The 233,226-nt window shown below is 33.5% G+C and overlaps 9 protein-coding genes and 1 long non-coding RNA gene across 14 annotated transcripts; 3 read left to right on the top strand and 7 right to left on the bottom strand.

Annotated features, from left to right (window-relative positions):
- Positions 1 to 2,168: 2,168 nt before the first annotated feature.
- Positions 2,169 to 24,147, bottom strand: LOC149486406 ((E3-independent) E2 ubiquitin-conjugating enzyme UBE2O). 2 transcript variants are annotated; one of them, XM_089698057.1, is made up of 25 exons: positions 23,819 to 24,147; positions 21,728 to 21,955; positions 21,354 to 21,596; positions 20,778 to 20,892; positions 20,161 to 20,292; positions 19,806 to 19,939; positions 18,919 to 19,091; positions 18,347 to 18,466; positions 17,801 to 18,008; positions 16,991 to 17,113; positions 15,927 to 16,027; positions 15,013 to 15,148; positions 14,731 to 14,817; positions 14,370 to 14,520; positions 13,960 to 14,123; positions 13,100 to 13,198; positions 12,297 to 12,482; positions 11,640 to 11,742; positions 11,108 to 11,210; positions 8,873 to 8,962; positions 7,385 to 7,485; positions 6,550 to 6,776; positions 6,043 to 6,240; positions 4,708 to 4,858; positions 2,169 to 4,396 (listed from the first exon to the last, which is right to left on the bottom strand). In XM_089698057.1, exons 1-25 carry the CDS (start codon positions 24,041 to 24,043, stop codon positions 4,065 to 4,067), a joined length of 3,930 nt encoding a protein of 1,309 aa, XP_089554183.1. In that variant the 5' UTR covers positions 24,044 to 24,147; the 3' UTR covers positions 2,169 to 4,064. The 2 variants fall into 2 exon arrangements, with proteins under 2 accessions (XP_089554183.1, XP_089554184.1); XM_089698058.1 differs by having other exon boundaries at positions 13,100 to 13,189.
- Positions 24,148 to 24,953: 806 nt separating this feature from the next.
- TBC1D16 (TBC1 domain family member 16) lies at positions 24,954 to 33,662 on the top strand. The gene is made up of 7 exons (XM_089698030.1): positions 24,954 to 26,542; positions 29,515 to 29,711; positions 30,032 to 30,533; positions 30,677 to 30,821; positions 31,190 to 31,296; positions 31,502 to 31,683; positions 31,980 to 33,662. Exons 1-7 carry the CDS (start codon positions 25,680 to 25,682, stop codon positions 32,171 to 32,173), a joined length of 2,190 nt encoding a protein of 729 aa, XP_089554156.1. The 5' UTR covers positions 24,954 to 25,679; the 3' UTR covers positions 32,174 to 33,662.
- Positions 33,663 to 37,273: 3,611 nt separating this feature from the next.
- Positions 37,274 to 38,419, bottom strand: LOC149486404 (uncharacterized). Its single transcript, XR_016315955.1, has 2 exons — positions 37,993 to 38,419; positions 37,274 to 37,379 (listed from the first exon to the last, which is right to left on the bottom strand). It is a non-coding gene; the product is annotated as an uncharacterized LOC149486404 (long non-coding RNA).
- Positions 38,420 to 41,559: 3,140 nt separating this feature from the next.
- LOC149486403 (nudC domain-containing protein 3) lies at positions 41,560 to 43,394 on the bottom strand. Its single transcript, XM_089698002.1, has 5 exons — positions 43,146 to 43,394; positions 42,638 to 43,035; positions 42,202 to 42,387; positions 41,825 to 41,940; positions 41,560 to 41,732 (listed from the first exon to the last, which is right to left on the bottom strand). The coding sequence occupies exons 1-5, from the start codon at positions 43,256 to 43,258 to the stop codon at positions 41,574 to 41,576; spliced, it is 972 nt and encodes a 323-aa protein (XP_089554128.1). The 5' UTR covers positions 43,259 to 43,394; the 3' UTR covers positions 41,560 to 41,573.
- Positions 43,395 to 43,673: 279 nt separating this feature from the next.
- On the top strand, positions 43,674 to 98,786 carry LOC149486400 (uncharacterized). 2 transcript variants are annotated; one of them, XM_089698052.1, is made up of 7 exons: positions 43,674 to 44,046; positions 66,449 to 66,578; positions 93,830 to 93,935; positions 94,612 to 94,754; positions 95,906 to 96,003; positions 96,590 to 96,755; positions 98,639 to 98,786. In XM_089698052.1, the coding sequence occupies exons 1-7, from the start codon at positions 43,921 to 43,923 to the stop codon at positions 98,740 to 98,742; spliced, it is 873 nt and encodes a 290-aa protein (XP_089554178.1). In that variant the 5' UTR covers positions 43,674 to 43,920; the 3' UTR covers positions 98,743 to 98,786. The 2 variants fall into 2 exon arrangements, with proteins under 2 accessions (XP_089554178.1, XP_089554177.1); XM_089698051.1 differs by lacking the exon at positions 96,590 to 96,755 and adding an exon at positions 97,802 to 97,967 and having other exon boundaries at positions 43,677 to 44,046.
- Positions 53,041 to 54,780, bottom strand: LOC149486402 (uncharacterized). Its single transcript, XM_089697874.1, has 2 exons — positions 54,433 to 54,780; positions 53,041 to 54,083 (listed from the first exon to the last, which is right to left on the bottom strand). The coding sequence occupies exons 1-2, from the start codon at positions 54,566 to 54,568 to the stop codon at positions 53,041 to 53,043; spliced, it is 1,179 nt and encodes a 392-aa protein (XP_089554000.1). The 5' UTR covers positions 54,569 to 54,780.
- On the bottom strand, positions 88,992 to 92,519 carry LOC149486401 (uncharacterized). Its single transcript, XM_089698059.1, has 2 exons — positions 91,459 to 92,519; positions 88,992 to 89,304 (listed from the first exon to the last, which is right to left on the bottom strand). The coding sequence occupies exons 1-2, from the start codon at positions 92,311 to 92,313 to the stop codon at positions 89,236 to 89,238; spliced, it is 924 nt and encodes a 307-aa protein (XP_089554185.1). The 5' UTR covers positions 92,314 to 92,519; the 3' UTR covers positions 88,992 to 89,235.
- A 2,657-nt stretch (positions 98,787 to 101,443) lies between the features above and the next one.
- On the bottom strand, positions 101,444 to 124,278 carry Sans (SAM_USH1G_HARP domain-containing protein Sans). Of its 2 annotated transcripts, none has more exons than XM_089698001.1 (9): positions 123,901 to 124,278; positions 112,371 to 112,514; positions 107,441 to 107,662; positions 105,592 to 105,818; positions 104,960 to 105,117; positions 104,505 to 104,662; positions 103,914 to 104,036; positions 103,226 to 103,344; positions 101,444 to 102,451 (listed from the first exon to the last, which is right to left on the bottom strand). In XM_089698001.1, the coding sequence occupies exons 1-9, from the start codon at positions 123,921 to 123,923 to the stop codon at positions 102,180 to 102,182; spliced, it is 1,446 nt and encodes a 481-aa protein (XP_089554127.1). In that variant the 5' UTR covers positions 123,924 to 124,278; the 3' UTR covers positions 101,444 to 102,179. The 2 variants fall into 2 exon arrangements, with proteins under 2 accessions (XP_089554127.1, XP_089554126.1); XM_089698000.1 differs by lacking the exon at positions 123,901 to 124,278 and adding an exon at positions 112,719 to 113,091.
- Positions 124,279 to 134,481: 10,203 nt separating this feature from the next.
- On the bottom strand, positions 134,482 to 136,549 carry LOC149486398 (uncharacterized). The gene is made up of 6 exons (XM_089697801.1): positions 136,504 to 136,549; positions 136,179 to 136,248; positions 135,779 to 135,952; positions 135,254 to 135,301; positions 134,889 to 134,976; positions 134,482 to 134,575 (listed from the first exon to the last, which is right to left on the bottom strand). The coding sequence occupies exons 1-6, from the start codon at positions 136,547 to 136,549 to the stop codon at positions 134,534 to 134,536; spliced, it is 468 nt and encodes a 155-aa protein (XP_089553927.1). The 3' UTR covers positions 134,482 to 134,533.
- Positions 136,550 to 169,977: 33,428 nt separating this feature from the next.
- Positions 169,978 to 207,462, top strand: LOC149486397 (homeobox protein unc-4-like). Of its 2 annotated transcripts, none has more exons than XM_089697800.1 (4): positions 169,978 to 170,249; positions 196,061 to 196,233; positions 205,354 to 205,493; positions 206,111 to 207,462. In XM_089697800.1, the coding sequence occupies exons 1-4, from the start codon at positions 170,036 to 170,038 to the stop codon at positions 206,613 to 206,615; spliced, it is 1,032 nt and encodes a 343-aa protein (XP_089553926.1). In that variant the 5' UTR covers positions 169,978 to 170,035; the 3' UTR covers positions 206,616 to 207,462. The 2 variants fall into 2 exon arrangements, with proteins under 2 accessions (XP_089553926.1, XP_089553925.1); XM_089697799.1 differs by having other exon boundaries at positions 206,102 to 207,462.
- Positions 207,463 to 233,226: the final 25,764 nt, after the last annotated feature.

The following is a 233,226-nucleotide window of genomic DNA, read 5'->3' as shown; positions in this document are numbered from 1 at the left end:
TGTAGCTCAAATATTTTTATAATTCAGAGCTTATATTTTATCATGACAAGTGCATGTTTTATGAACAAGCTCTCTTAAAATTAAGTCTTCCCTTGTTTAATGTACAATAATTTACACAGAGATTAAAACACATTCGGATATAATTCATATAATTGGAGGAATGTTAATAATAAAGAAGACTGAACAATTTTTTTTTCAACTCTTATGATAATTTTTTAGTGCTAATTTGAGCATTTGTGATATGGTTTCAACCATTATAGTTATCTATGGCCTAGATTTTGTGTAAATGAAAGACAGTTTGCATTTAACCTACTCAAAAAAATGATTGTAAGGTATTTCGTGTTACTATATGCTTTTAAATTGTATTTCCCACTATAAAAGTATAATAATTGTGTGTAATTATTATTATAGTGGAATATTTTATGAGGAATAAAATTGTAATGATTACCTAAATGTTCGATTTAAGCATGCAAATTATTATTAAATAATGAATAATTTACTGTGATAGAATAACCATTTTTATATTTATGTATCTAGCTATATTTTATTGTAAAAGAAGTGACTGATGTAATAATTTGATTCAGAGTATTTTTACAATAAAAATTATTTTGTGTGTTCCATTTGATGTTTTTTTTCCCTCTCACTCCTGTATATTTGTAAAAACATATTGTATACCGACGAGGCTGAATGCAAGCCACGCCTTTGCCTATAAAATAGTAAAGTATCGACACGACATGGACAAGACCCATCATATTACGAACCATCACTAACACGGAACTTTTATAGGAATCAAAGTTCGTGCCGACTATAATAATTTCAATTATGGTACTTACTCACAGTTGCAATTGATCTACATAATAAAAGTTATATTTCAAACTATTTAACGAGGATATTTAGATATTTGTTATAATTTAACTCAAAACTAATCGACCGTTCTTAAAATGTAAGTGGTAAGCTTAGGGCGCTTATCCACATACGTTTTTTTGGCGTGAAAATCTAAGATTATGTTATAATATGTATTATATTTACATAACTATGTGCCGTATAACCACAGTATAACGTATGTGCCGTGTGTTTTCATTGTAACTAATTATAGTATAGCTTATTTATGTTTGGTATATTATGTACAATAAAGAAAAGATAAGTAAATAAATAAATAAACTAACCCTATAGATATTCCGTCTAAGTTAAAGAATATATATTAAGTACCTAAATTTTCCAATAATTCATCGGAACGGGCCGAATGAATATATTCCTTTTATTATGCAGTGATAAAGAACTAAAAAAAATAGCAAAATCGGTCCAGCCATAAACCAGAGCTAACCGTAACCAGAGTGTTATAGCCGAGTTAAGGGAAATTATGAATGCATCAAAATCAGTCCAGTCGTTCTCAAGTTTAAGCGATTAAACAGACATCAGTTGATCCCTACTTAATATTATAAATGCGAAAGTAACTCTGTCTGTTACGCTTTCCCGCTTAAACCTCTCAACCGATTTTGATGAAATTTGGCACAGACAATCTTTAGACCCTGAGAAAGAACATAGGCTACCTTTTATTGCGAAATAAGTACCACGGGCGAAGCCGTGACGGACCGCTAGTATATAATAATTAGCTGCTGCCCGCATTTTAACTCTATTATGTCATTATTTAAATTACCATTAAGTTTATGTCTTTCACGTCGTAGCACAGCGATTTGATATGAATATATATACATAAATTAAATGTAGAAGCCCTTCTGGCTAACATTGAGAGACACCACAAAAATAAAAAGGAATTTATAGTGCCCCGAGATAGGAGGATAGTTTTACCACAGACAATATAACATCTCATGATTCGCATTTGAATCGCTCCGGAATTTCTAAATTATGATCAAACATGATGACAATGTTAACTTTATCCACGCGAGAGTGAAGTTAGTATAGTAGTATAATAAAATAGCACTGAAAACAGGGTAGGCTTGTTGTGTTTATGATAATAAAGTAAAAGAAACCAGACATTATTTTACACTAGTTTTAGGTCTTTTAAGTACTTAACAGAATATTATAATGAATAATAAGTTTTAGTGCAATCCACTCTTAAATTTATCTCTTAATTTTAAGTTTAGGCGAATAAACTAATATTTTGGCGTTATCAAACAGTGTAGGATGAAATAAAATAAAAAAACAAGTGAAGTTGAAGAATCATTTATTTTATAATTGTCACTTATCGCGTACACAAGCGACCGAAGCCTTTCATAGCTCAATTGACTTTGGCATGAATTACATCATTTTTGTGCAAGCCGGCGCCGCGGGCCGGCGCTAACACTCGCCGATACTATAAGCGTTCTATTGGAAACAAGGATAATCTCGAAAAACTTACAATTTCTAAATATAAAAACCGCAATTTAGACAAAAATAAAATCACTGGTTTACTTAGTATAGAGGACCGTTTACAATTCCTTAACAAATAATCCGTAAATGGACGTTATGACGATTGCATGACTTTTACAATAAATTCACAAGTTTCTAAGGATGGTAATTATAATAGGTATGTCCACATTTAAGTTATTAAGTGTCTAAATATTTTTATACATTTTTCTAATTAAATTTATTAGTCATTAGTATCCTAAAATCATCAATTGTCATAACGTCGCGTACAGATATATAAATAAAAAGTGGTAACAAAGCAAATATCGTGAACTACAGTGGAGTGTAACAGACGGCGCATTTTTTTTCATTTCATTATTAAAATATAAATAACTTGCATCACAAACGAAATAAAAACTATAATTACATAAAAAATTAGTAATTTATTCGTACACATACATAAATTAACATTCAAGAGACTCATTTCATACATAAGTTAAAATAACAAAAGATGGGTGATTGAAAATTCACATATAATTCCTAACTGGTGTTAAAAATGCATTTGCAATAATTATTACTACTAGTATATTATGTACTTCTTTGCCTATATATTGAACCTATCCGTGTATTATATAGCAATATTATACCGATAACAAGCGATAGTTTCCAAACGCAGCTGAAATAAACATTTTTCTAGTATTGTGCAAATAATTTTTAACACCAAGCGCACATTAAAAATTCAATTGAAAAAATAATAATTACAAATAACAACACGATGGTGAAAAATAACTGTTTTACATTATTTTAGCGAAGAAATTCGCAAAAAAAAGTTCCCAAAACAGCATGTTCCACGGCAGTCGTGTAACAAATTCGGATTTCAGCTAAATCGTATGAAACCTCAGTAAGTACGCATCGCTTCAACATACATTACATTATGGGCTGATTTTTCAATCCTTGGTTAAAATTTATTCATCGAATAACGTATTAAACTACCATTTCAAAAATATATTCTAATTGTCCGTATTTGACAGTTTATAGGTGACATTTTAAAATGTTCGTGTAATACTTTATTGGACGGATAAATTTTAACCAAGGATTGAAAAATCGGCGCTAAACGAAATAAATATTTATTCAATTCAATATCTATAATAATAGTCTAATCATATTAGCATAGGATCGAACATTCCAGAATTTCATACAATAAATACATCATCAGTAACAGCTGTACAGTCCATATCGTCGCGGATATGAAAGACAGACGGCATGCACACTAACAATACTCGAGATTAATAAAATTGGAATATAAATTTCGAAATAATAAACTAGATCGCCGCGAACGTCTAAGATCTAATCGAATCACAATAAATTCTATAGCTATGTGTAACCGCGCGACTTTCGCTCTTGCGGACGCGTGCCGTTCTATACATAATATCACTATCAAATAAAACTGTCATGTTTAAATAAATTATACAAAGTGAGTAACAAGGAACTACTTTACTGACATTTAACACAACATTTGAATCTATAAAATTAACTAACCATCCCTTATTGATTTTTTAACCCATTGAGCCCCAAGCGGCCCGATCGGTCCCAGACACAATAGATTTTCTATTGTGGTTATTAACTGAGTTATTAACAAAAAATACCCACAAAAAAGCTACAATTAACGTGCACGCGTCCGCAGTAACGAGCGCTGTGATTGGTCGGCCACACTAGCGCTATAACTGCACGTCGATTTTGCGCAGCGCCGCACGGAACGACTCGAGCGACGAGCGCAGCGTGAGGCAGAACCCGCGCGACGCCGGGATCAGCGGGTAGTCGGGGGGGTCCGCGGGGGTCGCGGGGTCGGCGGGGTTGATGGGGTCGTTGGATAACGCCGCCAACCCCTCCAGTCGGCGGCATAGAGCGGGGCCGGCACCACGCAGGTGCTGTACGACTTCGTTGTGGAAGGGTTCCGGAGGGTTGAGCGCCATACGCGTCATCGATTGGACAAGCTTGAGCAGCACCATCTCGTTGTACATCCGCGAGTTCTCCTTGCCTTGCTGGGTGCCTGTGTATACACATGATATGTCAATTAAAAAATTACAGACTTTTCTCCATTCATGCATTGTGCACTTTATTTAATATAGATTGGTACATTGGATGTTGATTCATCTACACAAAATTATTTTTTTCTGAAACAGGTTTTCTTTGATAATAAATAATAATCAACTTCACTTTACTTCATACGTTAGTGTACAATTAAAAGCTTTAACGGATCGTTAAAAATAAAAGATTGTTTAAATATCAATCTCTTTTTTATGTTAAGCACAGCTGAGGTATTGTAATAAATTATATTATAGGGCGATATAGTCCACTCACCCTTCTGCTTCTCATATCCCGCCTCATTGAAGTAGGGCTCCGCGTTCAGTATGAGCCCCTGCAGCGACACGATGACCTGCAGCAGCGAGCTGTCCTTGCCCCACACCTCCACGCCGCGGCCCGACCACGTGCCCAGCAGGGACACACATACCTACATACATAAAAATATTATTTAAAAAAAAAAGACGTGTCACTCGGGGACTGCCGCGGTAAAGCTATTGCATGCTATGCCTTCAAGCCACACCTCCGTGCCCGTCGGAGTGGAGAGCGTGAGGTTTTTCGTTACAGAATTTCTGGATTCGGTCCCCGCGCTCAAGGCCTGCGATAGAAGCTATGCAATAGCTTAAAAAAATGGTCAAATATTTTTCTTTAGAAACGTTTTTGAATGACAATTTTTAACATTTTTGACCTGGTGAATATCATAGTAACCGTAGTAAAGTACCACTCAAAAAGTACTCTAGTAACAAACCTCGTATTGGACGGCGGACTTGTTAAAAGTTGTGATGTTGCAAATTCGCACTGTGAATAATAATGATAGACGTAGCACACATGTAAATGTGAGTATTGTGCGCATGTGTGAGTAAATGAATGCCTACAAATGTGTATTTCTAAACCTGTGTATCTCGATAAGTATACGCATATATGCGTATTTGCGAACGCCGCTAAGCTGCCGTGCGTGCGCGTGCGCGAGCCGCGAGTTTCCTCTTATTCGTAACATGGAAACGCATACTGCTAGTACAAATCTGCCTATAGGAGCAGTACACCTCTGCCCATAGGAGCAGTACAAGTCTGCCCATAGGAGACTATACAACTATGCCCATAGGAGCAGTACATCTCTGCCCACAGGAGCAGTACAACTCTGCTCATAGAAGCAGTACAACTCTGCCCATAGGAGAAGTACAACTCTGCTCATAGAAGCAGTACAGCTCTACCCATAGGAGCAGTACAACTCTGCCCATAGGAGCAGTACTGACAGCTCTGCCCATGGGAGCAGTACATCTCTGCCCACAGTAGCATTATAACTCTGCCCATAGTAGCAGTACAACTCTGCCCATAGTTGTAGTACAATTCTGCCCAAAGTAGCAGTACAACTCTGTCCATTGGAGCAGTACATCTCTGTCCATGGGAGCAGTACAACTCTGCCCATAGTAGCAGTACAACTCTGCCCATAGTAGCAGTACAACTCTACTCATAGGAGCAGTACAACTCTGCCCAGGGGAGCACTACAACTCTGCCCAAAAGAGCAGTGCCTATATAAGCAGTACAACTCTGCCCATAGTAGCAGCACATCTCTGCCCATAGGAGCAGTACGTCGTGTCTGGCTAAGGGCCCCACCTTGCCGTCCTCGTACAGGTTGGGGTTGAGCCGGTCGCTGCAGTACGAGTGGTAGTGGCACAGCGGCGGTGCCCGCGGGTACTCCCCGCCGAGCTGCACGTCGAACACGAACAGCCCGCCCTCGTACGGCGTGCGCGACGGGCCCGCGATCATCACCGACAGCAGGTCGATGCGGTCCTCGTAGCCGCGCACCCACACCTGCGTGAACAACCAAACGTTAAAAATAAAAAAGACCTTTTATACCCATTACAGAAAAAGTGCTCAACGCCGCTAAAGAAGTTTTCACTTCAAAAACTATTATAAATTATTTATTTTACATACAGAAAACAGACAATTACGAGATATTGGAAAACAGGATTCAAAAATGAATAGTCGCGAGCTATAGCAAACTTGGTCCTTCGAGCAGGATTTTTGATATTTTTAAGTATGTGTAGGATACTCACATTGCTTGCTTTAAAAATAAAGCTATAAAATTTCTCCTATCACATATCGAAACAATTCACTTACCCCAGGCGGTAGATCACTCTTTAGCAACTTTATTTCCCTCTTCACCGCCGAGTAAAACGTCCTGGGTTCACTTGGCTGCAGTATGGACAGTCTAAAGCGATGATTCGCCGGCGCAGACTCTAGTACGCAGAACCCTTCACCGCCATTTTCTGATTCGCTTTCTCCAATCACTTCCGTGTCTATGTCCCCTTCTGCTGTTGCTAGCGGCGCGGTTTCGGGCACTGGAGCTAAACAAGATATTAATAAAAGAATAGTATTAATTGTTTTAGGGCCGATTTTTCAATGCTTGAATAAAACTTATCCGTCCAATAAAGAATTACACGATAATATTAAAATGTCACGTAAACTACGGGTAACACCCAAATACGGGTAAATACAATACGTTTTTAAAATGGTAGTTTTATACATTATTCGACGAATAAGTTTTATCCAAGCATTGAAAAATCGGCCCTTAGTTAGATAAAAGACGTTAAATTATTATAGGCCGGTTTCACGCGTGGAATTAAGAAAATTTTAAGACTTTTTTATTTACCGAAAAAATTCGGTGGTTGATTTATCAACAAAAGACCTTTTTTTTATGTCATATGTCATCGAAATCTGAGACAAAGTTTTTGCAATTAATTTCTACACAGTCTTTCCAATGAGCTAATTGATGGTGCGTAGTGAAGCAGGGTTCCAAGAAATGTGCCAATTTCCAATCCATCTTTGGCCTTTGGCTGATGTTTGTTATTTAATTGTTCCCCACATTATATGCAACAATGATTATTTTTTCAATTGAATTCCATTTTTATTTAATAGAAATTTTGATGTTTATCTCGTTAAATAAAACACTTACTCTCAAACTTAGCGGCAGCCGCTTCTTTATTCTCCTCCTCCTTTTGTGCCTCTTCAATTTCCACGTCATCCGCCACACAGATAACAAGAGATCCAAATCGACTGTAATAATGACAATTTTAATACAATAATTACAAAAATACATGTACATATTTCCCTGTATGATGACATAGAAGGCAAATACTTTTATTCTTCATACATTTGCAAGATATAGCGAAGCTCCATTATACATACATATTTTATACTATCTTCTCAGAAATAAACTTAGAAAAACATAGTTTGTATTATGATTGATGACTAGCTAATCGTTTCAAACCATTTGATAGTATCTAAATTGGTATATAATTAAAAAAAGTGTCGCAAATATGAAGATATTAAAAGTGATGAATAGGTACTATATCACATTCTGAGGAGGATATAAAATCTATCTATATATCTGAGCATATAAAATCTAAATGTCAACTCAATGGACAAAATCAATTTTCTTATGTTTACCCAATATATCTCTACGTAATATTATAGCCTATAGGACCGATAACATGAATGCTGAAAACAGTTGCAGAAATGTTACCATATACAAAAATGTGTAACAAGACTTTAAGGACGCACGACTTACATTAAACAAATGTAAATATATATGCTAAAATGTACCTAATGACAAATTTATTTAGAACACAGAGAAATTATGATACCACTTTACCAGTTCCCAAATAAACAAAACTTCTAACTACTAAACAAATATAAAAAGTGTAGTGTCCATGTACATCTTAGAAAATTAATAAAATCTAATATGCAACTGAATGTCTACAAAAATTGAAATAAAAAAAGTGTACTAAATTGGTTGATTTATTAAATTATTAAATGAATCTCTACGTGCTTATTATAATGTTAAAAATGTCGACATTGCACTTTAAAAAGCAATTTAGAAATATTAATGTTAATTTTGATTAAAAGATTATTTATTATTCACTATGAATTTCTCAATTCAATTTCCAATACTATTTTGGAATAAAATTTCTATTACTATTAAAAAAGAAAACTAGTAAATGATAAAGGACTACACGCATTATTTGTTTAATATAAGTAATGCGACGCCATGATAAATATTAATTTGATATGAATAATTATTTACGAATAGCAAATTAGCAATTTTTGGTGATAATGTGTATATTATTTAAATTTGCACGTCACAATTTGCAAGGCACATATACTGAGTATAGAACATAACAAACAACATAATAGCAAATAAAGACAGATGCAAGATGAAACTTGTACATATTTTTATATATTTAGATATTTAGACTTTCAATTCTTGATTATAAAATACCAACATATTGTTGGAACAAAAGCTTAGAAAACGCTAAAGTAGCCATTTTTTTTTGTTATAATTAAAAAAAAAAGTGTTATACCAAAAAATGTACAAGTTTGACCATACAAACACAAAACAGGGGTATTGTGGATAACGAAAAAACAAAATGTAAAAGCTCACACTGAAAAGTGGTAGGGTAACTTCTCTTCGCTCCTATTTCGCTTTTCCATTAAGCTGTTAAGGAATTCGGCCAACTGTTGGGGCCTTCGCCTGCGGGAAAATAAATATTTATGTACCTCATTGAAATAATGGTTCGTATTGGTTGAGATGTTTGTTTAATAATCTCAATACATAGATGGCCGAGTAGAATAAATTCGTCCGCCAGGGACGAAAGACGCGGGTTCGAATCCCGCCTTGTGATCGATTTTTTCTATTCTTTTGAATTTATAAAGCATTTGAATGCTATAAAACTAAATATTAATTATTTTACATACTACTAGCTGCTCCGCGCGGTTTCACCCCCGTAGCTCCACTCCCGTTGGTCGTAGCGTAATTATATATAGCCTATAGCCTTCCTCGATAAATGAGCTATCTAACACTGAAAGAATTTTTCAATTCGGACCAGTAGTTCCCGAGATTAGCGCGTTCAAACAAACAAACAAACAAACAAACAAACAAACTCTTCAGCTTTATAATATTAGTATAGATCATCGACCACACAACCACTAGACGCCTAATAACAGACGAACTGTTTCTGTCAACGCATGTGTCTAATAGGACTTATAACCGCTGCCATACGAAACGCAACTATCAGTTTCGGCCAGTTCCGTGATCTGTTAACACGTCCGAAAAAAACCTTTAAAAAAAAGAAACAATGGCTCCTTGTAGTATTAAATGGTGTGGTAAAACGAGTAAAACCTCAAGTTTGCAGAAGGACGGGATTACTTTTCATATTTAAATTGTTTGCGTATAATTTAAATATTATTACGAACAATATTTTATCGGAGTTCTTTTTACGCTGGTACTGGTCTTTTGACAAAGCGCGTCGATTATATTTGCATCTCTTTCTTTCGTATGCACCTGATTACGCATCCCTTTTCTTCTATGGTGTGGCACGTGTAACTAGTGACATACCAGTTGTGATTGTAAATTGTATCGATAATAATTATCGAAAACTATTTAGGTTCGCGATTTTATACTAGTTGTTTTCAAAATTAATGACATGAATGACGTTGCATAACATAGTTATATTATAATATAAAATGTTATAATATAAAATGTTAAGTTTTTGTAATAAAATAATATGAATACTATAACACTAAAAATGAAAATCGAGGTTAAGCAAGGGTCATAATTTAGATGGGTGACCGATTTTTTGCAGATTTGTTGTTCTTTAGCCTGTTTGTACGGAACCCTCAGTGTCGCGAGTCCGACTCACGCTGGCCTTATTTTTATTAATATGTATTAACATCGTATTCAATTTCCAATGATAAAGTATGTGTATACAAAATACCTATATCGATAAAGTATGTGAATACAAAATATATCGATAAAGATATCGATATACAAATTTACTATGTCTCATCTCTAGGACATTTGGTGACCTTGAATTAGCCAATGAGAATGCAGCGCCCCGCTTCACCATACCTCAAGTTGTTGACAGATTGAACTTAGTACATACAAGCTAACATTAGGCGTCTATTGGTTGTGTGGTCGATGGTATAGATTTATACAGCGCGATGATGATGGCGTTTTGAGCTCGAATGTTATTTTACACGTAATTATGTAGTTGATTAAAATACATGTTAAAGATTGTATTGCTACTGCAATCCAATCTTCATTTAACGGGTAGTATGTATAGTTGTAGTATTTTAAACTTTTTATTCGAATGTCTGTTTGTATATTTTTTTCACACTTCACAAGTTTTTTTTTTACAGAGAATTAACCGTTTTTAATATTAAATTAGAAAACATTCAATGTAGCCGATTATGAAGATAAAACTTGATATAAGTTTTGATGTTTACCATATTGTTAAAACTCATCTATCGCAACTTATATCAGTCAAAGTACTTACGATTTTTCTTGTTAAACACAATAATACTCTGTTGAAATCTCTACTGCTACATCTGACTAGCGAAAACCAATCCCAAGTGTTTATGAGACCGATAAGTAAACGAGAGTAAAGCATGATTCACGCTACACCGTGCCGGGGCCGGGAATCAAATGAAACTATATCAATTGACACTTCACCGCCGTGCCCGGCAACAGGTATGAATCACTTCATACAAAAAATATACAATAATGTTTGATCAATTAGCCCGGTCGCGACACGGTGTATCGTATACGGTATATCATACTTAATCTGTGAACGAATGAACGAAGGAATGAGCGAATGAATGAATGAACGAATCTCACCCGTTGATTTCAGCGTGCGCCTTCACGAGCTGAGCGTGTATGAGCTGGCACAGTTTGTGGCACACGTTGCGTGTCGGCGCGTTCGATTCCGTCATCTTTTTTACTAAAAAAAAACAATATCGGAGAATCAGTTTTATTAACAAGAGAATGGTGGTGCAAATATATTATTGCTTTTCAAGTATTTTCTATAGAGTCTTTTTATGTTTATATTGTACTGAAATCTTTTTATTTTAGAGTCGATAAACATTTGTTACCCCGCATATTCGAAATTATTTTAATGATAATTTTCCAGTTACAGTAAATAATCGTTATCGAAGTGAATCTTCTTATGGCGCGTTGAGAGTATCATTTCAAAGTTGCGTCAGGTCAATACCGTCACGTCATGGAGTAAGGCGAAGATTTTGGTATCTTTGAATCTTGCCAAAGACGTTTCACTTCTACCACGTGTGCTCGGCACACACACCCTTTTTCGTTGAAAATTAATCAATTATAATGTGTGTATAATAATATAAATAATTTATATATTTCTTACCAAGCTCACTTTCCAGAGTATTCTCTGGTTCGACACTCGCATCAGAACTCGACGCCTGCACCGAGTCCTGGTTTTGGTCTTCGGGTTCCTTATCTATGTCCACCTGCATTTATTATAAATCAAGTATACATATTAGTTTAGTATTTGATAAAGAGACTTATGCAAGAATGTTATAAAAATCATTTATTCCTTTGATCATGTTAGAACTAGAGAAGTTAATGCGCTTTGCGCATTCTTTTGTTATAACAACTAAAAACTCTCAGTCTGTCACCCTCAATCACAATTGATGATTGAAAATATGATACTTAATAGAAAAAAACGAAAAAAGAAAACACACCCGTAGGCGGTACAACAAAATAACAATAAAGTAATAAAAAATGAATGCAGTGAACATGTCACACTAAACTACATGAACTAACATAACTAACATGAACACTAACATGAACTACTACTACACTACCATACCATATCTACACCATACCATATCTATATCTACACTAGCGCGCATAGCTCACCTCCATAGGCTCCACAATGATGTTAGCGGCCGCTACGGGCCGGCCATACTCTCCAATGTACATTGTACATATCATTGGGCGGTAGAGTGGTAGCTATCCGGCTCTATATTCTCACTCTATACTCTATAATACGTTAACTCACCTCCATAGGCTCCACAGTGATGTTAGCGGCCGCTACGGGCCGGCCATACTCCCCAATGTACATATCATTGGGCGGCAGACCTTGCCCATCTTCCGGCGAGAACAATCTCGCAATCTGTTCGTGCACGCGAAGTTCGCCCGCACGCGGCGTGTTCGCACCGCGCTCTTTCACGCGCTCTAAAAGGCCCTGGAAATAAAACTCAAACTCAAATATTTATTTATTCAATTAGACTTCTTCGAGAAGCACTTTTGAAACGTTATTACATAATTTTAACATTTACCACCGATTCGGAAAGCAGTATCTATGGAGAAGAACCGGCAAGAAACTCCATTGTTGCTCAAATAGTTTGAATAGCGTGGTCAACAACCAATATCAGTTCAGTTAAATCCTACTTATATTGTAAATGCGAAAGTTTGTGAGGGTGGATGGATGTTAGTTACTCTTTCACGCAAATTCTACTGAACCGATTACAATGAAATTTGGTATATAGGTAGCTGAAGAAGAATAAGACATTTTTATCTCGGAAATCCCCCTGGAATGGGAACTGTGCGGGGAAATCTAGTAAATTAATTAATTATTATTAAAAAACACTTTATTGTACAATGCACAAGAAAATTTATAATAAACATTAAACAAATATTATGTACAAGTTTACTACAAATCAACTTAGAAATTATATATTCCCCGGTAATAAAATTGCAAAACTTCCAGACAATGTAAATTCAAATATAGATAATTTGGCAAATTTTTCTGACTTTGGCAAGATTAAAGTTACAAAACTTACTAAAATATTGTACACTTACCAAGAAATGATCTTCATGAAAAAATGTTGTTCCCATCAACTTATCCAAAAAGCGGCAGTCTTTATAGAGGACTAATAGTTTCCGCATTATCTGGAAAAGCTGACAGATTAAATACATTCAAATATCATTTCGCAGAAATTTAGCTGTGTTTTTTTTAAAATAAATAGCTGTTATATTTAAAGAATATTGTAGAATAATTATTTTGTGCCGCGTTACCTAAAGCTGGCATGTTTACAGTACACTCCAGTATTATTTTTTATATAGTATATAAAAAATGAAGTTACTAACTAGTTTTATTGAAAGGGTATATGTCTCTAATCGCCAGTTTTTGTGTGAACCGATTTTGATGATTTTTTTTTATTTAATTTTTAACTGGTATCTTCCATTTGGTCACATTTAATTTGTGTGTGTTTTAACAATTTTAAAGTGGTTTGGTTTTTGTTTAAAAATAATAATTAATAACAAATGACATTTTAATGTTAAGCGTTTAGTGTCAAGTGTTAAGCGTTCAGTGTTAAACGTTTAGAGTTAAGTGAGTAGTGTTAAGTGCTTAGTGTTAAGTGCTTAGTGTCAACTGTTAAGTGTTTAGTGTTAAGTGCTTAGTGTTAAGTGCTTAGCGTTAAATGTTAAGCGTTGTGTCAAGTGATTAGTACTTAGTGTTAAGTTCTTAGTGATTAGTGATAAGTTCTTAATGCTAAGTGATTAGTGCTTAGTGCTAAGTGCTTAGCGCTAAGTGTTAAGTGCTTAGTGTTAAGCGATTAGCGTTAAGTGCTTAGCGTTAAGTGTTAAATGCTTAGTGCTTAGTGTTTAGTGCTTAGTGTTAAGCGTTCAGTGTTCAATGTTCAGCATCGTGTACCCACCTCCTGCGTCTGCAGCGTCGGGTGCTCGGCGAACATGCGCTCGAGCCGGCGCATCGCGATCCGTCCGCGCTCGATGTGCGCCGCGACGCGGGGCTCGAGCAAACGCGGGATCGAGCCTACGCGTATCTCTGTGGTGGGCGTTTCCTCTTTGGCTGGGGTTGTCACTGGGGACGTAGAGTTAATTGATTATTTTATGGCATTCGTCAGGATATTCGTTATAGGACAGACTTGAAAATTTTGCCTTTTCTTCATATAAATGAATGTTCGTCTGTATTTATTATATTTTTTGATGACTTACATGTTGGTGGTAGATCCTCTCCTCAGACTCAGACCCTTCTGAACCCCATAGCTCACCGTCTTGAAGCGTATTTACCCACTTATTACAGCTATATAGGCAAGTAAACACTTACATGTGGGTGGTAGATGGTCTCCCGGTGTCGATGGCGCGTCTGGTGTGCGCGCGTCTGCGTCGTGCGCAGAACTCTGCGTCTCCCACGAGTCCTCAGACGCAGACCCTTCTGAGCCCCATAGCTCACCGTCTTCTGAGTCGTATTCGCCCACCTATAGCGGGAAATATTATTACGGGAGGACCATTAATCATAAAAGTATATAATTTATAAACGCAAAAGTTAGGTCTATGCGATAAATTTAAAACCAAGAAAAATAGGACAGGTAATAGAAAATAATAAACATCATCAAAGAAGCAAAGGGTGAGCTTTAATAAATTTAAAAGTAGGTAAGAACTTCAAAATATTTCTTTATGAAACCTACCTTGTACAGATCCTGTGGCCAGCACATACTAGTATGTCCATCGACCCACCAAACCTTCACGCGACCCGACGGAAAATTGTCTATGACCTGTAAACAGAAATACAAAGAAATACAAGACAAAGAACAGGCTAGTAAAGTTAAGTGATAGAAGATATCTGGATTTTTTCCCTCTATATTTAACATTTTTGTGTTAAAAAGCAATGTCAATGAAAAATATAGCAACCATGAAATATGTAATTTTTCAAATTTTAAAATTAAATAACTTTAATTTTTTTGCTTTACCTGTCCAGCAGTACAATTAGCGTCTTCGCCGGTGAAGTTGGCAACCCTGATAACTACCGTGCCGGGTCGGTATTGGAAGTCCGGGTGGTCCTTGAGATCGTACACGCTCATCTCGCTCTCGCTTATCATTTGTGGGCTATTATTGTGAAAAATTAAGTAAATTTTAGTATTTAAATTAGATTGTTAATAGAAAAGTGGAAAAATAATTTAAAATTAAAGTAAAGATGCACATTACACACATTACACATTACATAATATTATTGGTCTCTTGTTAAGATCGACAATTTGTGTAATCTGTCAAATATTTAAATTTAGGGCCGATTTTTCAATGCTTGGATAAAACTTATTCGTCGAATAATGTATAAAACTACCATTTTAAAAACGTATTCTAATTGCCCGTATTTGACAGTTTACGTGACATTTTAATATTATCGTGTAATACTTTATTGGATGAATAAGTTTTATCCAAGCATTGAAAAATCGGCCCTTATTGGGGTACATTTATTTTAAAAGTTATAAAACATTTTGTAAATTCTTACGTATTGAAAAATAAACAAAAAAGCGTACAATATCTGACTTTTTAGTTGAACTAGCCTGATCCGCTAGCTAACAATTACCAATTATTAAGAAAATCTCAGTTCCTCTATAAATCCTACTACTATTATAAAGGCGAAAGTTTGTAAGTATGGATGTATGGATGTTTGTTACTCTTTCACGCAAATACTACTGAACCGATTACAATGAAATTTAGCACACTTATAGAGGGTAACTTGGATTAACACATAGGATAGGTTTTATCCCGGAAATCCCACGGGAACGGGAACTATGCGGGTTTTTCTTTGAAAACGCGAGCGAAGCCGCGGGCGGAAAGCTAGTATGTCTATAAATGATTCCTATAAATACACAATACTCACACAGGGTCATCAGCGCTGGTGTAAGTGCGATACCAGTGCACGATGGCGGTGCGCCCGTGGTGGTCCACGCGCTGCACCACGCCGTACTCGCGGTGGATCATCTGTTACCAAAATAATAATATTTACTTGATAGTAACTCAATTTTGACGTGACAACATCTTATAATTCGATATAGCCGGCTGCACGCACAAAAAAACATGACTCATGCGGCGTTACCTCGCTCTGAGGCGCTCCATGTAAGGCTTGAAGTGCAAGCGAGAGCGCGGAACGAGCGACAAAGAAGCACAATCGGACGTTGTCACGTTCAACTATCGTCAGTAAACCGACTTTACAGACAACCAATTTTCTTTACCCAAATTAAGCATAATTGATTTGCGGCTAAGAGACAAATTATAGAACTGGCTAAATTTGCCTCATTTTAATAGACTCGAGGTTAGTACGGCATATGTGTATACTGCAAAACATTGAAATATATAACCTTTGTTTCTATAACTTTTCAACTATTGCACGCCTCATAAGCGAAGCGTTGAGGTGGGTACTACTGTCACTTCGCGCAAAACATCTGATTTTTCAAACTTAAAATGTCTTTATGTATCATACATTGCACTTGTAAGATAATACATACACACACATATTAAGAAAAAACACTATTTTTAACGTTCATGATATTTTTGATGTCATTTTTGTTATTTAAACTAGTTAAAAAACAGTTTAAAAAAGTTCTGTCTTGGACGTCCGTGTGTCTGTATGTGCGGATCCTTTTTCTTGTTAACACGATAGCGACCGAAATACTTTACTAATCGAGTCTTTTTTTTTCTCTTACGCTTGAGTATGCTCAGGAATAGAACCCTTTCATTTTTCAGGGTCTGATTCGATGTGGTTTAATTGTTATTAAATAAACAAAAATAATAATTAATAAATATTTATTAAAAAAAAATTATGAGGCGTGCACTTTTGGATTTTCCAAATTATTTTAATTTATCTAAGAAAATGTACGGGACCAATAACGCTGCTCATTTTTAACATTCCATGTGGATAATAAAATAGATACAGCTCATAATTACATTATTCTCTTCCCGATTAGCAGCGCCATTCACAACGAAGTCTCCCGGGAAGCACTCCTGACCGTCCAGGTGGTGAATCGGATAGAGCTGCGTTGATGGTATGCCCATTTCTATCGTTCCATCCTGTAAAATACATATAATTTTAGGTCATGATTAAATTAATAAAAGATGTTTTTTAATAATTGAGGAATCTCGTGTCACCTGAAATGACATATAGATGTAGATGACACGCGCAACACGCTGAGGACCCCATAACATCATCCATTAATGTTACGTACTTACCGCATGCACTTCTGTTACTAGAGTAAAGGAACAGAAGGAAGCTTCTGAGAGAAAGGTGTCTGGTTAAAGAACCAGTTTTAACCGGCAGTGTGTACGCAGCTTTTTGACACACACACGTCGTATGTACCCGTAGTAGTTAGTTAAACGTCATCGAATCGGTTGCACGAAGCTTTGTCTTTGTTCGTCATCTTTACTCATGTGCAGTCATTACGATGCAGCCACACGATGTCTGTAATTGGGCACCGCAATTGCCACCTACCTACGCACTTACCACATGACGTTATCGCGGCTGGTGCTTTACTTGTAGTAGTTAAACGCGATCGGTGTGGTTGTCACGTGCAGTTGCTCCGCTGTAGCCGCACGTTGTCCACAAGATGGGGTCTCCCCACACCCCACCCCACGCACCTGCCAGTGCCACACGACGTTAGCTTCGCTAGCTTCAAAAGTTAAACGCGATCGCACGTTTGTCACGTGCAGTTGTTCCAATCCAGCCGCACGGTGTCCACAAGTGCCCCCCCCCGCACGCACCTGCCACACGACGTTGGCGCGGCTGGCGGTGTGCAGCGTCTCGACGACGACGCGCTCGTTGCGGCGGGGCGGCGGCGCGGGCGGCGCGCGGCGCGGGGCCCGCTTGAGCCGCTTGCCGCGCAGCAGCCGCACCGCCAGCTGCGGGGACCGCTTGCCGCGCCCCGACCCCGACGCGCCGGAGGAGCAGCGGGAGGACCACGTCGCGCCGCTGCTCACGATATAATGACACGGTTATAGTCAATTGGCACATGAGTATATAGAAGCAGCGAGAGGACCAAGTCGCGCCGCTGGTGGCATTACCATGATGCAGTTATAGCAAATAGGTATATAAATAGTAATAGCGGGAGGAACACGTCGCCCCACTGTACATTACAATACACAATATGATGTTTTCAACTGATAGATGATTTCCGAAACTATGTGGAATTTCGAAAAATGTTGAAAGGGTGATTTGGATGGAAATTATAACTGCATATTGAAAAATTTATATTTCTAACTAGAAGCTAGATAACCCGTTATGGTAATCAATAAAAAAGATATAAGTACCTATCTGTGTCACTGCCATCACTGCTGGTGTTTTCCCAATTGTCTGAATCATCATCATTCAGTTGGTCCATAGTCCTGTCTCCATTTAAGAGGTTCCCATCTTCCTTCATTGGTTCTGGACTGCAAGCAAAAATAAATCGCATTCAAAGTTTTCACTTTTTATTTTGCTTTTTTTATATTATTTGTCATTTTAACAGGGATATAAGCATAACAGGACATAATATTATTAACCTTTTTAACCATAAATAGCTGATATAATTAGTTATAAAAGTATTTATGCAAAAGTCAAGTCCACATTTTCCTCTGCATTGTCTATGTCCAAATCACCTTATTCTACATTATCTATGTCATTATCTATTTACCTGATCCCCGAATCGTTCTTCTCCTCCGTAGCCGTATCCTCCTGACTGCTCGTGATGGGCAGAGGCACATCACTGCTCGGTTCAATCTTGATGCGAGGACAGCTTGCGTCTGCTGTGACTCCCTCGTCCAGAGATTCCAGTCTCTCCTCTACATTGTCTTTGCCCATATCATCAGCTGAGTCTACATTATCTATGTTTTTGTCTATTTACCTGATCCCCGAATCGTTCTTCTCCTCGGCAGCCGTATCCTCCTGACTGCTTGTGATGGGCAGAGGCACATCACTGCTCGGCTCAATCTTGATGCGAGGACAGCTTGCGTCTGCTGTGACTCCCTCATCCAGAGATTCCATTTTCTCCTCTGGATTGTCCACTTCCATGTCGTTCTGTGAATAAATTGTCATAATCATACGACTTTCAGATTTGTCAGATGTCAGATTTTTTGGTTTGATTGAAAAAGAAAATTAAAACAAAAAAAATTGGTTGTCTGTAAAGTCGGTTTACTGACGATAGTTGAACGTGACAACGTCCGATTGTGCTTCTTTGTCGCTCGTTCCGCGCTCTCGCTCGCACTTCAAGCCTTACATGGAACGCCTCAGATGAGTCAGAGCGAGGTAACGCCGCATGAGTCATGTTTTTTCGTGCGTGCAGCCGGCTATCGAATTATAAGACGTTGTCACGTCAAAAAAATATTGCATCATAAGATAAAAAGAATCTTATTTTTTTCGAATATTAGTGACATTGAAGAGTTAGAGCGTATACGCACTATGCGGGTAGCCGCATTGCGGGTAGCCGTCCGGCTGGTCAGCCGGCATGCTGCATGCACAATTATGTACGTAATATTCATTTCTATGCGCACTGCGATGCGGCTACCGCAGACCGCACAGTGCGGTCTTGCTTGCTTGCTTGGTGCTTGCGGTCAGCCGGACGGCTACCCGCAATGCGGCTACCCGCATAGTGCGTATACGCTCTTATTGTTGCCAAAATATGTTCACTCAATATTTTAATCATCAGAAATATGTCTAATACAGCGTTCATAAGTTTATTATTTCAATTTTTGGAGTGACTTAGTAGTTATAGCTTATTTGTAAGTTACTTACTTCACCAGCTTTTTGTTTTCGATGCGACGACGCCCTCTTCTTTGGTCTGGATGGTAAGTGTTCCAATGCTGTGTCCGCTTTGGAAGATTTCTTTGTGGGGCGTGTTTGTTTTCGCAGATTTCTGAAGTATTTACCTGCCAAAAAAACAATATTAGTTAAAAATTGACCACTCATTTAAACAATGAAACAAAATTGATACACATTACAGGTATATTTTTAATTACAATAAATTTTATATGACTAATATAGTCTTTAATAATTGAAGTTAGCATATATATTTTTTAGAATTTGTTGGAGCTTTATTAGCGCTTTTGAATCAATCAATAATTTGAATTTGAATCAATAATTTACGTACTCTGTTGTTTCCGCCACTGCTTTTTGCTGATAAAGGAATCTTCTGGACCAATGGTGAGGAAGTTTCTGTCGCCAGCTTGGAGCGTGCACGGTTCAAACACATTGAGTAGTTTTAACTTCTTTAAATCATCACCTGTGAAAATGTAAAAAATTACAGATATTTTCATTCATACTTTGTTCAAGTACTGTAAATTGATTTATAAAACATAATACATATTTTCAACATAAAGAATGGATTTTACATAAATTAAAATTTTAAATAAGGTTGTTGACCAAGCCCACTCTATTGTATTTTAATTAGTCATGACTAATACATTATTATGTACGTACATCTTAATACATCAATTCAGAACACATCAATATGAAATGTATACTTACAAGTAAGATAAACATTTTTTATCCTACGTCTTTGCACAAATATTTAGTGACTAGGAAAAAGAAAAAAGACTAGTTTCAACCACAATTTTCGAAAAAAATTTTTTTTAATAAATGTTTAATTTTTTTATTATGTGACAAAATATGCTCAAACACCAATTTTATGTAACTTTTACAAAATCAAACACCCATTTTTTCTCATATACCAGAAAAAAAAAACATTAATAAAATGGTATTACCAACCTTCAACAAAGAACTTTGGTTGTTGCGGCTGCGCAGAGTCCGCCGCGTTGGTGCACAGCGCGCGACACTGCCAGTGCACGCTCACACTCTCTGTGATAACCGCTTCCACTGTGAACTGTAACAAAACAATGTTTTTGAAGTGAAAACTTCTTTAGCGGCGTTGGGTATAAAATCTTAAACTCGCGTCAGGACACGTGGCCTGATCGAAAAAGCGTAAGACGGATTTTTTTTTTAGCCCTTATATTCCATGCGTAAGACGGATACCATTCCAAAATATCAAACATGCTGAACGTTAATAATCAAGTTTTCACTTCTGCCGGCACTCCCGGAGTGCAACCCGTCTTTTTTTATTGTAATTTGTCTATAAAGGTTAGGTCTTATCATAATAGCTAAAAATAAATAAATTGAAGAAGAAACTCAAATTTTTTATGGTATTCTGGGTATTCTTGTTAGTTTTTTGTGTGTATGTAAAAAAAATTAACTACATTTTAATCTATTAAAAAACCGTTTTATTTATAATATGTTTCATTTTACAGGGAATGTTGTTTAAAAAATCTTAATGAATCCGATACAAACCTTGTGATCGTGCATCTTGTGTTTACGCGCAGCCTTCATCTCTTTAGTCATGTGTAGCCAATTGGCGTTATCCAATGATCCGAGGGGGCCGTACACAACCTGTCCAGGGTAGAACTCCGACGAAGAGTAGGGCGTGGCCCGGCGGCGGCGCATTGAATAGTCCTCCAATGGGCATGTGTCTAAATCGGGATATTCTAGGCGAGAGCCGTCTGAAGACACTAGGCGTAGCTTGCTGCGAACAGCCTGAGGAAGATTAAAACTTTATTTTAAAAAAAAGTATGCAAGTAGAGTTCCAGAATGGCGATAAAAAAAGATTTTATTTAAAAACATTATAATAAGGAACATTTTAAGTTTAAGGTAATCTTTTCACTCACTTTAGACGTGCCAACCCACGAATCGAGGCACACAGCAAGATCGGGTGTGAACTCCTCTAACGGCTGCAGTCTCTCGCTCGCTACATTGGGAATCACGTGTTTCGTCCCAACGATTTGCAGGGCCGCCGTCATCTCGATGTCGCGGCAGTAGCCCCGCTGCGTGTCCTTGCCGGCTATGAGACGTCGCACGACATCGCCAGGCATCAACGAACGATCCGCCAGTCCTACCTGTTAAATTGAAAAATGTTTTTGTACACAATGAAGATTGTAGACATGGCTACATAATATAATTTTTCTTAGAATTGCAGACACATGTGTTTTGTATAATTTAATATTCTTAGTCTATGACTTAGTACATATTTGTTGGGATTAAATAGAAGGACAACAATTATTATAGTTCGATAACTAACTGTAATTTTTTCTTGTGTATTCTATAACATAATTAACTTTGAAAACAATTTCATATTTGTGTAATGATTGAGTACTAAACACAATATACATCCATACCACAATATACATTATAAATGCGAAAGTAACTCTGTCTGTCTGTTACTCAATCACGCCTAAACTACTGAACCAATTTGCATGAAATTTGGTATGGAGATATTTTGATACCCGAGAAAGGACATATTTATTAAATATAATGACATTTTATTGCGAAATATGTACCACGGGCGAAGCCGAGGCGGACCTCTAGTATTATATAATATAGTAATAATCTAATATAATAATATAAGAAGCATATCTTTGCAGATTTATAGTCTGTAAAATTTTTATAAAAAAGTTTCAAACGCATGAATTATAAAAATTGAGCTGAGATCCCTTTTTTTTTAAACATCGTTCCTGTTTCTTAATTTCAAAATTATTATAATATTAATAAGACATAATCAGCTCATCTCAGCTTCACCTGAATTGTCCTGGCTTAATAACTCAATGGAATGAAGCATAGTTTACTCAAGAAAAAAGCTGTAGTTTTTTTTCAAATCGGCCCTGTTTATACAGAGCGATTTCAAACTAGCACACAATGAAATATTAAGAGTTATTTTATAGTTTTACTGTGGCCACATTACATAGAAAGTTCGTACAAATAATCATTATTTAACAAAAACTTACCACTTTTATGTTATTTGTATGAGAAGATATTTATGTTTGTTATTTGTATGAAATATATGATTTAATCTTAACATTATTGTTATTGAAGAAGATTACTCAAGAAATGTATTGTTAGAAAAAAGCGCATGCGGCCCTAATCCCATAACTGAAAAGATTATAGCAGAAATTTTGGTCTGACAGTGGGTTATCTTAATCTTAATACTATTATAAAGGCGAAAGTTTGTATGGATGTTTGTTACTCTTTCACGTAAAAACTACTGAACCGATTACAATGAAATTTAGCACACATATAGAGGGTAACTTGGATTAACACGTAGGATAGGTTTTATCCCGGAAATCCCACGGTAAAGGGAACTATGCGGGTTTTCCTTTGAAAACGCGGGCGAAGCCGCGGGCGGAAATCTAGTACATAATATACTTGATTGGCCCAACTTGAGAAAAGAGGTATACAAATATAACTTTTCACCGTTCACACATTCAAATGTTTAGAAACGTAACATTTGCACACAGCACATTTGTAAACCTGAATGCTCTACTTCAAAGAAGTGCTTCCAAATGAATCTGAAAACCTGATCATGATGAATCTAAATCAAGGAACCTTCTCTTCTGAAGTTTGATAAATTCATTTGAAAATACATGAAAGAATAATTATTTTTATTTTTACTTATTAGTATTTATTAGTATGATATATAAAACTACCTAACAGGTTTATGGAAAAATGTTAAGTAATTTTCTTTGCAATATGGGATCTAACAAATAATTTTGAAGGTAGTATAAATTTTAATCTCTTCTTAAATATGTGAGTACCCACTTATTTATTATCTTTAAATCTTGCAGATTCGTGTCATTAATTATTCATTGCAATAATTTCTTTGGCGAAACGACATTGAGCTCATAAAATTTAATGTTTTCCGTTAGTAAGAAGCACGCAAGAACCGAAGATACGGTTCGATAAGGATGCTGAGATTGAATACTTACTGACTTCTCCGAAACCACTCGTTCAGTGCCTGAAGGGTGCCATACGACACGAATCTCCCCTTTCTGGATAGGAGTTTCTATGTCACTTTCTTGATCGCTAGAATTTGCTTCATAGTTTTCGAGAACCAGGCCGAAGACAACTTGACCGCGGTTGTTGATTTTATACACTTCATCTTCGTAGAAATATTGAAAATCAGTTGGAGATCCTGGATTTTGCCCCGCCATATTGACGGGAATTATCTAAAGACACAAATAATTTTGTTTTTTACGTGATTAAATTCTTTCTGACAGCTGATTGTAATGTGTGGCGCATGCGTCAATAAATTAATTAATATTGCATGTTGCAACATCTAAAATTATAATTTCTTCTAAAATGGTAGTAAATTTTAGTGCTACTGTCACAGCTACTGTATAATTCTGTGATTATTGTTATATATTTTAAGGGTGTTTAAGTATTAACAAAATACAACATTCAAGCTCAGAAAATTAATTTCATGTTACTGTGAGAGAAAAGAAGTCGAATTCTTAATTAATACTTATCTATCAACTCTTAGATCATTACTTAATGATCTAAGTATCAACTACATATAAAATTTCATGTGTTCAGCACAATACTCGATTTTAATATTTTGCAAGCTTTTTTCAAGCATCCACTATTATCAATTTCGAATTATTTATTTATATAGGTACTTTATTGCGATATTATAATATGTTTGAGTTATTTTAGTAATCGATTTCATGCCATCGCGTACACGTTCAACATTCCTTGCTAATAAAAGTTGCCTGGAGGAGATAACTTTTGAGCGATACGGCCACCTAATTGTACGTTACTTTCTTGATTAAATTATTGTCTTATTTTCTCTGTTCAGATATATATACCATTTTTCGATATGTACGGTTACGATATAACGTTTTAGTGTGTTTTTTTTAAATATAAAAACAATCATATATAAAAAAAATATTGTAACGGTAACAAATTCAAACTGTCAAAGTTGACATGATTGTCCGCTGTGTCGTCTGCTGAAAATAAATTTGAAAACACATCTCTTAACTATAGTTAATCCTATAGTTAATAACCTATAATATATTGTAATTTTTTTTTAATAAATATCTACTACAAGCCTACAACCTACAGATATAAACAACTGCTGAAGATTACTTATATTGTATTGTGGTTAATTTTTTGGCGAATGAATGTTTATGTGTAAATATTGTAGTTGCTTAAAAATGCTATAAAAATAAAGATTAAGTCCGAAAACTTACTTTATGTGAAATTGAAAAAGTTATCGGCTAGCCACTACAGAAAGCGTGGGCGTCGCCACAGAACATATCGCCTATATACATCGCGTGTTTCATAATATAATCACTAGGATTCCATGTTTTGGTAACCGTCAACCGGTAGGTATTATGCCGGGAACACTAATTCAAAAATTAAATCCGTTAATGATGCTTGTTTTAATTAATGCAGTGTCTCCTTGCACCCAATTCTTTTTCCTTGTTCAAATAGGTATCTGCCCATTTCACACCATGTGTACACGGATGACTTGAATATAACTAGTCTTTACGAATGATAATAAACGAATACGATGTTGTTTTACCTATAAGTCTTAAATTCATAACAACAATAGAAATATCGATTGCATAATATAGTAATTTTTAGTTCATAATGTACTCAGTGCTGTGACGTTAACGCGAGTGGCCAGCGGTAGCGGGTCGAGAAACGCGATCAATACAACGTTATCAACATAACTACGTGGGTGTTTACATGCGCGTAGTACACGCCGAGCACTGAGGAAATCGTCGCGTGTGATAAGACTAATCCGCAATACGTTCTTAATATAAATGTGAAATGTGAACCGCAATGCCGCTACCTGAGCTCATAAAGCGAGCCTCGAGTTACTTCCTTGGCTTGGAGTTCGACGACAACGAGGAATTGCCCGACTATGTGGACAACGAAATATTATTTTGCAAGAACAATGTCTGCGTACATCCACCGACTATTGCGAGACACGAGTTGGACGTTATACACCATCCGGGCTACTTAACAGTAACGACTAAAATATTCACTGATCAACATAACAATGCCAAGCGACCTACGTTATTCCTTAATTGGATCCCAAATTCAACTCTGCGCAAATGTCCGTCAGCTGTTGAAACCAGTCCTAGCGAGGAAATCTATATCAACAAGGCTTCGCATCCCAAAGATATTCCTGCTCATAAACCTAGGAATGGAAAGGTTAGGAAGTATAATGACAATGCATTTTCCGATTCTTCCGATACAACAAGTCTTAATTCCAATTCAGATAAGCAAAGCATAAAATCAACTGATACGAGGTTCACTCAAAATGACACGACCCAAGAAGAAATGACTTCAAGTTCGAAGCCGACGATTAAATCGGCAGATTCTATAAAAGATGACGTATTCAGTTTGCAGAAAGACGAGTCGAAGGATCATATTTATGAATGCGATAAACACGTACGTTCACAGTCCATGACTTCTGTGAATATAACTATAGCCAATCCAAACATCGAGAACGTCGACTTGACCCCTGACTCGTTGTGTGGAGGCTTCGTTAGGTCACTGTCGATGAGTTCATGTGACGAGGGAAACCCTAATTGGATGAGCACTCCTGAGTTTCTTGCACTGAAACATAATCTCGTATTTCCTGATAGCGCTCAAAGTTCGCCGGCACCACAACGACGACTGCCATTGAAATGTCGAAGGTAAGGATCTCGGTAATTGGTATTATCTTAACAGCTTGTTACAAAAGATTACAATGTGCATTCATGTAATAATTAACAAATACTTAAGTTGATTTACAATTAGAATTGTAATCATTCTATCATCATCACAAATAAACACATTTTGGTACTTGTTGTCACTAAATACCTGATATTAAAGTAAAACATCGTATTACCTATTGTTAGGATAAAAATTATTCATAATATGGAAATAATAAATCCGTTTGTAATGATAACGAAGGTCGTTCAGATAAAAAAACTGTCGTCCTCGTTTATTCATACCTATTATAAACTAGCTGCTCCGCGCGGTTTCACCCCCGTGGCTCCACCCCTGTCGGTCGTAGCGTGATGATATATAGCCTATAACCTTCCTCGATAAATGGGCTATCTAACACCGAAATAATTTTTCAAATCGGACCAGTAGTTCCCGAGATTAGCGCGTTCAAACAAACAAACAAACAAACTCTTCAGCTTTATAATATTAGTATAGATTATTATCATAAACATTTTGTTAAATATGCTATAAGTAGTGCTTCGAAATTCGAATATGATTTTCTTTCAATCATAATCTCGCAAGTGCGAGAACTGACCGCCGAAAAAAGCTCCTAATTTTTTTTCTATATATAGAAGTATGAAGAAAGTAGTTAAGTCCGTATAAAAAGAACTAATTTTCCATCTAATGTGACATACATTTGTAAAAATATTAATACAGCAGTATCTAGTAAAATATCTCGTAATATGTGCAATAGCAAAGACTTGTTGGAACGCACGGTAATAAGAGATATAAGTATAAAATATAAATACCTACATAATATACTAAGTACAGCTAACATATCTCATATATTACGTTTTATTTAGTGTGCGGCTCGCAACTATGTCGTGTTTACTTATAATAGCAATAGTATTATTAGTGTGATAGCACAGACAAATAATAATATACTACGTATACAAGTGATAGTTATTTCCCAAATTTCTATGAATTTCCCTTTCCCTACTTTTTTCCAAGATTCATAGAGCAGAAGCAAATTATATATAATATCTTGCATTAATACCCATATAAAAGTTGTAAGTAAGTGGATACTTTGGCATAAGTAGTTACTTAATGCTAAAATTTAGCTAATTTCGCATCGATCGAACAAAAAGTTTCTACTTTTTTACATACAGGAAAATAATCAAATAGACTAAGTACAATAAAACAATATGCTTAATAAAATATATAAAAATAATATATTATTTTGCAAATATTTTTAAGTTTGATCATGGCAACCCTATGCAATGGCCTACTTCGATTCTCCCAACAAAAAAGCAGCAAAATATTACGTAAATCTCTGAAGTTGCAAATTATTCAAAATTAGTAGCTATGCATCTACATGTAAAGAGACTAATTTTCTACAGCTTTACGAAGCTTTACGAGATTTCTTGAAAACATTTTTTACAATAAAATTTTTCGTTGTAAGTAAGAAAAAGGTATTCTTGAAGAAATAAACTATAAAGTAAAATATTTTTCAAGAATGAATTCACATAAAATTGTAGGGAATACAATATGTATTATATTATAAAAAAGTTCACGGACAGTTATAGATAATAATTTTTAAGTTAACGTTACGTTAATTAATCTTTTTACATAACTATTTGTTTTTCATGACATCCCACAATTAGGAGAAAATAGCATTAATGATAGGAAGACTTGATCGTTGTGATGCTTTATTTTGTAACTGCATAAATATACTTACTATGTGCTCGACCCGGCTTCGCATGGGTTGACGGATTAAAATTTCTAAAGAAATTATTCTAATCCAAGCAGAAAACAATCCTATAAAAAAACCATTAAAAAAACCAACATTTAAAGTCCGCTCAGCCCATCTTATTATTTTACGAGTATTGTAACTAACTTAACTCACTCTTACTCACTCTTATATCTCGTATTGACTAATACTATTCACACAAGCACACATACTTAACAATAATATGATAAAAAACATAATCAATAGGAGAACTGTAATTTGGAGCAACAGTTTGTTGTACTATTTTTAATATATCGCATAATAACCAGCGTAAATGCCAAATATCTTGTGATAATAATACAAATATATAATTATATACACATCATTATTTGATTCGCATTCATTCAAATATAAACAAATATCTACTTATGTGCCAACTACAGTTAATACCGATATTATTACGTACGGACATCCAGAATATAGTATGTTGGCAAACGTACACTTGGGTCGTCAGCTAACTTTCCCTCCCATGTATATCAATTTTAAGCTTAATCTATTTTTTATTTTGCAGTCAATGTTTTTACCTGTCTTTTTCTACGAAAATACGTTGAGATTACCCAAAAAAATTCAGATAGTATAGGATATAAGGATTTTTCGTTCGAAGTAGGTAATAAAAACACATGATTTATGATAGTATTATATATTAACTGATATTTAATACTACTTCTTAGACTTAGAGGATAACCCTTGGTTATCCGATAATATTAGTTATGTGACACGGCAAATATTAAACCGCAGTTCAACATGTACGTAATCTATATTCTATTCCTTGGGCTATTATTATTCAATATGTATGTTAATTTCAATTTTAAGTTCACAGTTCACAATATGAATAAATAATGAGGAAACACTCTGCCGTTGTACCAGCTTCTTCCCTAAAATATAATCTTCTGTACTCTTTATATTGTACTTTATATTTTTTTCAAATGCTTTTGGAATGAAACGGTAACGGATAATGATATCATTTCTGGAATTAATGAGGGTGTATTCAATGAAGTAATAGAGCCCTGAGAATTTGTGTCGAAAGTAGGGAACGGTGCCACCTGCATACATATTATTATAGAATCGATTTTATATACGGGTCGCGAGGCCCGGCCGGTACGTGCTTGGTCATAAGTTAAAGATGTTTGTAATTATTTTGTACCTATTATTGCTTTTAATTGCTTCTAGGTTTTCAGTGGATTTGAGTCAAATGCGTTCTCTGCGGCTATTCTTTAACGATGATAACTGCACTTGCGGACAATTGGTGGTAGCTTCAAGAGAGTCTCAGTACAAAATACTACATTTTCACCATGGAGCGTTGGATCATTTGGCACAAGTATTACATAGGTGGCATTCTCTACTGCATAATATTAAACTTACTCCAGGTATATTTCTACGTTATTTTATACCCACCTAAAATTTATTCAATTGAAATATTTGTCGTGACGAAGCCTCAAAATGCAAGTTATCATTTTGGGAAACTAAGTACAGTATTTCCTATATTTTACGTAGTTATTGTCATTTTATAAATACTGCAACGATCCAAATATTCTTGCCTTGAACTCTTGACACAGCCTATTTCAACTCTCGACTGCACGACAATCGCTTGGATATTTTAACGATTGTTATCTTACTTTTACTACCTACATTCAAATGTAATCATCTTTAATTATCCAGATTTATTTAGCATATTTCTTTATTATAGGTTCAGAAGAGCCTAACCTACCATATCGTCACTTCATGGTATGTCGCCCAGAAGTACAAAAATCTGAGCAGCATCCAGAGGAGGGAAAAGTTCCTAAAATTACGCCTGAATTATTTTATGGCAAGATAATGAACAGTAAGGGTGTTATAGAAGATGATTTGTTCTTAAGAAAGTGCGTGTTTTTCGGTGGTCTTGACAAAGAGCTGAGGCGAGAAGTCTGGCCTTTTCTTTTACATTGTTATCCGTATAATTCTACTTATGATGAAAGAGAGATTATCCTACAATTACGAAAGAGAGAGTACGATGAAATAACCAAAAGGCGACTGGAAAAGATGACACCAGAACAATACGCGAAATTCTGGAAAAGTGTGCAAAGTGTCATAGAGAAGGACGTGGTGAGAACTGATAGAGGAAATCCCTTTTTCGCTGGTGAAAATAATTATAACATAGAAATTATGAAGAATATATTATTGAACTATGCGATTTATAATCCTGTTTTAGGGTGAGTTACATATACCTATCCACGGACTACTTGCATTTGGATTTAAGCATTTGTGTCAATATTTTTCGATACATAATATGGACAATATTTTTAACTTTTAACCTTACCTTAAAGTCTCAGAAGGATAATCTTATAAATTCCAGTTATACCCAAGGAATGAGTGATCTCTTAGCACCAGTTTTGTGTGAGATACAATGTGAGGCGGAAGCCTTCTGGTGTTTCGTAGGACTGATGCAGCGGGCGATATTCGTTTGTACTCCAACCGACAATGATATGGATAATAACCTGGTAATTGCATTCAGTAGTAAGACTAGTAACATAATTATATGTAGAGATAACGTTATGATTGATTGGAGATTTTAATCGGATTGCAGCCGTTTCTGATTGGTATACTGTTTATTATAATCTTCTATGGATTCTATGGATCTTAAATTTAAAATGCAGTAACTACGTACATTAAGAAACAATAAAAATTATTTAAACAAGTTTTTAGTCGAGTAGGTTTATTTCGTTTGATTATTTTTGTAAGTATGTATTTTCACTTCAAAATACATAATATGTAAATATGTAATATCTACAATGCTATCGCGATCTTGGCTTAGTAGGAAGAGAAAGTCTGACTACTAAGTGCTAAATTTATTATATGTAAATTTCAGAGTTACCTTCGAGAGCTGATAAGGATCATGTTGCCACACTTCTACAAGCACTTAGAGAAACACATTGATGCTATGGAATTACTGTTCTGTCATCGATGGATACTACTGTAAGGTTTTCCTTACCAGTTATTATTGGATAGTATGAAATCGCGCTCTATCTGGCCACATCTTCGCTTATCATCAAACGAGATCGTGGCCAATCGCTTCCCTATTGTTCCTAAAAAAACGAGTCGTATAATATAGTTACGTTTTCGGCATGATAATTTACTTTTATGGGACTAGGATATGTACTATATTTTGTACTTTTTATAGGTGTTTCAAACGTGAGTTCACTGAAGCTGTAGCTCTTCGTATGTGGGAGGCGTGCTGGGCGAACTATCAGACCGATTACTTCCACTTGTTCCTTTGTCTCGCCATCATTGCGGTGTACGCTGATGACGTCATCGCTCAGGACCTGAATACTGATGAAATGTTGCTGCATTTCAGTTCTTTGGGTGAGTAAAATTTCATATACCAACCTACCTTTTCCATGTAGGTAAACAATCAAGTTCTTTAAAAGAGAGCATGGAAATTGCTCCTGACAATATTTTTCGCTTGTATACACTGTGCGGTATAGTTAAGACATCCTTGCCAGATTTTCTTTGCTAATACCACTATCCATAAATTCTATAGGCAATGATGACAATTTTTATATTTCAAATCACGCCAAATCTTTTACATCAAAAACATAAGACGAAAAAAATCAGTCACTTCAATTATAAATTACGTTTTTAAAACATATTTCTTACAGCAATGTACATGGACGGTCGCCTCATCCTGCGCAAGGCTCGCGGACTGCTATACCAGTTTCGTCAGTTACAGCGAATCCCTTGCACACTAGTAGGTATGTGTCAAAGGTGCGGCCCCGGTATCTGGGACTCCACACATCGGCCCAGTGTGGAATGTACCGGCGCTCACGACTTCTGCGAATATGCTGTACAGTAATATCGTCTATTCACAAAAGGTTTTATGGGCAATCTTCACAATGGGGAGCGTTGGGCGAGTATAGAGGCAATTACGATAGTGTAGAGGGCCTAAACGTCTACCTATTGATCGGCCGTCATTGTAGGTTCATAATCACCGTGATGGCGACAAATATCGACGATCATTTTTTGGGCCAATGCTGCTCATTGTGCCAGTTGGGCCTATTACGATTATATGAATGTGCTGTTTGGTTAGTCTGTTCTGTACAAAAATTGTAAACAAAATGTATTGTGTAACAATAATGTGTGTACTAAATCGATGTTTTATTAGAGTTTACGTTGTTATAGTTATTGCGTATCGATTTTGCTGTTTAGGTACTCTTACACGTTTATAGGTATACGAAGCTTTCTAAACTAATACAATCTTTCAATCCTTTAGGTTACCTAGATAAAACCGGTCAATATTCATTGGTCGCTGGATTTCCTAATAATAAGTATTTTCAGAATTATTATGAATTCATTTATTAATGGATCTATTAGGAATCGAATGCATTTGTTAAAAAATTTAATTTTGGTCATAATATAGTCATGTCACATTAGTTAATAGTCACGTTAAACGACTAGATTTTTAATTAAATCATGAATATTATGTTTTTCTATCAAATACCGAGAAACTTTAAAACGTAGGTAGGTACGTAACGAGTTTTAACTGTCGGAATATTTCGGTAACTAAATACAACAGAATATTTTTATTAATAAAATAAGTAACAAATTAGGTACATTCTAAAATATTAAATCCTAACTATTGAATATTACAATTTATAGGCAATTTTTTAACGATCTTCGTGATCATTCGACAACTTTAGATGCAGATACAACAATAAACATTATAAAATGGTTATTTGACGATTTTTTGAAGCACTTCAGAGGTACAAAATAATATCAGTATTATGAGAGCTTCGCTATATTTTTACTCGAGTTGAACAAAAGTAATGGTCGTTAGTTAGCTATAAAATAAGAAATTTTAAAAAATACGGCAAGTACCGCAATATCATTGACAAATATTAATAAAGTTTGAATAAAGACGAAGGTGATAACGTTAACCATACCAATATAAAAAAGATTGATATCTACTTACAATTTTAAGTAGGTAATCGTGTTTTAAATGAGAGATTTTGCGATATTTACATGCATTTACAACCAGCATTTTAAGATAGAGACTGCCGAACTAATTATCGTTACCCACCGAAGATAGGGTTTTCCTAAAATAACCATTTTTACGGACTTGACTAAAGAGTATACCTATAAATTATTTAGGTATATAGAATAATTGAGAATAACAACAGTATCTTATTTAAACAAAATACAATTATTGTTCGGTTAATTCAAACAGAAAAAAGAAAATACTTACGGTGTTTTAAAAAAGTACATACTTAACTAATAAAAGACTATAATTTAACAAATTATTTAAAAACTGCTTTGAATATGTAACGATTTAAATACATACATATCTATAGAAAATACATCTTGCATTCGAAAACAGACGTCGCAGGACGGACGAAAGACGCGGGTCCAAATCCCAGTTCGTGGTTTTATTTTTTTCTGTTCATTATTTTTTTTAATATTACTTAATGTTACCAACTGAAGCATAATTTGTAAATTAAAAGTCAATTTATGCACTTTATGTATGTAACTGGTATTTTGGTATTTTTTTATATGTATAATATGTAATAAAAATAAAATTAAGTGGTACTGGATATTTGCTATTGGTAGATCATATCACACACTTATGTGTTCTAGTCATGTTTGTATTAAAATTGGAGTATAATAATAAAATAGAATTGATGTTTATCACATACAATATGATGAAATTGTTTCCGCAAGACAATCAATGTAAGAAAATAATAGGTATTCTATAATCTAAGCAGAAATCTGCTGAAATAGATTGACTATTGAAATTTAATATCTACCTACTTACAAACATTGAAATTGGTTAGTTTTTTCATTGCTGGCAACATTTCCATTACATTGTATGTGAATAAAAAAACGCGCGAAACGGTACCTGTAAAACATTGAGATAATATTAATAATGGAGCAGACACCACGAACAAAATCTGTGCGCCAAGATGGCGGCGCGGGGCGCGCGAATGACGGCTAGACAGTCATAGATTATGCGATGTCACTGACTCACCGCTATAGAGGCGACACTTTGTTTCTTTCTGTCTATTTTATTGGGTGCCACTCCTTACATGCACGTTGACTTGAAATTTTCTTTGTACTTACTTAATATTTATTTTAGATATAAACTGACTTTACTACGCGGGGCTAACAATATCTGGCATATAATATAGGATGAGGAGGTTCAATATGGGCTATGGGAAGTTTCATTCCTTACAAATTGAGCCTTTTTTAGAAAAAAAATAAAAGCCGTGTAAAAATTGTGTTTATTTATATGTATTTAGTTCATCATCCTCAGAACATGTTCCCGGCTCAGAAATTGCTTGTATTGTTCCAGTACTATTGTAGCACACCTTCGGCTAAAATAAATATAATAATAATAATGTTACTGATGGCTAAAATAATATTTTATTTGTTATACAAATCCGTAAAATTTTATTATTATTACTAACATCAATACAAGGAACAGCAGACTTCTTTAGAATACGCCTTCCCGCTTTTGTGGTATATTTATCCTCATCGCGAAAATGCAATGAACAGATGCTAGTTCTATCGGATCGATGGTAACCAGGTTTCTTCACTGCGGTTGTTTTGGACAAATTTTACCCATTTTTCTCTTTCTTCACGACCCAGACATGGAAACCTTGAATAGAAAAAATATTAATCTCTGAACTAGCGGTCCGCCCCGGCTTCGCCCGTGGTACATATTTCGCAATAAAAAGTAGCCTATGTTTTTTCTCAGGGTCTAAAGATTGTCTGTGCCAAATTTCATCAAAATCGGTCCAATAGTTTATGAGCCTATTTATTACAATCAAACAAACAAACAAAATTTTTCCTCTTTATAATATTAGTGCAGATAAATAAATAATAATTCAATTATACGTTCAAGTCAGTAGCTTATACAGGGTGTCCCACTATTGGTATACTAAGCGCGAAGGAACTTGTTGTTTTGCATACACTGATCACGTAAAAAATACTTAAAAAAAAAATTACGTCCAAAATTTTTTGCTAAATTTTTCCTGAAAATCCATGTTTTCTTCTCTAGCTTCGCGCAGCCGGCATATACCGCTTCTCTAATATGAGCATTTTATCTATGAAAACATAATCTTAAACGATAGCTCACGTGCTGGTGGCAAAGTTGGGCGGCTCGCTTGTTATGGGTGTACACATAAAGTTTTAAGAATTCATCTATTTGAAAAAAGATGCGTCTGGAATTTTTTAATTATTTTTTACGTACTCAGCGTATGCAAAACTATAACCTCCTTTGAGCTTAGTATACCAACAGTGGGACACCCTGTATACAATATCAATTAAAATTGATTAAAATCAATTAACAAAAAAAAAATTGGTGATTAAGTAATTGATTTTCATATTTCATGATTTCACCTTTTTTCAATTAACAACCAGTCTATGCTTTTCTAAATATGTAAAATTATTATTTTATACTATAAAAATATACGCCAGCAAATATTACTAACAACACTTATTTCATGCCCAATGTCATATCTTAAATTTTTAATCTATGACAAATGACGCAAAATGTCACCCGCCAAAAATTTTGTTCTAACTAAGTTTTAAAAATTATTATCTAATTACTTACTGATTGAAAAGTTATTCCTTTGCACTTTTCCGTATTATTTGTGCAATATCGTAACACACACGTAGGCATATTTGATGCGTTTCACTTTAAAACAAATAAAAAATGAGCGTGACGTTCGCGCCAATGAGCGAGCAAGCGACTGAGTGCAGTTACGCCACATGACGTATGTTGAGTGGAACATAAGTGGTGTAGGCGGTATCGACTCCATATTAATATTATCTCAATGCTGTAAAATAATGTTGAGAGCTATAAATTTAGGTAATTAGGTATAATATCAAAATAGTTTAAGATTTTAAATCAGTGACCTACAAAATAAACGGATAACCATATCCTTTATCGTAATAAATATCGTAATTCGTAATTATTAACTGATGTTTATACTGCATTATAGAAAAGGTATTGTTTGTCGTAATAACTAGGATTAAAGTTAACTGTTAACGTGTTGCATTTGTTTGAAGTCTCGTTACAAAAATAATAATACCTAACCGTTAATAGATGTTGATTAAAATAACAAAATTTATTGTTTATTTTTTAATTATATATACATTTTCCCGCTGCTTTTAAGTAAGTATGTATATTTATAGGTACCTATTCGTTTGAATCTTTATCTCCTAATTTTTAGCATTTTTATTTAACTAGTATATGCATAATAAAGCTATAAATTATATTATGGTGTAGATATTTAAGTTTAGTTTAGGTATTTTGTGTGCATTCGTAGGTGATAATAATTTGCAAAGTCCCAGCAAGCACATAAATTGTATATTAACCAAAAATATATACAGAATTATGACTTGAAGTTATATTAATTATTTAAATCGTCACTATCCAAATATAAGTACTTTATAAAGGCATTTGCTTCATCAAATAATGCTAACTGTTATATTATGGTTACCAAAAAATTGTTACAATGTCAAAAATCTTAAATAAACGTAGGATAATTCTAAATTACAGCTTCTAAAACAGCTTTCAAACTTATAGTAATACTATTATCTTATATTGGTAATTTTAATAACGTTACGCTCTAAATAAGCATAAATAAATTATTTTATACTTAGTGCCTTTGAACGTATGTTGGTTTTTTAAAGAATAAAAGCTTTATAATAGTCCATTATTGTGTTAATTTAATACTAATCCTATATTAACATTGAATTTATAACAATTATTGCTTTTGCTCCGTTTTCTTTCAAATCTATTCATCTCTACAGTATATAGCTATATATTGATCGAAATAAAAGTATTGTTAGAACTATGAGTAATAATAACATCGTAATTTGAATTTGGTTAATGGATAAAAAGGCTTTCAATAAAACTACAAAACAGGCGGATTCAAATGAAAACTTAAAAAGGAGTATACTGATTTTATTAATAATTGTAGTAAACAAAAAAAGATTCTTCATCGGCATCTTCATATTATGTTGGGAAACGCTTTACTTTGCAGGGCATGTTGGTTCTGAAAAGAACAAGCAAGTTTGTTTTTTAAATGGCTTAATTAAAAATCTTGGCTTATTTATTTTATACCAAGTACCTAACTAATTACGGTTCCCTGATAAGCTCGATAAAAATCAGTCACTAATACGTATAATGAGTTTAAGCATCATAACATATTTCCGAAGTGCTGTTATATGGCTGAACATAATAAGTGTCTTGTATTACACTATATACGAGCTCTAATTTTTGTGACAAACCATATTAAAATTAACAGCACTATTATGCTATCATGAAATGCCTAAAGCTTTAATTTCATTTGTCGCCATTTGCTTTCCTTTTCCTATCTTACAAAAATAATACAAGTTACTAAGATCTGACTAGAAAGGGAATGAAATCATTTGCATTTTGTACCAATATCTTTATAAGGTACTTTAATTGTTAAAACTATTACTATAATCTAAATTTTGTGATATTTGTTAAAAATAGGTTATGTTTTATAAAAAAAAAAATATACTAATAAAGTATATTAGCGAGGGCGCGTGTATTCTTTCTCAATAACATGTATATTTCACCCGACAAACTGATGCGCGCAGCTAATTTCACTCAAAACATTCAGAAATACAGGCGGTACTTACCCATCATTCAATATTAATTTTCACATTTAAATATTTCAAGTCCACATAACGTTGCACGATCAAAAACAGATCAATATATTTTTAAAATCAATAAGATTTTCTTTTTTACAAAGGAATTACAACAGTTAGCATTGTTATGAAATTTTAATAACAGATTGTAATTTTAAAAGCTATATAATGACTGTAATGAAGTCGCAAAAAATGTCATTTGTTTATTCATGTGCTCATAACTGACTTAATTAATGATTTAATACGATAATTATAATGCTATTAAATTGCCTTTATATAGCTCAACGCTGTCTAAAGGGGGGGCCCAAATTTTACTTATAAGAGTCGTATAAAAGAAATACAGCCGATATACGATTTGGTTATAATGCTTTGTACATGAACTCGTGCTATCATAAGTTTGTTATAATGGTGTTTTGTGCTTGCTGGGGTGTGAATTAAATGCGTACTTTTTCTGTGATAAACGATCTGCTTTGATTATGAGTCTATTCTTTAATAATATATTATACTTAATTAAAATGACATTGATGCTACAAATTCTGAATAATGGCAAATGAATCATATCCATATATTAGGTATAATAAATGTATTGGGCATGTTTAAGAGTCTTTTATTTTACCGTGTAATTGTTTTTTTAATTATATTTGCCCGCTGCTTTTATAATATATTTTCTAGGTACATATTGGTTTGAAACCGATTGCTGCTACTCTATATCGTCCTACCTACCTTTTAGTTCTATCTACAATTTGGTTTTGTGTGATTTAATTGGTCTGATCAATCAGTATCATAAAACTATAGGAATTATTCGAATATTTCTGTAAGTAGGTACATAGATAATTCAATAAATTTCATAAGTTTATAATTTTCATAGTTACCCTGTACAGGTAGGTAAGTATAATAATAATTTATGTGTAAAGGTGTACCTAACCAATGCTCAGACTGAAAGTATAATGGAGCTTCAATCAAACTATAATTTGATCACATTTTGATCCACTTAAAAAAAAAGTTTGACAATAATTTTGGTAGAAAAATTATATATAATATCTGCAAATACAGATATATAAATATAATTAGGTACATGCCCTATTGCACGCCTCATAAGCGAAGCGTTGAGGTGGGTACTACTGTCACTTCGCGCAAAACATCTGATTTTTCAAACTAAGGGTGCACTCACACACATCAGTCACCGTCAAGTCACCGATGACTGATCGGTGACGGTTTGTGTACGTATCCACAAACACCAGTCACCGTCATGTTGTCCGTCAGTCACGTCGCCGGTTTGACTGAATCATTGAACACATACATCAGGTTAGTGAGTGATTAGACGTGTGTCACGCTAGAGAACATGTAGCAATTGACGGTAGCACGACGCTGACTGAACTGAGACGTGACGGCACCGGGTGAGTGGGGATAAAAGTATGATACATGTATGGAAAGATTATTTGACGTGCCTGACCGGGGACGTCACTGATAGATTTCGTGCCGGCGACTGTCGTGTGGGAACAGAGTCATACTAGAACTATTGATACATATTTTTTTTTAATCCTGTCCGGTGACGTGCCGTGACGGTGACTGATGTGTGTGAGTGCACCCTTAAAATGTCTTTATGTATCATACATTGCACTTGTAAGATAATACATACACACACATATTAAGAAAAAACACTATTTTTAACATTCATGATATTTTTGATGTCATTTTTGTTATTTAAACTAGTTAAAAAACAGTTTAAAAAAGTTCTGTCTTGGACGTCCGTGTGTCTGTATGTGCGGAGGATTTTCTTGTTAACACGATAGCGACCGAAATACTTTACTAATCGAGTCTTTTTTTTTCTCTTACGCTTGAGTATGCTCAGGAATAGAACCCTTTCATTTTTCAGGGTCTGATTCGATGTGGTTTAATTGTTATTAAATAAACAAAAATAATAATTAATAAATAATTATTAAAAAAAATTATGAGGCGTGCACTTTTGGATTTTCCAAATTATTTGAATTTCGTTCCGTTTTTATTGTCCCTGACCTGACCAATCACGTTCCCTGATTCAATACACTCTTTTTTCTATAGGTACTATCTGTGAAGTATTATCTGCCTATCCGTGTTCTGTCAAAACATTTGTTGGTAAATAGTAAATATTCTCATTTCTCTTTGGATAAATAATTGATAACGAATTGATACGTTCATACGTTCCATTTTCCCAAAACTTCCCTTTATTTTCGTTATAATAATGTGGCCTGTGGGGGCTGTGGGGCTTTAGTGGTGAGGTATTGATAAAACGGCGAGAAGCGCAACGTTGTTTTTCAGATATGTATCTATTTGAGTATTGACATAGAGTATATTATTAGGTATTGATAAGACCTTGGATAAGACGCATGATAAAAAATATTATGTAAACTGTAGTTCAGTATAAAAAGTGACAAGACGATTTACCTAATTATTTTAATGTTACGATTTCTTTGTATTTCGTTATTTTTATCCTTCACCATGGCCAAAATTTTACCTAAAACCATGAAAGCAGTTGGTCTCTATAAATACTTACCCATAACGGATGTGAATAGTCTCATTGATATGGAAGTAAGTGTACCGGCTCCTAAAAATAGGGAAGTTTTAATTGAAGTAAAAGCAAGTGCAATGAATCCCATCGATACGAAAGTGAGAGCCCCTAAGCCGCATGTGGAAACTCAATTGCGGATTTTAGGGTTTGATGGAGCTGGTATTATAGCAGAAAAAGGTGAAGAAGTAACACGATTCAAATTGGGTGATCAAGTATTCTTTACAGGCGATTTGAGCAAGAATGGAACAAATGCACAATTTGTCCTTTTAGATGACTTGCATGTAGCATTGAAACCGAAAAACCTTTCATTTGAACAAGCCGCTGCTATGCCTCTTACTTCCGTGACTGCCTATGAATCCTTATTTGACCGTTTACTGCTTACAGACAAAGATAAAGGAAAGTCTATTTTGATTATAAACAGTGCTGGTGGTGTCGGTTCAGTTGCTAGTCAATTGGCTAATAATTTAGGTTTAAAAGTTATTGGCACTGCATCAAGGCCAGAAACTGAAGAATATTCAAAGAAACATGGTGTTCATGTTGTTCTCAACCACAAAAATGACTTAGAACAACAATTGAAAGACAATGGCTATTCAAATGGTGTTGATTTTATACTTGTTAACTATGATCCTTATCCATACTGGAATACACTTATGAAAGTAATCAAACCTCAAGGTAGAATCTGCCTTGTTGTTGATAGTAGTGGATTGGTTGATATAAAACCATTAAAAGCTAAAAGTATTACATTGGTTTCTGAAATGATGTATACCAGGATAGCATATAATACAGAGGATAAATACAGACATACAGAAATATTAGAGGCAGTGTCAAAGATGTTAGAGAATGGACAATTAAAGAGTACTTTGTCCAATATAATATCACCTTTGAATGCTGAAAATTTGAGAGAAGCACATAAACTTATTGAATCTCAGCGGACAATTGGCAAAATAGTATTATCAGGGTTTTAATCACAATATACTGTACAAGTAATATATTATAATAAAACAAAAACATAATTTTAATAAATTTAAATTTTATTTGAGAGTACACTAGGATCAAATTCTTGTCCTATGAACGGTGAACCAGGAGAATTCCAGGCCTTCTTCAATATCTCTATGTTTCGGATTTCATCACTTGTCGGCAGACCTTTCATTTTCTGTTCTTGATTCCATTGTAATTCTCTGACCTGCAACAATAAATAGTTTAACAATAAAGTAATACAACTGTAGAAATTAAAAATAGTTATAACACAAAATATTATCTGTTATAATCTTTTACCTTGTCAATGTGGTCTTCTGGCAATTCATTTAGGGGTCTTGAGCAGTCAATTTTGTCTAAATTTATTGGTTCCTCACTTTGAAGCAGCCTGTCCCACCAGCGTTCTTGAACTTTTTCTATTAATAATAACAGTATATTAGTTCCTATTTCTTTCATTGCCAATCACAAATAGTTAATAGTGGTTAGGGTAATAATTATTGTGAACAAAATATTTGGAATTACATGAATTTTTATTTCTTTTAATGTACTAGGACCAGCCATTTATACTTTTAAACAAACATGGAATTTTGTACTCCTCCGAAAGTTTAGCTTTAGCTACAGGAGATATTACATCTTTATTTTAAAAGATCTTATATAGAAATACAATAATACCATACCTAAATGTAGTAAGAGTCTTCCTTCACTGATACTCCAGAAACTGTCAATAGCTTTAATTTTGTATGGAAATGCATCTTTGATTATTATATCATTGGGTCGGCTCATAATTGTAAGATCACTTGAATTAATTGTCACTTTTAAATCTTTTGAAGACTTTACAGTTGGTGGAAGGTTAACAATTACATCTAGAAAAATAAAATAAAACATTTACATACACCTATAATAATTACCTACCTATTTTTTTTTTATAGAAATGAGATATTGTGCTTACAGGGACTTACAAGTTTACTTTATTATAATAATATATTTGAACAACAACCAGTAACCACATGATTATGGCATAGCATTATGAATGATTTAAACAATATTATGAAAGGTTAATTTAATAGCACAGAAGTGAAGAAATAGGAAGTAACAAAAAAGCCTCAATATTACCTAAATCCATTATAGTCTGAGACCATGTGTATTTGTCTCTCACTGCACCATTATAAGATTCACTATTCTGCACAGGTATAACAGGGGGTTCATAATCTTCAGGGAATATAGATTTTTGTTTATTCTCTAGACTTGAAGTTTCCTGAGGTTTTTCTTCAGAAGAACTTTGAGTTGCTTCTACATTTTCATTTGTTTCACTCTCATCAACCACTTCTACTTCCTGTGCTACTGTTGAACACATGATTTCATTGTGTATGTCATTTTGTGCCAATTCATCATCTGTATACCAAGTTTTTGGGTCACATTTCCTTAATACTTTTATAACTAGTTCTTCCGCAACGCCTGGCGGAAACCCCATGTTTTCATAAGGGCCTTTTGGCACATAGTAAAAGTCAGTCCTGGAAGATTAAAAAGTATATTTTCTAAGATCAAAAGAAATTCCAGTTGTTTATTAAGAAAATGAAAAGGTATATTAAGTCAGTAAGCATTGGTATTAGAATAATCATACCTCCTAGCAAGAAATCCAAATATAGAGGAGAGGAAACCAAGTATTGATTTTTCTTCTTCTAAGATTGAAGCAAGAACTTGATCGTATTTTCCATAAGCTTCTGTGTCGGTCATTTTTAAATTTTATAATTATACAGAAATAATGACTTAATTTTCAATTTCTTTCTAAATGTTATCAAATATTCACAAAGTAAACAAAATACACAAATGCGGAATTCGAAATGGCTTTTGCCAAAATATGTCAAAACTGTGAATTGTCACATGTCATTTCATTTTTGCATATGAACGTCAGGTTAAAAATTTATCAGTGTGGTTATTACTAACATGAATTAAAATGGTGTAAATAAATAACTTTAACATTAAAATAGGGAATACAATTTAAAAATAGTAATAATTTAACCTATTATTGCCATGTTTAATTAAATAACTACTAATGGTAGATAATTTTTTCGACTGTCATCACAAAACTGGTTTTTATGATTCACATTCTTGTCAATTGGTGGCGCTAGTATAATTTCGAAAGTTTACATCCGCAAGAGAGCGGCAAGGCAAGACACAACGAAGTAGGCGAAGAAGTCTCGCGCGCGAACTCGGTACGCTGCAGGCGATGACCGCATTCATATGAGTTTTTATTATACTGTGAGAGTGCTGTCGTGTTCCCTGTTCCGTAAAAGTGTTCACAAAAATGCTGTATAGGTGAACAAACCAAAATTAGTGTTGTGATTGTGTTTACGTATTTCTTTTTTATCTTATTTTGTCTATAACAAGGTTTAAAAATGCCTTGCTCAGCGGTAACTTTGTCTATAGCGACCATTACAGCTATCGTGGCTGCTGCGTTAATGGCAATAGCGTTTTCAACAGATAACTGGCTGTATATTGAAGTGAAGCGCAGTAACATACAGGTAAATTATTTTAAAATAACAGTAAGATACTACTAACATATAAAAACATTTATATTCATGGCGCGATCCTGATAATTGCGCAATGAGGGTATCTACAAAACTTTTGTAAAGTTCATTTTAAAGTTTGAAAAAGCTGACAACTTTTATATGCTTCCAATAAATTGCCCTCGTATGCGAAAAACAGGAAAATATTTAAAAATAAAATGCGTAATTTATAATACGCATCAAATAATGATGAGCCAATTTTCGAAGGAACATGTTGTCCTTACCTAAATGACACACTTTCGGTATTTCGTGATAGGTCAGTGGACATCATTATAACATGTTCGAGTCCTGGCCTGAGCACCGTTAGAACAGACACGTTACGCATAAATATGCACGTAGGTATTTAATAGCACGAACCACGAACAAATGTGTTGGTAACTGTACTTTACCGTCTCCTGTACCCATTGGCGCTTATAAATAAAAATACTTGATTGATATGCTATTATCGGAAGGGTTCCTCCTAGATTGAAAACAAAGGCATATGTCAATATGTTCAGCATACCTTTATTTAAGGACAATCGAATAGTAAATGGTACCGATCCAGTAATGTTTGTGTAAGGCTAGATTGCCTGACGAGGCAAAAAAAAGTCTACCTGCTTTTGTATTTTTGTTTTTATAATCGCACAATATGCAGAGCGCGATCGTGAGCGTGAAACAAACCAGGGGTTCGATTCTTGGTTGGGATTAGTAATTAACAGATAAAAAATATATTTCGGTCCGCAAGAAAAAGCACCTAGAGAAACATTGTAATACATCTCCCTCCCTGGGATTCGGGAATAAAAAATCTGTACATACAAGTAACATTAAACATCTTTCCTAACTAATACGTTTAAGGTTAATCAATTTCTAAGAAACCTAGGTAATTACTGAAGGTACTTCGAAGGCATTAGGACGAATTAGTTAATGATAGTTCGTCATAAATCATAATAATTTACTAATAGGTAAGAAAATCATTAGCTCTCATAATGTTTCCTCATAAAAAAATATCAAATTTATTGAATTAATTAGGTACCTACGCAATTTCGTCGAAAACTTCGGTAAATAGGATATCTTAATAAATAAACAAAAAAAGTTAAAAACGCATAATATCAAACTTTTGTTAAATAAGACATAATGATGATTTTTTGCTGTGTATTGTTTAACCTTTTATATTCGGTACGTTTCTTCTGTGATTTTTTTGTTTCGTCGGTTATTCGGAGGAGCAGGTACCTAGTCAGTTAATTGCTTAGCATTAAGCGTGCACCGACAACCACTTGACTCGAAAATAACCGTGCTTTCAACAAAACTATGAATAAGATTCATGCCTTGGTTTCAACAGAAAATGTTATGGTCCGTAATGTCTCCTCCGGTTAAAGAGCTATGGAGTGAATAATAATTTCATAAATATCCTTCCATAAACAATCTTTAGAATCACTTCTTTCATAGTTTACCTGCCATAAACAAGCCATTTTATTATTCGGGTCGGCAATAGATAAATGAACGTAGTAGGATGTTCCAACAACATTGGGTGTGGAAAGTCATGAGAGAAATTGATCGTGAAAGTGACGAAATGTCTGAGAAATTCTGTGAACACGCTCTGTCGAGTTTGCGTATACCTACGGTTATACAATCGCAAATTTGTTAATGCAAATGCGGTTTCTACCGTGAAGCTGTGGAAACGATTTTACATTCGTTTATGTCTAATCACTGCTAATTTGAGAAGATTAAAAATAATTAAAGAATTTCGATATCCTGGTTAATAAACGATGTGATTCGGAAACCGCATCGCTTTCTTTTTTAATATTCTGATCAGCCAGTTTCGTTTAAAAAGTATTAATTAAATATTGATTCTGGCAACATTATGGGAGAGAAATGAAGTAAACAAATAGGCATGACAGAAGGTTCGAAATTTAAACAGGAAATGCGTTTATTTTACCTGTTATCCGGATGTATGGTCCCTAAATACTTATATCCATAAATTTCCTAACACATTGAAATTTGAAACGTCATGAGTGGGAACTAAAATTGGAAATTATTTACACTATTTTAAACATGATTCCTTGATAAATTCGTATTACCGGCTTTTATGTTATACCGGTATACCTAGTTAGTTTTTAATCATCATTAGGTGTATGTAGTTAACATATCTATACTAATATTATAAAGAGGAAAGGTTTGTATGTATGTATGTACGTATGGTTTTCACGCATAAACTACTGGACCGATTTTGATGAAATTTGGCACAGATAAGCTTTAGACCCTGAGAAGGAACATAGGCTACCTTTTATTGCGAAATATATACCACGGGTGAAGCCGGGGCGGACCGCTAGTTGTCTATAATTTTAAAATAAAGATTGGTATTGATTGCGCGATATTTTACAACGACTTACCTATAAATCCCATGACCTGGTAAATAAAATATGATAATAGCAATATTAGCCTCATTAAGGAAACAAAGGACTTGACAAACAATGCTGTTATTTTTATTTATTAACACAAACATTTGTGACGTCACAGTGCATATTAATACGAGATAATTCTGTACCTATTATTAAAAATGAAGAACCTACCTATACTAAAAAACGTACCCGAGAGGAGTATTTTACTCGTATTATGTATTAACATTTTCTATTCGCATAGTTAAAAGTTCTAGCATAATTCAGAAATTATATAAAAGTGGTCAAAATGCTACTTTCTATTCTTGAATGAATTTCATTAACTTATTGCGCAGATACCTTCATATATTTTCGTTTTGAATAATACTGATAGTTTTGTTTCTCACAACTTTATAGGTAATTTTGTTTTATCCAGATTATAAAGGTAATCTTATCATAGTCATTATTAATTTTAGGTAACTCATTGTAGTCTCATCATTATCTTCTGAAATAAAAAAATAATCATTTCATGAGAGTTTGAGTGTGTGATAATAATTAAAGAGCTTAATGTTAAAAGCCAGTTCGTCTATTCCGTCTATTTCAGTGACGCTTTTTACGAAACATTCAAGATAATGTTTGTCCACGTTTTGTCTCAAAATGCAATCGTAATCTGTGTAACCCATTAACCTCATCCTTCAGCTCTACTATCTAGTATCTACAAGTTTCAAACGCTGAATAATAAAACTACATTTCTTGTAAAAGTACCCACTTTTTAGATAAACGTGATTCTTCTACTGACAGCTCAAGTGGGGTCGTGATAGTCAACAGGGAACGCCTGTAGCATGTCACTTATCTATAACATGTACCACAGAATAGTACAGGCATGTACCTCTTGTATTCGATATATTAGACTGGCACCTAACATCACTTCAAACTTGTATTGATGCAAAAAGTTGGCGCCAGGACTTTGGAATTTTTTATTTTTGAAGTGAAAACTTCTTTAGCGGCGTTGAGCACTTTCTGTAATGGGTATAAAATCTTAAAGGGCTGATAGACGTACGAACTTTAAAATCGCGGTTTTAAAGTTCGCGTACTTACTCGGCTCGACGTGACGACGTCGGTGACACACGCAAGAGCTTGGTCAGTAGCTTCTCGCGTGTCACCGATATCGAATGTCGCTATGTCATCAACGGAGGGAATTTTATGTTATTCAGGAATTAAATATAGACATTTTTAATTTAATAACCAGCACTAATTTTTAAGTAAATAGCATTCTAACAAAACAAATGTTCAAAAATTGAAGGACATTTTCGTTTTTACTATTATATTTTGAGGGTACTTTACAAAAAAAGAGCGTGTGCTCCGAGCCCACGCGTCAGGAGTGAAACTTCCTTGGCGTGATTCAAAGATACCTTCGCCAATATTCAATTATATTATATTCATTCATATTAATTATATTAAATTATTTTCATAAAACTAAAAGAAGAAAACGAAATCAGCAAAAGTGGGTGAAAAACTGGCTTACAAAAAGAGAGCGTTTATCCCACGTAAATTTGATGAAGGAGTTACGATGTAGAAGGAAGACTTGCGTAATAATTTAAGGATGCCTGAGCCATTATATGATGAACTTTTGCACTTAGTAACACCTATTATAGCTAGACAGGCTAGGCTCGCGGCTCGCAGAGGTGACAGACGTGCGAGCGAAGGCGGGCTACGAGTAAAATTTCAAACATGTTGGATCGTCAACGAACTTACTCGACGGTTTTTAAGTACGCGTACTTGGGGTGATACACGAGCGAAAAAGGTCGTCGAGCCACAAGTTCGAGTACTTACTCGTACGTCTATCACCCCTTTTAAACTCGCGTCAGGACACGTGACCTGATCGAAAAAGCGTAAGACGGATACCATTCCAAAATATCAAACATGCTCAACGTTAATAATCAAGTTTTCAATTCTGCCGGCACTCCCGGAGTGCAACCCGTCTTTTTTTTTATCTAGGCCTTTTTTCTAGAAACGTTGTCTAAATATTGATCTAGCAAAATAAGGGCTTTGCTTGTTATTTCATTTATTTACCAAACCTATACATTGAAGGTAGTAGAAGGTAGAAATTAAATACGAACAGCATTGGATAACATGTTTTGAGATTCTATATAATCATGCATCACTATGCGAATGAAATACAATCGTAATGTATTATTGTGCAATCAATAGAAGAAAAGAAAAGAAATAATGATGTTCGACGTAATTTTAAGCCAAAGGGAGCTTTAAGCATTTAGTTCTTATTAAATAGCAGCACATAAACCATTTATTTTAGGTAGGAATACATTGAAAAATAAAAATATACCTAAGGTGTTCTATTCATTAGCGTGTCAGACAGGTCAGTTCCATGTAGATTCTACAATGAGCATGTTGCGTAACGCAACTATGAAACTACTATGCACTATGAAAAGATCCGTAACGCAACTTGCGTTACGGATCTTTTCATAGTGTATTGAGTGCATGACTGCATTAATCACTGGGTACAACAAAATCCCCTATAAAATTCATAAGTACAAAAGTACCAATTCTGAAAAAACTAGTTAAACAGAACCGCTGGCGCGTTAACCGCGCATGCGATGATCATGCGGATATTGTTCAAGCATCACTGCTTCGTGTTACATGTGTTGCCAGTATATGCTGAAAACGTGTGTTTTTCCGCAAACGTGACTGTATCGTCGTGATAGCTAGCCAGTAAATCAGGCCATACAGTAATCAGTGCCAACGAAAACGCATCGTACCACGAAAGCTTGTATGGCGTTTGGTGTGTGATTGGAATACTAAAGATGTACCTGCATGCGTACATACGTAGGAACGTATGCTATGCATGCCTGTCTATGCAGCTATCTTTTGAATTGTGCTAGATTTATTTGGATTGGGTGGATAATGCCATTTTTAATGTTATTATTTTACGAATTATGATGTTGAAGATTAAATAGGAATTACATCTTAATTTGAAATTGTTGTACAAAATATTTTTATATTAGCTACAATTAATTTTTTAAATAATATTCAGACAATTGTATTACAAATAAATAAGTCATTAAACAAGAAATGAGATACACAGATCTGCGTGATTCATGCTTGAATGATTTATTTGTACGATGATGTACATGTAATGCGTATTTATGGACATATGAAATGATGATAATAATATATGATCAAACGAACTTCTAGAAGGAAGTTCGATCATTATTATATGAATAGCTCCATTCGAAGATATAGTATTACCATGTAGTTTCCCTAACGTACTAGGTAGTGTCGCACTTTAAGATTTATATCGATTGTTTTTACTCGATTCGAATTTTAAAACCGTTATCTATAGCCTACGCATCCCTACCGCTCCAGTGACTTGCTCATTCTTTTTAGAGATACCAAAACTTTTACAAAGGGTTGAGGTGGGTGGGTTCTTATATCTTCGAATGGAGCTATTCATATAATAATGATCGAACTTCCTTCTAGAAGTTCGTTTGATCATATATTATATTTTCATAGCTCCATTCTTCAGATATAGTATTACCATGTAGATGTTCAGAGAACTGAAGTAATGAATAGATATTTTCTAAAAGTTTTGGTAGGAATCGTATAAAATAAAATAAAATAAAACACAGCTTATTGAAACCAAAATGATTTTTTATTTTAATAACTTCCAAATCAATATAACAATCAAAATAAATATAACAATCAAAATAAATATAACAATCAAAATAAATATAACAATCAAAATAAATATAACAATCAAAATAAATAACAATCTCCAATAATTTTATAGGTACAATTTTTATATAATCAATCAACCTTAGTCAATAACATTATCAAAGACAGACCTAGCTACCTCTTGTGAAATAATGGGACGATTATAAAATTTTGCAAACGTCTGTGATGAAGCCGTCCATCCAGCTGTTTTGCGTATTGAGTCTATGGATACGCCTGCGGCGCGGGCGGCCGATGTTGAGGCGTGACGCGTGCTATGAGCGCTAAATTTCGTCACGTCAATGCCACTCTCTGCTAACATACTTTTAATCCATCGACTGATGGTTTGTGACGTCACCGGCTTATGGGGACGTTTGTAAGTTACAAATAAGTTTGAAGAACCATTTCTAATATTTTTAGTAATTTCTAGGTAATCTTCTAAACATTTTGCAGGACAAATGCTAGGTTTGTCAGTGAAATAGGGTATGACTAAGGTTGGCTGCTCGCGATTGATAGCAGAGGTTTTAATTAAATTTGTAATGGTTATAATAATTTGATTTTTATGAACTACAATATTATTAGTTTTTATTAAAGACAATGTTTGTACGCGATGCGCTGTACAAAGGGCCAAAAGAGTTGCCAACTTTTTTGAAAGTTGACATAATGATAAATTTGTATGAGGGAACCATTTATCCATAAAGTCTAAAGTTACTTGTGGATCCCATATGGTGTTATATTTAGGTATATTAGGTCTACATTTGAAGACTCCTTTTAGTAACCGTGTCACTTGTACATCAGAACCGAAGCTCCATTCTCATATTGCTTAGTAAGAAATAAAATTACCTCTGATTTTGGTGCTTCTAAGTAGTTTATATGATTGGTTAAACAATGATTCCACCAAAGTTTGAACGATGTGTTATATTGTTTAATAGTGTTTTCCGCCAACGAAGAGACCATTAGATATATCGCTTCTGATGGAATGCCTTGTTTTATGAAGGCTTCCCGGAGACAATGGCTGCTGCCAGGATAGTCTGCGTGGGAAGATGTAGCCTGTAATCTGACCGAATTGCATTTTTTAGAAAAATAATATCTGATATTATAATATTGCTCAACAAAGGAAACCACACTTGGGTGGGCCAATAAGGAAAAACTAAAATTCCAGTAGACCTTTCGCTGACAATTTTTTGTAAACATTTTTGAATTATTGCAAAAGGGGGAAAACAGTAAAAATAATATTTTGACCATGATATTGTAAAAGCATCAACCGTAAGTGCATCTGGGTCTGGTCTCCAGGAAACGTATACCCTACATTTGGCATTGGTGCGAGATGCAAACAAATCTATATCAACTTTACCTAGTTTATTAATGATTTTTTGAAAAGCATTCGAACATAGTTCTATTTCAGTGTCGGGATTAATTCTGCGTGATTCGGTGTCAGCTTCTTTATTTTCTTTGGAGTTGATATAAGATGCAAATAACCACAAGTCGCGTTCTTCGCACCACTGCCAAATGGATCTCGTTAATTCATTAAGGTGTGGGAATTGTATACCACCCATTCTGTTGATATAACTAATAGCCGTTGTGTTGTCGATTCGCATCAATATAGCGCAATTGGTAACATTATAGGCAAAACATTTAAGACCAAAAAATGCTGCTTTAAGCTCTAAATAATTAATGTGATATTTTAGCTCACTTTCTTTCCAGTGGCCATTAGCGCGCATATTATTGCAGACAGCACCCCAGCCTGACCTTGACGCGTCCGTGAAAATTGTCAATTTGTATATCGGAGGTGTAATAAAGCTTTTAGATATTAAAATATTACTTTCCCACCAATTTAAATCTGGTAAAATGTTATTTGACAGTCTCATAATTGAATCGTAATTATTGTTAGATTTTTTGAGGGCGAGATACTTTTCCCTTTCAAATTTCTTTGTGTATAACCAACTATATTTTATTGCCGGGCATGCGGCTGTTAACACACCTATAAATTGAGAGAATTCTCGAATGGTACATTTATGTAATGTTTTGAATTTTTTCACTAAATGTAATATATGACTTTGTTTGTTTTCTGGTAAGTACATAGTCATATTTTCTGTGTCAAACATATAACCTAAAAATTTGCATGTTCGTTTTGGTTCTAACGAGCTCTTTTCGAAATTTATGATAAAACCTAAACATTCGAGGATTCTCACAGTTTCATTTACATTCAAAAGACATTTTTCGTAAGAATTCTCGATACACAAGGTATCATCTAAATATGTTACTGAACTAAAACCACGTTTCCTTAAGTAACCGATTACTTCCTTCATAATTTTTGTAAATGTTCTTGGTGCTGATGATAGGCCGTAAGGGATTGCATTAAATTCATATGTGATTAAATTTTGTGAATCGTCTTCATTCTGAAACCTTAAATACTTTTTATGTTCTGGGTGTATAGGAACTAATAAATATGACTCTTTCAAATCAATACTAGCCATGTAACTGTTCTTTGATAATAAAGTACATACACTTCTATAATCCTCCATCTTAAAATGTTCGTTTTCTACATATTTATTGAAATATTTTAAATTTAAAATAAAACGATCTGTCCCATTAGGTTTTGGAATCAAAAAAATCGGTGAAAGAAATTGTTCAGTGCGTTTTTCGCATACAGAAATAGCTCCTAAGTCAAGAAGGTTATTAATGGCAAGTTGAATTTTTTGTTTTTCTTTATATGATACAGATTTATTTGGTATATACGGCCGTGAAACATTATTTATTAATGGTATACGATAGCCATTTAAAATATAATCTAACACGGTTTTATTTTTTGTTATGTGTCGCCAACAATCATAATAAAAAGTTAATCGACCTGCATGTACCTGAACTACTGACGTGTTGGGGCACGTTGTCTGGTTGCTGGTTTCGCCTGCGACTGCGGTGGCGGCAGCTGCGCTGCTTGAGGGCGAAATTGTCTGTTCGGATGTAATCTGCTCGTCATGTATGCTCCGCGCCCCCCCCTGCTCGACGACGAGGCATATCGAGGAGGAGGTGGCCAGTTTCCCGTGTATCTGCCTTTTGTTGATTGAGCTTGATTATTTCGTTGCGGTATGCTTCTTTTAATTTGTGAGCCTTGTTTTTCAATGGCTTTTGCAGCCTTTATTTTTTCCGACAATTGACTACCAAATAAGAATTCGTCTCTTTCCTCTTCTTGGATTATGTTCAGTATAGATTTATCTAGACACGGAGTAATACATTTAGTGCGAATTTGTGTTTCTGTATAATGTAGATCTGTCAAAATTCTACAACCATTAGAAAGATGTTTTATAGCAGTAATTTTATTTCCATCATTAATGATGGTTTCCATAGCTCTTGAAATAGCAGTAATAGCAAAGCCTAATTGGTTTTGTTTTACTTCCATCTTTTTATCCCTACTCCGAACTGCTTCTGCGACAGCAGCGGCTATCTCGGGGTTTAAACTGGGTGATTTTAGTAATTTGCAGTTACCTGGAATATGATATTCCTTCAACAAGTTTTCTTTAACTTCTTTGGTCAATCCTTTCTTTAATATAGGCAACCAGCGCTGTGTCAAGTCGCTGTGAATATTGGGTCCATATTTAGGACTGTCTTCAATGGGGTCCCCCAATGCAAGACGTATTTCTGGATCAAGTTCTATATGTAATTCATTTGAGGATTCTGGACCCGTATTAATTTGGTCTTGTGGAGGATTTGGAGTTTCAGATAATTCGCCATCATTTTTACTTTCTCCGTCCATGCATCTTTGCGATAACAATGGGTCGCCTATAACTGATGTACTCGCTAACGGTATGTCAACCGGTATCATCGGTAATGATTCATCCTGTATATTAGGGTAATCATAGTGCATAATCTCAACTCCCTCAATATTATCATTTTCGGGTATTTGGATATCTGAAAGTATAAGGTTAAAATTTAAATAACATTTTTTTTTTTTTTTGGAGGTAGTTTTAAAATAAAAAATAATATCTTATTATTATAATATCTTATGAATCTTTGTTGTTTTACATTAGGTTTATATAATTATAAAAATAAAGTTTTTGTATTCGTCAAATGCTCATAATGTACATTGTATGTATTATGCCTTCGTGTATGACTCGCAGTCAACCTCCAGGCTTAAATTTTTGTGTCATGTCTAACCATCGTGTATAACTCGCGGTTACCCTCCAGGCAGACTTATAGACACTGTATTGCACACATTATTATTAATTCGTTAACACTTGTAAAATTAAAAATTGCTTACCTTGGTTTTCGATATCACTCTCTGAGTCCGAATTTATAATAATACGGCGATGTTTACGCCCTTTCGTTTTCTCTTCTAAACGTTTTATTTTTTCTTTATACCGCTTAATTTTGTCTTCCGCCTTTCTTTTCGGCATATTTGAAATGTAATTTTAAGCGACGTGCGTTCACTACCGCGCACTAAAAAGGAATGAGCAAGTCACTGGAGCGGTAGGGATGCGTAGGCTATAGATAACGGTTTTAAAATTCGAATCGAGTAAAAACAATCGATATAAATCTTAAAGTGCGACACTACCTAGTACGTTAGGGAAACTACATGGTAATACTATATCTGAAGAATGGAGCTATGAAAATATAATAATTAATAACACTATCTTTCAATGTTTCAAGTAGGCACCTTAAGTCATGTATTTAATTTCTTCTTTGCTTGAGACACATTTAAAGGAACGCCTTATTAGTAAGACAAATTATTAGGAACCAAAAATAAAATTCAGAAGAAAATTACTTACACAAGCGATTTGTAGTGTTATTTTTTAATTTTATGCCCATCTCCATCAATAATATTATTCAACATCTTAAACATTCCAAATTCCAATATAAAAGCCAATAAATATAATAACCATCAAAACAACCCATAAAACAAACAGCACAAATGGAAAGTGTTGCTAATCTCCAACGATCGTGGATCATTAATATGATCGCCTTTCACGATTGCTTACGCGTTTCAATTTTTCCGGCCTTTCACTGTAATAGATGGTATTGGTTAATACTTGTGTAAACAATCAGTATTATGCAATTTTTAACGTGACTGCGTTGTTTGAATAGAGATCTTGTAAGAGAAATGGTGATGGTTAAAATACGGAGATGTGTTTACAAAGTTTTTGTAAATTAGTCATTTCATAATAGGAAAGCACCATAGAGATCTAGAGAGATGCCAATCGCTTGCGCTGAGTACGAAACCGTGTCTCATAAAAAATTTACGCACACAACTGCAGTAAACAAAATCAAAACAATACTTCGCGTTGTGTGCGTGTCATCACACAAAAATATGAGAGCGACTATTCGTTCGCACACTAGATTGTAAGTGACGTACGTATACAGCACCGCTACAGTTTGTTCTCTTTTTGTACATATTGCTGCGACACCGGCCCCGCCCCCTAACCATATCTCCCTTTAGTTTCTGTGATCTGTGGAAAGCACACACTGATTTATACATAAAATATGTTTCTATTTTACTCACCTACTCATCGAAGAATCGGCACGAAGTTTGCATAAGATTCTGAAAGCTTTCATAATTCTTGATTACATTTTTAAAGTTACCTCAATTCCAAATTGCTTATATCTAAGAATAGAGTATAGACTTCCACCATAATTATTGCAATACAGTAAAAGTTCCTTATTCGCGGGTAATAGGTTCCGTAAATGTGCCGCGAATAGAGAAACCGTGAATAAGGAATGGTAATTTGTATGGGGTTATAGGGGATACGTTCTTAGGTGACGAAATAAAAAAGCAATTACATAAAGAAAACAGTTTAATTTAACCAAACATATTTATTAATTACCATTTAATTAGGTATTATCTTCAGGTTTAGGCAATTGCTTGTCACTTTTTACTCATTTTTCATTTTTTTTAGTCGACATTATAAATTCGTAGTTGTAGTTCAAGCGTTTACTAAGGATAACGAATGGTTTTTATTTAGGTAAATACATATATGTATGTACCGATGTACCGATTCGATCCGCGAATAAAGAATTTTAGGCCGCGAATACAGGATTTAGGTCGCATTTTTTCCATCCGCGAATAGTGAAACCGCGAATGAAGGAAGCGCGAATAAGGAACTTTTACTGTATTTGAAAGCACAGAACAATTTTATAAAGTACTTAATGATAAAATTTATCTTCCTACCAACTTACTAAGAATTAAGTTAGTGCAGAATTCTGATGTGGCCATTTTCTCAGTATTGTTTGACTTTACGCCACTCTGCGTTTTCGACATTGCATATATTCATTCAATTAAATATTAATCATATTAAATTAAACAATCACTTATATAATAAGTTAAATACTAAGTAGAAAGTTGTAAAAAGTATATAAATAAACAGAAACATAAAATCTTTTTTAGTATGACTGAACTATTTTTTTAATACCTACTGTTAAATATTTCAAATGCATTTGAGTTCAATATCCTTTGGAGAAGAAAGTCTTTATCTCAGATAAGATAATACAAGACAACCTAAACACGACAAGGCAAGTATTTCCCTATACTAGATAATGTCTTTAAAATCAGTTTTCTCTATACTCCGAATAACAAGTATCAAACTTATGTATGTAACTTCACTTACTTGCTTGAAAAGTGCAATACTAATACATATTTGGTTATATTATTTAGGCTATTTCATTTTTACGAGAAAATTATCTGGTTCCTCACTAATTCTAGTCGAGGCTAATACTGAGTAATTAAGCCATACAAGATATAATTATAAGATCGCAGCTCTAGGTCGCTTGTTTCTAACTTAATTTGCTTAGAATAATGTGCTCGCGTGACAATACTAAACACAGAGTGAAATCTATCACGACAAGATTCAAATCTTGACTCTCTTTTACAGAATGACTGTGACATGAAAGTCGATGATAACCTTTATTGAAAAGATACGATCTAGGAAGGTGATTCCACTGATCTTGTTGAGATGTTCAACATGGTTTAATTACTCGGAACATTAAAGAGGATAAAAGGTTGAGGAAAGAAATGAAATATGTTTATTTGGTTATTGCAGATAAATCGAAAAGATATTAGGGACAGAATAGTAGTTTATCGTGTAGGTATTTTAAACTGATGTCCAGAATTTCTGAATTAGAAGATGAGTTCAGTGTTTTACTCGAGTAGGTACGTATTGTCACAGACTAATAATAATATATGTACTACGTATTGTTACGGATTGCAACGCAAATCCGTCCACTCTACTGTTTATCCTTTATTATTTTAATCACTTATTAGGTAGATATAATATTGTTTATCGTGCACTATGATACATACTTAGGACTAAACCACACTAAACTAACTTCCTACCTCTGAAACTATAATGACTTTTAAATAGTAGTACATAAAATATCATTTTGTTATAGTCTATGATATTGTAAATAAAACAAAAATACCAAATATAATCTGATCTTACCGCTTAAATTATTTCGAATCGGTATCATAGCGTGCTATATTTGCACTTGATATTTTATTTTATATCAATACTTTTTTATATTGATACTTTCTATATTGCAATAACGAGTTATAAATGTATATTATAAAACGCAATAATGCAAGATCGAGTTACGGCAGATGCTACCTGATCGCGGCAGGTGTTTTTATCATTCCAAGAACGTCTATTTTATATTTGAGTTGCTGTTTTTGTTCATTGATATTTCGAATGAAGATTATGTGTCGTATTAAATAACGCTGATTCAAAGATTTTAATTTTTAAATATTTCTCGAAGCTAACTTTCAAAAAATCTGTCTCGGTATTGAAAACTTTAACATTAAATTAAGCTACAATTTTAGTACGTATAGTGAATAATGGTACATATTCTATAAAAAATGGGAGAATATTTCAATAATGGTTGGTGCGTTGGTATTCATGTTATTGTAAATAAAAATAACTGTATCCATCATTTGTCTCAGTGGAACCCTGCATAGTGCATACCTGGATCAAGTAGTTTCATAGTTTCTTTCAAAACAATCATTTCCACATTAAAACTTAAACAATTTATAATTAGTACAACAATCCTAATATTTAAATAATCGTTTCCAACATTAACGAACTGCGCAGTTAATCTCAATTAATTCTTATTCCGCTGGTAGTTAGCTCATCTGCCACAAACTTGTCTTGTAGGTTTTTGAACTACAAACCTTGGTCGGAGCCATGTGCCTTGCATCCTGCACCCATCATAACTACCCGTGTGCGTGTGTGTACTCTGTAATTGTGTGTGTATGTGTGGTGTGTATGTGTGCGAGGCGTCGGCATTGCAAGGTGAACGAGAAAACAGGACGAAGCCGACCTTTTAACTCGTGTATGAAGTATGAACAATGGGATCAGGTTTTCCCGGCTGACGTCTTGGCTCGCTTATATTACGTAGCTGAAATATTTTTATATACTCACGTATACGGCATATGTAAGAGGATATTATATTCATTTTATAGGCAGTAAATTTATCGCTCCGCGTATAGATTCCGCTTCATACAAAAGATATCAACGGGACTGAATGCTATTTTGGTTTTTATTGACTAAATTTAGAAACATACGTAGGTATATTGTTCGCAATTAATTGATAAAATTAATTGGTAACTTGCCGAAATAATAACGTAGGTTCATAAATAACTAGGTATGTGAGGACAAAAAATAACTGCGTTTTTGTTGACAACTTGATTGTTATTTTATTGTGGGTATCGTTTAGTAATATGGTGTCAATGAAACATTCATTCGTTTGTCCAAGGTTATTTTTTCAAACAAAATAAGCCTACAAGTACAATGTTCTATTATTATATGAATACGTTTTTTAATTATATTACGAAATTAATATTGAATACAAATAATTATACCTGAAAAATGTTTAGCTAGTGGCACAGATAATATATAAAATATTTTAAAACAGCTGCTACCTACTCTTTCTTCAACCATCTTCAACCAACTTTACCTAGTGGGTAAATAAGTTAACAGTAAATTTGATTTGTAGGTTAGATTCGCACATCTAGTCATTATAAGATCGTCTTATTATCTGACAATATGATGATTATTATATTAAATTCACGCATCAATTATTCTAGGAACACTCTCACCGGATAAATTATCTTAATTTGATCACACGCGAATGTATGTGAAAGTATACACTTATAATAATCATCTTTTATAGCGAAATTCGGTCGCACAAGACTTATATGTACTTATAGTAACGTGAGTCTTAGATATTGCATATACATATATACCTATTTATTTTATTATTTTATACAGGGTGTAATCGTTAAGTGTGCACAGGCGATTATTCCGTAACTATTACAGATATGATTTTTTCATATCTGTAATAGTTACGGAACTTTAAACTGATATCGAAAGTAAACCTAATGAGCAAAATAGCCATAATATTTTTTTTTAAATAAAACGAGAAATAACGTAGATAGGAATTAATATATTCATAAGGCAATTTTGTTAGTAATTATTAATTAGTTATTGTAGATACATTCGTTATACTGTATTTTCTGCATGAAGAATAAATTCACACACGATCCATATGTCTTACACAACCGATGAACCGAGTTACCCAACAGTGGTATAAGAATTGATACGTAATTATCATTTGGCAAATATCGTGTTCAATACTCGATTGTTTACAAATCTTCTCAATTTCGTAACAGGTTAATTAGCAATACATTGCTACTTTCTTGGGTCTTGATTAACGTAACGTATTGATAGTATTAACTACATATTTGAAAATTTTGTTTTGGATTTGTCATAAATTATAATTGGCTTTAATTTGGCTGTTAAAATAATATATACCTACAAGTTACAACCGATTTAACAGCTTTTTTTATTTTAAATAGGCTATTTGAGAATTCTAGATAGGTATGTAAGTGTTATTTAAAAACAAAATGTTGTTTTTATTTTTAATAATGACCACATTTTCATTTGTTTATCTTTCCAACCAGTAATAATAATGTTTATAAATATTGTTGACAAACATAGCCAATGTTTTTGCGACAAATCAAAACGTTCGTTTTTGCTCACAATTTATTGTACTATCTATACGACAGTAACTTTCCAGTTATAAGTAACGTTGTATAAAAAACTCCTGAGTTGAGGGAACGTCGCGCATGGATGGTTGATCGTTGCCGTCTTCTGTCTGTTTTTCAATACTTTTTGTGGTTACAAATAGAGAATCCAATCCCGCATCAAAATCGCGATCCCGCAAGCCTGCGGGATTAAGTTCATCAATCCCGCGGATCCCGCGGGATTTGCGGGATTGATTTTAATATTATTATTTTTGTTTCATGTAATTTAAAGAAAGAAAATACACACAAATATTTTTAACTAGATTTCCACCCGCGGCTTCGCCCGCATTTTCAAAGGAAAAACCGCATAGTTCCCGTTCCCGTGGGATTTCCGGGATAAAACCTATCCTATGTGTTAATCCAAGTTACCCTCTATATGTGTGCTAAATTTCATTGTAATCGGTTCAGTAGTTTTTACGTGAAAGAGTAACAAACATCCATACATCCATACATCCATACATCCATACATCCATACAAACTTTCGCCTTTATAATAGTATTAAGATTATTCTTATCAACATGAAGCAAAGTTATCACTTATATTAGAAATTAAATATAATGATGTTTAAGACAATACAATATTCACAATATTTCACGTTTCATATTTAGATTTTTATTTGAAATAGAACATATTCATTGGTTTTAGAGGCATTTAAAATCAGCTTTTTTTTTAAATACTTTCGAAGAAATGATAAAGTATCTTACGTTTCATCTTTTAGATTTGATCTTATCTTGTTGCATAAATAGCCAGAGGCGGAAAAATCACGCTCGGCTTCCACACTTGTAGGCGGAATTGACTTCACTTATGTATAAACAGCTTCCAAATACTTCCCCCTATTCCCTCCACATTCAAAAAGTGTCAATATCAAATCAGTTGAATTATCTCGAGTGGGTACACGCACAGCAGATCTAGACTCTGCCACCCATTCAGTACGCGCAAAGCCCCGTGCGCCGTAGGGGAATCCCCAGTCATAGAGTACTGGAACTGACATTGATTACGTTCGGTTCCGTCCGATTATAGTTCCGATCATCGTCTGAGCCTATTTTTCTTACTTTTTTTCAATCCCGCGAACGTGCGGGATCCCGCCAAGGGCGGATCCAGCTTTAGTGCCAGGGGGGGGTCACATAGACGTGGTCAATTTTCAAAAGCTATATTTTGGTAATTTAATTGATACGTAGATTTAAAAAAAAATGGTCAAGTGCGAGTCGGATTGGCGAACCAAGAGTTCCGTACAAACATTTTTATATGTTTTAATATTAAATTTATGCTTTTTGCGATTTTTCCTTTATCTGTGCTATAAGACGTAAGTTTCTATTAAGTAAATAAAGATTAAAAAACAAGATTCTATGTTCACGGGAAGTACCCTGTAGGTTTTGATTCCTAGCAACACTTGCGAATGTTGATAAGCATGAAATGTATGTTTTAGCAATTTTTCCTCCATCTGTGCTGACATTGCTTTCAACCAAATTTCAGAACTCTGTGTTCACAGGAAGTAGTACAATACCTATAGATTTTGATTCCCTTGCGATAATGTCGAAATTTGCGATAATTTACGGCATAAATGGCTGCATCTTTTGATTGCGTTGGCTTATAAGTTTGATTTTTTCACAGCTATAAGGAACCGTAGATTTGAATATTCGGTATGAATTTCAGATTGATACCTCCACGCGTTCCTGAGAAAAAGGGTCTTCACAGGCAGACAAACTTGAAAAAAAACTTATATATTTTTTGCAATTATTCCTGTATCTGTACTATAAGATGTTGCTTTGTACCGAATTTAAAGATTCTGAGTTTACGGAAAGTACTCTGTAGGTTTTGAGTTTTGATTCCCTTACGAATGTCGAAATTTGCGAAATTTTTGGCATTTACGGCTGTATCTTCTGATTCGTTGACATAGAAGTTTGATTTTATTATAGCGTAAAGGTATTTTAGACTTGAGTTTTTGGTATTTATATTAAGTTAATACATGTCATGAGTAACAGGGTTGTTAGTTAAAAATTTTTAAAATATTTTTTTATATTATAATCTAAGGAAAAATTCATGCTTTTCGCAATTAGTAAACAAAGTCGTTGTCTCTGTGCCTATGTCCCTATGTATGATTAATTCTTTAAAACAACGCAACGAATTTCGATGCAGTTTTTTTAAAGATAGAGTGATTCAAGAGGAATAGTATATAATTTATAAGGTTTTAGAGAAAGCGGGCGAAGCCGCGGGCGGTAAGCTAGTCTGCGTTAGAAGACGTTTGATTGTACTAAATTTTATGACTCTGTGTACTCGGGAACTACCCTGTAGGTTTTGATTTCTTAGGGAGTGTCGAAAATTTTCAGCAATTACAGCTTTTGATTGCGTTGGCTAAAACGTTTGAATTTTTCACAGCATCAAGGGACCGTAGACCGATTTCGACATTAGCAAGGGAATCAATACCTGCAGGGAGCACCCTGTCCCGTAAACACAGTCTTGAAATTGAGTAAAAAGTATCGTGTTATAGCACAGATGTAGTAATAACTGCGAAAACCCTAATTATTTAATTAAATTAAATAAAAATATATTTTTAAATAATTTTAAACTTACAATCCCTTTACTCATGAACGTCAACATGTATTTAATTGATATTCACATCAGAATTAGGTCTATAATAACTTAAATCTGTTATTTAATTCAAATTCTATGTCAACGCAATCTGAAGAAAACGCAATTAGACCCGCATATTCTGTAATTCGCAACTACTTGCAAGGGAATCATCAATCAAAACCTACAAGGTACTTCCCGTGAACACAGTCTTGAAATTTGGTTAAAAGCAACGACTTAAGCACTTACAAGCACAGATAAAGAAAAAAAACCTTTAAACAAAATTGTAAGATACAACATAATGAAAAAATATGTTTGCTCGGAGTCCTCGGTGCGCGAGTCCGACGCGCACTTGGCCGATTTTTTGTTGTAATTTGACTGTATTTTATAGTGTTCATTTGAAAAAAAAAAATTGCTATTTTATGTCTTATCCACGAAATGGGATATTTCGATATTTGAGGTTTTGTGTGAAAAGTGTAACAGCAAAAGTTGTAGAAAAAAAATTAATTACATACAACTTTACCATTACACTTTATTCCGCAGTTATAGTTTTTTTTTTAAATCGAAAAACCTGTTATTTGTCCTTAAATTACGACCACAGGTCGACCCTAATAAACTTTTTCTATAATTTTTGTTATATTCTCTTCCGTTACCGTTTGTAATTGATTTCATTGTTCTATATTACTTTTATGTCTCAAAATTCAATAAAAACATCATATTGAACAGTATTTATTTGTTAATTTAAAAAAGTTAGTATTAAATTAGTGGTCCACTTAGGTCGTGGACCTAGCCCAGGGGGGGGTCATGACCCCGTGACCCCCCCCCTGGATCCGCGCTTGGATCCCGCATGAGTAATCCCGCATTTTTGATCCCGCAAAAAAGGTGCGGGATCCCGCGTTTGCGGGATTGGATTCCCTAGTTACAAATTAACTAGTTGTGCGTGATTTTATCGTGGGAATCTATTGGTTACGTAGATGTGTTGCGATGTTAATTAATGTGTTTTTGGTTACAATTGATACGTAGGAATGAGGTTGTAAAAGGTTTCGATGTCAGGAGTTATGAAATTGAGTTGTTAAGTTTAACAAATCATTGATTTCTTTGTAGAGGGTATTTCTGCTATTTCATATGATGTACCGATGTTAAATTTATTTTCATAATTGAGATAATATTATAAAACGTAGTTAAAATTTATTTTAAATATTTTAATACACAAATAAGAAGTTCTTAGAATTTCAATATCTTATAAAAACATCTTAGCATCATGAATGTATTTGAAATAATAACAATCATTTTACAATCAACGATCTAACGTCTAAACTCTACTACTAAAAACTAGGCACCTTACACATCGTTCGCATAAACGCATAGTTCGTTCAATGAACTGTAAACTTGCATTTTGCTGATAAACACTGCATCACCTCACCCCTCTCATCTGGAAGTCATCAAGCCTTGTCAACCGGTTTCACCGTCTAAACAATCCAACGATCTATGAAAAGCTGCGTATTACATTACGCCGTTCATATGGATATCAAAGCAGCGATGCCGCACATATGCGCTATGTATGTAGCAATGTATCACATACTATTATTAGTATCATATACAATAGTTTGCTATTGAAGCGGCTATCTAACGCGTAGGAGTCTCGTGCTATCCTTATCGAGTTCTATGAAAACAGGTGAGACGCGTGTACAGGAAGGAATTTTGCAAGTGAAGCCGAAGGTTTTACAGGCCTTAGAAATGGACTTGACGTATCATATGTCGGTATCTATCGACATGTGTTGAATACTTTCATTATGACGAAACAGGTAGAATACATTATTCGAGCTGTTTATTATTCGTGACAGTTAATATTTTTTGGATTCATATTTAGAAAGTACCTATCGCGTATCTTGAATTAGTTTGTGAAAGTGCAAACATATAAAATATATAGCCAGTGTTTCGCGCAGCGGCAGCTTATTTGGAGACAAATACATAAAAGAAATTATACTTATTTGCGCATGGCGAAGATTTATCATCTTTATTTCCTGTAAATAATAAAGATTAGCGCAACAGATGTGAGATGCATCTGCCTCGTGTGCCCTATATGGCGACATGAGTTCAATTTTCATTGACATTCTTCGAAGTACATTTGAGTATGCATTTTCTTATGTTTTATTTACTTTAGATTTTAAGGTAGCGTGCTACAAGCGAGCTACAAGTAGGTACCTATGGTCAATGTGTCAATATGGAAATATATTAAAAAGAACTGGAAAAAAAATATTCAGATTTTCTCGTTATTGACATTTGACAGGTACCTATATAATTTATTCAAATTTAATTCCATAAGCCTAAAATCGCATTACAATTTACAATATATCGTCAATGAAGCAAACAAGAATTTTTCTCAGAATATTTGGTCACAAAAAATGAGTCAGCCTTAGCAGCGTACAAAATTTATGGAGAAACAAAACAATTTAATGAATCAAACTTTTTCCATACATAATTGAGGATAAGTCAATTCACGGTATTACGTTTCTACAATGTTGAGAATGAATGGAGTAGAAATCGGTATTTCTAATGAGTGCAAGTTCTCACGTTGGAATTGAGCACATTCCGTACATTTGACGACAAAGCTTACTTGAGGAAGAACGTTACGTCGACACAATACGGTCGTACGAGAGAAATGCTATTGTCTATAAAGATAAAAAAGTAGGAACCTAAATAATGAGGACACGCTTTTATTAAGCTAGTTGATTTAAAAAACAAACGTCTAGACGTAACATTATATTCACGCTGTGAAATTTTTTATCTGTGCGCTTTTGCTATGAAAGCGCGCCAATTTTTTATTTTAGTTTAAACAACGAAATGGACATGCGGTTGTTATTTTTCGCAACAAGTTCAATTTAATTGCTGATAACTGAACCAGTTTATCCAGTGTTTTGAAATATAGATTAAGTAATACCTACACGTCAAACTACAGTTCTTTTTACGTTTTTACAAAAAATATAAAAATCGTAATCGCACCGTTGTTAACCATTACTTCGCAAACATGATATTGTATGAACGTATATGAAGAAATTGTAAAAATTTAATAAAATTTATATATATTTTAACTCTCTCCTCCAGATTTAATAGTCAAATAAAAAAGGTAGGTACATAAGGTAATATAAGTTGTTTCCTTTAAGTTCCAGTCTCCTAAATATTAATGCGGTCCACCCAATTTTCATGGACCGACATGATGGAATGTAGAAATAAAACTGGTTTTAAGGAGTTAATCTGTGTACGAGATATTTTCTACTGCAGCCTTGGGACTCGGAACGCGGTTAGATAAAGAGTCTGTTTATAACCTAACTGGCCCGTTAGCTCTGAGTACATTAATAAATCTCTAGATTAGGATAGGTTTATAGGCTTACCTTAATCTGTTTAATTTAGTACCTATAACTATGTAAATACCTGTATATCTATAAGTACCAAATTGTTCATAAACTGTAAACAACTCTATCTTTATAGTGTTTATCATTTTGAGTTCAGATCTTTGTACATTATGCTTGTAATTTTTGCATACCCTTTCAAAGCAGGTCGTACCATACCTGATACCACAAACATTGTATATTGTACTTTATTCCATTGTAATAATAATGAAACTCGTTTGTTCCAGACATACGTGACACAGAACACAGATATAAACTCTCAAGCGATCCTCGAGAGCCTCAACAACAAGTACTATTTCTACACGCGGACGCGAGGCTTGTTCCGAATCTGCTATCCCAAGGAGCGACCTCCTTCTGGTGAGTACAATACTACTTTGTAACTTCTAACAAAGGCGGAAGCTTATATGGATGATATGGTTTCGTAAACAATGTTTCTATGAAAATCTATAAGCACTCTTATGCATTTTTAAGCATTTGATATGAAATTAAATATCAAAATCTATAAAATTAAGTTTTGGGTTTCAGTTATAGGAATTGAAATGTTTAAAACGAGTTTTATTAATCAAAATATTTGACGTTTTCTCTTGTATATTGTACCAGTGGAATTCCACAAAGTAACATCATTTGACATTTACCAGAATTTCAAAAGAAAACGTTTCATATAAGCTTGCATATAAGTAATGATGGCTCTAAATTTTTCTTACTGAAAATGCCGTTTCAAACGTTATTTTCGTGAACACGTTGAACTGTTATAATGTGATGTACTTCGAGTAAACTAACTGAATAATTTTATGGCCTATTTAATAGCGACGAGAGGTGCCGTAATCATTTCATTCATTACCATAAACACGGTTATAAAGTACTGGACATGTTTTGTCGTTTATTAATTGTGTTTTGGAAAAAATTGTGAATTAAAAAGGTAGATAAGGCAAGTTTCTAAAAGGAAGAGGATTAGTTATTACCAGGAGGAAGGTGTGCCTTCCTTTTTAGTAAATCAATGTCTGCTAAGTGCTAATCAACATAATTAACACAAACTTAATAACACAAAAATATTTACGATAGTTCTTATTTTAATGGGTTTATTACATGGATATTAATTATATTTAAATGGACAATGAGTCAAGAATTTAACGTGATAATATAATGAGGTTATTTTCCACGAATGATAATTCAATTTTCCTCTTCGGTATTTAGTTCTCTAGTAACTTGTTATTTGTATAAAATTTTCATAAACATCTTGAAGCGTTTAATCGATTAGGTACCTAATTAAAGTATTCATTGCTAAATTTTGTTGAATGTTTAATGACAAATTGAAGTAGAGGTACTTACTGCTTTTGTTTTAATCGTAAAAATATAAGTATCTGTTAAAAATAGAAATCTGATGTAATAGGTAACTTAAGGGGGCGCATAAAGCAAAATAACCAATCTTCTATTAGATGATACGTGTAATATGCAAGACCAAATCTAAAAAATAAAATATTTATCAAACTAGATGATATGTTCAACGATTCTGTTTAATCAAAAACATAAAATATTAAAATTTACTCGATAAAAAAAATCACCAAGTTAGCTCTAATTTTCACACTTTTACGTTTTCTACTTGACATGGTAATACTTATTATGATTTTTTTTTCATAAACAATTATATTAAAACATTTGCAAGATATTTGTCAGAGCATTTTGTGTAATTACTTTTAGTTTTGGTTTTATCTGCGATAAACCACTTTTGGCGCTCTTTTTTTCTCGAGATAAACGTTTGATTTTGTCACGATAAAAGTGGTTTATCGCAGATAAAACCAAAACTAAAAGTAATTACACAAAATGCTCTGACAACTATCTTGCAAATGTTTTAATCATGGACGTATAAAAAAAGACGGACGGTATATCGCCTAAACATTGAGTGAAGCCTAGTAATGGCGGCGAAACATCCATGTGTGTGTGCCATGTTGCCATGGCAACAGCTGTCCTGATGACAATGGCGGCTGTATTTTTTTCTATAAATTTTGCCGTAATAATTTTGTCATTAAAACATAAAAGAAATAACTTGCTTCCCTGTGGAATGTAATCCCTTGTGTTTTGTTATTTAAAATTGTACTGTTGCGACACCATTTAACCACGCAAGACGGCATTTTAAATATTTTTTGTGAAACAGTGACGCAGTTAATCAGTCGGTAGTTCACGACGTAATGGCGGCCGACTAGCTTACTATGGTGAGAGTGTGTGCGTGTTTATTGTCTTTACACGATCGCTAGCTTACTATGGTGGCTTCACGTTGTTTGTTCGTAATACGGCGTCCGTCTTTTTTTATACGTCCATGGTTTTAATATAATTGTTTATGAAAAAAAAATCATAATAAGTACATATTACCATGTCAAGTAGAAAACGTAAAAGTGTGAAAATTAGAGCTAACTTGGTGATTTTTTTTTATCGAGTAAATTTTAATATTTTATGTTTTTGATTAAACAGAATCGTTGAACATATCATCTAGTTTGATATATATTTTATTTTTTAGATTTGGTCTTGCATATTACACGTATCATCTAATAGAAGATTGGTTATTTTGCTTTATGCGCCCCCTTAAATAGCTGTTATATCTGGATCTTCGTGAATTGTATTTAGCCGGAAATTTGTGTCGCTTTCAAGGTTTACTTCATTAAAGTAGTCCGATGAAATAGATATCATCGGAAACTAAATCATATCTTAGGTATTCATTTTCGCTTTTGTTATTTCGAAATTTTAATAATCATGTATTTTTGAACGTATCAATATCAAACAACTATACTTACGTACTCGGAAAACATTAATTAAATGATACAAAATCTTTCTTAGGATACATTTATTCATATAGAATTTATTTTCATAAATAAAAGAGTATCTAGATTACTTGATTGATACATACCTATTACCTACATACTACATAGGCCTATCTTTCTAAAAGGTCGAGCAATGTTTTCTAACACTCACTATTCCACTCTCTACATCATAATTACACCTAGGTACTGTTTGAAATGCATCCCACTCAACAACGCCAATTACAATAATTAATTGGCATTTTACGAAGCTCTTAAGTACATAAAATTAACAATCGTGATTTATTTAATTGCACGTACATTTCATGGCAATGATTTGACGCTATTGGAGCGAAAAGCGCATAGCTATAAGAAACTGGTCTAATGGTCGGTACAGGAATGTACGGTACCATAGTGCAGCCATGATGGCTACAATCAACAATGTGCTGTTATAATAATGAAATGCCGCGAATTCCTGTAAAATTTACCGCATCGCGTGACACAGATGAGTCCATTTGAGAGACTTATTAACTGATCAGTGTAAACTGTATTTGAAAACGTTATTTATGACATTATAGCGTACAATTATCGCCTGGATCGTAAAATAGAGATAGTGTTTTATAGCGAAATTCCATTTTGTTTTTCAAGAAGGAATACTTCCAACTTGAGTATTAACAGAATGCGACAGTAAAACAACATCTTGAATAATTTTACCTCTTAATTAAGTTTCGATCAATTGGCCCTGTCTCACCTAAATTTTTACTCTTACCATTTTTCCTCTTTTTTAATCTGAATTCATCCACCCATTCAACACCCTGATAATAAATATGAGGTCTGTAGTTATTCCTGTTTATACCTTTATGCAGAGTATTGACATCGTACAAATGACCCGTATGTGTCTGTACTATGCCAATTTAAATTCCTGCATACAGATGATGCCATTTGCCTCCATACATTATCTCTATATTCATACCATTCTATACACAATACTAGTGTAATTTACTGTACAGAGATTCTATGAAATGGTTAACTATTAGATATAAGATACTCAGTAAATAATTACACGTCCGTAGATTAGAATCTACATTGATTTCAACGCTGGAATTCCTCTTATTTATCTCTAACGTTATTTGACTTACGCAAATTTCTCTAGAAACCGGTATGAAAGGCATTAAGATATAGCTTTAAAACAAATACCAGGGCATGAACTATAAACTGGTGGTTTTGGTAGTTCGTCGTACTCGTACATTTACTCACAATTATAACTTCAGTTGTAAGTAAGAATGAAAGTGGCGATTCGACCTTTGCTGGTACAAGTGGCCTCTTCAATGTTATACGCGTTTCCGCTGGGTCACGGAGCCAGGTTGTATTCGAAAGTGTGCTATAATTACACATCGTATATTCAGTGTGAGTGTAGTATACCTTAACGGGTATAGTGTCACTTTTCAATACGAGTATTTGGGACGCTCTATAACTTAATTGCTCTGTGAAGGTCTAGGCTGTGTATCATACGTGCTATGTATGAGGAAGCACTTTCATGGCCGGATAAAATTGTGTGAATAAATTTTATGCATACATAAATTGTTGATGCGAATTTAGTAAGGTATAAATAGGTTGAAAACACGCAAGTGACCTAAGTTGAATATCTACCAGTTAATATACTTAGAGTATTTACATTCTCAAAATATCATATAATTGATATTTAATGTACTTTTTACTTAAAGGCGACAATGTCTAAATTGCCAATAAAATATTTCTTAAGTTTGCCTCAAAATTCTAATTTTTCAACATTCTGTGTCACGGATATCGTGCGACATCTATTCACAGTAAGGCGATCCTCACACTGCCCCGCATCACGCTGCATGTTGCATGTCGAAGCACCTACGCGCGTTCCTGCGGGAGTGCAGATCTGCATCATCGTGCGGGTTTTTTGCGCACTCACGCGCGTAGGTGCGTTTGAAGATTCACGCACGGCGGCTCTCATTTATTCGCCGTTCTCTGTGGTGGTCGTACAATACTGAGCATCACGACGCGCGGCACTGCGGGATTCGGTGTGCCATACCTTGCGTCTTGCCCCGCACCTACGCGCGGGGATGCATGTTTCTCCGCGTGTATGCGCGTGATCCGCATGTACGCGCGTGGTTGCATTTTCAGTGTGTTGGACTGTGCGTGTTTTCTATACAAACGGAGATACTTACAAGTAACGTTAAACACGCAGTCACGCAACATGCAGCGTGGTGCGTGGCAGTGTGATAATCGCCTTAGTAAGTCCAAATAAGGCTTTAAATTGGAAACTACTTTCAACGCATTGCCTTTTGAAATTAAGTTAATTACCTATAGTGTCGAAACAAAATACCTATATTTTTTATAATATCAAGATTCAAGAGGTTTTGTAGATTATAATGTTTGGGAACACAAACTAAAACGAAGAAAATATTAAAATGAATATTTTTCCGTCTTCAATTTCCATACAGAATTTTTACATAATCTATTTCATAATTTTTCGTATACCTAATTTGCATATAAATTCAAATATTATTTAACAGTAAACGCAGCAACTACCTACAAAGCAATGGTAAAATTAGTTATGCCTTCTGTTTATGGAGGTCGAACCTTGACCTCCGTTAACTTCTTAATATTTTGACAATGCAGTCATTATCTAAGGTTTTATTGTTTTGATTGTATGGGACAGGAAATCGTCATTTCATGCCTACGCTTGAATTTGTGGAGGCTCGTATTAATTGGTGGCCTTGAGTATTACTAGCTGCCACCTACAATTTCTTTAAGAAATAAGATGTACCTAGGCATTTGTTTTTAATGATATAGGTTATAGTAGGGGAGCCCAGGATGCTAAATGTGGATTTACTCGAGCGTCACGGGCACCTATTAGAATTGGTAGATTAGACCATAGCGAGAAAAAAAGGTCCTATAATGTTTTCACTTTTAGCGGTGGGGAAGGGTTTTTTGATTTTTTTTAATTTAATAAAGAAAAAAATTGGCTTGGAAATACTCAAGCGCGTTAGATATTGGTATTTTGCATGCTCCAGGACGTCACTGAAAAAAAGTATACGTTAATCTGACGATTTAAGTGGCGATTTAATCGCTATGAAGAAAGGGTAAAAAATTAAAGTAATATTATTCGAGCGCGTCAGATTAATATATGGGGGGGGGTTAATTACAATATAAGAAGTCCCCATTTCGCTAATCTGACGATTCGAGCTCAACCTTAGGGAATTATGGATTATTCAAATTTTCCAGCGGGGCCCCTGAGCGCACCCACCAACCATAACTGCTCATATTGACTAGAGGTACTAATGAATAGCTAAGGTACCGTCCCTTATAGTAATCTGACGCGCTCGAGTAAATCCCAAAATCCCCTCTTGGCCTCCCCTACTATTATGGAACTCAAAATATTTTGACAATAGGTTGGTAGAGTACATTAAGTACTGAAACTACCTCAATTTTCCAAAAGATATCTATCTATAAGGTATCCTTAGATTAGTAGACCGTTTGTTATAGGTAGAGAATAATTAACTTTTCTTATGCAACTATGCAAGTATGCAAGTATCTTAAAAGGAATACACCTTTTAACATAGTGTGTTTTGTAACAGAGTCTTGATGGTGAAAAAAAAAACATTAATGAGTACCGTTTCATTTTTAACCACATAAAATTCTAATCAACCAATTTTCTGAATTGATTGCAATACATCAGCTGTATGATAGATCAAACAAACTAATAGTAATAGATGAATTGACCTCGATATTTGTCTCGGCGAATATTAAGCAACACCTAGTTTCAACTAAACTAAGCTTGCCTTAATTCGCTAGAGTCATGCAACGCGACCACAATGAGACGTGTGAAATAATTACGAAGGAGATTGTGTTGCATGCTAAAGCTAAAATAATAAGGCTAAGATCTTACCATGAAAGTAAATCTTAAATTGATAACATTTCACTTTATATTTCAAGGTCTAATAACTTTGTAACAGATTCGAGAACAAATGTAATTTGGCCATCCGCGTCATTGGTTGGATATCCGAATTCTGTGCCATCCTAATGCATCTGTAGGTATCTGGTATACCTTATTAGTTTGTGAAAATATTATCCAAAGATGCAGATTGTTTGATATAAGTAGGTATTGTTAATAATGTATGAAGTAATTTCGTATTTCATATCAAATTGTAGGTAGGTATATTTATAATCAAAACTAGTTTAATAGTCGCAAAAAAGTCAAGGATCAATAGTCAATACGTTTACTGGCAGAAGCTTTAAATGGTACGCAATCGCTCACGACCACGATTACTATGATTGATGACAAAATCGATATCTCGCAGATCTCGATTAAGACCTCTCGAATACTTTCTCAATTTATAGGAATTCGTTTTAATATCGTTTACAAGTCGAGTGAAATCTTCGTTCCACAAAGCCGACCGGTTATAATATGTGGCTTTGCTTTGAGATGTGACGGAGATGCGCTTATGCGGCTTATCGTGATTTTCCATTCAGCTTTGAAAGCAAACGGGAAAGTTAATGCTGATATTATAGTGTATAATGGATCTTTACTGTGCATTTAACATAATATATATTATAGTAGCGGGTTAAGATGGTATTTACATATATAATATGAATCTTTAATAATCTGGGTATTTATTTTGTCTATAATGCCTTTTATCAACCCTGATATTAGGGTCACCTTCAACGTTATTCATTCATTTATTCACCTTTGTATTGTCTGTACATCTTGACCACTACAGGTCATAAAAGATGCTTTTATACTAAAGTGAAGAGGCTTCTTTCAGGCGTTGCCCAGACTATCGCTCTTTACCAAGTGAGATAAAGGTACGATCCCATTTTATAAAAGAATATTCTAATATTAGGTGTTCATAAACCAACTATTTCAAATAGCAATTAGTATTTAAATATGTATCACTAATTCCAACACAAGGTTAACATGTTCTATTATATTAAGTATGTTCGTAATTACATATCGTTAATTGTAGAATTATCTACACCATTTAATAGCTGTCAAACTACGCTGTAAAGCGATGTTTAACAGGAGGTTTAACCGTAGTCGTGGTGAAAAGTAGGTTGATGGTGTAGGCCCGTTTCGTCTTGACAGAGATAAAGTGATATTACACTAGGTCCTGAAGTACGGGACTTTTATGTTATAGTCAATTGGCTGACTGTTCGATTAGGGACACAGTTAACAGCTAGTTATTAATCTCTTATTTTTTATAGATAGCTGGAAACTGTCGTGTCACTGAAGTGGTACTTGGGTAAAAAGGATATGCTCATCCAGATTATAATACATATGTCTTTGTAACAAATGTGATCTAATCAGCAGTTTTGTGACAAAGAGTTAGAAACATAGGTCTATTCATTATTACAAAATTTTGCGTTTGTAATATAAAATATTAGTAGAATAAGGTGGATAGGATATAATTATTATAATTATTCATTGGCAACAAACACCCATTCTCGACAATACATATTCCAATAATATTTATTATATTATTGAAGACTGGGTTTATGTCATTTGGACCATATTTCTCGCACCTAGTATGTAGGTATAGCCATAGAGACACCTTGATGCTATTCCATTACATACGTTTTTGTTCACATACAAACAATAATAAGCAACTAATTAATCTCGTAAGCTTTTGGAATGTCACATTAAAGGTAAATTTATATATTTTCAGTTGCAATTTCGACGAGAACTTTAGATAATGACACAATAACGTGCCTTATATAATAAACAAAGAACATTCCTCTTTAATGAAACTGCAAGTGCTAAGGTTGGTTCAGATAAACTCACAAAGAACACCTGCCAATGTAGAATATGCCGTAATCATCGTAATTAATATATTATTTTATATAATGTTTGAAATATTTCAAATTTATCATTGTTTAGTCTCGGGTATAAGTAGTCAATTTGATGACGTTCTATTTTTACACGCTTTATACAGGGTGTCCCAAAAAGTAGTGATGAACGGAAGCAGGGAGGTAGAGGACCTAGAGGGCTATCCGAATCACCCCCATGTATGTTATGCGATTTTTCGTATTTTCGGAGTTATGACGTTTTTTTCAATTTTTCACCTATCCCCGAGTACCATGATATTTTCACTCATGGTGACGTCAATTATTGCGGAAGATGCTTGATTTTTTTTTGTGTGCTAAGCTGAAAGATAGGCCAATTCAGTATGGTAAAATTTACTATCGTTAGATCTTTGAATGGAATAAAAAAAGAATTAAATGCCAAGTAAGATAAAATTACCTAGTATGTCCACCACTTCAAGGGCCCGTAAAAAAATAAAATCACATAAAAAAAGTTTTCCGTTTGGCTTTTAAAAACTTGCTCTATCTATCAGGTAGCTACCCTGACCGGGTAGGGAAGGGCATTCAGACATTTAAAAGACAACTTTTTACGGTGATGTCGCACTTGCATTGAGCAACAGCGGGGTTATTTTAAAAATTTCTCGTAATTAAACACCTATTTATTGGTTTTAATTTGGTTTTAATGATCATCATGTTAATAAAATTTTTGCACTTACCACATTTAGATTTCAATTTTTCGATTGAAGCCTTATGAATAATAAAATGAAATTTTTAGGGTAGCTACCTGATAGATAGAGCAAATTTTTAAAAGCCAAATGGAAAACTTTTTTTATGTGATTTTATTTTTTTATGGGCCCTTGAAGTTGTGAACATACTGGGTAATTTTATCTTTCTTGGCATTTAATTCTTTTTTTTATTCCATTCGAAGATCTAACGATAGTAAATGTTACCATACTGAATTGGCCTATCTTTCAGCTTAGCACACAAAAAAAATCAAGCATCTAGCGCAATAATTCACGTCACCATAAATAAAAATCTCATCGTACTCAGCGATAGATGAAAAATTGAAAAAAATGTCATAACTCCGAAAATACGAAAAATCGCATAACATACATGGGGGTGATTCGGATAGCCCTCTAGGTCCTCTACCTCCCAGCTACCGTTCATCACTACTTTTTGGGACACCCTGTATATTAGCTTCACCTGTATATTTGTTTGTTTGTAACCGACTTCTTTGGGCGTGGTTTCTCTTTGGATTTTGACCCACTTTAAACGGCCAGATTTCGTTCAAACTTTGTAGATTTATTGAGGACCGATGACAATACACTAATTTGATAAAATTTTCTATTTTTTTGTTCGGTTTTCTATAAAAAGCGTGTTTTTTAGTTTTTTTTAACTATTATTATTTATTATTAAACAGCCTTAGATTCTAGTTCGTAGGTATATTGAACGTGCAGACATAGGTAAATAATAAAAGAAAATGTTAATGTAAGTTTTATACCAAATTAATCCAAATATCTCCAATCATTATATTTTAATTAGGTAAGTAATGCCAAGTGTGTGAAAATCACGCACTTCGATTCACTACATAGTACATACCTATTATATTCCTACATTTAAATACTTGAAATGTACATTCTTTCAATTTAAATTGTGATGTAAGTACCTATTTGAGCTTTGTTAATTTTGTAACAATGCGGAAAAATAACCCGACAATATATTTGTCTAACTTTACCTATATAATTTAAATATAATATTCGTAGTTTTGTTATTGCTATTTGGTTATCATGTCGCTGCAAAAAGTAATAATATACCGTCATATAAATACAAGGTTGTTCTGTAATGTTTCCGTTTACAACCTGCGAAATAAACCTCGTACTAATCACACAAGGCATGTGACGTCACAACAATTGTTTGCCAGTACATTGCGTGAATTATTAGTGGATTACGATGGTACACAATTATTTATAACTTGAGGATAATAGAGGACTCAGGGATTCCAGCACCTAATTAAAATTAATTGGTGTGGTTGTTATTAATTTTATTAATTTTAAAAATTTAAATAATCAATATACGTATGTTTTTTTAAATACATACCTACTTGTCTTTAATTATTTCGCCTCTTCATCGAAACAACAGCAGCGACCGTAAAAAGTAGGGTTTTTTAGGGCTTTACGTGCTATTGTCTTACACTCTAACTAATCTACTAATGAAAATTGAATTCCCATAATATATAGAAGGAAATAAAAAGAGCAATTTGTTTCTAATTAATCTTTTCGCAATTAAAAATAGACAAACGAAAAGAAAGTGTCGTAAAGTTAATATTACGCACTAGGATATGCAATTGAATCGGTTTCTTATGACAAAACTAATTTTTATGCTTATTCTTACTTTCTTGTCTAAAACAGTTGAATAATAGGCTTATAACTAATGTCAATTTAATTAGATATATCTAGATTTTTATTGATATGCATTATGTATTACATAAAATATACTTATAGGTTTGTATAGTTACGTAAAACTAGTGTTTTAGATTATTAAAGTCTAAAAGATTGCATTATGTTCTATATAATCGTTCTGGTCCAAAATTACATCTTTAAAAAATTGCTATCAAACGACCTTTGCCATAAGAATCCTACTAAGTAGGTAGCAGTTTGGAATGCGAAAGTTCCTGAGCTAATATTCTAATATATTTACGTTATTATATGATATACCTACCTATGTTTCTTCCTTCTCATATTCATATTTATCAGCTCACCTCGCCAATACCAGTGCAGGTCAGTCCAAATCTTTAATCTACTAATTCAAAGTTCTTTTACACTTGCAAGTTTCGCAAGCTGTCGGCCCTGGCGGTACACCCATGTTGTAACTTGCTAACGTACCGTGAAGAATGCTTATAATATGTGCTTATATGTTGAGGAAGTTCGCCTTCGTAGTGTTTTGTAGTAAGCTAGATTTATAATAGATAAGATAACAATTAATTGGATACATTTTATAGATTATTTTTGAACCATAATAAGCTAAAACAGTATCAGTTGAGCTAAGATTGGCTACGTTTTTGTTTTATTTATTTAACTAGCGGACAGAAAAAGCGACTTTGTTTTATACTATGTAGTGATAGTGATTCTTTTAAACATATGACAATTAAAAAAAAGCTTTCAGCTGTATTATATCTGTATAGTACCTATCTATATGTTTGTTAAGGTTTGTTAATTATGTTTTAACGTTTCATTTTAATCAATGCATAGGTAGAAAGCTAAAATTGCTAGAAGTTTTCTAAACGTGGACAGCCAATTATATTCTTTGCAATAAAGTTATAATTTAAAAACAATTTGTTAGTGTGTGAAGAAAATATTGTATTCAAGGCAGTTCCCAAGATTAGCGCTACCAAGTGAGAAGATGAATACAATATACATATTTTAATTTTTGCATATAATATATGTATGTAATTTATATTGTACTTTTAAATCCATGATTTTAAAACATTGTTTCTAAACAGTTTAAAAATGAATCGGTTTAAATTCATAAACGTTAAATAATTAAAATAATAGTACTTTCTCTCTCATATAGCATCAGCTAAACTGTTTTCGTTGGTATTATGTTTTCGCTTACAGTGTGAAAGGCAGAATCAGTAGATTAATGGTGTATAGGTGTAACATTTAGATCCGTTAGCAAAGAACTGAATCTTAAAAGAAAGCCAGAAACGCACAATACGAGGTCTTTGTTAAGACACAAACAATAGGTTTTCCTGTACATGTGCGACGCAAAACATCGTGCAGTGTCTTGGTGTTCGTATTATGGACCTAGTTTATGGAACTAGCTTTCCGCTCCAGGTTTCGCACGCTTTGTATAAAACTGAACAATATTTTAACTAAACTCTTCCTGTTTCATCACTCTCTTTTAAAAGACAGCAGCAATAGGTATATACTGCGTAGTTTTAAAGATCTTTGTAAACAAATAGAGACAGCGTAAAACTGTGTTTTTTATTCGTAAGTACTGCCTATGTAGTGATAGTGAAATAAGAGAATTATGTAAATCGCCACTCTCTCCTGATAATTAACTTTGATCGCTAAATTTAAATACAAAGCTGTAGATGCCTGCTGCTAGCTAGTAGCTACAATTTTTTTTTTAAGAACTTTATCAGCGACCTATATCTACATGTTACAACAGCTTACATATGAAGCACTAAAGAACTTAACGGCATTGAGAAGCGTATATTAATATGTACAAGCTTAATAACAAAGGTTAAAGGTTTAAAACCTGTCTGACATCATAATGAATTATAATCTCACCAAAAATTTACATCGCTTATCCAGATTAAAAGCAATCGGTGACGTTGTATAACAAATATTTATCCTCAGTCATCACGGATTGTTGATGAGTTCATACAAACAGTCATAAGTTTATATTCGATATGTTACGATATAACTTGTTTATGATACGAACTGTTTACATTGCATGTGCATTGACAATGTAATCATCGATTTGATCACCTTTGTTTCATGTTTCGAGTCCACGTCAGAAACAATGCGAAATTCCTACATATTATATTGTGATGTTTATAAATGTTTACATAGGTTTTATGTTAATTATTTAAAAAAGTGTTCCACTTTATTTCTTTGCCATATTTGATCCTGTTTCCTCCTTCAATTTTTTAATCCTCTTTTCTCTCCGTGGTTAGTGCGTCATTTAGATGGGTAATATCAGAGAGACTTGACTCTTATTTCGTCTCGAAACGCTATGAAATGCATTTTCATCAACTACTAAATAGTCAACTTTAACTCCTATGGTCATTTAGGATAAATATGCAAGTGACAAATATACGTGACCTCTACACGTCCATATTAACACCATTATATGTAGGGTAACGGCACCAGTGGTCAGCCTCATAACAGCTTTTTGAAGTTTTGACAATTGCCATTTCTACAACAATCGTCGAATAAAAAAACGTACAACATGTATTGATTTATTGTTTATTGTAGTTTCGAATCAGCGTTTATCAAAAACAATAATTCTCTTAGTAAAATATATAATTAATTTTAAACAAAAAATGGCCCAGTGTCCCAGTGAACAGCCTCTAAAAACCAATAAACAGCCTTGTTGAACCCAGTGTTCAGCCGTTAGTAAGTATAACTAATTATAAGATCAAAATAAACAATGTTATATCAAAATCAACTATATTAATCACATTTTTATAGCAACGATTCACTTAGCACAAAAAAATGTATATCGGACATAATACAAATATTATTTTAAACATACTATTACAATCTCTTTGTGTCTTCTTATTTTCTAGGAACTAATTCTTATTATTTATCATAAAAACAGCAATAATTATTTTTAAAGAAATCAGCGATATAAGTTTATAATATTATTGATGTATCTATAATCCACAATATATATAATTATAATCAACCACAGGAGGATCTCTTTCGGAGGATTTCTCTGGAGGATACTGTTATCTTGGCGGCATTTTTAACTAGAAAAAAAGGGAACAATAATAACTTTTGGATATGAATACACATAATACCTTGAAAATTTCAATTTCGAGAGAGCACTGACTTTAATCTGCGCTGCTCTGAAAAATTACTTTTAAAAATTCCACCTCATAAGACCAAATTTTACCAAAACTCGTTTCATGTGCAAGCTATACTCTTGTGGAATGCTCTTCCAATAAGCATAAGACGCGCTCAATCGCTAAACATATTTAAAAAAGAAATATTTGACCATTTCTTTAATCAGCTGTAATATTTGACGTATATATTTATATATCTATATGTATATATTTGCATGTATGTATGTATGTATGTATGTATGTATGTATGTATGTATTTTGTATGTATGAATGTATGTATGTGTATTATAGTCATTATTTTCGTATTATTATATATTATGTATGTAACTATATCATTTTAAATTATATTTATGTATTTTATTTTATTTTTTTGTACTTTAATTATTTCTACTAACTATATCATTTTTTTTGTCTGTTATCTTTTTTAATTTTATTTAATTTAAACACCACCTATCTCATTCTACTGCATAAAACTAATCCTATCCAAAGGTTGCCTGGCAGAGATCGCTTGAAAGCGATAAGGCCGCCTATTTAACATGTGTACCTATCTTATATGTTTTTCTCTTTTCTTTTTCTTATCTTCTGTACCTATGTGTGTGTTAAATAAAGTATTTTGTATTGTATTGTATTGTAATACCATTATTTCAGGTAAAACTTAACTAACATGAAGTATTACTTATAGATTTAAACACAAACATTCGCATTTATACTTAAAATATTGTTTCAATAACATCGTGGCTGAATACTGGATCATTGAGACCACAGATTGAGACCCAGTGGTCAGCCGCTTGAAAACATTATTTTGAAATGCGGCTGACCACTGGGTTTTCTAACAATTAGGAATAATCCCAGTAATCAGCCCCAGGGGCTGTCCATTGGATCTTTCTTAAAAAATCGGTATCCAATGGTCAGCCCCTCAAATTTTTAAGTATTAAAACAATATTTTTTATCAAATTGCATAAAATTAAATTCTCTAAGTAATCTATAAAGTTATTATCTATAAAACACAATCACATTTCATACTAAAATATGTTATTTCTCACCTTTCAAAAGAGCACCACGTGAAACAAAAAATATTGCAGACATGACACTTCTGCTCTTGTCGGCGGATAGCACATGTACGAACGTGTTTACTTCTCTCCCCTGACCCCCTGCTGCTCCTATCGCGTGATGCATGAACCAATAACGAAACAGAGCTTCTATTTAAGTGCGCGTGATTTGGTTATTTTGATTACAGCGATATTTATGGCCAATAAACAACGCAATAGGCTGATCACTGGTGCCTGGCTGACCACTGGTGCCGTTACCCTATATAAATCGCAGTATATATCTATGACACGCACCGCATAAAACAAAACGTTTCTTCACGGTCGATTACAAAACCACGATTCGCTTGTTTTTCGGTTCAATTTGCATTTTAACATTATCACTGTAGTCATAGTCATACAAGTACTTACAAATAATAGCAAAATATATTTCTAGTATTCGTAGAATTGTAGGAACATTAATGTCAGGTCTATCTGGAATTCTAGCTTGCTACGAATTTGTATGAATTTATTCACAAGGAAACTGCGTGGAATGCTGGATAACAGTTTTTATATGTCTTGAATTTCCATCACATACAACATACCAAATACGCTCGTAATTAGTTGCTGAGACCTTTTAAAACAAATATCGGAAAGCAGTGAAAGTGACATGACAACTAATTGGCGGGAAAAAGTTAGTCTTGGCGGCCATCTTGGTTTTCTTTCCTGTCATTTTCTGCATGTGAATTGCAACAAGCGATTATTATAGTAAATAAATGGATATTAGATATTACTTTAAATTATCTATTTTCTATTTAGTCATGTGTGAACTCTTGGAAAATAACAATGGCGGCTATAATATATAGGTAACTACTTTAACTTTCATTGTGTGATAAAACACTACACTTTGCTTGCAATATTTCCTATTCATGTACGTAGTAACTAGTACATATTAACTCAATGTATTCATGTAGATATTTGTAATAATTTAAATTCTTCCAAACTACGTTCTTCGACAAAATAAATGTTTACCTATATGTTAAAACCATTACTTTTCAAAGTGGTTTTCATATAATTAGTTTTTATTTTTGAAAATGTTTCATAAATATGACACAAATTGAATAAATAACCATAATCTATTGAATAATTTGAACAAGAACAAATATCACCAACTTGTTTAAAAATAGTATTCAATTGTTTAAATATTAGTTACTTTATGTAACCACATATTGTGTAAGACGGAAGCGAATATATTAGTTAAATAAGCATATGTATTTATTAGTGTCCGACCGAAACTGGTTTCCAGGCCGAAACCGAAACCGAAACCGAATGTTCGGCCGTGGCTTCAGTTTCGGCCGAAACCGAAACCGAAACCGAAACTCACGTGGTCAAGTATGAAATTTCTAAAAATACTGAACTTTGGTGCATTTTACCTATTATTTTGCCTTAATTAGGGCATGAAATGAAAACATAGTATATTGAATTTGTTGTAATCATTTATCTTCTTCTTTATATATAAAAATGAATCGCAAAATGTGTTGGTAAGCGCATAACTCGAGAACGACTGAACCGATTTCGATAATTCTTTTTTTATTATATTCCTTGAAGTACGAGGATGGTTCTTATGTAGAGAAAACGTAAACATGTACCACGGGCGAAGCCGGGGCGGACCGCTAGTTTAATATAAAATAAAAAAATAATATTTTTCAAATCAAATCTAATAATAACAATTTTAATTTTTATTACTTTTTCAAATTAAGTTCTCAGTAAAATCAGTCATCTAAATCAAATCAATAATTGTTACTGTTACTTTAAATACTTAAGTTTTGGTATTTTGAGATCTTTCTCTTTATTAAAGAGTCTTTAATACTTTGGATTGGTATTTGTACTTAGAAGACTTTAGAAGAATAATCAGTCTCTTTTAGGTACCTCTTATATAAAAATAATAATTATTAATTACTATTACACCCAGTTCCAATCTCAACATAGATAATCAAAAATTGTTTCCACCAGCGTGGGTCAACCAACGTTTTGACAGCGTCCGTCAAAGCGTTGCCGAGGAAAACGAAGTTAGGCGAGCGTGAACGTGTGTGAACTAAGTTCACTGAACTTGCGAAATAAGTTTCGGTTTCGGCAAAAGTTTCGGCCGATTTTGGCCGAAACCGAAACTGCGGCCGAAACTTAATTTTTGGCCGAAACTCGGCCGAAACCGAAACCGAAACCGAAAGTTCAGTCGGACACTAGTATTTATATTTTAATAGTTACACAAGGACAGTTTTCTGTATAATATGATATGAATTATTGTAATAAAGTTCTTGTTGTTTATAATTATGAATATGGAATTTAGAGAAGACCCAGATTTTAGTAAAACAAACAAAATTTGTTGTTATTAACCATATTCTATATAAGTACATAGAGTTTGAAGTAATTTTGTTTGTAGGTATCATTAGATCCAACTGAACATGTAAAAATATTAAATAGGTAGGTCATGTATCTAACATTTAAGGCTCTCAGGTATTTTTCTATCTCTGATTTGGTTATGCACAGCTTTCTATGTAAACAGTTAGACAACCATCAATAAAACATGATATGATTAAAGTTTAATTAAGGAAAGCGTGGGTTAACAGCGTTTAGTCATGTTTGTTGATGATTAGAGGTAGATACTTTTCTTTTCCTTTTTTTTAGGTATCTATTTTATTTAATTCTCACAAATGACCGTCACTTACATTAGCTAAGATGTAAATAAATAAAAATAAATCTATGAGAGCCATTACTAATGTTTCCATTTATATTTATAGAGAAAAACTTAATTCTTATAAACACTTGTTAGGCAGCTTGTTCATCAACTGGTGCTATTCTAAAAAACTGCACAAACTAGCGCACCGGTCGTTGCGTGCCATCACCCATATTAAATCAATAATAATATAAAATACCGCCGTCATTCTTCTTGCAAGTCTATCGAGGCTAATTCCAGATAGCACGCTACAATTGAACTAAACAAGTGATTAACGGCACTAGAATTACAACACCTGTTTGTCAAGTCTAACCGTTGAACAAGGACGCGCAAATTCGCGACTTTCTCCTCGATACCTTCTTAAATGTTACCGGGTTACCCATTTGCATGCCTGCTTATCGCATAGATACGTGAACGTGAGCAAATGTGTACAAGATATTGAGACAGTTTTATAGGATTTACACACGTTTTCAATGTTTGATACGCAAGATAAGCAGTTTGACCTATCACTTGTCGATCTATAGAGATTTTCATCATAACATTTTTTAAAGTTTCTCTGTTTTAGACGCGTGATGATTCAGTTATTAATAGTAAATTATACGTGTAATGTGTATGTAATCTGGTGCATTATGTTATTCAAAGAATTATATCATATATGTAATAAGTAGGTATCCGTATCTAAAGAATTTGCTTTCTATCGTTTAACGTGATATAATGGTTAAATGACTGTAAATTTATATCTATTACATGTATTGCGCGAATACTTCAACAATCATTATAAAAATGTGCCGTATTAAATAACCTAGGTGCACTACTTTTCGAACTATTTTTAAGCTTCTAAAAGCTATACACAGATCCTACCAAACTTATAATCCCGTTGCTCAAACGAATAAGGTAGGTATATTTGCAAATGCGACTTCAGTCTTTGAGCTCAGTACAAGTATGCAAGAATTCAAGTCCCACTTACGTTTCGCATACCTCCCTAAGTGGGCGGAACAATGCAAGCCGTATCTTTAAATCGTAGCTGCTTATAGCTCATTGTATATTCATTTGCGAGTCGACACATAGGTACTAATTGTAGCTAGCCTTGTGTCCTTTTCGCAGTGACGTCACTCACATGTGATTTTAACTAGTCCGAAAAGTTGATAAACGTGTTAATACTTTGCAATTAGTATTGAAAGGCTTTTTGTAGCAAGAAAGGTGGTATCAACCACCTTTCTTTAAGTATCAATCTACGTTACGTATCTATTTTACTTATTTTAAGCATCCGTAATTATCAGGGAAACTGTAGAGTTCATTCTATAGTTACAATTAATACAAAATCAGAGTATATCTTTTGATGTTTATTCTCTTTTCATTCCTGGGGAATAAGAGTAAACAAGGAAATGCTTGCAAATATTCAATGATGCTCGTATTATTGAAGATTGAAAATCGTATAACGCGATTGCATAGCGATGCAATAGTTTATGAACTATATAAAAAAGAGGTAGGTACATACAAAGAGGATTCTTTAATAGCCTACTGTTTTTAACAAATATTAGAAGTTTTACTAGAAAGACAAGTTTAATACGAGTCAAACAACATTTACGAATTAATTTGATTACCCACTCATTTCACAAATATGATCAGACCAACTCTATAAACTGGTATGCTGACCTACCACTTAGTAACGGTGAAAATTTTATATTCAATTAATAGGTGTCACCTAGCATTGAACTTTAATATTCATAAATTAGATGTTATAGGTACCTAATACCTACTATGCATATTTAAAAACTCAATACTAATTATTCTTATCTCGATGTTTACAAGATGAACATACATAAACCTCACACTAATGACTAAACCTCGTCAAATTGAGAGAAGTAAATTACAAAAAAAGAGCGTGTGTCTAGAGCACTTTTGTCAGAAGTGGAACTTCTTTGGCAAGATTTATTTATTTATTTAACTCTTTAATCGTTGTACAGAAGCCTTAGAACTACTTACACAATACACATAGAACAGAGTACAACTATTTTGGCGGCCTTATCACTTAATAGTGATCTCTTCCAGGCAACCACGGTAAAAGGTAAACAAGCAAAAAGATCACTAATTGGCGGGACGAGAACAGAAAAAGAATAATTAATAGCAAGAAAACAAAAAAAATAATAATAGATATGAGTATGGCCGCCAAAAATTGTACATTCAAGAAAAAAAAGATGTCCTTGTCATTTTATATAGCACCAGATTTTTTTATATAGTAATAATGGTAGTTTTTAAAAAGTTTCAGCTTGAGTATGTTATATTTATCATTATATTAATAATTTAAATTAATTTTGAGTGCCTTTAACAAGCTCAATATTTTTTTTTTGAAATGCTTATTTTCCTTTCCATACTAAAATCATGTGTCCCACTTAGTCATCTCACACTTTGAAGTCACAAAATTATGCAAAAATCTATAGATACCTGTAAAATTATGGTATTTCTAAATTATTCTGTAAACTTGTGGATAGTTTTAACAAGTTCTAATAAAAATAACATAAAAGAAATTAATATAAAACTCACTTAAAACTATGTCTCACTTTTTTTCACGAATGATACTTCACGCACGGTTACCATAAAATAACACCCTAAATAACTAGATATCCAAGCCACAAAAATATTTTTAAGTAGGGGCAACACCGATTTACATGTTGGCCTACATTTAGAAAAAAAAAATCGCCATTTTGTTACTGTAAAAGTTGATCGAAAGGTAGTCGGCATTTTTGTCCCAGAACATTTTAATAATTTTGAGTGAGAATTATGCAAGGTAAGAATACAAATTTACTATATTATTTAAATTATGTGTGTAGCTTTAGTGTTCTAGTAACAAATCAAACTATGCGGCGTCTTATTACTACAATACTTTGGCGAATAAAGGCTTTTTAGGTTATGTCCAACCATATTTTTATTCACGAATGATACCATGTGTTACTATTGTGTTACGTTACATCCGTGAGCGGCTCTTAGGGGTAGTACTCACTAGAGAATCTAAAGTTAAAAATGTACTTTTTTACATAAAGAGAACCCACTTCAAAAACTATCATGTTTCGGAAGTTAGTAACTTTTTTACTATAATCATTCGTATTCGTAATTAATATCATAAGTTGTGAATGATTCTTGCATTTGTAAGTATTATAGAAATACAAAATTTGAGAAATAAAACTTTTTCTTTAATATTTAAATTTGTTTTATTGAGTTTTAAAGTAATTTAATCAAATAATTTAATTAACAATATAAAAAAGAAATGTAAAAAAAATCTCCTGCATTATTAGTTGTAATGTACACTAGGCTTAACAAAATCACGTATGTTACTATCAGTCACGTATGTTACGGTGTGTTACGATTTCACGACTGTTATTGTACAATATTTGGCGGCCATACTCATATCTACCATAAATAATACATGTCCATATACAATATCACATATACTATACATATACATACACAATATATAAATATATACATACATATCACTACATAGTATAAAACAAAGTCGCTTTCCCTGTCCCTATGTCCCTATGTCCCTATGTCCCTTTGTACGCTTAAATCTTTGAAACTACGCAACGGATTTTGATGCGGTTTTTTTTAATAGATAGAGTGATTCAAGAGGAAGGTTTATATGTATAATTACATCCATTAAATAGTGGAGAAGTACTGTTATTTTTGGGGTTTCTAATGTGATGTCGTAAAAAATTACATTTTTTCCGCTAACATTGCAAACGCAGGCTGAACCCTACGAGTTTTATCAAAATAATGTACTAAGTATTATACACATTGAAAAGGTCTACAGAAAAGTCCGCGATGGTATATGTCTATCTCTTATGGATAACCCACAATAATGTTTTTTTTGTCATTTACTTTTCACGACAAATAATGGCTAATTTTCGATGCGATTTTAACAAATACAGCATTAATCCTTAACCAATTAAATACCTTGAATACATTGTTCGTTTAATATAGATCTATATGGCCCTTTACACCGTATGATTTAAGTGAATATTTTCGAAGATATTACAGATTTAAAAATTGCGGGACGTAGCGTTTGCGGCGGTACCGGCCGGCCGCCCGGCTATATACATATTTTATACCCGTTCAACGTTCACAGTTTTTCTGTAGTGTATTTAGTATCAGCATTGCACCCGTGCGAAGCCGGGGCGGGTCGCTAGTACATAAATAAAATAAACAGATATATACATACCAATTACATATTATATAATAAACATAAATAAATATATACTTAGAGGGAAACACACTGATATTGAATAAGATAAAAATATTATTATACGAATACCATCTATATCTAATACAGAGTACCACGTACATATTGTAACATGATGAAAATAAAAAAGAAAAATAAAAAGTTAATAAGATATTACTCGTCCGGATCAGCAGCGGAAAGAAAATGTTGTCGCACAAGATTTTTAAAACCCGAAGGGGCTGGGCTTGACGAATATTTAATGGCAGAGAGTTCCACAACTTAACTGAGATGAAGATTAAAAGATACCAAAAATCGTCGCCTTACTGATTACTCCATAACGCGACCTTGAAATGTTACTCTCACTTCAAAAAGTTTTCTGGTCTATTTTCACTTTGAAAGTTCAAATTTCAAAGTTAAATTTTACAATTCCGATATTTCTGACGTTAAAAGCGGAATTTCATAATAACAATTTTATACCAACTCGTTTCTGTCCTATTGTGGATGTATTGCATTCTTCGTCAGACGGATATCAGACAGGAAAATATGACTCAATAATCTGGCATTTACAAACTGAATTATTTATTTATTTATTTATTTATTTATTTATTCAAAAAACACACACTAACATTACAGTTTCCCAATACGATAGTGGTTTTACATTTAATTGGTTACATTGAAATTATAAATATTTAACATACAAATAAAGACATTATCACTTTTTATAGCATATTACAAATAAAGCTACTCGCGTGAATTCATCCCAAGTGCAACAAAATATATCCGTTTTAATTGCTATTTCATTGAGTGAACGAAGTGCACGCGTCATAGGTGCCTGACCTAGCAAGTTGGTGCGAGCGGACGGCACCAGCAGCAGCGGAGGCCGGCGCCGGCGCCCCACATATCCATCTGGTACATACAAATACATTTTACCCAGAATATCCGCGTTATGTATCTTACCTCTAAAAATCCTGAACAGGTACGAGATTAACGCCAGGGCCTGTAGACAAAGTAACAATTACAAAACGATAACGAAGTTAGAAATCGCAAAAATGTATGGGATTGACATACGCCGCGTTAGATCACGTGGTCTATCTAATGTCAATCCCATACATTTTTGCGATTTCTAACTTCGTTATCGTTTTGTAATTGTTACTTTGTCTAAGGCCCCTGGTCCCTTCTAACCTTCAGCTCGTTATATCCCACCATGCCCAAAACGAATAAAGTCGGATACATAAGCGGATAGAAAGGATAAACCCCATATAATCTCATGTAAAGGAAACGAGTGAATTTATTTTGTATGCGCTCTAGCATAAGATTATATTTAATTTCATGCGGGCCCCAAATAAAGGAATTATATTCCAACTGGCTTCTTACTAGAGTATTGTATAAATTAATAATAGCTCTAATATTCGAAAAATTTCGAGACATCCGCAATATAAACCCTAAGTTCTTAAAAGCTTTCTTACAAATATTAGTTATATGCTTACTATAACTCAAGTCAGCACTGAGATTAACGCCAAGATCTTTAACTTCAGTTACCCTCGAAATCTGTGCCCCGTCAAGGTGGTAAGTATATTTTGTTTGGTTTTGAGTACTTTTAGAGAAAGTAATTATCATGCATTTTGCGGTGTTGAACTGTAATAAATTATTTTTACTCCAGTCTACAACTCTATCAATATCGCTCTGTAGTTTCTCACAATCACTTATATCTTTTATTACCATTGATAGTTTAAGATCATCAGCGAAAAGCAAGCACTTTGCATAATGAACTACCTTTGGAAGATCATTTATCATCAAAATAAACTCCAAGGGGCCCAAATTGCTGCCCTGAACTACACCAGATCTGGTAAAATACGGATTTGATGCATGTCCAGCATAATTTACGTATTGCTGCCTATCTGTCATGTAATTGGCCATAAAGTTTAACAGATGCGGAGTGAATCCAAATTCTGCTAACTTTTTTATCAGCACATCATTGTCGACCAGGTCGAATGCTTTTTTGAAGTCAAAGTAGGCCGCATCGACTTGTCCGCCACCGTCGACTACGGGTATAATATCCGCCATATAGCTTAGTAGATTGCTAGCAGTGTTACGTTGGGGTCTAAAGCCATGTTGAGCGTCTGACAAGTGAGATCGCACCTGTGTAAATATGCTTTTTTGCACCACAGACTCGAAAACCTTCGCTGGTGAGGGCAATATTGCAACAGGCCTATACTCATCCACACTGTTACCACGTCCCCCTTTGGGCACTGGAACGACGCGACTTATCTTCCAACAGTTTGGGAAAACAGCTGTTTTAAGGCATAAGTTGTATATATGAAGAAGGGGTTTTGCCAACACCAGGCGGCAGTCCTTCAATATATATGGCGGTATCTGGTCTGGACCTGAAGATGTCTTTGGCTTAAGTTGACTAAGCGCCTGCAGCACTTCACAAAGCTGTAATTCCCCAATGTGCACTCTTACTGCTCCGTTTAAACAATTTGCTTGTGTTATCGCTAAGTTTACATCTAACTTTGGTTTTTGCTGAATATAAACCGACCTAAAATATTCAGAAAATGCATTCACGCTCTGCTGTGCTGTCATTACCGTGCCATCGGCGTCAACCATAGGTTTAGATTTTTTAATTACCCGACTATTGTTAATAAACTTCCAAAAGGATTTAGGATCTTCTATTAAATTCGCTTCAACTCGCCGACGATAACTGTTTAACGCCATTTCAATCGAACATTTTACCTTAGATCTATACCTACTGAATATTTCATAATCTTTTTGCGATTTACTAGCCTTAAAACGTTTATGATGCGCTGCTTTAATTTTAATGTCTCGAATTATTTCTTTTGTGTACCACTCCGGATAAATGTATTTCGAACATACTTTATTTTTCTTTTTTAACGGCACACAGGAATCGAAAATTGAATTTAAAACATTATAGAAATACTCCAAACTCATATCTAATCCTAAGTTATAAAAATCCGTCCAATCTACTTGTGCTATTTTAGAATAAAGTAAAACAAAATCGGCTTTATTAAAATTCCACTCTAAGGAAGTAGTCGTACTCACATCTGCGTCTGAGTACGGAGCGGCAGCGGGCGGGCCGCGCGGCCACGCCGACACCAGCAGCGGCGGGTGGTACGCGTCCACCGGCACCAGCGGCTCGGACGCTTCACGCACACTTACCAAACTTCCTTCACTCAATGCACTCAACACTAAATCCAACTGTCGGTTGTTGATATTACTTACTTTGTTGCACTGGGTGAATCCACAATAACTAAAAAAGTACTCGTAATAATTTAATATATTTAATGAACATGAATATAAATTGAAATCTCCTATCACTAATAAATCACTGTATTTATTATAATACCCTTCTATAGTTTTAAATAACAACATATATTCGCACTCATTACTATTTGGCGGAATGTAAACTACGCAAACCGTGAATAAATATCTTTTTTTCAAGTACACTGTAGCACAAACAAGTTCGAATGCGCGAGCGGCGATGTTTATGTCACACGGCACGGGTACACTCCGCAGCTCGAAGCGCGGTGCGGCCACAAGACACGCTCCGCCCTGCTTGCGGCCGTCCATGCGATCGCAACGTATTATACTGTAACCGGGAGGAACTAATTCCGCGTCTGATATTGACTCGTTGCAGCCAGTTTCTGTTATAGCGAACAAATCCACTAAAATCGAAGATACGCTAATGTAGAAATCTTGTAACTTCGTTCGGAGGCCTCTTACATTTTGGTATAGTATTTCGAAAGGTTTACTTCCGCATTGTTTCTTAATTTGGTGTTCTCCGAAGCTATACCCACTTACAAAATTCGATTGTAGCGTACAAATACTTTTTAATTTAGGGGTTTTGTGTCGTTTTTCGGTTGCGAAATCCACTACGCCAAGGCTTAATGTGTACATCCTCCGCCCAATGAATAGGCGACATATAAGTATCCAAATTTTTTGTGGGAACAGTTAACTTAAAAGATGCATAGTCACCACGCGAATTCAATTGTTCTACCAAACATTTATCATTTGGGCAAATACATAACAAATGTTCAATAATTTGTTCGACTGTAGTTCCTTTTTTTAAATAATATACATGTAAGTAACTTTTACGTTCGGACGCCTCCAATAACGTCGCACCGGGCGCGGCCGTACCACGAGCTACATTTCTCGCCTCACGTCTAACTCGACGCCGCCTCACGTCAACCCATTCCATGTTAGCCCCGTAACCGTTCCGGTCGTTCGAACCATCCGCGTCCTCGAAGTTGTCTTGCGAGTTCTGCGTGACTTGCGTAGAACACGTAGTAGGGACGATCTCGCCGTCAGTGCCGCTCGGTGGGGACGGAGATGCAAGCGGTAACATCTTCTTTCCTGCTCGCACCTTGGGCTTCGCGACGTTGATAGTCGCAAGCGCACGAAGACGAGCATCGCGAAGCGGCCGCTGCTTAGAGTTACCCTCTTCATCATCACACTTTTTGCTTGGCGAACTCAAATCTACCGCCGGATCGGTCATTTCTTTATTTTCAACAAATTTTTTTATGATCAAATTCTGTTCTAGAATGAGCGTTTCTAGTGAAGTTACTTTGTCTTGCAGATGTAACACAGTCTTATTTAACTCACGAATAACATTTTCCAAAGTTTTGTACGACATATTCACAGATTTTATTTTATAACGTAACAGCTGTGCGAATGCGTTTAACCCTTGCAAGCGCGCGGGGACTACTTAATTTATATGTACATTACTATCTGTAGTATGTTTATATGTACATTACTATCTGTAGTATGTTTTTAGAATGGAAAAAGCTTACTTGCTCAATCGTACAATGCAACAAATTGGTTTCGTCAGTATTGTTACTGGGGTAGCAAGTTTGGAGCCTGCGTGACTGGATTAAATTTGAAAAACTTGTTGGACATATACGCTTATCATAATGTTAGGAGATATAATATGTATGAATCGATGCAGATTATCTTATGAAAGCTTTTTAATTTATCAGAGATAAAATTTTCAGAGCTAGTTATTAATAAAAATATAATATATCTATAATATAAGCTTAGATCGATACACCTTAAAAGCTATAAGAGTCAAAATAATTGTAATGGACCTTGCAGTGGACCCAAAGTCCCCATATGTTTAAAGTTCTAAATATTATATGTAATGTATTTATATATACTTCTATACTAATATTATAAAGCTCAAGACTTTGTTTGTTTGTTTGAACGCGCTAATCTCAAGAACTACTGGTCCGATTTGAAAAATTCGGTTATGGATAGCCTATCTATCGAGGAAGGCTATAGGCTACACGGCCCACGCGGGTGAAACCGCGGAGCGCAGCTAGTCAGATATAAATCTATTTATTAAATAAACTATTTTCTAAGTACATATTCATATTGATTGCCACATTGTTAACCGAAAACTTCTGCTTATTTTCAGTGGAAATCTACTTATCACCAGTAGAGACTCACTGCAGCAATGTGGACTACTTCATCCCTGACGAAAACAACGAGACGAGGGGACTCTCTGAAGATGCCATGAATAGGTAATGTTCAATTTATATAAGTAATTTATTCTTTAGTGAGATAAAAAGGTGGACTTTGGCCTGAGCGATATTTGCGAATATAAATTATGTAATTATTTACCTTATTTAAATTTAAAAAAATTAAGCAGTATATGTAAACGCAACGCTATAATATAGTTTTATATTTTACTAGATTTCTAGGCTTAGTCCGCTTTTTCTAAAATCTACCTTCCTAACCTATCAACTTTTCTCTTGAATCACTATCTATTAAAAAAGACCGCATCAAAATCCGTTGCGTATTTTTAAAGATAGCATATAACATAGGAACAGAGAAAGCGACTTTGGTTTATAGTTTACTAGCTTTCCACACGCGGCTTCACCCGCGCAGTCAATGAAAAACCCGCATAGTTCCCGATCCCGTGATCCGTGATCCGGGATAAAACCTATCCTATATCCCGGGGTAAAAAGTAGCCTATGTCCTTTCTCGGGTAACAAAATATCTCTATAACAAATTTCATGCAAATTGGTTTAGTAGTTAAGGCGTGATTGAGTAACAGACAGACAGACAGAGTTACTTTCGCATTTGTATTATTAGTATGGATTACTATGTAGTGATCCTTGATTCTTTTTATTTCTATAATATGTGTATCTATACCTACCACTAGGTTTATCCTAACAAATGTTTTCTCATTTCCAGGTTACACATGGCCAGATCAACAGTGGCGCTATTCATGGTCGGGTTCCTCACACTATTCATAGCGTTCTGGACCGGGGTCGTGGGCTGCTGGAAGAGAAGTCCCGGGAATATCACCGCTACAGCTATACTTATGCTTGTTACTTGTGAGTACAATTCTTTGTTAAACACACACATACATAAAAAAGAGTATCAGTTAATAGTTGTAATCTTTGGTGTTGCGTAAATTTTATGTTATAGTAAAGTTGGGCATTTGCTACACAGTCTACATAATATTATACATATCTGTTAAACTAGGTGTCTTTGTAGGGATTTATCATAATGATTTGGTGTTCCTTGTTTGCACGGTATTGAAGAGTATGAATTAAAAAATATTCTTGTGATAAATACTAAGGAAATTCGATTAAACCGCTTTTGTGTGTTATCTTCCATACACATTCACAAATAAAAAAATAAACACTCTACCATACATCATAAGAAGCATAGCTGTATTTTCTTTCTATGCAAGTTCTTTGACCTTAAATTCAATGTTCCTCTTTCCGAATATGAATGAATAAGTGACCAAGTGAAATTTAAAAATAGACCCACCTTACACACCGTGCATACGCTAGTAATTAAGTTTGCATATTAATTCACTTGAAACCATACTTACCATAACTTACTGACTTTCTTTCACTTAATATGCCCAAGTAGGGCACTACGTTTTCTAGTCATGATCAGTAATTGTATCTATAAAAGGGATAATTTTGAAAAGTTCTTGATAAATTACTCGTAAACTGATGATTAATATTTGATAAATTTATTCCTAAATAGTGAAAGTTATTTTGTATATTTTAAATTAATTACAATGACTAACAAGTTTATAAGCGATTATATATGTTAAGTAGGTGTCTTCTTCATTTAATTTATGCATACTTATGTATTATATATATTAAGCACATGTTTGAGTACATATTTTATTAGGTATTTAGTATCAGGGATGTTTAGTTACCATATTACAATGCAATGGTACAAAAACAACCACGACTGGGACATATTTAGGTATAAACCTTTCGAATAAAGCCTGAACCTATGCAAATAATTCATATAATAATTGAGAATTTTATGTCAGTGTTTACCTTGTTATAGTTAGAAATAACAATGACAAAATTACAGCCACTTCAATCATATAAAATCAGATTCCTCATTATCTTTGTCGTCATAGATTCATGTCCGTATGTGAACATTCATAACAATTAACCTAAATAAAACTTAAATAATGTATACGTCTATTTAATACTTAACTCTACACTTGCAGGTCTATTAGCGGCGGGTGCGATGGCTCTGTGGCACGGGGTGGAGTTCTACGAGAAGGAGAAAGCCGTCGGAGAGGAGTACTACCAGCAGTGGCCTAACGTTAGTATAGTTTATTTAGAAAATAGAATTATATTAAAATGTTTTATTTTATAAAGGAATAAAGATAAAATAGGCGTAAATACTTAATAATTAAAGTATGCCTACGATTGATATATGTATAAAAATTGCAGCTGCACGATTTTTTATCGATGAAATTTTATCATTTTTCACGATTGAAACATTTAATTAAGTAGCCAGCAAGTCTATTTAAATAATTTAAAATGTTTCAAATTTTCTATTAAGATCTAAGATTTTAAGTTTAGTTGCAGTACGAAGAACACGCTCTTTAATGTTGAAATCTGGTAATTGCCTGACTCGTGTAGGCGAGCGATCAAAATTTTATGATCTCTATACGTGTGAGTAAAAGAGCGCGACCAATACAGGGTCATTGTTTTAAAATATAAATATTGGTGTCTTTCTATCCTTTTTATATGGCATTAATTGAGATGTAGGTAAATTGTGCATCTCACATATATCACTGATCTTTTTCTATTAGTCCAGCAACCATACATTTGTGTATTTAATCCACCCCATACAACATCAACATCCCATAGAGATATAAGTTTCAAGCAATTTACAACCCCAGGTATTGAAAGACAACTCATCAGTCTGGTACGATTGGTCATACATCCTAGCCTGGTTGTCTGTCGGTGTGTCCTTCGGGAGCTCCGTAATATTCTTCTCGGCCGCTGTGTGCCTCAGCAAAGAGAAACGGCGGGAACAACAGAATAACGTGCAGTACATAATGCCAGGTTAGGCAGCCATCTTGTGGTGGACGCCATTTTGATTAACGCTTGGTTGAAGCGGTCTGTGGCAGGATGTAAATTGTATATTATCATCGCAACATGTTTTATATTAAGTATATATTTATTTGTATAGGTACCTACTTACACTTAATTATTTCTAAAAAGTTTTTATTATTTATTATTTAACAATTAAAGTAAAAATAAAAACACATAACATATACCTAATACCTACATATTATATTGTTATCCCTTGAGTATAATATTATCTCACAACTTATTTAAACTATTTTCAAAGTACACATTTGTATTTTATAATTTGTATAACATGTATTTATCCAATTTTATTATATGATATTTTGTAAGTATATAAAATATCATAAGTATAAGTAATTTATATCTCCATAATATTTATCACACACATCCTTTATCTACAAACTCCTCATTACCCATTAGTTATAAGTATAGTTGTAAGAAATAATATAAACTAAGGAATTACTAACATAAATGCTTTCTTTCTTTTCATGTTTCTTCCGAAACGTGACTGCGTTTTTGCGACTGATATGCGACCAAATAATCGCGCTATTAAATTATAATCTTATCTTAATATCTGGTTTACGCCATGCAATACTAACACGCTTACTGATTAACGTGGGAATGTACATAACTATCCATACTTTAATACACATTTCATAACTCATCATTTCATTATCTAACAAATACTTTGTAAAATACACTATTTTCCTGTTAAAATTACCAATTCTGGTTTTTACAATGCGTTACAAACGACTGATTCAATAAATCTGTATCCACGAAAATTCAAACCAATCATACACTACAAAACATTATTTAAATGGGTTGCATTATATTCACTACACTGTTGTACCTTACTTACTTTGTACATTACAAACATGACATGAACATGACACTATCATGACAAAATACTTCTCACTTTGTACTTGTAAACCATTACAAACATGACACTATCATGACAAAATACTTGTAAATCATGACAAAAAACACGGGTTAAACAACCGGGGTACGGTATAAACCAGATATTACGAGATAACAGTCGCACGTGGTACGACTGGTCGTATATCGTCGCGTGGTGCGGCGTGGGCCTGTCGCTGGTGTCGGCCATTTTGTTCTCGTCGGCCGCCATTTGCTTGCGGGGCGAGCGCGAGCGGGAGGAGGCGCTTAACATGCAGTACCTCATGCCGGGTATGCTTTGGTGTTATGAATATGTCAAATAAAATTTAAATGGCCATAAAGCGCGTCACACACGGTGAAGATACTATAATATTTTATGTTTAGATTATCTAATATAAAATATTACAGTATCTTAAGGTATCCGGTATCAGCGTTCTGACCATCATTTTTCTTTTTGTCATTGCGTACTAAGACCCTTGTAGAACCGCCATCCTCTTACAAATGACCCGAAACACTGACACAAAATTTCGGGTCATTTGTAACAGGATGGTGGTTAAGGGTAAGTAAGGGGGGACATTTTCAGCAGAAGTTAGAGGGTATCTTTTTAATTTGGGTACGCCAATATTGGGTATACAGTTTTCAGATTAAAATAACATAACATGAAACTTACATCGATGTAAATATGGTGTTGCTACGGGTGCATGAAGTTTTAATGTATAACAATGTTTGGTGATATATTTTCTTACTTAATTGAGATTACAAATAAAGTAATTTTACTTTTTATTACTTATAAGACATTTTGAATAAAATAATGTTATTAATTATTGTTCTAGTTTCAAGTTAATATAGACAAATTAAATGTTAAATTTAATTTAAATCCTAGATAAAGTTCCAATAAATTAATAAGCAATTCTCGAACTAATTCCACAACACACTTGTCATAAATATTATATATGTTGCAGTGTACCCACAAAAGCAGCAGTACGCGTACGCCGGGTACCCGCCGCCACAGGCGTACCCCGGCCCCTACTACCACGGCTCGCAATACGGGCCCTACAACTACTGAGCAAGCGACCAGATGAGGGACGTAGTGACGGCGACCTTCGCCAACCCCCCCGCCAACCCCCCCGCCCCCCAGGCGCCCGCCCGCAACCCCCCGCTAGACAACCCCGACCCCCAATACCACACCCGACCACCATCGCTAGAAACCTACAACTCGCACCGCAAGTTGCGCAGACCTCGTCTAATAGATAGAAAGGTGTATCGACCGACACGCCGACACACGCTTTCCCGTATAGACGAGACTGTATCCGAGCCGCGTACCCGCAGTCTGCAACCGTCGGATTTCTCCAATCGGCCAGCGATTCGTTCGCGTTCCAATGTATCCGCGGATACGAGTCGCAGTGTACCGGTCTGCAATCAGAGTCAAGAGATCTCAACACAAGAGAGTCCACAGTACGCGGACCCCGACTCCAGCTCGTACGAGGACCGACCAGCCTCCATGACGGACCTTCCCATCATGGTTCCCTTGGACCCACTAACCGGCGCCTATATTCCGTACCCGGAGTACGCGTACTATCGAGACGATAGCAGAATAAACCGTCTCAAGTGGAAGGGCAAGAAAACATCAAAAAACAACAACCTGTTTCTAGCGTTCATGTATTAGCGGACGCCTGCGTTCTGAATGGTTATGAGTTTCGACGAACGCCGTTACAGTGTATGACGCCACACCCATTGTATATTATTTTTTGCTAATTCTAAACTCCTCAAAACATTCGTACACTGATTTTCCCATGGGTGGCCCGAATCTGGTGAAACGATCGACTGAATACTATTGGCACGTTTTATTTTGGCCGAAGGACGCGTTTTTGGGAGTGTCCCAAAAGTGCGCTTTCGGTCTCTGAGCACGGCTTTACGAAACTCTTAACTTAGAAATCTCATAACGTAACTATTTTTCGAACAAATATTTCTGATACATGCGAATTTAGGTAATAGTGTAAAATTGTACTTATCGAAGGTATGTACTATAGGAGCAAGTCGAAGTGAACTCCGCCATAAGTGTATCGTAACAAAATCACTTAGAATAAGTAATTTGATTTAATGATTTATAGAAAGTTTGTCACAAGAGTGAACGAGGAACGGCTTCTGCCTTCCTACTTCCAAACAAATGCTCATGGTATAATTATATATGTCTGAATTTTAGAATAAACATATCGTTAAGTGTAGTTCAATATATTTTTACGATAATTACCTTTATGTTAGAATTGTGTATGGTAATTAATATTCGGATAAAATACTATAATATTTTGTATTATATTAATATTTTATCACCTTTTTTAATCGAATTATTTACCCAAATTGACTGAAAAGAATCGTCCTTTTCGATATAATAATATTTGGAAGTACATTTAATATTCATTTTCTATAATATTTTATATTTTGTATGTAATATTTCTGTAGTCAATGCATAGTTTAGGTAAGAGGTCCACACTGTAAATTAATCAATTTAGATTTTATACTTATTGGAAATCTAGAATATTTTCCACTAATTTGTATTTAAATTTTTTAAAAATAAATGATGTAAAAACTACTTCGTGTTTCATTCGATGCAATAACTTTCTTCCTTATCCTGTATCCATTACTTACATTTCCCTTTAAAGCAATGATTAACTAAAACTATGATACTAGAGAACTCACTATAGCAAGAGTAGTACAGATTCAATGATTACATCATATGGATTTTAACTTCATTCAGTAAGTCACGTGGTTAGATAATTAAATGGTAAGCCGTAAAAATTGGTTAGCTACAAAATCAGCATTCAGCTCCTTTCATAAAGCATATAAAGTTTTTGTTTGTCTTTACAAACAAAAACTTTATATGCTATAATATATAATTTCTTTAAATTAGAAACAATAATTCCACGATCCTCGTTTCGCTCGTAATCTTGATAATGTTCACTATAATATTTTAACAAAAATAGACAGCATATTATATGTAGTATCTACACTTGCATAATAAACAGACAGTCTACGTCTGAATTTTGTAATTGCTTAGTAATGAAAATGTAATCTTAAGTAGTGTTTTGCAGTACCTATATAAGTAATATGGTGAATCAAATAACTACACTACATTCAGCAGGATTTTATAATTGCTTAGCAAAGAAAATTTAATTTTACGCAGTATTTTGTTCAGTATATAAGTAATATTTAAAATATGGTGCGTCGTATAACTACATTTCATTGCCGACCGAAACTAAAAGTAGGGGAAGAAAGATCGAGTAAAATCTCATAACATTGTATGACGATATACTTTTATTCTAAAAAAGTATGTAGGTATAGCTATAGCGTCCGGCAAACTTCTTGGCCAAAGAGTAGCGTGGTAGGGGAAGTTTGCGCATCAAGTTTTAGTACATTTTTATATGCGCAAGCTTCCCCTACCACGCTACTTTTTGGCCAAGAAGTTTGCCGGACGCTATAGCTACTTGTTATTATTGTGTGGTTAGGTGAACGAACGCATGAGCAGATCGCAGCCGCTGTAACGGCCTCTATTCCTACTCAAATAGCAACAAACTTTGTTAAAGAAAACCTAATTATTTGAGACAAGAATGCTCAAATTATTTATAGATTTCAGAGGCAAATGGTGTTAATTTAATTTTATAATTGCAGCTGTTAATTTACTGAATATTAGGTTAGGCTTTTTATTGAAAGGCAGTTTTTAATGGTATGAATTGTAGTCTAAGGTCAGATAAGAAAATAACAACACAAAATATTTATATAAAATCATATATTTTGTACAAAAATTCATAATAATATGGCGATAATGGATGGAATGGTTCACTAACATCACATACAATGAGGCATGACTTCGAATACAAAATATCACAACACGAACATAGAAATACAAAAATATAAAAGTGCAGTCACAAACATTCGTGCTTTTCAAATACAAATGTAATTTCACACATTTTATTAAGAGCTAAAACTTGTCATTTCATTTTTAATCGACAACTATTTGTATTATAACAATTGAGCACCATAATATTCTAGTCATCTTTTATTGGCCGTTTTCACAACTTCTTTAAAGTTCTGTCTGTTTTTTGCGGTATGAAAATACTTCCAAAAGTTTTAAATAAGCTATCATAGACAATAATATCAGGAAGACGTGAAACCGACCCTTAATCTATTGTACACATACATGTAAAACGACAATTCTCGAATTACGCAGTAGTTGCATTCACATACTTATCAACTAGACTCACAATCACAATAAGTGCCCGGGGGTATTGTATAAAACATTCATTGACAAAATTGTATAAAAAATTCACCAAAATTAGCACCTTATTACGTGGTAGTAATGTTCAAAATTCATTTTATCATTCATTACAAAACTCTGCCTATTACACGCGTAGGCAGAGTTTCGCTTTAAACAATTTTTAAACATGATTGTGAGTCTGGTAATTGTTTTGTGGTCAATAAATTGCAATGAAAATAGCATCAAATACATCATATCGCCGTATCAATCATAGGTCCTGGATGAGACAGCGCTTGTTTCCTTTCTTGTACAGCTGTAACCAACTTTCTATATGGTCCTAAAGGTAATCCCAAGGATTTTAGGTCACTTTCAGTTAGAAGCATTAGCGCGTCCAAGTCAATTTGTTCGTCTTTAAATTTTTGTATGTATTGAGAAAGGCCCCAAGCGGTGAGGAACCGTTCGAGTGACGCGTAACCTGATTCGTCACCTTCGCCCTCTTCGTCGGACGTGATTGTTGAACTGCCTGTAAAATGGAGTATTTTTGTTAGTAATAGTACATTTTTTGAAGTGAAAACTTCTTTAGCGGCGTTGAGAACTTTTTCTGTAATGGGTATAAAATCTTAAACTCGCGTCAGGACACGTGACCTGATCGAAAAAGCGTAAGACGGATACCATTCCAAAATATCAAACATGCTCAACGTTAATAATCAAGTTTTCACTTCTGCCGGCACTCCCGGAGTGCAACCCGTCTTTTTTTATAATACTTTATATTATGTGTAAACTATTAGTACTTTTGACACAAACAGTGCCGAATGTAGAAATATGAGTAGAGATATGCGGATAAGCACACGGGTGTTTTCTGTTTGTGTGTGTATTCAGTGCAGAAGTAAGCGAAACGGGTTAAATGCGTGAACTAAGCAAACTGGGGCATTTTTAACATGCTTGTATTAGCTTCACCTGTATTTTTGTGTGTAACCCACTTTTTTAAACGAGATTTAATTCAAATGTTGTATAAAAATGAGCTTGATTTTAAACTACATATATTCAAAACTAGCCGCACGCGGCTTCGCCCGCTTTGTTTTAAAATTAAAACCTAATAAATTATATACTAAAACCTTCCTCTTGAATCACTCTATCTTTTAAAAAGAACCGCATCAAAATCCGTTGCGTAGTTTTAAAGATTTAGGCATACAAAGGGACATAGGGAAATAGGGACAGAGAAAGCGACTTTGTTTTATACTATGTGGTGATTATTTTAATTGTTTTTGTGATAATTTATTGTAATACTAATACTAACCAGACTGTGTAGAAGCCCATTCAGCGGGTTGGTAGGCGTGTCGTGCGGCGAGCGAACCCGCCGAGCCTATAGACACGTCCTCACCCGGTAACGCACTTAGTGTTGCTGTTATTGAACGCCTGAAATATATATTTTAAATTATAATATTATGTAGAATAAAGTTATAGGAAAAAAAATTACCTAGTTTTACATGCTTAAAACTGAAAAGGTTATCTTTCACTACTGATAAAGGCGCTAGTTGAGTTCAATTAGCGATACGGTTATTCTTTTCTGGTAATCAATACTAATATTATAAAGCTGTTGTTTGTTTGTTTGTTTGAACGGAACTACTGGTCCGATTTGAAAAATTTTTTCGGTGTTCGATAGCCCATTTATCGAGGAAGGCTACATGGAAGGTTACATATCATCACGCTTAGGAGCGGAGCAATACGGGGTAAACCGCGGAACGCAGCTAGTGGTATATATGAACGATGTGTAATTAAATACTAATTTAATACTTTGTAAAAATATGTGGAAATACTTTTATCATCGATTGCTCCTATGCATAAAGCATTAGATTTATATTACACAAAAAAAAAACAGTATAATACCACATTATAAATATTTTTTTAGACTGTGATAATACTAAAAAATGTACCTACGTAGCTAATTTAATCAAGCTTGTTAAATAAATTATTTTTATTCATACCTAAATGCAACACTGCCAAAGCCAGGTCTGTCGAAGATACTCGCGGGTTCTTGTAATAATACCTCTTGACCGATGCCGCTGTCTTCGTTCTGAGCAGCCAAGAAATCTGGTTGACTCGCTGATCTGTATTAAAAAAAATAATTAAAGTTTTAATTTTATGCATTTTTTACATTTTGTAAAAACATTCTAATTTTTAAATTTATGCTTTTATTTATATTAGTTTGTTCATTATGCACGAGAGAGTTTATTTAACAGAATAGTCATTTCTTATTCAAGACATCTTGTCTTCACACATTAAAGCACCAGTGTGAGGTTGCCGCACTGCTGCGAGCCCGCATCAACGTTATTCTATACACATATTGTATCGAACTCAGCTAGTTAATGTCCTAGTACTTGTGCGAGGTTGCCGCACTGCTGAGAGTCAGCAAATACAAGTAAAATCACAGAGTTAGCGTCTGCATCGGGATTCGGGTACGCACAATTGTGCCTCCACATGTAACGCACAATTCCAAACCAAAATCATAATTCTAAGACATAGTTTCAGCGCGAGGTTGCCGCGCTGCTGAGTTCTAGCAAATCCAAATAACTCACCGAGTTAGCGTCTTGGGCTCCGGGTCGAACACCTGTGCGAGGTTGCCGCGCTGCTGCGGGCCCGCACCGAAAGTGCCCACATACATAACTTCTGAGTCACGGCGAACACCGCTCAGTGACGTCACTGATCGCCGGCCTGTGCCTTCCATTTCACCGACCTGAATATTTGCGTTTAAAATATTAGTGCGTTGGAAGATGTTCATGTTTGTTTGAATTTATTATTTATTTACGAACAAAACTTCATGTAAATAGAATAACACTTTATTACGCAGTTTTAGATTACAATAAAATAACTTAAAAAAATGCCCAAACAGTTCCTTCCAGTTATTGATTTTAACATTTTGAAGAAAGTTTGAAAGATATTTAAAAGTTAACGGATAGACAATTAAGAGATATCTTACGCCAAGTTTAACACAATAACACAACACAAAATACATTTATATCAAAGTATTCACCTTAAAATCCTCATTAGCATTGCTCTTCCTTAAAGTTCCATTTTTCAGTTTAGTAGCTAGCGCCTTCTTATAAACCGCGCCTCTGCCTCGAGCGCCTGAATTCACAGTCCCCACTAAAGCACTGTACGTCGGTCTTGGTTGCTCGTCTAGTAAATTACCTGAAATCGTAGGATTTTTTTATTTATATGAGAGCAAGGAGGTGTTACTCTATAAGGTGGAGAACACAGAGTGGAGAAGTTTGGGAGAAAAATGGAAATGAATCAAAAAGTTTTAATATTAACGACTTTCCATATTTAAAAATGTATATGAAGAGAAAAGGGAAAACAAAAATAAATGTCTATACAATACAACTATGATATGATTGATTGAGGTGGAGTGAAACTTCTTTTGGCGCGTTGAGAGAAAATTTCAAGGTCGCGTCATGGCAATACCGTCACGAAATGGATTAGGGCGACGATTTTGGTATCTTTTAATCTTGCCAAAGAAGTTTCGCTTCTGACACACACGTGTGCTTGGCACATACACTCTTTTTTATTTTATTCTGATGATCTTTTGGTGACAAACGGTATCTTAGTGTTTTAATGTATTTTATTTTTGTGTGTTCTATACTTTTAATCTCTAATCAATCTTACCTTGACTCGTAGACCTTGTCATTTTCTGTTTCAAAGCCATCAACACATTGCTAGGTCGGTGCGGCATCGTCGACACCTCCTCCCCATAGTTGGTTTCCCATTCTTTTGTCAATTTCTTCAATTCCTTCTCAGCCATGACTTCTGCTTTACTTTGCCTCTTGTGGTACTGCTTTTGTAACTTTTCGTGGTCTTTTTTCGCTTTTTCTTTGAAGGATTTCGCTTTTTTTCTGGAATTGATTGATTGAATTGTATTATTATTATTTTTAAGGTTTATTTAAGCTAGATATAGACATAGTAATATATACCTAGTCTGGTCATAAGTTTTGTCACATATGTTTTATTAAATAAACAAAAAGTTACTATTATATATCTATTGATTTATATATGGAAATTAAGCTTACATATTACTTAATAATTAGTAATAAAAATTATTTAAAATAGCCTCAAATTTTTTGCGATACAAGCTTTCAACTTTCGCGCCAGACATCTATCGCAGCACGCACCATGTCTATGTTTATTTCAGCAGTTACTTAAATAATGGATGCTTTGAGTGACGCCAAATTTGGGTGGGATTTAGCGCAGGTTCTCTCCTCTAAATATTGCCAGATTTTATAATCCAGAGAATTCAGGTCTGGGCTAGAAGATGGTCAACCTTCGTGACGAATGAAGTCAATCTGATGGGCTGCCAGTCAATTTTGGGTACTCGTGGTTTTGTGGGCAGGTGCTGAGTCCTGTGGGAATACCCAGTGCTGATTTTTAACATGTTCTGAGAAAGAGGTTTTACGAGGTTTGTAAGGACCGTATTTTGGTATACATTGGCACTTGTTTCAACACCTTTTTCACAGAAAAACACCTCTGTAAGGCAAAAATAAGGCACTCCCAGCTAAATCATCACCGATGAGGGGTGATACCTGCGTTGGACTCCATGTACACGTAGACACGCTTCTTCACTACTGTGGGCATACATTTTGATAATCTGTTTGTTGCAGCATTCCTCCACTGTAAAAAAATTTTCATCTGAAAACAGGATTTCACGATGCATTTTTCTCGCGTATCGTTTAAACAAAGCGCGACATCTGTCCAGCTTTAACTTCTTCAAGCGTGCGTAAAGAAGATGCGATGTTTTTCTACAATAAACCCGTAGCCCTAGGTCCTCGTTAAACATCCTTTTACCTATGGTTCTGCTAAGGCTCATCTGCGGTGCCGACTGTTTTTGATTTCGGACCGGATTTCTTCTTATTCGCGCACATACTGCATTAATCACTACCGTTGTCCTAACCGTACGAGGACGATCACTTCTCTACCTATTTTCTACTCTTGAATCTTCCTTTAATCGTTTTATAGGGTGATCAACAAATCTCTATGTTATTTATAAATTTTTAAGCAAACTGAAAATTGTACTTGGCGCGTAACTACAAGGATACAGAGCGAGAACAGCGACTATGTCTTCTTTTTGCGTCTACTCTATTGTAACAAATACGTTGTTCTTATAAAATGTTTCGTTTTTAAATGTGTAAAATATTCAAAAATCAAACGTGAAAATTAAATTTGCGGTAAACATTAAAAATTTGAAAATCGGTCATAATGACAGAACTTATGACCAGACTAGTTATAAGTACTTTTTATTACTATTTGTAAAGTTAGAGTTTGTTTGTTTGTTTGCTTGCATCAACGCGCTAATCGCATTTGGTTATTAAGAAATTCTATTTAATGAGGAAGGATGGAAGAAATAATGAAGGCTATCTATGTATTAACATCATGCTAAGACCAATATGACCGGAGCAATGCGGGTAAAACCGGTTTACAGCTAGTATATAAAATCATAGTTAAGTCACAAAAAAGTACTTACTTGTCATTATTCTCCAGCTTCCCCGTAGCCTGGTCAAGGAACCTCAAGATATCTTCTCTACCGTTGATAGCAGCTAATTCCTGAGCGGTGTGACCGTCCACGTCCATAGCGTACACATTAGCACCAAAGTTCACGAGAAACGTAACGCATTCCTTATGTCCTCTTGCTGCAGCTAGGTGGAGGGCTGTATTACCGAAGTAATCGCTTTTGTCTGGTTCACCACTGAAAGATATTTAGATGTCGTTATTGAAAATGAAAATGAAAATGAAAAATATATTTATTTCATACACACAATTTTCAAAAACAGAAAGTGGATGAGTCCTCCTAGTAAGTTTACAAAAACCTGTGTCAGGAGGACCCGCTCTTCCTTAACTAAAGTTTACAAATATAATACGTGTGCAGATGTATGTGTATAAGTGAGTGAATGTGTGTGTGTGTGTGTGTGTGTGTGTGTGCGTGCGCGCGTGTGTGTTTTTTTTTTTTTTTTTTTTTTATTATAGAGGGAAAAAATACTGTTAAGTATCTCAGGTCAAGATCTGCGACCTGGTATGTCGGTCTCGATCATGGTCTCATGGACCATACCGACTAAAACTCCCCGTCCATATCCCCGCGGGATGGCCGTTAGGCTTTACTTCGCGGGGGGACGTATAGCATTGCTGCTTTTCTCACTAATGATCTATGCCTTCAAGCTTTTCGCATCCGTTCTTTCTTTCGTAAGTCTTTCAGAACCTCCGTTGCATAAGCGCTCGTTGCTTCCCACGATTCTTTGTTTGACAACATCACTCCGATTATGTTCTCAGGACATACTTTTCTTCCCATTGTTGTTTCCCAGGTGTCTCGGGCTTCTTTGTATACTGGACATATAAAGAAAACATGTTCTGCATTTTCGTCTTGTCCACAGGTGGGGCACTCTGGAGAATCTTCATGCTTAAACCGATGTAGGTATTCTCGGTAGCAACCGTGACCAGAAAGCATTTGGGTCAGATAGTAGTTAACCTCACCGTGCTTACGATTGACCCATGGTTCAATCCGTGGAATGAGGCGATGGGTCCATCATCCCTTGGTAGAGGTGTCCCATATCCGTTGCCACTTTTCTAAACTCTTCCGTCTTTCTTCAGTTTTCAGCTCGGTCTTTGTGAGTGCGGTGCCGCTTTTCTGGCGATAGTAAAGGTTCTTTCGCTCTTCTGTCAAGACTTCGATTGGCAGCATTCCAGAGATGACGCATGATGCCTCTACAGAAACAGTGCGGAATGCGCTGGCAATGCGTAGTGCGCTAACTCTGTACGTCGATACAACTTGACGTTTAGGCTGTTGCAGCTGCAGCGCATTTGACCAAAGTGGGACGCCATACAGGAGCACTGACGTCGTCACCGATGTTAAGAGCCTTCTCCTTTGTTGTTTAGGGCCTCCAATATTCGGCATTAGTCGGGATAGTGTTGTTGCAACTACTGCTGCTTTAGTAGCGACATGTTCTGCATGCTTATTGAAGCTCAGGCGTGTGTCCAGCATTACTCCCAGGTAGCGAACGTATGGTTGCGTTACGATCTCGTAATTACCGACTCTGAGTGAGGTTGTTTCTATCCGTTTCCTGCTAGTAATAAGTACGGCCTCGGTTTTGTGTTCAGCTAACTGCAGTCCGGCCGATTTCATCCACTGACTAATTACTTGGAAGGTCCTATCGAAAGCCCAATTCAGTTCTTCCAAGTATTTGGCTACTACTACTACTGCTAGGTCATCAGCAAATGCCACCAGTTGTGTTTCTCTTGGTATCTCCGATTTGAGCAGTCCGTCATACATAACATTCCATAGAAGTGGACCTAATACTGAACCTTGTGGGACTCCTCCGGTGACGTTGTATTCTTTAGGTCCACTTTCAGTGTCATATATGAGGACCCTGTTTTTAAAATAGCTAGCTACTATATCCCTAAGGTAATCTGGCACTTTCAAGTTTGAAAGAGCGGACATTATCACATCCCATCTTGCGGAATTGAAGGCATTTTTAATATCGAGAGTTACAACGAGGCAATAGTTCTTAGAGCCTCCTCTCCATCTCGTCCCTGAAATAGCTTGTCTTGCGGTGTCGATAACTAGTCCGATAGCATCTAAGGTTGATCTGCCTTTTCGGAATCCGTATTGGGAGTTGGACAAGAGGGGTTCGACTGCTTCTTCAATTCGATTGTGAATTATCCTCTCCAGCATTTTTCCAACTGTATCCAACATACAGAGAGGGCGGTAGGATGACGCCTCAGAGGGAGGCTTATTACCTTTCGGGAGTAATACTAATTTTTGCCTCTTCCAGACTGTGGGGAAAAAGCCTTCCTTGAGACAAGCGTTGAAGGCGTCTATAAAGATTCCTGGTACAGATTTTATCGCTTGCTTTAGAGCAACGTTGGGTATGCCATCTAATCCAGGGGCTTTGGTATTTCCTATTCTGCCACAGGCGTCTGATAATTCCTTCTCTGTAACAGGCGGTGTGCGCGTGTGTGTGTGTGCGTGCGTTCGTGTGTGTGTGTGTGTGTGTGTGAGTGTGTGTGTGTGTGTGTGTGTGTGTGTTTGGGTATGTTTAAGCTATTACAGAATATTATATAATGTAGTGTAAAAGCGCCTCAGTATCCTCATAGGAAAGTGTTTTTAAATAATGAATAACTGTTTTTTTAAAATCACGATGATTAAGTCTATGAATATCCAAAATATTATTAAGACGATTATAGAGGTAGATGGACCTTGCTTTAAATTGGTGTTTAGCAAAAACTGTTTTAGTACATATAGTGTTAAAAACGTCTTTCTTTCTCCTTCTATTTTCAGTTGATTTGTCAAAAGGAGCCATTTTACGAATTTTAGTAGTAACCAAAAGAATGTACAACTGTCTAACTGTTAGAACATCGCAGATTTTATATAGTTCCGAAGTTGAAAACCTTCGCGGTTTAAAGTACATCACTTTAAGTAGACAACGATGGCCACGTTCCACGTCCAAGAGTTTAGTTTTATTTGCTCCACCCCAGATAGGGATACAATAGTTAATTACAGATTGCACAAGAGATTTATAAATTTGGTTAATGAGTTCAGGAGTGGTTATATGTCTTAACATTTTAAAAATCCATATAAATTTTCGGGTTCTTTCATTAATATAGTCTAGATGGCAATACCAAGAGAGGCGATAATCTAAAATTATGCCTAAATATTTAGTAAAGGAAACTTTTTCAATTAAATTACAATTACAATTCAAGTTATTTATATTATTACATTCATGAAGTTTTAAAGAAAAGTTATTATTAGGTTGAGTTCTATTGTTAATTGAGAAACAAATATAATTCGTTTTTTTAATGTTTAATGTAAGTAGATTCAATTTAAGCCAATCATAAATCTTTGAGAGACCCAGTTGAGCAATTGAGTACACCATATTCCATGAGCGCCCAGAAAACACTATAGCGGTGTCATCTGCGTACGAAATGATTTTACCACCATCAATAGGAAGGTTAGTAAGATCGTTAATGTAAATTAGAAACAGAGTCGGGCCAAGGACACTACCCTGGGGTACACCAAAAGTAATGTCCATATCCCGACTCACTTGATTATCAATTTTAACTCTTTGGGTGCGGTTTAATAAATAATCCTTTAACAATTTAAGAGGTGTTCCCCGAATTCCTACACGCTCTAATTTGTGAACAAGAGTGGGAAAAGAGACGGTATCGAAGGCCTTTTTTAGGTCCAGAAAGACAGTTAAACATTTATTTCCTAGGTCAAGTTGGTCTATGATTGAAGATGTGAGAGCCAAAACTGCATCTTCAGTGGATAACCCATGTCTAAATCCGTACTGTGAATTCGAGAGTATACAGTTTTTTTCAAAGAAGTTTAACAATCTATTATTTAAGAGTCTCTCAATAACTTTAGATAAAGCAGGTAAAACTGAGATTGGCCGATAATTATTGATATCGTCCCTATCCCCACCCTTGTGCACGGGGGTAACAATTGATTTTTTTAAGAATAGTGGAAAGACGCCCTGCCTGAAACACAAGTTTGCAAGATGGCTAATATGAGGGGCAATAGCAGTTATACATAATTTCAAAAATTATACATAAGTTATTGTATAGTATAGTTATACATAAGTTATTGTATTGGAAATTGGAGCAAATTTTTTAAACCATGAATAGGAAAACCATGTATTAAATAAGTTATTGGTTGTTTTGCATTATTTGAACATAATATTTTAGGTTAATAAAGAAATAATGCTTTTGTTATAACTTTGGCTTTAATAGATGAATACCAATAATTATTAACAGTTTATTAAATCCAACACTATCATTGCTTTTGCAACAAATACGATGAAATATTTTAAAGATAAAAATAATCCTAGTATTAAATACATATAACATACATTAATTGGCATCTACGTAAACACTATAAAACTTCTAGAAATTATCTTTTATGCCGATTGTCTAATTGATAATATTTAATACTTAATAGTACAAATAAAACAATTAAAATTATCAGGTACGCCTTGACATTAACTGTTATATTGTTAGTCTTTTCAGATAGGCAATATTGGTTTGCCAATCTATGACATTATTTATTATAAGCGAGATATAGTAAGCCACAGTTTATTAAAATTATAGAGGCAAAGCAAACAATCTACATGGAAAAGTATTTACAAACTTCGGTATATATATACTTACTAACACAGAATAGTTGTTACAAACTTAACAACTATTCTGTGTTTAATTTTTCAATATTTTATATTCAAGATGGTAACGAAACAGTATGAACTTTGAAATTAGTTGATTAAATATTGCTTCTGAACTTTTTTGTCTATCTTTGCATTGGTAAACTACTCTGAATTAACCCGCTTTTCATTTTTTTTATAACCCATGAATATACACTCCAATTCTATTCAAACTATGTCCCAGCATATTCATTCAGAAGTATACTTTACCCTCTTCCACAGAGTAACCGTAGCGCCTCTATGTGACCCTCGAAAGCCGCCCATAGTGTAGGGGTCATTCCCGATTCGTCTTTGTTGTTGCATTCTTTTCTGGTCGCTTCCCGTAACACCTCTAGCAGACCATCCTTGGCTGCCCTGAAAAGTAAAAAAAGAGACGTTAAAAGTTGTATAAATAATTGATTACTTTATTGGTAAATTCGGTCGAGCTGATGATCTTTATACATATTACAACTCAAAATAATGGGTTTAAAAGTTACAAGAATTCGTAACTGTAACTGGTAATTTTTCCTCGGTTGAGTCGATGTAGTCTGTCAAAAGAATGGGTTGTAAATTTAGGACATATGCATTGATGAAGTTGATGCACAAGACAGGATAGCATAGCTTCTAGTTAACATTGTTTACAATAGTTTCACATGAAAAAGTATCATGAATATTTAGGTTCCACTTTATATGCACAGTATGCACACTTAAGGTGCATATATATTTTCTCAGCATAAATGATTTTCTATTTTAAATCCTATACTGTATACAGTTTGTTATAAAATTGTTTATCGTATTTCAATGCCAGGCTGTTCAGTCACTGAATCGTCAAATATTCCACTTTCCCATCTTTACATCTAAAACTGGTAGGTATATGTCATTAATTCCACGTCAGATCACACCAACAATGGTGAACATTACATAAACTATAAGCTCGGGCTAATACCCACTGAGTGCCAATTTCACCGTCGTTAAAAGCTGTTTACACACTCGGTTACATATTACGACTTGTTACAATTTACGTAAGAGATAGTCGCTATTTGTGCAGAGACGTGAGGAAGTGAGGAATTAGTATAATAGTATAAGCTTTTTAATTATTAGCCAACATGTTATAAACATAACGTTAACTATTTGTCTATTTGGTACACTTTCGTAGATGTCAACAGTTTCCAGAAAATTCTAAAAACTGACCATTGAGGTATTATTACGTACGTAGTACATGTAACTCAATGAAACTGACATCGTAAACTATAAAGTATAAATACATATAATAAACTCATAATAATAATATATATCCAAAACTCGTAATGACTACGTAAATGACTTAATTTAAAAACTTACCTATATAATTTAACATTGAATTTTAGACTGTAAGCATAGAGAAAGATATAATATGAAGAAGGAACGCAAGAAAGTATATGCAGTATTACTTTAAAATCGAATCTGATTTGAAGATGGTAGATAGAACTTAGAAGAAGTAGGTTTATTCAGAATAGATCTAACTATTATCATATGTAGAAGGCTGGTACTCTAACGACTTTTGATAAATCGAAATGTTCTAACTTCTACTCTATCTATTTCTTCAGGACTGAAGCGTCCACATCATTGAGCATTATTAACAACAAAAAAGCGTACTTCACGATAATATTAATTCATCAAAGAAGTACCAAAATAATCCGTGTCACCAAATGAAATAAGTTCCTACAAACTATTTATACCATTTTACAACATTAACCCGGTCACATATAATGACCATAACACAAGGTTTTACTCCGGAAGCGTTTATGAAAAGTGAAGCATGGAATGTGTTAACAATAATGACTTTCACTAGCCATGTGAATTGGACTCGACGATTCATTTACAAATGAACCGACACTGACTCCGTGTGAATGTTATGAAATCGAGTAAATTAAGACTAGACGTAGGTATGTAGAGACTAGAGATTAATGTTAGCCTGTAAGTAACAACTGAATTTACATTTCAATACTATAGATACAATAATTATGCATTTCCTGTCAGTCAGCGTGTTGTATTGATGGAATGTGATTATTCTGTTTCTATCCAAGTAACAGTACATTGAAATACATTTCCAAAATATTTCTATGTAATTGTTCTGAACGCGTGTGTCAATAAACTACTTAAACGGCTAATTGGAGAATAATGGAATTGAAAGGTTCACATTGTATTCAACAGAATGTGGTCTTGATAAATAATTCAATTTAATTACCATAATATAAAGTTTAAAAAGTCAGTTCTGTGATACAGTCCTCAGTCCCTCAGACCATAATATGCTACCAGTTAGATCTTTTATACGTATTTTTTATGAACGATGTAGTAAATTAAATATAATAATAAATAAATAAATATTTGTCATTTATTTAGGTGTTAAATAGATCTATATCTAGATCAGATACAATAGTTTTATTTGCTTTGCGGAAGTATGCGTTTGGATAGTTATTGAAATCACATAAAATACTGGCCTTGGGCATTCACCTTTTGTTAGGAGTTTTTGAACTCCCTGTATCATTGTCTTTAAATACTAATCCTGTAATATGGTCTAAGTGATTTTTGTTCTCTAATTATATTTTAGTCTTCCTTTATATTATGTATTTACTTTTGATATATGAACTTATTTAGTAGATATCTTTTGAGTAAAGGCATCTCATACAATTGGGTCAAATTCAATATCGCTAGAATAAATTAAAGTTATTTTTAATATTCATATAATAAGTGATTAAAATAAACGCATTTAGGTAAGTAAAATTAAAAATATAACACTGGAAAAGGTAGAAGGAAAAAATATATGCTATTATTAAAATAAAATACGTAAATAAGGTGAAATAACGTCACGTAGGCCGTTGAACCATTTTGGCGTCACGTCAACCGTGTCTCCTACAGCCTTCCGTAGCCTGTGAAATATGCTGCTCCATTATCACTACATAGAATAAAACAAAGTCGCTTTCTGTCCTTATATTCCTATGTATGCTTGAATCTTTAAAACTACGCAGCGATTTTGATGCGTTTTTTTAAATAGATAGAGTGATTCTCGGTATATAATTTATTAGGTTTTAGACAAAGCCGGCGAAGCCACGGGCGGGTCGCTAGTTTATAATATAGCTTATATTAGATTTAATTTAATTTTATGCAAATTATTTGTTTGTCTGGAGAGAATTAGATAAGCAAATTAGTTCGTCTGTATAAATTAATAGTCCTAGTAGCTGTCCTGGAAAACGATGTTCTGCCACACTCTTATCTATGTTGTTGTATGTAATAGATGTTGTCCAACTCTTAAGACTTATTTTTATACAAAATTTCATGAATCTTTCATCAAGCCGTTTCGGAGAAGTTCAAACACCGCGACACAAGTACATTTTATATATATACATAATGCAGGTACTAACGATATTACAATAATGAGCAGGTACTATGTAAATAGCAAGATTGGTTTGAGCCCTAAGTTAAAGACTTATTTGAAATGATGTAAACTTGGCCTAGTGAACATAAAACCTTCTCTAACTATTTCAAATTAAAATGTTGGTTTTTAAATGTATAAAATTTCTCTTTGTGTTCATGGCTTGAATTTCACAATTACCTGTACTAGAAACTTACTGAATATGCTTTCCATTTTTTCGAATTGAAAACTTATTTATTAAAAATAAAATGAAGGAAAATAAAAGTATAATTCTGTTATAAATAATATTTTATCACGGTCTTGTTTAACAAAATTTTTACGATATGTATTTATTAGTATTAGCTCAAGTTAGTTTTAACATACAATTTTAACACTTTCTATCTTCATATCTCTTGCGTCTATTTATAAAATTCATTCTACTTTATACAAATGAATAATAATACATTATAACGGTTTTTTTTGCTATGAAAATAAGCAGTTAGCCTAGTATGTTATTTAGTTAGTGTGGATATATATCTTAACTTTTAACAAGTAGATCACGAATAAAATGGATCTTTCGGAAATTAGTAATATATTTATTATAAAATATGTTGATGCATCGCTCAAAATGATAGTAGAATATTTTAATACTTTACTATTTTAATATATTTTATTAATAAGCATCGTATAACCTGCGAATTTATAACGCTTGTATTCGTAGTAGTACGAGATCCGGCTGCAGGATCAGTGCGTTCATCGGTTTTTTTGCTGAAAACCGAATTTTTATGTACATGTTATAGTCAAAGTCCGATACACAGTCTCTTCGCGGAAGGACTGGTTTATCCTAGGTTTGGCCAAAGCCATCAGGCAATCCCCGAAATACATTTCAATTTCGCCCTTTGCCTGAAGTATTTTTAGTCAAACCCAGGAGCTCCTAACTTTTCAGTCAAACGTCGAAAGTAAATTATTCTGTTTCGGTTTTGGCCTAGTCAATCCTAGAAGCGACTGCAATTCTCGGTCAAACGTTGATCTGAACATGTTTAAACAGGTTCATAATGTTCATAATTCAAAATTTGGTGGCCAAGGCTTTATAAAATGCCACTGCAATAAAAAATGCTCTTCAAAATTATGCAAATGTAAAAGGTCTAATGTATTGTGCAATTCTAAATGTCATAATGCCTCACCATGCCAGAATAAAGATTAATTTTTCATTTTAATTACCTAAGAAATTATTAAAACAATTAACATTAATGCCTCACCATGTCAGAAAAATGATTAATTTGTCACTTTAATTACTTAAGAAATTATTAAAACAATAAACATCAAAATTTTAAAAATGTTATTTTTTTATACTTAATCTTATACAAACTAACCTCCGTATATTCCAAAGCATTTATTTATTTATTTTATACTTTATTGCACATCGTACAAAAGGCGGGCCTAATGCCACACGGCATTCTCTCAAAGCATCTCAAATATAAAAGTGAAAATCACGTAAGCTGACCAATCAGGTGTCAGAACTGGCAGAGTTAAGCGGTTCTTAAGACTTGAAAGCTGCTTAAATGATAAAATGCTTCCAAATATACGAAGATAAGACACTTCATACCTATATCGGAGTTTGACTCGTCAAACCCCGATTTAATAAAATTGTGTTTTGACGTTTGCCTGACCAAATTAGTCTCTCCCAGGTTTGACGAAAATTGTTTAGTCAAAGGCCGAAAATTTACATTTGTTTGGGCTTTGACTAAGTCATTCAGACTGACCTGAGGATTGACCAGTCCAACCTAGGAGCGCCGGAGCTTCGGAGTTTGCCTATAACATATATTTATAATTAGGAGAATATACAGGGTGTCCCAAAAAGTAGTGATGAACGGAAGCTGGGAGGTAGAGGACCTAAAGGGCTATCCGAATCACCCCCATGTATGTTATGCGATTTTTCGTATTTTCGGAGTTATGACGTTTTTTTCAATTTTTCACCTATCGCCGAGTACGGTGATATTTTCACTCATGGTGACGTCAATTATTGCGGAAGGTGCTTGATTTTTTTTGTGTGCTAAGCTGAAAGATAGGCCAATTCAGTATGGTAACATTTACTATCGTTAGATCTTTGAATGGAATAAAAAAAAGAATTAAAATGCCAAGAAAGATAAAATTACCCAGTATGTTCTCCACTTCAAGGGCCCGTAAAAAAATAAAATCACATAAAAAAAGTTTTCCATTTGGCTTTTAAAAACTTGCTCTATCTATCAGGTAGCTACCCTGAAAATTTCATTTTATTATTCAGAAGGCTTCAATCGAAAAATTGAAATCTAAATGAGGTAAGTGCAAAAATTGAATTAACATGATGATTAATAAAAACAAATTAAAACCAATAACAAGGTGTTTAATTACCAGAAATTTTTAAAATGACCCCGCTATTGCTCAGTGCAAGTGCGACATCACCGTAAAAAGTTGTCTTTTAAATGTCTGAATGCCCTTTTATCATTTTTAATGGTTTCTTCTGCTACTATGAATTTCCAGGTTATTTCGTTCAAATTGTGGCAGTCTCTCGTCTTTGTAGTATCCCCACGGAAAAAAATCAATAGGGTTTATGTCCGGGGACCGTCGAGGCCAGGCTAAAGGGCAAAGATACCCTGAAAGATGGATTGGTCGTTGCAGCCTGCGCATGCGCTGGTGACGCCTGCCTTAAAGCCTGGCCTGCACGGTCCCTCGACCTAAACCCCATTGATTTGTTTCAATGGGGATACTAAAAAGACCTCGGCTACTTGAGAGAATGCTACAATTTGGACGAAATAACCCGGAAATTCATAGTAGCAGAAGAAACCATTAAAAATGATAAAAGGGCATTCAGACATTTAAAAGACAACTTTTTACGGTGATGTCGCACTTGCATTGAGCAACAGCGGGGTTATTTTAAAAATTTCTGGTAATTAAACACCTATTTATGGGTTTTAATTTGGTTTTAATGATCATCATGTTAATAAAATTTTTGCACTTACCACATTTAGATTTCAATTTTTCGATTGAAGCCTTCTGAATAATAAAATGAAATTTTTAGGGTAGCTACCTGATAGATAGAGCGAGTTTTTAAAAGCCAAATGGAAAACTTTTTTTATGTGATTTTATTTTTTTATGGGCCCTTGAAGTTGTGAACATACTGGGTAATTTTATCTTTCTTGGCATTTAATTCTTTTTTTATTCCATTCGAAGATCTAACGATAGTAAATGTTACCATACTGAATTGGCCTATCTTTCAGCTTACCACACAAAAAAAAATCAAGCATCTAGCGCAATAAGTCACGTCACCATAAATAAAAATCTCATCGTACTCAGCGATAGATGAAAAATTGAAAAAAATGTCATAACTCCGAAAATACGAAAAATCGCATAACATACATGGGGGTGATTCGGATAGCTCTCTAGGTCCTCTACCTCCCAGCTTCCGTTCATCACTACTTTTTGGGACACCCTGTATATCGACTAGGTTGCGAGTCAAAATTTGGCCGCAAGCATGTTTAATTAAAATTTTTCTAATCGATTTTTGGGAAAAAAATTCGTTTACTTGTTTTTTGAATAAAATGTAGTCTACATCACGTCAAATGATATAAAAATTCTAAAAAATCACGGTTGCCGCTTTTCACCTGGCCGCAACATCTTGGCAGCCTGGTGCAAACAGGTATGATTTCACAGACATGTATCAAGATAGACTAAGCGAGTGTATGTACTTCCCGTGTCCAAACTAAGATTATGAAACTTACTTGACGCTGGCCTACACTCAGTCCGCGCTTGCAGTTCGCCAAGGAAAGACGTGAAGCTGAATAAAGTAAAATGCCGAATTGCGCCGTTATAAACTGTAGAAACTCCACAGCTGTGAGTGGCCGAGTTAGCATAGATGTTTCATTCCACCGGTAAGTAATTTTCTAATCAGAATATGCACTATTTATTTTAAAATCAAATAAAGAATATCGGTGGAAAACGATCGTGACAAACACGGATACCAAATCATACGAAATGATTCGGAATACATTGCGGCTTTTACTTGGCACGGTAAAGATCGCGTCGTATGATAACAAGCAATGAATAGCGTCTTCTCATTTTTCTGTTCTCATTTTTCTGTCCAATTTTGTGGTTAGTGATGTTCATTTGATGCAACAGTTCTCGATTCTAATCGATTTTATAATCGAACAGAAAAATGATAATTTGAAGGAGCAATTTTTCAGAAAAAAAGGCATAGATTTTTTTTGTCATTTAATACGACTTGACCTAGAACTTTTAAGTATTTTAATACAAAGGTACTAAAAATAAATATTATGACATGGACGCCATTAGTTAAAGTGTCATCTTGGGAGTTTTTTAAGAAAACTCCTTATTGCTTAGACTATGTTTGTTTTTTCAGTTTTCCAAGTAACCCGAACATAAAAGAAAAATGGATTGATGCAACGGGACATAAAGATTGATTGATTGACAGTTTCATTACTTTCTTTCGATGGCCTCTCTAGTACGTAGTACACGGTAACTCAATGGGCATATGTAAGAAAAAGCTAAAACACATTAGTTTACTTGTTAGAATATTAAAAGGTTTATAAATTTATTTTATCATTCCTCTGTCTATGGTAATTATCATTTTTCTGTCTTGAATCGATTTAGTAATCGATTACGAATCATTTATTTAATTACCTCTTAGACATAGATCTAGTTTGATCTGATTTCTTTCGATTTACTTCGATGGGATAGGACGATACTAGAATCGCCGCGCGAGTGGCGGCCTAATCGATTTAGCGTAAAATGAAATTACCATCACTAAAAAGCGCTCGTGACGTCATAACGCGTCAAGGTCAGTACAAAAAATATGACACGCTTGGTTTTCATACAGATCGCGGTACTTGCGTAGTCTATCTATGTCTGTGTATGATTTCGATTTATTTTTACGTTCATAACGCACATTTATGAATCATATATCAAATTAAAGCTAATTTTTTTCTATTTATTATCATATATGGTTGCCTAATTAAATCCGGCCGCAAATAAGGGTTGCTGGCTTATAAAAATTATAAATATAGGATTAGTGCATTCATCGGTTTTTTGCTGAAAACCGAATTTTTATGTAACTACATATATGTATTTATAATTAGGAGAATATATATCGACTAGGTTGCCAGTCAAAATTTGGCTGCAAGCATGTTTACACTCAACCTTAAATATTCAACATCTTTAACAACCGGCAACCCTTATTTGCGGCCGGATTTAATTAGGCAACCATATATGATAATAAATACCTAGTCGATATATATTCTCCTAATTATAAATATACATAAAAATTCGGTTTTCAGCAAAAAACCGATGAACGCACTGATCCTGCGGTGGGATCTTAGACTATAGCGTGTGACGGGAAAAAATACGCGCTCGACCTTCATAAAATGAGAAATGATCCAGGCCAGCTTTCCATACCCAAAGATTTGAATTGATCAGAAACTTTTTTGTTAAAATATGTTTTTGGGAAAGGAAAAACGCTTATTCATAATTTTACAGCTTGACACATTTAAATAGTTAAATAATTTTGATGCTTTACATCCTCATCGATTATGCAGGAATTGGCATACACTAGCACACTGGTATACCAACTGAAGCCATAGTTCCCATAGGTATATCCTTATCTTCAGACCACTGATAATATAAAACTACAGGCTATAGGAAGAGACTCTATCACCTGTGACAGAACTAGTCAGTCGATGTAATGCATATGCCCGTATTTTCAATTACTCCCTGCACCTTCACGCTTCGCCTACGCTCGCACATGAGGGTTGTTACAGGCAATTCCAATCATTCGCCTGATGCAATAGAACCGAAGTTAGAACTCGTGTTTGTTTATCGATTTACTTACCAGGTGTTCGTTACTGTGGCTGCCATGGTAGGTAAATGCAAATGATTAAAAAGTACACATGAAGTTTTTATTCATATTGCTGATGGCTTGTTTTTGTTATATCGATGTAACATTGACTGCTTGTATAAATATGAATTTTATTTATTTTCTCGATATAAACACATATAAATATAGTGTAATCTACACTGCCTTAAATCTGCTACCTTTATAGTTTATACTACCTATATACCTACCTATTTTAGCACTAAATTAACCATACAAATGCACCTAGAAAAATAATTGCAACTTGCATAATAGGAAGATACGTAGGTATATAATTAAATAGATAGAGGTTTTGTTACGAAACCGATAAACAACATAAAGAAAGTATCTACTTAATTAAGCCTTAAGTCAATTAGTGAGTGCGTTTATATCCCTTTCCCTTGGTTCTATTAGTATACGATTTAAATATATAACAATGAAATAAGACTAGCAGAATAGTAGAGGTTGTACAAGTAGTAATAGATATAAAGACACCTAAAGATCATTTACAAAGCATGGGCTTTTTTGATGTGTCATTTTTTCTTTCTCTTGAAGATTTGATTTCTTGATTTCATAGCCATGGTAGGTATGATTTCTGAAGTCAGTTTTTTATGCTTCGTTTATACAGGGAATAGTCTATACAGAAGTTAGGATTTTCTAATGATGAGATTTCACGAATGCGAATAACGCGAAATGTTATCAGAATCGTGCTTGTAATCAGTGTATTATAAATTAGGTAGGTATGTTATCATTTAAACAACTGATAATACAACAAGTTCTTGATTCTTCTACAACTTTTACAATTTTCCTTGCAGCTTTCCATTGTTATTTGTAACTACACGAGTTTCTTTATTAGTACTACTAGTTCTAATGAGTAGGTTTTTTGCGAAGCCACGGAAGTCGAGAGCCGGTTACTTATAGAAATGCGATATCACCGGTGGGCATGGCCATATCGTATTTCTAAACTTAATGAAACTATTTTGTTTTGAACAAATCAATATTTTAAATGTAACGTATTTTGGTGTAACGGTAAGCGAATTCATTGTCCCAAATACATTTTTCAGGGTGTTTGTTTTACTTTCACTAGGAATGGATCTAGATGTAGTTTGGCACGGAATAAGTCTGCCATATTTTAAAACCTGAGTACATATTTTCCATGAAATTCTGGATTCAACTTTTTGTTGTTGTTTTTCAACTCAAAAACTTTGGAAGGCGCGCAACGCGGTGTTTGTACTGAGATATAAATTTTTTGGTGGACTACAAACAACTCAAAGTCCCATTTCTTGTATTTGTGTTGAAATTAATGATGTCTTTAAGTATACGTGTCAATTATGTATGAATCATGATTTTCAGTCTAATTATTTACACTATCGTGTTATCTCGAAATCGCAAAATCTATGTAGCCTAATCACAAGATTAAATATTATTCCGTGATAACCTAGCTAGAAACTCATTTTTAACTGAGATGACTGGATATAAAGAGATACCTATAAGCTGTTATAACCTATTGCCATTTCTACCTGATTTCAGATTTGAGCTTTCTTTATGAAAGAAATAGGTAGGTAGGTAGGTATGTAACCTAAGTCTCGTTCTATAGTTTTTTTTCTGATAAGTAGGATTTGTACATAAAGCACGTTCTTCGTTACGGTACAGCGTTTGCTTTTCTCATACTGATTGTAAATAGGTACCCGTACATAGGTACCTATACGGTTTTTGCGATTTAACTAGACTATAATAAGTAATTGCAAGTTAGGTAGGTAGGTACCTACCTAGGTAGGATGTATGAGAACGAACACAAGATTCCCTCTATGTTGCGACTTGCGTTATTCAAACCGCTTCCATTTTTTTAGCGGATTCTTATAATATCGTACCTACTTTTACTTACTTAATTAGATTATAAATATTGTTTGATCGATAAGAAAGGTAAAAATTACAATGCCTAATTTTTTACAATATTTATATTAATTTCTGCTTAACTAATGGATTGCTCTCAAATTATTTCTCTTACAAATATTTTCTTATAATAAGTTGGATACGGTTTGTTAATCCACTGTAAGTAGGTAGGTAGGTTACTAGTAGCACAGTATAGAGAATGTTAGGTAGGTAGGTATATAATTGTTTGGTATATTTTTATGTACCTAGTAGGTACAACCACATCCAGGATTAAGTGCCAAGTACATTTAAAGCTTATGCACGTATATTCTACATACATACTTAAACCTGTTATAGGTACCTACGTGACTGAAGTTCAGCAATGTTCATAAATTCTGCACAAACCTATATAGGGTTTAGAATTTAGAAGAAATTGCATTTTAATCAGATCATGAAATGAATAGTTATTTGTAAAACATACTACGTACTAAATGGGGATTAGCAGTCAATAGGTATTATTATCAATCATAATCTTATCGAACTATTACAAAAGATAAACATTTTCACCATTCATGTTAATAATATTATGTACTTACTTGTGAAATCTGTCTGTAGTCATGATTTCCGTTATTTTCTTTGAACTATGGCAAGAAATAGTTGATTAAAGGTTTGGTCAACTCATTTTCTATGAATTCGTCCGCCGAATACCGCGAAATTGATAATACGAGAAAGTTTATACTGTCACACTTTACACTTCAATACGTTTATTTTTTTTATTTAATTACCCAAGTATAAGTTTACACAAAGAAAAATTAAATTAAAGTATCACACTACTTTGCTTCAGTCTCTCTTGATACAGGTGCACACACAGTTTAATCGAAATTAATAAAAATTAATTCACTTCTATTGTTCCAATACAATTTTGTCGACAAGAGTCTGGCTCTCGACAAAAAAACGAATGTACAAATACAACAGTCAACAAGAACTGCTGTGAACATAGCCACAAGAGAAATCATTGACCTTCGGTTTTAGTGCAGCGACATCTATCGAATATATTATGTACTTCGTACTATTATCAAGGTGCTTCATTCATCCGTGAGTTGTGACTGCATTGGATAACAAATAACGCTATTCCCCACTAGGTGGCGTTAACGGCAAGGAATATAAGGAAATGTAGGTGTGCAATGAAATAAAAAAATACCTATAATATGTACCTACGCAATAAAATTAAATCGTATATGTTTTACAATAATATTCATTATACATTATAATGTTTGTGTCCAATTAAAATAAATAAGTAGGTGTTTTAATAATCAAGCACTAAAATATTAAATATGTATATTTAATGACTTGATTAATAAAAATTAATGTGTTTTTAACTGCATAGGTAAGAAATAAACATTATTAGAATGATATATTCGCAATACCTAAACAGTAAGTACATAATAACTAGATACATATCTCAATTGAGTAAATTTAGTAAACATTACAAAACAATAAATCCATCATTCGGGCGTATGGAATCGAACCATTAAGATAAAATTACTTTTAATTTCGTCCGCGTTATCAATACTAGTGATGTGCAAATATTTGGCGTCCATTAACGGCATTATCACGGCTAATGTATTTTACGTGTAGTTCAAGTATTGCCGCCAATGTGTCGAACGATATACTATCAACCGTTTTATTGGACTTTTATAAGTTGTAGCTTATTGTTATGGATTAGGTATTCGTAATTAAGTAGATGATAACGCGCTGAACAAGCTTCTCTATGTAGAACTATTACTATAATTCATAGAGTTATAGATATTTTTGGTTATGGTTGGAATAGGAATAAATAAGAGGAATTGCCCGAATTGTGTATATTCACTGGATCCAAAAGTTATGCAAATTCATGTTTAAGTAGGTACTTAAAGGGAGGCATGCTAGGATTTAAAAATCAGAACTCTATTTACTTTATACCTATAAGCATAAAAGATATCTAGGTAATCTTAAAAAAAACACAAAGTTGACATAGAAACTAGAAAGATAAGGATTTCATGATGCTGACTGCTGTTTGCTATCTCTATTTTTTCTACAGATTCAAATTGAAATGCTTAGTTTGGTCTATCGTAAGTTATTTTCAGGTCTAATATATTACATACTTATAGCTTTCCGCCAGCGGCTTCGCCCGCGTTTTCAGAGAAAAACCCGTTCCCGTAGGATTTCCGGGATAAAACCTATCCTATGTCCTTTCTCGGGTATCAAAATATATCTATACCAAATTTCATGCAAATTGATTCAGTAGTTCAGGCGTGATTGAGTAACAGACAGACAGACAGAGTTACTTTCGCATATTTTATAATATTAGTACCTATGGATTATAACATTTATTTGTAAAATTTTTTTTATAAAATTTTAAAATAATTTAAAACTTGAGTAAAGAAGCTTACTTTGTTAATTGTAAGTAGGTAGGATGTAGGTATGTAGTTGCAAAAAGGGCCCTGATTCAGTGTAGAGAATTTGGTGGAAAAAAAAATCTAACGTTTATTTTATCAGCGACCAGAAGACTGCATTAGGTACTATTTTAATAAATAGGTATGAAATATACAAAGTACCTTAATGTTTAGATAAATATTCATCTTATAATTATTGAACTTCTAAAAACCAATGCGCATTGTAGAGCCACAGAATAATAACTAGTAGCTATACTCTGTCCATTATATTATTTGCTTTTTGACAGCTTCACGCCTATGAAGGATTGTATTGTCTATGTTAAAATGTCATACAAATAATTATCGTTCTTCATGGACAGGTCCCGCCCACTTAGTGATGTCTACACAGAATTATTCAATGATGGGTCGATAGATTATAATAATCGATAGAAATACTCTGTAAAATATATCCGATGCAGAAAAACTCTTCTATTATGTTATATAATTTAAACGTAAAGACAACCAAATTGTAAGATAGAAACCAATAAATAATAAAATATTAGTTTAGTTTAGTTTTAACATACAATGCATAGATATGTGGTCTTATTATTACATATCTTATTAGTACGTTTACGTTGTAATTATTATTTACGTACCTGATTCGATTTATGATAATATTTTTAATTTATAATTGAAATGGTATCACAATCGATAATCTTTTGAACATCACTTCTGGTATCACCCGTCGAGCTGTCAAAAAGCAATTCTTATAGTGGACAGACTATAGCTAGTATTAGTCAGTTCAATAAAGAAACGAATCTTCAATGGCGGCCAAAGCTGACTTTGACAGATGGTAGGATCATCAAAAAAGAAAATAAAAATAACGTAAATTGATAATTATTTTATTAATTATTTCAAATTGTTTGTTGACAAACTTTTTTGTTATTGTATTTGTGTATTTATATGAATTATCATATTTACGTATACATAATGTAATAAAATCCCCATAATACTTGTAATAAGCCCATAAAACTGAACAACTTTTCCCAAAGAACATATTTTGTCAAATTCCAATAAAACATTATTTACTTTCGCAAATGCATAATTGTCATTGTAAATTTATGATAAAAGCTATTATAGGGAAAATCAAATACATTTTAGTGATTTTATTTTTCCATTTTTTTTTTGCATACCGTACGGCCGTGTGTGAGCGAGAGGGAATGATAAGCGCCGCCATTGAAGATTCGTTTCTTTAAAGAACTAACTAATAGAGCTAACAATTACAAATTTATTTGTATAAATTTCAATAGGGGTTTGAAAACTTTTTTTATCTAATTTTAATTTTAAATACTCAATAGGTACATTACAGAGAGCTGACTAATTCTCATGTTAACACCGTAATAACACGGCCGCTAGATTGTACATAGGTAGGTAGGTATATCTATTCTGTACAGGAATTCCCCCAAGATATCAAGGTACAATTTTTCTTTAAAGCTAATAGCTGGATACCTACTTATTTATATCAATCAAATATTAAGTAGGTACCTACTAGAAACTTTAAATAAGCTTCTTCGAGAGTTTTATATAATTACCTACCTATGTACCTATACCTACCTAGGTATTTTGAAAGTCAAATTGTATTTTTTTTCCCGATTAACTTCTAAAATTTTCCTTCCTTCCCCATGAAAATGTAGGCTTAGTGATCTCAGCTATATATTGTCATAGTCGTATTAAGTGATTTATGCTCCCAGTCCACGTCACAAATCTAATTAGCCACGAACATGCTCGATAATACCTCGAAACATTGTAATAAGCTCGTAATCCCCACCCGAGATGATTGCCTCGCCGCCTATATCTTTTTTATGTTCGTTTATCGCCCGATAATATAATAATCATATTACCCTGACAATAATGGCATGCCAAATAAAATCTACCTTCCCTATATTCCGTGCTTAACAGCAATATTGTGACGACATTTGTGAAAAATTTCATCGAACGAATTCAGGTTTTACTCACTCACAGTAGAGGTGGAAATAGTTTGAGCGGCAAAAAGTTTTTACTCGTTTTTTGTGTATTCAAAAATCGAACGTAACATGTAGGTACAAATTGGGTGAAGTTCGGCGCGCGCGGGAAAGCAATATGTTTTTATTTCTTTTTAATTTCCGGCCCGTTTTAATGGCGTCGAAATCAATATAATGGTGAAGCGGCCAGCGCCATTTTAGCATTTTGTGGTTTTGCTCATTTAACGTCATTGAGCTTAACCGAGCACGGTAATGATTGTCATTATAGTGTTTACCTTATTATCATTTACTTTCAATCAAAGCTTTTCGACGATTAATGTTTTGGATTGTCGGCGTTCCCGCTGAATGGAGAATCATGTAAAGCTATTTTATTTATAGGACAAAAGCTTGTATGTAATTAATGTAAATACCTAATATTTATTAGATATGATATTATAAGTAGGTACAAATGGCAGTTTTAATTCTTCAACTAAGTTGACTAAGCTGCGGTGTACCTAGTTAGATTTTTTTTCATATAGATTCCTACTAGGTAAGTAGCAAGATGGTAGCAAGCATAAAATTCAAAAGCGTGGGTAGATAGGTATAACCATGTATAACTTAGAATTATTATAAAAAAACATACCTACGGGTAAATAATGAAACATAAAAAATGTAATAAGTAGGTATACTCGTCAACATCTTATAAAATAAATTTTCAATATCGGATACATTCTTATTTAAATTCTGAGCACTTTCATCCCATTCTTTGCTTGATTGCGTCGCGCCCACGAATTTTTTACACTAGCAAGTAGCAACCCACCGTCGCATCTTTTTGGTTTCAAATTTATTAAAAAATAAATACTGCTTTTGAATGTACCGTACGGTACCGTGTACGGAGTAGGTACTCCGTGATTAAAAAACTGTTTTTGTTTAATTTGAACGTCTCAAAACAAGCAATTATTAACAAAAATAATATAGCTAATGGTGAACAGAAATTAATGTAACTAATTTAAATATGTTTAGGTGATAATTTTAAATGTCACAAAGCATATTTATCAAGCAGCAAGCTATATATAATATGTATTATAATTCCGTATCTCATTAGGTTTTTACCATAAAATAAGTTTGTCATACCACGAAAATAATATTATAGAGCTGAAGAGTTTGTTTGTTTGAACGCGCTAATCTCAAGAACTACTGGTCCGATTTGAAAAATTATTTCAGTTTTAAATAGCCCATTTATCGAATAAGGCTATAGGCTATATATCATATCATCACACTAAGACCAACAGGAGCGGAGCACTGCGGGTAAAACCGAGGGGCACAGCTAGTCTATCTATAAATAAAAAATGTTACCGCAAAAGCTATTTGGTCCCAATAGATCAAGTGCTTCCGCCACTTAGCGATATTGTAGTGTCAGAGCATTAGCATCGATTAATAACATCGATTACGGTCCAGTCATTCCTATGTAACTGTTGTTGATGGATATGTTAATGCTTACTTGCATTTATTGTATTATACAGTTAATAACATGTCATTTGTATATGTTTGGTAAATTCCCGGAAGAGCTTTCTCTCTGATAAGTAATAATTTGGAAAAATATTAATAATAGATACCTACCTTATATTATTATGTAATAGTGTTATTAGAAACACATTATGATATTGATTTAACTAATAAAATACTGATAGATTTATTTCAAATGATAATAGGTAGGTAGGTATATCTTAAAAAGAACAGTTGAATAAATAATTATTTAATTAATCTTTGAATTTGACTTGGGCGGGCGGGAACAAAAGGCCCTGCGCAGACGGCACACTTTTTGTGCGATCGAGTCTGCGGCGCACAAAAAGTCTGCATGGCGCGCAAAAAGTCGGTCGCGGATTTTTCACAGACTCAACGCACACGACGCACATCTTCGATCATTTTGTCGGCAGAGCTGTAGGGACGTAGACGCTATGGAAATCGTGTAAAGTGTGCGCCGTCTGCGTTAGCGCGCGTTGAAGCAAACGTTCAATTCTTTTCACACACTTTTGTGCGGAGCGGCGCGGTGCGGTCTGCCCGAATTACACGGATTTTTTGTGCGCCGGACTTTTTGCGCGTCGTGTGCGTTACTGCATATAATTTCATAGGTTCTATTTTCACAGACTAAAAAGTGCGTCACGGATAGTCTGTCGTCTGCGCATGGCCTAGTTACTAGATTTCCATCCGCGGCTTCGCCCGCGTTTTCAAAGAAAAACTCGCATAGTTCCCGTTCCCGTGGGATTTCCGGGATAAAACCTATCCTATGTGTTAATCAAACTTACCATCTATATAAGTAAAAGTAAAAGTAAAAAATTATTTATTCTTTAAGACACGTACATCAGTCATAATAGATACATACATTATTACATAGTGCTTAATACAGTTTCTTAAAGAAAAACGTTAAAATACAGGAAATAAAATCATTGGTTCCCGCACTAGGCAATGCCTGTCCTGCGGGACCGTGGGACTATATGTGTGCTAAATTTCATTGTAATCGGTTCAGTAGTAGGTATATTTGCGTGAAAGAGTAAGAAACACACACACATGACACACACACACATGACACATCCTCACAAACTTTCGCATTTATAATATTAGTAGGATAGGATTTTTTTAGATACATTTTTACTATACATAGGTAACTAGTTAATATACATAATATAATAGTTGCATATTAGGTACTTACACTATGTTATGTTAGAGTTATACTTTCTTAAATTTTATTTATTATAAATTTACTAATGAAGAAAATTACGGTTTCAGCAACTTCCCAAAAAATCCGTAACGCGGCGCCTCTAGCGACCGGAAGTGAGCAGGAAATAGCCACTAATGGCGGCCGCGCCGGAAGATCCGCCATTACGATATAGCGATACTCAAATAATTACTTTTGTTACATATTTATTTAGCAAATTTGATATTATAATAAGTGCCACAGTAAAATATTAATCTTGAATATAGGTACTAACTAACACAGCGAACGTTTCTTTAATTTTAGTAGGTAGGTAGGTAGGTACCTACCTACATGCTTAATAAGCATGTAGTTATAGGCTCATATAGGTTTAAGCATCGCTTACCTGTATCATGTATGCATTGCACATTACCTAGTTTTATGAAATACTAGCTTCCGCCCGCGACTCCGTCCGCGCGGATGTCGGTCTTCGCGTGGATGGTTTATTTCTCCATTTTGAGTAACTCTGACAATGACATCTTATAAATATCTATTGGACCCAAATACGGCTAGGCCTATAATAATACGCAACGTGTGTTCGCGGTTCTACAGAACAACGTCTATGGATAAAACTGAAAAATTAAGACTAATTTTTTTCTACGTATTTTTCCAGGATAAAAAGTATCCTATTTTACGCCCAGGATAATAAGGTATAATTATACCAAGTTTCATCGAAATCGAACCGGTAGTTTTCACGTGATGTCTTCACATACAGACAGACAGACAGACAGACAGACAGACAAAAATTTTTTTAATCACATATTTGGGTTTGGTATCGATCCAGTAACACCCCCTGCTATTTATTTCTTCAATATTTTCAATGTACAGAATTGACCCTTCTACAGATTTATTATATGTATAGATATTTGCAACCAAATGAAAACAAAATTTCATAAAAATCCGTCGAGCCGTTTCGAAGGAGTTGCCTTACAAACATTACACACAAGAATTTTATAGCCCAATGTACAGCAATTATTCAAAAAACAAGGAAAACACACATAATTTAAAATTAAATTTAAAAAACATCGCTATAAATAACTCGCGCTGACAATTTTCATCCGTCTCGAGTTCCTGCACTTTTGTAAGTTCCACGATAAATCCCCTTACAGTTCAAGTGAAAATACTTTTTCGCATCTTGGAAGTGGGTTGACATCCCCCGTAACGACTCCGATACGACTAAACGATGGTTGTAGTAAGAAATAATTGAACTGTGTAAATGAAACTGTATAGGGACCATAGAGCTATTCCGCGTCAAAAAGGTTAATTATAATCACTGAAAAAAGAGCAAATTAAGTAGGTGCCTAATGAAAACTAGGCATCTATTTTGAGTTCCAAAGTTAAGAAGAGGATTTACAAAGAAAATATTACATTAAGATTTATCGTATCCGTTTCGGATCGTAGAGCTTAAAAGTTCACACAAACTCCTAACGAGTTTCAAATAGGAAAATCCACTACGAGACTTCGGTGTTCGCCTCAACGGAGCTGTTTTTTCCAATTTCCACATTCAGACTCTCATCATTTATTTAATATCTAATCTTAAAACAAAGAAATTGAGCGGGAATTGCAAAAATATTGCCATACAAAATATGTTGCACACGCAATTAAAACACACCTCTTAAATACGTATTAAGTTGTAACTGTAATTATTAACTCATTTTAAACTTAATCTGTCCCCATAAAAGCTATTGTTCTTTAAACAAACTATTATGAGACAATAATAAATGTGTGAAATACGACATCGGTAGTTGCATAGATTAAAAAATCATCCAGGATAATAAAGAACTTATCGGCTGTGAGATCTGACGCCGGTGCCTAGCGAATGGAAAAAAGTAAAAAGGCGGGAATTTGATTCATAATGGCATCGAATATGGCGGCACTGATTGCGATCTGAAAGGGAGATAAGAATGGGGTTGCTAGCTTTGTCTTGCGGTTGATGACTGTTGTAGTAGATTGTAAAGCAAATATACCTACATCTGCTAGGTAATTATAACTATTTACTGTGTGAGGGTAAATGTGCGGTGTTAACGGAAATGAGAATACACTCGAAAATGATCTTGTAATGTGTTATAATATCCTATTAATTTTTTACAATATTTGAGTAGGTACCGTTATCATTTCGATCACTTACTTTTTACAAAGAAATAATAAAGTATTAGCTAGCATTGAAATTAACTATTTTGCTATTGTCTATTGAACTATTACAGAAAAAATAGACAAAGCATATAGATCGATAGGTATTTAAAAGAATTCCAATAATTGCGTGTTTCAGTTTTGCTGTATCGGCAAGGGCGGGAAAATAAACCAGGCGCCAATGACAAAATGTTCCAAGTTTTCTCTTTTTATTAGTAGAGCATAGGGTTTATATTTCAAATGAAACTACGGAGCACAAATTCGATTGTCCGTAGGTATTTGAATACAATGCGAAGCGTAATAAAATAAACTGGCCGCAATAATTTTTATTGTAAGAAGGGTTCCCGAATTATCATTTAGATGGGGTTGTCGGCAATATGCCGCGAATTTGGTTTTAGGGCGAAAAAATAGATCGAAAACACAACAATTGAGTTATAAGGTTAGGGATGACCTTTGGATTACACCTATTTTATTAGGAATTTGTCGTTTTATTGAGATGGGGGTGGATTCGCTTGGAATGGCTTTTCTAGATGAGTGAGAAAATTACTGTTGTAGGTAGGTATGTATTGAGAGTTGACCAAGAGTAAGGTTTTATGTACGATTTGTTTAAGAATCTAAATAGACAGGACAGAATAGTCAGAAACATTATAGTTTAAAGCAGTAAGATTGTTATGTTCTAATGAAATAATTTTTTGAAATCAAAGCATTCTAAAAGATTTCTATTTTCATTGTTTCGCTACCTTAAACTTAATATTAACAACGAAGGTGGTTATGATACAATTATGATAAAATATAGAAGGATATAGGTATTTATTCCTAATTATAAATACGAAATATACCTACCATTATTTTTAAGAAAACTATAAATATAAAAAATTCAACAACTTATACATGTGTTCCCTGATTGTGCATTCAAGACAAGTGAACATTTAATACAAATATTAAAATTTAATCTTAGCGTCGTCACCAACAAGAATTAATGATGATCTCCCCACAAATACTATTCCCCTGAAGCACATTTGATTTTGTGTGCTACTTTAGTCATAGACGGAGCGATTAGCGTTTGATTGATTGACGAAATATTGCCTACTTAATACTTATATCATTATATTATCTACTTACTAAAGATTTGAATTAAACCTATTACAAAATGCTACAGATAAGAGTGCTTCCTCAATTCATTTTATAACTTATTATTGTGGGGTAATTTTTTTCCTGGTAAGAAATTTTGTGGGTCCCCAAAGAGCGAGCAGCCTCGCGAAGCGATTGCTGCGCGTAGCAGCTCGGCCATTGTGGATCTGGCTCAGCTGATATAAATGATATGAGGAAAACTACATCTGGTATCATTTTAATTATACGTAAAACTGTTCAGATATCTACACAGATTTATAACACTAACATTTCCCCTACAAATTCTAAACTATCATCAAAAACAAAATCGCTCTGCCCTGCACTAGACACCGCCTTACAAAATTGTCGAGCGATTCCAAGTCTGGGGGCAAAAGAGAATCAGCGTTGATAAATGATTCCGCAACAAATGTTATTTTGATCTTTAGCGATACCGTCGGACTGTTTTGGGGGCGCAGTCTGATTGCATCGGATCAACTTGTTAACGAGATGCCTTCGATAATCGCTTTATTTTTATAAGTGCATTTTGCTTTTGTAATCTTTGTGCGGGGAATTGATCTTGTAATAAACTAATGTTACAGTTTATTTTGTTGCGAAAATCTTTATTAATATTTTAAGTGAACATTTATGATTTCATTAAGTAAAAATAGATAGTAAGGTTAATAAATTAAAGAAACATTTATGAAAAAATAGATGGCAAGGTGGATAAATGAAAGAAATAGGTATTTATTTATATACTTTATTGGCCTTATAGAGAATGACACTTCCGCTTTTCAATAACATTAATATTAGAGAAACATAATCATTAGTCGGAACTACTAGAGTTGCCTCTTACAACTTGATTACCCTGAAATGACAAAAATAGATGTTAATGTAAAAATAAAACGAAGACATTCCCATTATATTTTCATACAATAATACTCCTTATTTATATAAATAATGAAGAAGATAATAAATGATGTATCGAAACCGGTCGTAGTTTTTTTTTAATAAAAGTGGAACTAGTGTTTCTTTAAAAAATCTTAACCATAAAATGCAATTCCATCAAGAGGTAACAATAAAAAGTATAAATTATGAAGAAAATAAATATAGAAGATTGGGAACGACAGGATTGTTGAATATATAGATAGGATAAATGACTATAAAATAAGGAAACTAACCAATTTGTGAGCAATCCAAGCGACTGTAGTGTTTTCAAGCCTTGGACCCATTAGAGGATTCATTTGCCCTATGTAAATTGTCACCCAGCTAGAAAATTAACAGGATAAGCGATACATTTTATAGAAAACATATTATGTTTATAATTATAGCTAGCTATGTCGTCTAAACAGATGGTGGATGATAACTAATAAAGGAAGATCTGTGTAAATTTGCTCTATGACTCTATCAAAAGCTTGAAAATCCTATAAATCACGAAAATTCACACAGGAAAGAAATGAAATATATTATGCCTATGTTACGGAATGAAATATTACGTTTTAGATATGACGAAAAAATTTATGAGATAACTTTTAATGAGACTTACAATATCCACATGCAGAATATTGTTATCATAATGCTGCATTGTATTATTCTGAAAAAAAAAACAATTTCATACATTAGAATTTTCATTTTAGTAAATACTGAAAAGTGACTTTTATCATCAGTAGGTATCTTCTATGGAAGGTGGATCATAAAAAATTAAAATATCCACTCTATTTTCTATTTAGCAAGGAGTCAGAACAATTAGAGAACAACTAAAAAATGTTACATAAGAATTTAGATCACACTAATCCCATAAAAAACCGGCCAAGTAGGATTTGAACTCGCGCCCTTTTTTATTATATGTTGTAAATTCAATTTTTCCTTTATCTGTGCTATAAGAGCTTGCTTCATACCAAATTTTAACTTTCTGTATTCACGGGAAGTACCCTGGAAGTTTTCATTCCCTTTCGAATGACAAAATTTGTAGCTATTATGCATGCATTTTGTAAGCCAGCATGCGTGGTATTTGTGGTTGATTTTTTCACAGTTTCAAGAAAATATCTCACAATTTTTGAAATCTACTAACCCTCTATTAGGTCCCTTCTTCACGAAGAACGGCAGGATAACAAACAAAGCACCAAATATAGCTGTCAAAGCGATTGCCGGTCCCAAATGTTGTTTCACAGGCTTCGATGTCGTCGTCTCTACCGTTGTTACCTCTGCTTCAAAAGCTTCTTCTTCTTCTATATTCCGTTTGTACCTGTTAGATATAATACCTGTTAGAATAAGGAATAAGCAAACAACATCATACGTCATTTGTAATTACTACTCAGGCAACACGGGAACTATTCAGGCAGTACCAGATCTACGTTGAGAGGAAAGGCACAAGCAAACAACACGGGGTAATGTTCTACGTTTATTGACGCTAGCCGTGCAAGACATACCTAATACCTATACCTACATACAATCATATTTTATAACAGTACCTTTGAACGATTTCAGAGTCCACGTAATACGGGTCCCAGTACGAAAAATCTGCTGGCTCGAACGCTTTATCTGTAACGATTTTGATGTTTTTAAACTGTTTGTAGGTCTGAACAATGAACTGTTAGTTTATGAAAATTTTCTGATGTTGTGATTGATTTGGACCATTTGGTAATTATATTGCACATAGTAAGTTAAAGTAAGTTTCACATGTCTGCTATTTATCTTACTCCAATACCTAATATATTAGTGATGATTGATGGAAATAATTCTAAACTTTTTTCGCAGATATAACTACTTCTTAAATTTACAAAAAATGCTTATTACCTTCCAGTTTTGTTCTTTTGTCGTGCTTGGAACGGCGCCGCGTCATTATTAACGTTTTTTTATAATTTCAGATACTTAGATATGATCTTTCTCCCTGTAGAATAAATCGCTTAATTTTTGTAATAATCGCTTGGTTTCAAAATTGTTATTTCAATAGTTTCAATTAATCAAGTTCACTGCACATAAAATACTATGACATTGACATTTGTTGAAATGAAGAAAATGGAAAAGGAAAAATTAAGAATATAAAAAAAGAGCTAGGATCTCTTTTCATAAATGTTATTTCCGTTCAATTTTAACAATTCTTCATGTTTATTTTCACTATAGGTAACTCTTTTTTCTAGAGAACACCAACATTTTTTTAGATACCTAGGTATGTTTCACTTAAAAACAACCACTATATAATCACCCATGATCTACCATCTACCTAGCCCTAGATTTAGTTTCAAGTCAGTTTATCGCATGAAAAATCGTCTATTCCAAAGTACCCGAGGCTGTATCGATCCGAGATCTGGCGAGCATGCGCGCGCGCCATAATGACTCCATTACCCGCTTAGGGGGGGCGTGGCACACTATGTCTTCATTATACCACGATCACTAACTATGGAACTGGTACTTTGGTTATTTATCGATCTCGTTATTATAACTATCACTTTATCGTGAGAAGTGAGATCGGGTAATTGATGTGGAATTGTTGGTGCTTTTTAATTTAATAACAACAATACGAGCGATATTGTATTTATGTTTATGTACCTATTTAATTTTCTATGTTTTAGGTACGTTTTTTTCTATGAATAAGGTTATTTTTTATGATGATTACAACGTCACTTTGCAATCTATATTAACAAATTACTTATATCTAAAATCGGAAGATAAATTTCTTATGAGAGTAAACAGTAGATAGATATATTAGCAATTTTTTTAAATTAATGAAGTGACCTACTTATAATTTTGTTTGATTAAAATCAAGCGTTATCAGCGCTGGCCGCAGAAATTACAATTTAAATTTTAAAGCTCATCAAATGTAATAATTCACATCACCACATACCTATATATAATATCCAATCAAAGTTACAAATCTTTGTAAATCCCATACAAAGAGCGGCGCCTTCATAAGTTCGTAGCTTAATTCGCACACGGTCATGCCCCATCATTGAGTGTTATCTTACAGGGAAATATAGAAGAATTTATTGGTAATATCTCCGAGTCGTGATAGCCGCTCTGGTACATTTCTAACGTCAAAACTATGGCCTTATCTTGTTTGATCGCTTTTGACCTCGCGGGTCATGAATTGAATCTTATAACTATTATTTTATGGCTTATAAAGATACAGTGTTGTGGCTCGGATTATTGAGGAAATTGAACAAAGAGATAAGATTTAGTTTGGTTGCTTTTTATGGAAACGTAATTAATGAAACAACAATACAATAACATTTTGGTAAAATTAAAATGAAATTTAAAAATAAATGTAACTATGATCACGAACTTAAAGAAATGCATAAAGCTATACCTACATACTAACTAGATTCAGACATGTTACCCTAAACCTGTCCGAAAAGAAAACAATAAAATCGTCCAGTAATGGCGGGAAAGATTTTGACAGCTGTCATTTGCAAGATAGATCCGGGTCAAGCGGGTGTCCGAAGTTCAATTTCCGGACGAACTAGGAAGAGGACGAAAGGTCAGAGGAGAGGCGCGTTTTGAATTACAATTTTGGTTGTCATCGTAAATCGATCCTTCATTTGGAGCGTCCATTTTGTGTAAACAATATTGCAGTGTTCACGCGGCGCAATGAATATCAATAAAGTTGATTCGCTGTAGTAAAATGATTTAATGATGTATTGCAAATCCTTCTTTGATAATCTGCAAATAAATGTAATTGTTAATAAAATTTTGCATGTATATAATAATTTTTTTCTGCCTCCAGAAATATGTTAAAAATATTTAAAATTATAAGTTAATTAGGTACCTACCTAAGTATTTAGTTTTAGAATAATATTTATAAGCCTCTCTTCAACAGCAATTTAAAATTCCAACACACGTTTACAATTCTAAGGAAGGAAACGAAATAAAAATGTAAACACTGCAGGCAAAGGACATTCATATGCAGAAGCTCAGAAGTGCCAACCGAATAAAAATAAATCAGGCCTGATTTATGTTGGCAACGAAGTCGCGATGTTCCGGCTCACTGCAAAGAGCAATGTATTCGTGTATTCACAAAAAGTGTAATATAGCTGATAATGGGCATTTTATCAATTTAAGACTAGATTGGCTTTCTTTAGCACACATTTTCTGCTTCTTGAATAGAAGAAGCCTGATATAAAATGTTGCCATCAGTACTAAATTTAAAGAGGAAGAAAAAATGTCTAATGTAACTTTCAAAAGCATGAAATCGTTATTTATTCTCATTTGTATGGACTAAAACAAAAAGATAATCTGAATTTTTATATATGTTTAGCAAAAGCTTATAAGCCAGTTAGCATAATAGACAAGTGAGATCGTTCAAAACCAAACACTTTCATCATTCGATCGATCGTCATTTGCTTTTTAGCTATGTCACGGGCCACGGCTGACGCCACTATAAATGGAATATGGCACCTCCTAATAGGCATAAATCGTAATATTTAGAACTAATTCTATATAAACGAGTTAAGTAATAACTAAGATTTCCACAGTCAATAAAATGGTACTTATAATAATTTCTGGAGTGTATTCTATTCTTCCAAACACATATCCCTAGTCCACTCAAAAGCTCGTTAAAGTTTAACTACAAATTACAGCATGTAGTTATTCTAATCCACACAAATCATAAAGTGCCTTTGTGGCTTTGTACCATCTTGTAGACAATTCAAGAGTGGCATTAATACTGTCCTCGCATGTAACAATAGAGAAATAACCAGGACCACAAATCACAAGAAACGAGTACGTCGTGTGCTTTATGCAGACTGCCTGCTTCCTTTGGAGCGTATGTATAAGTTAGTAGTTATCTGTTTTCATTATTTTACGAAAGGAGTAATGTTTTCTTAGTTCAGAGGTTATGTTTTTATTCCAGCTTGCTGTATTAAGCGATTTGGATCTATGAGGAAAAAGATATCGTAGATATTACAGATAACGTCTTATTATCGAATATTACTGAAAAAATGACAGAAATAGAAAATAAAATTGTTGATCATGATGAATTAGGTAGCACATATTGATGTTAGGTACACGTAAATAGTTGCAGTATGGTAACAAGAAACTAGATACATAAACAATCATCTACTGTTTACGAATTTAAAAATTAAACGGAAAAAAACCAACTTACAAAATGTTTATAACTTATCTTTAACCAGACCGAATGTAAACAAAGGTTCGGAATAGACAAATCACAAAATATAAAAATAACACTTATCGCGGTCTAGAAACTTATCCAACCTCATTTATAATTGCGTCGAAAACGATATTAATATTCAATAACCAAGTTATCAGAGGCGGCAACTTTAAAAATAAAAGACACTCTAATTTATTGGACATACCGTGGTGATAACCCTGCTATCTTTGAAACACGCTAAGGCGTATAAAGCGCTTGCTCAATTATCGTCACGAAACTGATTGATTCAATTATTATTGGAATCAATTTGTAAGGAAGAAAAGGCTCATGAAAATTTAAAAAAAATAGGTATTGTTTAAGTATGTTACTATAGGTGTCAGTTGTTTACATGCATTGTAAGTAAATATAAAGTTATGCAGCAACAAAATTATAGGCATTAGATACTTTCATTAGACTAAAGTATTTTCGTGAGTGGGTAGTTTTTCTTCAAAAATACTCCGTTTCAGTAAAATATAGTTTGTTGGATAATCAGGTTTGAATACTAAATTGAATATAATGCATAATATGCTCTTTATTTTTAATTTTTATTCATAAGTAGGTAGGTATACATCGGTATTTTTTAAATTATATAAGATACAAACATATCCAATACCGAAGCGATCGTAATAAGCGAGTCGACTTACACGATTATGAGTAAAGAAGCAAATTAATACAAGTGTTTTATCGTGACAACCTTTGCACTGTTCTTGTTTTGTTATTAAACGAGATGTTTTTATCATCTCGCCCGAACGTTTAATTATTTGCGTCCTTTTGTTATTGATTCGGTATTTTTATAAACTCACACCTAATTATCAATTTGTTTCGTACCTAACCGTGGACGCAACAAACGCGCCGCGGTGTCAATGAAATAATTTCTTTCATTATCTCTGACATTCTCTGTCATTTGTTTGACCTTTCGTCTTTAGTTCGAATGACCGGCATTGAGATTGTTTTGTTTTTCAGAGTGTGAGGAGAAATGCTTGAAAAAATTGTTTTTTGTTATTTTGAAGTCGATAATATTAAGCTTTTTCTCTGGAAATCTGCTTAGTTCTTCTCTTCTATCTAATCTATTGCAATAATTATCTAGTCAATTTAAGTCAGCAAATACTACTGCGCATTTGCCATTTGGTGCTTCCAGTGAAGCTGGAGTTACAAAATAAAATATCTATATCTTTAAGTATATTTTTTGTCCTTTTTTGACTGATATGAATTTTTGGTATTACCAAAAATATTGTTTTGGTATCACCAAGGCCATCATCATTATGAATTTGTGTGTTTCTATCAATCAAGATCATTTTTGTATTGACTACCTGCACCTCTTCAACATTCATTCTTATCTGTAGGTATCTATTTATTATATCATAATCATACCTAACTTTAATCTCGCCACAGACACCTTAAATCACGAATAAGAATGCACTAGTAAATCCAAAACTCGGACCAATAAAATCTAATGTCTCCTATATTAAAACTATTGGCTTATTTCAGTGCTATGTATCAACTTTATGGGCCATTCCGACGTTATATTTCGGCAATTTGTTGAATTATTGCACTCGTTGAGGTCTCAAGGCGCTCTGCAGTATATTGTTCCTCGCGGAACTACTGTCTCGTGATAACGTTATATTGTGTACCAAATGGAATTTATATTTTTCTTAACAAGAAATAACAATGGATGGGTAATGTGAGTTTTGTAGTATTTATGTACAAGAAGGAGAATGGTAGTAGGTAGCAATAATTATTAGACGTTATTTTTTTATGCAGGTAGGTAATTAGATAAGTTCGTTGTGTGAGTACCTAAGTAGTTAATGTTTATATTTATATAATTTAATGTCTAAGTATTGAATGTATTTGTGCCCATAATTGTGCACTACTTAAAATTTAGAGGTAACTTGAAACTTCGTGAATTTTTTCTATCGAGTCAATTTCAATATTTTATGTTTTTGATCTGACAATATAATCGAAAATATCATCAAGTTTTACATAATATATTTTATTTTTTATATTTGGTCTTGAATATTACGCGTAGGTATCAACTAAAAGTTGATTGGTGATTTGACTTTATACCCATTCTTAAGTATGAAATGATATTTTGAAACATAATAGGTACCTACTGCATACCTACTACATAGTTATAATTTAAATTTTAAAATGTCACAATAGAATTTCCCAAATTAGAAAAATAACAACCAAATAAAGATCTTCAAGCTTAACTCAACATTAATTAAAGCAAAATGAAATCGGCACATACAAACAACATGTATCACAGAAAGGCCGGGCACCAGGGACACATAACTTAGCGATGCCAGATCAAAAGCGCTGCAGGCGATGGACACGATTTATATAGCTCCGAGATAGGCCTGTAGCGGAGTAGTGAAAAATAATGGCTGCTAAACGACCTTATACCATTTCACTTGGATAGGGATGCAATGGGAACGATATTATTATATCCTTTTAAAATGCTTATATTTAACTAAATATTTTTATTAAGGGTAAGCAAATAATTAACTTCGTTGTGTCTCTTTTTCTATTTTATTAGAGTAGTCAGAGAAATAAATTATAGGAGAAGTTCCTAATAAAGTAACTATCTAATAAATATAAAATAAACATAATAATTAATAACACTTCTTATAAATTGTGGTCTAGGTAATATTTGGAATGCTTTTTTTTATTTTAGAGATTTTTTAACATGTCTCAGGTAATATATTTATTATAATTCCGAAGTATAATTATAAGTAAGTACCGTACCTACAGTAAAAAACTATATCCCAGGAGAAAATATGAGAGTATTAATTGAGTAAATTAAATAATTGATGTTATTAGATAAATTTAATATATTGTACAAAATGATTAACATAATAATCATAGTTTATATTAAACACAAACAATATTATTATCTCTAGCTACACTTAGGTAATACCTATTTATGTACCAGCAAACTATTCTGACCTACAATTTGCTTATATCTAAATACCATTATCATGTAATTTATCTTTTAAATAATAATGTTTTCATTCTATTTCAGACGATGACAAATTTGAACACAAAGCGCAAGAAACCATAATTTAGACACGACGATTGCCTCAACTAGGAATATACGGTTTACTATATTTAACAAGTCACCTATTAGATATTATAGAAAAATTTATACGATTTTACCGATAACTTACGATTTTTAACAATTTATTAGTAACCAATTTATTAATTGCTACATCTAATTCTATGTTACATAGTACAATGTTTTAACATAGAGTTAGAAGGCTTATGCTTATTTTTATTGTTCGAACAATGTAGAATTTCACGCGGAAGACCACGACAAAAACTAGTTATTGTAATAAGCTTCATAAAATTAATGCAGCACTTTTATAATTTCATACTTATACAATTTAGGGAGAAACTTTTAACTAAGTACAGTGTTAACATAAACGTAGGTACAGTCAGACAAACGGATGTCGGGTTTCGATACTATAAATTTTCTGATAACCCCCTATCGATACTAACAAGTGTAAAGTATCGATTAATATCAACGCTTCATTATAGATTTCACTTCAGCTTACTATCGCTGCTGCTTCTAGAAATAGGTGTTCAGGTATCGAGTTCTCTTCAAAACTGAGTAGGAACCGCTTCATAGTAGAGGCATGGACTAATAAATATAATATATATCTATATATATACAAGCGGTTCGCCCCGGCTTCGCCCGTGGTACATGTTTACCTTTTCTCTACATAAGAACCATCCTCGTACTTCAAGGAATATAATAAAAAAAGAATTATCGAAATCGGTTCAGCCGTTCTCGAGTTATGCGCTTACCAACACATTTTGCGATTCATTTTTATATATAAGATTTATTAGTCCATGGTAGAGGTAAGATATATTATTAGTTAAGTTACCAGTTAAGCGAGTGTACCCACTCACTTCGTAATCAGATAAATTTAAATACCTATTAGGTACATTACATAAGATTCAATGTGCTAAGTTGAATATTACCAGATAAAACCTTTCCCAAGAGCTTACATTTAAATGAAGAATTGAATATGTAGGTAAATCTAAATCATCTTTTCATCAATCATCACACAGAGTAGGGCGACGGAAAGTCTAGAGTGTCGATCTAAAGCCTAGATCTAAAGTCCTAGGTAGGTATCTAGGACTAGGTATCCTGATCTATATTCTAGTCTCCTCAAAGGCTCAAACTAAAACACAAACTCCGCTAATTAAACGATAAACAATCACAATGATTTGTGCCCGCTATCTATACTTAATTAAGTGTTCATTGAATAACACATATGCTATCGTTATCAGCTCATTGAAGCCCTCGCCACTAGCCCATTCATAACCTATATAATTATAAAATCTAGAATTAATGACTCGTTATGTAACTAAGTAAGTATATCTAGGTATGTATACTTTGTAAGAGTGATGTCATTATAACAAGTGATGTCATTAAAACACAAATAATATACAGAAAAAATGTTTATAAAACCGCGGGTATAGCTGTTTACAAGAGACCGACTACAAACACAAACACCCTTAGACGAAATTCTATATGTAGCATATAGAATTTCGTCTAAGGGTGTTTGTAGTCGGTCTCTTGTAAACAGCTATACCCGCGGTTTTATAAACATTTTTTCTGTATATTATTTTAATATGAAACACTTATAGACTGGGGTAGAAGCCTTTGAAAATAATGAAAAGATAAAAAAAATCGCAGTCGGATGAAACCCATTAGAAAAGGAGGGGAATATGATAAAAATGTAAGGAAAAATAAATTACGGTCGATCCGAGTTCGGGAAGCGGGAGGGGGGAGCTTTAAAGAGAAAAAAATGGTTTCTCTCGATTTCCGACAAAACTACAAGTCCTATAGAAAAAAGTTCAATGGCAAAGTTGTAGGTAATTAAAAGTTCTACAACTTTTGTATTCACAATTTTTTCACATAACCTAAAAATTTAGGTGAAAAATTAAAAAAACCAAGTTTTTGGTCTTTTATTTCTATCTACTTCAAAATTTATTTTTTTTCTACGAAATTTGGTGGAAACTTACTTTATTATGTCCAAAATACACTGTAATTTATTTGATTGAAAATATTTATTTTTTCGCCTTATTTTGAATTAATACCAAAAAAACAACCTAATTTTCAATCGAAAAGTCACCCGTCAAAATATCAGTTTTTTTCAAAAACTTGGGGTGCCTTTTATTCATTGAAATCTCTACTTTCATATGGTGTAAAAAAAATAAACACCACCATAGTAAATGTTCTCAGGAAATGCATACAAACAGTCTGAAAATTAGCTTTTACTAAATCAGGCACACTTCTTGAACTCTATATCTTCTCTTGTATCGGCTTTTCGGTAATATTTCAAAAGAAAAATAATTATCTGTTCTAAGTTTAATATTTTACAGCATATTCAAAAGCAAAATGATGTCGATAAAAACATTTCAGGTAGTTCGAGAAGTGTGCCTGATTTAGTAAAAGCTAATTTTCAGACTGTTTGTATGCATTTCCTGAGAACATTTACTATGGTGGTGTTTATTTTTTTTACACCATATGAAAGTAGAGATTTCAATGAATAAAAGGCACTCCAATTTTTTGAAAAAAGTTGATATTTTGACGGGTGACTTTTCGATTGAAAATTAGGTTGTTTTTTTGGTATTAATTCAAAATAAGGCGAAAAAATAAATATTTTCAATCAAATAAATTACAGTGTATTTGGGACATAATAAAGTAAGTTTCCACCAAATTTCGTAGAAAAAAAATAAATTTTGAAGTAGATAGAAATAAAAGACCAAAAACTTGGTTTTTTTAATTTTTCACCTAAATTTTTAGGTTATGTGAAAAAATTGTGAATACAAAAGTTGTAGAACTTTTAATTACCTACAACTTTGCCATTGAACTTTTTTCTATAGGACTTGTAGTTTTGTCGGAAATCGAGAGAAACCATTTTTTTCTCTTTAAAGCTCCCCCCTCCCGCTTCCCGAACTCGGATCGACCGTAATTTATTTTTCCTTACATTTTTATCATATTCCCCTCCTTTTCTAATGGGTTTCATCCGACTGCGATTTTTTTTTGTTTCAAAAATTATCTACTCTAGTCTATTAACAAAATTTTAAATATAGTATCTTTACTGACAATTAAGTTTTACAGGTTTCCAAAATCGATGAAATGAATATGATATTTAGATATAATAATAAATTAAATATTTAGCTGCAAAAAGATTACAATCAAGAATACAACCATAAATACAACGATATCTGTATACCTAATACGGCATACCTACCTACCTAACAGAAGTAGTACAGTCTAGTAATCTAGTAGATAATCAAATAATAAAAAAATCAAGTATTGAAACGAGTACGTTGACATTTAAACTGGTAGGTATATGCGTAAAAAAAATACATCTTCTCAGTTATAAAGATGTCTAATCAATCTTTAAACAAATCATTTTTTAAATTGATTGCCGCTTACATACATAAAGTTAATTAAAATAAAACACATGTAAATAATAAATCGCATGTAAAATTAATACAATTTTTCATGTCGCATCTCGTCTATACTTATAATAAATCTGTAGAGAGGCCAATTCTGTACATGAAATATATTTAAAAAAAAACTATGAAGGGGTGATAAGGGATCGCTACTGATGCCAAAAATGCAATCAGTAAAATTTTTGTCTGTCTGTCTGTCTGTCTGTCTGTCTGTCTGTATATTCGCTATAGAAACAGAAACTACACGACGGATTTTAACCAAATTTGGCACAATTATTCTTCATACTCCTGGGCAGGTTATAGTAAAAGAATCATGTAAATCGGTGTAGAAACACCAAAGTTATACATGAAATACGCTATAAGTCATCGCGCGTGAATACAGAATCATGCCATAAGGATTATTTTTGTGTATCAGTTGCCGCGTTCGATGCTCTTCGCGGCGGGAGCTATAAAAAGGCGGCGGGTCTGCACCCGTTTCGCGTTGTCACGGCATCACGTGTGAACGGCTGAACCGATTTCGATAATTCTTTTCTATTATATTCCTTGAAGTACGAGGATGGTTCTTATGTAGAGAAAACGTAAATATGTTCCACGGGCGAAGCCGGGGCGGACCGCTAGTCTTAAATAATATAACGAGGTCGAAATAAAAACAAGAAAATCGATTATTCCACGTCGATAATAATTCATGTCAATTTTGTAGGAACAAAATGTAAAAAATAAAAAAAATATTATTTATTTGTTAGCGGCAAATTATTTCATAAGCTCGGGCGCATTGAATGTGAAGGTGTGAAAGAGATGTGGGTATGTGTCAAAATAAATAATTTTTGTGATAAAGTAAGGGTGTGTGTTCATTTGCATGTAAAATTTGAGGCTGGAAAAAATGGATATGATTTTGAGCATTTTCCTATGGATACAAATTAATTGTGAGTTTTAGATAATCAAAGAGAATTGTAAGCATAGTGAAGATTATATTTTAGTGAAGATTAGTGTGAAATAGTTCTATCTGAAACAAATAATTAATTTATTCCCTAATTATATGTAGATTGTAGGTACTTAGTTAGATTTTTTATAATCTATTTGGTATAATACGGACGAAAAATGTTTCTACTTCTTCCAAAAATTATTCAATACCAAATAATGTATTGAACATTTCATTATTTAGGTTCCACATTACAAGTGGACATGGGTGCTTTATTTGCTCCAATAAATTCTTGATATCCCATGAAACAGATATACATATTCCCTACACGCAAGAAAGGGACACCACGCTGAGCTGTGGTCTTGTAAATTTGCATGTTATCTGTGCTGATCTTCGTCTTAATTGAGTAGTGTGAATGTGGTGCATGTGTTAATTAAGGTTTGATTAATGATGGCGCGCTACCGATTATTAACTTTGGAAAAAATATTAACGCAGCAGCTGGTAGGTAATAGGTCGTCATAAGGTACCTACAAGTATTGAAGGTACGGAAAAATGGTAGGGAACTTTTGAAGTGAAACTTCTTTAAATTTTCAAGGTCGCGTCATGGCATTACCGTCACGTCATGGAGTAAGGACTAAGGCTACGATTTTGGTATATTTGCCAAAGAAGCATTAGGTACTTCTGGCACTTGTATGTTAGTTTACAACACCGCACTTCTAAATCATAATATATTACGATATCGGTATTTAAACCATATTCACAGTTCATGTTAATGCAGTAGCTATTTTAATATAGGTAGAAGCATAATTTACGATCTGATCCAGAGTTTACTAACCTAATTGGTTAATGAACTACTAAAATATCCAAGCGGTCTCCTTTGATTTCACAATCTCAGCAAGCATTTAATAAATATTTTTATTACTAAATTATCAATAAAAAGTACCGACGTTATTTTTGTTAAGAAGTGTTGTTTATACATTGAAGGTATAATAATAAATAGTAATGTTATTGCAGTAATGTTTTATCAGTGAATTGTTCCATTTCGCTCAATTAGGGGCAAGAGTCGAGACCTTATTTCCGCTGAGATATGCCCTTTGAGTGTTTGCCGATCCATTCAGATGCAGATGCAATGCATTATTGCATACAATGTGTACCTTGCTCTTGTCATCTTGTGAGATCTTTAGAAATAAAATTAATGTAATTGGAAAAAAAAAACTAAAAATATTGGGATTTGTGCAATTTTCTGATTAAGGGTTCCCGTTGATCTATTTTGATTTTTGTTTATACTTCTCTCAAAATATTTTTTCGACTGCCCGGTACAATTATTTTCAACAAATCATTTTTACAAAATTTCTAGACGTAAGAACGCATGAACGCTGCATGGACTTTCATTTAAGTATCTTAAGCGTTTGTTTAAAAGAAATGAAAGTTCATGAATAAATATTTCTTTAAAAGTAAAGAACAACTGTACTGGCAGTTAATTTAAAAACAATTCTGTAACAATTTTCCGTAATCTTCCACTGCAAAAAGAATTCAATAACAATGGAGGTTCAGTAAAAAATCAATTTAATATGAACAAATGACAGATAGGAATGTGTAACACTTTAGCATTAGCCACGGTTAAATGCATTTTAAATCAATTTGTACAATTCCGAGACTATTGTAGATTTGTAGCTAACGATGTAGGATGCCTTGCTTGCTGATATTTGTAGGACTAAGCAAGGATATAGGATTTCTAGTTTCTACTAGGATTTGCTTGCCTTGATGGTCACAAATAAATATTCTGTTGCAAAGGTTCGCTCTGGTTAATATTATAATATATCTACGTATATAAAAATAAGATAAAATAAAATAAACCAGTGTGAGTGTTGACGATTTTTTTAATGATATTCCACGGAAATCCAAAGTTTAAGCGTTAAAATTACTTATGTCAAGTTATGTTACAGTTTTGTTCATGGTGGAATTTATAATAATTAATTAAACATGCTTTTACAGTATATTGTAGAATAATTACTTTAAAATTCACGATTTCAAAATGCATGTACATATTTAACGAATTTTGGTAAAAGTGAATTTTTGGTTTGTACAATCAATTTCAATATGAAAATTCCCTAGGTAGGTACTTCAATAATGATAGATATGTTTTTATTTATTTTCTTCTTTACTAAATAATAAATTATTAAAAATTCCCGAATTCCCATACATCAGAGTCACACTACAATCAAGGACCAGGACCATGATTACCACATGCCGTGACAAGGACCAAACTCAGTTGGACGTCATTTTGTGAACATTAATGGATTTGATATAAACCACTTGATGACGTAGTAAATACTTGAAATTGGTATACCCCTCGGGGAGCCCGTTAAGTGGCCTAATTGTGATACTAATGACATATGGAATTGATGGATCCTTTTTGCTGTTTTGGTAAAATTATGGCGTGATAGATAGCTCGAAAAATGGGAATTAGATTTGTTTCACAATATAGGATAACAAACTACCTGGTTTAATAGACTTAACTAAATTCTATTTGTATTAATTATAAGATTTAAATATTACTATTTAAATCTTTCTGTTTTATTTAATGTTTGCGATGTCAGTAAGGGAAAATTATGTAAAAATAGGTACCTACTTCGTTGATTAAGGAAAACATTTAAATTAATCATCCAAGTTAAATTACCACGGGTAAAAGAAAAATAGTAAACGTTACGATTGGAAGGAAATCTATGGAATGCGCGTCACTAATCGGTTACGCTACCAAGTGTCGACTTTAAAAAATATTTAGTAAAAAACGAACGGAAACGATCACTGCGATGAGAATGGTGAATTAAATTGAATAAATCGATATCACCAAAGATCGAATTGAATGAGCTGGCTGAAAAAAATATCGACGATCGACTTTGGAAGATCGGTACCTAAATAGTGATGCGCTGTGCTTTCACGTTGTAGATTAAGAATAATGAAACTGTTATGAAACTTTTCTTATTGGTCATATCCGTTAATTAAAAACAGTGCATTTTTATTGTAAGTTATTGGAATTTGTCTTTTAAAGTGACAAATTATATGCCTCAGTTATTTTTCTTCCTTTTGTAATTAAATAAGAAAAACAATGATACTTACATATTTTATCTTAAACTAGATAATAAATGTGATAGGTAGGTATCACTCACCAGTCACCATAATAAAAAATGTAGTTACACGCATAAAAAATGTCGATATCGATAAAACGGCAAGACGTCTCATTGGTCGAAATCAGGTGTAACAGTGGAGAATGACATTTGGAAACGGTAGCCTTAGCCCAGCGGGGGGCGGTGCTCGAACTATTTTTCCGTTTTTTATCCCTTGTTTATCCAGCCCGGTGGACCCGCTTCAATGCACCTCGCAATCAATAAAAGCTAAAAACCGCGCTAGAATTTAACAACTTAACTGTCCCCATACAATACAAAATAACACTACCCCACGTCCATCAGTTTTTTTTTTTCTATTAGGGTAAAAAACATTCACATTGTCTTAATAAATTATATTTTATAAAAATAGTTATTGTTTTTATTTATTTTATTCAATTTATATTTATGCCTCATATATGAGCATGAGCGTGGGATAAAAGATTTTTTTTTCCAAGTTCAATGAGTCATATGTGTACACATCAAGTATAGACAATAAAACTTGATTGATGACCCGACGAACCGAATTTGATGAACCCGACGTTATAATAGACTATAATGAAGCAAAAGGTATAGATATTTCGGACCAACTAGCATCCTTTCACTCTCTTTTACGCAAAAGCCTAACTTGGTACAAAAAAATCGCTGTTGATATTTTATTTCAAGTTTCTGTAATAAATGCTAGGTGCATTTACAATGATTTGGCATCAGGATGTCCTAAATTGTCTGTTTTGCAAGTACAAGAACATTTAGTTCGACATTTTCTAGGGCCAGCAGCGAGAACTACAGAAAATAACGTGCCTCAAAGACTTTCGCTTTCTCTGACTCCCAGATCTCCAGTTTCTAGTTCATCCCTTGGCCATAGTCTTCAAGAAATTCCGCGTAATACTACAAACTATAAGTTAGTTCGAAAGAGATGTACCGGTTGCTATGAAAAATTAAAAATTCAAGGGCAGTTGGCTCGAAAAGCTAAACAAGTGCACACAGAGTGCAAAACATGTAAAAAAGCATTTTGTTTATATTGCTACAACGAAAAACATAATATTATGTGTTGATTGGTTCTCCTAATAATACTTACTCAAATTTCGACGGACCGAAGGACGATTTTTAAAAACACAAGATTTAATTTACACGTCTTTAATTAGTGCTTTCTACATTCAGAATGAATTAAAATAATACTTAAACTAATAAACTTATCTCTAAACAAAAATGCAGCGTTTGAAGAAATACAATACGTATGCATTAAGGCGATGCAGGGTGGCCATAGTTTGCTGCGTTAACAAATATGACATCGCTCGCATGTACTGCGGGTGGCCCCGATATAACTCCTCCATCCTCAGTTTCAAGAAAATCTGAAGGGTTTTCTTGAATACATATTTTTCTTAATTTAGACTTAATAACTATGACGATTACAATTATAATTACGATTAATACAAAAGTTATAATGTTAATCACTCCGACGGCACTATTCACTGTACTATTAAACTGGTTTTCACTATTTTCACTATTTTCGATTAAATACCTGAGCATATTTATGTCAGTTAAATTTGCACCCTTCAGGTTAACAGGCTTCCTGTCGGTCTGGGAGTTCATCAAATTTGGTAATATAATTTTTGGTAAACTTGGGTATATAATATCATTTCCATTCGCTTCATATTTCTTTAGTGTTATATCTCCGATTTTCACGTAGCAGCCAATCTCGTCTAACGCCAATAAATAAGTACCACGAAGAAATTCTTGGGTTACCTCATTTTCACAGACCTTAGTAAGTACTGTTTCCACATTTACGTAAAGTATCCATCTATTTGGTAGAACATTGTCGATTTTCACGTCATCTATGGAAATGGGAATCGGCTGACAACTGGAAACATTTGTAGATAGTCGCAGAAGATCGGTTAAACAATCGTCTTTGTATAGTGTTGATGTCAGTATTTCCGGGCATAGGAACCGGTCTTCGTTAATTTCTTTGCATGGTTGTGAAAGTGGCATCGTTTTCAACCCCTTCACAAGGATGTAAGGGTATTTGGGAAGGATAAAGGAAGTCTGACCTTTTTCTGTGTTAAATATAGGTAAAGGTATTATTTTAAAATATGAGTAAATATCATCAGCAATTAATGGAATAGTCATTACGAATTTTATTTGACTTTGTTTTACATAAGTTTGTTTTACTTCTATTAATTGTTCAATTTTAAGAACATTATCTAAATTTACTGGAAATGGTAACTTAGAGCTAGTTTCAATATTTTTTAATAAAAGTAATAATTCCTTCGTATCTACAACGGATTGGTGTAAAAGTTTAATTTTACTAAAAGCTACAGCAGTTTCAATTTCACTTAATCTAACGTAAATAGACATAAAATTATGTAAGAATGCGGAATATGTATGTATAATTTCATTAGTCCTTTGATGTAAATTTGTGTCATTTAAAAGTGAATCAATTACATTTAGCTTATTCTGGATTGCAATGAAATTGTTATTAGATATTTCAGCCACATTTAATAACGAACCCACCATCTCAGTAACGATCGTCATCTTATGTATTATAGAGTCTTGTTTAGTCTTTAATTTTTCAATAGTGTTTTCGAATTGTATAGCATCTTCGTTGTCGAGGTTACCGGTGATAATTTTTATAACTGAACCAAGTGGATTTAATAAACCACGTTTAGATCTAGAAGACGGAATTAATTGTTCAAATTTATCAATAGTATAATTCATATGATAATCTGTTTGTAATTCTGTTGTAATAAAATCGGAACCTAACGCTTTTACATCAATACAACTATGAACCTGATTTCTAAATGATAGATAACTATTTATATTAAATTCTAAATCGTCATATATTAACTTTAAATCTAACACCTTAATAACTCTCCATGTGTCATTGCTGACGACTGCATAGCCTTCACGGAGGGGTAGTATTCCGGGATTCCGTTTAATCTGGTGCAGTTGAAGGCCCTGGTTTTGGATCACATGGATCGTCAGAAGCAGTAACCTGCGGAGGACGCTTAATGTATTTAAATGGAACTTTAGTCTCACGATTGTGTGTCGTTACTGGCACAATATTTCTATGGATTGGTCCCGTGATCTGATATGTAGGCCTATCTTTAGCACGTCTCGTGTTAAATCCTTTAATGTAAACTGAATCTCCTATGTCTATGTTAAAATCATTTTCACCGCCACGCTTATCCTTAATAACCTGTTTCTTATGAATAATTTCGTCTGTAAGATATTTGTATAAGAATTTTGTGCGTTTGTGGTGATCTTTTACAAATTGTTGAGTTAATTGTTTATTAAAATCTACAGCTTGATCTAGAATCAGCATGCCTTCCGTATCAAGATCGCGAGCTGAATGAACCGTATCTATATTTTCGCTATTATTGTTAGTCGCAGTCGAGGTGCTGCTTTCCATGGTTATTGTACTACTATCAGGTGACGGAATCGAATATGGGGACCTTGGGCGATTATTTTTAGTGATAGGCACTGTTCGGTCTGAATCAGACGAAATTGTAATCGGCTTCAGGGGTCGGTCACATTTTCCCGCCTGATTGTTACTAACTTTTACTATTTCATCGGTTAAGTGTTTTTGAAGATTTCGCTCCTTTTCATCTACATTAACTTTCATTGACACGTCGATTATTGCTGCTGGCATACGAACGCTTTCACGAAAAGTCTGAAAATCTAATATAGCGTCACCGTTCTGAAGGTTAGTTGGAATTGATACTCTAGTTTCTGATCGAGGCTCTAAGGTGATTCTTAATGGAGGGTTATATATAATCGGTATTTTGGCGTTATGTGTTTCTAAAATTTGGTGCTTCATATTTATATTTGCATCTAATTTCTTAAGTAAATCAGATCCAATTAATCCATCATACTTACTGTCTACATCGTATACATAAAATTTGTGGGAAAGTGAGCTTCTAAAAGTTTTTAATAACGGAATTTCTATAACCTCATCATGTGTGCTTTGCGCATGGGTACTAACAACTGTAAATTGTTCATACTGTTTACGGTCTCTAAAATATTCTTCTGCTTTGGCTGGACTTATAAAGGAACGACTGCTTCCTGTATCTATGAGAAACTTTGCTTTTATTTCGGGAACTATAATATGTGGTAATTTTAAGAAGCTGTCACAATAATTTAAATTTATTATTTCACTGTCTCGTCGGCGGCCGGTAACAGGAAATTCGTTATTGTCATTAAAATTGCTTTCAGTTACTTCCGGATCGGTATACTTGTATAACTCGTTCGCGGCGTCTTCTTTATAATCTAAGGGTGAGTTATCGTAATTTTCATAATTTGGTTCATCGCAGTAATATATGTTATGAGTTACGTTTTGCCTCATAGGTGCCGTACGCATTGATACATCGCTATTTAAGCCGGGGTTCGGTGCCTGGGCATGTTGTATGCCAAATTTAAAACGAGGTTGGTCTGTTTGTTGATTTGGGATTCCTAATTGATAACCGGTATTTTGGAAAGGTCGCAATTGGTGGTTATTATCAGATTGTGTGCCAAATTTATAGCCTTGGGCTTGTGGTGTTTGCCTTAACTGTTGAATAAAATTTGGTCGAGGTTGTTGCATTAAATTTTGTCGCGGTTGTTGTGCGAAATTCGGTCTATAACCATTTGGCTGTTGAGGACTGCCGTATTTAAAGTTTTGATTTATAGGCATTGTAATAAAATTAGGTTTGAATGAATTTTGAAAAGTGTTTTGGGTTATAGGTTTTGGCTTACTAGTCTTTGCATTATATTGTTGTATAAAATTTACTTCTTCCGTAACTACGCTAAGTGCATTTTCTAGGTTTTTACAACCTCTTAATCTAACAATCCGGATCATGTCCTCCGGGAGGTTGTACAGAAAAACATTTAACGCAGTATTATTGTATATGATCATTTTCGCGGCTTTGACCCCTTCATCCGTGAAGCGGTTCACCTTTGAAAATAGGGAACTTTTTACGTTTTGTATTCTGTGGCAAAACTGTATGTAACTTTCACCTTGTTTTATTTTTAACCCTTCTAACTCTAATGCTATACACTCTTCCGATCGCGGGTCTCCGAAATGTTGGGTAAGTATTTCTTTCAATTCAGTCCATGAAGTTATATTTTGGTAATCACTAAGCAGTGAAGCTGCCTTACCGATAAGCCTGCTCGTTATGGCATGGTATACATATAAGTTTTGTGCGTTACTACTCGCATCTTGGAATGACCTTATAATATATTCACTTTTATTGATAAATAGGTTTAACAGTTTTTCATCCCCATCAAATTTGGGAATGATACATAGTATTTCTCTAGGAATGAGTTTAATCTCTTCCATTTTGCGTAGTTTTATCGATTAAAACACGAAATTAATGAAAGTACCTAACACTTAAAATCACTAACTAATAACTAACAATTAAAATTAAACACTAAAAATTACGACTTATCACGATAATTGTAATGAACAAAATCAAATAAACGTAATGATTAGGCCGACTATTTTGGGTCGGGGGTTTCGTGAAAAACAGGGACTATGAAAAACAGGAGTGAAGAGGTCTACTCAGTCTGCTCGCTCCCATGTCCTTCACTTATGATCCTGAATGCTCGTCCTTGAGGTCTCCGTACGCGTTTCACTGCAGCGATTCAGTTTTTACGCGTACGCGTCGCGGGAGTTATTTTTTTGTTCGAGGATACTCGTCCGCACCGTACTATCACAGATCCTTAATTATGGCTTTACTGATAGCTCGGCAGCAGGATATTATCGAGTATCCTACCGGCTGCGCCACTCAAATTTCGACGGACCGAAGGACGATTTTTAAAAACACAAGATTTAATTTACACGTCTTTAATTAGTGCTTTCTACATTCAGAATGAATTAAAATAATACTTAAACTAATAAACTTATCTCTAAACAAAAATGCAGCGTTTGAAGAAATACAATACGTATGCATTAAGGCGATGCAGGGTGGCCATAGTTTGCTGCGTTAACAAATATGACATCGCTCGCATGTACTGCGGGTGGCCCCGATATAACTACTTACAAACATATTTTTCATAATAAAACGTTTTCCTTTTCACTGTATTTTATGTTTTATTTCGAACAAATAGGATACACACACCTACCTACCTTAGTACCTACCACAGATAATGTATAAAACTTTTGCGAAAATTTATTTCAATTTCTTGAAGATTAGGGTTTTCGCCACACGTTCACGTAATTATATTTAGAATATCACTCCACGTTCATAACAAAAATATACCCCAAAGATTCTTGAAAAAAAGAGTCACCTGTGACTCACGAACGTATTCCAAAAGTTCACCGTGAGTCATATGTGACTCATTGGACAGTTAAGTTGTTAATAGTGCTGTCATTGTAAGTATTTAACGTTCCGGTTCAAAGGCCTCCCGTAATTATTTCGAATAAAAAATATCTCATTTAACCACATGCCTCTAAAAAGATTCATCAAGAATTATAAATAATACATACCATTTTCCAGTCACATCTGTACACAGCTGTAAAAACTGAAAAAAAGCTAATAAGAAATATTATAACAAACACGTCCCGATGGTGGCAATTTCACACTTTATTAATGTAAGTATTAAGGCTAATTCCATCGGTCGACACGCGCCAAATTTGTTTTTCTCATAAAAACAACCCCCAATTTCATCAACATAAGATACCATTCAAGATACGCTTTTATGTCCTTGCGTATAAATATTATATTGCATTAAATATAGAATACTGAATTAAATGGGTGTACTCAAAGTATCGGATCAAATATGAATTTTACTTTGCACAAAATAAAGATTATAATTGAGCAAATTTATATGTTCCATTCGAAATTTGAACTGCACTATGGCTTTGCGTTCCCTCCAACTTTTGACAGTTCAGACGCAAGGCGATGCACAGATAAAAATTGCACACACAGATTCCGCGGACCATAGATCACAAAGTAATGCGGTCACGCTCTATGGTATTAAGTGTCAGTTATCGTCTCCACGGGGCTTACAGCGGGTATTATACATTTTTATGTTTGTACGCTCCCCTTGTAATAACAGTATGAAGTGAGGTTTACTCGGATTGAATACGGCATTATAATGAAATGATTCATATTTAAGTGAGTCCTCCCCTTCGTCTGATGTAATTTGATGGTGTCGGAGTTCGGAAGCAATGTTTCTTATTAAAGTGATGTTTTGACTTTTGTTTTATTGTTCCACACTTTTTCGACTTTTTACCTTGCGTTAATCTTCATTGTGATTATAATTTATTTCGACAGGTTCATTCGTCCTGTATTTGATTTTTTTATGACGTACGCCACAACTCATCCTATTTATCTACTCAGGTACATATTATAATACATATCCAATGTGATTTAAAGGAAAATAGTTCAACATACCTACTTGAGTAGGTACTTGATAATAATATAATATGTAGGTACCTAGTATGTTTATACGTAATTCGGAATCACATAATACAGTCAGATCCTTAATTTGCTTTTCAAAAAGACCATAAACTGTCAGACAAGGTACCTACATCAGAAAACTAGCCTATCAAACAATCATTTCATCTTGAAACTATACAAAATCAGAAGCCACATTCGATCCTTCACACAACTAATCCCAGAACTATAAACAATACAAGCAAACATTCCCAGCGTCACCTAATCCCGGATGAGCAGATACCGTCGATAACGAGATAACCGGCCAGTAATAGACAAAGTATATCCTTAACGCGTAGGTAATGGCCGGGCACGTGGCAGCCGCGTGTCCCGGCGTCGCTTGTTTGTGCTCAGGGAATAACCGGGATTAGCACTCTACGATCTACTGCTATTTAATTACTGATTGATCCGTTTGATAGGGATATGGCCGTAAATTAGACGGGATTACTGGCTGTTTTGAAGTTTGGCAAGATTTTGTCTATGGCCTAGACTCTAGATATAAACCAAAAGATTCCTAGGGTACCTAGTTTGATATTGCTTGGATAAAAAGTGAAAACATTTAACATTTAGTATTAACATAAAATGACTGAAGAAAAGAATAATTTGGAAAATCCAAAAGTGCACGCCTCATAATTTTTTTTTAATAAATATTTATTAATTATTATTTTTGTTTATTTAATAACAATTAAACCACATCGAATCAGACCCTGAAAAATGAAAGGGTTCTATTCCTGAGCATACCTACTCAAGCGTAAGAGAAAAAAAAGACTCGATTAGTAAAGTATTTCGGTCGCTATCGTGTTAACAAGAAAAAGGATCCGCACATACAGACACACGGACGTCCAAGACAGAACTTTTTTAAACTGTTTTTTAACTAGTTTAAATAACAAAAATGACATCAAAAATATCATGAACGTTAAAAATAGTGTTTTTTCTTAATATGTGTGTGTATGTATTATCTTACAAGTGCAATGTATGATACATAAAGACATTTTAAGTTTGAAAAATCAGATGTTTTGCGCGAAGTGACAGTAGTACCCACCTCAACGCTTCGCTTATGAGGCGTGCAAAAATCAATAAAGGTGAGTAAAGCAAAATCAATTAGAAATCATTCGGTGTAAATGCAATAAAAGTGAATCGTTCAATCCTTCTTAATTTAATAATAATTAGGCATTACATTGTATTTTGTTTCAGCAAATTGATATCTAGGTACTATTTTATTTACAGTTATCGAAATAGGAAATACAATCAAATCTATATAAAAAATTGTGTGCAGAAACGCAAAACGGGATTGCAATAAGATTAAAGAGATAGAGACGGATTGAACTCAATTTTGATAGTCGATGACTAAACGAAATAGTGTGGATGTGACATACATTATAGATACAACTGTTTTTAACCGACTTCCAAAAAAACGAGGAGGTTATCAATTCGGCCGGTATAATTTTTTTTTTTTTTTTTGGATGTATGTACACCGATTACTCCTAGGTTTCTTAACCGATTTACGTGATTCTTTTTTTGTTCGATGCGGGATGGTGTCGAATTGGTCCCATAAAAATTTTATTCGGATAAACCCAGTAGTTTTTATTTTATGAGCATTTTTGTCTGTACTCGATGACTTCATTGAAATGTAGCAAGTAACTTTGATTCACTTCCCGGTAACCGATTGAGCTGAAATTTTGTATACTTATGTAAATTGGATAGCGATGAAACATTATCATGACATAGAGCTGATTTGATGATGGAATCGGAAGGTGGCCTTAGGAACTCAGTAATATATTGACTCAATTATATCGAGATTGGGCTCGTTTGATTCGTGTTGATAAATACACTAAAAAGTATTAAATAAAAATAACTGCGTTAAAAACAACCGACTTCATAAACAGAAAAGTAAAAAATAAAAAAGATTTGATATTATTTTTTACTTTTCTGTTTATGAAGTCGGTTGTTTTTAACGCAGTTATTTTTATTATATATCACCTATGTGTTAATGTTTTTTCTCTGTTGCTAAGCTATTAATAATACTTACCTGTCTATTATGGTAAGTATAGGTATTCCTACTTTCCCTGTTATGGTATCAAAATTTTCTACTAGATACCTATACCTACCTATTGCTATGTGCTACTAGTTTCATAATTAAGTAGATAATTGTTACATAATCAGATATTTCATGTTGTTTTCAGTGAGAAGTCAACTTACAAATATTGATAAAAAAATGAAGAAAATGGAATACGAACGAACAAGGATAACACGGCAAGTACCTACTTAAAAAGGTACACCTAATAAATTGGTATCTACCTGAATCAATGTAGAATTCTTCACTCGTTGACATGTGAAATTACTTCTACCTATTGAGAGCAAAAACTCTATTTTTATCTACTTCTAATTAATTAAATAAGCTAGAACAATGTCGAGGGTAAGACTGTATCCACCCTACAGAGAGTACAGAGATACACTAAACTTACAACCTTATCAAGGCGCAATAAAATAAAATTTAAGATAAAATTCTTGCTTCTCTTCGCATAAAGCCGTCCACTCAATCCATATGGGACACGGCAAGTGGACAACAACATAGTCAGCGCAACCGGCGCGATTCAATTTTGTTTTATGTATTTACTCGTAACCCAATAGATAGACCCGATATTATAAATACGAAACGTAGGCTTTTCCGTATTACTATCGTAAAACCTAGCTTTATGTTTCGGCGAATATTAAAATTGCACCTGAAATAAGAAATTGGGTTTGGGAAGTAAATCAAGCTTGGGCTGTCAAATGGTATACCTACGTTTGATCTTTGGTGTGTGACTCAGAGTAACATGTTTTGATCTATCAAATAACGAGGGGAAGAGGAATAATAAGAGATTTTAATGATTACAATGATTCGTTAAATGTGCTTGCTATTGGAATGACTTATGTGCTTTCCAATCTATACATATAATAAATCTGTAGAAGGGTCAATTCTGTACATTGAAAATATTGAAAAAATAATTTGGAAAATCCAAAAGTGCACGCCTCATAATTTTTTTTTAATAAATATTTATTAATTATTATTTTTGTTTATTTAATAACAATTAAACCACATCGATTCAGACCCTGAAAAATGAAAGGGTTCTATTCCTGAGCATACTCAAGCGTAAGAGAAAAAAAAAGACTCGATTAGTAAAGTATTTCGGTCGCTATCGTGTTAACAAGAAAAAGGATCCGCACATACAGACACACGGACGTCCAAGACAGAACTTTTTTAAACTGTTTTTTAACTAGTTTAAATAACAAAAATGACATCAAAAATATCATGAACGTTAAAAATAGTGTTTTTTCTTAATATGTGTGTGTATGTATTATCGTACAAGTGCAATGTATGATACATAAAGACATTTTAAGTTTGAAAAATCAGATGTTTTGCGCGAAGTGACAGTAGTACCCACCTCAACGCTTCGCTTATGAGGCGTGCAATAAATAGCAGGGGGTATTACTGGATCGATACCAAACCCAAATATGTGATTAAAAAAATTTTTGTCTGTCTGTCTGTCTGTCTGTCTGTCTGTATGTGAAGACATCACGTGAAAACTAACGGTTCGATTTCGATGAAACTTGGTATAATTATACCTTATTATCCTGGGCGTAAAATAGGATACTTTTTATCCTGGAAAAATACGTAGAAAAAAAACAATCTTATAATTTTTCAGTTTTATCCATAGACGTTGTTCTGTAGAACCGCGAACACACGTTGGGTATTATTATAGGCCTAGCCGTATTTGGGTCCAATAGATATTTATAAGATGTTATTGTCGGAGTTACTCAAAATAGAGAAATAAACCATCCACGCGAAGACCGACATCCGCGCGGACGGAGTCGCGGGCGGAAGCTAGTACTCAATATTTCGCTCTATTTCATCAAAAAGACAATGTGCCTATGGGCTATGACGATCGCGTTGTAAAATTGAGAGATTGTTATATTGAATCCCTATCTACTAATTAATAATAATTATGAGAAGGTATCAATGATATTTAAATAACCATTTAATACCTATAAATTTGTCCTAATTACTTAGAATTTGGATCAATTTTTCTTTTCAAGCTTTTTTACGGTTTACAAACTTCAGTGAACGAACATATTTTCTACATGTTGTTATTTTACTGTCACTGCTTCTGAAACCATGACAAAGCTAAATTGACAGGTGTTCCGTTTATAGTTCTATATCTAGTATTGATAACTTGATAAGACACTGTGCGGGTGAACTGTAACACATGTTTCAATTATTCCTATCATTTATCAGTTTGTATCAACAACATTTGTGCTTTCGGCTTCATGTTTAGATCGGAGCAGTGCAAAATCGAATATATAATATTAATTTTATGAACATATTAGATATATGTACCTAATATACTAGCTGTGCCCCGCGGTTTTTCCCGCAGTGCTTTGCTCCTGGTGGTCTCAGCGTGATGATATAGGTATACCCTGATAGCCTTCCTGGATAAATTGACTATCTAACACCGAAATAATTTTTCAAATCGGACCAGTAGTTCCTGAGATAAGCGGCGCGCGTTCAAACAAACAAACTCTTCAGCTTTATAATATTAGTACCTATAGATTCATAAACTTAATACCACTTTCTAGATCTCTGCGTTTTTCTTTCTCTGTTTTTAAGTAGGAATGTACATCATGTACATGATGTAGATTCCTAGATATTAAGCATACCTTTATTATAACAATTGAAATAGGTACCTTAAAATTAAACACAAGTCTATCAATAAAACCATATTCTACAGCTAACAAAGCCCAACACATCACAAAATGCAAACAGCATTGTAACAATTGTAATGTTATCATTTGGTTAAAAATATGAATCATTTAACACGTTATCTCGTTGTATTGAGCGCAATCGAAACTCGCTTCTGTTGTAATTGTCACATCTGCCAAAATATTGGGGACGTGTCGACAATACAGGGGATGGATCTTGGCTTTAATTGTGGATGTGAAATGAGTGGTGTGATTTTTAAATCAAGTGGAAGGATCAAACTCGTGAGATGCGGTGTGACTTGCAATAAGATAATATGGTACTTACGTATAGGTAGGTATGTTGTGGGTAATATCTTTATTCAAATTCCTATAAACATGCTGAAATTGAAATAGATGATATTAAATTCTATGCTAATTTTGTAAAGCTGAAGAGATTGTTTGTTTGTTTGAACGCGCTAATCTCAGGAACTACTGGTCCTATTTGAAAAATTATTTTGGTGTTAGATAGCCCATTTACCGAGGAAGGCTATAGGCTATAATTATATCATCACGCTAACGCCTAACACCAACAGGAGCGGAGCGGCGTGGCCAGTTGAAAATAATTTCCTATGAAATCAGATAATCATTTGCATGTTATTTCAAAATTGCCACCACTAAAACAACAATTTAATTTAAAATCAAGTGCATTTTAAAGAAATATAAAAAAGGTTCTCTCAATAATATAAGAGGGGTTGTACATACCCTCTACCCCTCGCTACAATTTTTATTTATTTTTCATCGCCTCTGGGCTTGGCGCGATGTAATATCGGCCATTGTGTTTATTTTTATTATGATTTACATCAAAATACAGCTATTTTCCGTGAATGTGGAATATTTGAGTGTTAAGCGGTAATTTTATGTAATTTGATGATGATTGTTTGTCAGTATATGTTGTGGTTTTAATAAAAATATATTCTAATTTATTTTTCGTCATAAATTTTGCCATTTTACAAAGGTATTTCGTATTTGTTGATGTTTGAAAATTTTCTATTAGACACCTACCATTGAACTTAAGCCGAAACCAAAGTAGATATAGATGCAAAATTTTATGATACCAACGCATATTGTATAAAAAAAAATATATCAATTTACTCTAAAATAATATCACATGACTATGACAATACAAAAAAACCCCTAAGTTGGGATCGAAGTGATTCCACTTTTCAATAGAAAAGCATGAAATTTAAATTTTCATATTCCTAATTTACTGCATTAGTTCACACTTTCTTATACATTATTCAAAAAACACGTTTTTAAACAATATAACCAAATCAATAATGCTTATTTTCATTATACATTAGATACTCGTATCATCACACTCTCGGGAGATGATCCCAGCAGTCCAATTAACTTTAACTAGCACATCTGTAGCACTTGAGATTTTATTTCAATGAAACTTCATTATTTGGGATGTTTTACTATTACTTACATATCTATATACTTTAATAATATTATAAACGTGAAGAGTTTGTTTGTTTGTTTGTTTGAACGTGTTAATCTCAGGAACTACTGATCCGATTTGAAAAATTCTTTCGGTGTTGGAAAGCTCATTTATGGAGGAAGGCTAGGTATAGCCTTTATACCTAGCTTCATTACCAATCTAGAATTAGAACTATTATTCGTATTTAAAGTGAAACTTTTATTACATCGTCTCAAACTTTTTGGTCTGTGTATCGCGGCTGCCGAGTAGGTATACCTACTCGGCAGCCGACCGTCACGCGACATGCGTTACACAAAGCAGTGTTCGGAACCGTTCGAACAGTTTCACTTTTACCGTGGTTTCATAAAACCACACAACATTTTTTTGTTTCATTATTATAGTTCCAAAAATATGGAACAGCTTGTAAAACATAAAATTGTAAATCGTTTGGCTCAGAGCGTTGTAAATATGATAAAGTTAGACATAATTGGCGGTGTTTAAAGAGACACAAATAATTACCTACATCACGCCAACGCTCTCTGCCATTACTTTGTTTATTTACTGTGCCAGAAACACACTTGTGACCCTATTCTGGTATGCGTTATATTATATACGTTCCTAAATATATAATTTTGTTTGGGTATCATTAAAACTATGATATATCTAGCATTTTTGTGATTTAGGCTAGTCCGTCACTAGTTTATTTTTTTGTAGAACGATAGGTAAGTACCTATTTATATTTGCAAGATATAATAGTCTTAATACCTACCTGATCCTGATCCTGCTGTTTGAAATATGTATTTTCAATCACCGATGTGGATTTAAAGTAGGTATGCAGTTGATTATAACATTTATCTATCTCTTTTATAATCTTTTAATAATAAATAATTCATCACCTTTAAGAAAAAAACATTATCAACTGCCAAATTGCTCAGAAATAATATAAAACCGTCAACAAAAATAATTAAATATATTCCGCTCCCAGAATACTTCCCCTGGAGAGGAGCCACACCCCCACCCCGTGGGGGGAAGCTATTAAGCCAAGCCAAAACTAATTTAAATTAAATCCTAGTGAATTACCCGAGGAGGAAATTGTCGAGCGTACCCTCGGTGCTCTCACTGAGGGATAGATGAGTGGGAAATACGTTTCAGTATTTAAAGAATAAGGACATTTTACACGTTAGAACAATTTTGTTAAGGCTGTTGTCCTTAATGGTTCGTTACCATAGGTACCTAGGTACCTACCTTTTATTTACGTTAGGTAACAACACGTACCTTTTTATTTTGGACAACGTGTTTTTATGTTATCTGTATCGTTTACGTGGTTTTATTTTATCTAAACGGCAAACCGCAATTATATTTAAGCAATATTGTTTATTTATAACAGAAAAACTATTATTAGTTACAGAATCGGCGGCGGAAGACATAGGTAATAAACTTAAGTGCTAATAGATAAATATACACACATAATCATACCTATATTATTTTACTTCGACATCCTATACCTAATGGCTATATGGAGCTGGCCACTGGAATTAATCTAGTGATATATTAGCTGAACCGATTCATATTTTCGATTATAGAGCTGCTGTATTTCAATGCGATGCATTTCAGATAATCTCTCTAAATCTTACGCTTGAATTGGTTACTTGTTACTTGTTAGTATAAATATAATGAACACAAATATACTTTGTTAAGAATAATTACATCCATGATTAAATCCTACAACACCTTCCGTTTTCCTTACCTTTAACCAAAACCAAGAAATTTAAAATTAATTAAATTGAAAGCACTTTTCCGCTCGCCATTCCGCTCTATATTGCTCGGGAGCGACGCGGTCTCGCCGTTATATGTACCATTTGAATATTATCTAACTCTCTACGAGTTTAGACAGAGGCCTCGACGCCTTAATTAATGCAAATTTGAGTGCTAACAAGATTATGAATCCAACCGCTTTTTGAGAGCACACTTAAGTAGCGTAACTTAAGTGGCTGTATGCATACTAAGGGCGGGATCTTGAATAATTTCAAAGTTCAAGTTGGAATTTACATATGTCTGTGTTCTATTGGTTTATGAAACAAGAACGTTCTATTGACAGCTACAGGTATGTTTCTTATAATCAAGAGATAGAGACATATTGCACGCCTCATAAGCGAATTAAGCGTTGAGGTGGGTACTACTGTCACTTCGCGCAAAACATCTGATTTTTCAAACTTAAAATGTCTTTATGTATCATACATTACACTGGTAAGATAATACATCCTACACACACATATTAAGAAAAAACACTATGTTTAACGTTCATGATATTTTTGATGTCATTTTTGTTATTTAAACTAGTTAAAAAACAGTTTAAAAAAGTTCTGTCTTGGACGTCCGTGTGTCTGTATGTGCGGATCCTTTTTCTTGTTAACACGATAGCGACCGAAATACTTTACTAATCGAGTCTTTTTTTTTCTCTTACGCTTGAGTATGCTCAGGAATAGAACCCTTTCATTTTTCAGGGTCTGATTCGATGTGGTTTAATTGTTATTAAATAAACAAAAATAATAATTAATAAAAAAATTATGAGGCGTGCACTTTTGGATTTTCCAAATTTTTTTTTTTTCAATTGGCGAATACCTATTTATCATAATTCATAACTACTTAGGTACCTATTAAATTTATTAACAACCAAAAATAACTTGTCTGTCATTGTAATAGAATATAATATGCATAGGTATTTGTTTTCTTCACAAATAATTTGTTTTCGGAGACCTTCAGTAACTTGATCATGAACTAAGTAAAATTAATGCTTTATCACCAAAAAATATAACCTTACCACCTAAACCTAAATAGGTACCTAGGTTATTTTCGGCAACTCTATTTTTATCAAAATTGAAACAACACCTAGGTACATTATTATTTCATCTCATCAATCCTAAACGTATATTCCGATAATGGATATGATCTTAAAACGTTTAACAAAAACCGTTTAGTTTAATCGTTAACCCTTCGAATTCCCAGGAAGTTGGGGCGTGATGTGCCACCGTCACATCCATCATAAAGTTGCCATTTTAATTTTAAATCAATTGTGTTCGCGCGTGTCCGTCATCCATCTTGTGTTATCAATAAAAAATAAACATTCGCTATGCCCCGATTGGGTTAATTAAAACTTTAACCGTGGGTAATACTGTTATTTTATTTGTAGAATACATTTTTGGTATTCTATAATGTAGATACTTATGATTTCATTGTTTGAACAGACATTTAAGCGCCGTTTTAACATTGGACACATTTAGACTACAGGCCCATGTTGAAAAAGTTATGGGTCATTTGATCCACCAGGTGACCTATCTAGAACGATATGAGAGCATAAAATAATAAGATTCAGCACTATGCCGTCACTTGTAAGCTGTCCACCTGAGTGCAGATGAGAATTCGAAAGTACAGGTAGAGATTTTTTCCCCTTGTCTCCATGATTTTTGTATACGGCTTTGCGGAATAATGGATTACAAGCAATATACCTACCTATAGATATTTATTAGATACCTACCTTAAGCTCACATTATAAACAACCATAGTATAATAAACAAAGGAACAATATTTTCCAAATGCTACATTAAGAGCAACGTATATAACATCAATAACAAGTAAAGCGCCCCATTCAGGACGAACGCTTTTCGCCTCGCTGTAAGCCACGCTATAATGAGGACTAACGACAGAAGCGTGAATGGGCAGCCTAATATGCTAGAGCGGGACACAAATATCACTTTACAAGCAATAAAAAGAGACGGGGAATGGTATCTAAACTGAATTGAAGATAGATGTTCTGAAGGCGCATGTGCTTGGGATCGTTTCAGTTTATTATGAAAGTTATGTCCGCGTATTATTTTCTATTGGATTTTATTGAACGAGATTTTATGGAAGTCGGTTTTATATATTGAAAAATTATTATGATACCGTTCGGTTTTATGATAATTTTAGTTATTTGTTTCAGTTGCCGGTTGTATGAGAAGTTTTTAAATGGTTAGTTATCTGTTATGACATTGTTGTGTTTTTAATCCAACGTAAAAACTCGCGTAGGAGTTGAAATAAATACCTACTTTTAACTTGAAAAAAAAAAATTAGTAGATACCTAGTACCTACCTACCTAGTCAAGAGGCGAAATACAATAGCTTCATATTTTAATAATATTTTGTAAAAAATGACAAAAATGTCTCTAGGTACCTACTCTCTACCTATCTAGGTATGTTTTATTTGACGTAGGTATCTAATACCTAAATCAGTCTAAATGATGAAGGGTATAAAGATAGTCTAAATAAAACAACAAATATATTCACAATAGGTAGGTATCATATTTAATACCTATCTTCTTAAATTCTTAATATTTGTTTAAAACTAAACAAGGATTTTAATACTAAAAGTAAGGGTTAATACCAATTATACAAACAATATTCCGAAAACAAACAGAGAAAGCTAAAATACCTATCCTGAAAGACTCATTAAGCCGTCCCTAATTAAAAACTAATTAAATTCGCCGGAGAAAAAGAGAGCGCGACATTTAACTGATACTAATAAGGTCGTCAAACAATTACGTTCATCCAGGATAGAACGGGACGGGGGTACCATCTCCGCGCCCTCTCCCTCTAACTCGCCACAGCCCACATCCTCTATTTAACTTTTAATTTATACTCATTCCTTTATATCTTTTATTGCTTCGCCCATCGCAGCTCCTAATGCGCCCGAGGTGCTCCTCGCACTAATTAAATTCATGCAACGCTAAGCTTTCGCTCACCCCCTTGTGGGGCGCCGCCCAGCCCTCCCTCCCGCTCCTGCTCCCCTCCCCCGCACCGCCCCGCACCGCTCGCTCGCCCCGCCCCGCTGAGCGAGGCCCAGCAGAGCTCGCTCGCCGTGCGGAGGGCGGAGCACGAGCAACTCGCCGCTCAGTGCGAGATCCCCGATACAGCTGTCACGTCGCCTCGCACGCCCGTCTTGACACATTTTATTATTATTTATGTCAATTAGGTTATTGCTTTTTTGTTTAATGGAATAAGGAATTGTGAAATTGATTGCCTTTCGTTTATGATTCATCAATGTCAGAACACAATCTGTAACGTGTTAATTTTGTATGATTGATAGTTCGTCCGGTCATTAGAATGCGGCTGTAATCTAGTTTTACGCAACACCTATTGTATATGTTAATAACTTTTGAGTCGGTACCTACCATATAATTAGTTTCAAATTGAGCCGCAATGAGCAGTGATTGTTAGAAAATTATTTTCATTAAAATATTTTTAATCTATCTTCATTTCAAAGCAAGATTTATTTTTTCTAATAATAACAAGTAACAACCTACTACAGATTTATAGATCCTAATCACCATAATATTATATTCAATCACAATGCACTTATTATAAGCCAAAAATAAGACATTTTTCAAAAAGTTTTCATAATTCTTGTAAACTCTACAAAATGTAGAGATAATACTCTATTAGGTAACTTACCAATTTCTATTTTCTGTGACTCTACCAGCAAATATTACGAAACCTAATATATTAGAAACAATCTATAACATAGCATCTTTCTGATTATGTCTATACTTGTTTTTGTAGCGCCATGCGGCTAAAAAAGATTACGACTGCGCCCCATACTAACGTATGAGTGCCAATCCAATATATAATCAGAAATACATTAAAATTGAACTCTATCATATTGAAATAGAGTCTACTTTAACATACGTTTTCGACCGGCAACAGCGTCGTTATTCTCACGTATGCCGAGCTTAATTTATAACCTCCATTTAATATCCTTCTGTACTCGCAAGACATAAGGTGTATTATTGTTTAGCGCGTCACAACGAAATAAATCTATAATATGAAAGAGGCGGGAATGAGTTCGGAAGGAAGGGGTCGCTCCGCCTAGGCCGAGCGCGCCATGTCAGTGCTGTCGCTAAACGCGGGAAGCACAGTTGTGTTTGTGGTGTGATGTGGTGACAATGCGTATAAGTGGGTGTTAAGGATTGTCGGTATGGTGTTGGAAGGTGGTCTGCCGGCGCCGCTGCAGCTGTACGCGGCCGCGGCGGCGGGTTTGGCGCCCAGGCCCACGTGGCCCCCGTTTCTGCCGTTCTTTGGAGTCCCGCCGCCGTTCCTGGCAAGGCCCCGGCTGCCGCACCCGCTGCCGGCGAGGGCCCCGCACGGCCCGCCGAGCGAGGATTCTAATGAAGACGGAGGAAGCAGTAAGGGTATGTTTTACGTATTAATAGCTAATAAGTGAATGGAGTAAGGGTGCGTTGTTGCTTACAAGAATTTTGATTGTTGTTGTGGAAGATTTGGTATAGGACAGAGGTAATGGGGATAGTTGTTTTAATACGGGATTAGGTTACCAATATACAGTTTAGGTACCTATCTAGAAATATAAATCTAAGATAGTGGATTAGTAGATGGGTTTATTCATAACATACCTACCTACCTAAAAATTTTGTAATTACCTACTCTACAAAATATTTATCATGTAGGATTCTGGATTCAATACTACTGTAGTTATAACTAGTAGTAGATACTAATAGAAGTGTAGTAGTAGGTACCTACCTAGTAGTTAGTACCTAAATAATAATGAGCGATGTAATTTCCATAATAATATTGATATGTTTAAATATAAAGATGACATAAGGGATGGTAGAGTCATAGAGTTGAAAGAGTTTGTTGTTGTAGGTAGGTACCTACTTATTGGAAATTATCTATAAAAAAAAATATATTTCTTAACAAATTTAAATTATGAAACATTGAAATAATTTTAACAGGTAAAATGAATAGATACCTACATAAAATTAAAATTATTCATCATATTACTTAGTCAAATACCTACTTAGGTAGAAGATATACCTACCTAGGTAGATAGATGAAATAAATTTAAATAAGTAGATAGCATCTTAACAAATTTGATACCTTATACTTTTAAGACCCGAAGACTTCAAAATAAATACCTAGGTACCTATAAAAAACTAACCTACCTATGAAGAATACCAATAAATTCGAAGATTAATTAAATTATTTCAGACTTTGTACATTTAATAATAATTAGGTACCTACCTAATAACTTTGATTTCTTTACAATTGTTTATAAATAAGTATGAAAAAGGATATAAAGAAAGAAATAACTTTTAATACCTACCAAGAATTTATTGTAGGTATAGTAGGTACCTATATATTATATATTGCTATGTATTTCTAGGTAGATAATATTAAAGGGTTAGGTAATTAAAACTCACAAAAAAACACGTTCACAATAGGTATTTTCTTCTTTTTATCGGAATAAAATGTTAATGGATTTTTTTAAAGATCCGTTTATCAAGCTTTCACACATGAAGTGCTGAACCAATTTTGATTTTGAAAGTAGTTAAGTTGATTTCGACAATTAAGCGCTAACAAAAATAACTTCAAACATATTATTAAAATAATGAGATATGTCTTTACTCTTTATTAAAAAAAATACCTATCTAGATCAAGAAATAATAAATTTCGAGAAAGCTCATAGCCGTCGGATCTGTGCGTTTCTTTAGGACGGACGGTAAAATGTAGAAACTAAGTACTTAAGTACTTAGAAAACAATTATTATACATAATATACCTAATGAATAAGATGTTATTTTTACGTATAGAGAAAGAAAAAAATATGTAGGTAGAGAATTTTGTATGCGACAAGAAAATGATATACCTACCTATAAAATATTTTGAGTTTCTTCTGTGTTTCTTTACCTATGTCTTACTAAAAAACAATATGTTTTAGGTATGTGTTTAAATTATTAAATGGCTATTTGCATGAATGTCTAAATATTTTTATGTATTTAAATATTTATGGAAATAGTCTATTTTAAATAATATCCTGTCGCCGTAGAGTTAGACAATTAAATTATGCAAAAGTTTCTCTACAATTTAATACCTAAACATGATAACGTTGGTTATAAATTAAAATTAAATTCGACTTAAATTTTTTATTAATAATTAAAATACCTGCCTACATATTATTATCAATCAATCACCAATTTTAAAAGCTAATTTAAAAGGAACTCTGTTTTTCTAGCCTTCTCTTTCCAATTCCAAACTAAATCAGAATCATTGCATTGATACCGATCCGTTAGAAAATTTTCTTGTAAGAAAGTAGGATCAAATAAATATCTTCCTAATTTAACTCAAACTCAAACATTTATTTATTCAATAAGACTTCTTCTAGAGGCACTTTTGAAACGTCATTACATATTTTTAACATTTACCACCGATTCGGAAAGCAAAGTATCTATACGGAGAAGAACCGGCAAGAAACTCCATATAGGTACCTACCTAGTTGCTCTTTTAAATCATGTCTGCAGTTTTACATGTAATTATACTAATTAGGTAGGTAGGTACCTAATAATATCTATGATATTATACCAAATGCCTTTCTTTCATTGTTTTATTCATATTTAATTTAATAACTTATAAAAAGTCTGTTACAAACAGTAGAAGAACAGAAGATTAAAAGAAGAAGAAAAACTAGGTAGTCAGAGATAGGTATAAAAAGTCTCCGCTGTTTTAAAAACGTAGATTATAAAAAAATGAAGAGCGATAAACAAAGTAATTATTAGTTTTTGTATAGATATTTTTATTACCACTGCAAAACACCATGTTATTATTTTCACCACCCGCTCTAATGTTTTCTATGTTTCGTTTTTACTTCCGTATCGTCTTTGCTTGAAACGAGAACTTACCTATACCTAGCTCTGATATCTTCTTATATATAAAATTCTCGTGTCACAATTAGGGAATGCAATCCGGATTACCCGAAATCCGAAAAATCCGGATTTTGCTCGAATTTAAATAGGCTTTTAAATCCGGATTTAAAGAATGGAATCCGGATTTTTCGAACATATTAGCACAGTATTACAATATTCACAGATCTAGACAATATTTATAGGTTCTAATGTTTCTTGCGTTAGACGATAGATGGCACTGTAAGTGCATCCCGTTCCCGCGCAAGCAGTCGAATTGGCGCGAACCGCGACACGTCGCGAAGCGGGCCTAGAAATAATACGTTTGAATTTAGATCTTAGATATCATATTGCATTACTGTTGACTTTTGTTTACAACAATTTATCGACAATATATTAAATTATTAACCATTCGAAGCGTCGACTGGAACGTATTTCAGCTTTTACGCAGCTTCGAGTATTCGAGTGAAGACAGGCTAAGTAATGGAGTAGCTTCCATTTATAATGTTTTATTTTAGCTATGATTAATAAGTATTTTTTTTTAACTTTGTAGAATCTTGTTTATTGAAGTTATACTTTGTGTGTAAATAGTTGTGATCATGAAAATTTGAATTTTGTTATTACTGATTTTGATAAAAATAAGAACTCTGATGGAAAGACTGTCATCATTACTAATAAAGAATGAAAAAGCAAAATAGGATTTTGCTTACTGATTTAGAAAATTGAAGCTGTTTCGTTTTAATATGTATAGGTATGATGAAAACTCTGTTTGCAATTTATGTTGTTTGATGTTTCTATTATCTAAGAAAATATTAAATGTTTTGTTATAATGTTTATGTCTGATGGATGTGACAAGGAGTCTGCTTTATGTTTTTTCTTTACCAAAGTGTAAAAGTTTTTATTTTATTAGAATTTTAGAGTTTGTCTAGTTAATTTCTAGGTATTGAAAAATATAAATACATTTGATTTAACTAAGATTCATGTTTTTTTATTGATTTTACATAATAATAAACGTTTCAAACGGAAAAGTCAAATTTTTCATTCAAAATCTGCTAAATCCGGATTCTCCGGATTATTGTATAAATCCGTTTTTCAAAATCCGGATTTTGTAAAGTAAACGGATTTGCATTCCCTAGTCACAATGTTAGTCTGCATACTCCCCCGAAACGGGTGGACCGATTCTCATGAAATTTTCTGTGCATATCGGGTAAGTCTGAGAATCGGCCAACATCTATTTTTCATATGTACCACGGGCGAAGCCGGGGCGGACCGCTAGTAATTTATAAGTATTGTTGCCTCTTGATGGAACTGCATTTTATAGTACCTAAATCACACAATTCACTAGTTCCACTTTATTTAAATATTTGTTACAAAAAAAATACGTGTGCCGTGTGGCACTCGAGGACTGCCGCGGTAAAGCATCGCATCGCTGTGCCGGTTGGATTGGAGGTGTTAGGTTTTTTCGTTACGGAATTTTTACATTCGGTCGCCGCGCTCAAAGTCTGAGATAAAAGCTATGCAATAGCTTAAAAAATTACGTAGGCAGGTAGGTTATTTTCTTTTTTTTTCCAATACATTGGCTGCTCGGGTTGCTTGGAAGATATTGCTTGAAGCAATAAAGCCGCCCTTTGCATCAAATGTCCTGTTGGTGTGTGTGAAATTTGTATTTGTGTTGTATGCAATAAAGATTATAAATAAAAATAAAATGAATAATAATAGGTATACTATAGCTTTGAAATAACGAATGTAGGTAATATTTGCCCGTCACTTGGCCGTATAGATAAAAGCGCGGAGCAAACCCAGAAGAAATAAACCATCGGTAATCGGTACCTACCTTAATAAGTTTTTAGGCCTGCAAGAACAAAATATTTATATCCTAGTGCAATTGACCTTCGTATAAACGGAATTAACAGCTTAACCTAGCAATTACAAATTTTAATGTAAATGTTTAATTGATATTAAACCTTAATTAATTCAGTTTATAATTTTCTGTAGGTAATTCTTTTCCGCTATTATGGTGTGCTAACTTAACTATAATGTTTAAGAGTTCTGCGTATTTTAATACATTTATACCTAACTCAAACTCAATCTCAAAAATTTGCATTTTAATCATCTTGTCTTTCACTTTGTTCTTAAAGCACAAGCTAAAATTCCTAAACCATGAATACTGTAGTATACAGTAGAATTTGCGTGAAAGAGTAACAAACACACACATCCTCAAACTTTCGCATTTGTTTCGTAGGATCTAACTATCAAAGATATTATTATACTAGCGGTCCGCCCCGGCTTCGCCCGTGGTACATATTTACGTTTTCTCTACATAAAAACCATCCTCGTACTTCAAGGAATATAATAAAAAAAGAATTATCGAAATCGGTTCAGCCGTTCTCGAGTTATGCGCTTACCAACACATTTTGCGATTCATTTTTATATATAAGAAGATTAATAACTTTCCTAACTAAGAATTTTCTTTGAATGTATCGAAATTAATCTGTTTTATTTGTTGCTATGTAATGTAAGGTATAGAACTTGAAGATTGTTAGAGCGTTTTTAAATTATTTTTAAGAGATAGGCACAAAATATGGAGCCCTACCTATACCTACGTAATAGGATTTTTAAAATTAAAAAATAATTTTAAAAGCTATGTTGTAGCATTATGGATATTTTAATTCCTAATTTTGAACAATTAGGTACTTACCTATATCTCGCTCAGTCATGACTCATGGGTAAAGTGTGTAGAGAGTTTTAAGAATTCATCTTTTTGAAAAAAAAAATGCGTCTGGAATTTTATAAGTATTTTTTACGAACTCATCGTATGTAAAACTATAACCTCCTTCGATCTACCAACGTTATAGTATATCTACCAACAGTGGGACACCCTGTAATCTGTAATATACATTAGTTAAGGCTCTCCTGTAAATGATTGTGACCACACCGCCATGCTGAACAATAAATAAATTGTTTAATTGTTTAATTGTTTGTTTGTTCCTGTCGTCATGCGTTTTATCGCACAAAATATTATCTCTATTATTAGGAGTTAAAAATTCGAATATAATCTATGTAAATTTATATTTATTGAACAAAAAACAGTGTAAATATATTGATATACTAGCGGTCTGCCCCGGGTCTTCGCCCGTGGTACATATTTACGTTTTCTCTGCATAAGAACCATCCTCGTACTTCAAGGAATATAATAAAAAAAGAATTATCGAAATCGGTTCAGCCGTTCTCGAGTTATGCGCTTACCAACACATTTTGCGATTCATTTTTATATATAAGAAGATATATATATATATATAATATATATATAATTGAAATTAGGTACAAATAAAGTGTCGCAAACTAAGAAATAAACTGTACTTCATACCTACGATACGAGTTCAATAGATTTGTAGATACTCAACTACTCACCAAGTACCTACTCATCAACATTTATCCTATTCAAATATAAAATAATATATAATGTATAAACTATAAACCTATTCATGATAAACAAAAAATTAAAAATTCGTCGCCTGTTATTATACATCGCGATCGGTACTATACTTTAATTTAAACATGGTGCTGAGTACATAAAATATCTGTGACAATGATCGAGTCTGAGAACACAATCTGTAGTTTCGAGTCACAAAAAGAAAACACCGGCCCGCGTCTCTAACTCCCAATCCTAGCTATAAGTTATCATTTTAATATTATTAGAATAATTCCTATTTGAATAAATTGTGCATTAATAAAAAGTAAACGCCGGCAAGGTGCGAAGAGCCTAACGAGCGTAATCCAAATGTAAGTTATTAGTTTCGAATTCGGCCGCCTGCTGCGCGCGCGTCGCTCCAAACATCGATGTCGATACTCTGATTTTATCGAGCCTTTGTCGGCTCTAGCGCTGAGGTGTTACCCACGGAATTAGCTTGTTAAATGTTTTGTGGATGACGCATGACCACCCCGCTTTGTGACTGGCAACAATCCATTTTTTATCGGCATATAATAGAAATATCAATAGTTTTTCGAGATGATTTATATGCACCTGGAGGTTTATAATACCGTGATTAACAAGGCTGGGTGTTTATGGAAATGCGTCCAAAATGAAATACAAAAGTGTTGGTAATTTATTCCTTTATCTATTTCGAGGCTTTGTGTGGGTGTTGGTTAGTGCTGTTATTTTGGTTTCGTGTTAAAAATGGATGACCAATGTATTTGTTTTGATGCTGCGAAAATCGTTTGTTATTTATGTTAATATTTTTTGTACATAAAAATGTGTTATAACTTATAAGAATTGATTTTCTGCAAAATCTTAGTTTGGCGAAATTTTGAAGAGTCTTTATGCAAAGAAGAGACTACAACATTATTCATATATCTATTAAATTATAAAATTATTCAATAAAAACTTATATTTTATAATAAATTTTTATTTAAAGTGATGAAGGACGTACTTTTTTATTTTCCATTTATTAAATTTGCTTTTTGACAATATTAATTAACACAGTTTATTGGTATTATTAATTGCCTGTAATACTTTTTGCAGATAATTTTATTTGATTATAATATTAAGCCTGTTATCCTTATGGTTCGTTTATTTAACAGGTTGTTAAGCTTTTTTGTCAAAACCCAAGCCGGAATTACCTTCAATAATTCTAAATTATAATAAATTCTTACGTAATTATACTTTTTTCTTTTTATTTCGTTAAAGTAGGTAATCCACATCAATGCTAAATGTTAAATCTGGGATTACACGAGTCTGATAAAATACAAGAATAAAAAATTATAACATTAACATTAATTAAATTATGATGTTTTGTTTTGTATTACCTACTTAGGTAGATATTGACTAATGGACAATGTATTAAATTACGTGAAATAATATAAATAATAAACTCGTCATTAATACCTTAACTAAAATAAAAACATTTTTTTTTCATATTCTTTGTAAGTCGACTCTTAATTATTCTCAACGTAAAAATCGGCTACGGCCAACACTCAACTTCTCTGAGTCAGGTCTTAGTTCTTACTATGGTACCTACTTTCATAAAAAATCAGATAATTACCTATATAATAAATATTTTTCAAAACGAAATTAATAAGTACATTCATATCTACATACATTTATTATTAATAGATTAATGAACTAAAATACTGCCGATAGATTGATCTTTTATTGAGTAGGTAGCTAAATCAAGAAATCTAAATGGTTTACCTACCATTGTTCATTCATGTAACAGTATCATTTATAAAAACAATAGCTCTGCGATTTTGATTGAGTTGAAGCAAGTCGAATCAATTTCATTCTTCGCTAAACGAACGACGGGAAAAAATATTCCAATTTTGAAATCATGCTATTGTTTATTCTCTTTGTTTGTCATAGCTATTGATTTTATTTTCAGCCAGTTCTAACTTTTATAGAGTAAATAATTCAATTGTTACGACTTTAATTGGATTTTTTTTACGATTTTCAGGCAATTAAAGAACAGCTTAAGTAACGTTTTGTCTAGAACGTACCTATAGGTTACAATGGATATTAGATAGAATTTTGTCCGCTTTAATTATATCGACGCTTGATGGTGAAGTGTTGTTTGTATAAACTACATAAAAAGCTTCGATTAATTATTATCAGAGGCTTCAAAGCGCATTATAATTTAGACGTTGTAAAAACATTAACACTTCTTTATACATTCACCTGTACCAGAAGCCGGCAAAAAGTCAATCTCATTAAAGCAGAAAACAAGCACTAAGCAGTAAAATTAAATGGTGTAATAAACAGAAATCACAACTAGTCAAAAGTACATCAATAAAGGGCTACATAACGAGGGGACCGAGCTGAAATAGAGCACACATAAATTATTACACCCACCCTTCGTTAAATCGAATGTTATTTCGCTATTTGTAAATTTTATCTTCCTTTATGTTGATTTAGGATCTTTTGCTCTTTTATCTCAATTGGAGTGTGCTAATGGGATTTTTTGTCTATTCTATAATGACGTAAGCTTTTAAAAATATTAATTTAACAATCTTTAATTCTTTTGTACTAATGTAATCACTATGCATAAGCCTTATAAATATTAAATTTATAAATACTGAGTCATGGAAATTGGAATGTTCGCGTCAGAAGAAATTGCATCACATAATGATTACAGCGTAGCTTTACCACGAATAAGTGACAAAAGGCCAAAAATGTACGTAATAAGGCCTATTAGTCAAGTCGTCGGCAAGATGCGCGAAATGTAACCGAACAGGGCGGGAACCAATTTCAAGGGTCATTTCCTCACACTCCCCGGACGGGGGAGGACGCTTCCAAAAAACCAAAGACCTTGGTTTTAGCCAGCTGTTGTGTTAAATTAATAAGGTAATGGTGAGCTTTTTTGTTTACGTTTAAAAAATGAACGTATGTTTCTTTTTATTTAAAAAAAAAACTATAAAATACTTTTATTTTAATTTATAAAATATTTGATTACAATTTTAATTCCAATTGATCAATCGAGCAATCGATTACAATTATTAAATACATACAATTTTTTTGCCGTAATTATTCATGTTGTTAATTTAGTTTTCTCTTATTTTGGAAATTACATAATCTTACGAGATTTTAACACTTAATTCGATAACGTAATTTTACTTAGGTATTATCGGATTACATTATGACATATTATTATAGCTATCTTCGGGACCTTCGGGTTTAACTTATTATCAATTATATAGTAAATTATACATTGCTAAGTATTTTCTATTAATGAAATTTAGTAACAATTGGTTACTATTATACTGTGACATATTTTCCGTCCATGATTCATTCCAACAATAGAGCACAACCTCAAAATGTTCTATTTTGTTCCGTATCATCACATCTTGCATCGCGCGTGTCTAATCGCCGGTCGCGTGCGCCCAAAACACGCATTTGTCAAATTCGATTCGCTTTTTTACTATTTACTTTAACAGTGTATCGTTTTGCCCTATTCACCCTTTGGAATTAGCCACGGGAGAGGTTTGATTTCGCGCCAATATGGCTTGTAGTTTAGCGGCTTGGCTAGGTAGCTTCCAATTGCTCTCTTGGGTAACTGTCTTGCTATAAAGGAATAGACCAATAATGCACTGTTTACGAAATAATAAATATAAACGGTGTGGTGTGTGGTTACTTATAGTTTGTATGTCATATTTAATAACTTATTATGTAGAAATGTGAAGAAACCTAGTTACTAGGTAGTAGGTATAAGGTACCTATAAGTATTTCAAAACTTTGTCATAATTGCGCTCATTTTGTGAGCTTTACAATTGATTGCTTGTAACAAAATTGATTATGTTCGATGGTCTTGACTCTTGATTCCTTTATTTTATGAGAAGTAAAGTAGGGTAAACTCACCTAATTATGTGACTCACTTAATTCGGAGATACAACGTTTGGACTCTTTTACAGCGTTATAGGAGTAAAATCCAATACATTAAAATTAACCCTATGGTATGGTAATAAAGCTTCTTTTCGTGTACAAATTTTTGTTAAAATCGTGCGGGTGAGATAGTAACAATCACGGGATTTGTCACTGCGCCCGCCATGTTTGACGTTTCACCGGTAGCGTGCAACTGTGCTGTCATTATTTAATTAATTTTAAATAGAAAATGTAAGTGTAAGTACACGATACTTTGACAATTAATTGCTAAAAACATATTCTTGTTGATACCGATAAAGGTTTTAGCTTAGATTACAAAATAAAATACAGATGGAGCATGTCAATCATTCATCGCCCTTGTCAAAGAAAATACGAAATCAAAAACGAATACGTTCCTCCGCTAGTGCTATAGCGATTCTAGTGTCATGCAATACGTCAAAAGGGGTTTGATATTTTAATAAAAAAATGCTGTCTTGTGATATTAAAACGCTGCAAAACTTGTTCCCGAAAACAAACAAAAAGATAAAACATCGTTTTACAGATTTTCTGTAGATTATTTGGCTTATTTAATTTTGTATACAAATAATAATTTTACAAATACGAAGGAATTCAAAACTTCAACGTATGCTGCCAGTATTTTGAAAATGAATTTGCCATTTTTAGGGGTAAAATGGTTAAAAGATATTCGGGGTAGTGCTGTTGGATTTTTCGATCGTGAATGTGATTATTTGTATAGTGCAATAAAAGTTCATGGTCATTATTAGATTATTTTAAAAAGCATTATACATTTTTTTGTTACTTTTATAAAAAGCGTCGTTTTCGCTTGCGATTTAATTCATGTGAACACATGATGGATATGATGAAAATAAAATGTCCCGCATTCTCGACTAAAAACTACCGCTATTCGCATTCATATGTTTTGAAAAATAAAAACTTTTTTTAATGTAATTTATTTAATAAATTTAATGTAATTTATTTAATAAAAATTGAATAAAGTTATTTTATCCATGTATAACTTTAGTAACTAGATACTAGATAGGTGATAAAATAATTTTTACAATATTATAAAATAATATCAAAAACCCGAATTTATATTAAAACTAGCGGTCCGCCCCGGCTTCGCCCGTGGTACATATGAAAAATAGATGTTGGCCGATTCTCAGACTTACCCGATATGCACAGAAAATTTCATGAGAATCGGTCCACCCGTTTCGGAGGAGTATGCAGACTAACATTGTGACACGAGAATTTTATATATAAGATAAAAATTAAAACATGACTGCTAATAATTTATGTAGCCTACGTCACTACCACCACAGCTACCTTCATAATTCAGATGATTGCAATGACACCTCACAAGTCACAACTCAAAATCGATCCAACAGTTTATACTGCAGGGCGTGTCAAAGAAATATTATACATACATACCTACACTCGAAAAACATAACCCTCTTTCTTCCGTAGTCGGGCAAAAATTTGGGAAATTTTTCAATATCTGGTAACATAACACGCACACAGAAGCACCGTGTACGTACAGTGCAGCGGCGAAATGACAGCACACATAGCTTTATGGAAATGACGATAAATTATTCGGTTTAGTTCGGCAACGCTCCATCTGTCTTTTATTTTGTAATCTAAGGGTTTTAGTAATTTTTCATTTGTTTTTGCATAATACCTTATTTCCTGGGTTCAAAAAGTTAACGATTCTCAAGATTGCAACTCAAAACAGTGTCACCGAATTAACCAAGTAAATTTTTATTATTTTCAATTCGTGTATTAATAATTGTTTTCTGTACGTATACGTTAGTCGTTTAAGGGGGCGCATAAAGCAAAATAACCAATCTTCTATTAGATGATACGTGTAATATGCAAGACCAAATCTAAAAAATAAAATATATATCAAACTAGATGATATGTTCAACGATTCTGTTTAATCAAAAACATAAAATATTAAAATTTACTCGATAAAAAAAAATCACCAAGTTAGCTCTAATTTTCACACTTTTACGTTTTCTACTTGACATGGTAATACTTATTATGATTTTTTTTTCATAAACAATTATATTAAAACATTTGCAAGATATTTGTCAGAGCATTTTGTGTAATTACTTTTAGTTTTGGTTTTATCTGCGATAAACCACTTTTATCGTGACAAAATCAAACGTTTATCTCGAGAAAAAAAGAGCGCCAAAAGTGGTTTATCGCAGATAAAACCAAAACTAAAAGTAATTACACAAAATGCACTGACAAATATCTTGCAAATGTTTTAATATAATTGTTTATGAAAAAAAAAATCATAATAAGTATTTCCATGTCAAGTAGAAAACGTAAAAGTGTGAAAATTAGAGCTAACTTGGTGATTTTTTTTTATCGAGTAAATTTTAATATTTTATGTTTTTGATTAAACAGAATCGTTGAACATATCATCTAGTTTGATATATATTTTATTTTTTAGATTTGGTCTTGCATATTACACGTATCATCTAATAGAAGATTGGTTATTTTGCTTTATGCGCCCCCTTAAGTCAGAAAATATTTATTTTTACTCAGGTAAAAAAGTAGGATCGCTTTCAAGCATTTTAAAAAAGTCCGTTATTTTTTTTATCACATAATTAAGTGAGTTATTCTTTTATTTTAGACAGCATGGAGGAAGACAAAAATAAAAATAGAAAATATAATGAAACAACCCTGACATCCGCAATTTTCTTCAAATTTATTCTGCAGTCAAAAATGAATCTGTACACACAAACAATAATTATAAAGTCCAATATGTTTTTATTGTTCCCCTCTTTTGATAGGTAGTTTCTCGTTGATTAATAAATACATAATTATTACTTTCAATATGTTTATATTTTTTATTAATTGTATTTTTTTTTTACTTTTGTGTTAAAAAATAATAAATACTCGCTTAATTCGGTTATAACATAATTAGAGAAGTACTATCACCGAATTAGGGAGATTGTCACAGAATTAGACAAGTCATCGTGGTTTGATTAAGCTCATTTTACGCTGAGTTAATTCATATGTGTTAAGAATACACTTGCTCCATATGATAAATAGAAGATTGATTAATGTTCCTATTAAAAATAAAAATAAAATTTATAAAGTTTAGCCTGTTTTTTTTTTCATATTCTGTTTTGTCACAGAATTAGATGAGTTGACCCTAAATACTATTTTAACCACAAGACTTCGACGTTCAAATATAATAGTAAAATTCGAAAGGAAAAAAAAATACAAACAAATCGTAAAATTAAACAAATGTCATGCTCTAACTAATTAATATTTTTTCGCAATTATGTTGCTAATTTGCCATGGGACGGTTCTAAAAAAATATCACCCACGAGTTTTTTTTATTTGTCAAACAAAAAAAAAAACAAAACTAATTTCACGCCGGCGTATGACGCAATGTCGTGAATAAATTATAACTAGCAAATAATTATAAACAATTAATAACTGTGACCGTGTTTCTTTTGCACATATTTCACATAAATTATCTAAGATAGAAGGATAGTTTTCCTTAAATATATTCGAAGTCGAAATATATTCGACACCTATTTTTTATTAAACGTGAATGTAATTTTTAAACAGGAAAATGGGTATTTTAAATAATTATCATTTCTAATAAAATTATCATAAGAAGTCGAATGATTTATGTACATCTTCAAATTATTTTATAGACGTTTAAAACGAAAAGTAAAATTTTAAATTACGTAGGTCTACCGTTGAATTTATAGACAGAGTTATTTATCTTTGTATTATAAAAAAAGGGGCCTATATCTAAAAGCATTAGGTACCTACCTTACCTTATACCTAGGTACCTTACCTTATTATGCAACATCAATTATTTATCATTAAAACATACCTACCTAATTCTACAATACCTTGCTTCATAATCTCATCATCCAACCATTTCTTCAGCTCATCCTTAATCCAAACAGATGAGTGGCTCAAATCTCGGATATACATCTATTAGCAATACAAACACAAGCCTAAAGGTACCTAATCCGTTAACCCCGCGAACACTGGGGGTCTGTCAGACCACCATAACTAACCCTATTAAAACCCTTCGCTATTAATGTAGCATAAAATTAAGTCCCGCGTCACGCGTCGTGCGCTATTTAAAACCGTGCCCTTAAGAATATGAGTTCGGTCACCTTAACTGTACCGTGACAAATTGTCTAAATAAATACTGCGAAATTTTAATTAGTTTTTTGTACGGGTCACAAACACCTTGATGGTTCGGGAAGGGTTTGTAATTGGTCACTTTGTTTACCTAACATTGTTCACATTTTCAGGCTGCAAAATGATAGTTTTGTTACACAACAACAAGGACACAAAAACTTTGAGGCAATCAAAGTAATGAAATAGAGGTGATAAAAAGATAGGTATAAATTATGCAAAAAATCTTATTCAAGTATATTATTCTGAATAAGCAATAGAAAATTAAATTTCAAACGAATAAAAATAATCAGTGAATGCAATGGTATGGATAAAAGTTTGTTGGAATAAAATATAGGCATTGTCGCAAAAATATGTCAAAGGAAATCTTGAATCGAATCAACCCAATAACACAAAACACTCGATTGACTGCAATCAAAGACACATTGTTATGACCACTGTATCTCTTATGTCATTGTACTAATAATTTCGAGGTTTTATCAACGGACTTAATATCGATACAAATATCGAACTTAATTATTTAACGCAAAGGGCAGGCGCGATAATGACGGCAATAAATCTCTAACGAGTTATGTCAATGATAACGCGGCCCTTGTGATCGCCGACAAAGTGTGGGGACAATTATTGAGGGCGTAATTTAATTATTATTAATACGCTAGGTATCTTTTGTGTCGCAATTGTAGTCTGATTTTTTGTTGTGAAATATGTGTAATGTAATGTCAGCCTCTCTTTATGAGACGTTGAGAGTTTTCCAAAAGAAAGGATAGAGTGATAAGAACTTTGAAAGGGTTTGAATGGAACTTTACGCTAGAAATTTTAGGGAAAATGGGAAACTTATCTAATTTCTATATCTATGCAATTATAAATATGACCTCTTCGGTATTGTTTAGCGCGTTACTGTTTCAATTGGAAATACTTTTGGAAACTAGGAAAAAAGGTCTTGGTCTGACATGGTGACCATTATAATATGCAAATATATATGAATGAAATTGAAACAAATATAAAATTAACACTGATAATCCTAATCTTAGTAAAAAATCGCGTTCCTAGGTACATTTTGCTTCCATTAATAGAAACATTGTTTTCATGAAATTAAATTGCCACTTCACCAATAAATCTTGCACCTAACTGTATTCGAAAGTGTATTAAATATTCTATATCAAATACTTCCACTAGGGTAGCAAATCTGTGATAAATTCCTCCCTCGAGGGCCCTACAGCATCAGCAGCCGCAATGGATTATACGATACACATGTCGCTGGGCTCAAGTACCCTTGCTTTATCTGTGCCCTTTACAATAGACAGAAGTCAAGCATTTTATTGGATGTTTTGTTAAGAATTGGAAAATCAGTATCTAATTTAAGAATCTGTTTAATTATGAATGCAGTTTCTGAGGATATGTTTTTTACTAAAAAATAATGGCAACAATTATTGTTAACAAATTAAAGTCAAATGTAAACTTATTATAAAAAATTGTTGCCAGGATATTATTAACGAAGATGGTCATTGGTTGGCTAATTTAATACTTAGTTATGTTGGAGAGTATAGATTATTCTATAATTTATTATTTTTATTACTTTAAAATTAATATTCTAATTACATACCTAGTACCTACTTACATTTCTTTAATATAATACCTATCAAATTTATGTTAACTGAATTACTGTCTACTTATTGTGTTGTTGATTTTAAAGAGCGAGATAAAATCTTTACATAGAGCTGCATTTGGATAAGTCCAAATGCAGCTCTATGTCATAGGTAAACAAAATCAAACTTTAATTATTCACTAAAACTAAATACAAGGTCTTACCAAATGACCAAACTTTTAAATAATTAGAATTAATAACACAAACGTCACGAACAAACAGTAACCACAAGCGAACAAGACGTGAGTTATAGCACCCGAGAGACCGGCACAGATAATGTAACGTACGCACTGCTGCAGCTGTTCTTGTTTATCTGTGCAATTGTGACGTCAGGTTGGTGAACTTGTTCTGTTTTTGAATGTTGGTAGTGTTTTTGATTAATAGATTAATTATTTTTACGTCAGGATTCACTGATGTTTTTGGTAAGGGATGTGGAAAAATGTTTTGTTGAGAAATTTTATGTCTATGTAAGAAGAGTAAAAAATGTTAGTTATAGGTTAAACGTAACTGAATTATAAAAAATAAAAAAGAATAATATTTTGGTTAATGATATAAACACATAATTTAAAAAATATCTATACTAATATTATAAAGAGGAAAGGTTTGTATGTATGTATGTATGTATGTATGGTTTTCACGCATAAATTACTGGACCGATTTTGATGAAATTTGGCACAAATAATCTTTAGACCCTGAGAAAGAACATAGGCTACCTTTTATTGCTAAATATGTACCACGAGCGAAGCCGGGGCGGACCGCTAGTATTTAATATAGGTACCTAGGTACTTGAATGTATATTCTAAGTATTTTTGGGGAAGTAATAAACTAATAAATTCATTCTTACAAAATAATTCTGTATAGGTATCTAGTCACATATTCTCTTTTTAATTGAAAATTTTAAGTGAAACACTTAAAACAAAAGCATTCACTTTTAACCATCAGCCATCAATCAAGAGTTAAAGTGATCGATATTGTTTTCATAAAATATTAAAATTTTATTACACCTCATATCGGCGAGCCAAAATTGCCGTTAATATACGCTTTGTAATATATTGTAATATCCATTTATCACGTTTCAATCTTTGAATACGGTGTAGCTCCAGGCGATGGCAACCAACCACTATATTATACGCAATTATAACGTGTATCTGCACTTTTATACTGGGTGTTTAAATGACATTTTTATGCAGACGTAAAGAGATTCCTTTGAAGTGCATATCACGGAGATATCAAATGATAATATGTACAAGCATTCAGTATTTTAAACTGACGTTTCTTGATATTCTGATTCCATTTATTTCTCCGTGTATTTTAAGACTCTAATAGGAATGTGCAAATTTATTATCTAGTTAAATGAATCCGATTAAATAAAAAGAGTGTAAAAATTAATAAAAAGTTCACGCCAATTTTAATTATATTTTTGAAAACTCTTCATAGTTATTTTTCATATTACAAGGACTTTAAGGATATTAGGTAGGTACCAAGTAAATAAATTGTAAAAAAAATTCGACTGATGTTAGGTAATTATAATTAATATCATTTGTAAAATTGATTTTATCAATTAATAGCTACCTAGTGCCTATATTCCTACATCTTTTGACCACATTTTCCTCATTAATCCCTTGCGTTGTTGCTAGGTTAAGAATTTAAGAATTGTTTTGTTTTGTTTGTTGACATAATAAACTAATAATCAAAATACCTATAGCTAATCGTTTTAGAAAGAGAAATTACATTTTTTTTTATTTCGGCTCCTGAATTAGTCAAAAACTGTGTCTCAGGCTTCTGCACTCCCATTTATGTTCTTAACATGATGCCTACAGCTACGTTCTAAACAAAAATAACTACAAAATTATCAATACACTAACCGATCCCATGTAGAAAAGAGGTCATATAATTGAATTAAAGTTTTTTCGGGGAACAGTTTACTGCACCGTTTTTGATAATATGCAAGTATCGGAATCAATGTCTTCATCACATCACGTACACGCAAAAAATGCTGTTGAAAATCTCGTGAATAAACTTGGCAATAATTTTAAATCATTTTACAAGGTTCTGCTGGACATGATCAATTATTGTACTAAAAAATAAAATTTATGAACGGCTGCATGACGTAATTTTGAAGTTTTATTTAAAAAATGTAAAAAATGGAAAATTATTAAATTAAGCGTGTTACTGTGCGGATGTGTTTATTTATTTACATATTATGAGTTGTATGAACAAATTGTTATTATTATTTGATTAAATTATTTGATTTCGATAACCTGACCGTGAACTAAACATAAAGAAGTGACTTTTATTTATATTTATTAGGTAGAATAAGAATATTTTCTTATTGGTTCCGTATATAGGATTGTACGATAACACTACTCTTTCATTATACGCGAAGAGCTTGCGCAAAATGCAGAGAACGAATCTCATTATCGAAATGGTGGTATGATAAATGTATTTGGCAACAGTCATTAATATTGTTTCAATTTTATAAGTAACACCAAGGAATCCAGTCCGGGGGGCGTGGCTCCCAACCCGCCAGATACGTATTCTGAATCAAAATTATTACTTTATTATTGGCAGTGTTTTCGAAATTAATTTCCCGGGATCGAACGCAAATTATAGGCGATCACCGACGCCGTGCGAGCAACTTGTAATTATTTTTTGTATGTTTTACAAAGAAATTTTGAGTTTGAAAGTTTGAGCAATTTCGTCACGAGTCACGACACGTTTTCGCAGGAAATGAAATTAAACATTTTATAGAGCTAATTCTCACCTGTTTTTAATTAATTTAATTTAGGTGTTTTGCTTTTTGGAACAATTTATCATTCCCTTTTTGTGAATTTATTATTCATTTAAGATCATGTGCATCATGATAGTAGATAACTGCAAGACAAAGTTTCTCCGCATATATGTATTTTATTTCTTAATTAGGTATTAGGGAATTAGGAACTTATATACATAATTTATAATTGGAAGAGCCTACTGCAATTAGTACTTAGCTATATTCCTAAACGAATATTCTCGTTGTCCTTAAAAGTGTAGTAGTATTTATAGGTGAACAAATGAAGAATGTGAATTGAAATACTATTGTGAATCAAATTTTGTAAAATATCTATTTCTTTTTAACCACATTTAGGTACGTTACTTTAGCTTTAAACAACAAAACAAGGATTTTAACAAGGCTATAAAACAAACTGTCAAAGTGCTGTCAAATAGGTACAATGGTTAAATCTTAACATTTAATTAAGAAATATATCAAACTATTCGTTACCCGATAATTATATATGTCTAGATAACAGTCCTATACTTCCGCAAACATTAATGTCTTTATGAATCTGTGCTTGTACAAATAACCGGCAGTTAACAATTATCCAATTATTTTAATCTACAATCCTCCTACATGCACCTACATAATTTCAACACCTTAAAAATCCGATCACATACTGAACAACTCTTAAGTAGACATTATGACTTCCCTTTTACTTTTTTGCAACGTTAATTTCAGATATTGCGAACCTTTTTACGAGGTAAATGTTAATATGATATGATAATGGTGTGTCGGGTTGTGATTTCGTTGAATATTCATGTAAGTAGTATGTTGTTTATTTAATTATCAGTTAGATATATATGCATTATGCATTGCACTGAAAATTATCACAATAAAATTATTTTAGTTTTGTTGAAAAATAACTGTCTGTAAACTGCTTAATTCTTCGTAATCATCATCTTATCTTAGACTTAACAATAATTAAAAATAACATAAATATTATTAATAATCTTATTTATTTGCTACAAAAGAAAAAGAAACATTAACCGGTTTAATTTGTATTCTCTAATAAACATATGTAATTCGTATAACATACATTTACTATAGGTACTTTTACTATAATCTGTTAAAAAGATTGTCATACTTTAAATACAAACTTTACATGGAAGCTAAAATGGTTGGTAACTTCTGGAGCACGAGTGATGTAATAATTTCCAATAAGCATCTTCTTGGAAGAATAAAATTGAATATCGTCAAATTTTACGCTTTCCATTTCTCAGTATTTTGACACCTGGACAGTGATTTCCACTAAATGTATACCTATGGTAAGAAGTATCTTAAAAATATTTCTGGAATTTATCTATTACTTATAAGAAATATTATTAAATACTTAAATAGGTACCTATTGAGCGTTGGTTGTGCCTACATAGAAGACATGATTTCTTTCGCTCAGTACCCAGTACTCACTCATATAATATTATACCAATAATAGTCTTTAATCTTTATGTAGAGGCATATTATTCCATGTCCAATACTGTGTCCATATGAGCCCGTCCAATTTTCTACCACCTAAAGAGTGTAAGTACACTACTTAAAACATAATTAGATAGGCTACCTACTGCTAATGGATATAATTGTGTAGCAAATATCTTACATTCTGCAATTTTAAATATACCTAAACAGATTAGTAAATACTACGTGAACCTAAACTCATTCACAAGTCTAGAATATTTCCACAGCACGCAAAGTACGTAAATTTTTATTTTATTCATAGTGATACTATCTCCGCATGAGACCAGAATTAAATGTTCATATTCAATAAAATCTTCTCAGATAGCGTTTATTGTATTACACTGAATACAGGGGATTTGATATATTTCCATGACTCTTGATAATTTATATCTTATTTGTTGAGATACGATCTTTATGCGTGTTTCTGATTGGTTTTTCATAGATTATATTCGCGTTTATTGTATTGCTCTATGAATTTATTGCTCTTTGGGAATAATATGGCGATCTATGGCGATATTGATATTTGTGAGTTGTAATCAAGTTTTATTTTTCCACTTAAATTTCAATCAAAGTTTATATCGTTCCTAATCGAATAATAAACAAAAGTTTTGGTGAAAATTTGGGAGAAATGTCGCAAATACTTGATTAATTTTTGTTTTATCATTTTTGACATTAGTGATCCCACCAAAAACATTTTCATGTAAAATGTTGCCAAGACGAGCCCATATGACTCGCACTGTCAAAAAGTTATCAGATCTCATGTAGAGCCAAGCTTCTAACACTACACGCCCTAACTCTACAAGGCCTAACTTCACAAACTCTACACCTTAGTCAAAATATGTGGCTTGGCCATTTCGCTACATTCACATCGGCGTAAGGTGAAAAATTAATTCACTGTTCATTACTTTTGTGTTATACAATAGTTCTTGTAGTAACTAACGGCCAAGCCACATATTTTGACTAAGGTGTAGAGTTTGTGAAGTTAGGCCTTGTAGAGTTAGGGCGTGTAGTGTTATAGAAGCTTGGCTCTACATGAGATCTGATAACTTTTTGACAGTGCGAGTCATAATTATGGGCTCGTCTTGGCAACATTTTACATGAAAATGTTTTTGGTGGGATTTCATTTCTTTTTGTAGGTTGTTTGTAACAATTTTTTTTTAACAAGGAGTACCTATACATATATATATATATCTATGGGAACCAAGTTTTAGATTATTAGATTAGACCTCTAGCGTCATCAAAATTTAATTTAAAATTACAGGTCTCATACAAACTCCCATCCCCTAGTTTAAGGGGTTGGGGGATGAAAGTTACAAGTTTTATAATTTTTTTGTTGTTTGTGTGCTAATACCTACTAGCTTACATACAAAATTTCAGCTTTCTAGGACATTAGGAAATACCTTAAGAATTTTGATGATCATCAGTGAGTCAGTGACGAAATCAGCGTTTTTTAGATATAAATAAAATCTGAAGTATAAAAGCTAATGTAATTAAAACTTAATATGTTCAATAAGTCCGCTATTGACAATATATTAAAAAATTTTGTTGATCTAGCATAATCCAAACCCAAGTTATGAGGGTTCAAAAAAACGTCGAAGCGCTTCGAGAAAAGGTAAGTAGTGCCCGTGCGCCTCGCTTGGTTCGTCTTGGCGGGGGCACTACCGTGCCCCCAGATATCATGAAATTGAATAAACTTAATTCACGTGAACGTAAATACAAAACAAACGTAATTGACTCAAACATAAACTTCGGGTCCATATCTTCACCATTATTCATACCAAAACAACGGAACAAAGTAGAATTATTAACTGTACGAATTTATTAACCGCGTAACACAACCCTCAAATAGATACTTAGCCCCCTCCCCCTCCCTAGTGACATTAAAACATTGAGGAAGACTAAATTAAAGCGCGCCAAAACTGTTCTCTGCGGACCCAAGGCAGTCGTTTGTTTTAATACAATAACCGTAGTCATCTCTTTCACTCTCCTCATTAGGCTTGATTTGTCGTCTCGTTCGCACTCGTGCACTTAATTTCTCATAAAGCTGCGGCCACACGATGCGAAGGAGAGCTGGCGAACGAATATTTACATGAACCAGCGCGTTCGATACCACAAGCGAGCCTTCGCATACCACTGAATATTTGGTGTACCAAATGCGATGTGGCTACGCTAAATACTTTGTAAGCACAGTGTGGACGGAGCATGGCAAACGGAGAAGTAATTCATTGATCTTGTTCCTCATTGCAAAACTTTCAGAAGCTTCAAATGGATTTTGTCGGAAGGAGATCTGATTTAAGTTTATCATTGTTTTGTCTTTAGGATTACGTTGTGGATATATTTATGACATTAAGTGTACCTATCTATATCGATATTAGACTTCGTGTAAAACCAGTGTTAATTAGTAATTACCTACCAGTATATTACCTACTTGAAGCCAGACATCGTTAGTTCGTGAATCGTGATCAATTCAATTCCGAAGCATTGAGATAATATTAATATGGAGTCGATACCGCCTACACCACTTATGTTCCACTCAACATACGTCATGTGGCGTAACTGCACTCAGTCGCTTGCTCGCTCATTGGCGCGAACGTCACGCTCATTTTTTATTTGTTTTAAAGTGAAACGCATCAAATATGCCTACGTGTGTGTTAAGATATTGCACAAATAATACAAATAATACGGAAAAGTGCAAAGGAATAACTTTTCAATCTGTAAGTAACTAGATAATAATTTTTAAAACTTAGTTAGAACAAAATTTTTGGCGGGCGACATTTTGCGTCATTTGTCATAGATTAAAAATTTAAGATATGACATTGGGCATGAAATAAGTGTTGTTAGTAATATTTGCTGGCGTATATTTTTATAGTATAAAATAATAATTTTACATATTTAGAAAAGCATAGACTGGTTGTTAATTGAAAAAAGGTGAAATCATGAAATATGAAAATCAATTACTTAATCACCAATTTTTTTTTGTTAATTGATTTTAATCAATTTTAATTGATATTGTATAAGCTACTGACTTGAACGTATAATTGAATTATTATTTATTTATCTGCACAAATATTATAAAGAGGAAAACTTTGTTTGTTTGTTTGATTGTAATAAATAGGCTCATAAACTATTGGACCGATTTTGATGAAATTTGGCACAGACAATCTTTAGACCCTGAGAAAAAACATAGGCTACTTTTTATTGCGAAATATGTACCACGGGCGAAGCCGGGGCGGACCGCTAGTTCAGAGATTAATATTTTTTCTATTCAAGGTTTCCATGTCTGGGTCGTGAAGAAAGGGAAAAATGGGTAAAATTTGTCCAAAACAACCGCAGTGAAGAAACCTGGTTACCATCCGATAGAACTAGCGTCTGTTCATTGCATTTTCGCGATGAGGATAAATATACCACAAAAGCAGGAAGGCGTATTCTAAAGAAGTCTGCTGTTCCTTGTATTGATGTTAGTAATAATAATAAAATTTTACGGATTTGTATAACAAATAAAATATTATTTTAGCCATCACTAACATTATTATTATTATATTTATTTTAGCCGAAGGTGTGCTACAATAGTACTGGAACAATACAAGCAATTTCTGAGCCGGGAACATGTTCTGAGGATGATGAACTAAATATTACACACAATTTTTTTTAAACACAATTTTTACACGGCTTTTATTTTTTTTCTAAAAAAAGGCTCAATTTGTAAGGAATGAAACTTCCCATAGCCCATATTGAACCTCCTCATCCTATATTATATGCCAGATATTGTTAGCCCCGCGTAGTAAAGTCAGTTTATATCTAAAATAAATATTAAGTAAGTACAAAGAAAATTTCAAGTCAACGTGCATGTAAGGAGTGGCACGCAATAAAATAAACAGAAAGAAACAAAGTGTCGCCTCTATAGCGGTGAGTCAGTGACATCGCATAATCTATGACTGTCTAGCCGTCATTCGCGCGCCCCGCGCCGCCATCTTGGCGCACAGATTTTGTTCGTGGTGTCTGCTCCATTATTAATATTATCTCAATGTTCCGAAGCCTACTAGATTCATAACACTTTAGTAAATTAAAAGACAGGATAACGACGTGTTCATAACAACGGCGCTCCTCTTAATCACTTCTAATTTATTTAGCCGTGGAGGGAGAGCTACTAATTTCCAACCATCCCTCTTACACTCGCGTCTGACAGCTATACCCGTCTCTCTCTAGGGACCATTTTTAATTAAAATCACCGAGAGAAAATTATAAATTATATTCTATTTTCTGAAACTTGTTCTGACGCTTTGTCGGAGATTATCTCTTTTTTATGAGCCCCCGGTCGCGGGTTTGTTTTAACTGGCAAAGGATTTTCCGTAATGGTCAATGTAGAAATGAGTTGTTTAAAAGATTTTATGTCTCGTGCAGGAATTCGACGTAATTTCTGATCAGTGTCCGTTTAAAGGGACCTTTATTGTTAAAATTTATTTATCAATTTGCTAAATTATATCTAAAATAATATTTTGATCAATTATCACATTGATCAACCTCACTGATGACATTGAATTTTATAGATTAACTGGCCAATGTTTTCTCAATTGAGAACTAATATATCTAACTTAATTAAAACTGAAAGACAATCAATCATAATTTAATTAAATTTATAAATTAACTATTTATCTTGATCTCCTCAAACTCAAACTCAAACTCAAACATTTATTTATTCAATTAGACTTCTTCTAGAAGCACTTTTGAAACGTCATTAAGTACATATTTTTAACATTTACCACCGATTCGGAAAGCAGTATCTACGGAGAAGAATCGGCAAGAAACTCCATAGTTGCTCTTTTTAATCATGTCCTATAAAACTTTTATTGCATTTACTTAATCTTTCAGTAAGTAGGAACAATTAAAATAATATACAAATTTTACCTAATCTTAACATTAAATTTTATCCATACAGAAAGTTTAAATTGAATGGAAAGAAATAAAATACCACATCACAGGCTAAGTATGTTTATAGTTCGTTGTTGACATTCGTGGCTAAGTAGCATTTCATAGAGATTAAACAACTATTTGTTGTACATATCATTGTAAACCTATCTTTATTCTTTAGGTATATTAAATACCTGTAGATTTATAACAGTACTTTCTAGTACCTACATCATTATATGTACCTCCATACGGTACAGATAATTTCCAATAAGAAAACACATATATTAATATTAATAGCGTGGTTTAACGCCGAGTTTTATAGTTTTCAATCAAAACGCATCCACGTATTAATTCCAGGCTCATATAAAATACAATGTCGTATGTAAGATTAAATAACTATTAAATATATTAAATATATCTCTATCAAGATGTTTGATGTCTTTATCCGTTAGCGATGTTATTAATTAATTATATTTTAAATTGAAAATCCTCGTAGTTTGTTAAACCAGTCAACCAGGCTAGACTAGATAATTAAATTGTAAATGACTTGCCAATTTCATTCTTATTTTTTGTCTGTGTCTCTATATTTTTTTTAATATTTATTTATTTATCAGTTATGTAAACGGTCCCTAATTAAATATTTTGTGAAACTGTAGGGAATGTAGGGATAAGGCAAAATTAAACATAAGTATATTACATTATAGTATTAACATTTATTGTCAGCTTCTGATCTCTTACCTAGAGAATACAAGCATATTTTTATAAAATTGGATAAGAAAAGTCGACAAATGATTCCCTTTTTACAAAAATTTTAGAATATAAAATCAAATATTATTAATTAGATACTATTTCCAAAATCATTCTCTATTTTAACTTAGTTTTTTTATAGCTTTTTATTTCCAATTTCCACATACTAATTCCTTCTAATCATTCAAGGTGGTGTCGGTGATGACGACGGTGACAGCGGCAAGCGAAGACGTTCCAGAACGAACTTCAACTCCTGGCAACTGGAAGAGCTGGAGAGAGCGTTCCTCGCGTCACACTATCCAGATGTCTTCATGAGGGAGGCTCTGGCGATGCGACTGGACCTGAAAGAGAGTAGAGTCGCGGTAAGTTCGTTGTAATATTATTTTTTTATATGAGGTGTCTTGAAAAGTTTATAGGTAATTGCAATCTGAACGTTTGTCCAGATGTTTTTAAGTAGGTTGTACTTAAAATGTCTATAGATACCTATAATGCTCTAAGGTAGTTTACGTATAAAAATAAAATAAAAGACAAATTAAGTATGTAGGTACACACATGACCGAAGTCATAAAGCTATCTATACTTTACATTTAAAAAGCTTTAGAGCAGATAAATAGATATATTTTACACCGGCATTACATACGACTATCTCAAAATATTTTCCAGAAAATTTGTATAGCGCAGTTTCTACTTAATTTTTATGGTGATAACTTATGACATCAACAAACTTACAATATCTGCAGAATTTTATCAAAAAACAACATTTTAACATCATCCTTACGGCCTATCATATATGCAATAAGATACTGATCTTATTTACTGCTCTAACAAAACCAGTAAACAGAGAAGTGAATACATAAACAAGTACAATGTTGTTTAAAATAGACTGAACAATAGCTTCACCACACCTTGCTTAAGCTGTTATAAGTTTATTGACAACTTAACTGACAGGAAACACCATATCACATAAACGGAGAACACATTTGACGATCGCTTTGGACACGCTGTTTTAATGTTAACCCTTTGTTGCTCAGTTAACTTAAGTTTAGCCAAGCGTATACTCTCGCTTAGAATAATGGATATAAACACGTGTTTATGGCTTACTTTTTGCGTTGCGCCTCTATTCCTTTTTATGTGCTAAAGTATCACGTCTATAAATATGATGTGGAAATTAAGAGTGGATTGTTTTAGTGTATGTTATTTAACTCATGTTAAACATTGGCATGGGTATATTACCTACATAAACGTTATAAAAAAAACTCGATTCCTCGGGAACATTCCCGAACTCAAGTTATTAGTAACGTTAAATTTTTATAACGTCACACATGCTCTATATAATCTATAATTGATTCTTTTGCTCTTTTGATAGTCCAGGATCCTTCTGCCATTTTTGCACGTGATTACTGTCAAGCTAATTTTCCGTGAGTAGCTTTATTTTGATGAGACGCCCAATAATTTTCTGTACGAAACTCTACTAAAAATTGCGTAATGAATATTTGAGAACCATCAAATCAAAACATTTTATCCTTGTTACCTCTGTAAGCTACCACAATCGAGAGTTTCGTACAGGAAATTATTGGGCGTCTCATCAAAATAAAGCTACTCACGGAAAATTAGCTTGATAGTAATCAAGTGCAAAAATGGGCGATGGATCCTGAACTATGAAGGATTCGCAATGATTTAAATATATAACTGAATTTCCTGAAGCTTTTATTAACCGAGCAATATTTAAATTTTAATCGATATGTACCTATTCTTTGCAACTGTTCGCAACATTGTAAAATTCTTAATAATAAAAATGTTAATTTTTATAATTTCCACTACTTACGCTCATTCATATTCTCAACGTCATTCGTAAACAAACTAAGCTGTTTTTATTCTGTACATTGATGTATCAATCCACCTTTACACGGAACATCTTAATTTCACCGGTTTTACTCGATAATTATAAATTATAGCCTGCCCTTTGAGCGTCGCTTTTCATTTAAACTGGAATGCGAGGACATGTATTTTATAACGATTATTCTAATTTATTGATACATTGATGAGACAGTGAATATGGAGGCTCGTGTTATTATTGAGGAATTAATTGGTTCTGAAGTTAGGTTGTATAAATTGTTTGATATTTGAATTATAACGTTTTTTCCATCGATAAGTACCTAAGCCAATTAGATTAGCCTAATTATGTATTGTTAACAAGGATAATTTATTATCGTGCTGTCATTATTAACTGTTTAATATGTAATCAATATGAAGAGTAGCAGTGTACCTACAATGTGCATTTTTCTTAAAAAAAAATAAGACGGAATAAATTAAGCAATCAAATGACTACAAATAAAAAAATTAAAGGTCTCTATATTTAAATGATATTCAAACATACAGCTCTATTTTTAATGCTTAAAATAGTAAATGATCACTACTTTTCAACACTCCTATCACCTATGTCCAAACATTACTTACCATCAAGAAACATGCTCAATATAAAATGAGGGGTGCTTCTTTTTCCCGGTCCTAAACGACCGCCAGGGACTGCGGTCGAATCGCATTCGACCAGCGGTCAACTTGGGATAATAGCGTATTGTAAGCAATATTTTGGGGATAACTTTTGTATGCGGATTTAATAAGTCGCAGATTGAGATGTATTTTTAAATGGTAGATTTTGGGTACGAATTTGCAAGAAAAAAAATATTATTACTGAAAATGAAATGTAATTGTAATTATTCAATGTCATACATATTTTAAATAATTATTAGGTACTATTTTAATTACATGGAAATTGCCCAAATTCTCTTAAAATTTTAACAACCAATAAAATACAAATATTCAATTGGTGATAATCATTGCATTCCTCAGCAATCTTATTAGTAACTGAAAACATTGATAGCTTGTAATAACACTTAAATAATGTTTATAAACATTATATTGAGATACCCATTACCCATGTATCTATATCATTTTATAAATCGCACCAATTTCATTTGGGTATAAATCTATTTCTATAATCAGTACTAACGTCGATTGTATCCAACGCTTATCGAGGAAATCTCGTCCAAGACAGACTATCCCACAGCACTCCTAATAGTTGGTATAAATCAAAAGATTGCAATCTCGCCGGCACCCCTGGGACGCGAGCGAGACGGCACGATTGAATCGCATAGATTTAAATGGTCGGGCGAGATAAGGATGGATATAGATTCCGCAGCACCGACCCGAATCGTGCGGCTGCTATAGGGACGTCACAATTCGATTACAGCTCAATAAAGTTAAAGTGACTTGTTTGCGTTTGTAAAGTGGATTTTTTCCTCCACTTGATTTTCTCTTTTTCTTCGTTGGCTTGAACGGGCGAGGGTGCGTTCACGGCGTTAATATTTTTTGCCATTTCATTGGAGAGCTATGTATTTTTAAATACATTGAATATTGCTCCAATTTTATTGTTGCGTTGTTGGTACAAGATACAAGATACATTCTCTTACTTAGAAGAATGTACGGCTTGCTCATAAGCCCCAATACACTTAGGTATGTAATATGTAATTAATAATTATATTACGTATGTAAGTAGGTACCTACTTATATTCTGTAAATGAGATGTCTGAAGCTATCATAGCGTATTTTTTGACTAAAGAGCTAATTTAAATGTAATTTCATACGAGGCAGACGTAAAACTTGCGAAAACGGCACTTGTTCCGCTGTAAGCGAGGAAGTATCGACTTCATTTTAAAATTCATAGCATAAAATTTACATTTATATGCCAATTTCATTCCCTAACAGGGCGTTGGCGGTCGCACGCACACATCAGTATTCCGCACACACACAGTGTTCCACCCCTGAAAGTTAAAAGAAAAAAAAATACGTTACATTCTCCGCTTGGCTGAAAGAAAAAGAAAAAGCGCAAGGTTTAAATATGGAACACTAAATGGAACGCTTAGGCGACAAAATGCGGATAGAATATAAAATTTAAGGAGATGTTGCTCTCCCCGTCGCTCTTCTGCATTTTCTTACTGCTGTTGTCTCTGTCTGAGCTTCGCTATCAAATACGAGACAAGTTTACCGCCCTAGGCTTAGCGGCAAAAGATAGACAGGCGTGTACGTAGGGTTGCCTCTCTGTATATTAAGATATAAATTTTCGCTCTAGCAAACAAGACGTGCTTCGTTATAAAGTGATTTAAGACAATATCTATTTGTAACGAGAGGCGGACACTCGGACACTCATTATAACTGTAATAATTCTGTCATAATTGTAATAAAACCAGCGTGTTATTATGGTGATAAAAGATAATTATGTGTTACTTAAAATACATTGAGTCATGAGTGAACTGACCATAAAGTCGTTACAATTAGTATTACTTAAATAGTTCAATGTGAAATTTTAAAGATTTATATTGCTCATTTCAAAATCCTTAAATTAATTATTGTAGATTAGATAGAGTTTTGGATAATTTACATGACAAAGCTATAGGGTGATGTTGATATTCACTGATATCTATTACAATTTTAATGAACAGTTAGATGTAAGCGAAAATAATTATAAAATAGGTCTTAACCGCTATATATCGTTTAGAAATAATTTAAACACAATACTCCAAAAACTTAGAAACAATCTTTCCATATCAATTTTCAATAGAAGACTGAAATTCTGCTGAACCACCTTAACTAAACTACAGTGTAGGTACAAATAATATTAAACATTACATTACATATCTACATACATCGTCGAATAATGTATAAAACTTCCATTTTAAAAACATATTCTAATTGCCCGTATTTGACAGTTTACGTGACATTTTAATATTATCGTGTAATACTATTGGACGGATAAGTTTTATCCAAGCATTGAAAAATCGGCCCTTAATACAATGCATCTCGTATCTCTCCACATAATCACCATTTACCAAGTGAAAACACCCATGATTAGAACGTATTTTCTTTCAGTTTCTCGTTAAAGATCCCCTTGCAGTAAATAAGAGTAAATAGACGGCAATGTATCGATGAGGCTTACTCCCGGGAGGGGTGGCTGTACGTTTGTCTTTGTGTAAACTCCTGAAACATCTGTTACGGGAAATAGAACCTTATTGTATGTGTACTTATATTGAATAGAATTGATTTTCCTTTGTATTGATTATCCTGTAATTTGCTGATCGGATTGCGCTAATCAGGGGAAATAGATACAACATTTGTAGCCTATTATGTATTTTGGAATCGGTAGGTACCTATATGTTTGTATGACATTTTGAGGTGTAAAAATAGATAGAGCATGTTTATACCAATATTTTATGCGTGTACACTGTACAGCACCTACTCAACTTATACGTCTCTAAAATACGTTTCTTTTATAAAAATTACCACGTAATAACGTATTTAGTACTTACCTAAATTGTAATATTAAATACCTACCTACCTATATAAAAATAGAAAGAAAGAAATATTTATTTAATAAAATAAAAGCCATAATCCAAAACAAATCACCAAAAATGTAAAAACCGCAATTAACTCCGATACCGTCAATCCATAAATCCATAGATAATTTGGTACAGACGTCACCGTGTTACAAAAACCCCGGAGGAGCACCCCTAGGGGGGGAGGATATACGTGCCTCATTAAGGAACAACCCACCGGCTGGCTATTCTATTCTGTTATCAATGTATTTCGATTAAATGCCACGTCGCCGATTTAATTAAATCTATATGGACTTATGTTATATCTTACTTATGTTGTACCTGTATGTTGGTACCTACTTGGTAGTTACTACCTATGTAGCTTTGGATTATCTATACTCTGTAGAAGTTATTTGAGAGTTATGTTAAAGTATTTTTAGAGTGCGTAGTCTAATATCTAATATCTAATATTCTAATATTCTAATATTCTAATATTTCTAATATTTCTAATATATATTATAAAGGCGAAAGTTTGTAAGGATGTATGGATGTATGGATGTATGGATGGATGTTTGTTACTCTTTCACGTAAAAACTACTGAACTGATTACAATGAAATTTAGCACACATATAGAGGGTAACTTGGATTAACACATAGGATAGTTTTTATCCCGGAAATCCCACGGGAACGGGAACTATATGCGGGTTTTCCTTTGCAAACGCGGGCGAAGCCGCGGGCGGAAATCTAGTAATAGCATATACTTAATTGCTTTCCCTGTATAGATTTATCCAATGAAGGTATATATAATCTTTATAAGTTTATACCTTAATTTTTAAATGTTGATGATGGATAAATTCAGACTAATTAACAAATTCTTTCTTTATTCAAAAACAAGTATAGGTATATTATGGCCTTATTTCCTAGAATATTAAAGGTCTAATAGGAATAGTCTTAATAAAGACGAGAGAATCGTACCTATTAATTCTAACGTGACTGAAAACAAAAAAATATGTTCCCTATCTGTTACATGAACATACTATATATTATGATGTTATAAATTATAATATTTTACATGCAAATAATAACGTCGTTATACAAAATAGCTACATGCAAAATGCATAAGTTGCGTAAATCAATAGACATTCAAGTTTAGCATTTTAAAATAAATAATATAAGTAAATGAGTAATATATTATTGCCTATTGTTAATTTGTAGCGTGGAATATCACGGCTATTTAGTTAATTTTGATTAGCCATTCTGACGCATATTTTATATTTTTACAGCTCATTGAAAACCATGGAATTGATAAGAAAATATTTTATAACTACGTAGTTTATAATAAACTAGTGGCCCGCCCCGGCTTCGCCCGTGGTACATATTTTGCAATAAAAGGTAGCCTATGTCCTTTCTCGGGTATCAAAATATCTCGATACCAAATTTCATGCAAATTGGTTCAGTAGTTTAGGCGTGATTGAGTAACAGACAGACAGACAGAGTTACTTTCGCATTTATAATATTAGTATGGATTAGTACTTATGCATTTTGTATTTAAATAAACTTCATGCTATTAGACTATTAATAACTAGCAGTCCGCCCCGGCTTCGCCCGTGGTACATGTTTACGTTTTCTCTCCTTTCCTATCCGGATACTCATATTACAAGGAATTAAAAAAAAAAGAATTATTGAAATCGGTCCAGCCGTTCGCGTGTGATACCGTGACCAAGGGAAATAGGGATAGAGATGATGAAGAAGTGAAATTTTGAGAAAAAGTCTTTTTAACCGACTTCAGAGGTTATCAATTCGGCTAAGTTAGAGCCATTAAAACCTGTTATTTTTGGTGACATGTTTGAGATTCGTCGGGAAAATGATTTTAATCAACACATTTAAACCATCAAGTCTAAACCATTTAGCTAAATGCATGAGAACTTGCTTATGAATATAACAATTGAAAAGCAAATCGTTCGTGATTATTTGTAGAGCAGTTGGCGGGAAATTTTACATAATTATGCCCTTATTATGCCTATTTATGTTAAAGGTGTTTGAAAATCGATTCTCTTGACATGCACCATAGTATAAAGATATGCACGTAGCATTAGAATATGGTAATGAAGTTATTTGTAACGGCCAATTTTGTTATTTGAAGGGCTTGTTATGTGGAATTGAAATGTTTTGGAACTAACGCTCCAAAGATTGTGTTGTTTATGTACTTTGAAATTTATATGTGGATATTTTAGTTTCGCGTCATTTTTTAAAGTTATAGTATTCACAATTTGGTTTGATTTAAGGCATTGAGAAACACTGGTCAATTTTAACTTCAAACCTTAGCTATATTTATTACTATCCGTAGCCGTAACTATCTGTGTTTTTCTTCTGTTATATTATGTCTGTTATATTCGCAAATCTGAATCGAATATTACACAGGGATAATTGCCACTAATTGAAAAACTCGAAGATCGAAGTCAATAAGACGTCAATCGAATTAGTATAATACTACTTACATATACCTATCTGCTGCCTCGAACATAATACATAAATAGGTAAAGCCAATATATTAAATATCGTTCACATAATTAAAATTTACCGTCAATAAAAGGTGAAACGTTTAAATTATTAAATTAATTCTCATTAATCCGACTGCCGGTTACCTTTGCCCATAAAATAAGATTGCCAGAACATTAAATTTAGTCGACATATGTTTTACAAAACCCTCCTTTCTGACATATGTAAAGAAAAGAACATAAATATTATTCGCCTTTATTAAGTTTATGATAATTAAACATCCATAAAATAAATTAATTTTTATTACTTTTGTTCAATTTGGATTCTATTTCGCCAATAACGTTTTTAGTATATTCGGCATAAATATCGCGTCGAACAGATTTTTTAGGTAAGGTACATGAAAGGTACCTGAGTGGAGGAATATAAAAATCAGAAATCTAGTGCATCCTAATAGGGAAGAAAACTATGATATCGAAAACGACAGTGCGTAACGTAATGTTAGAGCGTAGAAGGTGGTAGAGCCTCAAATTCCTAATCTTTATAAGTAGGTATTCTCAGTGATATTCTTAGTCTAATTCTATGGGAAGATACTTACTGACTCTTTATCACACACAAATAATATTGCAAAATATTAAAACTATTGTTTTATTCTTACTCAACATAGGTACCTTCAAGTAACCTTAATACGAATTTCTGTAGGAATATAAATTTAATAAGAATAATGCTTAACCATAGCCGTACGTACGTACTGCAAAGCCTGTACCGCTAAAAATAGCAAGCCAGTCTGATACGATAAATTAATTGTATAATTTGACGTGAGTCTACACCCACTGCCATTTGTCTTTGTCCCACCTTTGTTCGATGCAATACTTCGAAAGCACGAATAATTAAAATAGGATATAATGAATTATTATAAATTATTTGTCACTCGCCACTTTCATTTTTAATTGACCCGCTGACAAAACATATTAATTATATGGCATTATAAATTACAATATGTAATTGTTGGTGTATTTTATTCAAATTTATACAACAGTTATTAATGAGGGAAATGTTTTATTAGAAAGTTTTATATTTTTACTATATGGAATGTTACTTTGTTAAAATATTGAACGTATAAACCTCTTTTGTCTAATTAATAACACCAATGAGTTTCAGCTACATCGAAGCATTTTTTTTATCTCTTCTTCAAAATATTTCAAAAAGGAAAAGAGAAATAAAATGTATTTTATTTGTAAATCGATATTATAAAAACTCTACTACTTAGTATCTACCCAAATATCTTTTCACTATACCTACTTATAATAAAACACATACATAAATCCTTCCAAGTTACTCATAAATTATTTACATATGTGACATCATCATTAAGTATATTATTTAATTATAATGATGATGTTACATATGTATTTTGCAAAATTAAATTGTAAAACTGGCATGATTTAAAAGAGCAACTATGGAGTTTCTTGCCGGTTCTTCTCCGTAGATACTGCTTTCCGAATCGGTGGTAAATGTTTTAAATATGTAATGACGGTTTAAAAGTGCTTCTAGAAGAAGTCTAATTGAATAAATAAATGTTTGAGGTTGAGTTTTGAGTTTATTATCTTCCACCAGGTCTGGTTTCAAAACCGTCGCGCAAAATGGCGTAAGAAAGAGCACACGAAGAAGGGACCCGGGCGACCCGCGCACAACGCGCACCCACAGTCGTGTTCCGGGGAGCCCATACCGCCCCATGAGCTGAGAGCCCGCGAGAGGTGAGTCAATTACAGGACATAGTGGTAGAAACCATATAGATTCATTGCTAGTTACATAAATATTGAATAGAGGAAAAATTTTATCATCAATAAAATTTTTCCTCTATTTTTTTTCATTAGAAAATCAAGCTGCTCTATCACAATTAAAACTTTTATTGTTATTTTTTTCAGCATTATATAGTATTCAGTGCAGTTATGATGTATTCTTTCATGTTTTTCTTATTTAATTCCGCAGTTATCAATTTGTTAATCGGTGGTACCTAAATGTTAAAAATATATTATGACGCGACTCAAAAGTGCTCCTAGATGAAGTCATATTGAATAAATAAATGTTTGGGTTAAAATACATTATACCTAGCATGGTTGTTACAAAGTTAAAATATACTGGTGGGCTCAATTAGTGGGCAAAATTATTATATTGTACCTATTCCGGAACTTTCATATTTCACATATTTACTTACACTAATTAGAAATAAAACATTTATTATGTAGATTGTAGGTTTACGACGCAGTTTATAAAGTATGCAGTAATTACCCATACGTAATCAATGTTTCATGCAACTATAAAATTAGGTTCTATACTAATTAAGCCCTATTTTCTTAAACAGGGCGAGAAGAAGAAAGAAGCTGGCAAAAGCGCTAGAGAGGCAGGCGAGGAAGCTGCGGGCGAAGGGGATAGCTGTAGATCTTGAGGCCCTGAAAGCAGAGTACTTGGCGCAGCATAGGAACAGCGGTCTCTACTCGGATTCCGACGGGGAAATCGAAGGAGAGGAGTGTATGATTGATGTGGTAGGTGGAGACTCTTGTCACGACTCTGGTCCCGAAGACTTCTCGCTAGCTGGTCGGCTCCGTGCGCCATCTAGCGGCGATGCTATCAACAACTCTGACAGCTCGACGTCAGACGCGCACTCCGGCAGGAACTTCAGCCCGCTCCCCGACCCTCAACCATCCTTCTTCAAGCAATTCACCGCTGCTGCAGCGAACTTTGACAAATTTGACTTCGATTCTGGGAGAGCGGTGTCTTTAGACCTAAGCGGAACATCGTCAGAGCAGGATTTGTCTAAGAATGGGGGAACAAGAAAACACAATCCGTTCAGTATAGAGTCTTTGCTTAACACGTGAAAATAACTGTAGAGGCTTTGTACTGTGTGTGTTTTGTTTCTCTGTTTACAGACGGTTTTGTGCATTATACAAACACTTCTCATTAATCAAATAAGACAAGCAGACAATTACTATAGAATATATTAAACTAGACTAAATGACAAATGCGATTTATAGATCGGAATTAAATGAATGTTCTCAGCTTAAAATATTCGTCAACATAACACTTATTATGACTGTATTTGTGAATATTATGCATTCAAAATCGTTGAAATTTATGTGAAGAATGTGTTTGTATATTGAAAGAATATCTAGTTTGGTTATATAAGACTTGATAGGCACCACTTAACATATCTCCTGTGAATATAATCATAAGTTGTATTATATAGAGTTAATGTAAATAGACTATATTTATTATAAAGTTAACTTACGGGGCAATAAGAGATATTTGTTATCTTTTTATTTATAATTTCAGATTTTATTGTTGATCTTAACCAAATTGTTTTATCATATTTATTTAATTTGAAAACGTGCAACGAAAAATAACGCAATACATTTATTATAACTGAAATCGAATATATTTGTAAAAATATAAAGAATTATTGTTCAAACATTACTTTGAAAGATTTTCTTGTTTTAAATGAAAAGCAAAGTCTGCAAATACATAGTTGAAAGTTTAATTTCCTATGTTCGCACTTATTTAGTAAGTTCGCGTCATTACCGAGAGCGGTCAGCGATTAACGTAATTACTCCATTAAAATATAATTTCTTGCCGCCTAGCTACATTGTTTCATAAATTGTCCTTATTACAAGTTTCTTGTGTGTTAAATATAAAATTGATTTTAATAAACCTTTGAAATTATGAGGAAATTGTGAAAATATTTTAAATAATTCCTTGCTATTAATTCGTATTAATATAAAAATATTAAATTAAAAAATCATTTTTAAGCAATTAAAAACAATATAAATTAAGCAGCTTATAAAAAATCTCATTCTGAAAGGTCACTGACCATTTTGTTTCACAAAGCCGTACGAGGAAATGAAATAAACAATACAAATATGTAGTTGTTAAAATTAGGAACTCCTATTATTTTAATATGAAAGAACAATTATTATTGTGCGCAATAATCTTGACCTGTAGCGTAATAAACATGAACTGCGTGGAATATATTGAAATTAAAAATGGCGGCATAAATACAATTACGATTGGCAAAAGAAATATAATATTGGGTCGTAAAATTTATATTTATAATGCAAAGCGATAAGGGCAATTAGTGGAACAATATGGACGCTTTCAACCAATTTTACGTCTTGAAAACCGTTAAATTTATTTTATTAACGTATTATGTAAAGGTTTATATTACTGAGTACATATTGTGACTGTTTTATTGTAATTAGAATTATTTGTTTTTCTTACATTTACGTGCGGTAATTATTTATTAACTATATGCGCGGTTAGAAACAGTGAAAATTCGGTCGACATTATCAATTAGATGATTGTTTTCATAAAATTCCGCGGTAATAAAATTTTTAGTACGTTGTTTATGTATTCGTAACTAGAACTTTTATTATTCAATTTATTACTATAAACTAGTAAATAAATTGAATTAACCTAATGTATGACCAAAATCAAATAAACTAATAATAGTCTGTAATGCTAATATAAGCTTGTACTTAATTTATGTTTGTACATACGGTAATATTCTGTTAATTTAGACGTAAAAACCTATTTGTGTCGGTTCTATTTGAAGACTAGTTATTATGTCTGAACGCCTCCACACATAGAGAAGTAATAATTACATCTACCTATTTGGTCATTATATTTTCATTTATTTTACCCATTATTGTACAATACTGAAAATTAACTTTACGTCGAAAACTTAGGTTCATAGCTAGAAGGTTATATTTAACGATTTCAGTAATTATTGTCAAGCGAATACAATATGAATAAAGGTTTACCTTACGAAATTTTTTATATGCTTTTTCTATGTATTGTGGCGTTCAGATAAAACTATTTTGTATAAAATCACGAAGTAAGTAGTAAACAAGTTTCTATCTAATTATATAGAGGGCCCAGAAATAGACTCGCTAAAGCATTTTTTGTTAACACTATTTTTAACTATGAGGTCTTAACATTTGTAGTAGGTATTTAAACATGTTTGAAATTAATAAATCAAAACATAGTATGGTATTGAAAATGATATTTTGTAAGAGAATTTTGATTTTGTGTTTCTGATTAATTAAAAACAGTAAAATTTCAGTATTTATTGGCGTTTGATTCGAGTGTTTTATTAAAGAATATAACGAAAAATTTCAACTGTGTTTGAGATCTCATTTTATTAGTTTTTTTTTAATATAAGTGGTAAAGGTACTTGCGTAATCATTAGAGGTCTTATGTATATTTTAGCTATATCATACGCTAGGTACAAAATATATAGGTTTATTTATCTAGAAGAAGAATCGTGATATGAACATTTGTAAATTTAATATCACATTGTGTAAGATGTAAAAAGTATGTTATGTAACTTATTGAATCAAAATATACTATCATGAAAATCATTAACTCTTTTATTTTTTAACCCCATCGTAATTACTAACAAATTAAATGATTTAAATAGATTAGTGTAGAGTGCAGTTTTTTTTTAATTGAAGGTGTTCAGTACAAATTTTTTTTTATAGGTATGTTTGATATCGATAGAAGCAGAAGAATATCTACAAGATTAAAGTTGGCTATTTCAAAGTTAATGAAGTACCTACCTACCTACAAAAAAACGCATGTGTTTTTTCACTTTTTAAACAATGTTCATATATCTGTCATCCATTTTAAATTTAGTTATATTACCGAAAAAGGTTATCAAATCGTCTGTATGTTTGTGCTGTAGGTAATTATTCTGCCAATTCAATTGATTTAGATTTTTTTTGTTATGTCAATTATATTGTTAGTAGGGATGTAACGATACCGATACTGATACCGATATATCGGCCGATATATCGGCAAGCCGATATATCGGTATCGCCGATAATAAATCAACCGATACCGATATTTTTTTATTAAATTCTTTCTTTTCTTTTATGTTTTTGCATTGTATTCATTCATATTGTTTTATTTCTGTTTCTGTAATAGTGTTAAGGAAGAGCGGAACCTCCTGACACAAGCATTTTATTTGCTTACTAGGAGTGTTCCAATCACAAAGTTTATGTAAAGGAAAGAAATAAATAATTTTGAATTTTTTTAATTTTTAACGTGATAACGTTTTTAAAATCGTTTTAGTCGGGTGACATGTTCATAAACTTGTGTCACACCAAAACCTCACGAGCGCGAACGCAGGTATAACGAGAGAGAGACGGACCGATCTCCCGTTTCATCTCGAGCGCTGCCACTGCATTATGTTATCACGTACGTAAACATCTCGATCGTAAACCTACTTTATAAACAACCAATTTTTTTGATATCAAAAAATTCAAAAACCCGCGCCCAATGAACGATGCGGGAGGCCGCCCGCGCGTGCGCACTTTGTTTTCTAAAAAAAACTCTACCAATAGTAAGCTTTTATTAGGTACTGATTGTATGTGTATTACTTAAAGTTTAACTGACTTTGTAAAATAATAATACTAAAATAAATGGTTTTGTTGTTTTTTGATTTGGCATTTTTATTTAAAAGAATACGATTAACAGTTGTCTCTGTTAAATGTTGGTAACTTTTTATGCATAATTCACTATTTATTTTTCTACCAAGCCATCGATATCGGTATCGGTATCGGTATCGCCGATACATTACCACAAATATCGGTATCGGTATCGTATCGGCAAAATCATGTATCGTTACATCCCTAATTGTTAGTGTAAAAAGACACAAATGATGTGTTTATTATTATCTATTGAAGAAGAATTTAATTTTCTTCTAAAAATACCTAAACTCAGCAAAAAATCAATTTCAAAATTCAGAGACTTCTCCGTACATTTTATAAGAATAAATTCTTAAACCCATAAACCCACAACCGTTGCAAATATTCACAAGCGTTGAATGAATGAATATTAAATATCCAAATTATCCGCCAAATGTTTACAGCGGCCCTTTGATATTCGATATGTGTGTCCGACATTTTGTAACAGTGAACACCGTGACATTGCAATTACTAAGTCTTTATTTTTGCTTTTTAGGGTTCCGTACCCAAAGGGTAAAACCCTATACTATAACTGAGACTTCGTTGTCTGTCTGTCTCCAGGCTGTTATCTCATAAACCGTGATAGCTATACAGGGTGTAATCGTTAAGTGTGCACAAGCGATTATTCCGTAACTATTGCAGATATCAAAAAACTTTAAACTGATATCGAAAGTACTTAACCTAATGAGTAAAATGGCCATAATAAATTTTTAAAAATAAAACGAGAAATAACCAAAAATGTTACATTAAACGCTCCCATACAATTTATTTCCCATACATTTTGTATTCATAGTAGATTTTCGAAGTGACGTCCTTATTGTGCAATACAATGAGGAGGTCTATTTACAGTTTCTAAATGAACTTCCCTCCAAATTTGCGAAGTAATTAAAGCAGAAAACCAAAAAAACAAAAAAAAAAGCTAAAATCCTTCATATTAAATGTATAGGTTGATCCAAAAGTAATGATAATTGGGTATGTCTGTGCACATAAAAATATAAAATAAATGTTTTATGCTTGCTCATGTAATCACTAAGTTATCACAAAAAAATTATATCTACAGGCCACGTTTCCAAGTATTAACATTAATTTTAATGTGAACAGTGCGAGCCAGAATATTTCCCGACGAAAAGAAGAAACAACGATTCGACATTTAGAGGGTGAATTTCTAAATTTTTAATGAGATCAGGATAATTTTTTATCACGATTTGTGACCATGGGCGTTACCTGGGTTCACCATGTTTATGCTGAAACCAAGAAACAATCAATGGCCTGGATGCGAGCTTCCAAAGTGACGGTGAAGATTTTCAAAGTGAAAATTAGTGGGATAGATCAAAGCCGTAGTTTTTTGGGACGCTGAAGAAATGTGGAATATTTTAAGAAGGTAGCCACTACTACACAGGGCTCTTACTACACAGACCAAATTAAAAGATTGCGGGTAGGTTAGTAAGAAAAAGAGACATGGCAAACTTCGGTCTTGAATGTTGGTTCACCAAGACAACGCACCAGATCACAAAGCGTCAGTTGCGATGGCTGCCAATCAAAAATCGGCATTGAAAATGCTTGAACACCCACCCTGTTTGTAAGATCTAGCTCCTAGTTAATTCTATCTCTTACCTTGGCACAAGAAACACCGTCGATACTAGAAATTTTAAGACGACAGCGAAGTGATGGCCGATTTTGAGGGGTTTTTGTAGATGAAGTCAAAGTTTTTTTTTTCTAAGTTAAGGAAAAGAAATATCGAAGTATATTATCTAGTTAGGAGACTATCTAGAGAAATACATAATTATTTTAACTGTAATGACCTTGTTTAATATTGATTATCATTACTTTTGGATCAACCCATGTACATGGGATATTCATATCTCATACTAAATGTATGGGAGGGTTTAAAGTTAATTTTTTAGATATTTCTCGTATTATTTTTTAAAATTTATTATGGCCATTTTACTCATTAGGTTAAGTACTTTCGATATCAGTTTAAAGTTTTTTGATATCTGTAATAGTTACGGAATAATCGCCTGTGCACACTTAACGATTACACCCTGTATATAGAAAGCTGAAACTTTCACAATTAATGATGTATTTCCGTTGTAACAATAAATATTGGGGTCCCAATAGTACGGAACCCTTCGTCCGCGAGTCCGACTCGCACTTGGCCGGTATTCGATGTAGGGTGATTGCGCTGGTTTTCGTCCAGTTATGGGAGTTGCCAACTTTGTGATGCGAAATAAATATTTTGGAGCACCCTTCCTTAAACATATAATATTTTTATTTAGTCCTTATATAGTCTTCTTTAAGATAATATTAAGTGAAAATAAATCATTTTGACGTATCTTTTTATTTAAATTATTTTCTGCAAAAGTAGGGTAAATGCTAGTTTTCGTCCAAAAAAACTGGTTTTCGTCCTAGTGTAAGCTAGTTTTCGACCACCGTGTAGAAAAAGGAGGGTAGGTCAACTATTAAGTTAAAAACCAATTACAGGTAAATATATACTTTTATTTAATCAACATCACAATTTCTCACTACCTTACAGGTTTAGTTTTACTAATAATAATCAATATAACTAGTCAACACTGAGATCTATGTAGCACTTGGCAGTCTTTATATGCGTTAGTGATGACTGATTAATCATTCGTAATAAAGAAAGGAATGCGTTACTTACAATGTAAATGAATAAAGTAATAATTATAGGACTGAGAAATTACATCAAAAACAGAAATATTCATTCTAATACTTTGTTTATCAAATGAAACGTACTATATTAAACACAGCCATAATAATACGTTTTAGCTACTAAAATAAACTATACTATACCTTACTGAACTATGCATTATTGTCTTACTGATGCCTTTATTCTTTAAGATTCTTCAGTGTACGTAGCGTTTTTTTTCTAGCTTTCTTAGACTCCTTCGAGGCCATCTAAAAACAATAAGATCTTTCTTAGGATACGTTGAGTAAGTAGAATAAAAAAATATTGCATTGGCAAAACAACCTAGAATAAAAGATGATACTCAAGTGAATGATAATCAAGAAAAATACAGTGTATTATGTCTGACCTACCCCCATTTATGCTACGAATAATTGACTCTACTTCACATAAGGAGCTTAGAATGATACATGACTGAATGAATGACAATATTAGGTACCTACAACACTCTGGCCCTCACCAATTATTACGTAAAAAAGACGAAAAGTACTGCAAAAGAATAGCCATTTTTAATTTTTGTCCACTCCAATACTCATTCATGGACGAAAACTGAAACGTTTAAAGCTAAATTTAGTTTTCGTCCACTTCTTTAAATATTTTTTTATTTTGGCAGCACTGACAAAGCAGTGGACGGAAACCAAAAAATCTAAACTAATAGCAATAAAGATCACTTCGGGAGAAACTATTCAGTATTTTAAAGGTCCGATACAGTAAAAAGAACCTAACAAATATTCACGTAGCTGTTTGAGTTTTCGTCCACTTGGACGAAAACCAAATATTTTGAGAATTTGGTAACCTAGTATCCGTCCACTTAATTTTTCGAAGAGTATTATAAAAAAAGTATGATAAACACTTCTAATTGCGTTTAATAGGCTTATAACTAAACATACGTACCAAAAACATTACGTTAACTAGCTAAAACAGTGATTTAACTTACCATGAACTTTTCTCGCCGGCAAATTTTTCTCTCGCGCGATGACATCTGCAAGGCACGGATGGGAAGCGGCCACTTTTACGTTAATTTTTTGAACTCTCTCCTTGTCAAATCAAATTTTGATGTTGATAGTACCTACTGTTGCTTACACATTAAGGACCGTAAAAAGTGCAAACTTGCGCGGGAAGGTAGGTTTGTATTCAAGTTTTACGCACGTGATTGTAGCAGGTCAGTCAAATGGACGAAAACCGAAACTGGACGGCAAACCAGCGCAATTACCCTACGTAATGTTCTTATTATGTTGTGTGATTCGTCTCGATGCAATTTCTTTTTTCATTTCACTTAAAGAAAGGTATATTAATAGGTACCTACTTACTAGTTTATTGCTCCTTCATCTAACAATGTCGTTTAGGAAGATTATGAATAAATTGCAATTTAGAAAACGAGGTAACTTGGACGGTTACCGAAATATGTGTTTTTGCATTTGTAGTCCATATTGTAACCTATCTCTGTGCCTAAATAATTACTAAACATTTGTAGTCATGTAGGTACAGATGATCAGACAATTATGCATGAAAAATTGACATACTTGCATCCATCCAACAATCTTTCGTATTTATCTATAACTACTAATATTATAAAGCTGAAGAGTTTGTTTGTTTGTTTGTTTGTTTGAACGCGCTAATCTCGGGAACTACTGGTCCGATTTGAAAAAATCTTTCGGTGTTAGATAGCCCATTTATCGAGGAAGGTTATAGGCTAGGTATATATCATCATGCTACGACCAACAGGGGTGGAGCCACGGGGGTGAAACCGCGCGGAGCAGCTAGTTATATATAATATTAGCTCGATATGATTGATAGGTATAACTTATGAATTAATAAGAATTTATTGAATTTATTAGCAATAAATCAATTGGAATCTTCTCATATTAATAGACCAGACTTAAATATTCAGGCATATGTAAATTATTTTTCTTATAGGCAATAGATTAGGTAGATATAGATCGAATAACAGGTGGATAACGAGAGCCATAGACAAAATTTAAACAACATTGAGATAATATTACTAGTTACTACGTATGGAGGAGACACCACGAACAAAATCTGTGCGCCATTTTTTTGCTCTAAGTTTTAAAAATGATTATCTAGTTAGGTACTTACCGATGAAAGTTATTCCTTTGCACTTTTCCGTATTATTTGTATTCTTTGTGCAATATCGTAACACACACGAAGGCATATTTGATGCATTTCACTTTAAAACAAATAAAAAATGAGCGTGCAGTTACGCCATAATATGGCGTATGTTGAGCGGAACATAAGTGATGTAGGCGGTGTCGTCTCCACATGTATATCTCAATGTTAAACAAAAAAAGTTTAACGCCATCATGATTTTACCTGTAACTATTTCCAAACAAACTACAAAGTCAACCAAAATTTCCAATATTTTCCTACGTGCTACCTTTATGTATGATAAATAAATTGTATGTAAACTTAATGAACTTTCACAAAATAACATAATTTCTGTTATTATTGTCCATTTGTCGAATCGCGTTGCTAACCGCTGACATTATCGCTTAGTTAAATGTTAACTAGTCATGTATGGTGTCCATCTTTGCGGTAATTTGTTGATTTTCATATACTAACTAGTGGTCCGCCCCGGCTTCGCCCGTGGGCCGTGGTACCTACATGTTTAAACTATCCTATCTCTCAAGTTGGATCGAACTGCACATGGTGTGCGAATTTTATTATAATCGGTTAAATGGTTTAGGAGTCCATTGAGGACAAACATCCCGTCCATTGAGTGACACGAGATTTATATACATACTAGCGGTCCGCCCCGGCTTCGCCCGTGGTACATATTTACGTTTTCTCTACATCCATCCTCGTACTTCAAGGAATATAATAAAAAAAGAATTATCGAAAACGGTTCAGCCGTTCTCAAGTTATGCGCTTACTAACACATTTTGGGATTCATTTTTATATTATAGATATTAAGATGAAACATATATAATATTATATCATTCTAACAGAATTAATATGACTTGATGGTTGTCTTGTAGCTAACTAATACCAGAATAAATAAGAAAGGTGCAAAAAAGTTATTAGGTAACTTGTTTTGTCCTGTATTGACATAATATTATTTACTAGCTAAATAAAAGTACCCTATATGCTCTATCTAGAGATAGCTCTATGGGTACCAAATTTCATACAACTGTTTTGGCGTGATAGAATAAGAAACACTATTCTTGTAAACTTTAGCGTATATGTATAATATTAGTAGGATCTAGTATCTTTAAAGGGTTCACATACTAAAATAATATGTCATATAATATTCTAAAATGTAAATAAGAATTCAATACTATATGAAACCATACATACAAGCCGGTAGCGCGGCGCGGTCCATGAATTACGAACTAATTGCATATTCAAATGAAGACATCTATTCTGAAACTATTCAATTCAAAGTTTTTCATTAGCGAGTTATCGCCCTACATTAATCTTTCACTCACTGACTTGGAAAAGAAATTCGATTAAACGTAAGATAATACTCACCATGACGCTATTTGAGTTATTTTTATTTGTTTAATTTTTATGCGTTTTATTAGCAAGTGTTATTTAATGGAAACAATTATTGGACGACATTTTTCCTTCTAAAATTTAACTTCATTTCATTTCTTCTTTTACTTTGAGTCAGTCTGAGAACTTGGAATAATCAACCAAATACCGAGGTATATTAAACTTAAATTTTCAAAATAATTTTACTTAATATTACGAAACCTAACGAAGAATGAAGCAAAATCAACCTAAGTAGTACCCTAACGTACTTAATTTATTCGTCACATATTTTCCTTTACCATAGGAACTCTTGTCAAAGAAACTTCAAAATTACATTTCATATTATGCACACGAGACTATCATTTCAATCAGCCGGGTCAATCTTAATAAAGGTCTCAAATTACCATTAAAAACAAAAACAATACGATTGTGTCAACCCTACATGTAATTATCAACGTATAAGGGCAACTCCACAGCGAGCTAATGCCGGTCCGACTCAACAGTGATACAAATCGCACCGCCACGCGTACTAACCTAATCACTTAATTATAATGCGACACCTCCAACAGATAGGGCTGTAACAACGAAGAAATTAAATTGGAATAAATGTATTATTAATTTAAAAATAAACATTTTGTTTTCGGACAATTTTTTGACAAAGATTATGACTGATATTCTGAATGTGTATAAGTTATTAAATTAAACAAGGTAGTATGTTATGTTCGCTTAGTATCGGCATTCACTATTTAGGTACGTTTTATATAAAAATGCTAATAAAATTCTAGAACCAACTAGGTACAGGCACTCAAAGAATCTTAAAGGAAGTTAATTCTGCCTAAAGAATTATTTTAATCTATTGTGAACATAAATTGGTATCCGCTGGCATAAATAAGTTTCCTAAAAACATTATTTAAACCTACAACATCAAAATTACACGTACAGAAATGTCTCGTTGTACAGCGTTAAATTTAACAGCAGCGATATCATTCAGCACTTTATAAAGATCATTTATTTATACGACACAGCCCTTAAATCGTTAAGCACCCAAAAAATTTTATTACATCAATTGTGGCCCATTGAAGGCACGATTTTTGGGTTAATTTGTTTATAATTGCGGAGTCGGCTCGGTCGCAGAGTTACCTCCATTGGTCTCACCCTTATCTCGCTTCGCATCAAACAGTAAAAGCTTTATGAAAAATTATTTCTGATTAAGTCATTAATCCATTTGTTCGATTCATTTTTCGTTTATTGATGGATGCGTCTTTTGTTCTCGTGTTTATCGATCATTAATTCATTAATGATATAAAAGTTAGTAATTAGTTAGTAGCCAAAATACAAGGCTATATTTTGTGTGAGATAACAATTAAAGAGAGATTAAAGAGATTTTAACATCCATCGTAGAGTCGCTTTTGATTTAGTGTACACAATCATTCATTTGAATACCCAATAAGCCAAATAGTGTATCAAAAGTAATAATATTAAATAGACTATAAAATATCATCATACAGACAAATATCAGACATAGAGAGGACATACACAATGTCCTCTCTATGCACAAATCCTAACCTAAAAAGTTAAAAACCTAAACATTAACCTAATACCTTTTAAAACCTTCAAAAAGCTCCCACTTTAATTACCCTAGAGGTCACTTCCAAATACAGCAGGCTGTTAATAAAAACAAGTCATTATAATCAGGAAAGTAATAGAAAACATCGTCCAAGCAACTTAATTAAAAATGTCGTGAACGCTAGCCGTTACTCACTTCACCATACTTCTCACAGGAAATTAAAAAGGGTCAATAAGGGACTGAATTAAATGTGAAATACACAGCCTGTTCACAAACTATAAAAGTCACTCATAAAATGTACCGTTACATTGCAAAGTTCATCTTTATTGAACAAGAAATGTTTTATTGTTTCTTTAGTATTGTCTATTACTTGTGGGTTATAATTGTGATGGCTACACCTATAAAAGAGGACCGTGACTGAATGATTGACGGAGATGAGAACGACGATTCAAACCTGTGGAGCATAAAGATTTGTAGATATTTTGTCTTGATGACGCGTTCCCTAGGACGCGTTCCCTATATAGCATGCGTTCCTGAGGACTCATACCTATAACTATAGGGATAAATGCATATTATGACAGTGATAACTTTCTTACTACCGCACGATGAATACATGAAATCTTAAAAAGATTTTGGCCACTTTATTTTTTTAATCAGAAATACACGATAAGAAGTAGGTAAGAAAATAGAGCATAACAAACCATTTTTTTTTCAACCGTCGGTTTATTTGTATCCATAAGTGGTAATTTAGGCATTATTTTGAATATTAGAGTTATCGCTGGTCACAATAAGGGTTTTTGTAACAAAATAACTTTAACGTGAATAACGTTAATACTACCTATATATTTCTGAAATTAAGCAGAAATATTTTATTTATTGGAACAAATTTTACACAGACAAATGTTTAATAGAATAGTTAGCGAAAAGACAAGGATGGCGTCGGCTGGTATTCAATTAAAAACTCGTGTTTTGAAATAAAATGGACACGACAGCTAATATGTTCCATAAACACTAGGTAAACATAAACAGCGGTTTGGCTTCTTATTTCGTGTTCGGCTATAATACACAAACCAATCTAATCATAGCTGGAAACAATCAAAACGAGCCCAGCACTACCCACCCAATAATTTTATCTAACGACCTCCAACCATATAATCAAAACCGTATCAACCGAAATCAATTTTTCATCGCTCGATTTAAAAATTATAATACAAAGCAGCGGTGGGACCGACCAGTTATCCAAGACCCCTCGTACCAAGGTGCGATGTAACGAAATTCGGCTTCCCACCTTCAAACGAAAAGTGATAGAGCTCTTTCAAAAGTGGTTAACCTATAATTACTTAACTAGTGGAGGCATAGCCGAGACCAATAAAATTGATTTAGATTCACAGAGCAATTGACGTTAAAATATTCGTGTTCTGATTGCGAATATGATTTGCCGACTACTGTTTTTGAATATTCAATTTTTATACGCCCATAAATCTAGTCCATGCCGCGCAATCGTCAAAATAATTAATGTTCGTTAAGGCGCCCTTGTTCAAAATGTATGTTTCTAAATCATGGTTTTTGGATAGAAATCATCATATTTAAAATCCTAAAAAAATATATAGCACAGATAAACGTTTGATCTAGTGACTTTTTTGGATAAAAACACAATATTAAACATTTGACTCGATCAAAAAAAAATCAGAAGTAACATCGATTTTGAAAGCATAATCAGTTTTATGAGAATTAGGGGAACGCTATGTTTATGAAAATTTTACATTTCATTTACTAATCAGGTTTTACAGGGAAATTTTTGGATAGATTTATAATTTAGCCCTTATTTTTTTCTATATAAAATATAATACGTAAAATGCGACTCGCGCGCACCACGTCAGTGCCGCCAGAGTCCAGCCGGACGTCATCGAAGGAGGACCTGTGCTAGTTTTGCTCCCGACCACGTTGTAGTCGCCGCTCGCGTATTAGAACCGAGCGGCGAGTAAAACGGCGAGCACGTCACGGTATAAATAAATCAGTAGTTTGATTTTGTTTGTTATCCTAGGATTATTGTTGTAAATATAAATTAACTTCTTATTCTATACTATTAAACGAGCAATATTTGCATATTAATATATTTGTTTGTAAATACAGTGTGGAAATTTTCGATGGGCCCTGGGTGAAAGTACTAGAAATACTGGAGATAGCAAATTTCCTTTATTTTTAAAAAGAAATAGAACTGCATTCAAAGATTTTCAAAAATTCATTTTCTTCGACCGGGAATCGAAAGAACTATAAAATCCGTTGCGTAGTTTCAAAAATTTAAGCGTACAAAGGGACATAGAGACATAGGGACAGTGAAAGCGACTTTGTTTTATATACTATGTAGTGATTTAAAAAAAATACCTTGTAAAATGTTTTAAAAATTACCTTGCCTGAGATCCTCTTTTATATGGGTTGTTGAATAGGAATAGCGGCAAAGTTTTGAAGTACTAGTAGAAAGACTATTATGATGTTGGTTGATCTGTATTCAATGAGTATGACAAATATTATTTTTATAAAACAACAATCCAAGATGGCGCCGACGAAAATTTGACTTTTTTCGTGATGAATGTCATTTTCATGGTTTTTGGGGTAGCTATTAACGAATATGAGGTCAAAACTAAAATCCAAGATGGCACCGACGAAAATTTTACATCTTTTCGTCATGGGTGTCATTTTCATGATTTTTGGGGTAGCTATTAACCAATATGAGCTCAAAACTAAAATCCAAGATGGCGCTGACGAAAATTTTACATCTTTTCGTCATGGGTATCATTTTCATGGTTATTGGGGTAGCTATTAACCAATATGAGGTCAAAACTAAAATTCAAGATGGTGCGGACGAAAACTTTACATCTTTTCGTCACGGGTGTCATTTTCAATCATTAATTGATTATTATTCAAATTGTTGTAAAATACACTTTTTTAAGTTGGTTGAATACACTAACATACTTATATTCAATTACATATTATTTTGCCTTTTTTATTTGTTTTACTTTTAATTATTATTACCAATATTTTCAGAAGAAAATAAATTAATGTATCCAGAACGAGAGTTTCATTTTAAACTTTAAATGTATGTATAAAATAGACCAATAAACCAGAAGCGTTCTTTATGTTGAGATGATGTTGATTCTACAATAAAAATGTTAGATTCCATGATATTTTTATTTTTAAGAGCAAATATTTTTACGAAAAATTAACAATAAATTATATTTTATATTGTTTCTATCGATTTTAATAATAAAGTAAAATTTGAAAAAGGAATGTTACCTTTCAGAAAAATTTGCTACCCCTAGTATTTCAAGTACTTTCCATTCAGGGCACATCGAAAACTTCCACACTGTATATATACAAACAAATATATAAATATGCAAATATTGCTCGTTTAATGGTATAGGATAAGTAGTAAATTTATTTATCAAATACATTCCTACGATAGCAAATAAAATCGAACTACTGATTTATTTATACTGTGGCGTATTCGCCCGCCTTCTTAGGTCACCGGAGTTCATGCCGCGCCGGCTCCTGCGCAACGCGGGCGCGAGCCGTCTCAGTGCCTAAAATGCCTAAACTTTCAGTATAAGGGGCTCTTAAATTGTGTAAGAAAGCAGTTAGGTGAGCATACTCTTTGTGCCTAAGAACAATCGTTTATTCTACGTTGTGCCATTGCCATAATAAGAAATCTTTGTCACGTTTTATTCAGTTTCATGTTTGAACCGTTAAAGTTGTACCATAACTCCTAATAGGTCATCTAATTTGACAACATTTCTCTTAAAACTAACCTCCAACAAAGCGACACATACACAACCTACACATTACCATACAATTTGATAGCAAACCAATTGCTACCTTCAATTTGGAGTCAAAAATCGAGCGACAGTCGCCGCCGCCGCGCCGCAAAGCGCTCGCGTGTTCCATAAAGTGTTCCCGTAATTTGCACGTCGAGGCGATCGCACGAAGCGCTTGTCAAGCGAATACTCGCAATCATTATTAAGACCTTCCATGCCCTAACACGCCGCTCTACGGCGTGCAAATTAATTTACCAGCGTAGTCGCGTATTTACGCGTTTTGGAGGTTATGAACACGAGTCTCGGCTCTCGACTCTCGAGCTGGTAGGGTTTAAAGGGTCTTTGCGTGAAATAATGCCTACAATGATACTTCCAAGTTCGTCTTATACTAGTCTTAAGCATATTTTTCATAATCGAACTCCTCTAACTTTAACCAATATTTAACCACGAATACATTTGAATATGTGTATTAAATCTAACCATTAGCTATTAGCAAGTTAGTAACCTCGTTTGCGCGTAAACTACGCTCATAAAGAAAAAGCTCACAAAAACCGCAAACTAACTGCGTCAACAAAATCAAGTACAACGTAGAAACAAGCATACGAGCCGACGATTTGGCCGCCATCACATTCAATCATCTCGACCTAACGACTGAACACAAAAAACAGGCACGACAGACGCACTCAGGAAGTCAGACAATAAAAAACAAATAAGTAACTCGGGCAAATTAAGTTATAACCTAAAACACGTATGAAGCCATCATCCCAACGGTGTAATCATATTAACGACTACAAAAGGAGCGGCAAAAAATAGAAAAATTAGAGGATCGGGAAATGTGGGCCAAACAAAAACGTAACGTATCGCCTAATTATAGCTGTTGTTCGAAAAAACAATTTTATGTGGCGCATCTGGTACTACACGGGGTGATTTTAGAGATCAATTTATTTTATTTGTAGGTAGATATTATTGGGAATGATTGACTATCTTTTTGCATAAAATTTAACATTCATAGGAAATGTTCAAGAAATTGGACTCTACATTCTGCGTCGAATGGGAGATGTTAAAAATTTAAATGAGTTTCTAGTACTCTAGAAAATGGTTAAAATTATTCAATATTTTGCAATAAAAACGTATTTTATTACCATTTCATATTTTTTATTTTCTTACCTTATATATAAGGTTCTCTCAATCTTGGTAGGTACTGAAGAGAAACAGCTAAAAAACCACCCGTGTGCGCAGCATCTCTTCCAAATCCTTTATTATTTCGACGTGTATATTTTTATTTTTGTTCTCCACGATTATTATTTATGAATTATTATTATTTGAGAATTTATTATTAGCTTGGCGAAGCGCATCCTTTTCAATTTGCCACAAGGTGCGGATGATTCAGGTATAGGCCATTATTTTTTTCCCATACCTTTACCTTACTGTCATTTCTTTTTGTGTTTTAGTTAATTTTCATTTAGTTCCCATGCGATGCAAATTGATTTGGGTGTAATTAAATTATAGGCAGAAGTGGGTTAATGTTTTTGCAATAATTAATGTGATTCGAGGAACTTGAACCTTCTGGTTCTTTAGCGTGGAACTTATGAAAGCTGATTGTTTCAAAGAATTTGTAACTATGTCTTTTCTGAAAGTACACACAGTGCTCCGTTCCTGTTGGTCTTAGCGAGATGATAATATAATATGTATATAGCCTTCCTCGATAAATAGGCTATCAAACACCGAAATAATTTTTCAAATCGGAGCAGTAGTTCCCGAGATTAGCGCGTTCAAACAAACAAACTCTTTAGCTTTATAATATTAGTAGAGATTTAGTTAAATCTCAAAGTCAATAACTAAATAACAATATATTTACAAGAATTGTAATTCCTACAAAGCTGTTAAGGCAAAATAATAAATATTTATAAGCGAGGAAGGACGTTCAAAGTCGCCACAGCTATTAACCATCTGTCACAAGGACCTTGAATTTTGGCGTTTTCATATAAATCGATTATTTTATGGAAAAGTTTTATTTATGTGAGGCCTTTGTAATGTAAAATTAAAATAAAATTGTAATGTAAGAAATTAATTATTAGTTTTTTAATTTAAAAAAACTCAGAAGTGTAAAACATGTTTTTTAGGGGTCCGTACCTCAAAAGGAAAAAACGGAACCCTTATAGGATCACTTTGTTGTCCGTCCGTCCGTCTGTCAAGACCCTTTTTCTCAGGAACGCGTGGAGGTATGAAGCTGAAATTTATATCAATTACTCAAGTCTACTGTCCCTTGAAGCTGTGAAAAAATCAAACTTCTATGTCAACGCAATCAAAAGATACAGCAATTTAAGCTGCATATTTTGAAACTCGCAAGTACTAGCAAGGGAATCAAAACCTAAAGGGTACTTCCAGTCGACCTAGAATCTTGAAATTTGGCATGAAGCAACGTTTTATAGCACACATAAAGGAAAAATTCCGAAAACCTTAAATTTTACGGAACCCTCGGTGCGCGAGTCCGACTCGCACTTGGCCGGTTTTTTTATTTATATTTTATATGTAAGTAGATAAATAAAATTGTTGGGTGCAGTGAAGTGAACTTGCATGCTTTATTAAAAACAGACTGATATACTTTTATAAGTCTTTCTTTTCTTTGGATAGTGTAAAAAGCTTAATAATTAGTTAATTGTGTAAGGTACTCATGTGAAATCTTACTAATTTGTAAATTTATTGTTAACATAATCTAGACGAATCATCTTTTCTACCACATAACACAAGAAAATGTTTCCTAAGCTCGTGAATAGCATCTCTTCGAATATCTGTTCTCAGAAAGTCAGAAATACCTTTTTTGTTTTGAGTAGACGATCCAAGCGAACCCTTTCATTAGTATTCATCGAGGCGAAAAGAACAAAAAGTAAATTAATAACATTTATTAAGATTACAAGTAAATAAAAAAGTATTTTTAATAAATTCACAGTTCATAATAGTGGTATAATTTGAGCGTTCATGTCTTATCATTTAATAAGGGTGCAGCAACCGTGATTGTACGATGGACCTTGAGACAGCGGTTCTCAAAGTTTTCTGAGGCGGGATTTATGTATAATTATGATCTTATTATCTTTCCATACTTCAAACCACTGTGGATTATGATGTGACGCCACGTAATTTACACACTTGCACGTTACCTAAATGAAAGTCAAAGGGCATAATTTTTTTGTTTCTAAGATTCCCGATTGGCAGATAGGACAGGACAAAAAGCTTTACAAAAATAATACATGCCTAAATATAATTTTACTTTATTTATTTCGTCCTTAAGAACAAGCCTGCAATAAGCGTCTTACAAAAAAAATGTGTACCATGGTCCATTCCATGATGCTTCCTCTGCTAATCTGATTATTTTTAATGAGCGGGATAAGTGCTCTTTGTCACTCTATATTTAGTATATCTAGTAGGTACTAGCAGAAAGTGTACCGTACAGAATATGCTGTTCTCTATCTCACAGTTCACACAAATTTGATATGAAGCCTTTCCTCCTGCACTTCACACGACACCCGAGTCACATTCTGTTATAACTATTGCTTTAGCTCTTCCTACAACTGTGGGCAAGGCCACGCAAACATTGAGAACCACAGCCCAAAAGGTATTTAATTCCAACGATATCCAGCGCTACAGGCGAGGTGTGTATTTGAGAAATTATCCGTCAGATGTAGCACACATTGTTATTGCTCTTTATAAATTGCGAAACGGATAAACACCCCGCAGTCGTGGTAAACGAAACACCTTTGCATCGAATTAATATTGCCCGATTCAACCATAAATCTTTTATAAGTAGACAATTGAATGCTATTGATAAATGCTCAGTGTAATCGGTTTTAGAATCCGTTTTGTTATTATGTTGTTTTTAGTAAATTTTAATAATTTTGTAGCTTTTTTAAAATGGCTCTATTTTCTGATACTCATGATACAATCAACGAGTAGCTGTAGATATCTATTCAATTTATCGCTGCATTAAATTAAGATACACGCATTATAATATGAGACATTATACTTGGTCTAGGAACGAGGTCTATCACACACATCACGTATACATACTTTATTTATTTACGTAACAAAAACAACAATTTTCATAAAAAGTAGACGATCCCTACACGCGAAAGGACAGATATGGGATTCATTGTTTCCATTGAAAACTTTTCTCGGCCTTGTAAAGTAAATTAAAAACAAACATAATATCCTCATACGGAATGCTAATATTGTAAAAGTGAAGCGAAAATATAATTAAATCGGATCCAACACTCCCGCGCCGGCGTCGGTCCCGCGGGCCGTATCGCGCAATCGCACGCCATGAACCGCCCCTACATTAATATCTGTTTTTGTGCTTTACCGAACTGGTATTTCGTGCTAAATGATTTTATTTGTGGTTGCATTCACTTATTTTGGATTTTATTGTAACGTGCTCAATGTTAGCAATCATTATCCGTAATTATAGTGAAGCTTGTATCCCACAAATGCTGTAAAGTTTGCCGTCTTTTAACATTTTTCCACCGCATTACATAAATTTTGCAATAATTCATTATTATATAATAAATAATTTCAGTATACGAGTATACTGAAATTATTCATTGGTATAAAAAAAAGTGAAGTCCCGTGTCCCCAACTGGGGTAAGGGGCAGATGTATTATGCATGCATCTGTATTACTGATCGATTTTCTTTAGGGACAAGTAGGTGTGTTCTGTGTCCTGCCAAACCGAGACATTTTTTTTTCTTCGTCTCCACCGGGAATCGAACCCAGGATTCCTCCTCACCTCGGCTCTACGCTCACGCGTCAACCACTGTACCAAAGAGGCGGTCGGTATGATTTGTGTAAACAATCTGGTTCATAAAACATAGACGATCGTAATAGTACCTACTTTACAAATATGTGTCTCATTTCAATCACGATTTAAAAAAAATGTATCTATAAATCAATGGTAGTGAAGTGGTAAATCCGTCCCTAAAGGTTTTAAAGATTGACGAATGATTTATAATATTAATTAAATCCTGCTTATGTCCATGTCGTTACAAAATTACATTTAAAACTATAAAAAAACCTATACAGGTATACCTATCTTCAGCCCATCCATAATTCTATATGGTCATTACTAATTATAATACGCTAAGAAAGTATTAAGTAAAACGTGGCCTGAGCGACCCTTATCAGGCGCGAGGCGGTTATTATTTTTCATTGTTATTGTTATTGCGGCCACAACGCTCATTATACTAACGTTACGGTGCTTAGCAAACTATTAAACTTCTCATCTTAACGCCTTATTATTTTGATAAACTCAAACTGATTGTATGAACTGTTTTGTGAGCTTTTTTTTCTTTTACGGCGGCGATAGTACCGTTTTGTAAGGTAAATGCACGTGATACGGTGGTACTGATTAGAATTGTTAGTTTAAATATATATATGTCTATGATGCTAACGCAATGGTATTAAAATAATTTTATTGGAGTAAAGGCCCAAAGGTATTATCTATCTAGACAAATATTTACGGGAGGATTTTTTTTATATTTGTTTACAAACATAATGGATAAAAACTACAGAACGTACTTTGAAAATTATAAAAATAAATATTTGGGGACAATTTTCACACACGGCACGATCGGATCCCATGCTAGCTTTCGCTTGTGTTATGGAAACCAGATGGCTGATAAACATACATATATAATAAAATTTTAAATAAATACTTAGATAGATAATTAACACCCAGACACAGAGCAAACATCTATGTTCATCACACAAATATTTGCCCCGGGTGGGAATCGAACCCACGACCAGTGGCTTGGAAGGCAGGGCCACTACCAACAAACCCAACCGGTCAGTCAAAAGTAAATTATTTTGGTATGTACCTATGTTTAACATGGAATATAGGTAGTTATAATCAAATAGCAAATTATTTCGTCTGTTTTTTTTTTTTGCATTTCACAAACAAAATTAACTAGCTACTAGTTAATATTCTGTGACAAAATGAAGAAGAAAAAACATACCTACATTATAAGCTCATTGTTAAAAATAAACTTTTAATCATAGCTCTGCAGAAATGGGAGCATTTACCTTTCAAAAGTAATTGTAAGATCTTTTAAACGAACCGGTTACATGTAATGAAGACGTTTCAGAGTAATTTACTTAGCGAGAGTTAATCAAAATAATAGGAGCAAACAAAATTGTGGAAGTACAAATATAATGACTCTAATATATAATTTAAATACAAATTGCCGCTTACAATCTTGTTAACACATTTTCTACTTCCAGGAAGTTATGAAAATCGAAATGCATGAACTTAAGAGAGTTTAAATGTATGTTATCATGTTGTTACCTCGTTTTTGTAAATGTATACGAATAACTTTGAACGGCTACTGCCTTGCGGCTGCGACTTCGTTCGCGGGATTGGATGGTAGACGCGCTAAACTGAGAGACATCTCAATTGTTGGTGACTGGTGTTTCATCGTATTCGTACCTTACATCGTTTTAGATTAACCACAATAGTAAGGCTATATAATTCGGTATAATGATAACAAATAATCCGAGAAATTTGTCATGGCAAACATACCTACTGTTATAACACAACTCTCTAATACGTGTTCATTCTATTTATGTTTTAGAAAAATTTTCCTATACATTCTATCGTATATTCTATAGGTTCTGCAGACTGGACCACGAAGACATTTAATTATCACTATATTCTCTATTTCAACCAATGGAACGGTTAGATTTAGGAAATCAAATAGCCTGTGAACACAACAATAATTTGTCTTAAACTATACAAATCCAAATCGGTTCTGTGGACTACTACTGGAGTTGATAACAGACATAAAGACATATCTATACTAATATTATAAAGCTGAAGAGTTTGTTTGTTTGAAGGCGCTCTATCTCAGGAACTACTGGTCCTATTTGAAAAATTCTTTCGGTGTTAGATAGCCCATTTATCGAGGAAGGTTATAGGCTATTTATCATCACCCTAAGACCAACAGCTGCGGGTGAAACCGCGCGGCACAGCTAGTTTATAATATACCTAAATACATAATAAATATTGAATGCCGCCAAAGCAACATATTGCACGTCGATCACTTCACCTTTTGCTATTTGATTATTAATTACTAATTGCGAAATTTAATTACCCGCGCCATAAAACGGCCCACGCGTAAGCTGGTTTTGATACCAACTGACAGATTTAATAGTTTATTAATTTCGCCGCTCCTTGACTTAATTAGTTAATAATACAATAAATTATAATTGAATCCTAATTTACAGCTAATGGCTTGCAATTATATGAGGGAAAAGTGCAACGTACAACCTAGGTATAGTATGTACCTATTATAATTATTATAATATCTGTGGTTCAACTATTGACATTTATAGTTTTTAATGTAAAAGTTAATAGTGAATTTTATTGCTTTTCCTCTCTAGTATAAATAATTAAATTGAGTAGGTATATTAAATGACGTGGTATGCGACCTGCAGGAGTAGGTAAGTATTATATAGTTTTGTTTTATTTAATTATAAAAAGAAAGATAATTATCTATTTGTGTGAGTGTAGGTATATGTGTAATTAAAATTTTAAATATGTAGGTAATAGACTACAAGCCCGCATAGGAAAAAAATATGGGTCAAATGAACCACCAGGGGACATATCTAGAACGATAGAAGAGCAAAAAATAATAAGATTCATCACTATGCCGTCACTTGTAAGCTGTCCAACTGAGTGCAGATGAGAATTGAAAAGTACAGGTAGACTCGGTAAATTTTGGTCATATATTTTTGTACGGCATTCTTAACCATCGATAGATCCATTAAAAATAATAAGAAACCGCTCAGTGCCGTACAAAAATGGTGGTCCACCAAGTCGGAATTTTTATTTAATTTCCGAGAGTTACCGGGGGTAAATTTGGTCATTTGACCATGTACGGCATCTGTGTCAAACTATTGCTATACTGCTTTTAATCCATTAAGTATTCCGCAACGCCGTACAAAAATCATGGGGACAAGGGGAAAAAATCGAGAGTTGCAATCCCCTCTCTTTCCCCACTCCAGGGGGTCATTTGACTAAGTATGTTCCAAAACATTATCTAGCACTCAAAAGTACTATTATAAGCAATGCCGTCAAAAAATAATTGTTCTTTTAAATGTATACCAATAATCATCTTAATTTCATCGAATTCTTGATATAAAGAGCTGTAAGGTCATTTGACCCTGTATGGGAACTTTTTTTTTAACATGATATTGTAAAATTCAATTGTTGTATAGTATTGCCGTTCAAAAGAAACCGTTCTAAAAAAAGTTATAGAGAAATGCAAAACCAGAAATTTTGTTAAAGTTTAAACATCGTAGATTAATGAAATATAATAGTTTTCTACACTTTATTCGTTGTTTTAAATAGTATTAACATAGATAAATTAGGAAAAAACGATGCCGTACATTTTTGTGCAGACCACATCTTTTAGGCTGATGAAAGCGACGAAAGCTACAATTTTAAGGGTGCTTTATGGCCATTTGATACAGTACGGCATTAACATATTTTTAAACAACTACGGCAATGCAAAAGGAGGGTTATGGTTTTGACAGGTCATGTATGTATGTTCATCTATTCCCTCGTAACTTCTAAACTACTTATCAGAATTCGACAAATGACATATCATTAGAAGCGTCTGAATTGTTCACTGGATAACCAGCGATCAGCTAGCTAAAGGCTATATGGGGTTTCACAAAATCTAATGTGGCGCCCTCTAGCGGACAAAACATACAGAGTAAAAAAATAAAGTTAAGATAAATATGCCGTGTTTGGTATCATTTGAAAGCGCTTTACTTGTACATTTTGAATATGTATATATTACTAGCATTTGCTTGTGTCTTTACCTGTATTCATGGTCTGATTGCATATAATTCACATCTTTTCGTTCATAGCTTTTTTATTAGTTCATCAATTTAACGGAGTCCATTCCACCTGACTCCGACTTTCCAAGGTGACAATTAACCACCTCGAGCTTCTTAATATTAATATTGTATATTTATATTTTATTATCAAAATATAAAGCAAACATTTCGTTATATGGATTTTTTTCTTTTGCAGATTTTTCCCCTTTGAACCAACGAAAATGTACGGCACATGAAAAAATATTATCTATGCATAAAATACTTTAAAAATAAATTTATTTCGTGTTGTGTCAAATGACCCCCTGGAGTGGGGAAAGAGAGGGGATTACAACTCTCGATTTTTTCCCCTTGTCCCCATGATTTTTGTACGGCGTTGCGGAATAATGGATTAAAAGCAGTATAGCAATAGTATGACACAGATGCCGTACATGGTCAAATGACCAAATTTACCCCCGGTAACTCTCGGAAATTAAATAAAAATTCCGACTTGGTGGACCACCATTTTTGTACGGCACTGAGCGGTTTCTTATTATTTTTAATGGATCTATCGATGGTTAAGAATGCCGTACAAAAATATATGACCAAAATTTACCGAGTCTACCTGTACTTTTCAATTCTCATCTGCACTCAGTTGGACAGCTTACAAGTGACGGCATAGTGATGAATCTTATTATTTTTTGCTCTTCTATCGTTCTAGATATGTCCCCTGGTGGTTCATTTGACCCATATTTTTTTCCTATGCGGGCTTGTAGTCTATAATGATTTACTTATGATTATTATAGTGATGCAATCTACGAAATGCCATGCCTGCATAGATAGAGCCTATTGTCTCTAGGTTTTATTAAATTTGCTTATAAATGATCTACGGTGGCTGGCAAGTCTTTCAAGTGGTTTCTTTGAAAATCTCCAGTGTATTACTTTTTCAAAATCAACGCAGATTAAAGAGATAGGAAATTCTTAGGTATAAATTATTTTGGCCCAGAAGACTTTCTGCCATGAAGAGTTTACAAAAAAAGAGCGTGTGTGCCGGTCATACATGTTAGAAGTGAAACTTCTTTGGCAATATTCAAAGATACCAAAATCGTCGCCTTACTCCATGAAGTGACGGTATTGCCATGACTTTGAAATTTTACTCTCAACGCGCCTAAAGAAGTTTCATCAATAAATTGACTAAACTACTGATATCATAACAAAAATTCAGATGCACATAATTATTTATTACATGCATTTCAAAATCAGCTTCTAACGAGCTTAATTACATAGAGACGGTTAACATTTAGTACAAAACTTCACCAGAATTAGCCAAAATCGAAATTGAAATTCCAAAAACAATTACGAAAGAGATAAATATTGAAAGCGAACCAGCATCGGCCGCTTCAAAGCATCTCATAAACTTGAAATAAATAAAAGACGTCTGAACATAATCAGGGGAGGCCATTCGCTCTCTGGTGTGAAACTGACGTGGAATGAAGACTTCATTACTTGTGGATATTGTTATTTTACTAAAAACAGATATAAAAGGTGAGTTTCTTAATTGTAATTGATTTGCCAGTTTTAATGATTGTTACCTTTGTTCTTCTCTCACACGAATCTTATATTTTACTAGCTTTCCGCCCGCGGCTTCGCCCGCGTTTTCAGAGAAAAACCCGTTCTCGTAGGATTTCCGGGATAAAACCTATCCTATGTCCTTTCTCGGGTATCAAAATATATCTATACCAAATTTCATGCAAATTGTTTCAGTAGTTCAGGCGTGATTGAGTAACAGACAGACAGACAGAGTTACTTTCGCATTTATAATACATACTTATTACCTAGTATGGATTTAGTTATCACTAGCGGTCCGCCCCGGCTTCGCCCGTGGTACCTACATGTTATTTAAACTATCCTATCTCTCAAGTTGGATCGAACTGCACATGGTGTGCGAATTTTATTATATAATAATAATAATAAAATCGTCTTTATTTGTTTCTCACAACATTAGAAAGGTTACAAAAACTTATTAATACTACACAATGTACAGTAGAAGATAACGTTGTGAGAAACTGGTGCCTGAAATAGACTACATAGAAGTCTGAGGTACAGGTCACCAGCCCCTCTCGCGGATATCATACGAGAATACACAAGTTTACGTACCTAAGTACAAAATGCATAAAGTTTTACAAATTTTATCAGAAGACAACTTTACCTTAAAAACACTAATACAAAAAAGTAAAGAGAAAAAAAATATATATGTATATATATATATTTAATTTTAATTCTACCAAATCTAAAAGGTATGAATGTGAGTGTGTTAGTGCTAGTATGCTAGTGTGTGTAAGCGCATGTGTGTGTGTGTGTGTGTGTGTAAGTGTGTGCGCAAGTGTATGTGTTTGTGTGATTAATCGTATGTGTAGGTGTGATTATATGTTTATATCAGTTTACATAAAGCGTTATTAATTTGCAGTAGAAAGATAAGCCCACAGAAATTTTAAATGAGTTGTTTAAGAAGGTCTTCGGT

Source organism: Colias philodice, chromosome 8, assembly GCF_061535455.1.
Source record: "Colias philodice isolate Cphi_HAF_F1 chromosome 8, ilColPhil1 Martin Lab GWU primary, whole genome shotgun sequence".
Classification (NCBI taxonomy): domain Eukaryota; kingdom Metazoa; phylum Arthropoda; class Insecta; order Lepidoptera; family Pieridae; genus Colias; species Colias philodice.
The sequence above is the reverse complement of the archived record's forward strand: the minus strand, read 5'-3'. Positions and strand labels throughout refer to the sequence as shown.

Coding starts and splice junctions, on each gene's coding strand:
- LOC149486406 (XM_089698057.1), bottom strand. CDS start 24,043: ATGGCGGGGCAAAATCCAGGATCTCCAACTGATTTTCAATATTTCTAC. Junction 19,940..20,160: donor GCAGTGGCGGAAACAACAGA/GTACGTAAATTA, acceptor TTTTTTTGGCAG/GTAAATACTTCAGAAATCTG. Junction 11,743..12,296: donor TCACTGTGGAGCCTATGGAG/GTGAGTTAACGT, acceptor TAATAAATGCAG/GTGGACATAGATAAGGAACC.
- TBC1D16 (XM_089698030.1), top strand. CDS start 25,680: ATGCCGCTACCTGAGCTCATAAAGCGAGCCTCGAGTTACTTCCTTGGC. Junction 30,822..31,189: donor ATGATATGGATAATAACCTG/GTAATTGCATTC, acceptor TGTAAATTTCAG/AGTTACCTTCGAGAGCTGAT. Junction 31,684..31,979: donor GCTGCATTTCAGTTCTTTGG/GTGAGTAAAATT, acceptor TATTTCTTACAG/CAATGTACATGGACGGTCGC.
- LOC149486403 (XM_089698002.1), bottom strand. CDS start 43,258: ATGACCGACACAGAAGCTTATGGAAAATACGATCAAGTTCTTGCTTCA. Junction 41,941..42,201: donor AAGACTCTTACTACATTTAG/GTATGGTATTAT, acceptor TATTATTAATAG/AAAAAGTTCAAGAACGCTGG. Junction 41,733..41,824: donor CAGAAGACCACATTGACAAG/GTAAAAGATTAT, acceptor TTATTGTTGCAG/GTCAGAGAATTACAATGGAA.
- LOC149486400 (XM_089698052.1), top strand. CDS start 43,921: ATGCCTTGCTCAGCGGTAACTTTGTCTATAGCGACCATTACAGCTATC. Junction 44,047..66,448: donor TGAAGCGCAGTAACATACAG/GTAAATTATTTT, acceptor CGTTTGTTCCAG/ACATACGTGACACAGAACAC. Junction 93,936..94,611: donor TCTGAAGATGCCATGAATAG/GTAATGTTCAAT, acceptor TCTCATTTCCAG/GTTACACATGGCCAGATCAA.
- LOC149486402 (XM_089697874.1), bottom strand. CDS start 54,568: ATGCCGAAAAGAAAGGCGGAAGACAAAATTAAGCGGTATAAAGAAAAA. Junction 54,084..54,432: donor GAGTGATATCGAAAACCAAG/GTAAGCAATTTT, acceptor TTATACTTTCAG/ATATCCAAATACCCGAAAAT.
- LOC149486401 (XM_089698059.1), bottom strand. CDS start 92,313: ATGTACACATTAAGCCTTGGCGTAGTGGATTTCGCAACCGAAAAACGA. Junction 89,305..91,458: donor CTCCGTACTCAGACGCAGAT/GTGAGTACGACT, acceptor TGTATGTACCAG/ATGGATATGTGGGGCGCCGG.
- Sans (XM_089698000.1), bottom strand. CDS start 112,774: ATGTTAACTAGAAGCTATGCTATCCTGTCTTGTGCATCAACTTCATCA. Junction 105,819..107,440: donor AAGCTGGAGAATAATGACAA/GTAAGTACTTTT, acceptor AATCAATTCCAG/AAAAAAAGCGAAATCCTTCA. Junction 102,452..103,225: donor ATGGGCTTCTACACAGTCTG/GTTAGTATTAGT, acceptor TCCATTTTACAG/GCAGTTCAACAATCACGTCC.
- LOC149486398 (XM_089697801.1), bottom strand. CDS start 136,549: ATGACGCGGCGCCGTTCCAAGCACGACAAAAGAACAAAACTGGAAG. Junction 135,953..136,178: donor GACTCTGAAATCGTTCAAAG/GTACTGTTATAA, acceptor TATATCTAACAG/GTACAAACGGAATATAGAAG. Junction 134,576..134,888: donor CTTGGATTGCTCACAAATTG/GTTAGTTTCCTT, acceptor TTGTCATTTCAG/GGTAATCAAGTTGTAAGAGG.
- LOC149486397 (XM_089697799.1), top strand. CDS start 170,036: ATGGTGTTGGAAGGTGGTCTGCCGGCGCCGCTGCAGCTGTACGCGGCC. Junction 170,250..196,060: donor AGACGGAGGAAGCAGTAAGG/GTATGTTTTACG, acceptor TAATCATTCAAG/GTGGTGTCGGTGATGACGAC. Junction 205,494..206,101: donor GAGCTGAGAGCCCGCGAGAG/GTGAGTCAATTA, acceptor TTTCTTAAACAG/GGCGAGAAGAAGAAAGAAGC.